This window comes from Schistocerca cancellata, chromosome 5 (assembly GCF_023864275.1).
Source record: "Schistocerca cancellata isolate TAMUIC-IGC-003103 chromosome 5, iqSchCanc2.1, whole genome shotgun sequence".
Lineage (NCBI taxonomy): Eukaryota > Metazoa > Arthropoda > Insecta > Orthoptera > Acrididae > Schistocerca > Schistocerca cancellata.
Genome location: NC_064630.1, coordinates 829,698,279 through 829,986,636, shown reverse-complemented (window position 1 = coordinate 829,986,636; position 288,358 = coordinate 829,698,279). Strand labels below are relative to the sequence as shown.

The 288,358-nt window shown below is 43.6% G+C and overlaps 2 protein-coding genes across 2 annotated transcripts in view; one reads left to right on the top strand and one right to left on the bottom strand.

Moving 5' to 3' along the window:
* The first annotated feature begins 85,491 nt into the window (after window positions 1-85,491).
* On the top strand, window positions 85,492-251,146 carry LOC126188827 (uncharacterized). Its single transcript, XM_049930440.1, has 8 exons — window positions 85,492-85,533; window positions 91,164-91,454; window positions 124,526-124,829; window positions 179,668-180,019; window positions 196,766-196,865; window positions 198,198-198,299; window positions 217,921-218,076; window positions 250,444-251,146. The coding sequence occupies exons 1-8, from the start codon at window positions 85,492-85,494 to the stop codon at window positions 250,510-250,512; spliced, it is 1,416 nt and encodes a 471-aa protein (XP_049786397.1). The 3' UTR covers window positions 250,513-251,146.
* A 30,478-nt stretch (window positions 251,147-281,624) lies between these two features.
* Window positions 281,625-288,358, bottom strand: part of LOC126188826 (uncharacterized) — a 45,025-nt gene continuing 38,291 nt past the window's right edge. The window contains exon 5 of the mRNA XM_049930439.1: window positions 281,625-281,990. Coding sequence (XP_049786396.1) covers window positions 281,883-281,990 — 108 coding nt within the window. The 3' untranslated portion in view covers window positions 281,625-281,882. The remainder of the gene's footprint in view (window positions 281,991-288,358) is intronic.

The following is a 288,358-nucleotide window of genomic DNA, read 5'->3' as shown; positions in this document are numbered from 1 at the left end:
GGATTGCTAACTCTTGCACCATGAAATAACGCAGTGAAGATAACACCCTCAGTAGAGCTACAGAGCTACTCTTGCAGGTTTCATTTTTCCCTCTTTACCTATAGACATTAAATACTGGACGTTCACACGTTTATCAACTGCACAGTTCCTACTACAGCAAAACATACGATATTTCTACTTTTCATGACAAGTAGACATTTCTAACGTTTTATTCCAAGAAGAGAGCCCGGCTTCAACGTATTATTTTTTTATTATACCTTTATCTTGTTTAATTTTCTTCTCATAAGACCCACTACAGGTAGCCATTTCCTTACGTGCAAAACTGTAGGGTAGGTAGGAACAAAGGTGCGCGCAGGGTAGACATCTGAATCCAGTAATTTTCCTACTTGTGGGTGTAGTGAGACAGCCCTGCATCTTCAGCTGACACCGTGTCTACGGATGTATGGTGGCAGGATCAGTCATGTTAGTGGTTTGCGCTTCGATGCTTTCGGGTATGAGGTGAGCTAGATTTTTTTTTTTTGAAGTTTCGATCTAAGTATCTAGCATGTAATTGAAAGCCATCTGTCTGCTCTAACAAAATCCCGTTACCAATGCCTCGTATGTAAGTACATAACCTAACTCACGCTTTACGCTTAGTTGTTAGTTTAACAAGTTACCATAACTGGCAGCTGATGCGAGAAGTTCATAAATCAGCGCCACGAGGAAAAGATCGTACGAGTTAACTGTGCGTACCCGTACGCATATCTTTGCCCGAAAAAAACAGCATTGAGTGTTTCAACAGAGTATTTTCTGAGACAGAGAAAACTTAATCGGCGGAGCACTGTACCAATCTGGATTCAATGTTCTATGGTCTAATGTTTAAACACTTCCGGCAGTTAGCACGTTAGTTTCCTGAAAGCAATGTGGAAAAAAATGGTTCAAATGGCTCTGAGCACTATGGGACTTAACTTCTGAGGTCATCAGTCCCCTAGAACTTAGAACTACTTAAACCTAACTAACCTAAGGACATCACACGCATCTATGCCCGAGGCAGGATTCGAACCTGCTACCGCAGCGGTCGCGCGGTTCCAGACTGTAGCGCCTAGAACCGCTCGGCCACTCCGGCCGGCTAAGCAATGGCTTAAACCACTCATCTAGTAAAGAAACGCAGGAGGCGGGGGAAGACTGGGCTCGCTCATTCATCGCTCGCCGCTATTTAAGTTTGAGGCAACCGTTCCATGGAATCTATAATGAAGACGAAACAGAAATACAAACTATACTGGGAAAACTAAAGAAACGTGTGACAAGAAATGGCCAAATAACAATAATACAATGTGTTTCCCTGTGTTGAAATGTTTTGTATTTAAATTAGTGATATGTCAGTGTTATGGTTCGATGTTTAACACGATCGCGATGATGGAGACAATGATGATGATGATGACTGTGATGGTTTTAATATAGTAAAACATTTTGTAAGTAAATAATGACAGTACCTGACAAATACTGTAATTCTCCTTTAGGCTGTGATAATTATAATTATTTTTTTGTGTGGAATTTTGCCCCATAACAGTACCATGTTAACCTCAAGCGTGAGGCAAATATCCCTTTTCTGCACTTGTAACATCTTGTTAACGATAACTTTAATACATGATAGAGCAATCTTATGGTATCGCGTAAAGTATGATCCCACGTGTTCACTGTCATGTAACCAGAAAAGAGAAAAGCAGAAAAGTGTTACGTGCACACCTTTGCCCCTGCATACCCGGACCCCTATGGTTGTCAGGACTGAACCAACCTGAGTGCCGTGACAAGGATATGTTTATGGTCGAGAGCGTCAAGAAAATGTTGTTCGCAACAAAAAATTTATTAATCAGAAGTACGGGATCGTCCTCCCACGGTCAGCAGAAGCGAGCACGCTTGCTGGCAGTTCTGGTGCGTCGCGGAAGGCCCGTGTGGCGACCAGTGTACCACGACCCAGTTGGTGGCAGTCAATATTTTGTGGCTTATTATGGAACTGGAAATGGTCAATGGCAGAATTCTGAGGCTAACTGGAACAGCAATAACAACAGTCGGAATTCAGCTGTGAGCAGTGATGAGCAACACCAAGGAACTGATAATAATAAAAATAACAATGAAATGATAATTAAATGGACACCCTAGCTGCAAACAGGCATTTCTAGCAAAGCTGCATGGTAATCCACGGTAACTTTTCTTTCGGGAACAGATAATACCGTCATATATAGTAAAAATAACAATAATGATAGTAAGTGGCATAAGCTACAGGAGGTGGCAGTTACATGCTCATACTGTCAAGATGACTGGCAACTCGACGCCCAACCACGGTATGTCGTGGCGGCAGATGGGCCGCGCTCCTCAAATACGGGTTCATCAAACACTGAGAACTAACACGCTTACTGTCGGATGGTCTGGGAAGGTAGGTTCGAACAACATGTAAATGTTGCGGAGATGTTTCGGGAACTCAAATGGGAATCCCTGGAGGGAAGGCGATGTTCTTTTCGAGAAACACTGTTCAGAAAATTTCGAGAATCGGCATTTGAAGCTGACTGCCGAACGACTCCACAGCCGCCAAAATACATGGCGGGTAAGGACCAGGACGATAAGAGAGGAGAAATTAAGGCTCATACGGAAGCGTACAGAGAGTCGTTTTTCCCTCGCTCTATGTGGGAGGGGAAAAGGAAGGCTCAAATGGATCAAACGGCTCTGTTGTGTACATAGTTCCGCGTAGTCAGCGCGTACACAACTTTCCCATAGAGCGCGCCCCGCTAAGCACAACAGCGTCGGCGCAGCGTTCGTCCGTATCCGCACTACGAGATGGCGCTGCCTTAGACACGGACCAAATGCTGCTTCCGCCGATCCACGTATTAATATGTAACGCAGCCAATCACATTGCTGCTAATGTAGAACCTTTTCTCCTCACGGTTCAGACTCGGGCACTGGACCTGAACGCGCGAGGTATTATAACGAGTGTATAGACATCCGATTAGTCAGTCTGCATTAGTCTATAGTCAAGTTTCAGCCTGCGCCTAGTAAGATTATGATATTCCTGTACATAGCTATGAAGATAAATGAATAGACACTTTGTCAAGTATCAGAGATATGTGAGAATAAGATTAACGTACCAAGACCAAAGGAACTTTGTCAATTGTAAACAGCATCCAGAATCAAGTTAAGTGAGGTTTATGATTGTTATTATTTTAATAAATGTGTGTGAAAATTAATCAAGTTCTGTTTAAAGTTGGTCACCGTCAATCTGCTACTCTAAGCATGCAAGTGGCTTTTCTATCATCTGACCTAACGGCAGAAGATAAACACGCCACGACAAGACCACGAGACATATTGCTGACAGTCGCCTACTTCGTTAGAGCGACAAGTCAAATAATCTGATGGTGTGTGTACCGAAGGTCTTACAGTACGCACACCACAGGCTCTGAGCCATCAGTCCCCTAGACTTAGAACTACTTAAACATTACTAACCTAAGGACATCACACACATCCATGCTCGAGGCAGGATTCGAACCTGCGACCGTAGCAGCAGTGCGGTTCCGGACTGAGCGCCTAGAACCGCTCTGCCACCGTGGCCAGCAAAAGGAAGGATAAGGGAAATGACAAGCAGTGGTACAGGGTACCCTCCGCCACGCACCGTACAGTGGCTTGCGGAGTATCTTCGTAGAAAGAGATGTAGATGAATGTAGGAAATACAATCCAAATGATGATACTGATGTGAGGGGAGAATTAGTAACTAATTTGTTTAACAGTAATGGGCAGGAGACATATCAACTGACATTTTGATTGATACAGGTGCTATGGTAAGTATTATGTCCAACAGTTTATACAATAAAATACGACAGACTAGAAAGGTACCCATGTATTCCATTCAGAGCTGTCGAATTCTGGACGCAATTGGAATTAAATTGCAGCATGTCAGGATCCAGGACAGGTAGAAGTAAGATTAGTAAATCGAATAATATAATGGCCTGCTTTATGACAAATGGACTTATAGCTGTGTTTTCGACCTAGACATTTTACTTGAGAAGGACGCAATAACTTGCTTCTCTGTAGGTAAATGCTAGTTGAACATCGATAGCCAAAGAACCACAAGAGACGCGTAAAGACAAAAGTGAGCCATGGTAAGTACTGCCAAGGGATAAAAGTTAAGTTAACTGAAACCAAGACAGCACCCTCCTGTAACACGTTTGTACAAGGTGGTCAAATTTAAGACATTAAAAGTGAATTTATGATTAAAGAAACTGAGTCTACCTCTACTGACTTGTCACAACATAACGAGTTACAAAAGTTGTTACTGATGTATATTCCTCTGGCAAAACCCTGGTGTCAGCCGGAACGAGCGAGGAGGAGAGTTCTCGGCGGCAGTTCGGGTCGTGAGTTGGGCCCTGGCAGTCGGCTGCAACGCGTCTGGAGCGCAGCCCGGGCCAGCCAGTCGCCGGCTTGCACCAGCAGTGAGCCCTGCGTGGACATCGCCCGCCCGACCGTTGCCGCCGCGCATCACTTAAGCCGGGCCTGACGTTGGTGGATTGTCGGTCGGTCGGTTCGTCCGAGGACATCTCCTTCTGGCGTGGTCGACTGGGCCGCTGGCGGTCTCTGCGTAGTGTCGGAGTCTGTCTGGAGCTGTCCGATCGGTACGTCCTAGGACGTGAAGGTTGAGTGGTTTTGAGCATTACGTTGTAGGTTCCGGCGTTGCTGTTGTAGAGGTTTTCCTGAGAGCAACAACGAGTGAAGTGTTTGAGATAGCCGCCGTCAGGCTGAATGGATCAAATTAATCTACCCACAGTAAAGTGCACCAGCGGAATTCTCTACCTTCTGGTCGTTAGTGTTCTGGTTACCTGCCCTGGCTGCTAACTTAGTTTTTAGGCAGTGTTTTTTTTCCTCACCTGTGTTGCTGCCCAACATGGTGTGTAGTTTTGGCAGCTCAGTTCACATACCCGTTTGTCTGGGGATAGTGATACTTGTAATTTGTTTGGGTGGGCCTTGAATTCTCGTGTACTCCGTCGTGGCATCCAAGCGGTCTGTCTGTCTGTCGGTCGGTCGGTCGGTCGGTGATTGTCCCTTGGTTAGATTCGCGCGAATTAAGTGTAGTTGGAGTCACCACCTGTCTCGCCTAAGTGAACGAGGGCAGACTGATCCACTGGAGGCTCCTGAGTGCCGTTCTCTTAATCATCCTTTTGGCAGTCTTAATGTTGTTGTAATTTAACTGTATTTTATATTTTTTATTTGGCAAGGTTGGTTATGGACCTTCAGCCCTGGAAACATGTTCTCAGAGTTTCCTTCAAGTCCAAACATTACCGCCTTCTGCTCTTGACGGGTTATTGTAATTTACTCTGAAAGATTTTACAAGTTATTGTGGGCCTTCCGCTGTTGATGTTGCAAAAAGGAAATTTTTGACATAATGTATTGTTTTACCGATTGTTGCAATATACAGGGTGATTCAAAAAGAATACCACAACTTTAAAAATGTGTATTTAATGAAAGAAACATAATACAACCTTCTGTTACACATCATTACAAAGAGTATTTAAAAAGGTTTTTTTTCACTCAAAAACAAGTTCAGAGAAGTTCATTATGGCCCCCTCCAGACACTCCAGCAATATCAACCCGATACTCCAACTCGTTCCACACTCTCTGTAGCATATCAGGCGTAACAGTTTGGATAGCTGCTGTTATTTCTCGTTTCAAATCATCAGTGGTGGCTGGGAGAGGTGGCTGAAACACCATATCCTTAACATACCCCCATAAGAAAAAATCGCAGGGGATAAGATCAGGGCTTCTTGGAGGCCAGTGATGAAGTGCTCTGTCACGGGCTGCCTGGCGGCCGATCCATCGCCTCGGGTAGTTGACGTTCAGGTAGTGCTTGAACCAATTTCAGACGATAAGGTTTCATAACTAACCTTTTTCGTAGGACTCTCCATACAGTTGATTGTGGAATTTGCAGCTCTCTGCTAGCTCTGTGAGTCGATTTTCCTGGGCTGCAAACAAATGCTTGCTGGATGCGTGCTACATTTTCATCACTCGTTCTCGGCCGTCCAGAACTTTTCCCTTTGCACAAACACCCATTCTCTGTAAACTGTTTATACCAACGTTTAATACACCACCTATCAGGAGGTTTAACACCATACTTCGTTCGAAATGCACGCTGAACAACTGTCGTCGATTCACTTCTGCCGTACTCAATAACACAAAAGGCTTTCTGTTGAGCGGTCGCCATCTTAGCATCAACTGACGCTGACGCCTAGCCAACAGCGCCTCAAGCGAACAAATGTACAACTAAATGAAACTTTATATCTCCCTTAATTCGCCGACAGATAGTGCTTAGCTCTGCCTTTTGTCGTTGCAGAGTTTTAAATTCCTAAAGTTGTGGTATTCTTTTTGAATCACCCTGTATATTTCTTTCATTTGCAGCCTTCAGCTGCTCCACATGCTGATCTCGTGTATGTATACGATTTATCTTATTCGTAAATTTAACTGTGTGTCACGTCTTTTCAAAATTGAACTTATTCTAAAGCATCTGTTTGGAGGCCTTCAGCCGCGAAGCAAATTAATTCTTTCAAAAGTGTATTTGTGAACTAAATGATAACAAATTACAATTGTGAAATGAATCTGACCGCAACTCCCTTGGCCCATTCCACAATCCTAATTACCTGTTAGCCTGACGTGATTTAGAGGGCGTATCACAGAAAAAACATATGCTGTTAGCAGAAAGGACTGTACAAAAATACTCAAAGGCAGGAGTGACAGCTCCTTTGCAAAAGCCCAAGTTTTTCAGGCATAAATTTAAATTTCTTGGTCATATCGTTAACTATACTGGAATAACAGGTGACTTTGATAAATGCCATCAGAAATTATCCATATCCAAGTACTAAGAGGCAGCTTAAAGCATTTTTTCGTCGATTTATTACTGATCAGCTTTTGAACAGTTGGAATTAATAATTATGAGAATGATTTTAATGCAATGGAAAAGCTTTACTAAATTTTGGATTCTGCATCGACCTGATACGAATAACGATTTCTGTTTAGTTACTGTTGCATCTTTCTCTGGATTAGGAGCTTGCCTACTTCAGGTTCATGAGGAAGAACAAAAATGAGGAGCACAAGTCATATGTTTAGGTTGTTACACGTTACCTCTGTTAATGAGTAAGAAGCTTTAGCTGCATTCGAGGCTTTCAGAAAATTCAACTATTAGATATACGGAAAGAAAATTACAATCTATTGTGACCGTCAGGCACAGAGTTTTCTCATGTCTTGCAAGTTACTACAACTCCAGTTAGCATGCTGGATTTTGTTTCTTCAAGAGTACAATTTTGAACTCGTTTTTATATCTGGAAGAGATGACATTGTAGCAGATGCTATAAATTCTCTCTGATGAGCACTTATATTGAGTGAGTGTCTCTATGTTTCCCACACCACCTTAGGCTGAGCTTTTACTAAAACTTAGTCTTTCACTTTATATGTTTTTATTCTTCCTAGTCGATTGTCAAAACAGATTTCTCTTTTCTTTGCCTTGTCCATTATATTGAGTAAGGCTTATTGTACTTTATTTTGTAGATACATTCTGTCAATTGCTACTTTAGGGATTAGTCGAATCCAGTCATTCTGTATCTGTTTTCCAAACATCAGTTTGTACGGAGTGCACTCTGTCGTATTGTGTCTTATTGTTCACAATTTCTTGAAAATCGTCAACATAATAGATCTCTTTAGTTTGCTCGTTGTGGGAATATGTTCTCATGAACCGCTTTAATTCACGAATGATTCGTTCCACAGGATTTGCAGAAGGGTAGTATCCTGATGTTAGAATTTGTTTTATGCCACAGCTGCTTAGTGATTGCCTCCAATGAAATCCAGTGAACGTTGACCCATTGTCAGAAGGAATATCCTCTGGTTTGCGTACATTGACTATATAATCTTTGACCGGTTTCTTAGCTATGGATGCACCAGTAGCTGATTTTAAAGGATAAAGTCTGACAGATTTGGTGAATATATCGAGAAAAGCTACAATATATTTGTATCCTCCTCTTGATGACAGTAGAGGGCCACAGACATCGACCGAAATGATCGTCAGTGGTTTAGTAGGTATAATAGAAAGTAGGAAGTCCATCACACAAAAATTTCCTGGTTTGGCTAGCTGACAAATTTTACATTTCCTTAACTGTAGGTGCACTTTCCTGTGAATATTTGGGAAGTAGCAATATGCTTGAATCTTCTGAGCACATTTTAATACTCCAAAATGTCTTCAAGTGATGTGTGTGTGCTAAATTAATTCATCCTCATTCTTCTCAGGAATAGAAACCTTCCAATTATCTGAATAAAGATGCCCTTTGAAAAATAAGACGTCGTCCTCAACTTTGTACAATCGCTTCAGACCTTCGTTTCTGGGTTTCCCTAAAGCTTCTTTTAATGAAAGACAACGAGGATCTTCATTTTGTAGTTTTCCCATGTTCTTACACATTTTAAGAAAATGTTTCCTATACATTTTATCAGTCATTAACAGAACTTTGAATTCGGAGGGATGGCCTGTGATGTTGATTGTTGACAAGTCACCGTCTGGCATACTTGACAGTGCATCGGCGATGAAATTGTCCTGTCTACGGCCAATGCTTCGTTTTCGGTAGTCGTATACATTCTTTCACAAGCAATTAAGAGTCTGCTAGCTTAAGCTGTTGGACAGAAAGTTGGTTTTCCATCTATCGTTTTTACTTGGAAGTGGCAGGAACCGATTCCAATTTCCGAAGCAGCCGCCATTAAACCGAATTCTTGGCTCATATCTGGATGATATAATATTTGTGAGTTAACTAAGGCATGTTTTATTGTTTCAAATACATTCTGGCATTGTCGCGTTCACACCCACGGAGTAATTTTGCGCAACAAACTGTACAACGGTTCTGCATTAATAGACTGATACTAAATGAAACGCCTGAAAAAAGAGGCAGCTCAAAAGAATCCCTTTAATTGCTTTTTAGTTGCTGGAACTGCAAAGCTTTTGATTGCCCTTAATATCCCGGAGTCCGGTAACAATCCCTTTTCATTTATAAGATGACCCAGAAATTTAATTTTATCCCTAGCAAAATGGGACTTCCGCAGATTTCCAGTTATGCCTGCTTCTTTGAAACGTTCCATCACTCTCCTCATTGCTCTGGATTTCACTAGACCCATGAATGTCGGAAGTTGCAACAGTTTGTGTAGACGGCGTGAGAGCAGTAGTTACTGCTGGTTGCCCAGCCGTAATCGACATTTCACTAACCATGCCTGTACGAAATTCCGTGCCACTACTCAACGATATATTTACATTAATCAATTGATTTTGTGCCATCGTGATGTTGTGTGCTTGCTTATTGTCTTTGAACATAGACCTAGTTATCACCATGGAAATAAGCAACAGACGGTTTCACTACTAAATACGTCCCACAAGAGTTAATTTTAATTTCTACACATGCAAAATATGTTAATGTCCCGATGCTGTTAATGCACAGTTTACAATGTAACAAAACACAGTACACAGATAACACACAAAATACTGTCTTAAGATATCTACTGAAACAGTGAAATTCTAGTAAAAGTAATACAGAAACTACTCATTTATGCATTAAAATCAATAAGCAAAAGGTCATTATAATGCATAAATGCTCAACTAACGTAGTAATTAAAATGTCTGGCCTTTTTGAAGTTTCAGCCATGCTGCTAGGACGGCGTAGACGTTCTCCTCACAAGATACTCCCGCACGTTCAGTTAGCATGAAACATACACGGAACCATATTGCAGTTACACCTTCTGGCTATACGCACATGTACAAAGATGAAACATTAATTACTTAATTAACAAGATAACTAATTTCACATAAAACTAGAACTATGTCTGGCACAAAGTATGTTACAGGTATCCGTGACCAGAAATATGTTTGACACTGCCATGTCTGACTGTCACCATTAAAGTGCTATTAAAGTGTTGTTGCAGCAGGGCCGAGTCCTGCCTAACGGTATACATTTATAAAGTCTCTCTGATGAGCACTTATATTGAGTGAGTGTCTCTCTATATGTTTCCCACACCACCTTGTGTTTGTCTTTATATATATGAGTGACTGTGTGTGTTCTGTTGTGTTGAATACCTACACCATTGGTTTGATACAAGGCGATGTGTGAAACTGCTTTCACACTACACGTTGCAGCTATCTGCTCCAGCTGCTGCAGACGCTGTATTGAAGCTGAAAGTGTTAATCAAAATTGCGAGGAAATATTTGTCTAGGCTCTGTTGCATAGCAATCAGATTTGCTTTCAGTTCTTAGAAATGTCCAACATTGGTGGATTTAAATGATCCGTGAAATTACTCCTTTTCCAAAGAAAGCATCGAAGTATTTAATTAGAACTGAACGCTCCCGTCGGAAATGTTCTCGAGCTGGTGTCCATTAATAGATTGTAACTGAAGTATACGTCAATTGTGGAATAAACACGTACCTTCTTAAAATGAACCATCTTTTATTCACTTTTGTGTCAATGAAATTCGTCTCGTAACATTAATTATCTGTTCACTGGCTAATAAACAGATATATATAATACAATTTCCTTCAAAATCTCTCAATGCTGTCGAATTCTACTTCACAAGAATGCAAATTCCTAATCAAAGACTTCCTACACTAAGAATAATTATCTGAGCGCTAAATGCACAGAGTAATAACGAATGTCTTTGTCTCTCTCTCTGGCGCCATCACGTGAAGTCACGCTGCTTTCTCTCATATTGCATGATACATCATAATGGACTGTTAAGATTACCACAAGATTTGTCTGAACATAAGAAGCTAATTGAACAAAGAACTGATTACAGCGTACTCTCAATGCAAGATAGTTATTATTGTTAGTATCACTTAGAAATGTGAAAGATCATGGTTGAGTTACAGTATGCAGACCATCTTTGGCACAAGATGAAAACATTGATTTTACAGAATCCATTAGACATATCGAATCAGTACAGGAGACTCAGTGACCTCCTATTCTACAGACGAAATCTTAATCGATAATTGACGTATTTGCATTCCTAGCGCTTATGAAGATACATTAATCTGGTATATATATAACGCTTGGGGTTATTATGAGACATATAATTGTGTACAGAAATTTGACTTATACTGTCATTGTTTCAACATGAGAAAGGAACACAACATCTACTAAAATCCTGTTTTGTTTGTCAAAATTCCAAACACACTAATCAGGTCATGGAGAATTGCATCCCATTTAATCAACACAATCACTTCATTTAGTCTGTGTAGAAGTTCATGGTCCTCTCCCCTCTGCAAGAGGTGGAGTTAAATATGTCGTTGTCGATATGATACTAAATATTAAAGTATACCCTTCAAAATCAACAGCAACACTTCCAATTGTCAAGAAAATAGTAAACAGTTACGTCTCAACTGTTTTAAAACCTGCCGCACTGATGTCCAACAACACATCTAACTTTGCTAGTCACACTTGGAAAACATGTTTCTGTTAACATGGCATTAAACAGATGTTAAACTCGTTGTTTCATGTTGAAGGATATCCATGCAAATGTATATTTAGAGAGTCCAATAGACTCATTCAAACATATGCACGCACTCATCAAACGAGATGGGTCGAGTTCTTGGAACTTTTTGAATGGGTGGTAAAACATCTTCCTTTGTGTAACACACAATTTGCTGCAGCTGCTTTGATAAGTAAACTGACAGAGCAGAATGAATGGATAGACCCACTGCCAAGAACATGCAGAAAAGATTGTTTCTGGGAGGAAAAGGTAAGGAAATGATTAATTTCACTCACACAACAGATATGCTTATGTTAATTAACTATGATAGGAAGTTATGACAAGTAAAAGCTTATCAAGGGATAGGAGACTACATTCTTTTAATAAAACACCAGATGTCATCGCTTCTTTTATATGTTGGTCCTTGTAGGACTATGAGAAAACCTCATTCTGGAAGCTACCTTCTGACTTATTCTACAAGTGATAACATACAGAAATTATACTGCCATCAGGATTTATAGCAAAATTTTCATAAGTAATGGGTCTTAATTCTTGTGCATATCAATTCATATTTAAGAGTAACTATGAAGTTGGTTTGTATCCAGTTAAGCCATGATATCTACAGAAGTCATGAGCCAAATAGAAAGGAGAGCCTTAACGAAGTTAAGGAAGGGTACTATTATCTTAATGATGCTAATATATAGATACTCCCACCAAGAGGAGGCCTAAGAACATATATTTATGAACTCATGTTGAAACTATGTAAGTATTAGAATAAGAAGCTGAACAAGCCTTCAGTGAGTACTATACTTTGATTTCTCATGATCTATGGCTATGAGGATAAATTCTGCTCAGCTTTCAGTGTTTGCTTGATTAAATTTCTTGTTTTAGTCGCATTCTGTTTTGAGTTTGAATGACACTCTGTACAGAGACTGTGATAGACAATTTTGTCCTATCCTTTCTTCTTCAAAGAGCTGCTGTGATAGTGAATACGGTAGTTGATGGCGACACACTTTGTGAAGCTTGATGGTACAGCTGAAGTAGTACAAAGACGGAACATGCCAACATGGACAACAAACTGACATTTTGGTGTATCCCTGGGCTTATGATGTGATGTACTTAGTGACTCGTCATTTACTTTTGTTGTCGTGCAGAAATGACAGGGGCTGGACTCGATGAGAGCTGCGGCTCATTTCAAATAAGTGACAAACACTCTCTAAGGGATTCCACACAGTCATTGTGCACGAGGCAAGGGTGTATTGGCGTGAGTTAATCGCTCTGCTAAATGAGACACAGTGCCTTTACTTGGCTCACCACAATTATTGATGTGAAACATGAATCAAACCGTACTAGGATATTTAGCAAGGACATTCTCATTGTGCAAGTTAAGCCATTACTGAAATTCCAATCTAGAGTGAATGAACTCACATGTAGGCAGTGTAATAATACAAACCTAAAAAGTCATGCTCTAATCACAGTGAATTCAGTTATCTCCCACACTTTATACGGACCCAATATGTAGATAGTAAATGCATAGATGGTAGTATGTATCAAGTTCTGTTCTATAAGAAATGTCATCTATGTATTTGAACTGACCCTTTCGTAGTCTGTCCTGTACAGATCATGCTCTACATGACAGTAAACCTGTGGTGTACCTGTTTCATGCACGTCAGAACTGATGAGCTGACTGAGGTGACTTCGAGATGTTGGATGAAATGAGTCGACGGTTCCTGCTTATTCTTCCAGCCAATGTCTTTCAATCCAGAGGCTGGATAATAAGACAGACTATAATACAGCCAAGGGACTTCGCCTGAGCCAGTTCTTTGGCACCAACTCTCTTGGTCATCATCAGCTGCAACATGGAACTGATCCTGAGAATCTCCGTCTCATAAAACAGAACATTTGTGAACTACACACTCACAAGAAAACATAATTACCAAAGACATACGTTGAGCATTCTCAACTGCAAAGTGCAGTGAACGATACCACAACGTGACCATAAAATGTTTTAAATGTCAATTATGAGCAGTGATACATACGTTCTTTCATGTCCTTTGTTTATAAAACTTTATTTGAAAGGTGGACAATAAGACACCAAGCGACTCCAAATAACTAGCTAGATTAGAGAGTAACATTATGTTATGTAACTACATTGAAACTTAGACTTTGATGTCTTACTATTACCCAATATTTGGTGAATAATATGTGTATTACAATTAGATGTACTTGGAATGACGTAACTACTATGTATTTTTTTCTATGCCACATGAAACAACGCCCTAAATGGTATATCTGAGTAGCTACTGCTAGGCGTTGCAACCCTTGTGACAGCCATTCAAACTGACGATGTAGCTTCCTTTCTGTCCTCTACATTTGTCTTTCTCTCCTCTGTTTTCTTAAAACTAAGATGTCCACATTTCTAATGAGCTAATGTATATCACCATCTTGCGTCACTAATTATCGGTATAACTGCATCCTACGTTTCAGCTATCTATTTCCACAGTGAAGCATACGTCCGGTGATGTTGACGATAGTGCACCATTCGTGTGATACTACATGCTTAATTACATCACTTTAGAACTAGCAGTCTGATTTCCTTTAAGTACGAAGTGCGATTATTCTTGATGTATACTGCGACGAATTTCGTCACACTGTACTACATTTTCACAAGGTCACTCATCACACAACGTATCGCCATGGAAGAGCGATCTCCGGGCCTGACTTCATCAAAATAAGACCAAAAAATATGTAACACTTGCAGAGCTAGCTACAGTACTAACTTTATTAAAAACATATTTCAACTCAAACTTAATTATGCTTATTTCCATTACCACCACAACAGTTGTAATATAGCCCATGAAAGAACAGTTAATATTTTGTTAGAACTTTGCAAAGATTAACAAGGGCTGTATTGCAAAATACACTTTTCGATATGATCGATATGTGCTGGAAAATAAAATAACACCTGACTCCTGAACGATAGCTAAAGTAGTACCGCTCGTAAGAAAGGTGACCGTAATGACTGTGAAAAATACAGGGTAATAAGTCTTTCTGGTAAGTGTTAGAAGCTATGAACTAATTATCAAAAATTGTCTTAAAAATGGCCAACTTTCTACTATTGCAGAAGCGGCATGGGTTAAGAAGGAAGGCTCTTGTAGCGACAATATTACTGTACTAAGAGAACTCACTGGAAAAAGGAGTAAACCTGATACTGAGGCCGTCTTGAAGTCATATTCTTTGAGAATTCTTTTGCCACCCTCAGTCGACATTTTTGTGCAGTATTTTAGAAAGACTAGGGTAAGCTAATTGCTTAATACAGATTATTAAAAGCCTGCATCATGAAACAAAAATCATCACAAACACCGGTGTATAGATGACCTGAACCGCAATGGTTAACACAGGTCTGAAACAAGGAGGTGACTTATCGTCCACACATTTCAATGAGATGTTAGAAAATGCAAATCAATAGTCACTGGAGGCGTTAAAATAAATAGTCAGAAGTGGATAATCACAATACGTAAAGGTATCCTGCTACTTATCCGGGAAAATTCAAATAATTCGCTTATGCCTGCTTGTTTTATGTTTAATACGTCGAGCAATTTAAAAAAAATCATATTTAGCAAGGTTTGTAGCATGTATATACGAGTACCATATTGAAAAGACTCACATGCTGCAGTCATAGTCAGCACAGTCCTATGTATGAAATTAAAGAAATGGCTACATAGCTTGCTTGTTGAAAGAGTTACTGTTACATTATCGTCACAGTGGACATAGACCCACTGCTGGAAGTCCATTATCATACAACCTATGTAACGTATCAAGTTCACTCTTGCCAGTTGTAGTGCAGATAACATACGAGATACCGCTAAAATTACGGTGTTAGCGTCTAGTTACATGTTTACCAAATACTGCAGGTGTTTCTTTTTAAACATATCCCCTCTAAGGAACGTATTTAGGGTATGTATATTCCAGTATTACGTTAAATACATGAAATACGTCGCACAGATAACATTGCTAAATAATTTACAATAGAAAGAAATTGAAAAATCGAGAAATTAAAGAAATTCGTGATAATATGTTTGTTGCTTTATCATCGCAGTATTAAAACGCTTAAAGTCTACTCCGCACAACCTACGCAGCATATCAAGTCCCTTTTGCCATTGAAGAATCACACTATGTAAATGCACATTAAAAATAACCAGCCCTACAGCAGATTATGTAACAAATTGTATACAAACAATGGAACTGAATCTCCTTGTAGCCTCACACATTACCTCACACACAGGACTACTGCTGATGTAACATGGGAAGGAAGGGTGTTTGGAAGTTATTTGTAAAAAATAATTGCGCTTTTTACTACAGAACATTTAGGATCAAATCAGTAGCAGCAGCCACAGCCGGAATCACAGTGGTCAGGCCGCCCCAGCTGCCTTGTAGCCCAGCCTCCACCACAAGGCCTGTAACACCGTTGTCGCGACACGCTACTGCTGTCATATGTATCACGAGATTACTCACCCCACGATTTTTCTGTGTCTTGCTAACATGCACGTCAATAATCCTCTGGTTAAGACAATTCTTATTTATTTGATGACCATTAAACGTACTGTTTGCATAATGCACATGCACAAACTTACACCCCTTTACTGCCTCTATCATTAAACGCCAGTACTCGTACCATTCATGAGTGATTCTTGGGAAGAATGATATCTGTAATTCCTCGGATTTTTTAATTAATATTTTTTGCCTCATTCGTTTCTGGATGGAGACAATTCAATGAATTATAGTAACGAATATAAAAAAATTTCATACAAACTCTCGGAACTTGAGCATGGCCTTTTTTTGTTAAAAATGTGTTTCAACAGTGTTTCTTTTCTCTGTGGTAAATCGGACTTCGTGAAAAAAAAAACATCACTCGAAGACAACGGGCCGCGCATTGTGGCCACTCGGTTTGAGGCGTCATGTCACGGATTGCGCGGCCCCTCCCGCCGGAGGTTCGAGTCCTGCCTCGGGCATGGGTGTGTGTGTGTGTGTGTGTTCTTACCATAAGTTAGCGTTGTGTGTAAGTCTAGGGACCGATGACCTCAGCAGTTTGGTCCTTTAGGAATTCGCACACATTTGAACTTTTGAAGACTACGGTGGATCGACCTGGACGGCTTTTTGCTTAGAAGTACGGAACCTTTTGCCATGCCAAGTCACCTAACAATCTTACAATGACTAAAGATACAAAATAAAACATACATAGGTTAGTAATACCAGTATATTCTGAAATAGAAACACAATTTAAACTACAACACTTACTTTATGTAATTACGAGTGCCGTTTAGTTGCAACTCGTGAATAAATAAAATAATGTAGTATTAATGGAGGTGTGCCATAATACGTCCTATCTGGACAAGAGCTAAAAAACAAAAGGTGACTCTTCTTTCACCAATAATATGACGATAAAAATCTTCAAATATTTCCAGCCGGCCGGCTGAGGTGGCCGAGCGGTTCTAGGCGCTACAGTCTGGAACCGCGCGACCGCTACGGTTGCAGGTTCGAATCCTGCTTCGGGCATGGATGTGTGTGATGTCCTTAGTTAGGTTTAAGTAGTTCTAAGTTCTAGGGGACTGATGACCTCAGAAGTTAAGTCCCATAGCGCCCACAGCCATTTGAACCTTTTTTTTTATTTCCAGCAGCTGCATACAATTTTTTGTATAGCCGTGGACTATACCTATGGCTCAAATTATTTCTTTATTTCATTTTTTATAATTACGCTTCCTTTTAATAAAGGCTCAGCATGCAAATGTGCCTTTAAAATTTCCTGGTCAGTCGGTTGTTGCCAGTAGCCTAATTGTACAGTAATTGATCTCTTCGTGTATGTATATGCAATAGAATCTAACAGCCTGGTGTTGAATGAAATGTTAACGAAATTCCTGCAAATTGCAAAAATCATGCTGATGTCTATTAACTTCACAGATCATATGAATTCCTTGACAAACAAACAGGACATTCAATCCCTCAGGTACGAGTATGCATCCAAGAACTTCTGTTAAAGTACGTATTTGAGGTATCATCATCCTGTTGCTAATTCCGATTTAAGTCCTCTATATACTACTTTTCTTGATGCTCTATAAATTAGATTAACACCAAACGGACTGTGTCATATGGCGTAGGCAGCACCTAACACATAGAAAACACCACGGATCGTACATAAAAAACGCACTTCAGCATTAGAATCATTTCCCGAAACCGAGTCAGATATGTAATCATAGGTACTGGAACCGAATTCGTAAAAACGAACCAATCGAACTATGCTCTACTCATTGAATCTCCCCTCTTGACTGTATTGTTGGCCTACTAGACCATCCAGGGACAGCACCAGGGCTCCCACGCTGGGGGAGCAAGCCTCCACTTTGCGTATCCTAGCCAATCAGCGACTCCTGGTCTCTCTTGGCTGAGAGAAAGAGATTTTAGACTAGAGGGGGGGGGGGGGGAATCGTTCTCACGGTAAGCATGGCCATGTTTTGGTAAAAAACGTCTACCTGGATGGGACAGTAGTCCCTCATTTACAAAGGGATGTAATCTTTCCAGGCTGACCATTGCCAATTTCTGAAACAAGGCCGTTAAGCTTCCCAGACAACCGTTCCCATGAAATATATATATGTTTTTGCCACTCGCTAAGAGAACCTGACGACTTCTTGGCGTCAGGGGAGTTACAGCATTGCCTCCACTAATCGCATGCAACAGACTCTCTGTCTATATCGTACCAGCTTCTAACATGAGAATGCACAGGGTTTTATGACCCTCCCACACTCCACAAACGCTCGGTTTATAACAGTCCTTCTGTTAAATGGATTCCTCCAACCACTTTCAACCAACTGGCTGCCTTCACAACAGGTGGCCCAGGTGAAGTGTTTTGTGAAGCAGCGCCCTCCTGTGGAAGGAGGAGTGTGCTACGGCGAGAAGTCCCTCTGTAGGCAGAGTCCACTGAATGCTGGTTCCCAGAATCAGTCACACAGTGTGATCGCTGCACTCAGAATTTATGGGCCCCCCAGTCTATCTCTGTCTCCCTATTCTCTGTCACCTCCACCACGGCTCCTCAGGTACAAGTTCTCTACAGTTATAAGAATATTCTGCCCACAGTTTCCTCGAGTGAAACAGTCATAAACCACACATATGCAATGTAGTACTGCGGAAAACCGAGATCATGATCTAAATTGTGAACATTAATTTGGCTGACAGTGTTGTTAAAGTGAGAAAGTGGCCTGTCACCTCCCAACCTTAACCATCGAAATGAGTGATGTTTTTATACATTTAAGAGAGCTTTCCACCAAGGTTAACAGACTGGAGAACATAACTACATTACTGTTTCCTTGACAGTCTCCCTCATGCAGAAGTCGTTACATCGCAGTCTGATTGTAATCGACTGTTATTTGTTTTCTAGACAGCTACTATGATTATTATGTGAAATTTAGCACAGCATTCACTGGCTACATAATGAGCTCCAGAGTGATTCGCGTATTTTTCTAAGTATGAAAATTGTTATAGGCATTATGATGTGAATGCATGATGTGAGACTGAGGGCTCTCCTCGTATTAAAATGCTTTGTGAGGGCTGTAAAAATGGAGAAATGAAATTTTTTTTTCAGATGCATGTATGTTCCTTTCTCTTAAAAATACTCCCAAAAATCCACAGTCACTGTAGCTTAGGAAGTTGATGAGATCGGCAACGAACCTACTCTATTTTTGTAGAAACATCCGTTTAAGAAGCAAATGCCTTACTCACTCAGTTACAATGGCTGCATATCTTCATAAATTTTAAACTTACATTTAAATAACTGTTTGATGTAGGTGAAATAAGTCAGTTTAGTACACAATATAGTTTGATTACATATACATGTGTATATACATCATTAACTGCAATAATTAAAAAAATTTAGTTATTCTTTTATTTTCTATATCTTTCTCACTGCAGTATTTCCCAAATAAGTGTTCCTTATCCTCATTTAAATCACCTTGTATCACATTTGAATCGGTAGTACTGAGCACATACTCAGGTATTCTGCTGACATGGATTTAATACTTATGACAGTAACAGCAGCACACTCTGGAAATGAAAGAGTGCATGAAATTTTTAGAGCGATCCAAATCATCTCCAGATAGCTCATAAAATCATTGAACTGACGTTAAGAAATAGTTTGAATCAGCCCGTCTGTTGGAATCAATAATGCATTGCCTAGGCCATGCAAGTTGACAACACTTGAATGGTATAAACAGATCCAAGATTCTGCAGATAACTTCATCATTGTATCTCTGTACATGTGAGAGATTGATGCATCTCTGCAAAACACACGGATGTCGACAACAGTTTGAGACTGGTTGTACTCAGTGTTCATCACGCCACGTTGATAGTTCCGCTCGGACCATGTGTGCCGCACCTTGGTACCATGTTGAACATACTCGGTTTCAATTATTATGTAACAGTCACTATCCAATGCTAAGCCATCATTTACATATGCCGATCTGCTGCCAGTCATGCGATAAGTATTGGTGATCAATAGTATGCTGTCGGCCGGAGTGGCAGAGCGGTTCTAGGCGCTACAGTCTGGAACCACGCGACCGCTACGGTCTCAGGTTCGAATCCTGCCTCGGGCATGGGCGTGTGTGATGTCCTTAGGTTAGTTCCGTTTAAGCTGTTCTAAGTTCTAGGGGACTGATGACCTTAGAAGTTAAGTCCCATAGTGCTCAGAGCCATTTGAACCATTTTTTGAATAGTATGCTGGAACCACTTAAATGCAGCTCGGCAGGTTGTGGAAGTGGTGGAAACTCGAAGCTTGCAAACAGCTGTGTGTCCTACTCCAAGGTATCAGGTAACCCATCTGTGTGTTGCGGCTCGATGAAGTCTGGAAGCAACTGGGTGTCCTGCTCTGATAACTCAGGTAGTGTCGATTTCAGTCCCAAGGCAGCAGGTTGCTCTTACTCTGAGCAAAATAAAACAAAAGGAAGCAGATTACCACCAAAAGCGCTAAGGCAAATTAATTTCAAACACAACAGAGTTTAACATGTTCCTCTCTGTCACATCTGAATGGTCCACAAATCTGGATTCGATTCGACCACCCGGCGAATGGAAACCCACACGGAGGTCCCTTTCAAATTCTGTAAGGTGCTGACAACGCAGTATCACGTGAGCAGGCTGCACATCCGTGTCCTTCACAGCAATCACTCAACATCTGACACTGTTAACGGCCAGGCGGCTGTGGCCGAGCGGTTCTAGGCGCTTCAGTCCGGAACAGCACTGCTGCTGCGGTCACAGTTTCGAATCCTGCCTCGGGTATGGATGTGTGTGATGTCCTTAGGTTAGTTAGGTTTAAGTAGTTCTAAGTCTAGGGGACTGATGACCTCAGATGTAAGTACAATAGTGCTCAGAGCCATCTGAACCACTGTTAACGCCCCTTTCATACCGTACCAGGCCCAGTAACAACACTAAACACAAACAACACAGGTGCAGTGTGGTGACCATTCTGTCACAGAGAATTGCAACTCTTAACCGTTTGCGTACCTGCCAATGATGTGTACATGTATTATGTTACGATAACATCCGACTATGTCTTCTGGTTGGTTCGCTTTTTTGTCAGGCAATATGACCCGTAATCTTATCCCTCTAACACAATTGAAAAAACATCTGAACCAATTCCAATGAGTCATCCCAAATTATATCACACATAAATGTTCAAAATATCCAGATGAAGCGTATTATGACTTCCATTTTTCTTTCATCTCCTTCTTGTTCTTCTACTTCTTCCTCTCCTCCTCCTCCTCCTCCTCCTCCTCCTCCTCATCCACCTTAACATTCCATGTTCTATATTAAATACAAATAAAGTCACTGAAGTTAACGATACGACGACCATTTTTTTAAATCATCACGTTTGCTTTTAACAAGAAAGTTGTACAGATTCCCACTCTGCTTATTTTCACACTTCGAGCAACGCCTTAATTTTCATTCCAGGGTTAACATGATTGTAGGATATATCTTTGAAATTACATTTACGCTCTTTGATAATTGCATCAGTATACTCTGTAAATAAGTGACATGGAATTTTGTTGTAATTTTTTCTATAAGTAATGGATTGGGGGTAAGAAATGAAAGAGGAAGCCGTATGTTTGAATTTTGCACAGAGCATAACTTAATCATAGCTAACACTTGGTTCAAGAATCATAAAAGAAGGTTGTATACATGGAAGAATCCTGGAGATACTAAAAGGTATCAGATAAATTATATAATGGTACGACTGAGATTTAGAAACCAGGTTTTAAATTGTAAGACATTTCCAGGGGCACATGTGGACTCTGACCACAATCTATTGGTTATGAACTGTACATTAAAACTGAAGAAACTTCAAAAAGGTGGGAATTTAAGGAGATGGGACCTGGATAAACTGAAAGAACCAGAAGTTGTACAGAGTTTCAGGGAGAGCATAAGGGAACAATTGACAGGAATGGGGGAAGAAATACAGTAGAAGAAGAATGGGTAGCTTTGAGGGATGAAGTAGTGAAGGCAGCAGAGGATCAAGTGGGTAAAAAGACGAGGGCTAGCAGAAATCCTTGGGTGACAGAAGAAATATTGAATTTAATTGATGAAAGGAGAAAATATAAAAATGCAGTAAATGAAGCAGGCAAAAAGGAATACAAACGTCTCAAACGACAGGAAGTGCAAAATGGCTAAGCAGGGATGGCTAGAGGACAAATGTAAGGATGTAGAGGCTTATCTCACTAGGGGTAAGATAGATACTGCCTACAGGAAAATTAAAGAGACCTTTGGAGAAAAGAGAATCACTTGTATGAATATCTAGAGCTCAGATGGAAAACCCAGTTCTAAGCAAAGAAGGGAAAGCAGAAAGGTGGAAGGAGTATATAGAGGGTCTATACAAGGGCGATGTACTTGGGGACAATATTATAGAAATGGAGGAGAATGTAGATGAAGATGAAATGGGATATACGATACTGCGTGAACAGTTTGACAGAGCACTGAAAGACCTGAGCCGAAACAAGGCCCCGGCAGTAGACAACATTCCATTAAAACTACTGACGGCCTTGGGAGAGCCAGTCCTGACAAAACTCTACCCTCTGGTAAGCAAGATGTATGAGACAGGCGAAGTACCCTCAGACTTCAAGAAGAATATAATAATTCCAATCCCAAAGAAAGCAGGTGTTGGCAGATGTGAATATTACCGAACTATCAGTTTAATAAGTCACAGCTGCAAAATACTAACGCGAATTCTTTACAGACGAATGGAAAAACTGGTAGAAGCCGACCTCGGGGAAGATCAGTTTGGATTCCGTAGAAATATTGGAACACGTGAGGCAATACTGACCTTACGACTTAACTTAGAAGAAAGATTAAGGAAAGGCAAACCTACGTTTCTAGCATTTGTAGACTTAGAGAAAGCATTTGACAATGTTGTCTGGAATACACTCTTTCCAATTCTAAAGGTGGCAGGGGTAAAATACAGGGAGCGAAAGGCTATTTACAATTTGTACAGAAAGCAGATGGCAGTTATAAGAAGCGAGGTGCATGAAAGGGAAACAGTGGTTGGGAAGGGAGTGAGACAGGTTAGTAGCCTCTCCCCAATGTTATTCAATCTGTATATTGAGCAAGCAGTAAAGGAAACAAAAGAAAAATTTGGAGTAGGTATTAAAATCCATGGGGAAGAAATAAAAACTTTGAGGTTCGCCGGTGACATTGTAATCCTGTTAGAGATAACAAAGGACTTGGAAGAGCAGTTGAACGGAATGGACAATGTCTTGAAAGGAGGATATAAGATGAACATCAACAAAAGCAAACCGATGATAATGGAATGTAGTCGAATTAAGTTGGGTGATGCTGAGGGAATTAGATTAGGAAATGAGACACTTAAAGTAGTAAAGGAGTTTTGCTATTTGGGGAGCAAAATAACTGATGATGGTCAAAGTAGAGAAGATATAAAATGTAGACTGGCAATGGCAAGGAAAGCGTTTCTGAAGAAGAGAAATTTGTTAACATCGACTATAGATTTAAGTGTCAGGAAGTCGTTTCTGAAAGTATTTGTATGGAGTGTAGCCATGTATGGAAGTGAAACATGGACAATAAATAGTTTCGACAGGAAGAAGAATAGAAGATTTCGAAATGTGGTGCTACAGAAGAATGCTGAAGATTAGATGGGTAGATCACATAACTAATGATGAAGTATTGAATAGAATTGGGGAGAAGAGGAGTTTGTGGCACAACTTGACAAGAAGAAGTTACCGGTTGGTAGGACATGTTCTGGGGCATCAAGGGATCACAAATTTAGCATTGGAGGGCAGCGTGGAGGGTAAAAATCGTAGAGGGAGACCAAGAGATGAATACACTAAGCAGATTCAGAAGGATGTAGGTTGCAATAAGTACTGTGAGATGAAGAAGCTTGCACAGGATAGAGTAGCATGGAGAGCTGCATCAAACCAGTCTCAGGACTGAAGACAACAACAACAAGAACAGTATCTTCTCGACCATAATGCTGCTTATCACAAAAATATCAACAAAACTATAAATTGATGATTGCACCACTTCATCTAACAATTTTACATCTTAAATAATTAAACTGTGAAAAAAAACATTCTAAGTTTAAAATTTTCAATAATGTGTCATACAAATCTGTTCGTGTGTTGAAAATGTATCTATCTATAGTTTTTTTTTCAGTATGAGTCCGTTTCCGTGAGGGAGAAAGTTAATGATCACAGAACTGAAACGATCAAATGTAACGCATCAAACACTGTCTGGGACATAAAGTCGTGTGCTGCCTTTTACAGTCCATCAGTAATAGGTACGATTAGAAGCTGAAGTGCCTACTTTTTCTCACGTCTTCAAAGGACTTCAGATTAAACAAGAAGTTTGTTCGTTACTAATCACAGATAATTTTACTTCCTTTGCACTTTTCAGGAGTTTAAACGTTTACATGAGGTGGACATATGTGAATTAATATGACATATACGTGTTGCGTTTGCGATTTTGGGGTAATGTGTGGCACTGTCTCCAGTGATTACGGACACCTTTTGCCTTCATGTTACATCATATGCACATCAAATACTGTTTCTAAGCCCCGCTTCACTGTCAAACTGCCTACGCCTGGTTATTCATACTGTGTTGCTGTTGATATACTTTCCGGGATGTGAGGTCGTGGTCCAAGAACTTTTCTGCTCCTTACGTTTCGTCCAGGACTGCGCTGGACTTCCTCAGAGGCGCTGCTCCGCTGAGTCTTGCCGACTGTCAAAGACTGCGCTGGACTTCCTCAAAGGCGCTGCTCCGCTGAGTCTTGCCGACTGTGTCCCAAGAACGAAGTTGGCGCACTGACAGAGGGGACCCCTCTTTTGTGTTAAGAAGACGCTAGGAGGTGCAGTATATGGCATGCATCAGGAGCTGTGTGCACTTAGTTTTAGTCGTTTCCTGCACCTGCAGGATATTAAAGATTAATATAGACAGATTTTCAAGTCGTGTAAATCCTCAGCAGCAAGCCACATGGATTCAAATGCGTGTTCACATTTACATGTCCTATATCGTTGTTAACAGTAAACTGAAGCGTCGTCTGCCAGCGAGCCGATATTCCCAAGTCGAGGCAATCACCTTGTCCTGTGACAGGCAACGCTTATCATCTTTTGCCGATTGCGTTTGTTTACATTCATTATCAGTGACAAGCAAGTGACACTTTGAACTGCCAACAGTTCATACTCTCGGTAATCATTTAACGAGTAACTCTTTTACAGTAGGTAAATGATACGTTTTAGTTGTTGGAAAGATTCTTTCTGTGTACAGTACGAGTACTATGGTGTAACAAGCTGTCGGTGTTGGGTTGGCACATATCTGCCACTAGTGCCGGAAAAATTAAGGAGAGTTGAGACGTGGTACTTAGGGAAAGGCAGGATTCGGTGTGGACGGGGCCGTCATCACTTAACCTTTGGTTGCTCAGTGTTTCCATTAAATCGCATACACTTCATTTGGAAACAATTGCAAATAAAGTTGACAATAAGGAGCAATTACTCAATTTGACTCTTAAGACACAATGTCTAATGAAAAAATCTTAAGCACGTAGCACTCACAGCTGAAGGCCTTATTGACCAGAAATTCAAATTATTTGTTGGTTGAAGGCCCGAATAGTAATAACTCAAAAAACAATTTGACGGCTGAAGGCCTGGATAACAAATTCTTAAAAGTCAGTTAAACTTCTCCAAGAGATACTAAAATATTAAAAAAAAGACTATCATTTAAATTTCGCTATTAAGAGACAATATGTAAGCAAAAATTTTTAAGACCAATTGTGTTCACAGCTGAAGGCCTTGTTGAAAAGAGTTTCAAATTATTTGTCGGCTGATGGCACCAATAGTAATAACTCAAAAAACAGTTGGATGGCTGAATGCCTGGATAGTAAATTTTTGAGAAGCAATTAAACTTCTTCGAGAGATATTTAAAGAACAATCATCAACATCTCAATGTTAAGATACTTAGTCTAATTAAAATTTCTTAAGACAGATTACACTCACAGCTGAAGGCCTTATTAACAAAAAATTCAAACTCTTTGTCGGCTGAAAGCCCAAACAGTAATAATTCATAATTCAAATATTTAAAAAAATCATCACAGTCCGACCAAATCAAGAGAGAAGTGGGCCTCAGACAGTGCTCCAAGGATCGACCTGGGAAAGTCGCTCAACTTCGTAACCAATGAGACAGGCAGCCACGAGTTGTATTCGCTTAACCGGATGGCAACTCAAATTAGTGACAGTTTAAACACAGACCAACATTCTTGCAAAATCTACCCAACATCTGATAACCAATACAACAATGGAATAACCCAGGCAAGGCAGAACCAGCGGACAGAACTGCGTCTTCAGCATTCGGTGTTAGAACATATAGAAGCAGAAGGAACCGCCATGACCAAAATAATCCAAAAGAAACAAAATATCCAAAACGGACAGCAGCGGCAAGGCAAGGAAAGGTACACTGGCACGAAAATACACTAACCTCCAGGGCAGGTAACTGAGGCATTAGCGGCCACCAGGCAGAAAATACCGCTGGTTGAACTTCATCAATAATAACACAAGGAATTCAATAATTAATAATAAGAAGTGGAGGACGGCCAATTAATTTCGCCAACTCCAAACGCTCCACTCGTTGCTCCTTGTCTCATCGACCCTGCGAGCAGGAACACGCGAACGAACGGCGTGATCTCAAAATAGTGGAGGTTTCACTGCTGGGTTAATGTTCGTTCACTCAACTCAACGTCCTGGGTGCGGTGGACAACGGCGTTGTCGCCCTCGCAACTACAGCCCCTCGATCCAACAGTGCCTGTGTGCCACCAGCGGTCCTGGCATGTCTTTGCCCTGCCAGTCCTCACTGCTGCTCTGTCCCAACCAAACTCACTGACACTATCTGACCCAAAAACACTTGACGTCCTTCCAAAGGTAGTACCACTGTACTAGATATCGATAACGGCTGCTGCTGGCACTCGTGGACAGACAATGCTAACAAATGTAGTGGCGCCAGTGAACACAAGAAGAAAACGAGACGCCACTATCCTTATTACACGATGTCAACCTACCAACGGCACCAACGTAGCTGCAACACGGCTCAAGAGTCTTTCGTGAATCTAAAATTGTCATGAGTCAGTCCCACAGGTGTTGGCCTGTCAAATACTTCATTACGTGTACGTTAACGAATTGACGATAACTCAGTTTAAAATCAGAACCAGCAATCAAAGCAATGGTTCGGTATTGTCGTTGTAAGAGGTTAAAAGCCTTACTTCCCGCTTTTTTTGTACATTCTGCATAAATATAGCAAAAAGACGCTGTAAAAGCCTTCCCCACATTGCCCCCGTCCCCCGTGAAAGATGCATCTGGTAGTTCATGAGAGACTTTGATTTAGATGGCTTAAAATGTTACCGCTTTATATTAAATTTATGTAAATAAACGCGATATGACTGAAACTATTTGAAGTTTTGCAGTGGGAAGGACTTTCGCAGTGCACAACGAATTAGTAAAAGTGGGGAAAGTGGGAATGGATAACCAGATTTAACAAAGACAAAAACGGAAGTAGAATCTTTATTGTAGGCCTCCTGCAGTTACTGCTGTGATTGCAAAGAGGGTCGTCATATTATAGATACATTTCGACAAATGCAGATGTTTTTGCCGTTTCTATCATACATCAGATAATAATAATCTGAGTTAGTGTGGTAACAGAATTTATCTCAGTATATCCCTCTACTCTTGTCATGTGTCTCGAAATTCGACAGTAGCATCAACTTAATGCGCATAACTGAAAATTATATTTGATAAATCTCCTATCTCTACCCAATGCAGTCTATTTCCTCACAGATTTCAAATGTAAATAAAGTGAATGTAGTACTTTCCGAAAACGTGATTCTTGATTGCACTCATGTGATGGCATGGAATACATCTGCATCTGCATCCACGCATATACTCCACAAGCCACCATACGTCGCATGATGGAGGGTGCCCTGTACCACTCTCAAATAGAGAAAGGGAAAAACGACTGTCTATATGCATCTGTATATGCCGTAATTTCTCGTGTCTTATATTCGTGGTCCTTTGCGAAATGTATGCTGGTGGGAATAGAATAGCTCTACAGTCAGCCTCAATGGCCGTTTCTCTAAATTTTCTCAAGAGTGTTCCTCGAAAAGAAACTCTCCATACTTCCAAGAACTCCCATTTCAGTTCCCAAAGCGTCTCTGTAACACTTACATGTTCCATCGGTAACAAATCTAGCAGTCTGATTCAGGATTACATCGATTTCTTACTTTAATGCGACCTCGTGGGGATCCCAAACACTGAAGAAGAAGTCAAGAACAGGTCGCACTAGCACCCTGTATAAAGTCGTCTTTAAAGACGAACGGCACCTTCCTAAAATTCTTCCGGTAAACGGAAGTCGACCATTTGCTTTCCCCAGCCACAGGCCACACATTCTCGTTCCATTTGATATCGCTTTGCAGAGTTACGGCCAGATAGTTAAGCGATGTGTCTGTGTCAAGCAGGACACTACTAATGCTGCATCCGATCATTATGGGTTTGTTTTCCCTACTCATTCGCATTAACTCTACAAGTTTTGTCTAAGTCATTTTGTATCCGCCTACACTCACACAACTTCGACACCCTACTGTACACCATGGCATCATCAGCAAACAACCACAGATTGCGGCCCAATCTGTCTGCTAAATCATTTATGTATATAGTCACGCGAGGTGTCACGTTGTGTCTGGCAGTCTGGCAGCGATGTTGTAAATATTCTGTGAAACCCTGTACTTTGTTTATACACTCCTGGAAATTGAAATAAGAACACCGTGAATTCATTGTCCCAGGAAGGGGAAACTTTATTGACACATCCCTGGGGTCAGATACATCACATGATCACACTGGCAGAACCACAGGCACATAGACACAGGCAACAGAGCATGCACAATGTCGGCACTAGTACAGTGTATATCCACCTTTCGCAGCAATGCAGGCTGCTATTCTCCCATGGAGACGATCGTAGAGATGCTGGATGTAGTCCTGTGGAACGGCTTGCCATGCCATTTCCACCTGGCGCCTCAGTTGGACCAGCGTTCGTGCTGGACGTGCAGACCGCGTGAGACGACGCTTCATCCAGTCCCAAACATGCTCAATGGGGGACAGATCCGGAGATCTTGCTGGCCAGGGTAGTTGACTTACACCTTCTAGAGCACGTTGGGTGGCACGGGATACATGCGGACGTGCATTGTCCTGTTGGAACAGCAAGTTCCCTTGCCGGTCTAGGAATGGTAGAACGATGGGTTCGATGACGGTTTGGATGTACCGTGCACTATTCAGTGTCCCGTCGACGATCACCAGTGGTGTACGGCCAGTGTAGGAGATCGCTCCCCACACCATGATGCCGGGTGTTGGCCCTGTGTGCCTCGGTCGTATGCAGTCCTGATTGTGGCGCTCACCTGCACGGCGCCAAACACGCATACGACCATCATTGGCACCAAGGCAGAAGCGACTCTCATCGCTGAAGACGACACGTCTCCATTCGTCCCTCCATTCACGCCTGTCGCGACACCACTGGAGGCGGGCTGCACGATGTTGGGGCGTGAGCGGAAGACGGCCTAACGGTGTGCGGGACCGTAGCCCAGCTCCATGGAGACGGTTGCGAATGGTCCTCGCCGATACCCCAGGAGCAACAGTGTCCCTAATTTGCTGAGAAGTGGCGGTGCGGTCCCCTACGGCACTGCGTAGGATCCTACGGCCTTGGCGTGCATCCGTGCGTCGCTGCGGTCCGGTCCCAGGTCGACGGGCACGTGCACCTTCCGCCGACCACTGGCGACAACATCGATGTACTGTGGAGACCTCACGCCGCACGTGTTGAGCAATTCGGCGGTACGTCCACCCGGCCTCCCGCATGCCCACTATACGCCCTCGCTCAAAGTCCGTCAACTGCACGTACGGTTCACGTCCACGCTGTCGCGGCATGCTACCAGTGTTAAAGACTGCGATGGAGCTCCGTATGCCACGGCAAACTGGCTGACACTGACGGCGGCGGTGCACAAATGCTGCGCAGCTAGCGCCATTCGACGGCCAACACCGCGGTTCCTGGTGTGTCCGCTGTGCCGTGCGTGTGATCATTGCTTGTACAGCCCTCTCGCAGTGTCCGGAGCAAGTATGGTGGGTCTGACACACCGGTGTCAATGTGTTCTTTTTTCCATTTCCAGGAGTGTATATAATGGTGAACATTAAATGGATCACCGGTAACAGTTAATGGTAAATACTAAATGGGTAGTGAGTAAAGGGTAAAGCTAAATAGAAAATGGACAATAGATAATGAGTAAATGGTAAACAGTACATTGGTAAACAGTAAACAGTAAATGGTAAGGTTCCTGATCGCACTGCCATCTTGCTTCTTGCTGGGAACCTTTACTTCTGGCTATTCACATGGCTCCCATTCTATTACCCAATACCCATTATCCATTACCCATTACCCATTACCGGTTACCTGTCAGCCATTAACCGTTTACTGTTTACTGTTGTGGAATAGGAAAAATAATAGGTTGGAACCGATTTATGGATTTAACAGTACAACAACATTCGTATATTTTAATTTGATTTTCAGAGTATGATGGTCCTTAACCTGAAGCAAATGTTAGCCACATGAAAGATAACAATGACAAAGGGAACATCTGGCCCATCAAGATCAAAAGAGCAATGTGTTGAGAGCATCCGTGTTCACTCTTTGTCTAATCAACCAGCAAAGAAGAATATCAACCAAATAACCAATTAAGGAAAATAACTAGAGTAAAGAAAATAAAAAACGTCAAAATATCTGTCCGATCTAATGGTAACTGTTATCATAAAACTGTCCACCATTTGAAATCTATGGCTGTATAGAACCAGAGGACAGAACGTATATTCAAATCTATAAATACAGCTTAAATCAATCTACTAGCGCACAATATCTAATTGATAATCAGAAGATTATGATGTGTCCACACCAAGACACAGCACCTTTTTCAGTCAGAACGATACATGGATGTATTCCGTGTTTCAGACTTGAGTAGACAAACTATGGTCACTACCATAAGTTCAGGTCCCAGCACCTCCAGATTCCATGGTGCTACAGGCCCACAATCGCTCGGCATGTGTGGCTGGCCCCGTAAACAAATTGCACTGATGGCTTTCCGAGTGAGCAATAAACCGCCTTCCCTCTCGCGGCTCCAGACAGTGGGTGAGTCTTGTTCCATGTTCCACCCGCCACCAGGTAAACACTTCCAGAGAGGGAAGTGCAACCAGTCTATGTCTGCTAGTACCAACCTAGGCCATAGCGCCACATATCGCACACCAGTTATCAGTGACCATTTACCGTTCGCCGTGTGACATTACCCATTACCTGCTACCATTCACTGTTGACATTACTCATTTACCATTTGCTGTTACCAATTAGCCATTAAATGTTTGCTGTTACTTGTTCATTGTTTACAATTTCCCGTTACCCATTACCTGTTTCTTGTTTACGCTGGCCATAAGACACAAATTTCTGTAAAATATTCAGTTCAAAAACAGTAGTTTCCACGTTTTGACGACATGGTTTTTGCATTATCAGCAGAAGATGATAAATGTTGATGGTGTTAGGACAGCAACCAGCCACAAATTTAGTTTGAGTTACTGTATTCAAAGGAAACCGTTACAGGTTTCGAATCGTTGTGATTCATCATCAGACGGTTTACACGCTTTCTTTGGTGTGTTTTTATAGATTAATTGTCCTAAAATATAAATAAAACATTTATATTATAAATTATATTATATATAAATATAAATAAAACATTTATATTTTAGGACAATTAATCTATAAAACACACCAAATGGCAGAAAGAAAGCGTGTAAACCGTCTGATGATGAATCACAACGATTCGAAACCGGTAACGGTTTCCTTTGAATAAAGGAACTCAAAGTCAATTTGTGGGTGGTTGCTGTCCTAACACCATCAACATTTGTCTTCAAACAACAGTCACGGTCTCCAACATGTCATCATATGACAAAATTGCAGATGATAAATGCTTTATACTGCAAGATACAGTTAATACCCTAGTGTGGTGTCATTAAAAGGTTTGGCTGACTGTGACATCGGCTTTAGAGACGAGTTTTTGACGGATTTCGACGTTGGAATAGCACTGCTTACTTTGCTGATCCTCGTCGACAAGTGTGCTTTAAACTGCAAGTTAGATCAGTCGTGATGCGCAAGTGTGTTCTGTAATACACAAAGCATGTCATAATACACCAAGCCCGAAGTCAAATGCACTGGAAGTCAACAAGACGTCGGAACAAGCAAAACGCTCAGCCAGCGAGTTCAGTCTCGCTGATGCCAGCCTACCTGCCTTTTGACACAAGACAAGCATCATAAAACAATGCAGATGGGGAAAATAATTAATATGATGCTCCGTTGTTTCTTACACAATCTATGTTACAGAAATTGAACTTCACGTTTACAATTGTTGCTTTACACAATTACGTGCTATTGAACATAGCACAAAAAAATTCAGATCGATCAGATAATTTTGAGTGTGGCCAAGATTTTGATTAACTGTTTCATTTTCATTGTCTATAATATGCTTTTAGAGATAGAAATATTCCAAGCTACACACTTTACGTAATTTTTTGTGTAAATGCTTTTGAATATGGTACAAAAAATTTCGTAGTGTTATGATACTTTTCAACAGTGTGGCTGGAGGTTTTTTTTCTTTTTTTTGAAAGTACAAGGCTGCGGAGAAGAGGGAAGGCGAAGGAGTGGGAGGTACAAAGTACAACTGGTCTAGTTTCAACATTTTGATTTGTGATGATTTCTTTTTTTAATTTTCCACCATGTATTTTTAATTTAGAACCAGCACCAATATTCATTTTTAAATTTTCCGCAATCTGCTGTCTACATTTTTTTAAAATTTCCTACCATCCGCATTCTTGCATTTTTAAAATTCCCACTGTCTGCTATTTTGAATGTTTAAATTTATAGCCAATGTAACTTCATTGAAAGGGGGTGTGAGCTGTGATGTTATGATGATCACATCATAGATAAATATGAATGGCTTGTGACGTCGTTGGTAAAGAACTGACGTACCCATGTAATGTTTCAAATGTAAACAAGTTGTGCCAATCTTGCCAAAGCACTCCCGTTTATTTTATAGACAGGCAAACTCTCGTTTATAAAATTTGCAGTTTGAGAGAAATATTTTGGCGATGTTCGCTGGAATACAGCCTTTTTTGAAATACTGAAACTAGCGGGGATAAAAAAGATTATTCACAGCTTTTGCCGAAACCAGACGGCAGTTATGAGCAAAGGATATGAAAAGGAAGCAGTAGTTCAAATGCGAGAGAGACAGGACTGTAGCCAACCTCAGGTAGCGTTTAGTCCGTTCATTGAAGAAGCTTTGAAGGAAACCAAGGAGAAACTTGAAAAGAGTATTAGAGCTCATGGAGAAGAAATAAAGAGAAGAAATAAAATGTTTTAGATTTGACAGTTATGTTGGAATTGTGTAACAGGCCGCAAAGAACCTGCAAGAGCGGCTGAACGGAATAGATGATTTTTTTTTCTTTTTTTTTAAAAAAATAGTGTATTACTTTTGTTATTTGGATAACAAAATAACTGATGATGGTCGAAGTAGAGGCGATGTAAAAGGCAGAATGGCAATAACACGAAAAGCTTTTTCGAAAAAGAAAAATTTGTTGACGTCGAATATACATTTTGATGTGAATAATCTTTCCTGAAGATATTTGCCTGGAGTTTAGAGTTGTACGGAAGTGAAATATGGACGACAGTCAGTTGAGAAAGAATAGAACTGAAGCTTTGGAAATGCAATGCTACAGAAAAATGCTGCAGAATGGATGGGTAGATCGAATAACTAATCAGGAAGTACTAAATCGAATTGGTGAGAAAAGAAATTTATGGCACAGCTTGACTAAAGGAAGGATCGGTTGACAGCAAGCATCCTAAGTCATTATACGGAATCGTCAAATCCGTAACGGAGGCAAGTGTGTGTTTGTGTGTGTGTGTGTGTGTGTGTGTGTGTTTAGTAGTGGTGGTAGTGGGGTGGGGTTAAAGTTGTATAGGGAGACCAACGCAAAAATGCAATAAGTAGGTAGAGATGGTTACAGATTTCAGTGGTTGCACAAAGACGAACAGAGTTACACACGGTAGACTAGCATACAGAGGTGTACCGAACCTGTCTTCTAACTGAAGACCGTAGCAAACGGAACAACGTTCTCTAACACACGAAAAAGCTGAGTCCGTGTTTTCTAAGTAGTTGATGTTACGAAAATTCTTATTTATCGTCCTGCAACATACTTCTGAACTGAAAGGTTGTAGAACGCTCTCACTTCGTGAACTTTCTTCCTTGTGGCGAGTTTCGTGTAACAGATTCTCTTAATGTACAGTGCGCGGTGACGCAGTAGGCCGGATATTGGATTTACATTAGCGGGTGACATCGGTCGGGCAATCGTGATTTCTGTTTGTCACGAGTTATAAATCTCTTCGCGAAAATTCCAGACGGTTCTTTTACTGTTTGGATCGACCAAACTGTCAAGACGATATCAATAATAAGCGGAAGAGAAAAGACCTTTGTTTAAACTGTCATTTCTGGGCTGACAGTATATTCATTCATATTTGAAAAATGGCTGTACATTGAATTTATGGTCCCTTTACTTCTGTACGAATGGTTTAATAATTCATAACTTGTCGGTCTGTAAGACTCGTGCTGATTCCCCAGAAACGAGAGACAGTATTGAAATAGTATTTGCCGTTTCAGCCTTTGGATGCGGCGTAATGTAGGCGGCGTTTGTGTTCTTAACTGATTGTCCCAACTGAGAGCACGGAAGCTTGTTCTTGCAAAAAGATTGTCGCTCCTTACCAAGGCGTGACGTCTGATCTGTATACATGCAGCAACTGTGTCTACAAGTGTGAAATGTGTGACAATCTTAGTTTGGTAAGCTGGAAATCATCTGACATACTACTTACAAACAGAAGCGCTCACAAGGACGGTCAAGTGATATTAAGCAGGGCTAGGAAACAATGGCTGTGGATAGTGCTTCACAATGCAGAGTGTGCAACGTCCTATGGATATTCCCTTCTTATTCTTGTTCACCGTTATCATCGTCACCATCATTATCATCATCAGTACCCTACTGAGCTGACACGAAATGGTTTCTTTCGATTTGAAGAGATACGGATTGAATTACCGCCTCGGTCATACAAATTTTGGTTTCCTGTGTTTCCCTCAAACCTCATAATCCTTTCGTGCTTAAAAATAGTTTCACTCATATTTAAAAAATAAGAGGTAAAAAATGTACGTTAGAAAATTTTCGGCATCAAGCTGATCTATTTCGGAAATCATCGTTGGGGGACCCAAGTAGGCCGACGTTTAAATTTGAACCAAGGCTTTTTCAAATCAGATTTTCGCTTCCAAACGAACATTATCGTGATGACAAGTAAAATCTACATGACAATCGGTAGCGAAATATATTCGTGCTAATGACAAAAAAAGGAAAAATTGCATAAAAATTTTCAAGATGAAATTTGGAGATGACTTTTCACATATTACATACCAGTCCGTTTTACTTCTATGATGTCAGTTTCGGCAGATACGTCCCACTAACTGAAAATGATGAACAAACCAGAAAAATTTCTGAGGAGCATATTAGTTTTTCATAATAATGTTTCTAATGAACAACAAACGAAACTGATCGCTTTAGACATACTTAGATAATCACCTGTAACTTTATAAGCGTCTCTCACTGAAGAGAAGTTCTTTTCGTTCCGATTAACTTTTAAAGAAAGCCATATTTATCTCCAAATACCACAAAGAGCCGATGACAAAATAAACCTTTATCCCCATCGAAACGATCATCAGGCAATATAGAATTATCATAGCACCCTATACGGAATGAGTCTTACCAGGGAATCAATAATAGTATAATTATATAACACTATCATATGTCACCGTCATCCAATGTGAAATGCGTTTATACGATGCAGTAATCTTTGTGCAATTTAGTCAATTCATTGTATAAATTCACGTTACTCTTGATGGCGGAGACGCAACATCTTTTCTTTATAATTTCATTGCTACTTCTACAACAGTAAGAATAATTTAATATTGGTATCTTGGACCATCTTATGTTACCTGAAGATTTCTTCGATTGAAACTGGTAGCAAATATGAGTTCATTTTATCAAAATCTCTTACTGACACATAAATATGACTTTCTTTAAATATTAGCAAGTTTTGGGGGGCATCAAATGCACAAAAAATGGTTATAAGAAATGTGTGACACTGGCAGCAGTTCCTTGTCCCAGCTCGTCCAATGATTCTTATCCGGCAGGCAGTATTTACTCTCTTTTGTGCACCGACCAGAAACGTTGTGCATCATTCAAGTGCTACGTGTGTTTCCGATACCGGTTCCACATTCGGTGCTTTGTATGATGGGAGTTAATTAAACAGACACGTTCATGTGTCACCCCTGTGCGGTGCTCGCATGCGTATTTAATACGACTCTATGGGCCAACACGGCTCACAGTCACAGAGAAGTCTTGAGGCAGCATGGCGGCGCAAGAACTTCCCGAGCCGGTACGTTCGTGAGTCAGGTCTTTTGTTCACTTCACATCCGTGGAGGTCAGGGACAACAGAAAAAAGTGTAATCTGCGTGAATGTGATTAATCATTTTCCTATTGATGCGCTCCGTTTGAACTTTGAAGAAACGAGGTTCATTATGTTTATCATGATTCAGGAAAGTCACGTGCCAGAAGTAAAGGCAAACTGGGCATAAAGTTCTAAATTGTTGACCGTACGTACCGATAATAATTTAAACAAGATAAATAATTTAGCAGATCTTTTAAAATAATTAGAATTAGAACTTCTGGGAGGAGCTCAACAGACGACTACAGTGTCATAGAAATTAGTAAGTTGAAACATTTCTTTTACATTTGTCATTGACTGATATCGTGAACGATAATGCGTTGCTGCAGCTCCTCTGTTGCGCAAAATATCTGAATACACATACCAGTGTAATCAGAAATATGCTTAAGGATCGTACGCCTGTAACTCGTCCTCACTTTTCGAAGCACTTGGGCATATTAACCGTAGCTTCATATAACATTTGTTTACTTTTTAAATTTCACGTAGACCGTTTCAATTTGAAATAATTACGGATATTTATAAATTAGAAAGCACAACGGATCTCCACCACTCACCGGTGGCTAATGTTGCTAGGGACAGGAGTGAAATTCACAATTATTACTTTCATTGCCAATTTCACTCGGAAATAAAACATGTGAGAGACAGCAACAGTATTTTGAAACGCACATGTTTTTGCTTAACGACTTCTTCAGTACCACAGAAGGATTTGTGAGCAGATATAAGTAGTCATACAAATGCAATCGCCCAGCATGCAAATGCAAGATAAAAATACGTCTTTCGCGAATTTTCGTATCTTCTGGAGATCTTAGCTGTTTTGGGGTAAGTGATACATGTCACAGAGATAATTACTTATTTAGAAAAGTGCTACATTACAGATGGTTTCATACAGTTATTAATGTGCTTTTCATTTGCTTTCCTCCTTCTTTATTTCTATTTGTCATGTGATTTGACGCATAAAATTGCACTATTTTCAGCATTCATCGAAGTCAAAATACCAGTGCACCCCTGAAATTTCGGGTGTCTACTGTCAGTTTTCATAATTCCATATCTGTAGGAATTTTCATTGTGTTTAAAACAGGAGGTTCCAAATTACAATGTAAAGACTTTGGTGTATTACCCAACCATATTTAATTTATATTTTCACTGTTATGAGCAAAATCAAAACTTCCTGAGATTTTATGACGCTTTACTCAACATCCTTTATTCATAGCGATTTTCTGATATTAAATTAACCTTATTTCGCACTTTTTGATCTTTCAAACAAAATAACAGTAAGTATGATTAGAGGGACGTGTAAAATCGACGATACGTAGCAATTTCCAAAAAAAAAAAAAATTCTGGTTTGCTATATTCAAACGTTTGTCAAGTGCATAATGCGTTTCCATCAACTGACCATCAGCAGAAGCATTACGTTTTGTTTACTTTCATGTACGTGTGAACGCAAGCAGCAGAGGCAGTTTATAGTCCGGGGTGAGTGTTCATAGTACATATTGGAGGATGAAACGTTGCAACCCTCCAGTGTGCAGTAGATGTGTTTTGATGGCATTAAGCATAAATCCTATGGACTTCATCAGTGAGAAACGACAAGCATTACGTAGACCTTATGGAGTCTCGTATGTCGTTCAAGCAAAATAATCATGCTAACAAAATGATGGATTATTTTGGAAGGATTATGAAAAACTAATGTTGTTTCGCAGAGTAACATATACAACCCGCATAATTATACGATCGAAACTCATTAGGAATGCTGATTTATCGAAATCGTCCAAATTATTTTTCTGTAAGTAGTTTTGTTGAGATTCGTCATAAATGTACATAGGTTGCATTCAGATGAATGTTCTCTGTCCTTATAGCTTAAAATTCAGGCTTCTCGAGTGAAAATAATATCTCACTTTTATTAACCTCAGTTTACAGTAAATGAATCCAACTGCGACTGTAGATGAGATATTAACTGTCCTATGTGTGGTGTCACCGCCAGACACCACACTTGCTAGGTGGTAGCTTAAATCGGCCGCGGTCCATTAGTACATGTCGGACCCGCGTGTCGCCACTGTCAGTACTTGCAGACCTAGCGCCACCACATGGCAGGTCTAGAGAGGCGGACTAGCACTCGCCCCAGTTGTACGGACGACATTGCTAGCGACTAGACGTACGAAGCCTTCCTCTCATTTGCCGAGAGACAGTTAGAATAGCCTTCAGCTAAGTCCATAGCTACGACCTAGCAAGGCGCAGTTAACCATATCTGGAGAGAGTCTTACTTGTATTCACCATACACGAAGTATACCACAAGGATAATAAAGTTAAGTAAACCGACATTACGTTCTTTTCTTATTAGCATTCATTGAGCATCCTGTTTCAGACTTCACGATATTCTGGGGGAGCTGATAGCGTGCCTATTCGGCCCATCATAATAACACTGTGTCGGCACTTCTGTCGACACATAACACTATGCGTTTCTTTATAGCATCTGGATCTGTAAAAAATATTCCCATAGTCTATACTTGAGGGAATAATACTGGTGTGTGCAGACAGGGCATAGATCAAGATGGCCTCATTCGTCTCTGGGACAACACTGTGTCTGAAGTAGCTTACTGCGTTTTCACCCGGGTAGTTTCCCAGACACGCAGCTAAAGTGTGGCGCAGTTCGAGTAGTGGGCCGACAGCGGCTGCCGCGCCGTCCAGCTGACGTCACCCACCACAGGCTGTGGCGCGGCTCTGTGCCGGACGGAAGGTGGCCGGTGTGTCGAAAAGTAGCGAAGTGGACGTCAGTGGCGTCTCAAAGCCCACTTCCGCTGCCGTGAAGACGCTCTGTGGCAAGAAGCCGTTTTTTTGTTGTGGGTTTCAGTCCTAAAAATGGTTGCCTGCAGCCTTCCAATTTCCGCTTGCTTGTGCAAGGCTTCTCATCTCTGCATAACTGTTCAAACCTTCATGGTTTTCCCAGACGACTTTCACCCCTCACATTTTCCTCCGTAGCGAAATCTTCAGTGCCTTGATGCCTCAGAATGTGTCACATAAATCCATCCCTTCTTCCAGTCAAGTTGTACCACAAATGTCTTTTTCACCAGTTCCATTCATTGCTGCTTCGCTGATTAACTCATCTATCCATCTAATCTTCTATATCATGCTCTGGTTCCACATTTCAAAAGCTTCTTTTCTCTTCTAGTGCGCACTGTTTACTGTCAATGTTTCATTTCTGAACAACGCTACATTCCAGACAAGTGCCTTTAGAAAACATTTCCTGACACTTAAATATATTCCCGATAGGAGGAAGAGCAGCATCTATTGCAAAGTTTTAATCTGTTCACAGCAGATCGATTTCATCTACTGTGTGGCTATCTTCTGTGCTACATGAATGTTGTTGTTGTTGTTGTTGTTGTGGTCTTCAGTCCTGAGACTGGTTTGATGCAGCTCTCCATGTTACCCTATCCTGTGCAAGCTGCTTCATCTCCCAGTACTTACTGCAACCTACATCCTTCTGAATCTGCATAGTGTATTCATCTCTTGGTCTCCCTCTACGATTTTTACCCTCCACGCTGCCCTCCAATGCTAAATTTGTGATCCCTTGATGCCTCAGAACATGTCCTACTAACCGGTCCCTTCTTTTTGTCAAGTTGTGCCCCAAACTCCTCTTGTCCCCAATTCTATTCAATACTTCATCATTAGTTATGTGCTCTACCCATCTAATCTTCAGCATTCTTCTGTAGCACCACATTTCGAAAGCTTCTATTCTCTTCTTGTCCAAACTATTTATCGTCCATGTTTCACTTCCATACGTGGCTACACTCCATACAAATACTTTCAGAAACGACTTCCTGACACTTAAATCCATACTCGATGTTAACAAATTTCTCTTCTCCAGAAATGCTTTCCTTGCCATTGCCAGTCTCCATTTTATATCTTCTCTACTTCGACCATCATCGATTATTTTGCTCCCCAAATAGTAAAACTCCTTTACTACTTTAAGTGTCTCATTTCCTAATCTAATTCCCTCAGCATCACCCGACTTAATTCGACTACATTCCATCATCCTCGTTTTACTTTTGTTGGTTATTATTATTTTTGTCTTCAGTCCTGAGACTGGTTTGATGCAGCTCTCCATGCTGGGGCAACAGTCTGGATGATTGACTGATCTGGCCCTGTAACACTAACCAAAACGGCCTTGCTGTTGTGGTACTGCGAACGGCAGAAAGCAAGGGGAAAGTACAGCCGTAATTTTTCCCGAGGGCATGCAGCTTTACTTTACTTTTGTTGATGTTCATCTTATATCCTCCTTTCAAGACACTGTCCATTCCGTTCAACTGCTCTTCCAAGTCCTTTGCTGTCTCTGATAGAATTACGATATCATTGGCGAACCTCAAAGTTTTTATTTCTTTTCCATGGATTTTAATACTTACTCCGAATTTTTCTTTTGTTTCCTTTACTGCTTGCTCAATATACAGATTGAATAACATCGGGGAGAGGCTGCAACCCTGTCTCACTCCCTTCCCAATCACTGCTTACCTATCATGCCCCTCAACTCTTATGACTGCCATCTGGTTTCTGTACAAATTGTAAATAGCATTTCGCTAAACGAATAGAAGAACATAATGAGAATCAGGCATTAAAATATAAACGTAAATACCATAATACAATTGATCAGGTAGTACAAGTAAATTTAAATACCATTGTGTTGTATTGTATTGCATGTTAACCTGGGACCTACAAACGACGGAGAGGCTTCGTCCCCACTGCAGTGACAGTGGTCCACAAGCCCACGACGACTACTGCAGTCCACTTCACCCCCCCCCCCACCCCCGCCGCCCAACACTGAACCCAGCATTATTGTGCGGTGGGGCCCCCCGGTGGAATCCCCAGGGAACGTCTCACTCCAGACGAGGGTAACCCCTACGGTTGCGTGGTAGAGTAATGGTGGTGTATGTGTACGTGGAGAGCTTGTTCGCGAAGCAATCGCCAACATAGTGCAACTGAGGCGGAATAAGGGGAACCAGCCAGCATTCGCCGAGGTAGATGGAAAACCGCCTAAAAACCGTCCACAGACTGGACGGTGCACCGGACCTCGACACAAATCCGCCGGGTGGATGCGTGCCGAGGACCGGGCGCTCTTTCCCAGTCCGGAATGCCGTGCGCTAGACCGCGTGGCCAACTGGGCTGGCTACATACTATTATAGGCAGGTCATAATGACTTATTGTAAATGTAATAGCACAAGGTACTACTTGACATTACAGATAACAAACATCAGTTAAAGGGATCCTGCTGCGTATGTTGCCATGCAGCTAACCTTAGCATGTGACGTCAATAGCAAGTATTGCACTCTTTATTTCTGCAGTTTCTACATTTTCATAGAAAAATATTTAAAGGGCAAAATGTAATAAAAATAAATCAAATTACAATGGACTCTTTAAATACTAATTTAAATACTAAAATACATTCAGCAATTGTGTTAAAGAAAAAGGAAGAATCCACCTATAGGTGGCGCAAATTAAAATACTAATATTTATAAGTAATATTAATAAAAACCTGGGTCCATCTGGCTCCGGGTGCTAGCACCCTGTGAGGGCCCCTGCCTCGGGTTACAGGTGAAGCCCCAGAATCGAGACACGTCTGTGTGGCAGCCACCGGTACTCTGCTTAGCGTCTGTTGGCTCTGTGAGCTCGGCTGTGATTGAATCTTCTGGAACTCAAAACTCCAGTCGAAATTATATGACATCCTTCGTGATCTCACCACCAAAACGTCAACACAAACAAATAATCATGAGAGAACAATGGGAAAGAATCCACTACCTTGGGCCCCAGTAAGTAATAGACCTGATCATCGGATTCCACGAGATCAGACATATCATGAAGAGAAGAATCGGAGCTTCTCAAAAACCCTCAAGACAGAATATTCCACATGGAAACACTAAACACAAACACACTACTGAAGCCAGGTAAATTGGAACAATTAACAAATACCATGGATAAATTCAACAACAAAATTATGGCAATACAGGAAACACCATTCGCAGATGAGAACCACTTTTATTCGGAAAATTACAGAATATATAAGGGGAAACCATCCATAACCATTCCAGGAAATAATCTCAAACTCTTCGGAACAGGATTTGTAGTAAATAAATCTATACTGGACTCTGTAATAGATTTCACCTCAAAATCAGAAAAAATATCAAGACTCACGATACGGTCTAGAAACAAAGCCTATACACTAATTAGTGCACATGCCTCAACAAATAATTATAACAAGAAGAACCCAGAGATGATAGAGGAATTCTGGGAAGATCTGGAACAAACTACCAGCAAAATCCCCAAGAATCAAGTAAAAGTGTTATTAGGCGATTTCAATGCCCAGTTAGGCACGGGAAGAAAACTCCGAGACACTACTGGGAAACACAGGGCCCACAAGAGAACAAACAGAAATGGAGAGAACTTGATAAATTTCTGCAGAATTTTGAGCTGAAAATTATGTCAACGCAATTCCGGAAACCACACAGAAAACTAGTAACTCGGAAATCCCACAACATTGCTCTAGGAGAATTTCAGATAGATGACGTAGCAGTATCCATGGAAAACGCTAGAGAAATAATGAACGTAAGAACTAGGAAAAGAGCTTTTGAGTCTGATCATCACCTTCTCCAAATCCAAGCAAAATTTATACCCAACAGACAAATCAAGAGAACCAACAGATCTTTCAGCACAGATCCAGAGTACCTGGAACTAAACAAGAAAGAAATAATAGAAGAAGTTACGAAAATCAACAGCAACAACTGGACAGAACTGTCAGAAAAAATGAGAGAACTGATAAAACTGGGGAACCACCGAGAAAAGGGAAACATCGATGTTGGAACACGACATCCGACAAAGCCATAGAAGACAGAATACAAGCCTGGAAAAAATTTAACAGCCATAGAACACAAGGAAAATGTAAGAATTCAACAGCATACAAAAAAACACTTAAAAAATAATCCGCAGAGAAAAAAGAGGTTACGAAAACAACAGATTGAAGGAGATAGAAGAGGACTTCACCAGAAACAACACGCGGAATGTTTACAGAATATTACGAGAAAATATGACAGGATATCAGCCTCCAAGCTTATATTTCAAAAGACAAGCTGGAACACTGGAGAGCCGTGCTGGATTAGCCGAGCGGTCTGAGGCCCTGCAGTCGTGGACTGTGCGGCGAAGGTTCGAGCCCACCCTCGGTTAAGTACTGTGTAAGCTTAGGGACTGATGACCTTAGCAGTTAAGTCCCGTAAGATTTCACACACATTTGAACATTTGAACACTTGAGACAAATCCGAAGAAAAACTGTGAAATATTAGCTCGATACTTTGACACATTACTCAACTGCGATGAACCAGAACAGAGATTACGGTTTACAAACCCAGAACCTAACCAGGACTCCGAACCACACGAAGAAATAGTGAAAATAATGATATCATTGAAAAATAACAGAGTACCAGGAGAAGATGGACTGATTGCAGAAATATGGAAATTAGACCATGAAAACATTACACCCAAAATACACAGAATAATCAAAAACATCCGGGAAATAGAAATGGTGCAAGAAGACAGCTCTAATACACCCCTTTCACAAGAAAGGAGACAAAACAGATCCTAATAAGTATAGAGGAATTTCGTTACTGCCTGTGACATACAAAATTCTGTCCAAAGCTCTCTTAAATCGCCTGGAACCTCAGCAAGATCCACATATCGTGGAGTATCAAGCAGGGTTCAGGAAGGGAAGATCGTGCAGTGAACAAAAAAATGGTTCAAATGGCTCTGAGCACTATGGGACTTAACATCTATAGTCATCAGTCCCCTAGAACTTAGAACTACTTAAACCTAACTAACCTAAGGACGTCACACAACACCCAGTCATCACGAGGCAGAGAAATGCAGTGAACAGATCTGGTGTCTGACAACAATATTAACAAAGAGAAATTGCAGAAACACCACAATAACATTTGTCGATTTCATGAAGGGCTACGTTTCCATAGACAGAGAAACACTTTTCATTACACTGGAAGAAATGAAGGTAGACAACAAGACCAGAAAACTAATCCAGGAAACATTAACAAACACAAAATCCGAAGTGAAGTTCGTGGGAAAGATCTCGGAATCGTTCGAAATCAAGAGAGATGTGAGACATGGAGATGGACTGTAACCCATTTTATTTAACTCAGTTTTTGAGAAAATAATCAGGACATGGGACAAAGGAGTCAATGAGGTAAAGATGAGGAGACACAAAAATAGAGCCATCAACATAAAATGTGTGGCCTTTGCCGATGATACAGCCATCATAACAAATAGCAGAAAAGAAGCCAAAGAAGCCCTAAAGACACTACATGAAATCGCAGCCAGAACAGGACTACAAATTTCGTATGAAAAAACCCAGTACATGGACACAAAATCCACAGACAGAAATCTACTGGTAGCAAAGTATGGAAAGATAGAACAAGTAGAAAGTTTCAAATACCTGGGAGAGATTATACGGAAAACAGGACTAAACTCGACAGCCAATGAAGAAAGATTTGCAACGCTACAAAAAGTTTGCAGACTTACATGGAACCATTACAGCTAAAGAAGTTCAAATGGTTGAAATGGCTCTGAGCACTATGGGACTTAACATCTGATGTCATCAGTCCCCTAGAACTTAGAACTACTTAAACCTAACTAACCTAAGGACATCACACACATCCATGCCCGAGGCAGGATTCGAACCTGCGACAGTAGCGGTCGCGCGGTTCCAGACTGAAGCGCCTGAACCGCTCGGCCACATCGGCCGGCACGAAAGAAGTATTTCAGGTAATGCCAAATAAACACATTGCAAAACAGTAGTCTCACCAGAAGCCTTGTATGCCTCAGGAACGACAGTACTCAGGGGAAGAACAAAAATCAAGTAAATGGGAAACCAAAAGAGGAAAATTCTGAGAAAGATCTATTGGCCAGTTCAGAGACAGGGGATCTGGGTAAAAAGATCTACAAAAGAAGTGTACAAACAGAGACAAATACAGACAATATCAGAAAAAGAAGGGCTAAATTCTATAGGCACATTTATATGATGAACGAAAATAGGCTGATAAAGAAGATTTTTAACATAGTGATGAGTAATACGGTGGAAACTAACTGGTCAAAGGAAACCATGGAAGACCTCAAGAAACTAAATATCGCCTAGCACTACATAGAGTAGTATTTACGATGTGTTAAGTGTCCCTCTTTGTACATTTGGAAGCTCCTTCTTCTTGATGTGGCTTTCGAAACCCTCCCAAAATATGATAAATATGATGCTTCTCTTAGCCAGACTCTTAATGACGTAGCTGTCATGAGGAGATCTCTGATTATACATTTCTTTTAATCTGAAATGCTTTTCTTACGATTGCCAGTCTGCATTTTATATTCTTTTCACTTCGGCAATTGTCAGTTACTTTGCTACTCAAATAAGAAAATTAAACTATTACTTTCATTCTCATTTCGTAATCTCATTCCGTTGTCATCATCTGATTAAATTCTACTTCAATCCATCAGCTTCGTTTTACTTTTTTTGATGTTCACCTTATGACTCCAAGACACTATCCATTGCATGTGCTGTTCTTTCTAGTCCTTTGTCGCCTTTGATAGAATTACAGTGCCATCGATAATCCTCGAAGTTTTTACTTTATACCCTTGTACATTAATCCCTGCAGATTTCTCATGGGTTTCCTTTACTGGCAGCTTAAATGTACTGAATGAACGACGTCGGGAAGAGGCCAAAACACCGTCTCAATCCTTTCTCAACTACTGCCTCGATGTCGCGTCGTTCGTCTCTCGTAACAGCAGACTGGTTACTATACAAGTTCTAGATAACCGTTCGCTCCCCATTTCTTATCCCTGATACCTTCAGAATTGCAAAGAGTTTATTCCAGTTACCACTGTCAACACCCTTCTCTAAGTCTACAAATGCTGTAAACATGGGTTTCCTTTGTTAATCCCCTATGATAAGTCGTAGGGTCAGTACGGCTTCGCGTCTTTCTACATTTCTCCGCAATTTTTCCGAAATCGGGTTCTATCAGTTTTTCTGTTACTCTGTTAATAATCGGAATTGTTATTTTGTAATAATTACCTACAGGGGTTGAACTAAAATGTGAAAACACAGCGACTCGTTATCACGCACAAGAAGTTGTAGTAAACCCACAGGTATTCAAAACAGCTCCCAGTCGGCTCGGAATCGATAAATAACCCGCTCCGTTTTCAAGGCCATCGTATACCATCTCTCCTACAAAGTACACTACTGGCCATTAAAGATGCTACACCAAGAAGAAATGCACATGACAAACGGGTATTCATTGCACAAATATATTATACTAGAACTGGCATGTGATTACATCTTCACGCAATTTGGGTGCATGATACGCCTGGGCATTGAGTCAAACAGAGGTTGGACGGCGTGTACAGGTACAGCTGCCCATGCAGCTTCAACACGATACCACAGTTCATCAAGAGTAGTGACTGGTGTATTGTGACGAGCCAGTTGGTGTGGGCACCATTGACCAGACGTTTTCAATTGGTGGGAGCTCTGGAGAATGTGCTGGCCAGGGCAGCAGTCGAACATTTTCTATATCCAGAAAGGCCCGTACAAGACCTGCAAAATACGGTCGTGCATTATCCTGCTGAAATGTAGGGATTCGCAGGGATCGAATGAAGGGTAGAGCCACGGGTCGTAACACATCTGAAATGTAACGTCCACTGTTCAAAGTGCCGTCAGTGCGAACAAGAGGTGACCGATACGTGCAACCAATGGCACCCCATACCATCACGCCAGGTGATACGCCAGTATGGCGATGACGAATACACGCTTCCAATGTGCGTTCACCGCCATGTCGCCAAACACGGATGCGACCATCATGATGCTGTAAACAGGACCTGGATTCGTCCGAAAAAATGACGCTTTGCCATTCGTGCACCCAGGTTCGTCGTTGAGTACACCATCGCAGGCCCTCTTGTCTGTGATGCAGCGTCAAGGGTAACCGTAGCCGTGGTCTCCGAGCTGATAGTCCATGCTGCTACAAACGTCGACGAACTGTTCGTGCAGATGGTTGTTGTCTTGCAAACGTCCCCACCTGTTGACTCAGGGATCGAGACGCGGCTGCACGATCCGTTACAGTATTGCGGATAAGATGCCTGTCATCTCGACTGCTAGCGATACGAGGCCGTTGGGATCCAGCACGGCGTTCCGTATTACCCTCCTGAACCCACCGATTGCATATTCTGCTAACAGTCATTGGATCTCGACCAACGCGAGCAGCAATGTCGCGATACGATAAACTACAACCGCGATAGGCTACAATCCGACCTTTATAAAAGTCGGAAATGTCATGGTACACATTTCTCCTCACACGAGGCATCACAACAACGCTAACCAGGGAACGTCGGTCAACAGCTGTTTGTGTATGAGAAATCGGTTGGAAACTTTCCTCATGTCAGCACGTTGTATGTGTCACGACCGGCGCCAACCTTGTGTGAATGCTCTGAAAAGCTAATCATTTGCATATCACAGCATCTTCTTCCTGTCGGATAAATTTCGCTTCTGTAGCACGTCATCTTCGTGGTGTAGCAATTTTAATGGCCAGTAGTGCAGTAGCAGGTTCAGGTAATGATGATGGAGGTGGACAGCTATCGTGCACCATTCTCTCGTTCGATATTTATCTTTATTTATATACAGTAGAGAAGTTGTTGTGGTCATGAAAGCAGACCACATAGCCTAGGTGATACTGAGGTCTGGTGACGTGGCGTCCACGACAGGTGCTTCAATTGATCCTCACAAAACGAGTCTCGGACGGTGGGAGGTGTGCGAACAGCGGCTCTGTCGCATTGGAACACGGCATCGCCACTGAGGAGCAGACATCGCACCGTACGATGGCCCCGACCTGCCAAAACAGTGGGCAGTAACGCGACCTTGTGGAGTAACTACGGTGACCGTGGGATACCACGACGTGGCTGCCCACATCGCCACCGAACCCCCACTATGTCTCACTCTTGAGACGTAAACCCGGCCAGAAGTTGGAAACATTGCGGAAAAAGACTCATCCGACCAAAAAACTTTCTCCCGTTCTTCCAAAGTCAGGACATTTTGGCTTCGGCACCGCCCTTTTCCCGTTACGGGCATCTGCATCACTGGTGAGTGGTTTTGATATACCAGCTCACTCTGAAATTCCCTGCTCATACAGCTCCCTTCGTGTCGTTTCGGCGCTGAGAGGGTTCGGGCGTGCCACATTCAGTTCTGTACTGATACTTGCAGCTGCCACCCTGTTATTTTTCGTCACAATCCTCTTCAATGACAGTCCGTCGCATTGACTCAACACACACTTTCGTCCGCGTTGGGACTTCGTGGATAACGTTTTCTGCTTTCCCCGTATGCCGCACGAATATTCGATGCGGGGCCCCTTGGAACGACATACACTTCGCCTCCTTTGGTTACAGAGGCACCCGCCATAGAATCACCAACCATCTATCGACGTACGAACTGACTCACCTCCGACATAATGCACTCACAACTACACAGAACACTGTTCTGATCGAGATTGACACTTTCTTCCCAACATTGAACAATTGGCCTCTTTGGGAAGAGATTATTATATTTTTCTTTTAGTTAATGGTATTTGGCTGTCATATATATCTATAAGGAAGTGAATCCAAACTTTAGGCTACTTATAGAAAACGCAAACTATGAAGAAGATGCGCCAAAACCTCGACCCAAGAGAGTGTGGACAGATGAGCAGAGACGAGCAGTTGGCGAGAAAATGAAGAAGTACTGGGAAGAACAGAAGAAAAAGAAACACCAGAAGTCTTAAGTTGTATGCGGTCCATAGCTGGCCAAATTCATAATTAAAAAAAAAATAAGGAAGTGAAATAACAACAAGAAACATCCAAAAAAAGTAAGTAAGCTGTCTATTATTTCAAAAGTAATCACCATAACTGTAATATAGCTATCCCACTGTGAGACAAAACGGTCAATGCCTTCACAGAAAAATGTTTGTAGTTGGTTGCCTGCAGGAACCACGATTGTACCCAGCCGCGCTCCTGTGAAGCAAATCGACAGCCAGGAATGCCTTTATTCGTGGCTACAAAATTATGGAAATCGCACGGGGAGAGATCGGGGCTGTATGGGGGATGTGCATCAGTCGACCACAATATTACTGAAGCTGGGAGTGGGGGTGCTTCGGTCGCCTTCTCGTGAGTTTTTATCGTCGTATTTAACGAGGACACGCTGAACCACTTCATAGTATACGCACAGCTGTCTTAAAGTCATTCACAGTGCTACGCGTTTTCCGTAGTCGGCACTGTAACTTCACCGCAGTTCCCGATAACGGCCACGGGAGGCCAACTTCAATAACGCCTTTGGCAGGCAAAAAGGGCTTCTGCAGCGTTCTCAAAACAGGCTTTTAAACAAGTGCGCAGGCGTTATGAAACGTCCCCTTTGAACAATTATACATGACTGTGCTTAAACTGACACACAATATTTTTTTAGCGCAACGCAATCTGACTTTCAAAAATCCCTGCAAAAGAATGGCCCTGACTAACATTAATCTATACCTTTCACAAATCACTTACCTCACCAAAAATCTCCGTTACTCGAACTACTGCAATACAGCGAGCGCCACTACTGCCAGCTAAATAAAAGATTCAAACTACGGAAGGCACTAACAACTGATAGGCATAGTTAGCAAATGAAAGATTTTAATAGAGAACAAACAATGTATTTACCTTAATAATCATAATATATATGGCAGTTCATGACATACAGTCTAAAAAATTTCAAAACTCCGCCACCTCTCTCCCCACATCTACCACTGCTGGCGGCTCACCTCCAACTGCGCAACGCTACGCGCTGTTCACATCCAGCTGCCGCTGCCCAACACTACAATGGCAGCCAACAATGCAAACTAGCCACAGACTGCACACAGCACAGCCAGTGATTTTCATACCGAGCGCTACGTAACGTTTCCGATAGGAAAACATAAACAGCCTACTTACATAGCCCCCATGCTCCCCACAAAAAATTTTACAAATTGTTTTGGGCAGTGGCCAATAATGATTTGATAAAATTTTTCATAATTACAATAACAAAGATATCAAATGCACACACTTATTGATACAATGTTGGTCAAAAGCTAAAATTTTCTCACAGTCCATAAAGACAGTCCAGATTGTTCATCACTGTAAAATTGCAGTGTTTTTCTCCAAGTCTGAGCAGTAAAAGAAAATGCACACGGAAGTAGTGGATTTCCATGCAGTCTTGAAGAAGTAGTGTTGTCCTTCCAACGGAAAGACAGTGCTGACTCTTGACATGCAGACAGGTAATGGGTCACAACAGAGCAAACTCACAGCAGAGTCATTCGACGTTTTGAAGAATATTGGTAGGTAGGTCATCACAGAGTAGACCCACTATAGTCTTGGTAGAGAGTATGGTATAGGTGGGCCACCAGAGGTGCAAACCCACTGCAGTCCTTGTAGAAATAATGGTACTGGTGAGTCAGCAAAGGTGTAGACCCACTGTAGCCCTTGTAGAGATAATGGTAATGGTGGGTCATCAAAGATGCAGACCCACTGTAGTCCTTGTAGAGATGGCCAGCAGCCATCTATTGTGACTGTGCAGGTGCACAATCACCATTGACGAGTCTTGCGGATAATATAGCAAGTCCATAACCACCACCTGTGCACTCACAAAGTTTTTGGAATTGTCCTTAGAACCAGCAATGGTGTTATCCAGTCCCTTGCTGAATTATCAACACACGTGCAAACACTAACAGTCCCTACTTCTCACATATTATCCATATACTATGACCAACAGAAACGTGTGCAGTGAAATGTAAATTACAAGTTGCTTAATTCGATGAACTGGTGTCAATTACAATTTTATAACATAAGAATACAATAACAAAGGTACAAAATACATCACTAAAGAACATAACAATACAGATAACATTTGTAGTAATACAGGCTTTACAAAAGAATAGAAATAACACATACATCAGTGTTACAGGAATTATGACATGAGTACATACATAAAAGATCAGAATAACTTTTGAAACATCACCTTCACACATGAGCATTATAACAAAACAGAATAAGTAATGTCTAAGCATATTTACAAGGTAAATAACATATTATTAATGCCAATTATATTTGAGGATAACAGTATTCCTCATCATAGTGAATATAGCTTAGTATTAGAAGAAGAAAAAATTCTATGAAACTACACAGAGAGAGGAAGAAAACAAATACACAAGGGTACACAAACACATAGTGGGATAACACAAAAGGAAAGGACAGGGTTTGTTTTCAGTGTAACATTTGGTACTGCAGTCCAACCCAAAACTTCTTTCCATAGATCTTTCGTCTTATTTAAAATATTTGCTCCAGCCAAAAAATTCTATCCAAGCATGCTTTCTGTATTCTGTTCACACATTTCTTACCTCATTATTTATTTACCATTATCTTACCTCAACATTTATATCCAAGAAAATCCTACCTAAACCTGTTGTCCCTAAACCCTACTTTCTTGGTTCATATCCTCTTTCAAAATTCTTTTTTTGGCCACACCATTTTCTTATAGCTTCTCAATGCATTTCTTCCAATTCATCATAGTTAGTTTCTTATATAGTCTACCCCCTCTTAAGCTAACTTAAATCTACGGAGCTCAGATGCTAAACTAAGGGACGCGGCAATGCAGCAGCACAAAACAATTAACACGAACAGCAATGACAAAAAAATTCAAATTGGCAAAGTAAGCAACAATATTACAACTAATATAAGGCAATGAGCAGCAAACAAGAAAAATAAATCAGTAATAAACTGGCTTAGCAGAGTAACACAAAGTCAAATTCAGTAACACTATGCCTGGCAAACGGAAACAGCAAATTCATTAACTTATATCTAAACATGTCAAACCCACATGCAGAAAAAATATTACATGAAAGATGGCCATGTCTAATACCTATGTCACATCTTAGTGTCTATGTAATTAAAGTGGTGCACCACAACTTATTCTACAAAAGAAATTACCAAGTACTTCAAAAGACAATTATTGTTCTTTCCATTCCAAGAGCTCCTTTTTCGAAGAATGTGGATCATAAAATAATTATTTAATAGATCTGTTGACAGAAAGTGTTCACATTAGCAGATGGATTTAAGTTTATTTTATAAAACTAATGCTGCAACACAGCTGGAAAACAGATACCAAATGAAATAAGCAACTATCTAAAGCAAAGCATAAAAATATCATTCAATATTCATGTGACATTTCATAAGTTAGTAGAAATTCTCTCAACTCTTGTAGAAAGACGCTTGTCATAATCAGGTGTGCAGATGTAAGTATCTTTCCAAGTAATGAGCGTGTCTTATTTGCAATGCTTTCTCTAAAGGAATGTCAATGGCGAGGATAATGGCCTCTTTTTTTTTCTCCACCTAATGGCTTTCTTTTGTCAGATGACTACCTCTCAGCTGGGCGCCCAAAACGCATTACGTCAAGGTCACTTACCTTTCTTACTGAAATATTTACGACAGCAGTTTCTGCTACAGTGGCAGTGTCATATAAAAAAATTCACAGGTCGAGAATTTGCGTTACAAATCTGTAGAAACAAAATCCTAGAAATATAACAGTGACCAAAAAATTTTCGCCGGCATTGTGATACATTCACGCATTTACACACATTTCATAACTCTTAAAGTACGATTCTTGGTTTCCAACAACCTTTTTCACAAACCAGAGTCCCTAAACACTACTCATTATTCCTTACCTTATTCGTCGACACTTCTTCAATATTTCATCATAACAGCTATGTAGCTTAATCAAATAACTCATACAGTATAGCATCAGCTTATTGATCATAAACATACCTCAACAGCATAATACACATCGTCGTCGTAATAATAACATCATAACATCTCAGTCAATTCTCAAAATCGTCGTAGCATCCTCCAATAATTTCAAAACCTAAAAAAAATTCTCTGCTCATATCAAAAGTGTCATCTGCCTCAAACGCGCTTTAAAAATCGTGATCCCATATCAAATATATCATTCAAAGCTCTCATAATATCACAATGGGTCCGAAAAAATATGAACAGTTCACAAAGTACAGACAAAATACAATTTCTTAAGTGTGAAGTTACCCAACTGTGTAATTGCGTAAACATGTGTCACTGATGTAGTAAAAAAAATGTTTGTTTCTCTGTTAAATAATCAGGTGGCTGTGTAATTCTGTGTTGGAGAAATATGGTACCGATGTGTAAAGTTGTATAAGCAAATACCATATTAGCTAGGGCTCCTTGTGCTTGCCAAACACATGGTACACAAAGTAAGCGTGTACCCCCCTGAGGATTAATGTAATTATACCCTCAGGTGTTACAGATTACAGCAATGGAATGAAATGTATCACGGAAAACCTTTATACCATTGTACTTCAAATATCTTTAAAAATAAATGTTTTAAGTACAAAATTAATCACTCAAATACGTGTCCTGTAGCGCTAAATGTGCGTCTTGCTGTAAGATAATCTCTGTGGAAGTGTCGTTGTTATTGTCCTCCGAAAGCTAAGTTCTGCAGAAGTCAATGTACTTACCTCATGATAAACAAAAGTGAAATGCTTTGCGTAATGATATCTTAGTTATTACGCTTATTGTTGTGATGAAGAAATTACTGTGCTGTAACGTATTGTTGTGCTACAGAAAAGGCTGTCGCATTGTAGCTATACCACAAAAGTTACTACTAAAACATGTTTTACTTTTCAGAATAATACAGAAAAACTGTGCAGATATGAAACAGAAACACCGCAAAAGCAACATTGTAAATTGTCACTCATTAGTAGCGTCGTGATAAAATCGTGTAGCTGTCACATAAACTAACCACTGTCTTATCTGGTATCTCACAGAAAGTACCTTAAATCCAGAATGTATTTTCAAGTAAACCAAAATGTTGCATTAGAATCTCATTAGCAGTACTGGTAAATGTTCTAAGTATGTGAGTCTTATAGTCGTTACGTAATCGTACAACTAACAAGCAAGAATGTACAAATAACAACATTGTGTCGTCTGTTCACTATAACAATGCATTCATAATTTCTGTTGAAATAAGTTCTCTTGGTTCTTGACTGGATATTTAACTTCAAACATTGTTGCATGTTAACAGTTTCTTAAGTATACTAGTAACGTGAAGTGAAACGTTTTATGGCAAAGACAAAGTTAAAAAGCAGATTATCTTTCAATAAACGGTTTTACATGTGAAATGTGGTGTAAACCTTTACTCTTCCTAGTACGCAGAGGTTCAACTTCAACGCAATCATCATGTGGTATACGTCGGATTCTGTAAGGTCCATTGTAAACTAGAAAGAATTTGTGACTCAAGTGTTTCTTCTTATGTGACAATGAATGAGCTTTAATGAGAACTTTCTGACCAATATATAATTTCTTTGCATTTGCTTTACCGTGTAGTTTTCTCCTTTTGTCTGCTGCAGATTTTATATTTTTAAGAGCCAAATCAGTTATGTCTTTGTGTCGAAGTTTACGTGTATTCGGGAAAGGTACAAGCTCTCTGATTCTGTTCGGTGGTTCTTCATTCTTCAGTACAAGAGTAGGTGGTAAAGCAGTGGAGTCATGAGGCATTTCATTCAGCACGTTTTGAAATAAGTGTAAATATCTGTCCCAATGCTGATGCTTTCTGTGACAATAAAGTCTGCAAAGCTTATTGATTTCTTTCATAATCCGTTCGGAGGGGTTACAATGTGGTGAGTACAATGAAATAAAAACAGGTTTGATTTTATGATTCCGAAGCATGCGTGACCAAACAGCAGATCTGAATTGCGGTCCGTTATCTGAAATGACTTTACTAACGTGTCCAACTTCACGTAAGAAATTTTTAACAAAGGCGTTGGATACAGACCGTCCAGTGGCTTTACGTAACGGTGTGAAAGAAACAAATTTTGAAGTAAGTTCAACAGCGACTAGAACGTACGAAAATCCATTAGATGTTCTGACAAGCGGTCCCAAGAGATCAACAGCAGCAAATTCTTTTAATTTAGAAGGAATAATAGGAAACAACGGAGCACGATGTGAGATAGTAGATGGTTTCGCCTTTTGACAAAGTTTACAAATAGACAAGACTCTTCGAATTCGCTTTTCCATATTGTTAAAATAACAAGTCGTTCGAAGAATATGATAACATTTTCGTGGGCCAAAATGTGCGTAGCTGAAATGAATGTACCAAATGAGCTTATTAACAAAATCGTCTGGAATGCAAAGTACCCATAGCTTGTCATCAACAGTGCAGTATTTGAAGAGTATGTTGTTTCTAACCAGGTAATAATGCCGAATCTGAGTGTGTGTCTTTTCATGCCATTTACTTTTGATGTCTTTCTAAATCGGATCTTTATCTTGTTCATGAGCAATGTCCTTTAAAGATGTGGTGATGAAGTTTTCAAAGGCGACTTTCTGAATGTAAAGAATACTGAAATTTTTCTCAATGTTGCCTTCTGTGTTACTTTTCTCAAGTCCAGCCGGTGCGCGTGACAGCGCGTCCGCAACAATGTTCTCCTTGCCGGGAATGTAGACTATTGTGAAGCGGAATTCTTGCAGAAACAATGCCCAACGTTTTAACCTGTCATGATTTAATTTTGAAGACATAAGAAATTGTAATGCACGATGATCACTGTATACTTTTACGTGCTTACCAGAAAGAAAGAAACGGAATTTGTTAAATGCCCAAACGATAGCTAAAGCTTCTAATTCAGTAAGGGAATAATTTTTTTCATATTTTGTTAGCACTCGGCTAGCAAAAGCAATGGTTTTCTGAATGGTAGTGTCATTTTCTATGGCTTCTTGAAATAAATGGGCACCAAGACCGACTTGAGAAAAATCCGTGCTAAAGCAGAAATCTTGTGACAGATTTGGATGAGCTAGTATTGGCGCGTTAAGTAGCGATTCTTTCAAAGAATTGAATTCCAACTGTGCTTGTTCGTCCCAGTTCCAAATAGTATTTTTTCCAGTGAGAGAACAAAGTTTTGGTGTAACAAGAATTTGCATATTCAGAAAACGACGGTAAAAATTTACGAGACCTAGAAAACTGCGGACTTGTTTTTTTGTGGATGGAACTGGAATGGCTCTGATTGCTTCTAACTTTTCAGGATCCGGCTGAATGCCTTCAGAAGAAATAATATGTCCCAAAAACCTCACCTTTGACCTACCGAATTGAGACTTTTCCAAGTTAACTGTAATTCCAGATTCTGTAAAAATACGTAACAAACTGTTGAGGATGCGGTTATGTTGTTCCCATGAAGCTTCTGCTATTAGAATATCGTCCACATATAAGGTGATGTGACGTTTTAAGAACTCAGGTAATATGGAATTTAGCCCGTGAATGAATGCTGCCGAAGAAATGTTCAAACCAAAAGGAAGTTTCCGAAACTGATAACAAACGCCGAAACAAAGGAAAGCTGTGTATTTTCTACATTCTGGATGAAGTTCGATCTGATGAAAGCTGGATCAGAGATCAATGGAAGACAACACTTTTACACCATCAAAATTTTGAAGAAGTTCTTCCATCATCTGCAGCCTGTCTGTTTCAGGAATAATGATAGTATTGATTTGTCTCGAATCTAAGACAAGCCTGATCGATCCATTTTTCTTCTCAACAACATGTAACGGATTGTTGTATGAGCTTACTGCAGGCTCAATAATGCCCTCATCAAGCATAGATTGTATTTCTGTTCTAACACGGTCCCTATAATGTGCTGGAATTACGTATGGTCTAACACAAAATTTAGTATGCTCACGAACACGAAATTGGTATTGAAATCCCTTGATTGTTCCTGTTTTGTGAGTAAAAATTGTGGAAGGTGCTTGTAAAATCTCAAAAAGGTCCTGCCTATCAGTGTCATTACAATTCTCAATTGTTTGAATTTTATTCTGAATTAACTCATTAGTTTCAAATATGCCGTCGATATCATCCCTGTCAGTACTTGCAGAGTGATTGTTAGTGTCCAGTTCTGTAGAAAATTCCGAACTGTTGTCTAACAGAAGGTAAAGCCGATTAATTTCCTCATCATGGTTTGAGAGCCAGTCTTCAAATTTCAAAGCTATTGACTTACCTTCTTTCTCTAAACTTATTTCAGCATCGTGAAAGCTTAAGATTGCTTTGTATTCATTCAAAAAGTCTACTCCCAGTATAATTTCCGTCGACAATAGTGGAACAATAAGAAAGTTCATAGAGAAGCTGTGGCTTTGGCAAAAGAATTCTAAATTGGTTTGTTGGCGTACATCTACACTTTTTCCAAAGATTGCACCTTGTAATTTAATCTTACTTAACGGAAGTGTGGGGCAATCATTCGATTTGTTGTATTTGCTAAAAGCTGTTTCACTAATTACTGAAATGGGACTGCCAGAGTCAAGTACTGCCGTAAATTTTACGTCATTTACAGTAATGTGAATCACAGGATATGCAATGTTGTTATGTTTTGCGTCGTGATCCTGGAGTATGATGTCCCTAATGTCTTCCATTTTTACGTAATTACTAGCTACACCAGCTGCGTCGTCAGTTTCATAAGTACGTTTTGTGGCTGCCAGCGGTGTGAGTCATTGCCTATTGTCTATTTGTTGGCGCGCGTCTTTATTGGGATTTGGAGACCTAACTTCTACAAATTAACCGTGACGAGAGGGCCCTGCCCTGTTTAAATCCCGCCAGTTGTGATGCAGTTCAGGTCTGTCGTTACGATCATATCGCCTGTCGTCATGTCGGTAGATTCCATAGTTTCTTTCTTGTTGGTCACGTGGTGGAGAATTTCTCCCTGAATCGTAACTGCGCGCTGGACCGTTGCGTCTAAAGTTATTCTGTCTGCCTTGATAATAATTATTTTGGTTCCCATATTGTCTGTCTCTGATTGTTTCTGTGATAGTCATTACCGTGGAGAGGTGATCTTTCCCTGTAATTATTACTACCCTGCCAACGGTTGTCATACGGGTGGTGTCTGTTTCGGTTACGATTTACATTGAAAGAATAGCCTTGTCGTATATTATTTCTGTCATCGCGGAATTGTGACGGATGTGATCTGTAATTGTTGTGCTCCTGTTTTCGCGTTCCGCGATTGTCAGTGTCAATTTCCAGTTCTTGTAAGAGCCCCTGAAAAGCTTCAATGTCATCTTTGCAACGTCCTGCCAAAATAATAAGTTGTAAATGTTCAGGTAATTTGATTAAGCAAATGCGTATGAGTTCTGAGGGGCTGTATGGGTTTGACAGGTACTGATTCTTGTGCAACATGTCTTCAAAATATTTCACAAGACTGGAAAATTCAGATTGTTCGAAATGTTTCATCATTATGATGCTATCTTTTATTCGGTCTTGTGTAGCTTGAGACCAATATGCTGAGAGGAACGCATGGTAAAATTCTCCTTCACTGTGACAATCGTGAATGACCGATCGCATTCTTACAGCTGGTTCATTCTCCAAGTAGCCACACATAAATTCTAATCTGTGCTCCAATGACCAGTTGGGAGGAAAACAATGAGAGAATTGATGGAGCCACGCTTGTGGATGAATGTCGTTGGCAGAATTCTTAAACGTTTTGAATTTACGTGTAGTAATGAGCAGCTTATAGTCAAAATCATCATGTCGGCGAGTCGCATGTCGGTCATTGTTACGTCGTTTCGGCGGTTCCATCTCAAAATTCGGTGTACCTTGCCAATTTCTTTCATAATTTCCGAAGTGCCCTGTGTTATTATTTTGTGGCTGTTCCGTATTTCTATGTCCCTCTTCCCGTATTGGAGCGCGAGTGTCCTCTGAAATACGTAATTCTTGTATTACCTGTGTCAGCTGATCTTGTACTTTGCGGATTTCTCTTTGGTGTTGCGTATTAATTTGATTCAGATTTTGTTTCAGTTTCCTAATTTGTTCGCACTCTTCTGTGTCATTAAAGACTACTGGTTTTGTGTCATTCAGATTATCATCTACCTTCGTAGATAAATTATTTAGCTGATCCGAAAGTTCAACTACTTTCTCTGATAATGAACTAATTTCCTCCATGTGTCTTTCTACTGTGTCCTTTAAGTTTTCCTGAGTTTTTGCAAGTTGCGTAACCGAATCGGTAGACGCAACTGAGTCAATTTTAGCTTGCAAGGTCTCATGATTTTCATGAACAATAGTCTGCAGTTCTTTTGTGGCTGCTTCGTGATTCTGTAATGCATTTTCATGACGCGAAAAAATAGGTTGGATATGCTCACAAATTTGTGTTTTTACATCATTACAGACTTTTTGACATTTCGATTCGATGTTATGTAACTCAGTAGTTAAATCTTCACATGTTTGTTCAAGTGTGGTGTCTAACTTTTGAAGATTTTGTTCCATTGTGTCTAACTTTTTAAGATTTTGTTTCACTGTGTCTAACTGTTGCTGTGTTTGTCTCTGGTGTTGTTCCATTGTGTCTAGCTTTTGAAGATTCTGTTCCATCGTGTCTAACTTCTGGAGATTTTGTCCCATTTGTTTCTGATTTTGTTCAAGTGTTGTGTCTAACTTTTGTAGCCTTTGTCCCATTTGTTGCATTAACTGTAATAACAATGCATTAGTGTCTGGAATCTGTTCCTCTACGCTTTTCGGCAGTGCATTTGCACCGGCAACATTCACATTTTGACAAGCAGAAAATGTGTCTTGACTTATTTGAGAAAACGGTGAGGACGAAAAACCAGAATCTACAGTATTTGCAAAATTATGTCCGTTCATTTCGGATTCTTGAGGCGAGCTATTGCTGAGCGATCGATCGATAATGCTTCCCTGTTCAATAATTGTTTCACTGCCTACGCCATTGTTTGCCGCCCGCTCCATTTCCCTATGCACAATTACCAAATTACTATGTTGAACATAAGTTAATTCATTACACGGTGGCGCTAACACACTACTTTCGTCTTCACTGTCATTTTTCAGTTTACTTTGGAGCCTAGTATTACGTTTTTCACACGCCATTATTGTCACAATATTTCACACGACAACACAGAAAAACACAATTTGAAGAGGAAAAATAGGGGAACACATTAACATAGCACTGAAAATAATATCTAGTTAATTGTAAGCGCAGCTGCGAAATACTTGGTACAAATCTACGTGCATGCCACAACTGTTTTACTGTACAAGAATGAAAAACTACAACTACAAAGGCAATTCTCTCTACAATTACGTGCTAGCAATAAACAAAGGCTGCACTAATTGCACAAACTACAAGAAGAAATCAGAAGATTCCAGTGAGGTATCCTCGGCTAAGGGTCGACATATGAAACATCCCCTTAGAAAAATTATACATGACTGTGCTTAAACTGACACACAATATTTTTTTAGCGAAACGCAATCTGACTTTCAAAAATCCCTGCAAAAGAATGGCCCTGACTAACATTAATCTATACCTTTCACAAATCACTTACCTCACCAAAAATCTCCGTTACTCGAACTACTGCAATACAGCAAGCGCCACTACTGCCAGCTAAATAAAAGATTCAAACTACGGAAGGCACTAACTACTGATAGGCATAGTTAGCAAATGAAAGATTTTAATAGAGAACAAACAATGTATTTACCTTAATAATCATAATATATATGGCAGTTCATGACATACAGTCTAACAAATTTCAAAACTCCGCCATCTCTCTCCCCACATCCACCACTGCTGGCGGCTCACCTCCAACTGCGCAACGCTACGCGCTGTTCACATCCAGCTGCCGCTGCCCAACACAACAATGGTAGACAACAATGCAAACTAGCCACAGACTGCACACAGCACAGCCAGTGATTTTCATACCGAGCGCTACGTAACGTTGCCGATAAGAAAACATAATCAGCCTACTTACACTTACAGTGCGACAGACTGACGCCTTCTGTCAACACTCCTATTCAAAATGGTTCAAATGCATCTGAGCACTATGGGACTTAACTTCTGAGGTCATCAGTCCCCTAGAACTTAGAACTACTTAAACCTAACTACCTAAGGACATCACACACATCCATGCCGGAGGCAGGATTCGAACCTGCGACCGTAGTGGTGGCGCCGTTCCTGACTGTAGCGCCTAGAACCGCTCGGCCACTCCGGCTGGCAACACTCCTGTCCGTCTGCGCTACCTGTCACAATTTAGTTTTTGCGAAGTGGTCACGAACCGTCGTGAGTTAATTGTGGCGATCCATCGAGTCCTGACGCCCAGGAATGTTGACACAAGGCACCATTCTGTTGTACTGTAACGCCTGCACAATTGTTGACAAGCTTGTTTTGTCTATGTTGCACAAGTTTTACTGGAAAGCCCTTAAAAATCCTCCATACAGTACAGACCTCTCCCCCTGCGATTTTACATGTTTTTAGAGCCCCTAAGAATCACATTCGTGGCCGTCGATTTGCTCCGGCACAATTTGCCTGGATACAATCAGAGTTCCGCAGGCAACTGCAAAAATTTTTCCACGTAGGCATCGACCGTGTTGTCTCACATTAGGATAAATTCCTTAACGTTCATGGCCATTACTTTTCAAATATTAAAGAGTTTAGTTACTTTCTTTTTGCTATACGTCTCGTTTTCATTTGACTGCCCCTTGTACATACCATGTAGAATAGTTCTGCTACAGTTGGCTCTCCCAAGGATATGTTCTTTTCTGAGAAAATGTCGTCAACTGCAGCTGTCTTGTTTAGATTTAGATCTTTCAGTTATACCTCTGCACACGATCCTTCATCTACTTATTCTTGCCCTTCCGTACTATTTTCTTCATTTCTGGTTACCTTGTAAAGCCCTACTACATGTTCGTTCCGCGTTCTACCCTCCCCTTCTCTGCTTCGGAGCAGCTAGCTGTTGATGTTCCTACAGTTTCTTCTCTCTTCTGCAAGTCTTTTCTTTTTAATTTTGTTATAAATGGCATGTTTTTTTTTCCAATAGTTCTACAGCTTTGTAACTCAGCTAGAGCAATTACCCCTTTGTCATTTTACATTTTCTGTCAATGTCTTGTGTTAGATCTGCCTTCCCTGCGCCTGCTTCAGTTTTTGCGTTTCTGTATTTCCCCCTTGTGTCAACTAAGAATCGAAAGTCTCGAGTGTTATCCAAGGATTTCTGCTGGGACTTGTCTGGGTGCCTGTTTGCTCCGGTGCTGTTTTTACTGTATCATCTCTCACAGTTATCCATTCGTACTTTTGTGTTGCTTTCTCCTATTTCATCCAAATGATCCCTTTGAAACTCTCACCGGCCTCAGATTCTTTTAATTTATCCAGATTCCACGTAATTAATTTCCTCCATTTCCCCAGTTTCTTGTATTTTAAATGAGATACGATCAAAGTCTACATTTGATTCTGGAAATGTTGTGCCATTTATCTGGTTTATAAATCTCTATATTTTCATTATGCAATGTTTCAGAAACCTTCCAGTTTCTTCTAATCTATACTACAGATGCAACCTTCTTTCATAAATCTTAAACCGGGTATTAGCCGTAATCAAGAGGTTCTCTGTGCAAAATTGTGCCAGACGGCTTCACCTGCCACTCCTCTCCTACTGTCAGAGACGATCGTTACTTCTCTGAAACTCCGGTTGTACTTCATCTGCGGACAGACGACTGAAGGCCTCAGGCCACCTGCGTGGTCTGCACACTGCTTCTGAAGGATAATCTTGCTCCGAGATTTGGGTATTACCTTTCGATTGCGCAAGTTCTCCACTGAAATAAGTTATTTTCGCTCAGACTTTGTGAACAAGCACGTGAGCTCCTTAGTTGTTAATAGTACTGTCACCCAGCGAGTGACGCCGCGGTTGGGGCACAGGGCCAGCAGTAGTCCCTGTCTGCAGCACGTACCACGTCCTCATTCAGTCCATCTTCCTCTGTCTCTACTGAGGCCGTCGTCGACGGGATGCTCGTATTCCTCCTGCCTTCCCGATGCTCTGTGCGAATGCTCGTCACTTTCTTTCATGCATTCTGAGCTCACTTTCGCCAGCGGGCTGCCTCTCTAGTTAGAGAGACCTGCAGGCAGAGGAGATACATCATCTCACCAACGCAGTACGTTTCTGCCAGTTACCGATTTTAAGGAGAACTAAAAATTTGACTGACTGCTTCCTTTCATTACTTCCCTCTAACTTGACTATTTTTTCACATGTGAGGAGCTTGCGGATCCTGAATTTCGGGCTTCTTTCTAATTTTGGATCAGAGGTCGACAACTCTCTTCGCATACACTTTGTGGGCCACAAGATAATCCGTGAAAACAGAACGTGAAGCCTGGTGCCTTACGTGTATAGTAAGAGAAAGTTGGCTGCTGATTACCTCCACTTTCTTTACCAGTGACTCGAATAATGGCATTCATCAGGCCTGCTTGGACGGATAACGTGACACAGTATACTATTTCACTCTCCGCTCGTTTCCACGAAATTCAACATATCAGTAACAATGACAATATTTACAACATCAATACTCACAATACCTTCGATGTTATCTCAGTAATGGCAGTGCGACGTATTTTCAAAAAGTAAATTAACGAAAACACTTATTTACCATCAGCTTCACCAAGTTTACGCTCCTTGTAGTTTATAGTGTCAACATTTATACACTCCTGGAAATGGAAAAAAGTGACACCGGTGTGTCAGACCCACCATACTTGCTCCGGACACTGCGAGAGGGCTGTACAAGCAATGATCACACGCACGGCACAGCGGACACACCAGGAACCGCGGTGTTGGCCGTCGAATGGCGCTAGCTGCGCAGCATTTGTGCACCGCCGCCGTCAGTGTCAGCCAGTTTGCCGTGGCATACGGAGCTCCATCGCAGTCTTTAACACTGGTAGCATGCCGCGACAGCGTGGACGTGAACCGTATGTGCAGTTGACGGACTTTGAGCGAGGGCGTATAGTGGGCATGCGGGAGGCCGGGTGGACGTACCGCCGAATTGCTCAACACGTGGGGCGTGAGGTCTCCACAGTACATCGATGTTGTCGCCAGTGGTCGGCGGAAGGTGCACGTGCCCGTCGACCTGGGACCGGACCGCAGCGACGCACGGATGCACGCCAAGACCGTAGGATCCTACGCAGTGCCGTAGGGGACCGCACCGCCACTTCCCAGCAAATTAGGGACACTGTTGCTCCTGGGGTATCGGCGAGGACCAATCGCAACCGTCTCCATGAAGCTGGGCTACGGTCCCGCACACCGTTAGGCCGCCTTCCGCTCACGCCCCAACATCGTGCAGCCCGCCTCCAGTGGTGTCGCGACAGGCGTGAATGGAGGGACGAATGGAGACGTGTCGTCTTCAGCGATGAGAGTCGCTTCTGCCTTGGTGCCAATGATGGTCGTATGCGTGTTTGGCGCCGTGCAGGTGAGCGCCACAATCAGGACTGCATACGACCGAGGCACACAGGGCCAACACCCGGCGTCATGGTGTGGGGAGCGATCTCCTACACTGGCCGTACACCACTGGTGATCGTCGAGGGGACACTGAATAGTGCACGGTACATCCAAACCGTCATCGAACCCATCGTTCTACCATTCCTAGACCGGCAAGGGAACTTGCTGTTCCAACAGGACAATGCACGTCCGCATGTATCCCGTGCCACCCAACGTGCTCTAGAAGGTGTAAGTCAACTACCCTGGCCAGCAAGATCTCCGGATCTGTCCCCCATTGAGCATGTTTGGGACTGGATGAAGCGTCGTCTCACGCGGTCTGCACGTCCAGCACGAACGCTGGTCCAACTGAGGCGCCAGGTGGAAATGGCATGGCAAGCCGTTCCACAGGACTACATCCAGCATCTCTACGATCGTCTCCATGGGAGAATAGCAGCCTGCATTGCTGCGAAAGGTGGATATACACTGTACTAGTGCCGACATTGTGCATGCTCTGTTGCCTGTGTCTATGTGCCTGTGGTTCTGTCAGTGTGATCATGTGATGTATCTGACCCCAGGAATGTGTCAATAAAGTTTCCCCTTCCTGGGACAATGGATTCACGGTGTTCTTATTTCAATTTCCAGGAGTGTATATTCGGTATCCGTGAGGACAGTGAACTTGCACTAAATGTCGCGACAGAATTGCCCACGGCATCGCGAGCACGACTTTCTCCACTCTCCTGACTCCTCCGAGGAGTCCCTTTGATCTAAGAGTCTCCAAAACTCCCTCTTGAGCCACTTTTTTCTGCAGACCCACAGCTTTCGCCTTCTCTTCACTGTCACTGTCCTCTGTAAACGTTTAGTTTTACGGAAGATCTATTATATTTTATACTCTTATGTGCCAGCCTCGTTTCCTTTAATCTGTCCGGTTCAGTCCGAGTTCCTTCTTAGTGCAGGTTATTAATGTTTACTTTATACTCCGTTCATCAAATTTCCTTCACCTAGTTGATTATGAATTCTTAAATATATTCAGACTCCTGTCTTTGTTTATTCTCCTAGTTGCTTTTTCATTTGCTGCCCCTGTCTCCTAAACGTCATGTCTCAAATCCTTATCTTCTATACACATCTGAGTCATTTTTTTTTATTTTTTAGGTGTGTCTCGTTCGCCACATCGACACAGATCTGCAGTTCTCTTCTTTACCTCGCAAAACTATCCAACATCCGTTTAGAACTGTCGTCTACATGGATCAATGTCTTCCAGCTCTGTTCTAATTCTCATTAAAATCTGTGAAAAGTGGACGATTATGCAGTGTGCAATTGCCATTGGATCTCAGCTTAATTATTTCGTTTATTGACAAATATATTTTGCCTTTCATGGAAGGATGGTGGAAATTGCCAGTTGGATTACAAATAAGAAACATTTTCTCAAAACTGGACTTTTTGTTGTAAAGTACAACAAAATTTGATACAAGTAACACAAGCACAAACATATTGTCCACACTGAAATTTTTCTGCGGAGTAGAAAGTGTTGCCAAGCAGAAATGACTTCAATTTGTTTTTTAATTTTTCAGTATATGCTAGCATCTTAATTTCACAAGACAGGTGGTCAAGTATTCTGATGGTTGCAGACTTCGCCGCTTTCCGTGATAGAAGGAGGTTAAGTTGTGGATAGCAAAGGGTATTTTTGTTCCTAGTGTTTCATTTCAGAATGGTACTATTAATTTCAAATAATATTTGAATCTTCGCAATAAATGTCATAAGATAGTAGACGTATTGTGAGGTTGATGTTAGTGAGTCCTATTTTTTAAACTTTTGCCTGCACGGAATCGAGGATACACGCCGGATATTATCTCTACGGCACGTTTCTGCGCAATGACCACTTTGTGTCCATGTGTGGATTTGTCGTACAAAACTAGGAAATTATTCACACCAGCAATTACAGGTAGATCAAATGTCACCGAACTCAGTCGTTTGACAAGATCTGTAACATGTGGTTTCCGATTCGTTGTCTGATCAGTAAACTTTGCAACCTTGACTAAACAGGTTCGAACACGTCAGGGGAAATATGTGAGCTGCCTTCCAGATTAGTGTCATCCTCTCCCTTCTTTCACTCCTGTGGACCAATCAGGATCAAGCTCCCTAACCATCTCGGTTTCAGAACTAGGACTTATGTGTGTGGGCGTAAGTCTTGGTCAGCCAGATCTCCCAGATGAAGGAAAATGCCATGTAACCTGGAACAACACAGCGTAAACAACTGCTAAAAGACTCGTACATAATTACTAGAAACTATCCGCGTAGGGGCGCTAGCAATACTTCTGTGCCCATCACATTGGTAAGGTTAGTCTGGAGTCGCCTTCAAAAGTGGGCAGGAATGGCGCGACGAAACTCCTATCCCCAATACGTTGGCCGTACAGGATACAGAGGGAAAAATTTAGCGACAGATACAATCCTGCAAGCACAGTGACGGTGGACTCGGTCCGCCTGAATAGGAGGAGCCAAGGTAGCCCCTGAGGGCTGGCAACCCACATTACACCACTGAGGACGAGGCGTACCTAAAGCACCATGGTAAACACTTGCTATTTACATACAAGATAATGGAAACAGACATTCCGAGCACTACTTCCTGCAGGGGCAGCTCGAGCCACGGCCTACGCCAAAACCTGATTGGCTGGAGACAGCTATTTAGGTGCTAGAACCAGCCCTGAAGTTCAATTCACGCCGGATGCCGACCTCGTGTAGTGCGACCATTGAAGATTAAGTCTTCGTCTCTGAATTGCACTGCTACTAGCGTATGAGTGTGTTACCAAGAACCTTTGTGGAAAATTGGAAGTGAACTTTTGTTTGCCTGAATTAGGAGGCTTTTACTGGCATCGTTATTGTTACCTTTTGTTAGTATGTTCAGTCATCAATCTTGTGAACTTACATCAATAAAAGTTGTGTTCGTGAAAAATTGCTAATTATCAGTCACAACAACATGTAACTCGAAATGGTACCTTGCAATATTACTGTGAGATGTCATCATCAATATATACATAAATAATCCAAAGCATATATGCACATTCGCTCTTCCAAAATAAGACTGAGCAATGGCCACAGTCCAGCAGAAATTAACTGTTCCTCTATACCAAGTCGCGACACCTCTCTCGCTTTACAATAAGATGGGGCCTTCGAGAGCTGAAAACTTTGCGTGCCATCTGTCGATAAGCCAATTCTCCTAAAATTGACCTTTCACACACTGGAATAAACCTAAAAATAACACACGCACAACAGCTGCTGCAAAAAGAATGGCTTGCACGTACAAGATAACAGTAGAAACACCGCCATTTCTTATTGATTGCCGCATCTGCCTCGAATGGACGCTGCCTCCACTGCCAGCGACACCTCGCGTGTGGAGCGCTACCATCTCTCTGGAAAGTGCAACGCGTCTGTTCTTTGAACATATACAAGCCGTTTAGCTGCGAAAGTACCGCCGTGTATACTATGCCCTGCTCATTGGCTCCTAGTTGCTACAGGAAACCTTTCTACGTGTCAGACGTTCAGGCTTTCCCCACCGAGTGTCGCTAGCGGTGACGGCTGAATTCTTCTTCTGTCTGCCCCCCCCCCTCCCCAGGAACCTTCCTGCCCCCGCACCTGTAAATCACCGATCACTGTGCCCACTAGAAAGTAGAGGCCACTTCGCAACCAGTAAAAGAGACAAGAACTGCTGTCGCTTGATCAGATGGTAGTGTGTCACCGGACGAAAGCCCTCTGCAGGCAGCAAATGGTGAAAGCAGGCAACAGTAAAATCCTCTTAAATTTTTTCCTTATTATACATTTCGCTAGATACCGAGAAGAATACCAGTGACGACATACTGCTAAACGTGCCAGGATATTGTGATGCAGCAAAACTTCCTTAGGTCGACTGTACTGAGAAAGAAGTCTGAGACATTAGCGATGACAAATATGGAGTGTGTCTTGTTGATAGTCTGACCACCGTGATGGCATAAATTAAATATGCATTTTAGTCATACATGTTACTTTGCTCCCTACCCATGCTTAGGAGCTCACTTCTATCATGAAAATCTAAAATCCTCATTTGCAAAAAAATTATAAGACCAGTTGTTATGTGTAGAGCCGAGATATGGAGCATAACTGAAAATGAGGAAAGGATACTTAGCATTTGGAAGAGAAAGAGTCTGCGTAAAATATACGGCCCTATATACAGTGTGTTTCAAAAATGACCGGTATATTTGAAACGGCAATAAAAACTAAACGAGCAGCGATAGAAATACACCGTTTGTTGCAATATGCTTGGGACAACAGTACATTATCAGGCAGACAAACTTTCGAAATTACAGTAGTTACAATTTTCAACAACAGATGGCGCTGCGGTCTGGGAAACTCTATAGTACGATATTTTCCACATATCCACCATGCGTAGCAATAATATGGCGTAGTCTCTGAATGAAATTACCCGAAACCTTTGACAACGTGTCTGGCGGAATGGCTTCACATGCAGATGAGATGTACTGCTTCAGCTATTCAATTGTTTCTGGATTCTGGCGGTACACCTGGTCTTTCAAGTGTCCCCACAGAAAGAAGTCACAGGGGTTCATGTCTGGCGAATAGGGAGGCCAATCCACGCCGCCTCCTGTATGTTTCGGATAGCCCAAAGCAATCACACGATCATCGAAATATTCATTCAGGAAATTAAAGACGTCGGCCGTGCGATGTGGCCGGGCACCATCTTGCATAAACCACGAGGTGTTCGCAGTGTCGTCTAAGGCAGTTTGTACCGCCACAAATTCACGAAGAATGTCCAGATAGCGTGATGCAGTAATCGTTTCGGATCTGAAAAATGGGCCAATGATTCCTTTGGAAGAAATGGCGGCCCAGACCAGTATTTTTTGAGGATGCAGGGACGATGGGACTGCAACATGGGGCTTTTCGGTTCCCCATACGCGCCAGTTCTGTTTATTGACGAAGCCGTCCAGGTAAAAATAAGCTTCGTCAGTAAACCAAATGCTGCCCACATGCATATCGCCGTCATCAATCCTGTGCACTATATCGTTAGCGAATGTCTCTCGTGCAGCAATGGTAGCGGCGCTGAGGGGTTGCCGCGTTTGAATTTTGTACGGATAGAGGTGTAAACTCTGGCGCATGAGACGATACGTGGACGTTGGCGTCATTTGGACCGCAGCTGCAACACGGCGAACGGAAACCCGAGGCCGCTGTCGGATCACCTGCTGCACTAGCTGCGCGTTGCCCTCTGTGGTTGCCGTACGCGGTCGCCCTACCTTTCCAGCACGCTCGTCCGTCACGTTCCCAGTCCGTTGAAATTTTTCAAACAGATCCTTTATTGTATCGCTTTTCGGTCCTTTGGTTACATTAAACCTCCGTTGAAAACTTCGTCTTGTTGCAACAACACTGTGTTCTAGGCGGTGGAATTCCAACACCAGAAAAATCCTCTGTTCTAAGGAATAAACCATGTTGTCTACAGCACACTTGCACGTTGTGAACAGCACATGCTTACAGCAGAAAGACGACGTACAGAATGGCGCACCCACAGACTGCGTTGTCTTCTATATCTTTCACATCACTTGCATCGCCATCTGTTGTTGAAAATTGTAACTACTGTAATTTCGAAAGTTTGTCCGCCTGAAAATGTACTGTTGTCCCAAGCATATTGCAACAAACGGTGTATTTCTATCGCTGCTCGTTTAGTTTTTATTGCCGTTTCAAATATACCGGTCATTTTTGAAACACCCTGTACGATCAAGAAGGTTGGTGCATCCATAAAAATGCAGAATCAAACCAAGTTTTTTGATGAACCTGACCTTTGTCACTACCATTAAAATAAGAAGACTGCGGTGGGCAGGAGATGTGGTCAGAATGGAGACAGACAGAACATGTAAAAAGATTTTTGGTGGCAAGACTGGAGGCAGACGACGGAAGGGACGTCCCAGAAAGAGATGGGTGGGCGGAATTGAAGAAGACACGAAAAAGCTGGGTGTCAGAGGATGGAGACGGAAAGCCATGGACTGGATAGAATGGCAGGATATTGTGATGCAGACCAAGAGCTTCAAGGGCTGTAGAGCCAAGGAGTAAGTAAGTATGGAGTGGTTTACCGCGAATGCTGTATCAAAAGATAGATCTACACGCTGTGAGAAAAATGAAGTTCGAAATAAAAAAAAATTATACTGAACCCATGTGGTTTATGAGGTTGCTGGTCACACCTCATGGCACTGAATCTTCTGTTGCTTGCAAAAATGCTGTAACGCACTCCTTATTAACACAGTGGAAAACTTCCCCAAAATGAATAATGTAACTATTGACTTGCTACAAATAGTTTAGACAACATGCTTCTATTACTGGAACTCACAGTGGACTACGCTCTATACACGAAAACACTATTGAGACATGACATTCGTAGCCAGCACACATTTCCTGTAAGTTAAGAGAAAAATCAGGGAGTGTAGGCTGGTTTTGTGTGAGTGGCGCAAGGTACCTTCCATGAGCATGTGACCAACTTGTAAGCGTACTGGGAGCTAGAGTTCGCACAAGGCTTAACTAACGCAAAAATTTGTGACCTGTGTGTGGCGTGAGCATGTCTCTGATATTTGATGTTTGTTCAGCCTTTTCAGCCATGCATTTGAAACGCTGGACTACGTTCTCCACGGTAAAACGTCTCGCTTTCTTTTTCTTTTTTTTTTTTACGTGGAAATCGATTACGCAAATTCATACTGTTGGCATGCTCGTGTAAAATTACGTATTCTGTTTCGGTACTACATACTACAGAGGATGCATAAGCACTGGACTGTCAGCCTCAGTCTAGATCGTGCATATTATATTATCGTATACAGGGTGGTCCATTGATAGTGACCGGGCCAAATATCTCACGAAATAAGCATCAAACGAAGAAACCACAAAGAACGAAACTCGTCTAGCTTACAGGGGGAAACCAGATGACGCTATGGTTGGCCCACTATATGGCGCTGCCATAGGTCAAACGGCTATCAACTGCGTTTTTTTTAAAATAGGAACCCACATTTTTTATTACATATTCGTGTAGTACGTAAAGAAATATGAATGTTTTAGTTGGAGCACTTTTTACGCTTTGTGATAGATGGAATTGTAATAGTCACAAACGTATAAGTACGTGGTATCACGTAGCATTCCGCCAGTGCGGACGGCATTTGCTTCGTGATACATTACCCGAGTTAAAATGGACCTTTTACCAGTTGCGAAAAAGGTCGATATCGTGTTGATGTATGGCTATTGTGATCAAAATGCCCATCGGGCGTGTGCTTTGTATGCTGCTCGGCATCCTGGACGACATCATCCAAGTGTACGGACCGTTCACCGGACAGTAACGTTATTTAAGGAAACAGGAAGTGTTCAGCCACATGTGAAACGTCAACCACGACCAGCAACAAACGATGATGCCCAAGTAGGTGTTTTAGTTGCTGTCGCGGCTAATCCACACATTAGTAGCAGACAAATTGCGCGAGAATCGGGAATCTCAAAAACGTCGGTGTTGAGAATGCTACATCAACATAGATTGCACCCGTACCATAGTTCTATGCACCAGGAATTGCATTGCGACGACTTTGAACGTCGTGTATAGTTCTGCCACTGGGGACGAGAGAAATTACGGGACGGTGACAGATTTTTTGCAAGCGTTCTATTTAGCGACGAAGCGTCATTCATCAACAGTGGTAACGTAAACCGGCATAATATGCACTATTGGGCAACGTAAAATCTACGATGGCTGCGACAAGTGGAACATCAGCGATCTTGGCGGGTTAATGTATGGCGCGGCATTATGGGAGGACGGATAAATGGTTCAATTGGCTCTGAGCACTATGGGACTTAACTGCTAAGGTCATCAGTCCCCTAGAACTTAGAACTACTTAAACCTAACTAACCTAAGGACATCACACACATCTATGCCCGAGGCAGGATTCGAACCTCCGACCGTAGCGGTCGCCCGTTTCTAGACTGTAGCGCCTAGAACCGCTCGGCCACCCCGAGGAACGATAATTGGGCCCCATTTTATCGACGGAAATCTAAATGGTGCAATGTATGCTGATTTCCTACGTAATGTTCTGCAGATGTTACTACAAGATGTTTCACTGCACGACAGAATGGCGAGGTACTTCCAACATGATGGATGTCCGGCACATAGCTAGCGTGCGGTTGAAGCGGGATTGAATAGCATATTTCATGACAGGTGGATTGGTCGTCGAAGCACCCTACCGTGGCCCGCAAATTCACCGGATCTGACGTCATCGGATTTATTTCTGTGGGGAAAGTTGAGGGATATTTGCTATCGTGATCCACCGACAACGCCTGACAACATGCGTCAGCGCATTGCCAATGCAAGTGCGAACATCACGTAAGGCGAACTACTCGCTGTTGAGAGGAATGTCGTTACACGTGTTGCCAAATGCATTGAGGTTGACGGACATCATTTTGAGCATTTATTGCATTAATGTGGTATTTACACGTAATCAAGCTGTAACAGCATGAGTTCTCAGAAATGTTAGGTTCGCAAAGGTACATGTATCACATTGGAACAATCGAAATAAAATGTTCAAAGGTACCTACGTTCAGTATTTTGATTTAAAAAAACATACCTGTTACCAACTGTTCGTCTAAAACTGTGAGCCTTATGTTTGTGACTATTACAGCGCCATCTATCACAAAGCGTATAAAGTGGTCCAACTAAAATATTCATATTTCTTTACGTACTACACGAATATGTATTAAAAATGGGGGTTACTATTTTAAAAAACGCAGTTGATCTCAGTTTGACCTATGGCTGTGCCATCTAACGGGCCAACCATAGCGCCATCTGGTTTGCCCCTTCAAGCTAGACAAGTTTCGTTCTTTGTAGTTTTTTCGTTTGACACTTATTTCGTGAGATATAATCAATGGACCACCCTGTATATTATCAATGTCATCTATTCATTAAGGTGACCCTCCGTAATAGGGTAACGATATTATATATTTCCATATGGTTGTCAGTGTTGGATTCTGATGTTCACTTGGGCACTGCAGATCGCATTTTTTAAAGACATTGTTGCTGATGCTTTAAAATATATACTCCGGTAAGTATTTTTTTCAGTGTGCAAGCAAACAAAACGCAGGGGCAACAGCCTTTTCATTATTTGCAGGGGCAACAGTCTGGATGATTGACTTATCTGGCCTTGTATCATCAACCAAAACGGCCTTCCTGTGCTGGTACTGCGAACGGCTGAAAGCAAGGGGAAACTAAAGCCGTAGCTTTTCCCGAGGGCATGCATCTCTACTGTATGGTTAAATGATGATGTCATCCTCTTGGGTAAAATGTCCCAGAGGTAACATAGTCCCCCATTCGGATCACCAGGTGGTGACTAGGCGGGTACTACCGAGGCGGCTGTCGTTCTGCGGAGAAACAAAACGGGCTTTCTCTGGATCGGATCGTGGAATGTCAGATCCCTTAATTGGGCAGGTAGGTTAAAAAACTCTCAGTGCAGTACGGTGACATTAGGAACAAGACTTTTGGTCAGTTGAATGCAGGGTTATGAATACAAAATAAAATAGATGTAATTCAGGAGTGGGTTTAACAAACAAAAAAAAAAAAAAAAAAAAAAAAAAAAAAAAAAAAAAGGAGGAACGCGGATAAGCCACCATGAAGAGCATAGTGAACTCATTATTATGGTCAAGAAGGACACGAAGCCCACATCCACCATAGCAGCACAAGTTTATATGCCAACTATCTCTGCAGATGAAGAAGAGTTTGAAGAAATATATGAGGAGATAAAGGAAATTGACTTGTAAATAATAGATTTCAGCTATCAAGCGTCCTTTTTAAATTTTATTGGCAGATAAAGATTTCAGCTAGAAACTAGCCATTCTCAGTGCACCATAATTTTTGACCAATGCATGTAATGCACCATTCATTGAATAGTATTGAGATATGACATTCGTTGCCAGCACACATTTCATGTAAGTTAAGAGAAAAATCAGGGCTTATAGTCTGTTTTTGTGTGAGTGGCACAAGGTACTTTACATGAGCATGTGATCAGCTTGTAAGCATACTGGGAGCTAGAGTTCGCATAAATAACGCAAAAAATTGTGACCTGTATGTATTCAGTGAACTGTGAATGAAGCCCGACCAACAGGCATTACATGCATGGATCAAAAACGATAGTGCATTGAGAATGGCTAGTTTCTAGCTGAAATCTAGATCTGCCAATAAAACTTAGAAAGGACGACTGATGGCTGAACTCTGTTATTTATAAGTCAATATGTCGCTGAGTGCAACAGCCTTCTGAATGGAAGGTAACCTGATAAAGGCAATTATTCAGATAATTTAATAGTCATGGGTGAGACTGGAATTCAATAGTAGCAAAAGTAGTAGGTGAATATGGAATGGGGGAAAGAAATGAAAGAGGAAACGGCCTGGTAGAATTTTGCATAGTTTCAGAGCGATCATTAGGGAACGAATGACCAGAACAGGGGAAAGGAATACAGTAAAAGAAGAAGAATGGATAGATTTGAGAGATGAAACAGTGAAGGCAGCAGAGGATCAAGGAGGTTAAAAGACGAGGGCTAGTAGAAATCCATGGGTGACACAGGAGATATTAAATTTAATCGATGAAAGAAGAAAATATAAAAATGCAGTAAATGCAGCAGGCGAAAGGGAATACAAACACCTAAAAACCGAGAGCGACAAGAAGTGCAAAATAGCTAAGTAGGAATGACTAGAGGACAAATGTAAGGATGTAGAAGTATATATCACTAGTGGAAAGATAGATGCCGCCTACAGGAAAATTAAAAAGACTTTTGGAGAAAAGAGAACCACCTGTAAGAATATCAAGAGCTCAGATGAAAAAGCAGTCCTAAGCAAAGAACGGAAGAACAGAAAGGTGGAAGGAGTGTATAGATTGTCTACACAAGGAAGCTGTACTTGAGGGTAACATTGTGGAAATGGAAGAGGATGTAGATGAAGATGAAATGGGAGATATGACACTACATGAAGAATGTGAGAGAGTAGTGAAAGACCTAAGTCGAAACAAGGCTCCAGGAGTAGACAATATGGGCCCAGGAGTAGACAACATTCCGTTAGAAGTACTGATAGCCTTGGGAGAGCCAGCCATGACAAAACTCTTCCGTCTGGTGAACAAGTTATGTAGACAAGCGAAAGACCCTCGGAGTTAAAGAAGAATATAATAATTCCAGTTCCAAGACAAGCAGGTGCTGACAGATATGAAAATTAGTCAACTATCAGTTTAATAAGTCACGGCTGCAAAATACTAATACCAATTCATTACAGAAGAATGGAAAAATTGTTAGAAGCTGACGTCAGAGGTCAGTTTGGATTACGGAGAAATGTAGGAACACACTGAGACAATTCTGCTACGACATCTCTTAAAAGATAGTTAAGGAATGACGTTTATAGCATTTGTAGATTTCGAGAAAGCTTTTGATAATGTTGACAAGAATATTCTCTTTCAAATTCTTAAGTTGTTAGGGATAAAAAACAGGGAGCTAAAGGGTATTTATAATTTGTACAGTAACCAGAGTAGAGGGGCGTGAAAGGGAAGTAATGGTTGGAAAGGGAGTGAGACAGCGTTGTAGTATGTCCCCAATATTATACAATCTGTATATTGAGCAGGCAGTAAAGGAAACAAAGGAAAACTTGGAGTAGAAATTAAAGTCCAGCGAGAAGAAATAAAAAGTTCGAGGGTTGCTGATGAGACTGTAATTCTGTCAGAGACAACAAAGGACTTGGAAGAGCAACTGAACGGAATGGAAAGTATCTTGAAAAGAGGGTACGAGGCGAATATCAACAAAAGAAAAACAAGGATAATGGAATGTAGTAGAATAAAATCAGGCCATGCTGGCGGAATTAGATTAGGAAATGAGACACTTAAAGTAATATATGAGTTTTGCTATTGGAGCAGCAAAATAACCGATGACGGTAAAAGTAGACAGGATAGAAAATGTGGTCTGGCAATGGCAAGAAAGGGGTTTCTGAAGAAGAGAAATTGTTTAGCATCAAGTATAAATTTAGGTGTCAGGAAGGCTTTTCTTAAGGTATTTGTATTGAGTGTAGCCATGTACGGAAGTGAAACATGGACGATAAACAGTTTTGACAAGAAGAGAATGGAAACTTTTTGAAATACTGAAGATTAGATGTGTAGATCACGCAGTTAATGAGGAAGTACTGAATAGAATTGGAGAGAAAAGAAATTTGTTGCACAACCTGGCTAGAAGAAGGGATCGGTTGGTAGGACACATTCTGAGGCATCAAGGGAACACAAATTTAGTATTGGAGGGAATCATGGAATGTAAACATCGTAGAGGGAGACCAAGAGATGAATACACTAAGCAGATTCAGAAGGATACAGTAGCATGGAGAGCTGCATCAAAGCAGTCTTCGGACTGAAGATCACAGAAACGACAACACTGTTGACTTTTGTTAAAGTGCACACATCCCAGGCAATCAGAAGCTGTAATGTGTTACACGAACTTTCAAACGGGGACACTGACTGTAGTATTATGCAATTCTATGTTTCGGTGCTGGATGGTTACCATAAGAAAATAACATTTCTAAATGAGTATGTGATGTATATGCACAACGAGAAAGCGGTTTTAACAGAGCATTTGGTAATGGTGGAAGGGGGTGGATGATTATTTCTCTGATCAATTCGTCAGTGACTTCTTATAGAACCAAGACTGGGAAACATGTTTTCATTATTATTTACAATTATTATTTACGGTAAAAGCACCATCTCTCCAGATGTATTTCTGATGTGCTGCTGTTTATTGAGATTTTGTCTGTATCCTCTGTCGGCTGGGTCGTGCTGTCTGCATTGTCCGCCGCATATGGGGGCAAACAAGTGTGATAGCGCTGTTCAGTGTCTCACTTGTGCACCCGAGAATGCCGCTAGCATTTGGTTCTCAGTGACGTCTGCAGATGTGACTATAAGTGCATTTATTTTTTAAATAAAAGAAGTGCTTTTCTCTCTAGCATTTCCTATCCTATACCATTTATGGGGAAATTGTTTTCAATGTACGTCTTAGCAATGCAGGGAGAGGTTTCTTCTGGGTGAATATTGTCACAGTGCAGTATTTAATCATGCAAATATATTTGTTTGCTACAATGTGGAACTAGCTATTGTTAAAATGCGTCATCTGATTGGAAAAATATGTAGCGCCGTCATTACGAAAACGTAAAAATACCCATGATGATGGAAATAATCTTTAGCTATTTATCAATTACATAACACATTTCGAATTTTCAGACGTTCCTGTAGTAGCAGGAGCACCCTTTTGCCCTTTTGAAAAGAGAATGGTTTTTCTTGCTGCCTTAAGACGTAAGATGATTTTTATTCTAGTAGAGTTAAAACACAAGGAATGTGAAGATGAACAAGTTTACGCATTCATTACCACAAATTACTTTACTGAGACACATTGTAAGTAGGCTGTTTATATTTTCTTATTGGCAACGTTACGTAGCGCTCTGTATGAAAATCACTGGCTGTGCTGTGTGCAGTCTGTGGCTAGTTTGCATTGTTGTCTGCCATTGTAGAGGGGCAGCTGGATGTTAACAGCGCGTAGCGTTGGGCAGTTAGAGGTGAGCCGCCAGCAGTGGTGGATGTGAGGAGAGAGATGGCGGAGTTTTGAAATTACATATATTATGACTTGTGATGATATTAAGGTAAATACATTGTTTGTTCTCTATTAATATATTTCATTTGCTAACTATCTCTATCAGTAGTTAGTGCCTTCCGTAGTTTGAATCTTTTATTTAGCTGGCAGTAGTGGCGCTCGCTGTATTGCAGTAGTTCTAGTAACGAAGATTTTTGTGAGGTAAGTGATTTCTGAAAGGTATAGTTTAATGTTACTCAGGGCCATACTTTTGCAGGGATCTTTGATAGTCAGATTGCGTTGCGCTAAAAATATTGTGTGTCAGTTTAAGCACAGTCTTGTATAATTTTTTCAAAGGGGACGTTTCAACATAATAGTATGTACATTACCCGATGTTTACCTATCTGGGTCAATCTAATCTATAATTATTTGTTGCTTGCCTACCAAGGTGCGGACAGTGATTCGGATTTTCAAGTAATACTGTGCATTGACGGTCTGCCGTAGAGGAACATAATGCGTTAGGGTAACACCATCACAGTCGTACAGGAGAATCACCATATCTTTAGACCGCTCCATTCGCACCATCAACAGAACAGGCTCTGCTAACGGTGTACTACGACTTCCACATCGCTGGCAACGGGTTCTACACTATGCTGGTGACTACTTTGAAGGACAGTAGCGGGTGCAAACATGTAACTCTATTGTATCGGTTATGAAGAATAGTGGCCACTATTTAAGTTCCAACCCTCGTATTTACCAATCATAAGCGTAATTATTGTCGAGGTAGGGATGCGAGGGATTTTGGGGTACTCATTTTATGGTGGATGAAAAATCCATTGGGAGGGCAAAATTCAAGAAGTTTAAGGATGGGATGGAGACTGAGTTGCAAGATTATAGTCTAATACATGCAACTGTATCTCTACCCTTATGAACCGCAGAGTACACTGATGAGCCAGAACATCATGACCACATGCTTAATAGCTTGTCTGCCCGTCTTTGGAAAGATCCTGCTTATCACGCATCCGACAGGTTGGTGACAGGTTTTGTGGAGGTGTGGAATTAGATGTCTATGCAAAGGTCATGTCACTGGCGTAAATAAGGGACCGCTAGTTTTAGTACGTGGTGTTGGCATCCGATAGTGAGACAGATGGTTTCCACAGGATCTACATCAGGAAAATTTGGTCGCAGAGACATCAACGTGAGTTCAGTGTAATGCTCCTCAGACTACTCTAGCGTGGCTCTGCCTCAGAGACACGGACAATTACACTGCTGAATGACAACATCGTTATCGGGAAGGCCTCGAGCACAAAGGTATGCAAGTAGTTCGCAGCTGACAGTGCTTCTTCGATCACTACCACACGTCCTATGCAAGCGAATGCCTCCCGCAGCATAATATTGCTCCCTCCAGCCTGCGTACGTTAACGCTGCACGTTTCGAGTCGCCGTTCACCTCGATGACGGCGTTTGTGGATTCACCCGAAGAGCCGATACGTTTCCATTGATCGACGCTCGAATTCCGATGTTCTCGTGCTCACTGCAATCGTAATTGACGATGTCGTTGGGCCAACATATAAACACGAAGCGATGGTTTGCTGTGGAGCTCCATGTTCAACAATGCTACGAAACACTTGTGCTCTTTCGTCAGAGACGCCTCAGACCACAATTCATCCTACTTTACAGAGCAGATAATCATCCGAACCTCAGGTTCTGGGAGGAGTCGTGGACGTCCAATCATTTAGTGCCTAGTCGTAGTTTCACTGCCCTTCTACATCTTTTCACAGATGCTCACGACGATAGTACATTAACATTCGACCAGCATCACATGACTGGTTTTGGTAAAAGTCTTGTACCAAGTTAGCAAGGAGTGTATTACGGTATTACCACAAGCAACAAATAATTCACTGTGATTCTTGAGTTTCTCCCGGCGTATTTGATAATCAAAATATCCACGGGTGTGCTGCCGGTCTATAGTGTCCGACGGGCACAATATTTCGGCGATCATACATGTCGCCATCATCAGGTGAACTGACGGACTGAGCTCCTGTGAACGTGCCGGCACGGAGATCCGTACGCTATGGCTGCTCAGAGGGAACTTCTCAAGGACGCAGATTTACTGGAGGATGACGCTAAGAAATTGTTACCCCAAGGTCCGGTACTGCCTAGACTATATGGACTCCCGAAGGTTCACAAAGAGGGGGTACCATTACGCCCCACTGTCAGCAACATCAGGGCACCTACATATTTGTTGGCCAAATACCTGACGGGAATATTAAGTCCTTATGTGGGTAAATGCCCTCATCACATCCGTAATTCCGTGGATTTTGCTAAACGCCTTGATAGCTTCAGGTTGGATGAGTCAGATATCATGGTGAGTTTTGACTAGAGATGGGGGATCCGCTCTTGAACTAATTCATAGAGTTCAATCTTTCAAAGGAGAGAACAATCAGTGATTCAGAAAAAAAGAACGGTAGCTCCAAACGTTTCCCACGGCAGAGAGAGAGAGAGAGAGAGAGAGACGGAGCATATCAGCAGCGCCTCTGCTGGTCAGAGCACAGTGCACGCCACACAACACAGCCAGCGCCGGCCTCTGCCCTGCTTCTACCTTGGCTGCCTGCATTGTGCAGTGCCCCATTGGATTTTGTGTTTCACATATGCCGTGCCGTCTCTGTGTGTCGTCTGCCGTGTGCACTGTGCAGTGTCTGGCGCAGCTTAACTTCGCATCGCACTCTGTCGGCGATCGTTTCAGTCGCACGTCCTGCCCTCTGGGCAGTTGATGCGAGCAACTTTATTGTATGATTATACAATATGATACAGTATGATTATATGATAGCGGAACAAACACTGGTAGCAGTTACTTCTGTAAAATATCTGGGAGTATGCGTGCGGAACGATTTGAAGTGGAATGATCATATAAAATTAATTGTTGGTAAGGCGGGTACCAGGTTGAGATTCATTGGGAGAGTCCTTAGAAAATGTAGTCCATCAACAAAGGAGGTGGCTTACAAAACACTCGTTCGACCTATACTTGAGTATTGCTCATCAGTGTGGGATCCGTACCAGATCGGGTTGACGGAGGAGATAGAGAAGATCCAAAGAAGAGCGGCGCGTTTCGTCACAAGGTTATTTGGTAACCGTGATAGCGTTACGGAGATGTTTAACAAACTCAAGTGGCAGACTCTGCAAGAGAGGCGCTCTGCATCGCGGTGTAGCTTGCTCGCCAGGTTTCGAGAGGGTGCGTTTCTGGATGAGGTATCGAATATATTGCTTCCCCCTACTTATACCTCCCGAGGAGATCACGAATGTAAAATTAGAGAGATTAGAGCGCGCACAGAGGCTTTCAGACAGTCGTTCTTCCCGCGAACCATACGCGACTGGAACAGGAAAGGGAGATAATGACAGTGGCACGTAAAGTGCCCTCCGCCACACACCGTTGGGTGGCTTGCGGAGTATAAATGTAGATGTAGATGTAGAACAGGACAGAGAGCCACCTAGCGGATAACATAGGAACTACTTGCAAAAACCTGCTCGCAAGGGAACGGACGATTTGTCTCGGAGCGGGTGAGTTCACCGCTCCCCCCCCACCCTCGGAACTCGCCCGCTCAACGCTCACCCCACCGTCTCGACTCTAGCCAGAGCGTCGAGCAAAGCGACACAGGTGTCACTCTGGTCTCTGCGGTCTCAGCTCACGCAGTAATACAGCTCGCGGCTCGACCTGCTCGACTCAGCGCCTCTGCATCCGAGTTCGTCCCCACTGGATATTGTTCTTCGTAGTAATACCGCTATGTATATTACATTATTATGTTATGTATACATCAATTGTTTTTATTTTATTTTTATTTGTTTAAACTGATTAGATTAGGTTCCTGATGACTCCTCTTACTATAGGATTTTTATTACGGACACTCGAATTTACGCTTTAATTACGAGCGAACCGATAAACGTATCGCAAAATGTGATACACCAATATTTTCCTTGTTTTATTCTGCGTAAGGCTATATGCAGCACTTTCATTTTACAGTCAAATTTATATTTTTTTTCTTATTCTGGTACGGATTTTGCGATTTTAGGCGTCTTCGAAAGGAAACGTTCACTTTAAAAATATATGGCTTGCGATGTATTTGTATGAGGTTAATGAAATTTTAATACATTATAGCCAAATATATTGTTAATGTAAATCTCAAGTTACAACATTTTCCGATCACCCAAAAAACCACGATAGTGCAAAATAAATCAATAATCAAAAACTTTGTCATATCGTGGAAATTTCAATAAATAATACAAAATTCTTACTCATTATCTGTGTTACTTCAAAATAGGATCAAATAAGATCAAAATACAGGTATAGTACTGGAATAAACCAAGTTTAAAGGGCAATGTGCCTTCCATTTATTTTCTATTGTAAATGAGTGGTGAGTCATGAAAAAGAGCTAATTCATTTCAGGGAGTGAACAGTTCTGATCCAATCTCTGAAAAGAACAGTTTTGCCCATCTCTAGTTTTGACGTCGTTTCCTTGTTTACGAGGGTACCTCTTCGAGAGTCACTAGAATTGATTAGTCAGAAGTTTGACGAGAAGACCACTGAACTTTTTAGGCATGTCGTGACTTCCACGTATTTTCTTTTTAATGGAGAATACTACGAAGAAACGGAGGGAGTCGCCATGGGTAGCCCACTCTCACCAGTGGTAGCGAATTTATACATGGAGAACTTCGAGGAGGAAGCCCTGTCGCCATCCGTATGGAAACCTACTTGCTTTTTCCGTTACGTGGACGACACGTTCGTCATCTGGCCACATGGTATGGATAAACTCCTTGACTTCCTTACACCCCAACATCAAATTCACTATGGAGACTGAAACGGAGGGTAAATTACCTTTCCTTGACGTCTTGGTCAAGAGAAGGGCTGACGGCACTCTAGGTCATGGGGTGTATCGGAAGACAACGCACACTGATCTGTATTTGCACGCAGACAGCTGCCACCACCCTTCACAGAGGAACGGGCTACTTAAAACTCTAGTACATAGGGCGCGCACTATCTCTGACGCAGAGAGTCTACCCCAGGAATTGGGACACCTGAGAACTGTATTTCGAAAAAATGGGTACTCAGAGTGGCAGAATCAACGTGCTCTCCGCCCAACCACTGCAGCACAACCTGTTGAGATGGATGAAGTCACGAGGGAGGAGGTAGGCACTGCATTTATTCCATACACAGGCGCACTCTCGGGGAAAATCGCCCGCATTATGATGAAACACCAGGTCGGAACTGTGTTTTGTCCTCCAAATAAAACTCGTGCACTGGTGGGGAGCGCCAAAGATGACCTCGGTTTGAGGAAGGCCGGCGTGTACCAGATTCCGTGTCAATGTGGCAAGTCGTATATTGGTCAGACGATGCGTACCGTCGAGGATCGATGCCGTGAACACCAGAGGCACACTCGACTGATGTATCTGAGCAAGTCGGCGGTCGCTGAACATTGTTTGTCGGAAAATCACGCCATGGAGTATGACCGCACGAGGATTCTGGTACAGACGTCGAGATACTGGGACAGCGTTGTTAGAGACGCCATCGAAATTCGCACCAATGATGACCTCATAAACCGTGACTGTGGCTATAATCTTAGCAAGGCTTGGGAACCAGCGATTGGGTTAATCGAGAGTAAATCGAGCAAACGTATAGTTGTGACGACCACGGCGGACAGAGCCATCACACCGACGTCATCTCAGACGCCGTTGCAATCTGTTCCACCGCGCGACCGTGGCGCGGGGCGCGGACGGCGGAGGGAGCGCGCCGCGGGCGGAGGGTATTTAAATCGGCCGCCGCCGCGACCGAATCCAGTTCCCTCTGAGCAGCCATAGCGTACGGATCTCCGTGCCGGCACGTTCACAGGAGCTCAGTCCGTCAGTTCACCTGATGATGGCGACATGTATGATCGCCGAAATATTGTGCCCGTTGGACACTATAGACCGGCAGCACACCTGTGGATATTTTGAAAATAATTCACTGCTACTGGATGTGGCCTTCAACTTCATCAACTAAATAGGCTGACCATAAGGGTTTTTATTTCGATCTCCGTTTCTCATCTTCGTAGGAAGCAGTGGCCAGACCTGTCTTGTGATACATTCGTCGTATTTTGCCACTGTATGCGTCAATAAAACGATAAATTTAATGATGCCATCACGGTGGTGAGGTTGTCAACACGACGCAACTTACTGCTTATTTGTCATCACTAGTGACTCAGACTGTTCTTTCTTTGTGCGGATGACTTAATAAACTCCTGCTGCATGGGAAATTTTGCCACAGTTAGTGGCGTGTCACTCTCGGTATTTAGGTAGACACATAATAAGAAAAATATTTTAGGATGTTTTACAGCTGCTTGCATTCACCATCTGCTGGCTGCAGAGTGCCTTCTTACTCATGTGACGTACTACCTGCATAACAAGTGACGGCCGCGCTTGGTCTGTATACAGCTGGTGCTGCTTTTGCTGGTCACAAACTGGCCTCTCCGTGCTAGGCGTTGCTATTGATGACTTGTGGGAGGGGGAAGGTATGCGGCCGTTACCGCTAGCGAGACTGGGCAGCGAATGTTTCATGTATAGCAATATTTCCCGCGATTACTTGGTGTTGTGGGCGCGGTTCGACTTCCCCTGCTGAAATGTTGGACTATGTTGAAAGTACAGATGCGTTGTACTTCTCGGAGGGATGTAGTACTCCGTATGCAAGAAGTTGCAGGCTGAGAAGAAGTAGCTGTGATTGTACTGCGCTCAGGTACGTTCAGTCAGTATGCGTGTCTTCATTCCTGTTTGTGAATAGTTAATTGTAGTTACATGTAGACTTTGGAGATTTGAGTTATCGACAAATGACATGAAAAGCCTGCAGCTCTACAAGGTTGCACTTTATCATAAAGTGAGAGATGTGCCGGCATCTCTGTGAGTCTTTGGCTTCATATGCAGAAATCGTTGATTTTTGCTGCACAGTGGCAATAACTCAGTCTCATTTGGGTGGAGAGGACGTGAGTAAATACATTGGATTATTTCTGCATGTATTCTAGAGTCTTACAGTGACGCAGCGCGCTACGATAACAAGATACTATTTCGCGTTAAAAGTCTCTTTATTCTGCGTTGCGAGCACAGGCAGATCGAGTCCACCGTCACTGTGCTTGCAGGACTGTATATGTCGCTAATTTTTTCCCGATGTGCCCTGTATGGTTCACGTGTAGGCGAATGTAGCAGGTTCGTCGCACTGTGCCATTTCTGCCCACGTTTGAAGGAAACGCCAGACTAACCTAACCACTGTGATGGACAGAGAAGTATAGGTAGTGCTCCTACTCGGATTTTTTTAGTTATTTACGAATTTTCTAGCAATAGTTGACTTCCCGGTGTTTCAGGGAATTCTGGTTAGTTCTGAAACCAGGCTGATTAGGCAGCTCTATTCTGACTGGGACAGAGAGTGAGAGGATGAAGGGGAGGGCGCTAATCCGCAGTGCAGCCCACATATTCCCACTGACGTGTTGGGGCCTGTTTGCCACGGGTAGAATGACTCTGCCCGGAGTGCCTGGTTTCATAGCAGTGATTTCACCACCAGGAGGCAGATCTGTCGCTGAATACTGCAAATTTCTCCAGCGCTAGTGCAGTGTTTGCAGTTGCAGCGATACTCCGCAGCCGGCCAGAGTGGCCGAGCGGTTCTAGGCGCTACAGTCTGGAACCGCGCGACCGCTACGGTCGCAGGTTCGAATCCTGCCTCGGGCATGGATGTGTGTGATGTCCTTAGGTTAGTTAGGTTTAAGTAGTTCTAAGTTCTAGGGGACTGATGACCTGAGACGTTAAGTCCCATAGTGCTCAGAGCCATTTTTTTTTATACTCCGCATGTCAGCATCTGACGTATGGTCCACCCCAACAAGTGTCACGTTGCTTGGTTGTACCCTAGCTTAGACCTGTCTGCCTTGAATGACCTGCAGTGGTTGGAAATACAGGTCATCATCTCCCTATGTGATTATTTACACATACACATAACTTATCGTTGGTTGGAAATCGGTAAACCTCGGAATTTTGCTGCGACGTCATAAATATACTAAAATAAATATAAATGTCGTGTGACTAGGGCCTCCCGTCGCGTAGACCATTCGCTAGGTGCAAGTCTTTCGAGTTGACGCCACTTCGGCGACTTGCGTGTCGATGGGAATGAAATGATGATGATTAGGACAACACAACACCCAGTCCCTGAGCGGAGAAAATCTCCGACCCAGCCGGGAATCGAACCCGGGCCCTGAGGATTGACATTCTGTCGCGCTGACCACTCAGCTACCGGGGGCGGACATAAATATACTGTGGAGTCATTGTTTCCAACAACATGCTCGTTTTAATGTCTCAACTATGACATCACGTATAGGACATGTAGGATGTTGACTTATCAAGATTGTGATGAGGTATTTCTTACAAATGCAGTCTTTATTTGGAAATCGGTAAAACTCCAGTGCTTGTAGAATTTGCTATGATGCCAATATTTCGACCAAGAGGGCAACACGTTCGTTTTGTAACACACACAAATATTTGTTTACAAAATATGACAGTATACATGTGATGTGTTACGGCACCGACAGGAAACTCTGACCACTGCAGACAGTGCCACAAGTTCCTCCAAAAAATCGTAACACAACACACACACAAATGTCAAACTAACAAATATCAATCCTCCTGATGATGTAGGTTTAAGCCTTGGAAACGCGTGTGAAGATAAATAAACAGTGACTGGAAACAATAAACTTGTTGTTTTATTTAATACGAAAGTCTTCTAGTTCGTTAAATGACTAAAATGGCGCAATATTAAATTTAATTTGTGATCAACGAATTCTCACGCCATAGAACATGACTGAAATTACTTAAGATAATTACAATAACATTATTGTGCTATTAACAAATAGCCACCCTATGGTGAATAGCTCCAGATTGGAGACGTTCACTGATGTGGCCCAGTTATGAAATATGAGAAGAGGGAGGGGGTGCTCGAATCTTATTGTTCCAGGGGACAGGGGTAAGCAGGGGACAGGGCTAAGCATTGTCAGTGGACCCTCAGATGAGATCGTTATCTCGTTTTGAATGCCCTCTGATAACCTGCTGATTACAGCATTGTCATACTACCAGGCGTGCCGGTTGCCTATCCTCCTTTCCCTAGGCTCGAACCTGCAGCGAATAACTACAACACTTGCTGCAGATACAATTCTGCTGGCGTTACAAGTAATAGGTGTATGAGTGTGTGGCCATGCAAAATGCAAAGGAACTCCAAAGTTGAAGTACACGTGACAGCACAGTTCTTCAGGGAAGACGTCTAAATTGTACACCGATTCACCGTGAAAATCTAGCTGCATGTGGGTCAAATGAAATATCATCTCCAGCTCTAGTGCAATGGAGTCTCAGTTATGCTGATCTAGAAGGCCATCGATGCGGGCCCCAGACCAGAATTTATACACAATCGAAGAACTGATTGACAGCAATCACAGAGTGAGAGACACGGACACTGGTCGACGTAGGGGCGTCTGTCTCTGTAGGCTCTGTGGCCGAGGAGCGGCTGTCTGTCGTGCAGGGAAGAAACGGGTGGCGGCAATTCCCTACTGCTTCTACAGGCATTTGGTAACTACACTACTGGCCATTAAAATCGCCACACCGCAAAGATGACGTGCTACAGACGTGACATTTAACCGGCAGGAAGAAGATGCGGTGGTATGCAAATGATTAGCTTTTCAGAGCATTCACACAAGGTTGGAGCCAGTGGCGACACCTACAACGTGCTGACATGAGGAAAGTTTCCAACCGATTTATGATACACAAGCAGCAGTTGACCGGGGTTGCCTGGTGGAACGTTGTTGTGATGCCTCGTGTAAGAAGCAGAAATGCGTACCATCACGTTTCCGAGTTTAATAAAGGTCGGATTGCGGTTTATCGTATCGCAACATTGCTGCTCGCGTTGGTCGAGATCCAATGACTGTTAGCAGAATACGGAATCGGTAGGTTCAGGAGGGTAATACGGAACTTTGTGTTGATCCCAACGGCCTCGAGATGACAGGCATCTTATCCGCACGGCAGTAACGGATCGTGCAGCCATGTCTCGATCCCTGAGTCAACAGATGGGGACGTTTGCAAGACAACAGTCATCTGCGCGAACAGTTCGACGACGTTTGCAGCAGCATGGACTATCAGCTCGGAGACAATGGCTGCGGTTACCCTTGACGCTGCATCACAGACAGGAGCGCCAGCGATGGTGTACTCAACGACGAACCTGATTGCACGAATGGCAAAATGTAATTTTTTCGGATGAATCCAGGTTCTGTTTACCGAACCATGATGGTCGCATGCGTGTTTGGCGACATCCCGGTGAACGCACATTGGAAGCGTTTATTCGTCATCGGCATACCGGCGTATCGCCCGGCGTGACGGTGTGGGGTGTCATTGGTTACACGTCTCGGTCACCTTGTAACGCCGGAAATGCATATCCTTTTATTTCCATCTATTGTACTATAAATTTGTTTTCCTTATTTTTGTTACCTGAATATATAACATTTCTGTGTCTTCGTATATTGTAATTGTTTTACTATTTGTATATATATATATATATATATATATATATATATATATATATATATATTTATGCATTTATGTCGATGTATAATTGGTTTGTTTCGTAAATATTATTTGTATTTTTACGCTGGGTCTTGCCTAGGGAAAACTGCAATCGAACGATTACATCGATAGGTCGTGTGAAGAACGAAAGTGTTTAGGATCTTTGGTAGTGTTAACTCTGCCGCTTGGAGCGCGGGCTGAGCAGAGGGAGTCTGGCTGGAGTAGCGAGTGGAGCAGGTGTGTTGTGTGACGCTCCAGCGAGTTGCCGCGCTTTCGGGGTTTGGCAGCATGTAATTGCGCTCGGCTCGCGATGATAGTTTCTGACATGGTGTCGCGGACGGGAAGCATTAGCTGGCGCACATCAAGAGCCCGTTTCGCCTGGTGACCGTGTCGAGAAGAAGGCGCGCCAACATCCAGCTTCTGCAAGAGCGACGGCCGACAATGAGTGACTGTCGCCACCTCCTCGATCGACGGCTTCAAACCTTCAATCAACCAACAAGGAAGACTGGAAGCACGTAAAGTTTTAGAACTGTATGGCAGACCTCAGCTTTTCAAACTGTACCATTTTCGTAACTATAATTACAGTAACTTAGCATGAACCTTTGTTGCTCATTGTCTCCCTTCCTTTTCCGGAATGAACCCGAGTGTCGTTGAAATTCAAACGCCAGCATCATTCCACTTCACTACTTTAATTTCAAAGTTCAGTTAAAGTATTCATAGCTGGCCACAGTATTTAGATTGCACAAGCACAAATTAAGAGTGCGAGTTTTGTTATCGTATTTTAGCTTACCTGTGACTGCAGCTCAGCTTGGTACGTACTAAATTTTACTATTGTTAATTGTTCAGAATCATTTAATTCAAGTTCAAAGTTAAATCTCTTGTTTCTAAATTGCGTAGATTCAAGTAGCTTTTGAAATGATTGTTGAGGTAGTCCAAGACTAACCGTATTTTACTGAATTTCGATGTGCTTCAGAAAGAAAGCTCACTATTAACTTCAGTCACTAAATTAACTTTCAATTTTCCCGTTTTATTAATTCTTTTGCTAAATTAAGTCAGAGTGTAGCAAAATTTATTACTTCTGACAAACTTTCAGTTTTCACTGTCATTAAGGTCGATAAGTGAGGGGGAGGTTAGAACCTCTTGTTGGCATTGATTGCACTGTCAACATTGGACTTTACATTTCAGATGTGTTACAACTCGTGGCTCTACCCTTCATTCGATCGCTGCGATACACTACATTTCAGCAGGATAATGCGACCGCATGTTGCAGGCCCTCTACGGGCCTTTCTGGATACAGAAAATGTTCGACTGCTGCCCTGGCCAGCACATTCTCCAGATCTCTCTGGTCAATGGTGGCCGAGCAACTGGCTTGTCACAATACGCCAGTCACTACTCTTGATGAACTGTGCTATCGTGTTGAAGCTGCATGGGCAGCTGAACCTGTACACGCCATCCAAGCTCTGTTTGACTCAATGCGCAGGCGTATCAAGGCCGTTATTACGGCCAGAGGTGGTTGTTCTGGGTACTGATTTCTCAGGATCTATGCACCCAAATTGCGTGAAAATGTAATCACATGTAAGTTGTAGTATAATATATTTGTCCAATGAATGCCTGCATTTCTTTTTGGTGTAGCAATTTTGATGGCCATTAGTGTACGTTGAAAAGTAGTTCCATTATCCAATTACAATTATTTGGGCTGCCATAATAAGGCGTAACTAGGTTTTTGGTGACCGTCATGTTTGCTAGCTGCCTCACGGCGTCTGTGCTTGACACACTGTGCTTACGAAATGACAGGGTTTTAACGTAGTACTTCATTATGTCTCAAAAACGCCCACGGAAAAGGGCCAAAAGTCTCGGATCGAACTGGTAACTGGCGGTGTGAGCTGCACCTGCTGAAGGGCGCTTGGGCGCGTGTGTGCGCAGCTGGTGGACCTGCGGCTGCCGTGCGGCTTGCTGCGCGCGGTCGGGCTGTGGCCCACGGGGGGCAGGCCGCTGCTGTACTCGGCCTACACCGCCTGGAGCCTGCTGATGCTGCTGTGCAGCGTGCTGGGGCAGTTGGCAGGCCTGCGCGGCCACTGGACCAACCTGCCCACGGTCGCCACCTCCGTCTGCCTCGCGCTCACCACCTCCTGCACCATCTTCAAGGTAGGGCTGGCGGCTGGCGGCTGGCGGCTGGCTGGCCCACGGGCCAACAGCGCACTGCTATTGCAGCAAGTACTATCGAAATGAGCAGGTGGGGAATGGTGATTCCGGAGCGTGATTCTGCTTATACGAATCATTCGGTTTAGACATTTTATCTGGGTGGAGTGGTAGGTTTGTTTAAAAAACACGGTAATACGAGTAGAGGCTGGCTTGCGTTGGAAGTAAATGCAAACGTAATCTTCTTCATTGTGTACACCTGTAACCTGAAGAGACTACAATCTGTGAATCCCATCAGACAACTAATTTCAGCCGAATTCTGCAAAATATTCAGCAGTGGATTTCACGAAAATTTCTTCTCATCAAGGATTTTCAAATTAAAAAATAGAAATAAAAAATCCGGCTCAATTCTTAGTTATCTGAATTTCACCTGACAATTAATGCAAAGAACTTATCCATGTCCCAACCTTGTTTTGACATATTTGTCCTATCATCTGTGCGTCATGTTTTGTTCAGATCTGAAAAATTTATCTTATTTTATTTATTTATTTACACGTCAAGTTCCGTAGGACCAAACTGAGGAGCAAATCTTCAAGGTCATGGAACGTGTCAATACATGAAATTACAACCTAAAAGTAATAACAGACAAAAATAAATGTTTATGAACCCGAAAAAATGAGTCCATAATTTTAAGTAAACGCAATCAACAATACAACAAGAATCAGCTTAATTTTTCAAGGAACTCCTCGACAGAATAGAATGAGTGACCTATAAGGAAACTCTTCAGTTTCGATTTAAAAGCGCGTGGATTACTGCTAAGACTTTTGAATTCGAGGGGTAGCTTATTTAAAATGGAATCAGCGGTATAGTGCACACCTTTCTGCGCAAGAGTTAAGGAAGTCCGATCCAAATGCAGGTTTGATTTCTGCCGCGTATTAACTAATCTCCTTATTCTTTGGAATAAGCTAATATTGTTAACAAGAAATGACAGGAAGGAATATATATCTTGAAATGCCAATGTCAAAATACCCAGACTCGTGAACAGGGGTCGACAAGACGTTCGCGAACTTACACCACTTATTGCCGGAACCACCCGTTTCTGCGCCAAAAATATCCTTTTAGAATGGTAACAGTTAACCCAACATATAATACCATAGCACATAAGCGTATGAAAGTAAGCAAAGTAGATTAATTTTAGTGTTGAAAGATCACTCACTTCAGATACCGTTCGAATTGTAAAAATGGCAGCATTAAGTCTTTGAACAACATCCTGAACGTGGGCTTTCCACGACAGCTTACTATCTATCTGAAAAACAAGAAATTTGAACTGTTCAGTTTCTCTGATCATATGCCCAGTCTGTGATTTTAAAACGTCAGGTTTTGTTGAATTGTGTGAAGAAACTGTAAAAACTGTTCTCTTGTTTCTCATAACAATCACAGAGACTAATTGTTGTTGTTATGGTCTTCAGTCCTGAGACTGGTTTGATGCAGCTCTCCATGCTACTCTATCTTGTGCAAGCTTCTTCATCTCCCAGTACCTACTGCAACCTACATCCTTCTGAATTTGCTTAGTGTATTCATCTCTTGGTCTCCCCCTACGATTTTTACCCTCCACGCTGCCCTCCAATACTAAATTGGTGATCCCTTGATGCCTCAGAACATGTCCTACCAACCGATCCCTTCTTCTGGTCAAGTTGTGCCACAAACTCCTCTTCTCCCCAATCCTATTCAGTACCTCCTCATTTGTTATGTGATCTACCCATCTAATCTTCAGCATTCTTCTGTAACACCACATTTCGAAAGCTTCTATTCTCCTCTTGTCCAAACTATTTACCGCCCATGTTTCACTTCCATACATGGCTACACTCCATACAAATACTTTCAGAAATGACTTCCTGACACTTAAATCTATACTCGATGTTAACAAATTTCTCTTCTTCAGAAACGCTGTCCTTGCCATTGCCAGTCTACATTTTGTATCCTCTCTACTTCGACCATCATCAGTTATTTTGCTCCCCAAATAGCAAAACTCCTTCACTACTTTAAGTGTCTCATTTCCTAATCTAATAACCTCAACATCACCCGACTTAATTCGACTACATTCCATTATCCTCGTTTTGCTTTTGTTGATGTTCATCTTATATCCCCCCTTCAAGACACTGTCCATTCCGTTCAACTGCTCTTCCAAGTCCTTTGCTGTCTCTGACAGAATTACAACGTCATCGGCGAACCTCAACGTTTTTATTTCTTCTCCATGGATTTTAATACCTACTCCGAATTTTTCTTTTGTTTCCTTTACTGCTTGCTCAATATACAGATTGAATAACATCGGGGAGAGGCTACAACCCTGTCTTACTCCCTTCCCAACCACTGCTTCCCTTTCATGTCCCTCGACTCTTATAACTGCCATCTGGTTTCTGTACAAATTGTAAATAGCCTTTCACTCCCTGTATTTTACCCCTGCCACCTTTAGAATTTGAAAGAGAGTATTCCAGTCAACATTGTCAAAAGCTTTTTCTAAGTCTACAAATGCTAGAAACGTAGGTTTGCCTTTCCTTAATCTTTCTTCTAAGATAAGTCGTAAGGTCAGTATTGCCTCACGAGTTCCAGTATTTCTACGGAATCCAAACTGATCTTCCCCGAGGTCGGCTTCTACTAGTTTTTCCATTCGTCTGTAAAGAATTCATGTTAGTATTTTGCAGCTGTGGCTTATTAAACTGATTGTTCGGTAATTTTCCCATCTGTCAACACCTGCTTTCTTTGGGATTGGAATTATTATATTCTTCTTGAAGTCTGAGGGTATTTCGCCTGTTTCATACATCTTGTTCGTCAGATGGTAGAGTTTTGTCAATAGTGGCTCTCCCAAGGCCGTCAGTATGTCCAATGGAATGTTGTCTACTCCCGCGGCCTTGTTTCGACTCAGGTCTTTCAGTGCTCTGTCAAACTCTTCACGCAGTATCGTATCTCCCATTTCATCTTCATCTACATCCTCTTCCATTTCCATAATATTGTCCTCAAGTACATCGCCCTTGTATAGACCCTCTATATACTCCTTCCACCTTTCTGCTTTCCCTTCTTTGCTTAGAACTGGGTTTCCATCTGAGCTCTTGATGTTCATGCAAGTGGTTCTCTTATCTCCAAAGGTCTCTTTAATTTTCCTGTAGGCAGTATCTATCTTACCCCTAGTGAGATAAGCCTCTACATCCTTACATTTGTCCTCTAGCCATCCATTCTTAGCCATTTTGCACTTCCTGTCGATCTCATTTTTGAGACGTTTGTATTCCTTTTTGCCTGCTTCATTTACTGAATTTTTATATTTTCTCCTTTCATCAATTAAATTCAATATTTCTTCTGTTACCCAAGGATTTCTACTAGCCCTCGTCTTTTTACCTATTTGATCCTCTGCTGCCTTCACTATTTCATCCCTCAGAGCTACCCATTCTTCTTCTACTGTATTTCTTTCCCCCATTCCTGTTAATTGTTCCCTTATGCTCTCCCTGAAACTCTGTACAACCTGTGGTTCTTTCAGTTTATCCAGGTCCCATCTCCTTAAATTCCCATCTTTTTGCAGTTTCTTCAGTTTTAATCTACAGGTCATAACTAATAGATTGTGGTCAGAGTCCACATCTGCCCCTGGAAATGTCTTACAATTTAAAACCTTCACTAATTCCCACTATATCTAAAATAACCTATCCATTTCCCTTTTTAAATTTTCTAACCTACCTGCCCGATTAAGGGATCACAGAGACTAAAACAAGGGCTAAACCTTTTATATCTACGGCGATCACTACCTTAGTCTTTAGCAGCTTAGGATTTGCACGACGTTCTTTAAGAAGTCGTAAGTTCTGTAATAATAGTTTAGCTTGAATTACTAGTCTAGGACGAAATTCTGGAGCATATAATGAATTTCTAGAGTAAGCTATATCAAAAAGATAACCTTACCAAACGAAAGTGACGAAGTGCCAGAAATCCTCATAAAAGAAATAAGGAGGCTATAAATGAAATGTAGGATGACAAGCCACAGGGTCATGATGGTCACACAGTTAAGGTTAACTGTAATAAACAGAAAAAACTGGCTACAATCTCTATTGCTTGTATATAAAAAGGCCATATCCGGTTCGCCCAGAAGAAAGCAAAGGTAAGCCTTTCAGACAAAAAAGAAGAATTCATGACTCAAAGGAGTTAGCGTCCCGTCAGGTTACTGGCCGTTATCTGTAAAGTTTGCTCTAAAATCTTGACAAATCGCATCAATCCGAAACGCTTAGCCCATAAAACAGCCGGATAATGCAGTGGTAATAGCACAATAGACCATATACGCTCCGTATATGAAGTAATTAGTTGAGCCAATGAATATGAAATGCCTAACTTTTACAATTCCGAAACAGCCTTCGATTCTCTGAACCCAACTGCAGTTATAAAGGCACTGACTAAACAAGGTGTGGTAAAAGGACATAAATATATTACGTAACACCTACATTTCTTGGCAAAAAGAATAAAGTCATCAGGAAACACGGTAATATATCAGCGCAACATGGTGCATGTGCACGCTATGGGTGGGTATGTAGGAAATTAGACTTGTAATTTCTTGCGTCTGGTAGAAGGGACGGTAGTGTTGTCTGGGTTTAATGTTGTTAGCAGCTTTGCTGGGTGTTACCAGCGTCAGCTGTTGGGTGGGAGATGCCGTACATTGTTGTGAGACAGCGTTATAAGCATCTGACCAAGATGAAATGGGCCTTATTGTAGGTCTCCATTCGACTGGTCGAATCGCACAATATCCAGATTTGTGGGGTATTTGGATGAGACAGCAGTCTGATGTTGGTTTGCATGGCTGCGTTATGACAGACGTACTCGTCGTCAAGAGGGCGGTCCATCACTCCTGAACACCACAACAGAGGGTCGGCGTCTTAGTCCCTTCATAAAGGCGTGCGCCACCTGAACGCAAGTAGTGGACTAAGTCCTGTGTCGTCCTGCACCGCTGCTCGAAGAGTGGCAGCAGCCGGACGAGAGAATTACTGCCCCATACAAGGTATATGGGCTACCTCAGAACCGCAACACAGACGGCTGCGTCTGGTGTGAGGCCGCAGTCGAGGCTAGTGGACTACTGATGAACGGCTTCTCATTGTGTTCAGAGGTGAATCGCGGTTCTGCACTCCCCCGGATGACCAATATAGACGAGTACGGTGCCTATACGGGGAGAGGTCCCACTTTTACAATGATGTGGAGAGTCACAGCGGTGTCACCCCTCGTGTCATCGAGTGGGGAGTCATCGGGTACGACTTCAGTTCAAGGCTGGTAGTGACTCAGGGAACGCTTATGCCGTAAAGATGGACATCCTGCATTCACGCGTCTTACGCCTCATGCGGCACTATTGTGGTGTCATTTTTCAACAGGACAATCGTCGTCCAAACATGCCTTAGTCTCTGTGAATTGTCTGTGCGATAAAGAGCAAGACCTACCCCCCAATAGAACACGCATGAGACCTGGTCTGATGACAGCTTCTTCCCGTTCCCATTATCCAGGGTACCCCGGAGGACCAGTTACAACAGATGTGGGCCACCTTGTCTCACGAGAGGGTACAAAGGCTTTGTGACACGCCACTACCCAGTCAAATCAGTGCATGCAGCTAGGCTGGAGAGGGTGCGTCGACATACAGATAAGTGGGTTCATATTGCCAAGTCCTCGCAAATCTCACTCGTTTTTATATCACTGACGTGACATCACGCCTGATCTCTACCCTGAAGTTTTACATAGTTTCCTCCTCCCCTTTCGGTGCTTCGCCTTTTTTGTAAAGTAGTGTATGATACGTTAATGGCTTCTGTCAACATAGAATAATGCACAGGGGAATTTTCCATTGGAAGAGGACCAAAGGTGGATGTCCATGTCCCCAACACAATTTAACTGGATGTTATTTAATATTGAACAACAATTGTCTGTGAATTTGTTAATGGCTATGAGCACTATGCGACTTAACTTCTGAGGTCGCCTAGAACTGAGAACTAATTAAACCTAACTAACCTAAGGACATCACACACATCCATGCCCGAGGCAGGATTAACCTGCGACCGCAGCGGTCGCTCAGCTCCAGTCTGTAGCGCCTAGAACCGCACGGCCACTCCGACCGGCAATTTGTTAATGACCGTGTTTATTTGCAACAGTTAACTGATATCCAAGAAGCCTTAAATCTGAAATTTTTGACCACATCAACCTTGGTTGGAGGGCTTATGAGGAAAGGCAATTGTTTTTTGATGTAATATCTCAAGAAACTTAAAAATCGATATTAAAGCTGTTTTTCTAAAGAAAACTTCCAACAGCTCGAAGAAAATTGGAAAGTCCGGTCCCAGGTCTCACCAAGAAAGGTAGGGAAACAAGCGAATACATAAGAGCATTAACAGGGCTTCAGGATGTTGTGGAAAGAGTAAAGGGTCTAAAATCGGAACAGACAGGACATTTCGCATCAAAAAATAGCGCAAGATGAGAAAAAGCGGTATTAGAGCGGAGTCCCAAAGAAAGACGAAGAACACAAGGCAGACAATCCGACTGATCCGATTAGGAACAGAAAAAAGGCCAGTTTTCAACAATCAGAGGATAGGAGGAAACAGAGAGGCATCAAAACAGTGAGTGAAATTGTGTTTTTTTAGCTTAAGATTAAAGAGGCACACCTCGTAAAATTTGAACAATAAAGAACAAGGAGTAGCATCGCTGACAAGTAATAAAAACGTCCTGGCTTTCAGGTCCTTAAATATTGAGTAAAAATTATCAGCAGTGGTGGTCGAAGATTTCTGGTATAACGTGTTAGTTATGTAGTTGGATATGTGCACTGCTACCAAATGTCTCCCCTCTTGCTCTCCCTTTGATGCCGACAACGATATCATGCATTGTTGCCACATTCCCCATCCCTCCTTGTACGACTTCACAGGTTAATTGCCCTATGAACTAAAAGGATGGTAATTGAAATACTCATGGGACGCTCAAAATGGCCCAGATGGACTAGTTGTAAAATGAAGTAAATTAAAAAATTCAAAATGGTGGACCTACATCAATTTTCTATGAATAAAGTCCAAGATTACGTGTGGGGTCCTGCCCACTCGTCTCCTATAGAGTGCTTATAGGATGCTGCGTTCTCGGAATGGTGTACAACAATTGAAGCAAATCACATCAATAGTTTTTATTACAATAAAGAAGAGAGACAATACTTAACTTTGAATTTACAATCCTCAAACAGTCAAACCCCTTTGCTGTATAGAAGGTCCATGTAAGCAATTGATATGGCTCACACGTCACTGCTATCGCAGTGCTCTCCTAGATCGGCTCTAGTACTGTGCGGCTGAGGCTGTCAGGAGCGGCGGTTACATTCTCTTCGGCTAGAGGGCGCTCCTGTTGTAGTGGCTGACGTCGCCTCACCGCCTTTTCTACTCTTGTGTTCTTCACCTTCGTCCCGTCGCTTATCGTTACGCCGGAACATGGCGAAGATTAACACTTCTCCTTCTGGGCTTTTCCCATCACTATGATGCCAGAATCAAATATGGCGGACGTGGGAGTACTGTGCCAGCCTGTTTGAGTGCCAGATCATTTAAGTGAAAGATGGCGATCCAACATGACCATCTCAGCGTACATGGTAATAAGTTTAGAATCCAAGATGGCAATCTAAGAAGTCAGATATAGGATACTGGCACAGTCTACATGGTTACCAGGACGTGTTAAGTTTAGAACCGTGCCCTAAGCTTAAAATGGGGGGAATTTAAAAAACACATATATATTACCCCATGTCAGGCTGTCCTAAGTTTAAAACTGTGTTCTGTTTAAACAAGAGACAGTTCTGTTGCGATGAGTTAGCAACAACAGCAACTTTGTGTAAGCAAATTACAACACTGTTTAAACAAGAGACAGTTGTGTTGCGATGAGTTAGCAACAACAGCAACTTTGTGTAAGCAAATTACAACACTGTTTAAACAAGAGACAGTTCTGTTGCGATGAGTTAGCAACAACAGCAACTTTGTGTAAGCAAATTACCACAGAGCCACCTCTGCACTTGTAAAGCTCATGAGTGTGCACACAGGCCACTATGTCACCGCCGTAGGACTGCATCTGATACAAAGAGTCACCACTGTCGCAGCACATCAGAAGTAGGCCACAGCTGGCCGCTAACAGCTCAGTGCAGACCGCTATCAGTAATCTACCTCTCCACCACAAAGCACACGTGCCCTAAGTTAAAAATTGTGGCAAATTCAAAAATCCAGGAAAGTAGTTCCAATTTGCGCCACTAGTACGTTGTTTCTCGTCGCACTGCAGTCACTCCCACAACCTGACTGACATCGCAACCCACATGACCTAAGTTAAAACGATGGGAAATTTCGAAAACGCAGGAAGCACAATTATGCTTTAAACCATATTGAAAAATGGCGAAAGATACAAAATTATCCTAAGTTTAAAATGAGGTCAGCTGCGCAGTGGCCCGCACGTACGCTCTCCAGGTAAACCAAAAAATCTGTCTACGTACTTTTCACAACTTGCTACTGGAAAATTAATGTGCAGAATGGGTGGCAACCATTAAACAAGCCAACCTTGTTCATAGTTGTTCAGTTTTGTAAAAAAATTTCAGTCTTACATGCATCCTTCATACGTCAACCACATTTGACATTTAAACACATTTAGAAGAAGTGACTATCAAAATTGTTGCAGACGTAAATAACACAAAAAAAGCCATGTTACGAGAGTAGGCGCCTGAAACCTAGTTTTGTGCAGGATTCCAAGATTATGAAGCATCTGTTGTGGCAGAGGCTGGAGCAGAGCCCACCCTACAGGCCGACACCTGGAGGCTGCCGCTGGCAGAGCCACTGATGGGCTAATGCTCACATTAGCCCATCAGTGGCTCTGTCAGCAGCATGATAAGAATTCAGACGGCTGATAATGTGTCACCTCACAGCAGACAGCCCACAGAGCGCCTGTCTCATTGATTTGTTGAGAGTCGAATGATTAGAGCGACTAAGTTAAGGGGACCACACCCTGCCTATATAACCCATGTTAATTTAGGCAAGTATTTGACGCATTTCTGAAACAAACTATTTGATGCAGGACCTTAATATTTTTACTGTATGTTACATGATGCTAATAGAGTCAACTGTACTAAAATCTACTTTACCCATTTTATAGTTTTTAAGCAATACGTTTTTAAATTTATTAACAAAAAATATTAAGTTTTTGCTGCAGCAAATGTTTTTGTGAACTTCCTAATGGGGGAATGTTAATGAGTGTAGTACCAGAGGTGGATTTTTATGTTGTGAAGAGCGTTTGAAAGTTTCATTCATTTATCTACGATAGTTTCTGATATAATGGAGAATATGTACTGAAAATTTTAGTTTGCGGGAAATTGGATTTAAGGAAAAAACTTTTGAAATTTGTTACTTACAGTTAATTAAAACTGTCCTGCTGCATATGATGGCCCTTCTTTGGCCTCTAGCAGGTCTTCCAGCTTTTTTTTTTTTTTTCACCTTCCTGGATGTATGTCTTGCTTTGTTGGCCATATTAGATGCAGACCTGTCTGCATCGGCTATCGTCATTTTATCGCAATGTTGCAGCCCAGTGATCATATTTTCACCTGAATTAATTCCCAGCGTTTTCAGTACCCAACACTTTCCAATATTACCACAACTGAATGTAATAACAGCATCATGAATTCCTAATTTCAGTGTATGCATGCCTTCAAATATAGTTTTAGGAAGGCGGTACCAAATTATGCTGTTGAAACATTAATTTGGGTTCTGTGTCTGCCCATGCAGACGTCTCCTTAGAAGGTCAGGATGAGCCAAGTCTCTGAAAATAGATTTAATTGCTGTAATAACAGCAGCAGGAAGAGAATGCTGGTGAGAATAAGATTCTGCAGTTGCTTGAGTCCTCTTTTATTTGCACCACGAATTTTCTCCTGATGGACACAATCCATGACATGGCTTATCATCAGTAGAGGACTTATCGAAGAATATGGCCCAAACATCTCTCTTCATTGCCTCCAGACTTTCTTTATTTCTCCTAATTGCCTGCCTATAATATACCTGCAAGTTTTCTATAACAACTACTTGCAATCACACTTGAACAAAACTAACCGCGTGTTTGAAATCGTGTTGATTACAAGGAGCAGAAACAAAACAATACCGACCGTTGCATTCCAAGGATAGCCAACACATTCGGGAGTAAAAAAAAATCCCTAACGTGCAATGTAGGGGATATAAAGATCTAAAATACACTCCTGGAAATGGAAAAAAGAACACATTGACACCAGTGTGTCAGACCCACCATACCTGCTCCGGACACTGCGAGAGGGCTGTACAAGCAATGATCACACGCACGGCACAGCGGACACACCAGGAACCGCGGTGTTGGCCGTCGAATGGCGCTAGCTGCGCAGCATTTGTGCACCGCCGCCGTCAGTGTCAGCCAGTTTGCCGTGGCATACGGAGCTCCATCGCAGTCTTTAACACTGGTAGCATGCCGCGACAGCGTGGACGTGAACCGTATGTGCAGTTGACGGACTTTGAGCGAGGGCGTATAGTGGGCATGCGGGAGGCCGGGTGGACGTACCGCCGAATTGCTCAACACGTGGGGCGTGACGTCTCCACAGTACATCGATGTTGTCGCCAGTGGTCGGCGGAAGGTGCACGTGCCCGTCGACCTGGGACCGGACCGCAGCGACGCACGGATGCACGCCAAGACCGTAGGATCCTACGCAGTGCCGTAGGGGACCGCACCGCCACTTCCCAGCAAATTAGGGACACTTGCTCTTGGGGTATCGGCGAGGACCATTCGCAACCGTCTCCATGAAGCTGGGCTACGGTCCCGCACACCGTTAGGCCGTCTTCCGCTCACGCCCCAACATCGTGCAGCCCGCCTCCAGTGGTGTCGCGACAGGCGTGAATGGAGGGACGAATGGAGACGTGTCGTCTTCAGCGATGAGAGTCGCTTCTGCCTTGGTGCCAATGATGGTCGTATGCGTGTTTGGCGCCGTGCAGGTGAGCGCCACAATCAGGACTGCATACGACCGAGGCACACAGGGCCAACACCCGGCATCATGGTGTGGGGAGCGATCTCCTACACTGGCCGTACACCACTGGTGATCGTCGTGGGGACACTGAATAGTGCACGGTACATCCAAACCGTCATCGAACCCATCGTTCTACCATTCCTAGACCGGCAAGGGAACTTGCTGTTCCAACAGGACAATGCACGTCCGCATGTATCCCGTGCCACCCAACGTGCTCTAGAAGGTGTAAGTCAACTACCCTGGCCAGCAAGATCTCCCGATCTGTCCCCCATTGAGCATGTTTGGGACTGGATGAAGCGTCGTCTCACGCGGTCTGCACGTCCAGCATGAACGCTGGTCCAGCTGAGGCGCCAGGTGGAAATGGCATGGCAAGCCGTTCCACAGGACTACATCCAGCATCTCTACGATCGTCTCCATGGGAGAATAGCAGCCTGCATTGCTGCGAAAGGTGGATATACACTGTACTAGTGCCGACATTGTGCATGCTCTGTTGCCTGTGTCTATGTGCCTGTGGTTCTGTCAGTGTGATCATGTGATGTATCTGACCCCAGGAATGTGTCAATAAAGTTTCCCCCTCCTGGGACAATGAATTCACGGTGTTCTTATTTCAATTTCCAGGAGTGTATATGCAGAAAAGTGGGTGACAGAAAAGTGGGCGTGGCACATAAACACACGTGGTAGGAAAATGCTCTTTAAATGCTCGAAAAAAATTTTTTTTCAGCAAAATCCTTTTCAGAGTACTTAAATAAAACCTTAATATACCGAAATATGATGAAATCCGAAAATATATTTTTTTTCGACTTGAACCAGTGTGTGCTCCCCTTAATTAAAGCACGGAGTTTTACAGTAATGAAGTTAGTTAAAATGTTAAGGAATATTGGGAGCCAAAAGTCGTACGTGTGTCACATTCCGTAGCGCAGCTCAGTGGTATGGTACCGTGGCGCAAATGGGTCGGCAGAGCACCGAGTGAACCAGAACAGGGGAGAACAGTGTGTCACCGGCCAGTGGAGGACGTGGCAAGAGGCAGCACGCTGGCCACTAGTAAGTGTGTCAGGCACCTTTTAAACTGATCTTTATTTGTAACTAAATTTTTTATGTTTGCTGGCAAATTAATGAAGATGAGTGTTCCTGAGTAGTGGACCTCTATTTGAACTAAAGTAAGTGCTTTTAAGTCCTTGTGTAGATCATTTTTGTTCCTGGTATTGTATGTATGAACTGAGTTGTTTGTTGGAAAAAGAGATATATTATTTACGACAAATTTCATTAAGGAGTAAATATATTGAGAGGCAGTAGTTAGTATACCCAGTTCTTTGAAGAGGTTTCTACAGGACGTCCGTGAATTTACTCCACAAATAATACGTATTACATGCTTTTGGACTCTGAAAACTTTTGTTTGACTTGAAGATTTACCCCAAAATATTATACTATATGACATTATGGAATGAAAGTATGCAAGCTTTTTCATGTTTATGTCGCCTATGTCTGCTAACACTTGAATTGCAAACAGATTTGTTAAGGCGTTTCTGCAGTTCTGGGATGTGCTCCTCCCAACTGAATTTATTATCATGTTGTAATGCCAGGACTTTTAAGACTGTCAACCTCGTATGTATGGTTCCATTTTTCCCCCACTTCTTTTCATCATGTGCACACAATGCAATTGGGGTACGTACAACTGCTGCGGTTAATAACAAGTTGTTTTCAGCCATCTTGAACTTTGACGAAAAATTTGATGACAGTGTAATACCCCTTCTAGCGCTACGTCAAAGATCTTTGTCAAATATATTTGACGGATTATTTGATCACATCTTTGATAAAATCTTTGACAAAGAAATTTGATAGTGTAATACCAGCCTAAGCACAACAGCGCAGGCGCAGCGCTCGTGCGTCTCCGCTCTACGAGATGGCGCTGTCGTAGAGACGGACCATATTCTGCTTCCGCCGATCCGCGTATTAATATGTAACGCAGCCAATGAGATTGCTGCTAACGTAGAACCTTTTCTCCTCGCGGATCACACTCGCGCAGTGATACCTGAACGCGCGAGGTATTATAACGAGTGTACAGACCTCCGATTAGTCAGCCTGCTTTTGTCTGCACCAGTCTGCATTAGTCTACATTAGTCTGTAGTCAAGTTTCAGTCTGCGCCTAATAAGATTACCATATTCCTGTACATAGCCATGAAGATAAATGAATAGACACTTTGTCAAGTATCAGAGATATGTGGGAATAAGATCCAGAATCAAGTTAAGTAATTTTGTGTTGTTATTATTTTAATCCCACAACCCAACCCAACCTCTGTTTAAAGCTGGTCACCGTCAATCTGCTACTCTAAGCGTGCAAGTGGCATTTCTATCGTCTGACCTAACGGCAGAAGATAAACACGCCACGATAAGACCACGAGACATATTGCTGACACTCCCCTACTTCGTTAGAGCGGGAAGTCAAATAATCTGATGGTATCTGTACCGAAGGTCTTACAGTACGCACACCACACCGGCAATGTGCAGTCAAGTCCTGTGTCTTTTTACAGATGGATAGAGTAACTGAGCGATTCACCTAGAGAGGCAAAACAACAGCAGTCCCACTCTTGCCAATACCGAAACCGTCTATTGTGCAGTTCCTCTTGTAATAATTCTAGAGCAGCCAACCGGTACCTTTTACTAGTTGTTTTGGTGACGCACTGATTTCAGGAATTAACTATTCAAACATTCTGTGTCTTTTAACTTGCAGTGCTTTAATTCGTATATTAAATATGGTGCAGTTTTACCCCCTTCACTGCACAGTCTGCACTTACGGACTTTTTTCTCTATATTCTTTGTGTGTAGATGTTTTTTAGGTTCCCATAGCCACTCGTGAGTCACACCATGCGTTCAATTCGCCTCCTCTTCAAGTTCAGGATTACAGAAATACTCGTGCAACATGGCTGCTCCACCGTTAGATTTCCATGTTTCTGCTTTCGCGGCGTAGTCCAATATTCTGCGTGCTGCCTACTGATCCAGCTACGTAGTTTTGTCCTTAGTGACGGTTAGGACACGTTCCAGTACAACAAATGGAGTCGTCGCACCTGCCCTGGCCAACCTGTCAGCTGGTCCATTGCCACAGCTTCCTGAGCGACCAGCGACTCACAGCAGGTTTACCCAGTTGCTTTCCCCTAGGCTCACAAGGGCTTCGCGGCAGTCTTTTTGCAGGCGCTGGTAGATATTTCAGAGGTGCCTGGCTCTCCGAATGAATGCAGATGTCACGATCCTTGTGGCACCTACACAGATTCTCCTCCACCCACGCTGTGACAGCAGATGTTTCCGTCTGGAGTACAGTGATCAGCTTTTTCAGAGAGACTGCACTCTCTTGTGTAGGCTGTACCCTGTATATCCATGCTCCAATGCCTTTATCTGTTTTCGTCCCATCAGTAAACCAGACTATATTTCTGCACAGTGCCACTGCTCCACACATGCAATTGTTACTAAAGATTGCCTGTTATTTTCAGTTTTTAACTTGTACATCTTTGCTGCTTTCTGTATTGTAGCCCAAAGGTGTAATGGGGCAAGTCCAGCATGATCTCCATCCTACCATAGGATGCGCTGTTAATTCCGCCTCCTATGATTAATCAGGCACCTTTCCAACATCCTTAGCGTACATCCAGTATATACTCCTGGGGCTTAGTCTTCAGTTTTTACCACAGGCCCTTTGAGTGCACATAGAGCTCCTTTTGCCTCGGAGCATATATTTCCTATGTCAGGGGTCCAAGATGATTTCCCATCCCAGATTAGCTGTAGATACTTTACTGTCCCCTCTCCTGGCAGAGTTTTGTCGAAGAACTTAAGATTCCAATACACCTCCTGGATATGGATCCTCAAGAACGGCATTACAACAGTCTTCTTGGCACCGACCCTTAGATCCCGTGCCAGTTTTGAACAATGTTCGATGCGCATTGTGGCATTGCTACAACGGTACTAGCAAATGTACCAAGTGTTCCCATAAACCTGCGTACCCTTGGCAAAAATATCATCTAGTATTTAATTCCTCGATGAGTTCGTTCACCACTAGTTTCCACAGTAGTTGGGACAGAACCACATCTTGCGGACACTCTCTGGTGGTGTTCATCACCATTTTCTCGTTGAACATGGTGGCTCCTACCTTTCGGTTACTCAGCATGATCTTAACCCATCTACATAAGATGGTCTTAAAGCCATGCTCTTCTGCAGCTCTAATCGCTGATTCGATGGTAGTATTACTAAAAGCCCCTTTAATGTCCAGGAAGATGCAAGTTTCCTGAAAGTGGAGTGCTCTTTGCATCTTCCCATCGAATTGAAAAAGTGCTGTTTCACATGATTTGCCTGGTTGGTGAGCTTGTTTGTTTACATTAAGAGAAACCTCAGTTAACCTCCCTTCCTTAATTTGCACATTAAGCAGTTTTTCTAACGCCTTTAGCAGAAAGGAGGACACACTGATCGGTCTCATGTCCTCAGCCTTGGTATGATCAGTTCTCCCTAGCTTCCAAACGTAAGCAACGTTCGCTGTCGTCCAAGCAACAGGACTGGCTCTCGCTGCTGGGCTACCCCTAAACATTCTGCATTAGAATGTAATTAGTCCTTCTCCTGCTTATTGCAAATGGAGACGGGAGATTCCATCAGAGCCTGGTGCCTTGAACAGTTTCCTGTAGACCAGTACTTCCCAGAGGCAGAATCTTCGTCTGTGTTATCTGCCAGAGTGGTCTGAGGGAAGCGAGTTTTGAGGAGCACATCCTGCGTCCCACGCCCTCTCCTCGTACGCTCGCATCAAAGTGCCTCCTGGATTGACTGCTACTCTGATGAGGATTTCACGAAGTCTGGCGCATGCAGCTGTACCTTCCAACTCCTCACAGAATATCTTACAGGATCATAGTTTCACATGTTAATCGCAAAGTTGTATTTGACAACCGCCTTCCGAAATTTTGCCTATTTATTGTTCCACCAAGGTATATTCCTGTTTGTACACTTCTTGGTGATGGGGCAGTTTTCTGAGTATGAGGTCATATGGTAGACGTCACTCCGCGTGCTATTTGCTCAAGATCTACTCAATTCCTTATTGAAGTTCTTTCTTCAGGTAGGCGTCTTTTCTATGAGTCCCAATCTGTTTTTCCAGAATTACTATATATCATGGTCCGTTTAGCACACATTTCAACCTCAAATTTGATATACAGATGGTCAGATGAGGGTGTGACGTAACTACCCATTTGACTTAACTAACCATTACGAAGGAGCCATACCCTTCTTACTTCCCTGAAGGCAGGTTCCATGCCCCTGTTCAGGATCACATGGATCGCTAGGGATCCCGCTACCGGCGTACCAGTGGGTGCCACTGAGTACACAGTCGTCTGCGTACCTCCTCGTCCCCCCCTCCCCTTTCTCTCGAAAGACACAAAAACCAGCCACACCTCTTCGTAGCTTAATTCAGCTGCCTGCACTGTATCGAACACATACTTCGAATATAACGCGTTTTCTTGAGACCAAGAGCTAGTGTCCATGAATCAGCACGGTATTAGAAAGCATCGCTGCGGCTTGCTCTTTTCGCAAATGATATAATGCGAACGCATTATTGTGGCCAAGATAGACACGAAGCCCAAGCCTACCACAGCAGTACAAGTTTATATGCCAACTATCTCCGCAACTGACGAAGAGATTGAAGAAATGTATGATGAGATAAAAGAAATTATTCAGATAGTGAAGGGAGACGAAAATTTAATTGTCATGAGGGACTAGAACTCAGTAGTAGGAAAAGGAAGAGAAGGCTAAGTAATAGGTGACTATGGATTGGGGGAGAGGAATGAAAGAGGAAGATGTCTGGTAGAACTCTGCACAGAGCTAACTGAATCATAGCTAACACTTGGTTTAAGAATCATGAAAGAAGGTTGTATACATGGAAGAGGCATGGAGATACTGGAAGGTATCAGATACATTATATAATGGTAAGACAGAGATTTAGAAACCAGGTTTAAAATCTAAGACATTTTCAGGAGTAGATGTGGACTCTGACCACAACCTACTGGATAAAAACTGTAGATTAAAACTGAAGAAAATGCAAAAAGTTGGGAAGAGATGGAACCTGGATAAACTGAAAGAACCAGAGATCGTAGAGATTTTCAGAGAGAGCATTAGGGAACAAGAACTGGGGAAAGAAATACAATAGAAGAAGAATGGGTAGCTCTGAGAGATTAAATAGTGAAGGCATCGGAGGATCAAGTAGGAAAAAAACGAGGGCTAGTAGAAGTCCTTGGATAACAGAAGAGGTATTGTATTTAATTGCTGAAAGGAGAAAATATGAAAATGCAGTAGATGCAGCAGGCGAAGAGCAATACAAACGTCTCAAAAATGAGATCGACGACAAGTGCAAAATGGCTAAGAAGGGATGGCTAGAGGACAAATGTAGGGATGTAGAGGCATATATCACTAGGGGTAAGGTAGATACTGCCTACAGGAACTGAAGAAACTTTTGGAGAAAAGAGAACCATTTGCATGAATATCAAGAGCTCAGGTTGAAACCCAGTTCTAAGCAATGAAGGGAAGGCAGAAAGGTGGAAGGAGTACATAGAGGGTCTATACAAGGGCGATGTACTTGAGAGCAATATTATGGAAATGGGAGAGGACGTAGATGAAGTTGAGATGGGACATACGATACTGCGTGAAGAATTTGATGCCTAAGTTTAAACAAGGCCCCTGGAATAGACAACACTCCATTAGAGCTACTAATAGCCTTGGGAGAACCAATCATGACAAAATTGTATCATCTGGTGAGCAAGATGTTTGAGACAGGCGGAATACCCACAGATGTCAAGAAGAATATAATAATTCCAATCCCAAGGAAAGCAAGTGCTGACAGGTGTGAAAATTACCGAACAATCAGTTTAATAAGCCACAGCTACAAAATACTAACACGAATTCTTTACAGACGAATAGAAAAACTGGTAGATGCTGACCTTGGGGAAGATGAGTTTGGATTCCATAGAAATGTTGGAACACGTGAGACAACACTGACCCTACGACTTATCTTAGAAGATAGCTCAGGCAATGGCAAACCTAAGTTTCTAGCCTCTGTAGACTTAGAGAAAGGTTTGACAATGTTGACTGGAAACTCTCTTTCAAATTCTGAAGATGGCAGGCGTTAAATATAGGGAGCGATTGGCTATTTACAATTTGTACATGGCAGTCATAAGAGTCGAGGGGCATGAAAGGGAAGCAATGGTTGAAAAGGGAGTGAGACAGGGCTGTAGCCTATTCCCGATGTTATTCAATCTACGTACTGAGCAAGCAGTAAAGGAAACAAAAGAAAAATTCGGAGTAGGAATTAAAATCCATGAAGAAGAAATGTAAACTCTGAAGTTTGCCGATGACATTGTAATTCTGTCAGAGACAGCAAAGGACCTGGAAGAGCAAGTGAGCGGAATGGACAGTGTCTTGAAAGGAGAATATAAGATGTACATCAACAAAATCAAAACGAGTATAATGGAACGTAGTCGAATTAAATCAGGTTATGCTGAGGGAATTAGATTAGGAAATGAGACGCTTAAGCCGGCCGGGGTGGCCGAGCGGTTCTAGGCGCTACAGTGTGGAACCGCGAGACCGCTAAGGTCGGAGGTTCGAATCCTGCCTTGGGCATGGATGTGTGTGATGTCCTTAGGTTAGTTAGGTTTAAGCAGTTCTAAGTTCTAGGGGACTGATGACGTCAGAAGTTAAGTCCCATAGTGCTCAGAGCCATTTGATCCATTTCAGACACTTAAAGTAGTAAAGGATATTTTGCTATTTGGGGACCAAAATAACTGATGATGGTCGAAGTAGGGAGAATATAAAATGTAGACTGGCAATGGCAAGAGAAGTGGTTCTGAAGAAATTTGTTCACATCGAGTATAGATTTAAGTGTCAGGAAGTCGTTTCTGAAAGTATTTGTATGGAGTGTAGCCATTTGTGGAAGCGAAACATAGACGATAAATAGTTTGGACAAGAAGAGAATAGAAGCTTTCAAAATGTGGTACTACAGAAGAATGCTGAAGATTAGACAGGTAGATCACATAACTAATGAGGAGGTACTGAATAGAATATCGCAGAAGATGAATTTGTGGCATAATTTGAGTAGAAGAAGGGGTCGGTTGGTAGGACATGTTCTGAGGCATCAAGGGATAACAAATTTAGCGTCGAAGGTAAAAATAGTAGAGGGCGACCAAGAGATGAATACACTAAGCAGATTCAATGGATGTAGGTACTGGGGGATGAAGAAGCTTGTACAGGATAGAGTAGTATGGAGAACTGCATCAAACCAGTCTCTTAACTGAAGACCACAACAACAACATAATGCGATCTATGGGTGAAGGGCAACGGGCTGATTCCATAGTTCTAGACTTCACCAAACCATTTGACACGGTGCCACAGTCAGCCTGTTAAAGAAACTACGAGCGTGTGCAATAGGTTCACAGATATGTGTGTGGCTCGAAGAATTCTTAAGTAGTAGGATCCAGAGTCTTGTCCTCGACGGCGAGTGGTCACTAGACCGAAAGGAATCGTCAGGGATGCGCCAAGGAAGGGTGATAGGCCCGCTGTTGTTCTCTATACACATAAATGATATGGCGGACAGAATGGGCACCAGTCTGCGGTTGTCTGCTGCTGATACAGAGGTGCACGTTAAGGTGACGAAGTTGAGTGCATACATGATGACTTAGACAACATTTCCAGTTGGTCTGATGAATGGCACACAGCTCTAAATGTAGAAAAATGTTGACGCGGGTATATAGGATAAACAAACCCGTAATATTCCTATACGGCATTAGTGCGCCCCTCTTGACACAGTCACGTCGTTTAAATATTTGGGCGTAACACTGAAATACACTACTAGCCATTAAAATTGCTACACCACGAAGATGACGTGCTACAGATGCGAAATTTAACCGATAGGAAGAAGTTGCTGTGATATGCAAATGATTAACTTTTCAGAGCATACAGACAAGGTTGGCGCCTGTGGCGGCACCTACAACGTACTGACACGTCTCGTTCACCTCTTGTTCGCATTGACGGCACTTTGAACAGTGGACGAAACATTTCAGATGTGTTACGACTCGTAGCTCTACCCTTCATTCGATCCCTGCAAAACACTACATTTCAGCTGGATAATGCACTTCCGCATGTTGCAGGTCCTGTACGGGACTTTCTGGATACATTCTCCAGATCTCGTCAACTGAAAACGTCTGGTCAATGGTGGCCGAGCAACTGGCTTGTCGCAATACGCCATTCACTACTCTTGATGAACTGTGGTATCGTGTTGAAGCTGCTTGGGCAACTGTACCTGTAAACGCCATCCAAGCTCTGTTTGACTCAATGTCCAGTCGTATCAAGGCCGTTATTACGGCCAGAAGTGGTTGTTCTGGGTTCTGATTTCTCAGGATCTATGCACCCAAATTGCATGAAAATGTAATCACATGTCAGTTCTAAAAATGGTTCAAATGGCTCGGAGCACTATGGGACTTAACAGCTGTGGTCATCAGTCCCCTAGAACTTAGAACTACTTAAACCTAACTAACCTAAGGACATCACACACATCCATGCCCGAGGCAGGATTCGAACGCGGTTGTCAGTTCTAGTATAATATATTTGTCCAATGAATACCTGTTTATCATCTGAATTTCTTGTTGGTGTAGCAATTTTAATGACCAGTAGTATAGAACGAGCATATGAGGACTGCAGTAGGGAAGGCGAATGGTCGATTTCTGTTTATTGGGAGAATTTTAGGAAAGTGTCGTTCATCTGTAAAGAAGACCTCATACAGGACGCATGGACGAGCTGGTCTTGACTTCTGCTAGAGTGTTTGGGAAGCATACCAGGGTGGGTTAGAGGGAGATATCGAATCAGCTCAGAAGTGGGCTGCTTAGAGTTGTTACTGGAACATTAGAACGACTTTCAAGGGTTACGGACATGCTTTAGGAATTTAAATGGGAATCCCTGTAGAGAAGGCGACATTCTTTCCGAGGAACGCTACTGAGAAAATTTAGAGAACTGGCATTTGAAGCTGACGGAAGAACTATTCTGCTGCCTCCAACATACATTGGGCCTCCGGACCACGAAGACAAGATATGTGAAATAAGGACTCCTGAAGAGGCATATAGGCAGTCATTTTTCCCTCGCTCTGTTTGCTAGTGGAACATTTAAGGTATTGACTAGTAGTAGTACGGAGTACCCTCCGCCACTCGCCATGCGTTGGATTGCGGAGTATTTATGTGGTTGTTGAACCTAAGTTTTTGATATATGACCGTGTTATTGATTGATGTTTTTGCTACAGGTAGGATTTCGTGCCATAGAAGTTTATCAGTATTCGTAGCGAGCGATGCACTATTTGTTGACAGTGGGCTCTGTTGTCGTTGTGACGAAATGTTTTCATTGCTGCGGAAGCAATGGCGCCACCACTGCAGACGTTGACACCATCTACGACAGCATTACATAATTACCGACCAATCAGAAACCGTCCGTGGACTATATAAGGTAATCGCCGAATGCTCGAGCTGTTATCCTGAATGATGTGCCAAGATCTCCGGGAATCTTTTGTGCAGACTATTCACTGATACTAAATTTATTCCGAAAATAATACTATTACTCAAGCTAAAATAGGATTCAAAGATACAGCGCAGGATAAAATTGTAGGCACGCATTTAACACAAACAGCAGTGTGACTGCATGGAGACAACAATACTTTCATCTCTTCGAGGTTGTACAGGCGAACATTGTCGGTAACCATGACACTCACATGCTTCCCAGATGATGATGCACTTGATGCTTTAGCGATAACAACCAACATGGCTTGTCCAAGATCTTAAGTAAGTGTAATAATTCTGCACAGGTTACAAATAACGAACGAGATCAAGAGGTGCAACATTTTACCCGAGAGAGAGAGAGAGAGAGAGAGAGAGAGAGAGAGAGAGAGAAGGGAAGGGAGCGGGACCTTACAATCCAAGTTCTTGCTATGTCGAAGAGACTTAGAACATTGCCGGCGGGTGTGGCCGAGCGGTTCTAGGCGCTACAGTCTGGAACCATGCGACCGCTACGGTTGCAGGTTCGAATCCTGCCTCGGGCATGGATATGTGTGATATCCTTAGGTTAGTTAGGTTAGAGAAATTCTAGGTTCGAGGGGACTGATGACCTCAGAAGTTAAGTCTCATACTGCTTAGAGCCACTTACAACATTTTACCGAAGATGAAACTTAACAGCTCAACTGTTGTAATATCAGATGGAGTGAGAGGTTTAGCAGTTCATCCATTGTTGCTGTTCGACTTAGTAGTTCGTTATTACAAGAGTCAAAGTGTTTGTGGAGGGTGGTTGCTCAAAAACTAAATTATGTACGAGTGAACCACACAAAATGCCTGTAGGAGGGAGTCTGTCCTCCTTGACTGCCACCCCACGCCATGCTGCTTACCCCTTTATAGTGTTCGAATACACGCCACACTACCTCATACGTATAACGTGCTGTATTATCCAGTCTGGGTATCACCAATTGTACTGGCCCATCTGGATACTGTCCTGTCCTGGAACTGTGTCACACCAGTTTATCTCAGATATTGTTGCATTCTACAGTCCACAGCATACAAACTCTTGTACATTGTTAAAACATTGACTTCGTTAGCTATCGTGGATAAACCACTTTCGTTAAAACAGTGTTATTCTTTTTTTCCCCTACAGATACCCCATTCATACTCTGCAATATATTCCCGATATCTCTTCTGTATATGCCTTAAATTCAGCCTGTATTTCATTCAAACGAATTGGAGCACAAAGAGACATAAGTATGCAGTCTGTAAACTCTGCTTTTATGGAATTTCTGTTTATAGAAATAATACTCTCAGACTTAGATATAATGCACATCCATACACTCACACACTTGTCTACCCCCCTTCTCCTCCTTGTATACTTCATGTTGCAACACATTTTCAACAACGTCATTGAAGAGAACTTTATGATGTACTCAATATGGATTGAGTATCTCATTGGTGATCCGTATTCCAGTACACATGCTGCTCAGTTTCCTGGTACTTGGACGCTTTAAATATGTGCAATGTGCTGAGTCCTGAGACGATAGTTTCAACATATGACCGCGAAACATGTTATTGCCGGATTTGCTGTTGCTACTGCTAAAGATAGGAGTTGTTTGTCACAAATCGTCGATGTATTTCAGCTTTTTCCACTTGATCCCTGCCCGCATCTCGTGGTCGTGCGGTAGCGTTCTCGCTTCCCACGCCCGGGTTCCCGGGTTCGATTCCCGGCGGGGTCAGGGATTTTCTCTGCCTCGTGATGGCTGGGTGTTGTGTGCTGTCCTTAGGTTCGTTAGGTTTAAGTAGTTCTACGTTCTGGGGGACTTATGACCACAGCAGTTGAGTCCCATAGTGCTCAGAGCCATTAGAACCATTTGAACTTGATCCCTTTCAATGTCAGTGAACTTCACTATCATACCCTGACAGACATTCTCCACTTGTATATGGCTTTGAGGTCTACGCAGCGGATTTCTGACATGACTTAGCTGTAACCCAATGCATGGTGCAGGCATTTCAGTTAGTGGGAGCTCAGAGTCAGGAAACATTTCAGTAGAGTTTTGACTTGATTTATACTCCTTGTGTTTGGAGCTGTGTCTAAGAACGTGTCTGAGTGATGACTTCATTTCCATTGTTACTCAAATGTATTGGACGTTGCATCATCTACATGAAGATGCTGTTGTCCTCAGGTATAAATAAATGAAAGGCATGAAAACATATACATATTAAAATAACAGACATTGGGATAGACGTAACGGTTACTGCTTACAATCGAATGTGTGAGTGAGTCTTTTTTGTCTGGAGGTGGCAGATCTCTGATGACAGTACATAATGATCAACCTTTCAGTACGGTGTACAGATGACAAATGTCAAGTCCATTTGACGGCTAGTTAGCCTGCATGCTGCAGATGACTGGTGGGGATATGCAACTGCATCGTCACAGAAATTGGAACAACTATTTTGGAGTGCTAACGTTGCAGGCTGCACCATATCCACAGGTCATCCATGCTGGATCGCCATATTGGATTCTGAAATCATCGATGATGTCCAGGATCACTATCTTGGACTGTGTTATCATAAGGTCCGCCACCTTAGATTGCCACAGTCCCTTATTAGTATGATCAGTATGTGAGTCATGTAGGAGTGGTCTGTAATTTGCCCTACAGCTATCACAGAACTCTATAGCTTGCACGTGTCAAGCGAAATTTATTGTAAAAAAGTGGTGTAATGGGTAATTTGTTAAAATATTTAATATAATAGGGGCATTTTATTATACTTTTGCTGTAATGTGGGGTATTTTGTTACCGTAATATTTGCAATTTGTTAACTTTCTCTGTGACATTTGCAGTTTGTTACAATTTTGCTGTTATATGTTGTATTTTGTTATTCTTTTTCTGTAAGATGGGTGCAATTTGTTATAGTTTTGCTGTATCACGTACATTTATGGGGTTAAGTGTCAAGTAGGATCAATGGTGCAATACCTTAAGTTATCGTTATCAGTCCACTGCACTTATCAGTTCCTCAACACAAACAACCAAAGCATGCGTCATATAGCTTAAATGGCTACTGATTAACATGCAAATTGTTCAAATTCCCAACATATTCTCAATTCACATAAGATGTCGAGAGGCCGAACTTAGCTTGAAATGTTTCAGAACAGTCTTTGTAAAATCAGAGTCCCCATTACCTTGATTAACTCTAGGTTCAATGATAGAAATATCTGAATGTTCAACAACACTCGAACATATTTCAATGTCCCACGAACCAGCAATCTTGCAGAGTAACTCAAAGTCTGCACACATGCCCATTTTAGTACTCATCTCCTGACAGTTGTAATCCTGATTGACAAAAGACTTCTCCCACAAGAGCTATTGTTAATGTATTAACATTCGTCAGAAATGATTTAGATATCCTGTGGAAACGAGTAAGCTTGCCAAAAAAACATTTAGGTGGCAAATCGAAGTCCTACTGTTTCTCCAATGGATTATGACTTGAAAAACCTTTCATAAACAGACCACAGCTTCAAATTCCTCAAAATTCATTTAAAAATGTACTAGAAACGTAAAATGTCCTACGTTATACGTAAATCAGTAACAAATTATGTGAAAAGTCACATAAAAATTAGTTAAAAGTGCAATACTAGTCTGAACAATAGATCACTTTCTGTTTATATGAAGGATGATTGGAGTTTAATGGACAGTCTACATCGAAACCTTTAGAAACAAAACGCTATTTCACACTCATGTAGACGTGTATGTGTAGTGAATTTGTTGAAGGAACCACATGGATATTGCCATCAAATTCGTCTGCTGTGAAGGCATCTGGTATGCTACTGGACATTTGCGTGACTTAGACATTCTGTGGAAATCGGTAACCTCGATAACAACACACCTTTCGGAGTTACACGATGGAGTATATGTTTTGTGAGGCATTTGAGATGCAGGAGTGTCATCAGCAGTGATTTAATGGCGACATTTTCTTGTTGTGTGCAATCGTCAGATTCAAAATGGAATGTTTTCAGTGGAACATATTTCACTCCAGCAAAGCAAGGAACGGCATACCGGATCAAAAATAACACCTTTCAGATACTTTCAACTTAAAAGTGGCTTTTCTAATCCATGTAACGCAGAACTGACGCTATACTACGTGACGTAATTACTATAGGAATGAGACTAAACACCATTCTGACGTGCCTTCAGTGATGCTAACAAACAACTTTTTGGGTCACATCCCATGTAACTCGATACCTATGTTGTTCCACTGGTAAGAGGGGTGGGGTGGAGGTGGCTAGGGGATCCGTCCTGCAGGCCGCTTCGTACCTAACAAAGATCCCCTTAACGTGATAATCATTAGGTAGCACTGCCATGTGTCAAAACTACACCTACTAATTTCCTCCTGTTCTGCTATCTATGTTGCTCGCGTAGAAAAACCTTTCACTAACATCTTTCTCCAACTTCCGCGATTACTGTGCACTCTAGCTAAACGATGTGAGTGATTTCGAAGGACAATTCTCTCATTTCACCACAAAATTCCATGTTTGCGAAATCAAATTAGTTGACTTCGAGGCAAAATTCAGCGATTTCGACGAAGATGCGTTAATTCATTGATTTCGAATGATATCTGACTGATTTCGACATCATATACTCCGATTTCGATACAAAATACAATGAGCAGCCACCCTTGTTGATAGAATCTGCCAAATGAAGGACTGAACTTCATTACTGATTGATCTTTTAGTCATTCCAACATAGACGTCTCCACATATACATGGTATGCGGTATATTCTAGGCATTGCAAGGGGTACTTTTAGTCCTTTGCCGATCTGTGACACCCTTTGATCTACTTTGTCGGTTAAAAAATAGTTTTTGCGCTGTGCTTGCGTAATGTACGGCCGGTTCCGTCCATCAACGGCAGAAAGACTGTGCCCGATATTTCTTCTCTCGATGTGTCACTTCACCATGTGTTTGAATCCGTAGCACTTCTTATGTAACTGATGTTGTACCCATAGCTGCTCGGCACGCTTTCTACGTGTTGCATCTCGCATCTGAAATACTGCGGCTCGCATGTGCGTCTTGGCTGCATTACGAGTGTGTTAACCACGCCTGTTTAAAAGTTTGTGCAGGTGTCAGTCCGCGTGTGTCGGTTTTCAATACAAGCTGTGTCCCAGGTTCCCATCATCCTGCGTAACCATCACATTTAGAAAGATTATTTGTTGGTTCTTTTCTAACACCATAGTGAAGTTCATGTTGACATGGAGACTATTTAGGTGTTTCAGGAAATCACCAAGAAGTTTCTAAACATACACAAGAAAGGTATAGTTGACATATCTGTACCACAGCTTAGGTTTACAAGGTCTCAAGGTGTCGGGTATATACAGCATTCCATGTACTTGTGGCCAGTTTTACTTTGGAATGACTGAACCACCAATCAACTCCAGAATCACCGAAGATAAGCGACATTGCATGTTGGGACAGGTAGAGAAATCTGCTGGGGCGCAGCAGGAGCTCTGTAAAGCCGGCCGCGTCATAAAATTCTCCGGCTGTGCAGAAGAGCTACCACACTCTCTTGTTCATGCATGATGGAGAAATCCCTAAATGTGACAGTAGCTTTGACAAGAAAGAGAAAAGCCTCAAGATGAACGGATCCTGGATTTCTGTGAAGCAGCGAACGACCATTGCAGGTATCAAGGGAAGAACCACAGTGATAATGACGACAGAAAGGTCGTCGGACGTTGGTGCGACGGGTGCACATAATCAGCTCGACGAGCAATCGTGGGGTTTAAGCTTTCACAATGCTAGACACTTGTGCTCATGAAACGTCAGAAAAATCATAAAACCAATGTCAGCCTGAAGAACGCGAGATGGAAGTCAGCAGGCATTTCGTCAACAAGTAGCCACGAAAGCTTTAACAATTTTGTGATGTCAGTATTGTTTCTAGTTGGCAAGAAATTAACTTAAACATACTTTACAGTATACTGCTTCACATTTGGTGCAGCCTAGTTGGCACACAAAATCTCTCTCCAGCATTGCCTATCTCAAACTCACCGCTGACAGTCGTAACCACAGCTGAAGCACAAAAATGCACAACTGACGAATCTCCCTTATGTAGCGTTGCTGATGTCACCCTTCCCAATTTATTGCAACTGAAATTAGGGTCAGCATTATAGATTTAAGTGCCAGGAAGTCGTTTCTGAAAGTATTTGTATGGTGTGTGGCCATGTATGGAAGTGAAACGTGGACGGTAAATAGTTTGGACAAGAAGAGAATAGAAGCTTTCGAAATGTGGTGTTACAGAAGAATGCTGAAGATTAGATGGGTAGATCACATAACTAATGAGGAGGTATTGAATAGAATTAGGGAGAAGAAAAATTTGTGGCACACCTTGACTAGAAGAAGGGATCAGTTGGTAGGACATGTTCTGAGGCATCAAGGGATCACCAATTTAGTATTGGAGGGCAGTGTGGAGGGTAAAAATCGTAGAGGGAGACCAAGAGATGAATACCCTAAGCAGATTCAGAAGGATGTCGGCTGCAGTAGGTGCTGGAAGATGAAAAAGCTTGCACAGGATATAGTAGCATGGAGAGCTCCATCAAACCAGTCTCTGGACTGAAGACCATAACAACAACAAAAATAACTTTTGTGGTCACCGTTCACTTTTTCCAAATGAGAAACTATGGAAATATGTAGATAGCAGTCATTCGTTGTCTACAAACCACATTATATCATCATAACAGTTACCTTGGCAATAAATAATTACATTTTGAAATATTTTTGGAACACTGGCTTACACATAGGAAGCATATGTATAAGTTAACATTAATCTTAAGTGGTCAGTGATTCTGAATCGTCTTCCATGATCTCTCACCGCATGCTCTCGGAATTTACAACATACGTACCATACCACAAGGAAAAAGCCTTTATTAATGGTCGATTTTAATTAATTTATTGTAACTATCAAAAACGCTGAGTATTGTAAATTAAATTTTATAGGAAATAAGTTATGGATGTGCCCGTGCTGCGTTGACTTCATAATACATGATACTGTGGAGAATTGTATAATCTAATCTAATTTGCTTATTGCCTATAAATTTGAAACTATGACGTATATCAAAGCACGGCAGTTACAGGTAATTGCCAGGTCGTTTAAGCTCATAGCACCTCAGGTTCTCACATATTTTGCATAATTGACAATTAGCCGATTAATATTGGTATCTGATATCTTACATTTTTTTTTAAAATTATGCTTTATACATTTGGATTACTTTGAATTTTCGGAAATTTGTACACAGCGCAGCCCATGAGGTCATAGGAGTAGGGTTAGGGGAAACTTGAAAACAATGCACGAGGTAGTGGATATTTCTCAGTGATGCACAATGTCATTGATGGCGTCAAAAACGGACTTTGAGGGGGAAATCAGGCAAAAGTGTAGACTTTTCAGGAATATAGGCGGATACTGCAATGGTGTCACCATCATACTGCGAATGGCCTTGTGAAAGAAAAAGGAGGAGAGGAAAGGCTCTTGGCACAATATTCCTGGTAAGAAAACACTCCCAAAACCCCACCTTCAGCCTAAAGTACAGACTCTACATACCCCAAGTCAAACGCTACATTGGGTGATCGATGCACCTGACGCCTTACAACATCTGAAAAGAGCCAGAATCGGAACTGGTCAGAGCTCACTGCACTACGCCTGTCAACTGCCGTCCAATTGCTGTGTTTTCTGCCATTTGAAGACGAGAAGCTGCGTGAGCCGCTCTCAGCAATGGACTTCTGCTTGGTGCCCGGCCCCACATGTCGGTCGCATACAGTCCTGCATGTGGCACGCGTCTCTGGTCACCATCAGTCAGGATCTTTTTAAAACCACTCTTTTTACTCTGCGGTGCGCGGCTGCGAGAAGTGCACCATTTTCTGCAGATGCGTCGGACACTTTGCGTCGATACAGCAGCACGTGGGGCAGCTTTATTCAGAGTGTTGTCATGGGCACGTCCAAACAGAATAGTTCCTTTGTCATACGGCCACGTCTCTGTATTTTGCCAACTTACCGTGCTGAACCCGTACAACTGAGCGACACATACAACATCACTTCATTGCCATGACTTACTTCAGTGGCTGAGGGTATATTATGTCACGTTAACCCGGGATCTAGAAACGACGGAGAGGCTCCTTCCCCGGCGCAGCCGCAGTGGTCCGCAACCCCACGACGACTACCGCAGTCCACTTCATCCCTCCGCCGCCCCACACCGAACCCAGGGTTATTGTGCCGTTCCGCCCCCGGTGGAACCCCCAGGGAACGTCTCACACCAGACGAGTGTAACCGCTATGTTTGGGTGGTAGAGTAATGGTGGTGTACGTGTACGTGGAGAACTTGTTTGCGCAGCAATTGCCGACATAGTGTAGCTGAGGTGGAATAAGGGCAACCAGCCCGCATTTGCCGAGGCAGATGGAAAACCGCCTAAAATCATCCACAGACCGGCCAGCTCACCGGACCTCGACACAAATCCACCAGGCGGATTCGTGCCGGGGCCGGCGCTCCTTCCCGCTCGGAAAGCTGTGCGTTAGACCGCACGGCCAAACGGGCGGGCGGCTGAGGGTACTTTGGTACCCCAGTACACCAGTTCTACACCATTTGCAGTGCTCCAGAGCGACCAGCTTACTCTGCTCGGGAGTGACTTGTGGTCACCTTTCGTAGATGCAGGGGAACGAGAAGAACTGTCTACTGAATTAACACACACATTCAGATAACGCAACTCTTTATTTGGTACTGAAGGACACTTTCACAGTTCTCCACTGCTTTGACAAGTAAACGTACATAGAATTATTTATACAAATATAACTCTCGATTTCCATAATAAACAAAGAAGCAGCTCAAGACAATGAGCTAAGTCATACTGCAAGTCTTTAGATCGTGCACTCTGAATGTTCTGAGTGCAGTTATTTCAAACGTTGTTCACCGAATACAACCTGGCACTCGGTACTCACGAGTCTGAAATAAGCTCGGCTGGGTGGTGATGCGGCGAGTGTGTACACAGGGAGCAGCAGTAGATTCGATCTGACTTCAGACGTGGCTGCTGCGCTTGTCCCTTGCGACCTTATTTTTAACCTGCTGCGCAGGGCCTCACAACTACGGGACGCTACGGTCGGGACACCATCCCGATCGGTGCCGGCGGTGGCACAGCTCGGACTTGCAATATTTCTGTGGGGGTCGACTGCCGGTGTGACGTTAATGACGATCGAAGACGCTGCAGGGACTAGCATTTTCTCGAATTACGTCATTACTGTCGTCTTGTCTGGAGCGGTGAAGGACCTGCAGCAGTGGTGAGTTAAGTTACGTTGTGCAAGACGCGACAGTTGGCTGCGACTGCGACGCTGCCCCCCTCCTCTTTTCCCACTCTGGCAGACGGCGACACGGCCGCAACACGACTGGAGTCGTCGCTGTTTCCCAAGCTCCGGTCGGCGGCGGCGGATTCAAATACATAAGAAAAATAAGAATTCCGATTTTCTTGCTGTAAAAAATACTGTATGTTAATGCAACAAAGTTACATCGGCTCCCAGAGTTAGTTTTTCGATACGGATTCTCCTTTTACTTTCAAAATTTGAAATGTATCTCTGTCGGTTTTGCGTGTTTTTTTCGCTGTATATTACTTCTCTATCAATTGTGAGGAAAGTAAAAGGCACAAAAAATTGATGTTTGCGTATCTTACAGTTTCACATCACAGCTTGATAATGAGGTGTCTATTTTTCCGATATTCGTCACAGTTATTCCGATACTTAATTTACAAGTAACCTACTGCATAAAATTTGAATTGTGTACAGTGAAAAATGTGGTCGCTGGCTACTTTACGTATGGTTCACGTTAGGTCAAACATCGTTGCCGATGAAAAGAAGCTAACATATCGAAATTATTTTTAAAGTTGAGATCAGAATGATATCTATCTCCGTTTCCGAGATTTGGGCTCATGTATCTCCGGGAGTGTCGCGACTACCCGCCAGTTCTGTCGACGTGCAACGAGAATCGTGTGGTCATCACACGATAGAGAATGCATTTGTTTTGTTTCGCTGACACATTTGGACCTAATGAGACCATTTTATGTCATATATTTCTGCGGTATGAGTTACTAATATTTCTCCATATGCTCTTGACAATTTCATTTAAAATGCCACGAAATGTAGGTTTCTTAAACCCAAGTGATCAAGCAGAACCCATTTTCTTGGTTTTGCTGAGGCATCTGAACCTGTTCCAAGCTTTCTTTCTCGTTTATTTCTCTGATACTAGTCCCGAATATTCCTCCATCTGTTTTTGCACATTTCACCTAAAATTCCAATGAAAGATAAGTTTATTAACAATACGCGCACGCTAGTGTCATTGCATTGTTTCAAGTTCTTGACAACAAGATAGGGTTACACTTTAAACATCTCTAGAATTTTCATTCTGGACGTCTACAGTATACACTGGCAGAAATGTGGAAGAAATAATGTCCATGCTTGTTCACAAAATTTCCCCAAATTATACTTGTCAGTTTCTCCCATGCAGAAACTTTTGGAACAAGCTAAGGCAACTTTCATAGCCGACTGACTCTTTATTCCCATCCAAATGAACTTCTGTATTCTTATATTCTGACAGCATACATCGTTATGGATGACATGAACATTTAATCTTGCCAAGCTACACTCAAAAGATGACTCCAGGATTTACAAAAGACGAATTTCAATTGTGAACTGTGTCAGACCAGAAGGGCCTTGTAAAACAGTAGTGCACTTTTGGCACAAGTTTTTTGAGCACCATCTTCTACCAATGAATTGAAGTGAATGTCACAAATTACTTATTGCACCATACTGTTTGCGCAATCTGTTGAGAAACGCCTTCCTCAAAAACGAACATCTACTGATTACAGAAAGCTGTACAACAATCTGGTGGTGGTCTTTCACAACTAGAAGGTATCACAAGACACCAATCTACTGTTTACTTTCAAAGTGAAGGTACTGTAAAATGTAACTTTCTCGTTGTACTTTAGATTGTTCATTTTATAATGTACTTGCCGTTTTCAATTTTTATCGTCACAAAAAAGAGTAATGCGAAAATTGACCTTCAAGTTCAGTTTCATCATTCTAATTCTACATCTGCATAGATTATACTGATTTTCATAACAGGCCTGAAAAATTTGCATTAATGGGAAAATATATATTTCACTCACCAGCCAGTTTCAACTGTGCACCAATTTCTTCCCAAATTCTGCGTCAGAACATAGTGTCTCTGTATTTAGGGTTCTTCAAAATGTAAAGGCAAGGATGTTGTGAGAGCAGTTCACAGAGCATCACATCCTGTGAGTGGCTCATTTCAGTTTTCCTTGACTGGCTCGACATCTTTCTGGCAGCCGTACGTCTTTGTGTCGTCCGACTTCCGTCGCAACACTGCTCACTGGTGCAGTGCTGCGGCAGCTGCCGCAACAGTCGCGCGTTGCATCCCAAACTCGAACTGTGCATGCGCCAGCAAGCAACTTCTGACGTCACATAGCGACCCGTCGCAGTCGCTAGTGTGCGTCGCGCCTTGGACAACGTACCTTTAGCCTGCATTGAGTCGTGCAGAGGGCCGCGCGGGGAACCGGCGTCGAGTCGCGCTGCCCGGCTGACTTGGCGCGCCCGCAGGCGCTGGTGTTCCTGCGGCAGCGGCGGCGCGTCGACGGCCTGGTGTCGAGGGTGCGGGCCTGCGCGGCCGCCTTCTCGCCGCTGCGGACGGCCAGCCGCGCCGCCATGTTGCGCGAGGCGCGGCGGCGCGCGCTGCTCATGTTCTGCGTCTTCTTCGGCATCGGCGCCGTCGCGCTCAGCCTCTTCTACGCGGGGCCCGCGCTGCAGAACCTCCAGGACGCCGAGGTCCTCGCCAGCGCCGCAGGTGAGCCAACAAGTCGCAGAGTCGCCTTCCGTATCAGCCACCACCGAAGGTGAAGGACTAAGCCATATTTAATATCCTTGCTACACGATCCAGGCCGGAGTGGCCTCGTGGTTTGAGGCGTCATGACACGGACTGCGCGGCCCCTCCCGCCGTAGGTTCGAGTCCTCCCTCAAGTATGGGTGTGTGTGTTGTTCTTAGCATAAGTTAGTTTCACTTACACTACTGGCCATTAAAATTTCTACACCAAGAAGAAATGCAGATGATAAACTGGTATTCATTGGACAAATACACTCCTGGAAATGGAAAAAAGAACACATTGACACCGGTGTGTCAGACCCACCATACTTGCTCCGGACACTGCGAGAGGGCTGTACAAGCAATGATCACACGCACGGCACAGCGGACACACCAGGAACCGCGGTGTTGGCCGTCGAATGGCGCTAGCTGCGCAGCATTTGTGCACCGCCGCCGTCAGTGTCAGCCAGTTTGCCGTGGCACACGGAGCTCCATCGCAGTCTTTAACACTGGTAGCATGCCGCGACAGCGTGGACGTGAACCGTATGTGCAGTTGACGGACTTTGAGCGAGGGCGTATAGTGGGCATGCGGGAGGCCGGGTGGACATACCGCCGAATTGCTCAACACGTGGGGCGTGAGGTCTCCACAGTACATCGATGTTGTCGCCAGTGGTCGGCGGAAGGTGCACGTGCCCGTCGACCTGGGACCGGACCGCAGCGACGCACAGATGCACGCCAAGACCGTAGGATCCTACGCAGTGCCGTAGGGGACCGCACCGCCACTTCCCAGCAAATTAGGGACACTGTTGCTCCTGGGGTATCGGCGAGGACCATTCGCAACCGTCTCCATGAAGCTGGGCTACGGTCCCGCACACCGTTAGGCCGTCTTCCGCTCACGCCCCAACATCGTGCAGCCCGCCTCCAGTGGTGTCGCGACAGGCGTGAATGGAGGGACGAATGGAGACGTGTCGTCTTCAGCGATGAGAGTCGCTTCTGCCTTGGTGCCAATGATGGTCGTATGCGTGTTTGGCGCCGTGCAGGTGAGCGCCACAATCAGGACTGCATACGACCGAGGCACACAGGGCCAACACCCGGCATCATGGTGTGGGGAGCGATCTCCTACACTGGCCGTACACCACTGGTGATCGTCGAGGGGACACTGGATAGTGCACGGTACATCCAAACCGTCATCGAACCCATCGTTCTACCATTCCTAGACCGGCAAGGGAACTTGCTGTTCCAACAGGACAATGCACGTCCGTATGTATCCCGTGCCACCCAACGAGCTCTAGAAGGTGTAAGTCAACTACCCTGGCCAGCAAGATCTCCGGATCTGTCCCCCATTGAGCATGTTTGGGACTGGATGAAGCGTCGTCTCACGCGGTCTGCACGTCCAGCACGAACGCTGGTCCAACTGAGGCGCCAGGTGGAAATGGCATGGCAAGCCGTTCCACAGGACTACATCCAGCATCTCTACGATCGTCTCCATGGGAGAATAGCAGCCTGCATTGCTGCGAAAGGTGGATATACACTGTACTAGTGCCGACATTGTGCATGCTCTGTTGCCTGTGTCTATGTGCCTGTGGTTCTGTCAGTGTGATCATGTGATGTATCTGACCCCAGGAATGTGTCAATAAAGTTTCCCCTTCCTGGGACAATGAATTCACGGTGTTCTTATTTCAATTTCCAGGAGTGTATATTATACTAGAACTAACATGTGATTACATTATCACGCAGTTTGGGCGCATAGATCCTGAGATATCAGTACCCAAAACTACCACCTCTCGCCGTAATAACGGCCTTGATACGCCTGGGCATTGAGTCAAACAGAGCTTGGATGGCGTGTACAGGTATAGCTGCCCATGAAGCTTCAACACGATGCCACTGTTCATCAAGAGTAGTGACTGGCGTATTGTGACGAGCCAGTTGCTCGGCTACCATTGACCAAATGTTTTCAATTGGTGAGAGATCTGAGAATGTGTTGGCCAGGGCAGTAGTCGAATATTTTCTGTATCACGAAACGCCCGTGCAGGACCTGCAACATGCGGTCGTGCATTATCCTGCTGAAATGTAGGGCTTCGCAGGGATCGAATGAGGGGTAGAGCCACGGGTCGCAACACATCTGAGATGTAACGTCCACTGTTCAAAGTGCCGTCCATGCGAGCAAGAAGTGAGCGAGACGTGTAAGCAATGGCACTCCATACCATCACGCCGGGTGATACGCAAGTATGGCGATGACGAATACACGCTTCCTATGTGCGTTCACCGCGATGTCGCCAAACACGGATCCGACCATCATGATGCTGTATACAGAACCTGGATTCATCCGAAAAAATGACGTTCTGCCATTCGTGCACCCAGATTCGTCGTTGAGTACACCATCGCAGGCCCTCCTGTTTGTGATGCAGCGTCAGGGTAACCGCAGCCGTGGTCTCCGAGCTGATAGTCCATGCTGCTGCAAACGTCGTCGAACTGTTCGTGCAGATGGTTGTTGTCTTGCAAACGTCCCCATCTGTTGACTCAGGGATCAAGACGTGGCTGAACGATCCGTTATAGCCACGTGGATAAGATGCCTGTCATCTCGAGTGCTAGTGATACGAGGCCGTTGGGATCCAGCACTGCGTTCCGCATCACCCTCCTGAACCCACCGATTCCATATTATGCCAACAGTCATTGGATCTCGACCAACGCGAGCAGCATTGTCGCGATACGATAAACCGCAATCGCGATAGGCTAGAATCCGACCTTTATCAAAGTGGGAAACGTGATGGTCCGCTCCTTACAGAGGCATCAGAACAACGTTTTACCAGGCAACGCCAGTCAACTGCTGTTTGTGTATGAGAAATCGGTTGGAAACTTTCCTCATGCCAGCACGTTGCAGGTGTCACCACCGGCGCCAACCTTGTGTGAATGCTCTGAAAAGCTAATCATTTGCATATCAAAGCATCTTCTTCCTGTCGCTTAAATTTCGCGTCTGTAGCACGTCATCTTATTGGTGTAGCAATTTTAATGCCAGTAGTGTAGTTTAAGTAGTGTGTAAGTCTAGGGACCGATGACCTAAGCAGTTTGGTCCCTTAGGAATTCACACATATTCGAACATGATCCAGCCTGTCTAGATAGTCTATTGTTTCACACGTGAAATCACTGATGAGCCGAAACACTTTGACTACTTTCCACAGTGAAACTGAGTGCGACCTGGTGCCATTGCAGGCAAGCGACGCAGTAAGGGAAATATGTAAGTCGGAAATATGTAAGTCGGAACGTCATTCCGACTACGACACAGGCCACAAATGGGGAGTGCCATTGACACAAGCGACTTCTACAAATGACAGCACTTTGGAACGCGCAATTCGGAAACGCCGAAGCCGCTTTGCTGTGTTCGTGCTACTGTCGTTAGTATCTGTAGGAGCCATCCAGATGCAGCCTCTTACATGAGTGTAGGACAAATAATTCGGGCGAGGGAAGGTGGTTGTGGAGTCTTCCGGAGCACCAGTGTGCTAGTGAGACATCGTCCGATTAGCAATCATTTATTAACAAGAGATTTTATACCCACTATATCTTCTCCGCAGCACTGCTTACAAGCAGTCACGCTGAAGCTGCGTATCATGCAGGTGCAGAGTAGCACATGAACACCTGGCAGGGAATTAGCAGTGTCTGGCTTTTGCATGTCGGGAGTCAGTGCTGTGGCTCCACTGTATCCAGTAGCTGGTGTGTCGCTACAGCCTGGCGTAGCTGTGTTATTTTATCAGAGCCTCACTGCGGTCATTGAGACAAGCTGTGCTTAGGCTGGGCCCCTGCTGTCAGTTGTCAAAGTGGTATGTAGACAGAAATTCGAGCAATGAGAGGTAGTCCAGCATAGAGTCGGTAAGGTGGTACTTACACTGTCCAGCAGTGGTGGCACAGGTGCCCTGCTCCCAAGCTGAACAGCTTGCATACAGTCAGATCAGTTCTTAATTCACGGAAATCAGCCCAGTCACTCGCCGTTGTGATTGACAGGAGTGCTGCTCACAGATTTCTCTCATGTGGACTTAGAGTAGTGGCCTCCAAGTGGCAGCGGCTGTAGATACTACGTTGAACTCACCAGGGCATCCTGCAGCTGTGCTTGCATCAGTACCTGTGACGGATACGGAATGTTCTAATGCCGAGAAAGAGTTTAAGGGAGGCGAGGGTTGTATAGCAGTCGATGATATGATTCCCCCCATGTAGGTGACCAAATGTGCTCTCGTATCCCGAGCCTGTCAGGGCTCTTGGCTGGCCTAATGTTTAATGAAGTTACAGAAGACCTTTGTGTCTGCTTGGCACTGTTGTCCAAGTGCCGCGTCAGATGTGTTCTGGCGTCACCCTCGCACAGTACGAGGATTTAAGCTCCCTGTCTGTTCTTACTTCTGCGCTCCCACTGTGGACATCGGTTACACCACTGCAGCACGCCTGGAAGGCATGTTCCACTTAGCGTTGACTGTGCCAGTTGTAACAAATTTTTTGTCCTAGACATAATTACTATTCTGCTCTGCAATATATCTTGTAATACACTCCTGGAAATTGAAATAAGAACACCGTGAATTCATTGTCCCAGGAAGGGGAAACTTTATTGACACATTCCTGGGGTCAGATACATCACATGATCACACTGACAGAACCACAGGCACATAGACACAGGCAACAGAGCATGCACAATGTCGGCACTAGTACAGTGTATATGCACCTTTCGCAGCAATGCAGGCTGCTATTCTCCCATGGAGACGATCGTAGAGATGCTGGATGTAGTCCTGTGGAACGGCTTGCCATGCCATTTCCACCTGGCGCCTCAGTTGGACCAGCGTTCGTGCTGGACGTGCTGACCGCGTGAGACGACGCTTCATCCAGTCCCAAACATGCTCAATGGGGGACAGATCCGGAGATCTTGCTGGCCAGGGTAGTTGACTTACACCTTCTAGAGCACGTTGGGTGGCACGGGATACATGCGGACGTGCATTGTCCTGTTGGAACAGCAAGTTCCCTTGCCGGTCTAGGAATGGTAGAACGATGGGTTCGATGACGGTTTGGATGTACCGTGCACTATTCAGTGTCCCCTCGACGATCACTAGTGGTGTACGGCCAGTGTAGGAGATCCCTCCCCACACCATGATGCCGGGTGTTGGCCCTGTGTGCCTCGGTCGTATGCAGTCCTGATTGTGGCGCTCACCTGCACGGCGCCAAACACGCATACGACCATCATTGGCACCAAGGCAGAAGCGACTCTCATCGCTGAAGACGACACGTCTCCATTCGTCCCTCCATTCACGCCTGTCGCGACACCACTGGAGGCGGGCTGCACGATGTTGGGGCGTGAGCGGAAGACGGCCTAACGGTGTGCGGGACCGTAGCCCAGCTTCATGGAGACGGTTGCGAATGGTCCTCGCCGATACCCCAGGAGCAACAGTGTCCCTAATTTGCTGGGAAGTGGCGGTGCGGTCCCCTAGGGCACTGCGTAGGATCCTACGGTCTTGGCGTGCATCCGTGCGTCGCTGCGGTCCGGTCCCAGGTCGACGGGCACGTGCACCTTCCGCCGACCACTGGCGACAACATCGATGTACTGTGGAGACCTCACGCCCCACGTGTTGAGCAATTCGGCGGTACGTCCACCCGGCCTCCCGCATGCCCACTATACGCCCTCGCTCAAAGTCCGTCAACTGCACATACGGTTCACGTCCACGCTGTCGCGGCATGCTACCAGTGTTAAAGACTGCGATGGAGCTCCGTGTGCCACGGCAAACTGTCTGACACTGACGGCGGCGGTGCACAAATGCTGCGCAGCTAGCGCCTTTCGACGGCCAACACCGCGGTTCCTGGTGTGTCCGCTGTGCCGTGCGTGTGTTCATTGCTTGTACAGCCCTCTCGCAGTGTCCGGAGCAAGTATGGTGGGTCTGACACACCGGTGTCAATGTGTTCTTTTTTCCATTTCCAGGAGTGTATATAGTTGTGGCACAACTTGACTAGAAGAAGGGATCGGTTAGTAGGACATGTTCTGAGGCATCAAGGGATCACCAATTTAGTATTGGAGGGCAGCGTGGAGGGTAAAAATCGTAGAGGGAGACCAATAGATGAATACACCAAGCAGATTCAGAAGGAAGTAGGTTGCAGTAGGTACTGGGAGATGAAGAAGCTTGCACAGGATAGAGTAGCATGGAGAGCTGCGTGAAACCAGTCTCAGTACTGAAGACCACAACAACAATATACCTATGGAAAGCTGTTGAAGCGTGGTGAAACAAGAATAGCTGACACGGTGTGTGTCCAAACCTCATCATAAGACATGGAGGACGGAGGCTCGACCACTCTGTGAAGGAGGTCAGCTGGCGGTCCGGAGACGCTCTGGCGCAGCACAAGTTGTTTCGAGTACCCCATTCAGTGCGCTACGATTCCCATGTGGTTCTGCAGCAGACAACCCTCATGCGTTTCCATGTTGACACAGTGCCATCATCAAATACGATTTCAGTGGGCGCAGTGTCATCGTCATTGGGCTGTGGGCCAATGAAAACGTGTCGCGTGTTCAGATGAATCACACTGACCGCTGGGGGCAGCATTAGGCCGCGAGGGTCACTCACCTGGGCTTCCATTCGACCTGTGGTAGTGACCGAAGGCACTGTTATAGCTGTACATACTCGATGTCTTCCCCGATGATGAAGGCAATTTCCATCAGCGTAACTACCCATGTTACAAGGCCAGAATCGTGCTAAAGAGCTTTCTGGAAAGTGCTTCTGGACTCATGTTGATGACTTAGCCAGCGATTTCACCTGGTCTGAAACCAGTGGAACACTTTTGGCGAGCTATCGGGCTCAAAGAGGCGCCATATGTCGCCGAGGTTAGGTTAACCTGTGCTTACATATCTGGTGCACGAACCTGTTGAAACTTAACACCTGTCGAGGACTTGTGGAATGCGCACCACGCAGTATTGCTGCTGTATTCCATTCCAAAGGACACCAGCATGCTATTAAAGAAGTGGCCGTAATGTTCGTCAGTGGTGTATTTGTGACGGTTACAGAGTATTTTAACCTACATCGTGTTTCTTTACGGTAGAACCCTGCCCACCTAGGTGTACAGGCATTGGTACTTCGACTCATATACGAAAAAATCCAGTATTTTTTTACCATTATTCCTCAAATCTGCCACAAGCCTCAATCACGAAAACGATAGTCATACTGGACGTCACGGCTAGATTTTACGCTCTGTCGCAGAGCATTCACTACGTCATCTGTCAAATACGAACATACATGACCGTGTCTTACCAAAGTATGAATCTTGTCGCTGTTACATATCAGGCCTAATTTCCTGATACAGATATTTCCTCATAGTCCCTGTGTTCTAGCTGTAAGAAATGGAAGGGAGATCACGGTTTAAGGTCCAGTCGACGATCACGTTATTATAGACGGAGCACAAGCGCAGATTGAGGATGGATGTATCCTTTTGACAGGAACCGTCCCAGCGAATTGAACGAAATCAAGGAAAAACTAAATCAGGATAGCCGAACGGGGACATGAACCAGCATCCTTCCGAAAGTGAGATCAGTGTGTTGACCACCTCGCTGACTGATGCAGTGTCGTAAATTATGCAGTAAGGATCCAGTAGTAATAATTTTTTGCCCCAGATATTTGGGACATCTTACATGTCGCCGGCCGAAGTGGCCGTGCGGTTCTAGGCGCTGCAGTCTGGAAGCGCGAGACCACTACGCTCGCAGGTTCGAATCCTGCCTCGGGCATGGATGTGTGTGATGTCCTTAGGTTAGTTAGGTTTAACTAGTTCTAAGTTCTAGGGGACTAATGACCTCAGAAGTTGAGTCCCATAGTGCTCAGAGCCCGAGCCATGTTACATGTCACTCTATTCCCAGAGTAGGGAATAGTCACAGTCGTTAAAGTACCTGGTTCGACGTATGAATACGAGTTTTCTATTTTTTCACTACGAGATATACAGAGTGCGAAACTAGCGACAGTGGTCGACTTATTGTCACGTTAGTGTTGGCAAACTATGATGCCGCAGGGTATACGTCTTCAAACTACCGACTGATACTGCACTTCTCTCTTGCAAAAGAGGTTTACCGCAGCATTGGGGTATCACTTCCATGTATCTGTGTGAATACTTCTTTGGAAAATAAAGTATTTACTAGCCACACTAACTGTTGCTAAATCCACGGTAGAGCCTGGGTTGATGGGATGGGCACATGAGATCTAGCTGGAAATGTCATACTTTATTTCTTCTTCGTTATATAGTTACACCAGCTGGACAAAAATGTGGAAGAACCACAGACACATCACATTGCCATGTCTGATACGGTGTAGGAAAACTGTAGGTAATCAAAACAGATTCCAGTCGTCTCGGAATGGATGAATCAGGTGTTTTATGGTTTTCAATGGAATCTTATACCTTTCTTCCTGAAAAACAGTGACAAGTTACGGTAACCATGATGGAGGCGAATAGCAATCACACACCCTCCTATACAAAGTAAATCACAAAAGCTCAAGATCTTGTGACAATGGTGGACAGGGGAGATGCGATAATTTATCCTCGAAACCACAAAACCAGTTTTTGGCGATGAGAGGTGTGTGAGTAGGGCCCTTGTCGTCTTGAAACATAGCATCACCAATGGGAAACAATCATTATACGATGGGATGGACCTGATCAACCAAAGTGGTCACATAATCCTCGGCAATAATTCGACTTTGACGAGTAACCACTGGGCCCATGTAAGTACACCGCCAAGTTTCATTTTTGGGACGTAAACACCGCCAGAATCTGGAAACAGTGAGAAACAAGATTCATCTGACAAAATCACATTCGTCCATTGCTCCAGAGTCCAAGTTTTATGGCTTCCGCACGACGTCTTCTTCGTACGGCATTTCCATCACTGGCGAGTGGTTTTAGAATTTCAGTTCGCCCTGTACCTCCCTGCATATGGAGTTCCCTTCATATTACTCTGTTGTTCACAGAATTCGCGAGTGTGACATTCAGTCTGCCGAGACTTTTTCCGCTTTTGTCCTCTTATTTTTCGTCAGTCCTCTTCAATGACCGTCTGTCAAGATCATTCAACACAAAACTTTCGTCCACGTTGTGGCTTAGCGGCTGATGTCTTTCCGCTTTCCCTGTATGCTGAATAAATCATCATTACGGTGTATCTTGAAGCAACATACATGTTGGCTTCCTTGGTTACGCAAACACCGAAAATTAGAGCACCAAAAATTAGCCCATGTTCGAATTCACTCAGCTCCGACATAATATACTCACAACTACACAGAAGAAAGTTCTGTAAACGACTGGCATTTGCAACGTATTGAGGACACTGCACAGGTGCCATTAGTTGTCAAATAAATTAACGTAACCTGCAGACTTCGCTATCATCTGCATTTATGTTGAAGCCAAGCCAAACACTTCTCGCGCTGTTTCCGTTTTATCTAACCCCTGTACTTGTATTGCATAGTTACAAAATATCACCATAAGCAGAGTTTGTTATCTGTATTGTATTACGTCCTGGTATTTTTCTTATACGCTAGTTTGATTTTGATAATATTTTATGATTCATCTAACAATACGAATTTAATCACACACACTGGCATTAACCACAAAATTTCCCCCTGAGATCTTGTACGTGTACTTCATTACAATGAACTCTTACACACAATTCTCTTATTGTCTTCATCACATGAGTTAAAAGTTTACATGTCCTGCTTGACATTCACCAATAATTATCGTACAATTACGTCGACATAGCTATGCTACGTTGGCAAATGCACTTCGGTTTTGTTCATTCATTGTGGAAACCTTCATTTTTTCTTCGCCGGTAGTGAGGTACAGTTTACTATAAGCACTATACTTGCAGTGGTGCCTCGTTTCTGAAGCCTGGATTAGTCTCGATCGTTCGTGTTCAGGACCTGTTCCTTACTTCCAAGCACATGATTTCGAACCGCGGCCACCTTACGCCACTGATAGAGTTTTTGACGCAGCTGATCTGCAATCACAAGAAATAAAGTTTTGCGTGCAACGGGAGAAGAATGGATGTCTATTGCTTTTCGATGTACTAGCGAATACAATGTTCAAAAATAACAAGAGGAGGAAGTACACTTGGGAAACGTCTGGAGACAGGACAAGTATGCAGCTGGATTACTTGTGGATCAGAGATTCCAAAATCAGATATTGGATTGTAAGGCGTATTCGGGAGAAAGACATAGACTCAGATCACAATGCACTAATGGTGAAGGAGAGACTGAAGTTTAAGAGAATCGTACGGAAAAATCACTGAAATGCTGAGGAAGGATGAGGTGCGATTGAAGTCCTCTAAGGCTGCAAATAGCGCGATAGTTATTGCGCAGTTTAGTGAAAGATAATGAATTGGACACCCCTAAAAAGGGCAATCACAGAATTTTAGCAGACAAATATGGGTATGAGAAACATAACTGCGAAGAAATATTGGGTACTTCAATAGATGCACGAAAGATGAAAAAACAAAAAAGTCTAAGAAAAGACGGGAATACAGCAATATAAATCACCCAGGAACGAAATAAGACGTTCAGGGGAGCCAAATCTAAAAGGGAAGAAATATTTCTGTTGATCGCCGAAAGATGAATGCATGAAGATGTTCAGGAAAAAATAGGAATACAGTAATGTAAATCACTTAGGAACGAAACAAGTGGGAACTGGCAGGAAGCCAAGACGAAATGGCTACAGGAAAAATGCGAAGACGTCGAAAAAGGAATGGTAGTTGGAAGGACTGATATAGCATATAGAAGAGTCAAAACGATTTAGGAGCAATAAGAAGGAAAGGCGACAACGTTAAGTGTGCAAGAGAATTTCCGTAGTGAAACTCAAAGGAGAAAGCTATATACAACGTGTTGGAGATGCCTGAGACGAGATGGAGGAGGAATTGGGGTGGATATGGGAGACATGAGAACCAGTATTAGAGCCAGACTTTAACAGACCTCTTTCTACTTGCGATGAAGTAAGACGGAAGGTGAAGATAACATTACTTCGGAATTTACAAAATAATTCGGAGAAGAGACCACCAAACATCTATTCAAGTAGATTTGTAGAATATTGAGACTGGAGATATGCTATCAGACTACCAGAAAAATATCATTTACAAAGCCCTGAAAAAAACCAGGGCAAATGAGTCTGAGAACTATCGTAAAAACAGATTAACAGCTCATACATCGATGTTACTGACAATAGCTATATACGGAAGAAAAAAGAAGAAAACTGAGCGACTGTTAAATGATGATTAGTTTGGTAGTAGGAAATGTAAAGGCACCAGAGAATGGAAGCAAGACATAAGAAAAATATAGACACTTATACAGGTTTTATTGACACAGAATAAACTTTCGACAACGTAAAGTGGAGCATGAAGTTCGAAATTATCAAGAAAATCGGTGTTGGCTTTGAGGAAAGACGAGTGCAGAAGAACAAAGACAGAAAAATGAGTATGGAAGATTAAGAACGTAGTGTTCGCGTTGAAAGGGATGTAGCTCGATGTAACATAAAAAATGACGTAAATAAAATGAAAGTTCATGAGTGAGACAATAATTGAAGATGAAAGGATGACAGTCATGAAGACATTTCTAACCTCAGTGGAAGTTAGTGCAAACTGTAGGACCTGTTCAGTGGACTGAGTACACAATATGGCCTGACAACGAGAGTAAAACGAAGAAAGACGAAAGTAATGAGGAGTGCCAGTAACGAGATTAGCAATCAACTTAACATAAAAGTGGGAAGCATGAAGTAAACGAAGTGAAGGAATTCTTTATCTTGGAAGCAAGTTAACACGTGTCAGACAAAGCAAGCAGGATATGAAAAGCAGCCATTCCTGGCCAAAGATGTATACTACCGTCAAACTTCCTTAATTTGAAGAATTTAAATTTGGAACACAGGAATGTATGAAAATGACTAATGAACTGGGACAAAAACGACAAGGAAAGCAACCACAGCATTTGAGATGAGGTACTGCAGGAGGCTGTTAAAATTGGGTTAACTGATAAGTTAACAAATTAGGAGGTTGTCCACAAAATCGACGAGAAGGGGAACATGCGGGAAACATTGACAAGAAGTAGAGACAAAATGATAGGACTAGTGTAAAGAAATAAAGCAATAACGTCTACAGTTCATGAGGGTGCTGAAGAGGTTATGCACTGTAGAGGAAGAGAGAAATGGAAATAAATCCTACAAATAATTAAGGACGTAGTGTGGAAGTACTACTCTGAAATGTGGAGGATATTACACAAGAGGAACCCGTGGCAGGCCGCACCAATCCAGTCAGAAGAATCACTCCCTCTCCCTACACCGCATCCCAAAAAAAGACGTAGGCAAGCCGAGTTTCCATCGCATTCACTGTACCATTAAGGACACTCGTGCAGATTTAAATCTGTGGCAATTATCCCTCGCAATCTGTGAAAATCCTTAGAATGCTGGCCGCACGGCCCATCTAGATCATGTGACTGGCAACCACCAGGTCACATATTCCCCCTACACAGGGAAAATAATTCTCACATCATCAGTTTACGAATGGTATGCAAGCCAGAATGTCAGATCGATCACAAAAAGAAGACATAGATGTTTAAGATCTTTATTCCGTAGGTGCGAAATGTTTGACATAAATTCCAGGATAATGTAGAAATATTATGTGAAGTGAAATTTGAATTGTCTTTACGGGACTGTCAAGGAAGGTAAACTACTTGAATTTTCGGTGGTCTTTAAAAATCTGTGGTAAATTTTCTGCAGGACCCACCACACACATTGTGTAAGATCGATGCACCGAAACCCAGCTTCGCATCCGGCCCACTCTTTAGCTGACATCTGGCTGAGCACTTGCTTTCTCTTCTTTCGCCTTTCCGCGGATTGCATCCAGGTTAAATTACTGCCTGCAGCCTACAGCTTCTTTCTTTTGGGATTCTGTAGTCAGGGAAGCAGTGGAAATAAGACTTGCACACAACCTGATGAAAAATGATGATGTATGTAGTATAGCAGGGCCGGTAAGATCCCACGAAAACATCGGGCGATACATAACTTCCACAAGGCGTTCGATACAGTTCCCCACAGTCGTTTAATGAACAAAGTAAGAGCATATGGACTATCAAACCAATTGTGTGATTCGATTGAGGAGTTCCTAGATAACAGGACGCAGCATGTCATTCTCAATGGGGAGAAGTCTTGAGTAAGATCGATGCACCGAAACCGAGCTTCCCATCCGGCACTCAATGGGGAGAAGTCTTCCGAAGTAAGAGTGATTTCAGGTGTGCCGCAGGGGAGTGTCATAGGACGGTTGCTATTCACAATATACATTAATGACCTGGTGGATGACATCGGAAGTTCACTGAGGCTTTTTGCAGATGATGCTGTGGCGTATCGAGAGGTTGTAAGAATGGAAATTGTACTAAAATGCAGGAGGATCTGCAGCGAATTGACGCATGGTGCAGGGAATGGCAATTAAATCTCAATGTAGACAAGTGTAATGTGCTGCGAATACACAGAAAGATAGATCCTTTATCATTTAGCTACAAAATAGCAGGTCAGCAACTGGAAGCAGTTAATACCATAAATTATCTGGGAGTACGCATTAAGAGTGATTTAAAATGGAATGATCATATAATGTTGATCGTCGGTAGAGCAGATACCAGACTGAGATTCATTGGAAGAATCCTAAGGAAATGCAATCCGAAAACAAAGGAAGTACGTTACAGTACGCTTGTTCGCCCACTGCTTGAATACTGCTCAGCAGTGTGGGATCCGTACCAGATAGGGTTGATAGAAGATGTAGAGAAGATCCAACGGAGAGCAGCGCACTTCGTAACAGGATCATTTAGTAATCGCGAAAGCGTTACGGAGATGATAGATAAACTCCAGTGGAAGACTCTGCAGGAGAGACGCTCAGTAGCTCGGTACGGGCTTTGGTCAAAGTTTCGAGAACATACCTTCACCGAAGAGTCAAGCAGTATATTGCTCCCTCCTACGTATATCTCGCGAACAGACCATGAGGATAAAATCAGAGAGATTAGAGCCCACACAGAGGCATACCGACAATCCTTCTTTCCACGAACAATACGAGACTGGAGTAGAAGGGAGAACTGATAGAGGTACTCAAGGTACCCTCCGCCACACACCGTCAGGTGGCTTGCGGAGTATGGATGTAGATGTAGATGTAGATAATATGGTAACACCGTAACTGACAAGCAGTAGGTTATCACCGTATGTTCTGGCCCCCAGCATCGTCAATAACGGGTTTTTTATTTCAAACTTATGGATAAGATAAGAGGGTACCAAGTTGCACATCCACCGGTCATCCCCCACTCCCCTCCCCATACTCCAGGGAACAGCCAGGAATTGATCAAGGTCATCCAGGGAAACTCCAGCACACCTTAGGCAATTGTGTGTGTTATATTGAAGGTCATGATGTAACTCGATACCAGTCATGTGGTTCTACCCACACACCTTAGGTATAAGGCTAGTCATTTGATAAGGCTGGTCATTTGATAAAATATTCGTGGGAACCCCTGCACTAGTTAGAACGCATTAACATGGAGCGAAACCCCATGGACCAATAACGTTCAAGCTCCCCGTCCTCCCCTTATCACCATTTATAACTAGCATAACTGTGTACGCCTGTCCATTTGATGTCTGAGCGTCATAAGGAATGATTCAGATCTGTTGTACATAAACTAGTATTAACACTAGTCCTATACTGGCAGTGTTTCAAAATAACAACATTAATATAACGAATTAATTTTATCGTTCATTATTTAAAGAATTCTGTTTTTACAGTACAATTATTACAATATTTTTTGTTGTTCATCTTCGTTCTTTTATTTACAAAGCTGTTTCTCTCTGACTACATATCTCTCACTGGATTCTTGCAAAGCAATTTTTTCTTATGGATGGAAATTTGCAAAGCTATCTCTCTTATAGTTTTTGTTGATGTACCTACACAGCCAAATTTTCTCTTACTCACACAGATATACACACACGCAAACACACACACTCACACACACGCACGCACAAACTGGCACATACACACACACACACACACACACACACACACATATATATATATATATATATATATATATATATATATATATATATATATATATAATTTGCAAATTTTTTCTGATGACTTATGGCTACCAGTTACATTTGTGTACGTTATAGCTGGTTAGTGCAGTGAACAGGAACTCAAACACTACATTTCCCATTTAGTTTCTATACACATTTGTTACCCTTTTGTACAATATTTATGTTTTCTTTCTCATTGATTTTATCATCATTTAATATATAAAGAATTTACATTTGTTTACTGATCTTTCTGTACTCAGTGTTTACATTTTAATCATTTCTTTCTGATCATATTTTTATGTGTGTGTACATACACTCCTGGAAATGGAAAAAAGAACACATTGACACCGGTGTGTCAGACGCACCATACTTGCTCCGGACACTGCGAGAGGGCTGTACAAGCAATGATCACACGCACGGCACAGCGGACACACCAGGAACCGCGGTGTTGGCCGTCGAATGGCGCTAGCTCCGCAGCATTTGTACACCGACGCCGTCAGTGTCAGCCAGTTTGCCGTGGCATACGGAGCTCCATCGCAGTCTTTAACACTGGTAGCATGCCGCGACAGCGTGGACGTGAACCATATGTGCAGTTGACGGACTTTGAGCGAGGGCGTATAGTGGGCATGCGGGAGGCTGGGTGGACGTACCGCCGAATTGCTCAACACGTGGGGCGTGAGGTCTCCACAGTACATCGATGTTGTCGCCAGTGGTCGGCGGAAGGTGCACGTGCCCGTCGACCTGGGACCGGACCGCAGCGACGCACAGATGCACATGCACGCCAAGACCGTAGGATCCTACGCAGGGCCGTAGGGGACCGCACCGCCACTTCCCAGCAAATTAGGGACACTGTTGCTCCTGGGGTATCGGCGAGGACCGTCTCCATGAAGCTGGGCTACGGTCCCGCACACCGTTAGGCCGTCTTCCGCTCACGCCCCAACATCGTGCAGCCCGCCTCCAGTGGTGTCGCGACAGGCGTGAATGGAGGGACGAATGGAGACGTGTCGTCTTCAGCGATGAGCGTCGCTTCTGCCTTGGTGCCAATGATGGTCGTATGCGTGTTTGGCGCTGTGCAGGTGAGCGCCACAATCAGGACTGCATACGACCGAGGCACACAGGGCCAACACCCGGCATCATGGTGTGGGGAGCGATCTCCTACACTGGCCGTACACCACTGGTGATCGTCGTGGGGACACTGAATAGTGCACGGTACATCCAAACCGTCATCGAACCCATCGTTCTACCATTCCTAGACCGGCAAGGGAACTTGCTGTTCCAACAGGACAATGGACGTCCGCATGTATTCCGTGCCACCCAACGTGCTCTAGAAGGTGTAAGTCAACTACCCTGGCCAGCAAGATCTCCGGATCTGTCCCCCATTGAGCATGTTTGGGACTGGATGAAGCGTCGTCTCACGCGGTCCTCACGTCCAGCACGAACGCTGGTCCAACCAAGGCGCCAGGTGGAAATGGCATGGCAAGCCGTTCCACAGGACTACATCCAGCATCTCTACGATCGTCTCCATGGGAGAATAGCAGCCTACATTGCTGCGAAAGGTGGATATACACTGTACTAGTGCCGACATTGTGCATGCTCTGTTGCCTGTGTCTATGTGCCTGTGGTTCTGTCAGTGTGATCATGTGATGTATCTGACCCCAGGAATGTGTCAATAAAGTTTCCCCTTCCTGGGACAATGAATTCACGGTGTTCTTATTTCAATTTCCAGGAGAGTATATGCAAAATGGGAACTAGCAGCAGCAGGTGAAGAATGCACTTATGTCAAGCAATTTGATTTCGTGGTGTCTTTTCATCAAACCCAGGTATTCTAATGGGAGGATGCCCTTCTTGTCACAAACTGACACCTTGCATCATCCGGACATGTGGCTTTGGTGATATGCATGTCATCCTGATGCATCATCTTAGCAGCCTTGTGAAGTGTTGCGGTGTGTATGGAACAAACCAATTACGGAAATCACAGCAATATTTTTGGCATGATTCTCTCGGAAAATACAATGTACTTATCAATGGTGTCATTAATGACACTGACCTTATCATCCTTCAACCTGAAATCACCTAAGTGTTTAACGGGGAAGTGGGCATTGTACCCACTCAAATATTGAAAGAAAGTTAGTATGTCCCATTGCAGTTGGTACTCCTAGTTGCATGTATTGTGAACTGCAGCGTGGAACTCCCCCATTAGAGGCAACATGGAGGTTTTGCTTCTCTATTGAATGTCAGCTCACAAATAAGACACTCAACTTCTTGCTGGTACAAGGTATTATTCTCTTGTGAGTCGCTCATGGGAACGCTGTTGCGATAAATCTTAAGAAACTTCCTATGCAAGTTTTCGGGCTCAGCGAGGAACTATCTCGAAGGATTATCTCCAATGTACGCTTCGAATGTACTGTGTGACTGGAGACATACAAGCATACAAGTTGATACGCTGCCGAACAGGGTCGGTGCCGTTTGGTGAGAGTTGTATGGGAGGAAGTGGGGTCATTCTGACAGTGCACCACATGAGCCAGGGCGCACTTGAAGGTAGTGTACACAGCGGAGGTACGTCACTCCTAGTTTGGATATTCTTAAACCTTAAGAACTTCTTATCCTTGATTGACATATCCTAGCCCAAGCAATCAGTCAGATGCCATTCCAGATAATCACTCCTCGTAAAATAGCCGAGCTATCTGCGCCAAAAATACATTGTACATTTTTTTGTTGTCAACTGGGCAGAAAGCAGATGCACAGGTATTTGATACACAGGTAGTGTTGCTTCTCGCTGTCAGAGGAAAGCAAAACATTAACATGTTTTGGGCACTGATCCGTTAATTTTGGAAAGTATTGGGTTCAACTGATATATGGTTTACGTGTTTATTCTGTACAGTGTCATCATAGTAATCGTCTTCTGGCTTATCAACACCCAGGGTGTATAAGTGAATTGAACAATAGGGGTGCTACACCTCGAAATTTGAAATGTCCTGGAGTGGATGTGTTAACATCAGAATAATGTTATCACTCATCTTCGACAGCAAATCCATGTATTTACAGGCGTTTTAGTATTTGCTTCGGCGCTTAGTTTTATGCATGTTGACACCTGGAAGGGGTACTGGGTTGGCACTCTGTTGGTTGGTTGGTAATGGAAGCAATAACATACAGTTGTACACTTACATACAGAATATGAAAAAATATGGAAAAATCGGGAAATATGGAAGAATTTGTTGAAAAGTATAATAAATACAGTTAATCTGAATACAACATAGTTATACAGGATATCTTTTTATATTTAGAAAGTAGCCGAAATTTTTTCTGGCATAAGAAGTAGATCAAAGTTCATGGAGTAATCTTGGATACTGTACTAGAGAGCTATAAGTTTGTACTAAGGAGGACAGAACTTTTAGAATCACAGCACCATCTGCTCTCGAAAACTACTGAGAGATCTATGCTAAAGTTTAAGAGAGTTTAGAGTTCCCTTGCGAAACGTATATGGGGTTTCTTATTTGTACAGAGGGCTGCATGAAGAGGCATGGTGTCAAACATGCACTTACAAATAATAAAAAAAATTACGCAGCTGGAGTAATCGGCACAGAACGGCTGTAACGAGTAGAGATTAGAGAGGACATGACAACACACACGCTTGAATAGCGCAAAGAAGGTGCATTCGAGAGACCTGGTGAGAAGATGGATTTGCCATAGTGCACTACTCTGTGTGTGTGTGTTTGTGTGTATGTGTGTGTGTGTGTGTGTGAGAGAGAGAGAGAGAGAGAGAGAGAGAGAGAGAGGACCGATATTTCTTATTTATTTTGAATGTTGTGGTGTTTCACCCCGTTCATGTGAGATGCAAGTCATGTGTATCTGGAATCATAAAAATATTTGGAAGCAATGTAAAGTGTTATGATTTCAAAACTAATACACATGGATCCCATATTCACGTTTCTATAGATGAAGTCATGCAAAGTTTGTATTTTATCTAAATGACTAAGATTAGCCCTAATGTTGCTATTTCTCGGCGTTTTTCAAGTTTGTAAAACCATTTATCCTACATCTAACCATTTTTTTCCATTGTTCTCTCCAGTAGCATCAGTTGTTGGGTACATACTGCTCTCAACACATACGAAATGTGTACCCCTGGCACTAGGGGTATCCATATCCCAGCATAAACACCCACCTACCCAACCACCGACCAACCCATCCACCCTTCCCCCACCCCCCTCCCACACACACACACACACACACACACACACACACACACACACACACACAAATAGAGAAATTACACCAACACTTACAGGGGAATGAACCAGAGTGCTACAATCTTGGGTCTTTACGCACAGATATTTGCTGCCAATATGGATAATCAACTAACTGTGTTTGACGTGTGGACAATATCCATCTGTATCCATCTGCCTACAATTTTAATTACTGTACGTGGAAATTCCTCCCTCCACCCCTCCCCCCCTCCCCACCCCCCCGTCCCATGAACTATGGACCTTACCGTTGGTGGGGAGGCTTGCGTGCCTCAGCGATACAGATAGCCGTACCGTAGGTGCAACCACAACGGAGGGGTATCTGTTGAGAGGCCAGACAAACGTTTGGTTCCTGAAGAGGGGCAGCAGCCTTTTCAGTAGTTGCAGGGGCAACAGTCTGGACGATTGACTGATCTGGCCTTGTAACACTAATCAAAACGGTCTTGCTGTGTTGGTACTGTGAACAGCTGAAAGTAAGGGGAAACCACAGCCGTAATTTTTCCCGAGGGTATGCACCTTTACTGTATGGTTACATGATGATGACGTCCTCTTAGGTAAAATATTCCGGAGGTGAAATAGTCCCCCATTCGGATCTCCGGGAAGAGACTACTCAGCAGGACGTCGTTATCAGGAGAACGAAAACTGGCGTTCTACGGATCGGAGCGTGGAATGTCATATCCCTTAACCGGGCAGGTAGGTTAGAAAATTTAAAAATGGAAATGGATAGGTTAAAGTTAGATATAGTGGGACTGAGTGAAGTTCGGTGGTAGGAGGAACAGGACTTCTGGTCAGGTGGCTACAGGGTTATAAATACGAAATCAAATAGAGGTAAGGCAGGAGTAGGTTTAATAATGAATAAAAATATAGCAGTGCTTCTACAAACAGAATAGTGAACGCATAATTATGAATAAGATAGACACGAAGCCCACGGCTACCACAGTATTACAAGTTTTTATGAGAACTAGCTCTGCAGACGACGAAGCGATTGAGGAAATGTATGACGAGATAAAAGAAATTATTCAGATAGTGAAGGGAGACGAAAATTTAATAGTCATGAGTGACTGGAACTCGATAGTAGGGAAAGGAAGAGAAAGAAACGTAGTAGGTGAATATGGAATGGGGGTAAGGATTGAAAGAGGAAGACGACTGGTAGAATTTTGCACAGAGCATAACTTACTCATAGCTAACACTTGGTTTAAGAATCATGAAAGAAGGTTGTATATATGGAAGAGGCCTGGAGAGACCTGAAGGTTTCAGATAGATTATATAATGGTAAGACAGAGATTTAGGACCGAGGTTTTAAATTGTAAGACATTTCCAGAGGCAGATGTGTACTCTGACCACACTGTATTGGTTATGAATTGTAAATTAAAACTGAACAAACTGCAAAAAGGTGGGACCTGGATAAACTGACAGAACCAGAGGTTGTGGAGAGTTTCAGGGAGAGCATTAGAGAACGATTGACAAGAATGGGGTAAAGAAATACAGTAGATGAGGAGTGGGTACTTTTGAGAGATGAAATAGTGAAGGCATCGGAGGATCAAGTAGGTAAAAAGACGAGGGCTAGTAGAAATCCTTGGGTAACTGAAAAAAATATTGAATTTAATTGATGAAAGGAGAAAACATCAAAATGCAGTAAATGAAGCAGGCAAAATGGAATACAAATGTCTCAAAAATGGGATCAACAGGAAGTTCCAAATGGCTAAGTAGGGATGGCTAGAGGACAAATGTAAGGATGTAGACTCATATCTCACTAGGGGTAAGAGAGATACTGCCTACAGGATAATTAAGGAGCCATTTGGAGAAAAGAGAACCACTTGTATGAATATCAAGAGCTCGGATAGAAACCCAGTTGTAAGCAAAGAAGGGAAAGCAGGAAGGTGGAAGGAGTATATAGAGGGTCTATACAAGAGCGATGTAGTTGATCACAATATTATAGAAATGGAAGAGCATGTAGATGAAGATGAAATGGGAGAAATGATACTGCATGAAGTGTTTGACAGAGCACTGAAAGCTCTAAGTCGAAACAGTGCCCCAGGAGTAGACAACATTCCATTAGACCTACTGATAGCTTTGGGAGAGCCAGCCTTGACAAAACTCTACCATCTGGTGAACAAGCTGTATGAGACAAGCGAAATATCTTCAGACTTGAAGAAAAATGTAATAATTCCAGTCCCAAAGAAAGCGGGTGCTGACAGATGTGAAAATTACCGAACTATCAGTTTAATAAGTCACAGCTGCAATATACTAACACGAATTGTTTGCAGACAAATGGAATAATTGGTAGAAGCTGATCTCGGGGAAGATCAGTTTGGATTCCGTAAAAATGTTGGAACACGTGAGGCAATACTGACCCTACGACCTGTCATAGAAGATAGATTGAGGAAAGGCAAACCTACGTTTCTAGCATTTGTAGACTTAGGGAAAGCTTTTGACAATGTTGACTGGAATACTCTCTTTCAAATTATGAAGGTGACAGGGGTAACATACAGGGAGCGAAAAGCTATTTACAATTTGTACAGAAACCAGATGGCAGTTATAAGAGTCGAGGGGCATGAAACGGGAAGCAGTGCTTGGGAAGGAAGTGAGATGGGCTTGTAGCCTATCCCCGATGTTATTGAATCTGTTTATCGAGCAAGCAGTAACGGAGACAAAAGAAAAATTCGGTGTAGGAATTAAAATCCATGAAGAAGAAATGAAAAATTTGAAGTTTGCCGATGACATTGTAATTCTCTCAGAGACAGAAAAGGACCTGGAAGAGCAATTGAACGGAATAGGCTGTGTCTTGAAAGGAGGATGTAAGATGAACATCAACAAAAGCAAAAGGAGGATAATGGAATGTAGTCAAATTAAATCAAGTGATGCTGAGGGTATTAGATTAGGAAATGAGACACTTAAAATAGTATATGAGTTTTGCTTTTTGGGGATCAAAATAACTGATGATGGTCAAAGTTGTTAACATGCAGTATAGATTTAAAATTCAGGAAGTCGTTTCTGAAAGGAGTTGTGTGGAGTGTAGCTATGTATGGAAGTGAAATGTGGACGATAAATAGTTTAGACAAGAAGAGATAGAAGCTTTCGAAATGTGGTGCTACAGAAGAATGCTGAAGATTAGATGGGTAGACCACATAACTAATAAGGAGGTATTGAATAGGATTGAGGAGAAGAGAAACTTGTGGCAGAACTTGACTAGAAAAAGGGATCGGTTGGTAGGACATGTTCAGAAGCATCAAGGGATCACCAATTTAGTATTGGAGGGCAGTGTGGAGGGTAAAAATCATAGGGGGAGAACAAGAGATGAATACACTAAGCAGAATCAGAAGGATGTAGGTTGCAAATTTAGTATTGGAGGGCAGTGTGGAGGGTAAAAGTCATAGGGGGAGAGGAAGAGATGAATACACTAAGCAGAATCAGAAGGATGAATGTTGGAGAAGGTACTGGGAAATGAAGAAGCTTGCACAGGATATAGTAGCACGGAGAGCTGCATCAAACCAGTCTCTGGACTGAAGACAACAACAACAACATGTGGAAATTGATTATGCAAACTCATGCTCATATAAAATGCTACACTTTCTAGATAGTGGTACTGCTAAGCACATTGAATTTTTTATCATACTTTCTTAAAGCACTTCAGTGTGGTAACGTCTTGATACAATCATGTATTCCTATCTCAAGATAATGCCAGCAGGCTCTTAGATAAGCTGTGTGCGACTGCAGCTGCCTAACGACTGGACAGTCTGCAAGGCTCTTGTGAAGCCTCGCTGTTTGAATAAAAAAATATTCTCAGTACCTTCCATTACTCTTATTATTATTGTTATTATTATTGTGGAAGTAGTGCATAGTGCGAGACGTAACTGTCTCTTAGCGCTATTTGATGGTTACACTTTTAACTTCTGGGCTAGTCAATGCCTGCACGTTGTTAAAATATGTAGCATAACCTTTAACAGTGGCACATGATGTTTGAGAAGTGGGCTGGAGATACCCGTTGTTGTGCACAGTAGGTCTCACAAGTCTTGGTAAATGTTTCTTCTCCATTGAGCAGCGTAATTGACAGCTCGTGATGGATCAGTGTGCGCACCTGCAGTGAAATATAATCTGGTGTGCAAAAACCAGGCGAAAGTGGTGTAAGATTGCGACACGTACGCACAGACGCGAGCAGATGCCATCCTGCATAAAAAAAAGTGATTAGAATATGCGTTTCCCATTTGCTGAAATAAGCAAATCAATGTGGTCTTCGGCTATAAATACGTTTTCGTTGCGGGAAGTCATTCCAGTCTGAGGCTTGCTAGTAGTAACATCAGCAGCGCCAAAAGAATTTGTTGTGGATTGGCAAGAGAGCCAACCCGTTTTTGAGAGGAAGCCGAAAGGCACGCGTTTTAGCTCACGCAGGCTGTCGTGAGGTCTGGAACAGGTCAAGGAAATTAGACTAGCATAAAAGGACGTAGCTGTGAAATACTTAACTTTAATCCATAAATGGTGAACATCGTTCTTGACTGTACATGTTTTACAGCATCAATAGTAACTGGTAATGGCTCCTTGCAAGGTCGTAGCAAATGACGTAGCTGAAGGCTATGCTAACTACCGTCTCGGCAAATGAGAGCGTATTTTGTCAGTGTACCATCGCTAGCAAAGTCGGCTGTACAACTGGGCCGAGTGCTAGGAAGTCTCTCTACTCCTGCCGTGTGGCGGCCGATTTAAAGGCTACCACCTAGCAAGTGTGGTGTCTGGCGGTGACACCACAGAATTAGCGAAGATAAAACGCCATAGTAAAAACGTTTGTTCGTCAGAGGCTAGTAAGAGATCCCACTTTGACTCCAGTGACCTTACAGGTACGTATTTTTTCTACTTTTCATGTCTGAGTGCTCGTAATAGTTGCATGTTGATGATTAATTTCTTCTTCTTCTGTTGTAGGTGTGATATATATTTGTGGATTCAGAAATGCATGTGTAACAACTACTTAATGATCTTCCAGGACAATTAAGCATATGTCCCCCAGCCCTCTTTGTCTTCGATATATTCATCGCACCTGCAAACACAGACTCCACAGCCTGGTCCATCATCATCATGAACGGAGTATGGATAGATGCCTACACATTCCTTTTTTAAAATTATATATGACACTTATCAATTTTTTTCTTTCTTTGCAGTTGAGATGAAATGGATATGCTGACATGGGCTTGCACATGCAAGTACCTCACCACTTGACCTGACTATGATACATTTGTCGCCCTGCCTGGATCATCAATGATGCAGTGACTGAACCAGGAAGACAATGACTGCCATGCTGTCCATCATCACCGTCAACGTGGTACAGGCTGATGACACCAGGTCGTTTGGTAATGCAGCTGCACACTGGACTCATCTCGCAATCGTCATGGATATTCGTTGCATCAGACGTCTGTTCAACATTCTGGGCCTAGCAGCATTACCCCTGCTCATTCCGTTACAGATCACCAATGCAGCCACAACGGACTACTCTGTAATTGCTGACGCTTTTAGGGACAGAATCTCACAAGGCCACTTTCAAAACTCGAAGATGGGCTTACATGATCCTGTCATTTTCTCGATGACTGCCAAGTCGTCTTGAAAAGAATGGTCCTGCCATTAAGTATATCACAACTCTATACACTTAACTCACACTCCCCTCAAAACAGGGCCGTGACGCTGGCGAGGAGAAGAGCATTGTGTAAATTTAGGGGAGGAGTGAGTTGATGCCAGAATCAGCCGGAATTTTTGTCGAGTGTCATACTCAGTCATTTCTCCAACATGCAGGAAAGAGTGTCCGGTAAGGCACTTAGCTGTGTACTTCATCTCGATATATACTCACAGATCTCCAGTTCATTTAATGGGAGGGGGTTCCAATTTCATCCGTCTTCCATAATATACTGCCACCAAACAGGCATATATTAATGCCCAGAATCTGAATGAGAAAGATGTATATCGCTTTGCATGGTAGTTTCTGGCTAGAGATAGAAAGTATCTGAAAGATGCACAGCGTACAAATAAATATGAAACATACGATGACTGCAAGCATTGTAATTGCCAAGTTATCTCATTCCCTGTAAAACTTCAGGAGATACCAAACTTCAGAAGCCAGAACACTGATTATTCAGTTCACGTAAATTCCCTAGTTGTTTATAAGCCAAACGACAAGGACCATGAGCACACAGTTCGGCATAGAGAAGTAAAGTTTAAAGGAGTCGGCCCCATCTACTTTTCAAAATTGTCTGGTCAGCACCCCAAACATGTTGTTTTCTGGCTTATCACAGAGGGCGAGTAGCACCAGTATATATGGATTGAGAACATGACTCGAATCATACATTGGGGATAATCCTGCAAGATCGTTACCTTATATGAGCAAGCAGTTGAGTGCCATATTTGTGGGATACCGCCGGAGAGAGAAGTCGAAACTCGACGTAGAGACCATTTTCTTCTAACGGAGAAATTCTATGGCACAGATCACAAAATGTGCAAATTAAAATACTAACTACTATGGCACAAAAATTGCATTGCAAATATAGAAATTGTGGTGTCACCGCCAGACACCACACTTGCTAGGTGGTAGCTTTTAAATCGGCCGCGGTCCGCTAGTATACGACGGACCCGCGTGTCGCCACTGTCAGTAATTGCAGACCGAGCGCCACCACACGGCAGGTCTAGAGAGACGTACTAGCACTCGCCCCAGTTGTACGGACGACTTTGCTAGCGACTACACTGACGAAGCCATTCTCTCATTTTCCGAGAGATACACTCCTGGAAATTGAAATAAGAACACCGTGAATTCATTGTCCCAGGAAGGGGAAACTTTATTGACACATTCCTGGGGTCAGATACATCACATGATCACACTGACAGAACCACAGGCACATAGACACAGGCAACAGAGCATGCACAATGTCGGCACTAGTACATTGCTTTCGCAGCAATGCAGGCTGCTATTCTCCCATGGAGACGATCGTAGAGATGCTGGATGTAGTCCTGTGGAACGGCTTGCCATGCCATTTCCACCTGGCGCCTCAGTTGGACCTGCGTTCGTGCTGGACGTGCAGACCGCGTGAGACGACGCTTCATCCAGTCCCAAACATGCTCAATGGGGGACAGATCCGGAGATCTTGCTGGCCAGGGTAGTTGACTTACACCTTCTAGAGCACGTTGGGTGGCACGGGATACATGCGGACGTGCATTGTCCTGTTGGAACAGCAAGTTCCCTTGCCGGTCTAGGAATGGTAGAACGATGGGTTCGATGACGGTTTGGATGTACCGTGCACTATTCAGTGTCCCCTCGACGATCACCAGTGGTGTACGGCCAGTGTAGGAGATCGCTCCCCACACCACGATGCCGGGTGTTGGCCCTGTGTGCCTCGGTCGTATGCAGTCCTGATTGTGGCGCTCACCTGCACGGCGCCAAACACGCATACGACCATCATTGTCACCAAGGCAGAAGCGACGCTCATCGCTGAAGACACGTCTCCATTCGTCCCTCCATTCACGCCTGTCGCGACACCACTGGAGGCGGGCTGCACGATGTTGGGGCGTGAGCGGAAGACGGCCTAACGGTGTGCGGGACCGTAGCCCAGCTTCATGGAGACGGTCCTCGCCGATACCCCAGGAGCAACAGTGTCCCTAATTTGCTGGGAAGTGGCGGTGCGGTCCCCTACGGCCCTGCGTAGGATCCTACGGTCTTGGCGTGCATCCGTGCGTCGCTGCGGTCCGGTCCCAGGTCGACGGGCACGTGCACCTTCCGCCGACCACTGGCGACAACATCGATGTACTGTGGAGACCTCACGCCCCACGTGTTGAGCAATACGGCGGTACGTCCACCCGGCCTCCCGCATGCCCACTATACGCCCTCGCTCAAAGTCCGTCAACTGCACATATGGTTCACGTCCACGCTGTCGCGGCATGCTACCAGTGTTAAAGACTGCGATGGAGCTCCGTATGCCACGGCAAACTGGCTGACACTGACGGCGTCGGTGCACAAATGCTGCGCAGCTAGCGCCATTCGACGGCCAACACCGCGGTTCCTGGTGTGTCCGCTGTGCCGTGCGTGTGATCATTGCTTGTACAGCCCTCTCGCAGTGTCCGGAGCAAGTATGGTGGATCTGACACACCGGTGTCAATGTGTTCTTTCTTCCATTTCCAGGAGTGTAGTTAGAATAGCTTTCAGCTAAGTCCGTGGCTACGACCTAGCAAGGCGCCATTAACCATTTCTAGAGAGAGTCTCACTTGTATCATCAAGAACGCTGTATACAAATGATGGATTAAAGTTAAGTATTCCAGCAGCTACGTACTTTTCTTTATAGCATTCATTACGTATCCTGTTTCAGACCTAACGCCAGCCTGCGTGAGTTGACGCGTGCATTTCGGCCTCCTCTCTCAATTAGTGTGCGTTGTGTTGGCTAATCTGCCTACACGACAGAAATTGTCATTAATAAACAATAATTTGTTATATCATTGTTACTACTTTTATACACTGCCAGTATAGGATTGCTGTTAATAATAATTTGTTTGTAACAGACCAGAACCTCTCCCCACAAGTCTCAGACCTTGAATGAAGAGCTAGTTATAAAGGTTGATAAGGGGGTGGGGAGAGCTTGAGTGTTATTGGTCCATGGTGTTTCTCGCTATTTTAACGTGTAACAAGGGTTATTGTGATTCCGCACTAATTTTGAATCTGTGACCAGCATCGAGTTACGCGGTGAGCTAGTCCACTTCCCTTAGATGTGCGGGAAGGACCACACGACCAGTACTGAGTTATGTCGTGACCTTCAGTATAATTCACACAACTGCGTACCGAACGTGGGGGTTCCCCCAGAAGACCTCAGCAAGTTCCTGGTTGCTCCCCAGGGAAGGGGGGGGGGGGGGAGGGCGGTGACGTCTATTATACGTTACCGAAATGCATTACATGATACCCCTTATCAGTGACTTGAGATAAAAAAAGTGGTAATAACTCTTCCTGGCCCAGAATGTACACTGATAATCTACTGCTTATAAGTTACACCGGAAGTAAGGCATTCGTACCTGCCCTGCAATACTACTTATGGCTTCCATTCCGCTCTGATAAGTATTTCATTCCACATTACCCACTGAGGAATTTCTGTTCTGAGACTTGCCTTGTTGACACACTTTCGCCACCCAGAAATTTCAAGGACAAGACACATTATCGTGGATTTCGAGTTTCTCAAGGAATTGCACATCAGTTTAAAGTCAGTGCTTGAAACATTTTACTTTTGACTTGCAGGTTTTGTACGTGTCAAGTGCTGTTGTGCTGCAGTGACGACAACTTCAGCGTAACGTAGTTGGTGGGTGAGCCATATTACAAAATAGTGGGTAGCGATTTTGTGTCCCACTATATCCATCTACGCTCCTTGCAGAAGGCTGTGGCACTTTCTCATTAACTTAAGAGAACTAGTGATCAGATGGAATCATATTTTCCTACGGACATTGAGTCTCAGCTTTGTCTAAGGATAGAAGCTGAAGCAATGAATTAAACTTGTGCTACAACAGGGACGTCAGTGCAGAAGTCCTGCTTACGAGGCAGTCATGCTAACCACAACAGCACCCTAGCATTGTGGTTGCCAGACTTGCACAGACTGCTCTAGTTCAATGCGCTCCCTCACACAAACTTCAGTTCACACCTTCAGCCCATTTTCCCCTTATCAAATCGTCAGTATTACTGAAACTGTCCAACATGGGAAATTCTGACGATCTGAGAAGGGGAAAATGGGCTGAAGATGTGAATTGTAGTTTGTGTGAGGAAGGTCCATGCTGCTACGGTAGTGTAGTGGTTAGTACATCCACCTGGTAAGCAATAGCCCCAGGTTCAAGTCCTGGCCAAGGTGCGAATTTTAATTCACGTCTTCGGCTTCTATCCTAATTGAATATTAAAAGAATTCATTTGTCTAGTATTTTATATTATCTAAAGATAAATGCGCTCTCCTTCAGGAGTGAGTTTGTGCTATTTTGTGAACTTTCATGAGCTGATGTCCTTACTGACTGGGCACATATTTTTCCTTTCTGTTTTATTACGTGTTTATAGATATTGAATTTTTTTTATGTGTGGTCTAGACACAACCACTCATAGACAAGGGAGGAAATTTGCCTTTTAATACAGCTAATGTAGGAATTTTACGTGCGTCCATTTTCGTACAGCTTGCAGACTGCAAACCAATTGGTTCAAATGGTTCTGAGCACTATGGGAGCCAACTGCTGAGGTCATCAGTCGCCTAGAACTTAGAACTAATTAAACCTAACTAACCTAAGGACATCACACACATGCATGCCCGAGTCAGGATTCGAACCTGCGACCGTAGCGGTCGCGTGGTTCCAGACTGTAGCGCCTAGAACCGCTCGGCCACTCCGGCCGGCGACAGCAAGCCAAGCTAGGCCAACGACCGCCTCTGGAGAGCGCCGGCAGCACAGAATCACGTCAAGCGGGTCATCCCGTGTGTCGACGGCACTGTGTGTCACGACGCTGGGTCTCCCGTCTGCGTCCACATCAACATCAGCTGCCTCATCCTGTGTGACACCGACTTAGCTGCGGGGCTGGTGAAGGGCAGCACGCGCTTGGTCTTACATGTCAGCTCGCTTGAAACCACCAGGAAATGGAAGAGGACTTAAATGCAGCACTTCAACAACTCGCCTTACCGTCTGAGAATCTTTTCATGATGGAGTAAATTTGAGGATTATTCATTTATTTATTTTAAGAAGTATGTATGTCTTCGTTTAATCTATTTGGAAAAAAGACATTGATTTGCCAGTGGGTTTTCTGTGTAGCTTTTTTTCAGAAGACAGCTCCACTGTGTGCTCTGCAAAAAGAGACGTGATACCTCTCTGTAGGTTTAGGTAAGAACCTGAATATCAAGCGGAATTCACAAGAAGTTGAAGAAGGATTTGATTGTTCAAAGAAATATTTACTCATCGAGATGAATTTGTTTCACTATGAAGAGTTATTTACGATTCTATGAAGGAAGAAAATGGAACAGAAACATAGCTCGGTCGGTAGAGCACTCGCCTGTGAAAGACCTGCCCGGGTCCTGGTCCGCTAAACAGCTGTAATCTGCTACGAAGTTTCAAATCAGAGCAGGCTCTGATGGAGACTAAAGTGTCATTCTACAACTAGAGGATAGGTCCCCACTCCCAAGGGACGTAATCGTCAAAGACGCTGGATATGGTGATGTAGGACAAAGATATGGACTTCGGGAAAAAGACGCATATATCACTGCTAAGATAAACAGGTGTTTTAGATTTATCACAAGGCGTTGGGAGAGATAAATAAAATTAGATTTAGGCTAGTTTAGATTGGTTAGCACAACCGTCATTGTCACACTTCTGAAACTGTGCAATTTTATCTTCGATAATGATAGAAGCTGAAGAAATTAATTAACATTTGTGCAGCAGCTTGAACTTGAACCCGTGTCTCCTGCCAACACAAGTTTCAGTTCACTCTTTCAGCCAGTTTTCCTCTTCTTAAATTATCTACGTCTGATGCAGCTGAAAGCACTCTCTTCTCTTTATCACACATATTCAGTCTTTGCACGTGGAACACACCTGTCTTGTTATTTTAGAATTTTCCTTGCTGCTGCAATAGACACAACGTTTAAAAGTGCTCTTCACAGACGTGTGTTCTGCTTTGTCACTAAGCACTGTCTTTGAAATGTAGGGCTCCAAATTATTTCTTGGACTATCTGGCTTCATTACCACCAAAATGGGTCAAACATATGCCGCAATAAGTCCTGTAGCTACCTCACAACTGGAAGATTTGAATGACAACGTGGGCAACTTGTTGGAAAGTTTACATCTAATGCAAATTTTTACAACACTCACATAACTGAGGTGCCGGAAGACTGTGCCACCGTCAGCTGCTATTTTCGGCCAGTACTATATGTTTGCTTCCACATGTCTGCTTTGTCAACGAATCCCATTTTTGTATTATGGTCTTTGAGAATTTTTGAACAGTTGGTTGTAGTTATGCTCCCTCCCTTTCTGTTCACTGTCGCTTTTATTAATTGTCTTTTGGAGTATGGCTCTATGCACTATGAGACTTAACATCTGTGGTCATCAGTCCCCTAGAACTTAGAACTACTTAAACCTAACTAACCTAAGGACATCACACACATCCATGCCCGAGGCAGGATTCGAACCTGCTACCGGAGCGGTCACGCGGTTCCAGAGTGAAGCGCCAGAACCGCACGGCCACACCGGCCGGCCGGAGTATACAACATGGTAATTTAAAAAACAATGTGTAACTAAGTGTATCTCACAATAACATCAATGATTTGTAAAGTTGTGAAGCAATGTGTTTTATTTCAATGATACGCAACATGCATAACCTCAAAATCGAAACTATTTTGCAGCATGGTGGTTTCGACTGAAACAACCAATACAGGGTGTTCAGAAAGAGTCTGAAGACTTTGTGTGTTGCAGGGGCGGTTGTGCTTATTTAGTATTGAAGTTACCCAATCAGGTCGTAGGATGTGCAAATTCAATCAACCTACCAGGGGCGGTGTTGCCATTCCTCTCCTTCGTTTCGTTTACTCAAACAGAACATGAGAGCAATAAAAAAATTAAACGATTGATGGTAGCAGTGATCGAAACCGAGCTGTGAGAACAGCTGGCATTACGTGTATCAGGTTGTGTAGTAAAGTTTTATCTGCAAGTTATTCGTTCATCTTCGGAAATGTTACTGATGCAGAGGATCGTTGTTGAAGTGTCCATTTATCTGCGAATTTACACGGAAACAGGTGCGATGGGGCAATGGAAGAGGTGGGCGGGACACACACTAGCAAAGCAGTGAATGAAGTGGTACCATGGAGCGGCATCGGTATTCTTTCGAAGAATACGTCGATGTTCGTTATACATACGGCGCTGCGGGTCAAAATGCGTTGGAGGACCAGCACATTTACAACTATTTTATTCCGTGTGCGAATACGTTTGTACCAGTCGACAGGAGATTAAGGGAGACCGGAAGTTTTCTTGTGAACGAAGTAGACACTGCACGACAACCCAACGTGTGGCCGGGCAATTTGAAGAAAATGTTCTCAATGTAGTTGTTGCAAATCCTATTATCATCTGTACGGCCATTGGTAATTGGTCGGAAGTCAGTAAAGTTAATCCGATGTACTTTAATTATGCCTGAAAACTAAACATGATAAGATGTAACCCACCGAGCGAGGTGGCGCAGTGGTTAGCACACTGGACTCGCATTCGGGAGGACGACGGTTCAATCCCGTCTCCAGCCATCCTGATTTAGATTTTCCGTGATTTCCCTAAATCGTTTCAGGCAAATGCCGGGATGGTTCCTTTGAAAGGGCACGGCCGATTTCCTTTCCCATCCTTCCCTAACCCGAGCTTGTGCTCCGTCTCTAATGACCTCGTTGTCGACGGGACGTTAAACAACACTCACCCCCCCCCCCCCAAGATGTAACCCCTCAAATACTGGGCGTCCTACATGACCAAAACCTGTTTTCGTGCCACCTATAGGAAGGGCAAGATTCGGTGTATGAGGACTATCCTTCTCTGAGTCAACAGCTCCTGTGGTACTTGAATCAGTGCATCGGGATTCCAAACTTCGAGAGTGCTGGAGACAGACAAGGCATGTTTCGCCAGACAAGGGACATTCAGCTCTCGAAACAGCCTCAACTTGAACGACGAAAATACGCATGACACGTATGTACAGTCATATGAACGTAAATTTGGCGTGAGGGTTTGAGCAAGTCTAGTAGTTGACGTTTTGTTGGGTCCCGTCCTATTTCCTCACCGCCTAAACAGACGGAGGTGTCAAGCGTTCCACGTAAACGTCCATCCGTTGTATTTAGAAGACACTCCTCTGGCGGTCTGTCAGGTAATGTGGTACAAAATTGACTTCGCTGTTGCGGTAGAACAGTTTAGATGCATTGTATCCACAGAGATGGATTGGGTGAGGTGGTTCAGTTCCCTGGTCAGCTCGTTCGCCAGGACTCACCCCTTTGGATTTTTTATATTGGGGGGGGGGGGGGTAGGGGGGGTGAGTGCATGTGAAGAAAATTGACGCCGTCGAAGAGCTTCTTGTGAGGATAATAATAGCCTTTGTTAAAAACAGGGAAAGCCTTGACTTCGGAAAACTTAAGGAATTCATGACGTAGTGCTGTAATTTGTGCATTCAGGTTGGAGGAGAACACTTTGAGCAGCTGTTGTGAATAATTGTCGTTGCTTTTCGTTCCTGATTATTTTGTTGTTACATGAACGACTTGAGATAACAATGTATATATTGCTTCATGATTATAATTATTTTTTCCCTGTTTTTGTTACATTTCTGGCTGTTGACTAACAAGGAGAGCTCCCTATAGGTGGGCTCCACATTCTGAAACCATCGGAATTTACCGTTATCTACTAGTGCCTTATAACATAATAGTATTGCCTACGTTGCTGGATAGCTTAGCCTAGTGGTCTGTTCCGCTTCGAGCGCCGAGTGGGAACGTTCTTGTTTACTTCACTTGCCACAGCGTCGCTTGTGTGGAGTTTCCCTCGTTAGTGTTGTTCTGTCTACCGAGTGAGTCGCAGCGTCTCCTCTCCGCCTTACTGTTTGTTTAGTGTTGTTCTACTTGCAGCGGCGTCGGCCGCTCCGCTATGGCTACCATGGCTTCAACGTGTATTCCACGGAAGGTGTCGATACATTTCGTGTGAACTCTGATCAGGTCCACACCGCTTATTTTGATACAGACGAGTACGTGTTTTAGTTGGAATTTACGGATCCTCTTCAAGTTGACAGATTACTGTCGCGAAGTGGTTCTCAAGTCCCGTTGAAGCATCGCGATAATTCTGTTGGTATGCTGTCACTCGCAGATGCTGCAATTGACTATACCAATGTTCGAGTGTTCGACCTCCCGCCAGAAGTTGATGATAACTTTCCAAAGGACATATCCGTCGTGAACCTGGTCTACTCAACACAGATTACAGTTGTATTGTAGAATTCGTTCCGTACAAATGCATGTCAAACACAATTTTTTATTACAAGTATGTGGTTACCGCGTTCGTGACATATATACAGGTCAAGAGGGAACCTGCTTCCTACGTAATGAAAGTGGACACGTTCGATCTAATTGCCCGTGGAGGGTGTTTGAATTAAAGCCGTCATTAGTGCAGCGTCGCAAATTGCCGGTTGCTGATCTTGTTCCTTCCACTCCCGCCGTCGGATCTACTCCTGCTTCGGATCATAATGAACAGAAAGTCAATTCTCATAATCCTGTCAATGAATTTACGCCTTTACCTCCGCGACAGGTTGAGAATCCTATTGCCCCCAGGACAGGACCTGTAAAGATGACAAACAAGCAACGTCGCACTCAAGATGATGATGGTGGGGATTTGGCTGTGCCTTCTGCCCCAGCCTCCTCCGCGTCGATTGTGGCCCGTCCTCCTCTCGATGCTACGATACGTCCCGTCCGTAGTACGGTGAGTGACGAACATGTTATCTCCAGCAGCCCTCCTGCTCGCGAAGTGGCTCCTTCTGAGCTGCCTGTGTGTGGAGAGGGAGCGGAGACCCCCTTCGTCTTTGGGTCCTCCGTTACAGTCTGAGACGATGCAATGGCGTCCTGCTCCTTCGTCTTCAGCTGCCGGTTTCCTGAATTTGCCACCTACAGCAACTGCCGAAGAGAATAAAATTAGGGACCGTCTGTTGCATTGGCAATTCCACAGAATGCTTCGCCTTAGTGACTGTTACTGCATTACATGACCCTAGTTCTGAGGGACAGGAAGCTGCGCCTATGACCCCTCCCACACCTCCGCCTGCAGAGGCCACCATCCCACGTAGCCGACAGAAACAGCGTATGCAACCTGACCGTGCAGTGGCACGTAAGAAATCTAAGAAAAAAGGTTGCGATGACGGAGGTTCTGGTCCCCAGATGTCTGATTCCTCTGTGGATTCCGCAATGGACCTAGACTCTCAGCTGTCTACCTAATTGTGCTCGGGCTTCCCGTACATCACTATATACCTGTCATCAATGACCCAAGCCTACACGTTCCTTTCCTTAAATATTAATAGTATGGAATCAGAACTGCAATTGGCTTCGCTGCGTCAGTTTATTTATAATTCATGTGCGGACATAGTCTTCTTACAGGAGGTGTTATTTAGGCATATTTCCTCATCTGGTTTTTGTGTGTAAATGGCTCTGAGCACTATGGGACTTAAGTTCTGAGGTCATCAGTCCCCTAGAACTTAGAACTACTTAGCCCTAACTAACCTAAGGACATCACACACATCCATGCGCGAGGCAGGATTCGAACCTGCGACCGTAGCGGTCGCACCTAGAACCGATCGGCCACCCCGGCCGGCTTTTCGTGTGTAGCGCCCAAATTTTCTACGGGGACTGCCTGATTTTTTCACAAAGGCATTTCCTATTGCTGAGATGGAAATGTTGGATTCTGGCGGAGGCATAGGTTGTCAACTTTTTAATCTTACCTTGGTTCTTTCATATCCTCCTCCTGGCACTGGCCGCGCAGTGGATCGTTCGCGTTATTATGAAGAGGATATTGTTTATCTGTTGCGTAAGAGTCTCCGGATATTGTGATTGGTGGTCATTTTAATTTGTGTGTCGTGTCCTGCAGATCAATCTCCAAATTTTAATTTCTGTTGCGAATTACGTGGATTGATCCGCTCATGCAAGACGTCTGGATATATAAATACACGATGTTAGTTAAATTTACCCGCTTTACTGCGACTTCTAGTAGCAGGGTAACAGGTTTTACTTGTCAGACTGCCCGCGAAACTGTGTTCTTAATGTTGAAGTCATCCCAGCTTCCTTTAAGATCACTGTGCTGTGACAACAACCCTTTACTACGATCCAATCACATTGGACACAGATCTGCAGGCAGTTGCCGTCCTAATTACTCTCCCCACTTTCACGTATTCCATTTGTACAGTTTACACTCCATCATCGTCTGCCTTTACTAGGGCAGACATGATACAACTGATTGCTTTGCTTCCTACACGATTTTTGTTGATTGGAGACTTTAATGCCCACCATCCCCTTTGGGGCTCTCCAGCATGTTGCCCGAGAGTCTCCCTCTTGGCAGACCTTTTCAATCACTTTAATCAAGTCTGCTTAAATACCGGTGCACCTACCTTCCTTTCGGACGCAACGCATACCTATTCGCACTTGGACCTCTCAATATCCACTATCCAACTTACACGTCGGTTCGAGTGGTATGCTCTCTCTGACAATTTCCCCTGCGTAATCCATCTTCTGCATCACACCCCTTCTCCACGTTCCACTAGCTGTAACATCTCCAAAGCCGACTGGGGGCTTTTCACCTCCATGGCGACCTTCCATGATCAAACCTTCTCCAGCTGCGCTAGTCAGGTCGCATACCTCACTGACGTTATTCTCACTGCTGCTGAATTTTCCATCCCTCGTACTTCCTCTTCTCCACGTCGAGTCCCACTCCCATGGTGGACTACGGCATGCAGCGACGCTATTCGTGCTTGGCGACGTGCTTTACGCACCTTCCAACGCCACCCTACGATGGCGAACTGTATCGGTTACAAACGACTCCGTGCACAATATCGTCGTGTTATCAAAGAAAGCAAAAAAGGCTTGCTGGGTGGCTTTCACCAGCTCATTCAACAGTTTTACTCCTTCTCCGGTTGTCTGGGGTGGCCTGCGCCGGCTGCCTGGCAACAGAGTCCACTCCCCGATTTATGGCCTCACTGTGGTGAGTCCTTATGGATCCTGAGGATGTCTCAAATGCCTCCGACCACCCTGCCTTTCTCCCCCGAAAACAAGGAGAGGAGGCACGGCCACCTTCTTTCCAGTCCTTGAATCGTGGAAGTTACAATGCCGCCTTCACCGTGCGGGAGCTCGAAAGTGCACTTGCCCGGTGCCGATCCGTATTCAGATGCTGAAGAACCTTTCTCCTGCAGGTAAAGGTTTTCTTCTTCGCGCCGATAATCGCATCTGGACTGAAGGTCATGTTCCCACACGCTGGCATGAAGCAATTGTTGTTCCCATACCCAAACCAGGAAAGGACAAACACCTTCCTTCCAGTTATTGTCCCATCTCCCTTACCAGCTGCGTCTGCAAGGTGATGGAGCGCATGGTAAATTCTCGATTGGTTTGGCTCCTTGAATCTCGACGCCTCCTTACCAATGTCCAATGTGGCTTTCGTAGCCGCCGCTCTGCTGTTGATCACCTAGCTACCTTTTCGACCTTCATTATGAACAACGTTTTGCGTAAGTGCCCGACGGTGGCTGTGTTCTTCGATTTGGAGACGGCTTACGACACCTGTTAGAGGGCGGGCATTCTCCACACCATGCACACTTGTGGCCTTCGCGGTCGCCTCCCTCTTTTTATTAATGCATTTTTAATGGATCGAATGTTCAGGGTACGTGTGGGTTCTGTTTTGTCAGATGCCTTTCGCCAGGAGACTGGGGTGCCCCAGGGCTCAGTTTACAGCGTGGCCCTTTTTGCCGTAGCTATCAATCCGATAATGGACTGCCTTCCAGCTGACGTTTCAGGTTCCCTTTTCGTGGACGACTTTACGACCTACTGCAGCGCTCAGAGAACATGTCTCCTTGAGCGTTGTCTTCAGCGTTGTCTAGACCGTCTATATTCCTGGAGTGTTGCTAACGGTTTCCGTTTTTCTGGTGAGAAAACAGTCTGTATAAACTTCTGGAGTTAGACACAGTTTCTTCCACCATCCTTACATCTCGGTCCCTTTGCTCTCCCATTCGTGGAGACAACAAAGTTTTTAGGTTTTAGATTTGACAGGAAACTTTGCTGGTCTCCACATGTGTCTTACTTGGCTGCTCGTTGTACCTGTTCCCTAAATGTCCTCTGTGTTCTCAGCTGTATGTCATGGGTAGCAGATCGAATGGTCCTGCTTCACTTATATCGGTCCATTGTCCGATCAAAGCTGGATTATGGGAGCTTTGTCTACTCTTCTGCCTGGCCGTCCATCTTACGCGGTCTAAGCTCTATCCACCATCGGGGGTTACGTCTGGCGACTGGAGCATTCTACACCAGTCCTGTTTGTATGCCGAAGCTGCCGCATTACCGCTAAACTACCGGCGCGATATGTTGCTTTGTCGGTACGCCTGCCGACTGATGTCAATTCCCGACCACCCGTCATATTTCTCCTTCTTTGACGACTCTCTCGACCGCCGATACGGGCTGCATGCCTCTGCCCTGTTACCTCCTGGAGTTCGCTTTCGTCGCCTACTTCAGCAACTTGATTTTACACTCCCTACGACTTTTCGGGTGGATGAGAGCCCGACGCCACCTTGGCTCCAGGCTCATGTTCGCGTTCACCTTGAACTCAGCTCGCTCCCAAAGGAGAGGACCGCCGATTCGATATACCGCTCGAGGTTTGTCGAACTTCGTTCGAGGCTCGCTAATAACGTCTTTATTTACACAGATGGCTCCAAGACTACTGCTGGCGTCGGATGTGCCTTTGTCATTGGGGTGAGATCTTTCAATACCGGCTCCTTGACCAGTGTTCAAGCTTTACTGCTGAGCTTTTTGCTCTCTATCAGGCTGTTCAGTATATCCGCCGCCATCGTCATTCTCCCTATGCCATCTGCTCTGATTCTTTGCTTTAGCGTCATTCAGAGTCTCCGTGGCCCTTATTCGGACCCTTGTGCAACGAATTCACCGGTCCCTTCCGTCGCTGGCTGATACCGGCGCTTGTGTCCCTTTTTTGTGGATTCCTGGCCACGTTGGCGTGTCTGGGAACGAAGCTGCTGATGCTGCGGCCAAGGCTACTGTACTGCTGCCTCGGACAGCTTCCTTTTGTGTCCCATCAACTGATATTAGTGGGGTTCTTTGTTGGCGTGTTTCATCATTGTGCCATGAGGCTTGGTCCTCTCTCCATGCAAATAAACTTAGGGCCATCAAACCGATCCCGAAGGCTTGGACGACCTCCTCATGCCCTTCCCGGCGAGAGTAGGTCATTTTGGCCAGGTGTGGGGCTGTGTCCATACAGGTGCATTTTGTTACATCAGAGACAGGTATGCACTCAGGGGCAAACCTATTGTTTTTCTTTGATAACTACTTAACCTACTGTTCTCCTTTGATTGACAGGTCATTAGCCTGTTCTTCTGTTAAGTGGTGGCCGGGTGGTGCGGCCGAGCGGTTCTGGAACTGGGCGACCGCAACGGTCGCAGGTTCAAATCCTGCCTCGGGCATGGATGTGTGTGATGTCCTTAGGTTAGTTAGGTTTAAGTAGTTCTAAGTTCTAGGGGACTGATGACCTCAGAAGTTAAGTCCCATAGTGCTCAGAGCCATTGGAACCATTGTTAAGTGGTTTTTCATGTCACTGCACTTAACCTATTGTCCCCCACACGCCCTCCCACTCGAAACCCCCCCACCCCTCGCTGCAACAAGTACACTTTCAGGTCTGAGTTAACCTCTTGTTCTGTCAAGTGCTTTTCCATGTCACCCCCACTTTCTTTTGATTGACAGACACTTAACCTATTGTCTCCCCACCATCCCCCCTCTACCAACCCCCTTCCCCCTCACTGCTACAGCTATGCTTTCAGGTCTGTGTTATTCGGATAGGCTCCAGTCTCATGAATTTGACTGACTGCCTTAGGTCACATTGACTAATTAACTAAATTGGTCAATTAATTGACCTCTCTGGTGCGAAAGTGCCACACCCTCCTGGTGGGAAGTTAAATTCCAACAGGACAATGCAACCTCTACTAACCTAACACAATGGTGGGAAAAAGGGCACCTCCACTAACCTAACTCATCCGACCACAACCTCTTCCTAGGAATTGGCGGGAAAAAGACTCAGTTGATCGATCAATTGGAGGGGATTCGATTGTAATGTAAGGAATATTGTTTAAACAATTTAGACATTGTGTGGGATATTGTTTATTAGGATTCAAGGCATTGTATGGAATATATGGAACTGGTGGAGAGGAAGGACCTCATAACAGGAAATTCAAGGGTATATTGTTTATTTATATATTAAAAAAATCAGTTGTTGGGGTTGGATCTCCCTTGCTCATCATTCCCTGTTGTCTCGAAACATGTAGGTCTTGTACAAAGTAATTACATGGAGTAAACATAATGTATAACCTAATGTTCATCACTGTACTGTGGGTATTTCTTCACATGTATGGGGTAGTTTTTCTTAATTCACTGTATCCTATTGGTCGGTGAAATCGATGGAATATAGCTTAAACAAAAGATTGCTAATAAAAAACACAACCCACCACTCAATGCCCGTCGCAGCCACCGCCCTCACCTCAGCCGCTGCCGTGAGCCACTGCCGAACGCAAACCAGTGCGAGCCATCACTCTCACACTGCTGCAGCTGAAAGTTGGGTCTATTTTCGTGTATACAGTTAGAATTATTCAAGTGTTCTACTGACATCACAGAACTCCAAGGCGCGCTCATGCTGGTCCCATGCGCGACGACATGGAGCTGTTGTACAGTTGAGCACCGAGAGAGAGATTTCCAATGCTTCCTAGAATAGCACAGGGTGCAATGTTCCCTGTTCAACATCAGAGACGTGTCTAACTGTGCTTAACTGCCCAATGTACTGATGCAACGCCGTGAAGTGTGCATGCATACAAACTTTCGCAAGCAGGCCCGCATCTCGTGGTCGTGCCGTAGCGTTCTCGCTTCCCACGCCCGGGTTCCCGGGTTCGATTCCCGGCGGGATCAGGGATTTTCTCTGCCTCGTGATGGCTGGGTGTTGTGTGATGTCCTTAGGTTAGTTAGGTTTAAGTAGTTCTAAGTTCTAGGGGACTGATGACCGTAGATGTTAAGTCCCATAGTGCTCAGAGCCATTTGAAGCCATTTTTCGCAAGCGGATCTAACAAAGTTCTCAGTCTTATATTAAGGTGGCATGACTACATAAAAATAAGAATCGAGTAGACCTCGCGAATATTATATAGTGTCCCAGAAATAGTTAACGCTCTCTTTCTTGATGTCTCTGCTTGTATGCACGGAAATTCTTACCCTAACAGAACCTGTTTACGAAAATAGCGCAGAATAACCTCGAATGCAGTCTTCCTCACGGACATAATGTTGTAGAACATCCATCACTTGTTACCCTTCCTGCTTTCAACATACACAAACGCTCCCTCCGCTATGAAGAGGCTCATATATCCTAGCACAAACCATGTGAATGAACCGAGCGTTATGATTGGCTCTTATCTAATTTAACCGCCGAATAACTGATGCCGCCGATATCGAAGCACCAGCCGCCTTTTCTTTCTTTCTGCAGAGGAGACTTGTAGCTGTTATTTTACACAGATCGCCATATTGCACTGGAAAATTAAATCTTACAAACTAACATATATATTGTCAAATATGTAAAGACTCTTACTCGTTTACACTGTTCTCCCACCGAGGATAGGAGCTGGAATATTAAAATCTGAAACAGACCTGCGACCCATCAAAATATACCGCATGCCTTACATAACGTCAAATACGGAAAGACTCCTATTCAATTACACTGCTCTCCCACCTAGGACAGGAGCTTGAATCTTAGCGCGAAACCGCTCTACAGCCCAGCAATATATCACCGCGTACCATGTCAATATACACTCCTGGAAACTGAAATAATAACACCGTGAATTCATTGTCCCAGGAAGGGGAAACTTTATTGACACATTCCTGGGGTCAGATACATCACATGATCACACTGACAGAACCACAGGCACATAGACACAGGCAACAGAGCATGCACAATGTCGGCACTAGTACAGTGTATATCCACCTTTCGCAGCAATGCAGGCTGCTATTCTCCCATGGAGACGATCGTAGAGATGCTGGATGTAGTCCTGTGGAACGGCTTGCCATGCCATTTCCACCTGGCGCCTCAGTTGGACCTGCGTTCGTGCTGGACGTGCAGACCGCGTGAGACGACGCTTCATCCAGTCCCAAACATGCTCAATGGGGGACAGATCCGGAGATCTTGCTGGCCAGGGTAGTTGACTTACACCTTCTAGAGCACGTTGGGTGGCACGGGATACATGCGGACGTGCATTGTCCTGTTGGAACAGCAAGTTCCCTTGCCGGTCTAGGAATGGTAGAACGATGGGTTCGATGACGGTTTGGATGTACCGTGCACTATTCAGTGTCCCCTCGACGATCACCAGTGGTGTACGGCCAGTGTAGGAGATCGCTCCCCACACCATGACGCCGGGTGTTGGCCCTGTGTGCCTCGGTCGTATGCAGTTCTGATTGTGGCGCTCACCTGCACGGCGCCAAACACGCATACGACCATCATTGGCACCAAGGCAGAAGCGACTCTCATCGCTGAAGACGACACGTCTCCATTCGTCCCTCCATTCACGCCATTCACGCCTGTCGCGACACCACTGGAGGCGGACTGCACGATGTTGGGGCGTGAGCGGAAGACGGCCTAAGGGTGTGCGGGACCGTAGCCCAGCTTCATGGAGACGGTTGCGAATGGTCCTCGCCGATACCCCAGGAGCAACAGTGTCCCTAATTTGCTGGGAAGTGGCGGTGCGGTCCCCTACGGCACTGCGTAGGATCCTACGGTCTTGGCGTGCATCTGTGCGTCGCTGCGGTCCGGTCCCAGGTCGACGGGCACGTGCACCTTCCGCCGACCACTGGCGACAACATCGACGTACTGTGGAGCCAAATCACTTTCAAAATTCAGCGATTTTATAATGACATTGCATCGTGGGCTACGTGTAACTTGAGTGCTGGTCTGATAATATACACCCCAGCGATCACAGTCTCGGTATTTGTCTGGATAGAAAAACCACCTCATTCAGAAGTAATGTCGTACCTCAATTTATAAAGCCAGTATAGCCTTTAACATGGATACTTGGGTGCACCTGTAGAACCATGACCGCTTGTGACAGTAACATACAGTAGTTGTTGAGTTCGAGTTTTTTTTTTTTTTTTTTTTTTTTTAACATCTGGCCGATTACGTCTCTCTTTGTAGGACACAGTGGTAGCACTCGCAAGATAAACTTGTGAAACATGTCCACCCATGATTGATTTTCTCTGAGTATTATCTTGTATCGTCAGTGATCGGTCATTGACGAAGTATTATACTTAGTAGTAGGGGGTGCATGATATGTTGGCATTTGAGCATCAGGCTTGTAAAGCATGTGTTTGTGTTCCGACATGTGTAAAGGAAGTGACTATGTCCAGTCGTAAGGAAGATATGAATTTGATGTGGAGTACTGTGATAGTATGGGAAGAGTGTGTCAAGTCATAAGAATGGTACTGATATTTCTATTTCCAGAGCCACAGCCGACAACAGAGTATTTGCGATACTTCGCTCATTGTCGAATGACGTCAGCTGAGACTGAGATTGTAACATTTAATTGTAAGAACAGGAATTAAATATATATGTGACCGATTGATTAGGATAAACATTCTACCTGTACGGACTCGGCCTGCAGCGCCTGTCAACTGCGTGGGGTGATTCACGTTTCCAATAGGAGCTGTCAGACTGAAGATGCGTGTTGGAATGTAGGAATGTAGATGAATTAACAATGTTGTCCTCTAAACGACCAAATAGCGAACTAATAGTTAGTATGTGTTGGGTAGCTTTCATGAGTGTGTGGAAATTTGAGAAGATTGAATATGGAGGTGTGTTTGCACTGGATCGTCATTCCCGCCCATGTAATTTGTTACGTAGACTGCTTCTGCACAATTCGCACCTTTATTTAGTTGAGAGAAGATATAGCGTGTGAAGAGATGTTTACCGGTTCTCTAGACATGAGAAACACTTTTGTTGACCTTGTAAATTATGGGTATGATTTTGAATCTACTACATCACCGACATCGGTATATGAGAGTGGAGATATGAGTTTCCTCTATTTGTTTCGAGTTGCCAAGTCAATGTCTTCGTGTACGTAGCAAGTTTCTAGTTAGTCAGTGGTTTACAACATGCTCCAACTAGCTAAAGTTTCGCGTTTGTAGAGAACTAATTTCCAGTCTATATCTTGGGAATTAAGTTGCTCTAGGATGCTGTCTAGTGCTTGATATCGAGAAGCACAGCGGAAATGGTATAATATTATGGCGAAACATGCGAAAAAAAAAACATATGTTCTTGTAATCCCCGAGTCTGGTGATGTGTGTAGAAAAGCGAGCAAGCAAGGAAGCAGGTCTGGAGCAGAATCAGTAACGTGTTTGTGCTGAGGGGAAACGAACCTGAACTTGTAGAACAGTTCTGAGAGCGACTTCGGTCCGCTGTGGATGCTCTGGACGCTCTTTTGGGGTGGATGACTTGTGATCGTCGGCTGCGGGAAAATATCTAGTCCTGAGAGGAGTATATATATGGTGATGCCCGTATTCACGGTACATGTATGAATGATGTAACAGGGATGATACTGTTTGGCACAAAATACGACTTGTACGTTTACTATATTGAGACAGTACGCGGTGATATATTGCTGGGCTGGAGAGCAGTTCCGTGCACTAATATTCAAGCTCCTGTACTCACTGGGAGAGCTGTGTAATTGAGTAGGAGTCATTCTGTACTTGACATTATATAGGGCATGTGGTGATATACTGATGGGTTGCAGGTCAGTTTCACGTTATAATATTTAAGCTCCTGTCCTCGGTGGGATAGCAGGGTAAACAAGTAAGAGTCTTTCCGTATTTGACAATATATGTGGTAGTTCTTAAGATTTAATTGCCAGTGCAATATGGCGATCTGTGTAAAATAACCCCTGGAAGTCTCATCTGCAGAAAGAAAGAAAAGGCAGATGGTGCTTCGATACTGGCAGCACCAGTAATTCGGCGGGTAAATTCCATAAGAGCCAATCGTAATGCTCGATTTATTCACATCCTTTATGCTGGAATAAAGGAGCCTCTACATAGCAGAGGGAGCGTTTGTGTGTGTTGAAAGCAGTAAGTGTAACATGTGATGGATGGGCTACCACGTTAGGTCTGCGAGGAAGACTGCATTCGACGTTATTCTGCGCTATTTTCGTAATCAGGTTCTGTTAGGGCAAGAATTTCCGTGCATACAAGGTGAGACCTAAACAAAGTGACCATTAACTATTTCTGGGACACTATACAATTTGCGTGAGGTCGACTCGATTCTTGTTTGTACATAGTCATGTGAGCTCAGTATAATATTTAGGACCTTGAAGTGCTTGGAAGGGTTTGTAGCTACATGTGCGCACTTCGCGGCGTTGCGTTGGTCACTTTAAACAGTTAAGCACGGTTAGACGCGTTTCCCATGGCGCGCGAGGAACAATGCACCCTGTGCTGTTCTGGGAAGCATTAGAAATCTCTCTCGGTGCTGGACCGTACCACAGCTATGCGTCATCGCGTATGGGACCAGCGTGAGCGCGCCTTGGAGTTCTGTGGGGGCGTGGCTGCGTTGGCCGTCAAGTGGCGGCATGTGCTTCTTATTAGCAATCTTTTGTTTAAGCTATATTCCATAGATTTCACCGACAAATAGGATGCTGCAAATTAAGTAACAGTACCCCATACATGTGAAGAATACCGATTTAATTAATTTGCACACATTTTTTATATCAATATGGTGGTGGGGGTACAGTAATTAATGGGAGGGAGCGCGTGAGTGGGTGACATGGAGCAGAACAGTAGGTTAAGTGCGGCAATCAAGAATGCGGAAGAAACAGCGTTCAAAAGCATGTGAAATTCGAAAAGTGTACCAGAAAATGATGGGAGGACATAACTAATTACTTAATTTGGTATTTTAAGGAAATAGGGGTGACATGGAAAACCACTTAACAGAACAATAGGTTCAGTGCCAACAAAGGCCCAAAAATGGGGTAAGACACCCAGAGTACAGTGATGAACATTAGGTTATGCATCATGTTTGCTCCATGTAATTACTTCTTACAAGACGTACGTGTTTCCAGACAGCAGGGAATGATGAGCAAGAGAAATCCATCCCCCCCCCCCCCAACTGATTTTTTTTAATAAACAATATACCCTTGAATTTCTTGTTATGAGATCCTTCCTCTCCACCAGTTTCCATATATTCCATACAATGCCTTGAATCCCCTAAATTGTTTAAATAAACAGTATTCCACATGTCTAAATTGTTTAAACAATATTCCATACACTACAATCGAATACCGTCCAAATGAACGATTGACTCAGTCTTTTTCCTGCCAATTTCTAGGAAGAGGTGGCGGTCGAATGAATTAGGTTATTGGGGGTGCCCTTGTTTCTCACCATTGTCTTAGGTTAGTAGAGGCTGCATTGTCCTGATGGAATTTGAATTTCCCACTAGGGGGATGTGGCACATTCCTACCAGAGATGTTAATTAATTGATGAATGTAATTATGTAGTCAATGTGACCTGAATTATCTTCCCACCACTTTCTTACGTTAGTAGAGGTTGCATTATCCTGATGGAATTTTTACTTCCCACCAGGGGCCATGGTAGGGGCGGGGGCATGGCACTTTCCCACCAGAGTGTGTTACTAACTGATCAATTCAATTAAGTTGTCAATCAAATTGATAACAATGAGGGGGGGGGGGTATTCCAGTAGCTCAGACCTGAAACTGTACCTGTAGCAGTGAGGGGGGAGGGGGTGGGAGGACAATAGGTTAAGTGCCTCTCAGTCAAAAGGAAGTGGGGATGACATAGAAAAGCACTTAACAGAACATTGGGTTAATTCAGACCTGAAAGTGTACCTGTAGCAGCAAGGTGTGAGGGGTTTCCTGGGAGGGGAGGGGAGTGGGAGGGGGTAAGGGACAATAGGTTAATTGCAATGACATGGAAAACCACTTAACAGAACAAGAGGGTAAGGACCTGTCAATCAAAGGGAAACAATAGCTTAAGTACCTATCAATCAATGGAGAATAATAAGTTTGCCCCTGAGTGCATACCTGCCCCTGATGTAGGCAAGCCACACTAACAAAATGCACCTGTATGAACATAGCCCCACTACTTGCACCCAAACATTGTCATGCAAAATTTTGGGTGGGTTGCGCAGAATGTGTCACCGATTCTTTTGCAATACTGGTCACAGTCACTGGACTTTTTAGTTATCGTATACATGTCTACGCAACCCCGGTACCAAATGTAGAGACTCTTCGTGCTCGTATTGTGGATGGCTGTGATACAATACACCATTCTCCAGGGCTGCATTAGCGCATCAGGGATTCCATGCGACGGAGGGTGGATGCATGAATCCTCGCTAACGGAGGACATTTTGAACATTTCCTGTAACAAAGTGTTTGAAGTCACGCTGGTACGTTCTGTTGCTGTGTGTTTCCATTCCATGATTAATGTGATTTGATGAGAAGTAATAAAATGAGCTCTAACATGGAAAGTTAGCGTTTATGGACATATGTCCACATAACATATTTTCTTTCTTTGTGTGTGAGGAATGTTTCCTGAAAGTTTGGCCGTACCTTTTTGTAACCCCCTGTGTTTTATATATATATATATATATATATATATATATATATATATATATATATATATATATATATATATACACACTAAATAAAATTAATAAACTGTATAAAAATTCCTTACACGTATCATAACAGCTTGGTGGTAGAGAGGTACTGATCACGATCAGAAGACTGTGGGTTTGAATGCTAATGGGTGCTTTCCCATTTTTTATTTTTAAATTTTTATCGAAGTTACTTTGATTACCATTTTTGTTCAGTTACATTGCTTAAATGTAATTTTTTATTTATATTTCTTTGTGATATATTTTAAATCGATGTATGAACTCTCTCATTTGCTCTTATTGTTACTTCACATGATTCTTTTTTAATTTGTGAACTTTGTTCACATGATTTGATTATTTTTGTGTATTTACGTCGACTTAAATTTGTTCGTTGTAACATTTTATGTTTGTACACATTACTGTAGTCATTACTGCTATTCGTTATTGTGGTTGAATTTAACTTTTAATTACAATCCCTTCTTTCTTTCACATCTTCATATTCTTTTTTTTCAGAATACAACAATAATTTACGTTTTAAATATTTATGTGACTATTACCATCCAAAATATCCCCATTTCGTAGTGTTAGGAGCATTTTTGAGGTCACTGCACATTCGGTGCAAATAGATTATTTCGTATTTTGATCTTTACCCGATCGACCACAAATTTCGTATGTTCCAGTACTATGACAGATGATTAAAAATAATGGAGACCATTTGCATCAAGATTCCAATAGGTAAAATAATGATAGGTAGGAAAAATTGCAGACAAATGAGACGATACTACGACGATTAACATGACGTTACAAAGAGGTAGAAACAGAAAGCATTAAAAGAAATTAATTACATACAAATAATGATCAAAATCATTTAGATAACGAATTACAAATGCAAATTTCAAATGATGTTAGGATATACGACCTCTTGCACTTTACGAATATCCATTAATCACTACGCTACACCACCACTTTGGCAAGTATCAGCATTTTTAAAGCCGTAGACTATTTTAAGAACAAAATCACACGATTATTACAAAAGCTAGTAAACTGGAACACTATAAACTTTTCCTTGACTTCAATTTGTGTCGAGCTGCATTGCATCTGGTTAGAGCACGTGGTTCCATTTGTCACAAGATAAGTGCATGGATCTATGACATCATAGTGGAACAGCGAAAAATGATTCAAATGGCTCTGAGCACTATGGGACTTAACTTTCGAGACTTAGAACTACTTAAACCTAACGAAGCTAAGGACATCACAGACATCCATACCCGAGGCAGGATTCGAGCCTGCGACCGTAGCAGACGCGCGCTTCCAGACGGGAGCGCCTAGAACCGCTCGGGCACACCGGCCGGCGTGGAACAGTGAGAAACTAACTTTTCGGTAGGGTCAAAGAGAAAATCTTGTGGTGGTTTCTCCACGAAACCACTTACGCAGAAGGGGTTAAATCGACATCCATGTGCTTTGATAAAAGCCGAAAGGCGTCACACGATGGATGTGTAAAATACACTCCTGGAAATGGAAAAAAGAACACATTGACACCGGTGTGTCAGACCCACCATACTTGCTCCGGACACTGCGAGAGGGCTGTACAAGCAATGATCACACGCACGGCACAGCAGACACACCAGGAACCGCGGTGTTGGCCGTCGAATGGCGCTAGCTGCGCAGCATTTGTGCACCGCCGCCGTCAGTGTCAGCCAGTTTGCCGTGGCATACGGAGCTCCATCGCAGTCTTTAACACTGGTAGCATGAGCGACAGCGTGGACGTGAACCGTATGTGCAGTTGACGGACTTTGAGCGAGGGCGTATAGTGGGCATGCGGGAGGCCGGGTGGACGTACCGCCGAATTGCTCAACACGTGGGGCGTGAGGTCTCCACAGTACATCGATGTTGTCGCCAGTGGTCGGCGGAAGGTTCACGTGCCCGTCGACCTGGGACCGGACCGCAGCGACGCACGGATGCACGCCAAGACCGTAGGATCCTACGCAACCGCCTCCATGAAGCTGGGCTACGGTCCCGCACACCGTTAGGCCGTCTTCCGCTCACGCCCCAACATCGTGCAGCCCGCCTCCAGTGGTGTCGCGACAGGCGTGAATGGCGTGAATGGAGGGACGAATGGAGACGTGTCGTCTTCAGCGATGAGAGTCGCTTCTGCCTTGGTGCCAATGATGGTCGTATGCGTGTTTGGTGGCGTGCAGGTGAGCGCCACAATCAGGACTGCATACGACCGAGGCACACAGGGCCAACACCCGGCATCATGGTGTGGGGAGCGATCTCCTACACTGGCCGTACACCACTGGTGATCGTCGAGGGGACACTGAATAGTGCACGGTACATCCAAACCGTCATCGAACCCATCGTTCTACCATTCCTAGACCGGCAAGGGAACTTGCTGTTCCAACAGGACAATGCACGTCCGCATGTATCCCGTGCCACCCAACGTGCTCTAGAAGGTGTAAGTCAACTACCCTGGCCAGCAAGATCTCCGGATCTGTCCCCCATTGAGCATGTTTGGGACTGGATGAAGCGTCGTGTCACGCGGTCTGCACGTCCAGCACGAACGCTGGTCCAACTGAGGCGCCAGGTGGAAATGGCATGGCAAGCCGTTCCACAGGACTACATCCAGCATCTCTACGATCGTCTCCATGGGAGAATAGCAGCCTGCATTGCTGCGAAAGCACTGTACTAGTGCCGACATTGTGCATGCTCTGTTGCCTGTGTCTATGAGCCTGTGGTTCTGTCAGTGTGATCATGTGATGTATCTGACCCCAGGAATGTGTCAATAAAGTTTCCCCTTCCTGGGACAATGAATTCACGGTGTTCTTATTTCAATTTCCAGGAGTGTAGAAACATGCAACAGTGCTTTTTAATAAAGTAAACTAAAACCAAATTGTGGCTAGTTGCTTGCTCTAAATTGTTACAAAATACTTGTGTGACGTAACACACACTTTTTTAAGATGGTTTAAGGAAGTTAACAATGAAGGCATTGTTCCAATTTTCAGATGATGCAAGAAACGTTATGTTTTATGTAAATCAGAAAGTAATGGCTACATTCTTTTCACTTTAGAAGAAAAGTAAATGCGATTTAAAAAGGATGTCAACCACAACATTGACGATTAATTTGTCACTTTTGAGTAAAAGCACCACCTTTATGCACAGTTTCTTTTCCACCATGAAGCTCGAGCATGTAAACTTGTGCATCGTGGCCCAGCTTCCTCAGCCGCCGGTGCTCAGAAGTTTTAAAGGTCTCTACATCTCCAAAATGATGCCTCCAATAAGCTTCCTTCGGTGGACCGAAGAGACGGACGCGATGTGGTGCAATTCCTCGTTATTCCGGTCGGTCGGGATTTTTGGTATCCAGCACGCAAAAATCTTGCAGTAGCCGAGTTTGTCAGTAACGACCATGGCAACTAACGACGCAACTCGCCTGCTGTTACCCGGCGGTCGCCGCGGAGATTTGGTCGACACGCTACATGTTGTGTGACGTCACAGCAGCAGTTGGCCGGCCGCAGTGCGTGGCATCGGCCAACTGCGTGCGCCTTTCAGCTTCTCTACAGCAACGAAACCGTTGTCTAGCGTCCAACGCCGCGTTTCCATACACCTCCTTCAGCTTTTCATGAATGCGTTTCGGCGTTCTACAGCAAGGAATTCAATTACAAGACATCAACATACGGACATCAACGCCGACCATTTCCGAAAGTTATATAGTTCGGCCATCTGTTGATATAGGATTCCGTGAACAGACATCTTCTGAAGCTCAACTCGCTCTGTTCTTTCGTGAGATCCGTAGCGCTGTTGACAACGGTTCTCAGGTCGGCGTCGTGTTCCTTGACTTCAGGAAGGCACTTGACGCCGTCCTGCACTGCCGTTTAGCGAAAAAAATACAAATTTGCAGAGTGTCGGACCAGATTTGAGACTAGGTACAAGACTTCTTTGCGGATGGAACTCTACAAAATGGTTCAGATGGATATGAGCACTATGGGACTTAACTTCTGAGGTCACCAGTCCCCTAGAATTTAGAACTACTTAAACTTAACTTACCTAAGGACATCACACACATCCATGCCCGGGCAGGATTCGAACCTGCGACTGTAGCGGTCGCGCGGTTCCAGACAGTAGCGCCTAGAACCACTCGGTCATTCCGGCCGGCTTTGGAACTCTACACCTCGCTGTTAATGGTACAAAATCGACGTTTGATTAGATTAGATTAGTTTTTCGTTCCTTAGATCCGGCTGAGGAGATCCTTGTGGATGTGGAACATGTCAATCTATTTTTTTAAAGCTGAAATATCAATACTAATAGTATGAATATATACATCATTTATTTCTATTAAAAAAATCGTCAATGGAGTAGAAGGCCACTAGTAAGTCTTTCAGGCTCCTTTTAAACTGATCTTTATTTTATTTTTTATGTTTGCTGGCAAATTATTGAAGATGACTGTTCCTGAGTAGTGGACCCCTTTTTGAAGTAAGTGCTTTTAAGTCCTTGTGCAGATCATTTTTGTTCCTGGTATTGTATGTATGAACTGAAATGTTTGTTGGAAAAATAGATATATTATTTAGGACAAACTTTATTAAGGAGTAAATATACTCTAAGGTAGTAATTATTATATCCTGTTCTTTGAAGAGGTTTGTAGAGGACGTCCGTGAATTTACTCCACAAATAATACGTATTACACGCTTTTGGACTCTGAAAACTTTTGTTTGACTTGAAGAGTAACCCCAAAATATTATACCATATGACATTATGGAATGAAAGTAGGCAAAGTATGCAAGCTTTTTCATTTTTATGTAGCGTATGTCTGCTAACACTCGAATTAAAATAGAGATTTGTTAAGGCGTTTCTGCAGTTCTGTGGTGTGCTCCTCCCAACTGAATTTATTATCAAGTTGTAATCCCAGGAGTTTAAGACTGTCAACCTACTGCTCTTTTTCATACTTTATGCATATGCTGGGTGGAAACCTCTTACAGGTTCTAGATTGCATATAGTGAGTCTTTTAGAAGTTTAATGTTAGTGAGTTGGCTTTAAACCATTTATTAATTTCCATGAAAAACTAGAACTACACTCGACATACTATTTATTGCAATACCTGTGTCATCTGCAAACAAAACGAACTCTGCTTCTGGCAGTGTAACTGATGAGAGATCATTAATGTACACAAGAAAAAGCAATGGCCCTAAGATGGATCCTTGTGGGACACCACATGTAATTTCTTCCCATTCTGATGATGACTGATGACTTAATTCACTAGTCCCTTGCACTGACACCCTTTGTTTCCTGTTAGTGAGGTATGACTTGAACCATTTTGCAGCACTACCTGTGACACCATAGAATTCTAATTTATTAAAAAAAATGTTGTGGTTCACACTATCGAATGCCTTTGACAGATCACAGTAAATACCTGCTGCTTGTAACTTGTTATTTAATAAATTAAGTACATTTTCACTGTAGGTGTAAATAGCCTTCTCGATATCAGAACCCTTCAGAAATCCAAACTGTGTTCTTGATAATAAGTTATTTGTGGTCAGATGGTTAAGAAGCTGCCTGTACATTACTTTTTCTAAAATTTTTGAGAATGCTGGCAAAAGTGAAATCGGTCTGTAGTTTGATGGTATCTCATTTATCGCCTTTCTTGAATAGAGGATTAACATCTGCATATTTTAGCCAGTCAGGAAATGTCCCAGTTATAATTGACTGGTTACACAAGTAACTTAGAATTGTACTAAACTCACAAGAAGACGCCTTAATTAACTTTGTTGATATTTCATCGTAACTACTAGAATGCTTTGTTTTTAAATATTTTATTATGGAAGTTATTTCTTTTGGTGAAGTGAGTGACATATTCATGCACCTGAAACTATTTGTAAAGGCTAGTTTCAGATATTCAGGGGCATTATTTACTGATCCTGACAATCCCATTCTATCAGTAACGGATATAAAGTACTTGTTAAATAGATTTGGCACACTATGCCCATCGGTTACTAATGTGGCATCTACCCCTAGTGCTATTTGCTCCTGTTCCTTTGTGGTTCTACCAGTCTCCTCTTTCACTATATTTCATATTGTTTTTATTTTGTTCCCTGACATTGCTATCTTCTTCTCGTAGTGCAATTGTTTAGATGTTTGAATTACTTTTTTTTAAATATTTTACAGTGTAAAGGCAATTTCCAGAGTACCCAAAGGAAGTGTGATAGGACCGCTAATGCGTACAACGTATGTAATTGATTTAGTAAAAAGCGTCGGAAGCTCTTTAAGAATAATCGCAGATCATGTGGTTCTCTATAAGAAAGTAGCAACACGAGAAGACAGAACCGATTTGCAGGATGACCTGCAGAGGATTGATGAATGGTGCAGGTTCTGACAATTTACCTCGAGCGTAAATAAATGTAGCATATGGCGCATACACAGGAAAAGGAATCCGACTGTGTATAATTACATTATTGATGTCAAACTATTGGATACAGTATCTACCGCAAAATGTCTAGGAGTGAAATTAAACGCAATGACCACGTAAAAGAAATAGTCCGAAAAGCGTATGCCAAACTGAGGATCATTGGAAGAATTTTAACGGATTGTAACTCATCCACGAAGCAAATGACTTATGAGACGCTTGTTCGACCGATTCTTGAGTGTTGTTCATCAATATGGGACCCTCACCAGTTTGGACTGATAGGTAGGACAGAGAAGATCCAACGAAGAACGGCGCGTTTCGCCACCGCTTCGTTTAGTCTGCCCGAGACCGGCTACACGGATGCTCACCAGACTCCACTGGCAGACTTCAAAGGAGATGCGGTGTGCGTATCAGAGAGGTTTACTGTTGAGCACTTTCTGGGAAGAGTCTGATACCATATTAGTTCCTCCCATATACATCTCACGAAATGACCACGATGAAAAAAGCCGAGAACATAGAGGTAATACAGCGGCTTACTAACGATCGTTCTTCCACGTCGAAACGAAGTGGAACAGGTACGTGGGGATACGTTATCGCTACCGAAAGTACCTTTCACCGCGCTGCATTCGGTGGCTTGCGAAGTATGTTGTAGATGTAGAGGACGCAGTTACTGGAATGAGCTGTAGAAGGTTTTGGGAGGTGTGGCAAGTTCAAGGTTCTTACAACTTACTTAAGTGTAGCTGTACAGTTTGTGTGCTTGCAGGTAACGGGACGTCGGAGAGACACCTGGGCCGCAACCTGCCGATGCTGATCTGGTGGTACGGGGGCCAGCCCGTGCGGACGCCCTACTACCAGCTCAGCTACGCGCTCATCTGCTACTGGTTCATGCTCATCTACCTGTCCACCAGCACGCTGGACGCCTTCTACGTGACGCTCATCATATACCTGTCGTCGCAGCTGAAGATGCTCAACGCAGCACTGGCCGACACCGTCCAGCTGCCGGGGCGCGGTGAAGCGGCTACCGTAGCCGACCGGCGGTCCGCGGCCTCTGGGGCGCGGCACGGGGACTACCGCAGGCTCGTGCAGTGCGTCCTCTTCCACCAGGAGATCATCAAGCTGCGTAACGCAACGCTCTGTCCACAGGCTGGCCAAAGTAAATATTTCATGCACCTGAAATTAGACAACCCAGCTTACATCGCGTGCTTCTGTATGTTGGGTTGCCTATCTCAAGGCGCTTGAAATATTTTCCTGGGTCAGTTTTATTTTTCCCATCCTGTATAACTGTTGGTAATAGGGGAACTCGTGCTTAAGTTTTTCGACGTCCCTTCTTAATTGTGGTGGTTAATCTGAACATTTATATACTTTTAAGCGTGTGAAAAAGGACATTGGTTCAAAGTCAGCTAAGATTCTGGTGAAATCGATTACAAAATTCAAAAAAAGAGTGGTTCTTTTGAAGTAGAATGTGGGAAAGAAAGGAAAGCAGCTGATCCGACATCTGTCGAAGATGTTGCCACAGCACTGCAGGAGGGGTTGACCAGCTGTGTGCAAACATGCGGCACGTGGGGAATTCAAACGTTGGACAGTCCCTCCACCACAGTCCGTAAAATGCTGTGAATCAGCCTGCACTGCTGTCCATGCAAACTCATCCGTGTTCATGAGTTGAATCCTCCTGACTTGCCAGCAAGACAAACTACGACTCCGGAATTTCTTGCTCTCGTGGATGTGGATAATGAATGGCCGCAGCACATTCTGTAGACAGATGAAACTCATTTTCGTTTCGCTACGGTTGCACGTTCGGTTCGAATCCTGCCTCGGGCATGGATGTGCGTGATGTCCGTAGGTTAGTTAGGTTCAGGTAGTTCTAAGTTCTAGGGGACTAATGACCTCAGAAGTTAAGTCCGATAGTCCTCAGAGCCATTTGAACCAACCCACTTTCGTTTCCAACGACACGCAGTATGCAGAATTACAGAATATGGGCAATAGAAAATCCACACGCACACCAATCGTTACCACATCATTCTGAAAAAGCAAATGTGTGGTGCAAGTTAACGGTATCGTTCATGGAAGGCTGTGTTTTTCGAGATGATGAGCCCTGCGGGTCTTGTTACCTGTACGGTCACTAACAGTTTTTGGCACATCAACGTCACTCCAACTTCTTAACAGTGTGCATGTTTTTATGAAGATGGCGCTCCTCCGCACATTGCACAACCAGCGATGCGGCTGCTGCAGAAGCATTTCGGAAAAGCTAGAATTGTCAGCACTCATTTCTCTACAGCCTGCCCGTCCACATCACCTGATCTTAATCCATGTGACTTCTGGCTATGGTGCTATCTGAAAGATGCTGCGTTCAGTGCTCCAATTACGAACGTAGCTGAAGTGAAGGAACGAACAGCGCAAAGCATTCCGAACGTGAACTCTGAGGCACTCCATTCTTTTGTGGAACATGATGTTCCCCGATTTCAACTTGCGGCAGGAAACTGTGGGCAGATTATTGAACACGTCTTGCACCAGTCTCACGACAATTAGAAACAGATATCAGTTTGCTTTTTATGTGGTTTTTGGCCCCAGCACAATTAAAAACCGAAGTCATTTTCCTTTTGATGCAATTTTTAGCCCCAGGACAATTAAAAGCAGACATCATTTTGCTTTTGTTTTTACGCAACTTTTGGCCTTAGAAGAATTCGAAACCGATTTTTCCCACCCGGTTTGGTAGGACCTTGTCTTGGTCGATGGGCTTACCGAACAAACAGTGCAGCAACTGTCGATTGCTGAACCTGTGCGTCATGCGCATTCAAGAGTGTGGCTGGTGCAATATGCAACTCAAACCATAGCCCCAGTACTGCAGTTCTTCTGCCATTTGTACCCGATCCGATTTACCTTAAGACGCTGGCAGAGACGTCTCATATTTTTTTTTTTTTGTTCCATGACGTTGCCCCCGGCGTCAATAATATATTGTTCAAATTTGTGAGCAGTGGTTCTCTTCCTACGCGTTTTGAAACTGGAACTTTTTAATTATGGGCACCATATTCTATTCCTGGTACACATGTTCTATGAATTTCACAGTGTAATGATTTTTATTGTTTATTTATACTACCTAATTACTTCGAAAGTAAAAGAGTCACAGTTACAAGGCTTGTAGAAAATACGTTGTAGTACCAACCATTTTCCTTTCATTGATAATATGGGTTATTAATGATGTACAACACTGATACTTATTGAATAACAATAGAACACATAAGAATGGGAACTTATTGTTGCTATTTCAGCTTAGTTCACCAGTGTTTAACTCAGTGTTTAAAAGAGATCGCAAATAAAATACAAATTATCCTCCTGATTCACACATCCAACTTGTGCCCAGCCTCTATACTTGATACAAAGCACCCACTCTTCGTCAAACGGCACCATGCACTTTGACAAATGCAGTTTTCGATCCCTTCTGTTGATCCATTATTTCCTATAAAATCCAGTTTTCTTTGCCGCTATGTAATTAGTTTCTCATGATCACTCTCTGTGCGTTAATTACCTTTTGGAGCACTTAAATTCAGTTTTCTTCAAATCTTTTTAGCCTTTCTTTTTTTGGCTTTCAATTTCATTTTCTCGGTGGCGATCTTTTGCTCCCACCAAGCGAGGTGGCGCAGTGGTTAGCAAACCGGACTCGGATTCGGGAGGACGGCGGTACAAACCCGCGTCCAGCTATCCTGATTTAGGTCTTCCGCGATTTCCCTAAATTGATTCTGGCGACAGCCGGGATGGTTCCTTCGAAAAGGGCACGACCGACTTCCTTTCCCAATCCGATGGTACCAGTAACCTCTCTCTTTAGTCCCATCCCCAAATCAACCAACCAAACAACATTTTCTCCTTCAATTGTTGTGTGGAAGGTAGTGATACAAAGGTCCTACTTTTGAACCTCCATCGGGGTCATTTTGTTAGATGTAACATTGCTCACAGCGTTTTCACGCACTCTTCATTCGTCTTCCTCTTATTTTTGTTCAGTTTCTGCCACGTCAGTCTGAAAAGAAGTGAGAAGAAGAAAATATAATTTAAAAACTGAAGTTACGTGTGGCGGTACAGAAAGACAATCGCGTGGCCGGTACTGCACAACTGAGAAGCCGTCGGATCTATTCATATCATACGTTCTTTTACAGAAATTATCATGAAACGTTTGTTAGATGTCATTTATTACATAGCATAGATAAGAAAAATACGGCGTTATTAATCTCTCACCTTAAAAAGGGGTACCACAGGCCTGATGTTATCCTAATAACAGTGCGACCACCGCCAGCCACGCAGAGCAGACAAAGCACTGAAGAGAGGAAGGAGGTATACGTGCTTGCTGCTTCTTAAGGTACGCATTTACCACCTGAAGGCAGAAAGGTAAATCACAGTAGTGGCCGGCCAGCCGATACTGCACGAATTTCCCCTCCACCGAGATTCTGACCCACAAGTGATCCAGTCACATCTACGGTGCAACGAAAGACTTTTCTCGCACTGCATCGTAAATGACGTAGGACGTCACTAAATCCATGTGATTATCTGATGATCGCCGTGTTATTTGCATGGTTCTACCAATCGGGGAAAATGTTCCAATGATTCGCAAACATTTCTCTAACGCTTTGTCTCTAGCACTGTTAATTAGAAGGAGAACTTGACCTGGGAGTGATGTCCACATGACACACGTACACAGCGGACAAGACCACGTCACTGAGGGAGGCAATGTGATGTCAGTCCGTTCTTGAATGAACCTTTTGAGTAAGTCTTTAGACATTCCGCTGTGTGCTCTGAGTTGGGGTCCTTCTGACGAAGTCCCTGCAGCCGGTAGCTCTACCGTGCTGTAAACTGGTAAACAATGGCCTCTGATAAGAATACCCGCTGCGGCCTTTAATAAATGAAGTTTAGAGGTACCGTCACGGTGAATTTATTGAAAAAAGTCACAGTGGACTTGGCAGCAATGCACTTGTGGTGAAAACTAACATAATGAACTCGAATAAAATATTATATTCAACAGTCTTCATCTCATAAAAACCGTTTTATTCCTGAGTGGTTACGGTTTCTACCTGACGTCGAAGAAATAGAGGGAATGATTTAATGCAATAAACATAAAGTAAAGAATAATTATACGCTACCGCGCGGGATTAGCCGAGCGGTCTCAGGCGCTGCAGTCATGGACTGTGCGGCTGGTCCCGGCGGAGGTTCGAGCCCTCCCTCGAGTATGGCTGTGTGTTTTTGTCCTTAGGATAATTTAGTTTACGTAGTGTGTAAGCTTAGGGACTGATGACCTTAGCAGTTAACTCCCATAATGTTTCACACACATTTGAACATTTTCAATTATACGCTTCTCTACCCAGTGATGATTCGTGGAGACGATGGAACGGAGCAGGAAAAGCGGACGCCGCCCAATGATGTCGACTGTTCACTGTGTGGCGTGTCGTGGAGTCAAACAGCAGGCGTCCTGCTCCTTGCCTGTCGCCCTGCGTCGTCTTCAGCCAACAGGAAACAACGTATGCGATACAAGCCAAACAGCATGAATATAAACCTTTTGCTGTTTGGGGAGCAAAATAACTGATGACGGTCGAAGTAGAGAGGATATAAAATGTAGACTGGCAATGGCAAGGAAAGCATTTCTGGAGAATTTTCTTAACATCGAGGTTAGATTTAAATTTCAGGAAGTCGTTTCTGAAAGTATTTGTATGAAGTGTAGCCATGAAACGTGGACGATAAATAGTTTAGACAAGAAGAGATTAGAAGCTTTCGAAATGTGGTGCTACAGAAGAATGCTGAAGATTAGATGGGTAGATCACGTAACTAATGAGGAGGTATTGAATAGAATTGGAGAGAAGAGAAATTTGTGGCACAACTTGACTAGAAGAAGGATCGGTTCGTAGGCCATATTCTGAGGCATCAAGGGATTGGAGGACAGCGTGGAGGGTAAAAATCGTAGAGGGACACCAACAGATGAATACAGTAAGCAGACTGAGAATGATGTAGGTTGCAGTAGGTACTGGGAGATGAAGAAGCTTGCACAGGATAGACTAGCATGGAGAGCTGTATCAAACCAGTCTGTGGACTGAAACCCACAACAACAACAACAACAACAACATCAAAATAACAATTTACACGTAAATATGGTTCTCGAGGTAGTCATCGGGTGTCGTGAAAATTCCACAATGCTTCATCGGTGCAACAAACCGTCGTCTTGAAAATGACGGTCGGTTACGCTGACGAAATATTGCAGAATTTTCACAAAAATATTCCACATCACGACTGAGAACCATATTTACAGGGAGTCCGTCAGCAAAGTCTCAAGCAACACAACAACGTACATGTTGTACAGTTGAAATTTTGCACCACCTAACGTGAAAAGGTACTACTGAGCAGCCAGTGGCTTCAGTTAAAGTGTTAGCCGACTGCCCTGCAGGAGACTTTTCAGTACAGCAAGAATGGGCAGCAGGACACTACTGGTTACCTTGCGGTATTAAGTTTTACATCCATACTGTCAAACAGTCCCCCCCCCCCCCCCCCCCCCATGGACCATAGACCTTGCTGTTGGTGGGGAGGCTTGCGTGCCTCAGGTATACAGATAGCCGTACCAGAGGTGCAACCACAACGGAGGGGTATCTGTAGAGACGCCAGACAAACGTGTGGTTCCTGAAGAGGGGCAGCAGCCTTTTCAATAGTTGCAGGGGCAACAGTCTGGATTATTGACTAGTCTGGCCTTGTAACACTAACCAAAACGGCCTTGCTGTGCTGGTACTGCGAACGGCTAAAAGCAAGGGGAAACTACAGCCGTAATTTTTCCCGAGGGCATGCAGCTTTACTGTATGGTTAACCTGGAAGAGCAGTTGAACGGAATGGACAGTGTCTTGAAAGGAGGGTATAAGATGAACATCAACAAAAGCAAAACGAGGATAATGGAATGTAGTCGAATTAAATCGGGCGATGCAACGGCAATTAGATTAGCAAATGAGACGCTTAAAGTAGTAAATTAGTTTTGCTATTTGGGGAGCAAAATAACTGATGATGGTCGAAGTAGAGGGGATATAAAATGTACACTGGCAATGGCAAGGAAAGCGTTTCTGAAGAAGAGAAATTTGTTAACATCGAGTATAGATTTAAGTGTCAGGAAGTTGTTTCTGAAAGTGTTTTTCATGGAGTGTAGCAATGTATGGAAGTGAAACGTGGGCGATAAATAGTTTAGACAAAAAGAGAATCGAAGCTTCAGAAATGTGGTGCTACAGAAGAATGCTAAAGATTAGATGGGTAGATCAGATAACTAATGAGGAGGTATTGAATAGAATTTGGGAGAAGAGTAACTTGTGGCACAACTTGACTAGAAGAAGAGATCGGTTGGTAGGTCATATTCTGAGGCATCATGGGATCACCAATTTAGTATTGGAGGGCAGCGTGGAGGGCAAAAATTGTAGAGGGAGACCAAGAGATGAATACACTATGCAGATTCAGAAGGATGTAGGTTGCATTAGGTACTGGGTGATGAAGAAGCTTGCAGAGGATAGTGTAGCGTGGAGTCCTGCATCAAAGCAGTGTCAGGTCTGAAGACAACAACAACAACAACAGCAACAACAACTGTCAAACAAGTGTCGCACACGTTGCATCCTGCTGGCTAAATATGACGCAGGGCGACAGGCAAGGAGCGGTGGCACCTGCTGTTCGACTGCACCGCCACGCAGTCAGCAGTCGGCACCAGTGCGCTGCGTCCACATTTGCTGCCCCCATCTCCAAACGTCGCCACCGGTCAGAGCACCATATAATTTATTCTTAACTGAATGTTTATTGTATTTCATGTTTCCCTCTGTTCTGATGTACTCTGAATTACAGAGCAGCGTCCGAAGATGATCCACATCGGGTCGAAACCGGTCACCACTTATGAATACAAGGGTTTTCATACGATCAGGGATGTTATATAATGTTTTACTACTGTACATTGTGTTCTCTGATTGCTCAATATTTTTACAATGATTACAACTTACTAGAAAACGGAAAATACTACACTGCTGGCCATTAAAATTGCTACACCATGAAGAAATGCAGATGATAATCGGGTATTTATTTGACAAATATATTAAATTATAATTGACATGTGATTACATTTTCACGCAATTTGGCTGCATAGATCCTGAGAAATCAGTACCCAGAACAACCACCTCTGGCCGTAATAACGGCCTTGATACGCCTGGGCATTGAGTCAAACAGAGCTTGGATGGCGTGTACAGGTACAGCTGCCCATGCAGCTTCAACACGATACCACAGTTCATCAAGAGTAGTGACTGGCGTATTGTGACGAGCCAGTTGCTCGGCGACCATTGACCAGACGTTTTCAATTGGTGAGAGATCTGAGAATGTGCTGGCCAGGGCAGCAGTCGAACATTTTCTGTATCGAGAAAGGCCCGTACAGTACCTGCAACATGCGGTCGAGCATTATCCTGCTGAAATGTAGTGTTTCGCAGGGATCGAATGGAGGGTAGAGCCACTGGTTCTAACACATCTGAAATGTAACGTCCATTGTTCAAAGTGCCATCAATGCGAACAAGAGGTGACCGAGATGTGTAACCAATGGCTCCTCATGCCATCACGCTGGGTAATACGCCAGTATGGCGATGACGAATACACGCTTCCGATGTGCGTTCACCGCGATGTCGCCAAACACGGACGCGACCATCATGGTGCTTTAAACAGAATGTGGATTAATCCGAAAAAAAATGATGTTTTGCCATTCGCGCACCCAGGTTCGTCGTTGAGTACACCATCGCAGGCGCTCCTGTCTGTGAAGCAGCGTCAAGAGTAACCGCAGGCACGGTCTCCGAGCTGATAGTCCACGCTGCTGCGAACGGCGTCGAACTGTTCGTGCACATGGTTGGTGTCTTGCAAACGTCCCCATCTGTTGAGTCAGGGATAGAGACGTGGCTGCACGATCCGTTACAGCCCTGCGGATAAGATGCCTGTCATCTCGACTGCTAGTGATACGAGGCCGTTGTGATCCATTACGGCGTTCCGTATTACCCTCCTGAACCCACCGATTCCATATTCCGCTAACAGTCGTTGGATCTCGACCAACGCGAGTAGCAATGTCGCGATACGATAAACTGCAATCGCGATAGGCTACAATCCGACCTTTATCAAAGCAGTCGGAAACGTGATGGTACGCATTTCTCCTCCTTACACGAGGCATCACAACAACGTTTCACCAGGCAACGCCGGTCAACTGCTGATGTGTATGAGAAATCGGTTGGAAACTTTCCTCGTGTCAGCACGTTGTAGGTGTCGCCACCGACTCCAGCCTTGTGTGAATGCTCTGAAAAGCTAATCATTTGCATATCACAGCATCTTCTTCCTCTGGGTTAAATTTCGCGTCTGTAGCACGCCATCTTCGTGGTGTAGGAATTTTAATGGCCAGTAGTGTAAGATCGTGGCCCACGCGTTTGTCTCGTCTGCATCGCGTCTGTGCGCCGACTGATTGACGTGGTGTGCTCTATCCTCTACTGCTCAAAATCATACTCTTTCGTACTCGTATACTCTCGTATGATTTTGTGCTTGTCATATATTTGGCAAAACTCCAATTTTCTGCATCGGAATATTTCCACAACCACTGATAATGAAACACAGAGTACCATTGAGTTTTTCTATATTGAAAATGACTTTTGTTATTAATATTTCTACTTAAAGCTACTAACGTTCCGTGCCAATTTTCCATGTTCCTTTCTTATACAGCTAGTAACACATCTTGTCACGTAGCGAGCCGCTCATCAAACAACCGACCTGCTACAAGCAACACATGTGCTGCTCCAACTGCCTCCACCAGTACTTCCATCCAGTACTTCTATAAGTTACTGAGACACTATGAAAGGGTCCTGTGGTCCCCTTTCATTATCATTTTTATTTGATTTCCAATGATACAGTGTTGTGTTGGCAAAAGAGCCAACACCGTGTTAGGAATGGAGACCGAAATGCACGCGTTGTAGCTCACGCAGGCTGGCGTGAGGAGGGAAGAAATATACTGACGTGAGGTCTGGAACATGACAAGGAATGAGAATTCAGAAAGCGGACGTAAGTAGTTTGAGACTTAACTTTGATCCATTAATGATGAACGACGCTCTTGACGGTACATGTTTTACAGCATCAATAGTAACTGGTAATGGCGCCTTGCTAGGTGGTAGCAAATGACGTAGCTGAAGGCTATGCTACACTGTCGTCTCTGCAAATGCGAGCGTCTGTAGTCAGTGAACCATCGCTAGCAAAGTCGGCTGTACAACTGGGGCGAGTGCTAGGAAGTCTCTCTAGACCTGCCGTGTGGCGGCGCTCGGTCTGCAATCACTGATAGTGGCGACACGTGGGTCCGACGTATACTAACGGCCCGCGGCCGATTTAAAGGCTACCACCTAGCAAGTGTGGTGTCTGGCCGTGACACCACATACAGAACTCTCTGGCATGCAAACCTCTCTGCTTACCTGAAAACTACAAGGGTTGGCTATCCTGTACGACTACCGCTGATTCTCTGCAGCAGACTAAACCCCTGTATAGGAAAATGGAACACACCGACTTTTAGTTTGATTCCTAATGCAGACTTGACTTTGATCCGTAAGAAGAACGTAGCACAAACGTGTTGCATATGTTGAAGCGCCCTCAGTTCAGTGTGAATGTTTCTTGTGTGCCTATTGTGTGTGCATTCTAACGTTTTTCGAACCTTGGTAATTTTTGCTGCTTTGTGAATTTTCTTTGTCTCATTACTTTATGTCCGGTGGAAACCATCCACATGGGTTAATATTAGAGTTTGTTGGCCCTTTGCCATTATCGTTTGTCTATTCAAATGTGTCGTCTGTAAAATGTTAATTGTTCGTGACTGCGTGTTTTGATGTTACTAAAATTAGGCCACGGAATGTAGAAATTGTGTCTCCGCGAACCACATGGGCACACGAGTCTGTTGTGAAACGTATAGCGTTTCACAAGCAGGTGTACTCAGTTAGCAGGCAACAGCTGCTGTATAGTTGCCTTACATCAATGTTTTAAGAGATAAGTAATTTTACCTCCAATCTTATCCAGTGTACCGATGTTACGTCTCCGTTACCTGCGCCATTTACCTTGCAGTTTTCCTTCTTAGATCATCCATAGCATTTCCACGCGCTCAGGTCCAATAATTAGTGTCCCTTTTTTATTTAAAACAAATGCTATGGAATAGATCTTGTTTTCAGGAATGTTGTCGCAAGCTGCACTTATGCAAAGTGTTCACGAGGGCTTTACTTTATACAGTATTTGATTCGCGTGAACAATGCCTGGATCATGTTAATAATTACATCGCATTCTTTATCAGTGACTTTACAATGAATGTTCTTTTGTGAGTTTTTCTTATGAATAAATTAAGTAATTTTACGACTCAGTACAACCTCTTATTTGTTGTGTGGCTACAGTTGGTGGCGACCATTATTCAGAGTGTGCATGGCTCTTGTAGCCATCAGGATACATTCAAAGTGTGCTTCACGCGTCTTACACAAAGCGGCCTTTTATTCACGCTACTTACAACTATCGTAACATAAGAATGTTAGTAACAATTAAAAAATTAATTAAAGAAAAAATACAAAAGCCCGTCCACGACAAGGAACGTTACATGCTGGCGTAATAGCTGCCTTCTCTAACATAGCTTTGCAAAAGCTAATTTTTTTTTCTAAATCTGTGGTAAGGTCTTATAGGACCAAACATGCCCGAGGGAGGACTCGAATCTCCGACGGGGGGAGCCGCGCGGACCGAGACCGTGTCAAGGCGCCTTAGACAACGCGCTTTGCAGTACATCTACATCTACATCTACATCTACATCTAGATTACAGATCACTGTAGGGTGCATGGTACGGGGTACTTACCATTGTTCCGCTTATTGGAGATTCTTGTCGTTCCATTCGCGAATGGAGCATAGGAAATATGACTGCTTGTATGCCTCTGTGCAATCTGTAATTACTCCAGTACAGTCTCCGTCATTCCTAGCGAAGTCAAGGAGGATGTAGTATATTCGTAAGTTCCTCGCTTGATACTGGTTCTTAAAAATTTCAATAAAGATTTCGTGGTGTAATTGGACTGCTGTCTTCGAGCGCCTGCCAGTCTATCTTCAAAAGAATGCAAAATCTAGTTTTCCGACGTGTCCGTAATGCTTCCACGTAGATCAAACAAATTTGTCACCATATGAGCTGTCCTCCTTATTTGTATACGTTCACCGACACCTCTTTTAGTTATTTGATGTATATGCCTCACGTTTGAGCAATATTCCGGTATTAGAATGCTAGTAGTTGACCGAAGTCTACCATCTGTCTTATCTACCATAGAGCCTATGTGATAATTCAATTTCACATCTTCACGGTTTGTTTCTCTCACGTGTTTTTGTTAGTTGAGTGATTCCAGTTGTGACTTGTCACACGACACTACGTGTCTTCGTTTGTCTATTTTTTTAAGTGCACAGTTTTCGATATCTGAACATTTAAACCAGGTTGCCAATGTTTCAGTCACTTCTACATCTTATCAAAATCAGACTGAGTATATATACAACTTTCTTGAGATAGTATCTCGTTATAGATAACTGCATCATATATAAAAAAAGTCATTAACATAGAACATGAACAGCAAAGGTCCCAAGCACTTCCCTGCGGCACCCCTGAGGATACTTCCACATGTGTGGCTGACCCTATATCGTACTGTGTCCTCCATCCCATGAAATGTAGTCACTAATTTCGTTTGATACCCTATGTTATCGTACTTTAGTTAACAATCATTTGTATATTACTGAGTCAAATGTTTTTCAGACGCCAAGTTATAACAAGATTGTTGTTGTGAAAAATTATTTGCTGAAGTTATTTAAAACTGTCATCAGATCAATTGTGAACGTTTACGAATCATTTTCATGGAGGAGTTCCACCCCACAAAATATATTTGGGAGGATGTGTGATAGTCACGAAGCGATATCAACTGTCAGCTTGTTCTTAAACAGAATCAGTATCAAGGAAACTCATTTGACGATATAAATACAGTAATTATAGTAGTCCAGTCATTACGGTGGCATCACCATATAACACTTTCGTTTGGTGGTAACTAGTGTCCTTGGCATGCGGGGGCTCTTCAGAAAGGAATTATAGCATCATATTGTCCACGCTTAAATCTTGATGCTTTTGATGTCATTCATTCATTACCGGTTCTCCTATTTTCTCCCATTTTTGTCTTTTTACCTCCACTTCAGTGTTGATATCATTACATTAGAGGATTGTAATAACACTTTTAGCAAATGAGTTGGGAATTATTTCTCTTCCAGATTTGCCCATAGTATAGGTCTAATCATTCTGTTAGAGGCATTGATATTATCTGTGAAGATTATATATGCTTCGCAGTTAACAGTGTCATACGAAATAGGCATTCCTCCTAAAAATCCGCATTGGTCATTTGTTGCAATCTTACCTCATATAACCTTTAGCCTTCTCGTTAATATACCTAATTCTCCCCATTATTTCCGTTCCCTTTCTTAAACGTTGGTAAAACAAGAGTTTCACTCCTATCATTTTTTATAACAAATATAAATACGCTAGTACCCTGTTAGGGAAGAAATTTGGCGAGCATTACACTCTTCCTAATCTTATGAAACTTCGACCAAGTCTACGTTCGATAATTACTTCTCTCTCTGTAATCTGTACCCATAGTATCTTATCGTAGTTTTCTCCTTTTTATACTGGCATGCTATTAAGGACTTCCTTGCGCTTTCGGTTCCTATTAAGAAATTTACTTGTTTCCAATGCCACGTTTGATTTACATGCAAATTAGCCTCACTTTCACTGATACATATTTCCCAGATCTTTCTTTTCGAATCCTGCCTCGGGCATGGGTGTGCGTGATGTCCTTAGGTTAGTTAGGTTTAAGTAGTTCTAAGTTCTAGGGGACTTATGACCTAAGATGTTGAGTCCCAAAGTGCTCAGAGCCATTTGAACTTTCTTTTCGGTGTTAGTACTATGGCATACGTTTTTGCATTCTGTTTCATCCTCAAACTGTTTCCTACTTACTTTATTGAGATACGCTTTTTCTTATGCCTCATGTATTTGTTTCCATGTTCTTGCTCTGTTCTTTTGGCACAATTTTCATCTTTATCCCAACGTTTCACATTCTAAAGTGGGCGTTACGTTCGCAATATTACTCCACTTTATATTGACGTGATGTTAACTGACGCTAACTTATCATCCTGTGTTATGCAGACTCAGGAAGTCACAAGAAAACAATGTAAAGCCAGTGGCGTAGCGTGAGGGGAGACTTTGAGACTTAGTCTCCCCTGTATTCGTGCTTAAAAAAGATGCAATAGTAATTCATAACAAAAATATAAACAACTTTCTACTAAGAGCACTAAATGTGCGAAGACATCAGTTTTGTAGCCCGCGCCGCCGCACCCTGAGTATTGGTGTGCCTGCCTGCTTGAGACTCGACTGCCCTCGGTCTCCGCCTCCCTCCCCTTACCTGGCTGTGTGCGCCTGAGCGTTCTCGGCTCCCCTCCACTTCCCTCTCCCACGAAGGCCGGTGCGCTGCGCTTACTATAACAGGTATCGAGACTAGTCTCTGCCGCTTCCGTGCAGGCTTTTAACACGAAGTGTAACAGTCGCGCGGTTTGTGTTCATAGTCATTCTTGGGTGATTTTAGTGCATATTTTTGTTGTGGCGCCAACATGAGTGAGCCAGCAACTGTACACCTTATACAATTTTTATTAAAAACGCCTTTTTCTAAATTAACGTACGAAAAAAAGTGCGAATTGAAGTACAAACGACCTACTCCTATACTCAGTGTAGTTTTAAGTGAAGCCAAACAAAAACGCACTTTTCAGAGAGCCTGGTACGAAAAGTATGCTTGGCTGACTGCGAATGCAGTTAATAACAGATTATATTGTTATATGTGTCTTCTGTTTGGTGGTGAAAAGGAATGATGCAATGAGGGCATTTGTACAATAAAGAACTTCGACAGGAAAGCACACAAGCATCAGATATCAAAACGTGACCTGCTGAACAGAGAATCATTTCAGTTATTGGGCAAAAGTAGAACTGAGCACGCCCTTTCTGAAGCCGCTGGTCTGACAGCAATAAAATACAACAAACGAGTTGCATACAGCAGGAGAGTATTGGCTCGTGTTATTCAAGCAATTGTATTTCTTTGTAAACAAGAACTAGCCTTTCGCGGCCATCGAGAAGACGAATCCTCCAGCAACAAAAGTAACTATCTGTAATTGTTTGATTTACTAGCTCAAGGACAGCAATTAATCCGAGAACATCTGTCATCATCTTCAACCTTTAAAGGAACTCTTCCAGATATACACAATGATGTAATAGAAATGATAACTCTGGCAGTTAGTGAGAAAATAAAATCTGAAATTCAGAACTGCAATTTCATTTCGATTCAGGCTGATGAAACATTAGACGTGTCGTGCAAGAGTCAAATGAGTATAATATTCAGGTACTGTATTGCAGACAAATTTGAGGAAAGATTCGTTGGATTTTACGATGTTTCTGGAGATAAAATTGCTGAAGGTTTGTCAGACTTTATGCATGCAGTATTGAAAGAATGGAATGTGGAAGGAAAAGTGGTTCGTCAAACATATGATGGTGCTTCAGTAATGGTGGGCAGAGAAAGAGGATTACAACAATTGGTGAAGCAGTTCTGTCTCTATGGGCTGTTTATTCATTGTTACGCACACCAACTGAGTTTGGTACTGTTACATGCCTCCAAAATCATACAAGTACGCATGTTTGTAAGTGATCTTACTGCATTCCATTCGTTTTTCAGCAAATCGTCAAAACGAACTGTATTGCTAACTGAGAAAGGATTTAAACTGCCACGTGCAAGCAAGACTCGCTGTAACTTTCGTTCCAGGGCTGTTTCAAGAACATCTAGTCACTTCTCAGGCCTATATAGTGTTTTTAATTATATATTTGATGATGCAGACTCTCAGTGGGTCCCAGAATCTTTGAGCTGTGCTGTGGTAATGAAACGACAGACGGATGATCCTACGTTTGTCTACTTGCTTTGCTTCTACCAAGGGTGCTTTGTTTATGTTGATCAACTCTTTAATGTTCTTCAGTCAAACTCCGTCAGTATAACTCCTTGCCACAACAAAATAAGAAAAGTTTTGAGAAACTTACGACGATTACGAATGGAAACATTCGTTGATAAATGCATTAAATGCAGCTTGTGTTTGAATGCCAATTTATCATTCTGTGACAGTCAAAAGACATCTCTTAGGGCACTAACTTACGAGATACTGGATTTGCAAATTGTTCAGATGGAAAGAAGGTTTCAAAACCTTCCCAAATTTCAGTTTGTTGAACTTTTGAACGAAAAGTGTTTCCCGAAGTATCAAAGAAAATTCCCAAAGTTGAAACTGCTTCAATTATTAGAACAGTACCCTTTTTTCAAACAAGAACAAGTTGAAAATGAACTGTGTAACATAAACACTGATGAGAAAAAACACTTATCTCCTAGAATGCTCTTAAAGTACATTGTCAACAATGATTTAGACTCCGTTTATGAAGAAACAACGAAGTTCCTACGTTTGGTTTTGACCCTATCCGCAACTACAGCAAGCAGTAAACGAAGCATTAGTGCTCTTAAACGAGTGAAGAATTATTTAAGGAATTCAATGTCCAACATCCCGCTGTCGTGTTTGAGCACTTTAGCAATAGAAAAGACACTACTTGGAGAGCTATCCAGTGATCAGTTCTTTGTTGACCGAGTTATAGACTTATTCGTGGAAAGAAAAGACAGGCGCATTGCACTTGTGTACAAGAAAATATAAATGCTTCTTCTCTTGCTACTGGAGTTCTACAAATTTGTTATCGTTTCTTGAACAAGTTATTATTATTATTATTATTATTATTATTATTATTATTATTATCATTATTATTATTAGCATGAGTGGCGGTGGTAGTGGTAGTGGCAGTGGTAGTAGTAGTAGTGTAGTAGTAGTGGTAGTAGCTGTTGTTGTTGTTTTATTTGATTCATTTTGTTTCATTTGTTTAAATTATTGTGTATTGTACTTTTTGTCTCCCTATAATAACTGCAGAGTCTCCCCAACCTTTACAACCACGCTACGCCACTGTGTAAAGCCACAGTAATCATAAACGAAAAAGAAATTTGATGTTTGTGGATTCACTTTCGCTTTGTCTATGGCGCACACGAGGTTTCTGAATGCATCTTCTCGTTAAGTATCATCCCCCCCCAACCCCCCCTTCCTCACCCAAGACGGTGACCACGTCTGCTTCTTGACCGTGAGCACCGAGGCCTGATTAAACTGCCACTCAATGAAAATCGCCCTAGGGGCCAATTTGCCTAGTCGTTATGTGCCAAAATTTTTAATTTTTGAAAAAACGCTTACTGTTCCGTCAGATACTTAATTTTAACCTTTAATAAGTTCGTTGAGACTGTTGAACCTAATCTGAAGGTGTTGATACTGTCTTTGTTGCTCTATGCTAACATATGATGATGATGATGAACTTTTAAGCAAATATCAAAACATTGAAGAATTCCCAAAATATTACACCACAAGTGTCTTATGAACAGCGTGGGAGCTCTGAGGACGTTCGCCAGAATAAGACGAGAGCCCTCCACACCACTCATTAAAGTGCTGTGGAGATAACTGCTCTCGCTGGATAAACCTGTTGACGGATAGATGGTATTAGTCAAACGTTGCTGTTCGCAGGATTACACAGAAATAAATTCTTCACGTAAAATATAAACATGTTATTAACGTTCTACTACATCCTTTCTGTGTTTCTTGGAACCGAAACAGATAAAATTAGTATACAGTGTCGTGGTTTACAACTCAGGTAATTTCCTCTTCCTGATTCTGACAGGTCGGTGGAGGAGATGGAGTCGCTTCTGAGCCCCTCCGTCCTGGCGCAGTTCGCCACCAGCACCCTCGTCATCTGCTTCACCGCCTTTGCTGTGATGACAGTAAGTACGGTGTGTTTACAGCTGCCGTGTGGGGGCGCAACGACTCGCGCGCAGTTACTACTGCGATGTCAGCCACATCCCGGAAGATCAGCTAACCTAAATCTAACGAGCTGTGTTCACTGCTCTACTACTCGCATGTCACCTCTCCGCCTGAACGCAATATTTTGACTAAAGATGCAACTCTTGTTTTCAAAGTCGTTGCTTCATATGTCTGGGAACGATAGGCCGCGTCACGGGTAACGACTTTTGTTCGAGACAAAACACTGGCTGACGCTTCCCAGCGGTGGTCGGTGCATGTTTATTGGATTCGCCGGCCATGGGACGACTGAAAACGCACGGTCTACTAACCTTGTGTTCTGCATCTGTGTACTATCTAGCCAGTACATTGATAAGGTGATTTACAGCAGGATAACCTGAAGAATGGGCCTCTCTCAGTGGAGAAAGATATTTCACAAGCGAACCAGGAACTCGGCCTACCACGCAGGGCAGCCGACTGGGTGATAGGTGACACACGTTGCCTACGCGCTACCGCCTCTCAGGGGCATAACCTGCGTCACAACCTGTACTCGTACATACAGTACGTCAATACGTATTTCTCGTACAGGGGAGGACATTTTAATTGAAAGTGCGTGCCTGGTATCGGTGGATAAATACGGTACTGAAGTGCCTGTCTAATAATAAAAACGATGCAGTGTTCCTTCGCACATTCATGTCGTTAATCGTGCACAAATAGGCAACCCAGTTAAGGCGACCGCTCGCCTAAACCGGGAAATCGGCGTTTGGTTCCCGGCCTGGCGCAAGTTTTCACTGCCATCATTCCCTTATACAGCTGATCACTGTTTGTATTTGCAACAGCAAATGCATTGCGTGGCTGATTAAGTTCTTCCATTTGCTGACAGATTTTTATCTGAGGGGAAGAGTTTGATGCTATTAATGAAGTCAAAGGTACTCAGTCATGCTACGCAACTACACATATTCCTTTCTATGTTTTTGAGATTTGTTAAAATTAGCTCTGAAGCTTTGTGAAAATATAAGAATCCTCGAAACAACAAGATCTATAGTTTCGTTCACGTCTTGCAAAGGATCCATTGTGCTATATTCTGTACTAAAGCCTTTGTTTTTTTGTTTCATTAAAATCCAGTATGTTTGTTAATTTTAGTGAGCATATTGATCATTTTGTAGAGGAGAGTGATATGCCTGTAATCTCTTATATCGTATGCATTTTGCGGAATAGAACACATTTTACAGTGCAGAAATTTCGTAATTATTTTGTAAGTTGCCTTCGTATTAGCATTCTGCAAATAGCTGTCAGCCTCTTCACCTTTGTTTCAGTCGACGAAGAGACAAGAGATGCCCGCCTATGCCACGTACCTCGCCACCATGTTCTACGAGTTGTTCATGTACTGCTGGTACGGGGACGAGCTACTGGAGCAGGTAAACTGGCCTATCAGATGTACGTATGGGCGTGTGTTTGCATGTGTAGATGTTATAGGAAGAGTCATCGACACCCTGCACTGAGTGGAAAAAAAAGAAAAAAAAAAGAAGTTCCCGGAAGACCACGGATGTCACTCTAGCTTGACACGCAGCATGCAAGTGATTAGATTTACAGTCCTCTGTGACTAGTGCAATGGCCACCAGAGTGCATGAGTGTATGAGTGTATCATAATTAGAAACGCACACGTACACAATTGAAAGTAGACGATAGTTGAAGCAAACAAGTCCCACTACGTATAGGTCCCGGAGCGAACCGTTAGGGAGATAATTGCGATTGTTTGGTTACCAGATATCACTGACTTGATTCTACGTAAACGTCATCCGAGTTACGAAAAGGAAGCAATACTGCGAAACATTAAGAAAAGTTATTAGAGATACATTGGTAAAAGTGCAGGTGTTGTGAATGAACAGTTTAGCAGTTAAATGACTGTACTCGTAGTTAAAGGAGGAGTTCAAAGTGTCGCCCTTGTACCCGGATGCAGGCACCTACCTTTCGCCACAAAGAGTTTCGGATGCTTTCAAACACGTGCGAATCATTTCGAAATTCTTGACAAACACTGACAAGTCTCTGACACAGTACTCCAACTGTGTTAACGAGAGTGGCGTACACTGTATCCTTAAGGTGGCCCCGGACACAGAAATCCGTGTGGTCCATATCGGATGACCCTGGAGGCCACAGTACAGGTCCTCCTCGCCCAAGCCGCAGTTGGCCATATCTGTGCGCTGGATGTCATGTCACTACAGCAACAATACGTCCCGGTGTTCCATCATGCATGTACCACGTCCTCCGGCGTTGCTCTGAGGCAACTTCCTCAACCATTCTGCAAGTAAAGCTGTGAGGACGGGGCGTGAGTCGTGCTTGGGTAGCTCAGTTGGCAGAGCACTTGCCCGCGAAAGGCAAAGGTCCCGAGTTCGAGTCTCGGTCGGGCACACAGTTTTAATCTGCCAGGAAGTTTCACATCAGCGCACACTCCGCTGCAGAGTGAAAATCTCATTCTGGATTTTGCAAGATGATGCCGCACAAATGGAGGGTAATTCCGTGCATTGAGTTCGTTTGGTAGCAATACCATCTATTGCCCGGTCACCTTGTACCCCTAATTAGACGTGTAATTAGAAATAGCGTTGATATGAGAATTCGTGCACAGCACGTTGGTAGGAGCACAGATACTCCAAACGTGAAAATTGTAATAATTAAACACACCATCAGAAGTGAATCCTGCTTCAACTGTAAATAAAATGTCTGTGGCGGTAGATGTCTGGTAGAATGAGGGGTAAGGAAATAAAAACATTTAAAATTTTGACAAAAATTTATTAACATTGCGAGTAACCAAATAAACAAACAGTAAAACAGTTATGGTATTGAGAAAGCGTCTTCCAAGGGAGAATAGATAAATACAACATTTCTCCACCGAGAAATTTAGAAAAACACTTAGTTACTGTTGTTTTGGCACCACAGACAAATACTAGCTTAATAACAACTGTTTACGGTTTGCTGTTGCTGCGGACAAGTGTTCATCTCCCTGGCGGGCTGATGCGGGCTGATCATAGGCGTGGAAGTGGCTGCCTCGAATGAGGACTGTTAGTGCTGTGCCGTCCATCTGGACTAGAGCCACTAGCCACTTCACAAACGGGAATCTGGCTGGTCATATTAAAAAAAAACATAGAATTCCGAAATTTAAAAATGATCAAGACCTTCTGGTAAATGAATAAATAATAAAAATAAATGTATTTACGGCCAAAGGCCAACGACAAGTTTACAGCAAGTCAGGCGACTCACAATTGTATTTAACGTACCCAAAACGTCTGACTGGAATATAGGCGAGGACCACTGAGGATAAGAAAGCAACTAGAGTAGCAGATACATGCTGATTCGCTGTTACAACGTAAGTATTTACGTAAAATTCTTTCTGACACCCAGTTAATTAATCAGGCAAATCACCTTGCGCCAACAAGCATATTAAAACTGTTATAAATAAAATAAATTCTTGACAATCAAAAAATAATATTTAACGAGTTTGAACGGTCAGAAACCGTAATTCCTCAAATTAACTTTCACCCACTGGGGCAGCAGAGGGAGACAGCGTAACAAATAACGACAGCAGTTGGTGACAGTGTCAAAAAGGGTCGATCTCTCACGTAATTTGACCCAAGTGTTCAAAGATTATAATAGATGCACAGAGATTTAACAAGCTGGCGAAGCTCTTTAATAGAAGAAGACAGATTCTTTTATTAACCACTGAGTTCACAAATTAAATAGTACGTGAAGGAGCCTCGTTGTTTTGAAATAGTTGTCAGTTTAGGAGGCGGGCACCAAAGTTATAGTACTATACAGCCAGGCCGCCCTCTGGGCTTCTTTACCATATATGCACAAAAAATAATAATAACACTCCTATGCTCCGCTCCAACATACGAAATTATATTAATGAAGTTCCTATAATACAGCAGATATACGCATCAACTGGACAGCATGGACAAAGACACAAAATGCAAACCAGGAAGGAAGATCTAAAAAAGGTGTCTTAAGAGCACAACTCACTAAAAGACTTACGAGACAACACGCGAAGCTTGTGTGATCACGAACGATCTCTGCAGCTTAAAAGCACACGAACACTCAGCAATTCACAATGTGTACTAAAAATGGCCAGAAATGTCGTAATACGACTGACCGATGAGCGCTCTCTCGCCTGGTTGTGTGCAAGGCACAGAAGACGGACTTGCTAGACGCGACGTAACCAGGATGATGGGGTTTAGGACATGTGTTCAACACGTTCAAATTGCTGTCTAATGAAAAGGCAGTTGCTCACCGTGACGATACCAACCGTTTTCAGTTGAGAAGAAATTCCAAAGCCAGGTTCCCGTCTGTGAAACGGTTTACTGGCCAGTGGCTCGAATCCAGATGGACGTCACACCACCAACAGTCCTCATTGCAGGCAGCCACTTGCACCCCTGCGATCATCCCGCCAGGAAGTGGAACACGTCCTCAGCAGCAGCAAACCGTGTCTACCACACTGTGCCTTCAATAAGCCAACAACTCCTAACATATGCCATGCATGCGAACAGCCCTGCCGCCTTGCATAACAGCTGCACCATTTAGCAACGGGGCAAAGACGTTCCCGCAGAGCGGTTGCTGTCAATAATCACACACGCGCAGCTCAGATACGCCTCACGCATAGCTAAATGTTAATGGTGAATGTCGGTTTGCGTACAGATTGTCGTTGCATCCACTGACAGAACCTCTCACTCGAGGTATTACTGATAAATTTAACTGCAGCGCACTATTCTACAAACACTGCTGCGGCTCATTCCAGGAATTTGTGTGGCAAGACTCGTCGTCGACATTCCTGGAGAGTGTTCGACTGTTTCCAGCACCACATCTTCAAGCAGAGGTGTAATTCGTGCAGGCCTGCCCACTCCTGCAGCATGCTCGTAGTTTCTTGGAGGCTTTGATACACAGTTGTAAACGTTCCAGTCTCGGGGTGCCTTCGGCCAGGCTATGCTTCTCGGTATGGGAATGCAGCATCCTGCTTAGCAGTATTGGTTAAAAACGGTCTTGGTTGCAATTTTAGTTTTTTTATTTTTCAACGACGCGATCACCTTTTTAGGCATCTTCAGGTTATCTTAATTTCGTATTTCTTAGAAGAATCCTTTAGTCAGTGTAGCCAAAGGGCATCGTCGAATATATCAAGCTGACATCGCCTTCGCTAAACTTAGTAAAAACTGAGTTTAACGAAGGCGATGTTGGCCTGCCCTTTCGCTACACTGACTAAAGGATTCTTCTAAGAAATAAGAAATACGAAATTAAGATAACCTGAAGATGCCTAAATAAGGTGAAATGCGTCATTGAAAAAATAAAAAAACTAAAATTGCCACCAAGACTGTCTTTAACCAATACCAATTTTATCCTCTTGCCGAAAACATAGCAGTGGAGTTTCTGTAGTGCCCAGATGACACTTGGTGGTTCCAACTCTGTAACTGAATGTGATCTTTCACAATTGTTCAGCATTCAGCTAGCGAACGCTATAATCCTTATTTCCGTATTCCCATATGTTTCTTCCAATTGAAATAAACATGATCATAAACCATAAGATGAAGAATCTGTAGCGATACAGAAATCTTTGTTCATATCTGGGTGGCATAGTAGTTTAGCGTTTACTAACGCTTGTTTGATATTCTCAAAGGTGTGCTGGCAGTCTTCGGACCAAGGCCATGGAATGTTTTTTAGCAACAAGGTGAGCAACGCTTCATTATTAAGCAGCTGATTTGGCATGAATCGCCTAAAAACAAGATAAAAACCCGATAAACGGCTTCAATTGTTTCTTGATTGTGGGTCGTCGAAATTCTCTAATGCCTTGTAGTTTCTTGCCATCTGGCATTATGCATAATGGTGAAATAATATGTCGGAGAAACTTAAGTTGTTCTCCTACAAACTTGGATTTTTCGAGATTGGCAGTTATACCTGCATTTGCTAGTCTATGCAATACTCTTTCCAAAATTTCTAAGTGCTCCTCCTATGTGGGTGTGGTCCCTAAAAGATCGTCCATGTATAAAGTCACTTTTCCAATAAATCCGAGCCTAACACTTTGTCTTGAGCAATAATAATACCCTGACGCTCACATTAGGTCCGATGGTAGTACCTTAAATTGATAACTCCTGCCATTGAAGATGAAGGCAGTATACTTTCCGGACTCTTTTGTCAATGGTATTTGCCAATAACCGCATCTTAAATCAATTGAGGTCAGGTATTTAACTCCATAAAATTTTTGTAGCTGTTCTTCTGCGCTCGCCAGCCTCGTCCTCATAGGTATAATAATTTTATTTATACTACGTGCATCTAAAACGAGTCTAATCTTTCCTTCTGGCTTAGCTACAGCTATGAGTGGACTGCTGTAGGGTGACAAGGACGGTTCGACTATTCCCCATTGCAACGTCTTCTGGATTTCTTTAGTTACCGCTTCTTTCTTGGTCCACGGGACAGAGTATGACGCATGACAGGAAGTTTTGTGGGGGCCACCTCTATGTTGTACACATACCCTCTCATATTTCGCGGTTTTTCTGAGAATATTTCTCGGTAACGAGTTAACAGCTGAGTTAGATGTTATTGCTGAGATATTTTTAGATAATCCGATTCTTGCAGTTTGCTGTCAATAATTTTTGTCCAGATAAGTGTCTCATCTTGAACTGTCTGAATGATATTCCTCTTGTACCTTTAAGTCGCTGCATATTTGTAATATCTGCAGCCCCCCCCCCCCACCCCCCGCATTTAATTTCTATACTTTGGCAATATTACTTTTCTGTGCATACTAAATCCAGTACCACCCTTCTAGTTTCATTCAACATGCTAACCTTTCCACACCTGGTACTGAATGTTCTCTATCTGTGCACTAATGGATCCAGTAACTCGACAGTTTTGCATTGGGTAAGTTGGGAATTTTCTGTTATGACTTAAAGCTTTGAAAAGGTCATAGCTCAGCACATTAGTTGTAGCACCTGTGTCCTATCAGGATGTTATTCATTGGTGCTGGATTGCACTCTGACTGAGGAAGTGGGGATGAGGGGTACACTTAGCATGGAAGGTCCAGGCCCCTATAATGTCACACCTTAAACGCAACAACTACCAAATCAATAAATTAACAATTTATTCAAGACAGCTAAGAGAAAATCAACACATGTCTTTAAGACAATACCAAAATATCACAAATAGCTTGCTTCTCAAGCAAGGGAGCAAATTACATTTACCGAAATTGACTTAAAGAGATGAGCCACAGAGATTTCGATACTTAGAGGAACAATAAATTACAATCAGAAAATGATTTAAAGAAATGTGGCAGACATAATTTATTTAAAAAAAGGCAATAATTTGCAATATGAAAGTGATTTATGAAACACACACCAGTTCGTTAAGAACCCAAATAACGCAAGCAGCACACAGTTACAATTTAATACAATCGATTCCAAAGCAAATGAAAAACTATTTTTTAAATATACCTGAGACACTTTAAATGTTTACCAAACAGGCAGTGACGCCAGGCTGTCCTGGGCAAAGGGTGACTTAACTCAAAATGCCAGAGGCAGCAGACCAGCTGTCCAAAACAACACCTAAACCCCGGGGCCCAACCGGGAGTCACTTCCCATTAGACGGCACGTCACAGCTTCTGTGCACCGAACCAGAACGTGGCGCCGCTCCCACACACCCCAAATTGCAGAAAACTGGAACACAAACAGACCGCTGAAGACACGGCAGCACCAATCAAATATCAATTAATGTAACTTTAGAGATCAATAAACAACACAAATGAATGAAGAATCATTTGCACTTTTACTAATACCGAGTAGTGCATTCAAATAAATGGACGCGTTTTAAGTTCTACACACAAATGATTAGCTTTACAGAGTACAAGTCTTTACTAAGTGAGTAAGTGCTTTCAATAGAAGTGACCCAAATTTTACAGAAATATACAAGGGACGTCGATTTGATGACAGTGAAAATACACTGAAAACCTCATACGGACAATACATAAACTTCGGGATACTGTATACAGGGTGCGTCACCTAACGTTACCGCTGGATATATTTCGTAAACCACATCAAATACTGACGAATCTATTCCACAGACCGAACGTGAGGAGAGGGGCTAGTGTAACTGGTTAATACAAACCATAAAAAAATGCACGGAATTATGTTTTTTAACACAAACCTACGTTTTTTTAAATGGAACCCCGTTAGTTTTGTTAGCACATCTGAACATATAAAGAAATACGTAATCAGTGCCGTTTGTTGCACTGTAAAATGTTAATTACATCCGGATATATTATAACGTAAAGTTGACGCTTGAGTACCACTCCTCCGCTGTTCGATCGTGTGTATCGGAGAGCACCGAATTACGTAGGGATCCAAAGGGAACCGTGATGGACCTTCGGTGCAGAAGAGACTTGAACAGCACATTACGTCCACATGCTAACACCTTTTTATTGGTCTTTTTCACTGACGCACATGTACATTACCATGAGGGGTGGGGTACACGTACACACGTGGTTTCCGTTTTCAATTACGGAGTGGAATAGAGTGTGTCCCGACATGTCAGGCCAATAGATGTTCAATGTGGTGGCCATAATTTGCTGCACACAATTGCAATCTCTGGCGTAATGAATGTCATACACGCCGCAGTACATCAGGTGTAATGTCGCCGCAGGCTGTCACAATACCTTGTTTCATATCCTCTGGGGTTGTAGGCACATCACGGTACACATTCTCCTTTCACGTACCCCACAGAAAGAAGTCCAGAGATGTAAGATCAGGAGAACGGGCTGGCCAATTTATGCGTCCTCCACGTCCTATGAAACGCCCGTCGAACGTGTACCTCACCCCTCACAGTAATGTACATGTTCGTCAGTGAAAAAGACCAATAAAAAGGTGTTAGCATGTGGACGTAATGTGCTGCTCCAGTCTCTTCTGTACCTAAGGTCCATCACCGTTCCCTTTGGATCCCTACGTAATTCGGTGCTCTCCGATACACACGATCGAACAGCGGAGGAATGGTACTCAAGCGTCAACTTTAGGTTACAATATCTCCGAATGTAATTAACATTTTACAATGCAACAAACGGCACTGATTACGTATTTGTTTATATGTCCAGATGTGCTAACATACCTAACGGGATTCCATTTATAAAAACGTAGGTTTGTGTTAAAAAACATACTTCCGTGCATTTTTTTATGGTTTGTATTAACCAGTTACACTAGCCCCTCTCCTCACGTTCGGTCTGTGGAATCGATTCGTCAGTATTTGATGTGGTTTACGAAAATATCCAGCGGTAATGTTAGGTGACTCACCCTGTATAACACACCTTCCAGCTAATCAGCTTCCTAATAGTAATCCAACCAGCGGATTTTTAAAGAGAAATAGTAACTGCTGGTCTCCATGCGGTTACACACTCTTCCGGCTGCTCTTACTTCAACAACACGTACATTAGGGTAACCAAGCAAAGTACACTCGCTGCAACGTAAATATTTCAATGAAACGAAGGCACCAAAATCACTTACACCTTCGACGGAGAGCGTTGTTCGAGATGGTCTCCAGGGATGGGTCTCTCCGAGGAAACAGGCACCAAGGCAGTGCGACGAGCAGCGCCCGCAGTTGACATCAGGCAGCTCCACCACAAACTCGCGACCGCTTCACGAGGTCGACCCGCCGCGACGCTGCTGGCCGACTACCCGTGATTTCCTCCTTCGTCCATGTAACGCAAGCACGGCCTTGCGCCTCGTAGCGAGTGCAATACCGACTGCCTCGAGCCGCGAGATCACAACAGGGGCAAAGATCCTAGTACAGCCGGGTAATCGATAGTGTCGTGCCAAAGGGCTGGTGTGCCAGAAAAGGCGCACCACGGCTCAAATATGGTTTGCACTATCTCGATCTCCTTGTTATCGCCTTTATTCGTTTCCCTTAATAAATCCCGTTGCATGGTGTTGCCTTCTTGGTATCTCAGCATGCTGATATTGTTTTGGTCCGCAGCTCGTGGTCGTGCGGTAGCGTTCTCGCTTCCCGCGCTTGGGTTCCCGAGTTCGATTCCCGGCGGGTCAGGGATTTTCTCTGCCTCGTGATGACTGAGTGTTGTGTGATGTCCTTAGGTTAGTTAGGTTTAAGTAGTTCTAAGTTCTAGGGGACTGATGACCATAGATGTTAAGTCCCATAGTGCTCAGAGCCATTTGATATTGTTTTGGAAACGGTCCTGAGATGTGCCCCCACTCCGTTCGTCGACCAACATTGGGGAGCTTATTGCCGTCGGGTCTCGTTTGCCGGTCGTGAAATATTATCGCTTCCTTCGCCCGTCATTTCAAATTTCCTCACACCGCTATTACTATCCGTCCAAGGCTGTGGTATCATATGTGTGTTTGGCATCGTATTCCGGTTGTCACCTTGGTAAATATTACTGTTTACTGTAGGTGGTGGCTGCGTTGAACTGTGCATCCACTGCACAGGATAGTTATAATTACTCGGCGTGCTATTTTGATTAGGCCATTGTCCTTCGTTCATCGTACGTCCTTGACTCTCATCCCCGTTGTTGTTGTTGTTGTTATATCCTGGGTGGTATCGTTCTTCAAAATGGTTCAAATGGCTCTTAGCATTATGGGACTTAACATCTGAGGTCATCAGTCTCCTAGAACTTAGAACTACTTAAAACTAACTAACCTAAGGACATCAAACACATCCATGCCCTAGGCAGGATTCGAACCTGAGACCGTAGAGGCCGCGTGGTTCCAGACTGAAGCGCCTAGAACCGCTCGACCACTGCGACCGGCGGTATCTTTCTTCGTAGCGACGTTTTTTGGTGTACGGTATCTGACCACTGCCATTCCTCCTGTTATGTTCGTTATGCTGTTCTCCTTTACTATTGTTGTTGTTCCCGAAGTTGGGCTTAAAATTCCGGTTTTCATGTTTTCTCGGCGAAAAGTTCCCGTTTTCTCGGTCACGATTTGTCCGGCATTCCTCTTGCGATAGGTCTATCTCATTTAACACCGAACACTGCGGCATCGAATAATTTATCACGAATGTAACATGGTAAACGAAGTTTTAAAATACGTATCACATCCCAATACCTCGTTTTATTAATGTACTTTTCAAAATATTTCCGTAGGGTACCTTTCTTTGAGTTATAGACCTGTGGGCTATAGACTTCAATCCTAAGGCGTTCCTGTATTGCCTTTGACCAATATCGGTCTAAGAATGTATGGGAAATGATTTCACTATATTTTTTATTTCCCCGTCCGTCTCTCCTCTAGTAGTAGTACACACATGTTTTGGGCTGATACACGCCTTTTCAAGTCTTTTAACGCCACACCAGTAAAAACTAATGGAATGGCTTCATTGAAGTGGAGTGAAGTGTGATTAAAGATTTTGGCTCATAACACAGAAGCCACAGGCCAATTCCCGGTGAGCACCTCAAATTTTTCTCTGATGAAAAAGTCTGGAAAGGGTTGCATTCAGCTTTACGAGGCCAACTGAGAAGCTGCTTGAATATAAACACGACAAAACTGATGCGCACTAGCAGCAAAAGCATTGGCCGTTATTATTTCTGGTGAGAGAGGGAATGGTTGACATGTTACGACAAATGATCTTACTCTTTGCAACATTTCAGACCAGTTTTGTAGGAGTTAGGTCTAGCTGGTATGGTGGAAGTAGGAAGGACGTCATTTTCTTAATAACTTATGTCAGTGGAAAAATCAAAGTGGCTGGTGCTCCATTTCTACGTGATAGTCTAACGTTTCCCTCGCATAGCCATAGGGGAGAAGTGAACATATGAAACTGACGACGTAGTTTGGCACTGTTGTTCGACAACACTACTCGTTCATTGTCACCTTGCAACATTTATCCACAGTGGAGTGGCTACGAGTCCACACTACGTTTAATGAAACTGTGGCTGCTCCTGATGCTTCATTTTTCGTAAAAAATCTCATGTTGTCTGTCAATTTATGTTCATTAGTCCAGATGGAACAGTTTTCTTCTCATAGTTTCTATGCTAGCCTGGAATTCCAGTTGTGTGCGACAAAAACTATAAACTTTTTCGAATGACTGTATTTCGTTGCATTTTTCATAATGTCACAGAAATTTGTGCCTAATCACATTTATCCAGATCATCAACGAAATATTTGTTACGCGCATTTTACTTTGGGGCAGATATATTTGAACCCTGTTGTATTAGTAATCATGTCCGTCCTTCCGTAATGTGCACACCAGTGACTTACTCAATTGTTGCTTTACAACGTTTGCTTGCACCATCCGTCATCTTCTCTACCTGCAATATCCCCTTCCTCATTAGCATTGCCAGTAAAGTTAATAGCGTTAGCATGAAGTTGCCCAGCTTCCCGCAAATTAATTTTTGGCGCTTGTACGGCGAGATACCAATGCACGCCACTTTGAGCTGTAACGTGACTATACTTCGTTACGTGACCCACAACGGCCGGGTTAGCACTTCATCATGCCGAGTAATTCATAAGAGAATTGGGCGAGAAAATGACTCCTTTACCACATCTTTCTTTTAGTGTTTTTTGTTTAGACCTTTCCTTTGTACCACAGGGAGAATCATTGTTTTTCCGTGAGTTGTTCGGTGGTATGCGCATGATGTCTGTACAACGTTCTTTAATGCATACGAGTATGTGAGAATTATACGTGTGTACGAGGCAACTCGCACAGGAAGCAGTTCTACAAACACAACTCTTCGGCTATCTTTGTCAGCGTACACTGCTTGTATCTTATTACTGATAACGCTGACAAGAGGACCATACGAACTTCTCCTTATCGATTTGAATCATTTATTTTTGTTTTTGTTTTTTTGAATGATTTCTTGAAGCCTTCAGCTGCCATTTTCGTTATTTCCTGTACGACTGTACAATTTCGGCCTCAGGCCATTTTCAAGTATTTTATGGATGATTTTTTGGTAACAGATTATGTCATATACATCGTTGCTCCTATTATCAAAGTAACGTGCTTCTAAAATAGCGTGAACACCTCCAACTAACTTATGAACATGTAATGCAGTGGTTCAAATAAATGGTACCAATGCAATCTGGAAGACCCTAACATTACACAGGGGAGTTTAGTTCTCATATGTACGGACTAAACGTCAGAGGACACGTACTGCACCTGAAATTCGCGAGGAAGTAAATACACTATGTGATCAAAAGTATCCGGACACCTAGCTGAAAATCACTTACAAGTTTGCGGCGCCCTCCATCGCTAATGCTGGAGTTGAGTATGGTATTGGCCCACCCTTAGCCTTGATGACAGCTTCCACTCTCGCAGGCGTACGTTCAGTCAGGTGCTGGAAGGTATCTTGGGGAATGGTAGCCCATTCTTCACGGAGTGCTGCACTGAGGAGAGGTATCGATGTCGGTCGGTGAGGCCTGCCACCAAGTCGGCCTTGCAAAACATCCCACAGGTATACTATAGGATTCAGGTCAGGACTCTGCAGGCCATTCCATTATAGGGATTTTTTCTCGTGTAACTACTCCACCACAACCCGTGCATTATGAACAGGTGCTCGATCGTGCTGAAATATGCAATCGCCATCCCCGAATTGCTCTTCAGCAGTGGGAAGCAAGAAGGTGCATCAATGTAGGCCTGTGCTGTGATAGTGCCACGCAAAACAACGAGGGGTGGAAGAGCTTTCCTTGAAAAACAAGACCACATTATAACACCACGGCCTCCGAATTTTACTGTTGGCACTACACACGCTGGCAGATGACGTTCATCGGGCATTCGCCATGTCCACCCCGTGCCATCGGATGGCCACATTGTGTACCGAGATTCGTCACTCCACACAACGTTTTTCACTGTTCAGTCGTCCAATGTTTACGCTCCTTACACCAAGGGAGGCGTCGTTTCGCATTTACTGGCGTAATGTGTGGCTTATGAGCAGCCGCTCGACCTTGAAATCCAACTTTTCTCACCTCCCGCGTAACTTTCATAGTACTTGCAGTTCATCCTGTCGCAGTTTGGAATTCCTGGGTGATGGTTTGGGTAGAGGTCTGCCAATTGCATATTACGGCCCTCTTCAGCTGTCGGCGGTCTCTGTCAGTCAACAGACGCGGTCGGCCTGTACGCTTTTGTGCTGTACATGTCTCTTTACGTTTCCACTTCACTAGCACATCGGAAACAGTGGACCTAGGGATGTTTAAGAGTGTGGAAATCTCTGTATAGACGTATGACACAAGTGACACCCAATCTCCTGACCACGTGAGTTCCGCGGAGCGCACCATTCTGCTCCCTCACGATGTCTAATGACTACTGAGGTCGCTGATATGGAGTACCTAATGGCAGCACGATGCACCTACTATGAAAAACGTATGTTTTTGGGAATGTACGGATATTTTCGATCACATAGCGTAGTAAGCGAGCAGGTACAATCTACGTCTGAAGACAGCAACGTTTAAAGGGGTGCAGAAAACCTTTATAACGCGAAGAAAATAAGGTTAAAAGATTACAGTTGGCACAAAAACTGGATGACATGAAACGTATTTGCAGCTGCGAATGTGGGCTACCATCAGCTGCATAATGGAATGACGATAATGAAAACTTGTGCCGCACAGAGCCTCGAAGCTGGCTCTGCCGCTTATCTCGAACGGTCACCTCAGCATTACACTATCCAAGCACGTGCCATGATATCACCCAAACTTCCGTATGTCATCCACCGTATGTCTAAACCGGCATCCGTACATTCATTTCGTATATTCTGAGGAGTTACTTTCGTTTTGCCTCAGGTTACAATGTTTGTTGTTGTGGTCTTCAGTCCTGAGACTGGTTTGATGCAGCTCTCCATGCTACCCTATCCTGTGCAAGTTTCTTCATCTCCCAGTACCTACTGCAACCTACATCCTTCTGAATCTGCTTAGTTACAATAGGAAGTAATTATGTTTTGTATATCGAGATATAAGTTTTTCTTTGATTGCTAGCAGCTTCAATACTTCGCTGGGTGAAAGGAATATTTGACGCATTTGTTTATTTCCTTTCATCATTCCACAAAGAGGGCACACGCCGTTTATATGTAGCTCCTTGTTACATCCTGTATGAGTGTGCATGGGTATGAATGGAAGTCAAATGTAGCGGTAGCATGGACCAAAGGGAACAGTTTAAGGGAATAGCAGTCATTGCCAACATTACAAGAATAACGGCAGGTAGGCCAGAGTAGCAGGCAAAGATGAAAACAGGCACGAGGGTAGGTTACAAAGTTGGTGCGGGGATGAGGTGAGGTGAGTCTCCCCACCACCGCGTCTGAATAGGAACGTTTGTCGGATTTTGGCGCGTGGAGAGCACTGTGGGGCCAGCCATGAGGCGGGAGCACAGCAGGTCGCAGATTTGGTGAGACAGAAATTAGGTAATATGGCTAAAAATTCACGACAGGGTATGCTCATAGCACGCATTCAACGTACCTTCATCGGTACAGGTTACGGTTTTAATTTATTTGCAGTAGTTTTCACTGAAATGTGTTTGCGAAATTTTGCTTTGTGGTAGTGAGCATGCAACAGGAACGATCAGTTCATGTAGCTATTTCCCGAGTTATAAGCTTAACTTTTAGCTCAATGAGTACAGATTGCGTATCGGATGGTAGATCGAGAAATTTCTGTCGCGAAATTTAATTATTTTTGGTACATTGTTTGTGAGTTCAGTTCGCACTTCATTTTGGCGGCAATAGTACATCATTTTTGCCCAGAATCTTTTCTCTGATAGCAGTGACCTACCTTAAATTTCTAGTGGTGTAATTCATGCATGACGATAAGTGAGTCTTAAAGAATGAATGACGATTTTCCCGCTAAAGACGGTGTGGCCCACTTATGTATTTTTTGTGTTATTATGAAATTATGTGTCATATATTTTTCGTGTTATTATGAAATTATGTGTCATATATGAAATTATTCGTGTAGCGTTTTCGTTTTGTCATTGTCCTACCTATGAGAGGTAACGCTGAAGTTTTGTAAGTAAAGAAAAATTGTAATGTGTCGGCTTCTTAAGTTTTAATCAAAGTAGAAAATAAATCTATTAAATGAGAGTCAGCATTTCAGTTAACAAATAGTCCCCCAGTCACCTGACACATGAAATGGGTAGGATGTCTCTTATTCAGTCCGATTTTCTTAAGTTAATGAAAGACAGAAATAATCTGAAATGTGAATTTAGATAAGCTATCAGCTGCTATAGGACGGCTTTGAGCTCAACCACCCAAGAACGTGTTATCTTAGAGAAACTCGCACCAGTTTCCGTTGCGCATATTTCAAAAATAATTAATTTGTTTATCAAATTAATCAAATAAGGGTCACAGTATAGACACCTTTTCTTATGGGCCTGGAATATTAGCAGCCAGGACGCAAAGTCGGGTACAATTCTCTAAGGTAACGCGGGGAGATGGTCACACAGGTTCAATATAAATTAAAAATATATAAAGAACCAGCATTCAGCAGACGAGCAGTCCTATAGCAATTCCCGAACAAAGGAGACATTTTAATTGAAAGACACTTGTCCGTTATCGACAAATAAATACTGTATGAGGTTGCAGTGCATGCAATCATGACCGAAGGAACTTTGCATCGTAATTGTAAACGACACATTCACTGCAATATCTTATTTATCTGGCGATACCGGGCAAGCAACTTTGAATTAAAATGTCTCTCCTCTACGGGAAACATGCAACACACGTATGTGTGCAAGTCGTTGATACATAGTCAGTGTGTGACGCCTACGGTGGAGGGTGGGGCACGGTGTACAGATGTTTTGCGGGCGATAAATTCACCGATCTACTGAGAATTAATGGAACACGAACATGGAAGGGTATCAGAGGATACTGATCAAGAACGTTGTTCGTTCTAGCAACAGCCTTATTGGTTGGTTAGGTTGTTTGGGGGAAGAGACCAAACAGCGAGGTCATCGGTCTCATCGGATTAGGAAAGGATGGGGAAGGAAGTCGGCCGTGCCCTTTCAAAGGAACCATCCCAGCATTTGCCTGGAGCGATTTAGGGAAATCACGGAAAACATAAATCAGGATGACCAGACGCGGGATTGAACCGTCGTCCTCCCGAATGAAGTCCAGTATGCTAACACTGCGCCACCTCGCTCGGTAAACTCGGTGATTAGTTTGTTGTGCACTAGGACAATGATCCCAAACCTGCTTCAAAATCGTGCAGACGGCACGTCAGTTGAAAAGAGAAATGTTGGGTACTGAAAAGTATGGTCTAGGCAAGTCAGTCACCTGATGTAAATCCCATTAACTCTTAGGGATTGAACTTGACAGGGAGGCATAAATCTGGGGTCATATAATGTTGAAGATTTATGCCCTAATATACAGACGTGTTGGACAGCACTACCTGCAAAAACACTATGCTGCCTCCAGAAAGCCATGTGTTTGCGCAGCTGCTCTGAGAGCAAAGGGTTAGTATTTTGAAAAGGCTAAAATGTTAACCATATTGTTTAGTTTCGACGATGTTTCGTCCATTGAGATGAAGTGTATACACTCCTGGAAATTGAAATAAGAACACCGTGAATTCATTGTCCCAGGAAGGGGAAACTTTATTGACACATTCCTGGGGTCAGATACATCACATGATCACACTGACAGAACCACAGGCACACAGACACAGGCAACAGAGCATGCACAATGTCGGCACTAGTACAGTGTATATCCACCTTTCGCAGCAATGCAGGCTGCTATTCTCCCATGGAGACGATCGTAGAGATGCTGGATGTAGTCCTGTGGAACGGCTTGCCATGCCATTTCCACCTGGCGCCTCAGTTGGACCAGCGTTCGTGCTGGACGTGCAGACCGCGTGAGACGACGCTTCATCCAGTCCCAAACATGCTCAATGGGGGACAGATCCGGAGATCTTGCTGGCCAGGGTAGTTGACTTACACCTTCTAGAGCACGTTGGGTGGCACGGGATACATGCGGACGTGCATTGTCCTGTTGGAACAGCAAGTTCCCTTGCCGGTCTAGGAATGGTAGAACGATGGGTTCGATGACGGTTTGGATGTACCGTGCACTATTCAGTGTCCCCTCGACGATCACCAGTGGTGTACGGCCAGTGTAGGAGATCGCTCCCCACACCATGATGCCGGGTGTTGGCCCTGTGTGCCTCGGTCGTATGCAGTCCTGATTGTGGCGCTCACCTGCACGGCGCCAAACACGCATACGACCATCATTGGCACCAAGGCAGAAGTGACTCTCATCGCTGAAGACGACACGTCTCCATTCGTCCCTCCATTCACGCCTGTCGCGACACCACTGGAGGTGGGCTGCACGATGTTGGGGCGTGAGCGGAAGGCGGCCTAACGGTGTGCGGGACCGTAGCCCAGCTTCATGGAGACGGTTGCGAATGGTCCTCGCCGATACCCCAGGAGCAACAGTGTCCCTAATTTGCTGGGAAGTGGCGGTGCGGTCCCCTACGGCACTGCGTAGGATCCTACGGTCTTGGCGTGCATCCGTGCGTCGCTGCGGTCCGGTCCCAGGTCGACGGGCACGTGCACCTTCCGCCGACCACTGGCGACAACATCGATGTACTGTGGAGACCTCACGCCCCACGTGTTGAGCAATTCGGCGGTACGTCCACCCGGCCTCCCGCATGCCCACTATACGCCCTCGCTCAAAGTCCGTCAACTGCACATACGGTTCACGTTCACGCTGTCGCGGCATGCTACCAGTGTTAAAGACTGCGATGGAGCTCCGTATGCCACGGCAAACTGGCTGACAGTGACGGCGGCGGTGCACAAATGCTGCGCAGCTAGCGCCATTCGACGGCCAACACCGCGGTTCCTGGTGTGTCCGCTGTGCCGTGCGTGTGATCATTGCTTGTACAGCCCTCTCGCAGTGTCCGGAGCAAGTATGGTGGGTCTGACACACCGGTGTCAATGTGTCCTTTTTCCATTTCCAGGAGTGTATTTTTATCATTGGTGATCGAAAATTTTGGTCCAGTAGTGTGCTGCGGGCCCTATTTCTGTTTTCGTTATCTACACTGAGGTGACAAAAGTCATGGGATGATGATGTGCACGTGTACAAATGGAGGTAGGGGATCGCGTACGTAAGGCAGAAAAGGACAGTGCCTTGGTGGAGCTGCCGTTTTTACTGAAGTGATTCACGTGAAAATGTTTCGCAGGTGCTTATGGACGCACAACGGGAATTAACAGACTGTGAATACGTAATGGTGGAGCTAGACGCATTGGACACGCCATTTGAGTAGTCGTAAGAGAATGCAATGTTCCGCGATCCACAGCGTCAAGAGTGTGTCCCGAGAATACCGCATTTCACGCATTACCTCTCACCGCGGACACCGCAGTGGGCTTCGGACTTCACTTAACGACTGAGAGCAGCGGCGTTTGTGTACAGTAGTCAGTGCTAGCACACAAGCAACACTGCGTGAAATAACCGCAAAAATCAGAGTGGCTGACACAATGAACATATCCGTCAGCACAGTGCGGCGAAAACTGGCGTTAAAGGGCTGTGACAGCAGACGACCGACGCATGTGCCTTTGCTAACGACACAACATCGCCTGCGGCGCCTTCCCTGGGTTCGTGACCATATCGATTGGACCTTAGAGGACTGGAAAAGTCGGTCAGACGAATCCTGATTACAGTTATTTCTGAGCTGATGCTAGGGTCTGAGCGTGGTGCAGACCTCAACAAAAAATGGAGTCAAGTTGTCAACAAGACATTGTGCTAGCTGGTTATGGCTTCTTAATGGTGTGGCCTGTGTTTACGTGGAACGAATGGGAGGACGACGGTTCAATCCCGCGTCCGGCCATGCTGATTTAGGTTTTCGGTGATTTCCCTAAATCACTCCAGGCAAATACCGGGATGGTTCCCCTGAAAAGGGCGCGGCCGACATCCTTCCCCATCCTTCCCTAATCTGATGAGACCGATGACCTCGCTGTCTGGTCTCCTTCCCCAAACAACCCAACACCTCATCATGGAATGGACAGAGTCCTTTGGATGTTCGGCTACTTGGACATCATTTTTAGCGATTCATGGACCTAACGTTCCTGAACAGCGATGGAATTTCTATGAGTGTGCCATGTCACCAGACCACAGTTATTGTTCACCATTGGTTTTGTTGTGAATTGGCAGGAGCCAATTCACGGAGTTTGGAGGAAGCCGAAAGGCACGCGTTTACGCTCACGCAGACTGGCGTGAGGTCTGGAACAGGACAATGTAATTAATATAGCCAATAAGGTACGTTGCTGCTGGAATACTTAACTTTAATCCAGAATTGGTGTACATCGCTCTTGACGGTACATTAATAACAATCTCAATATAAACTGGTAATGGCGCCTTGCTAGGTCGTAGCAAATGACGTAGCTGAAGGCTATGCTAACTATCGTCTCGGCAAATGAGAGCGTAGTTTGTCAGTATAGCATCGCTAGCAAAGTCGTTTGTACAACTGGGGCGAGTGCTAGGACGTCTCTTTAGATCTGCCGTGTGGCGGCGCTCGGTCTGCAGTCACTGACAGTGGCGACACGCGGGTCCGACGTATACTAGCGGACCGCGACCGATTTAAAGGCTACCACCTAGCAAGTGTGGTGTCTGGCGGTGACACCACAGGTTTGAAGAAAGTTCTGGAGAGTTGGAGCGAACGGTTCCGCCATCCAGATCACTCGACGTGAATCCCATTACACATTAGTGGAACATAATCGGGAGGTCAATCGCGCACGAAATCCTGCATTGGCGCCACTTGCAGAATTATGGACGGTTACAAAGAGGCAGCATGCTTCAGTATTTCTGCTGGAGACTTGGAATGACTTGTTGAGAACGTGCCACGTCGAGTTCCTGCGCTACGCCACGCATGAGGAGGTCCGCCACCACATCAACAGGTATCCCAGAGCTTTTACCACCTCAGTGTGTGAGTAGTCCACTCAGTGACACACACCAACACGTAGCGCATGGCGGTGCTCCACCTGGGAGAGTACTGGAGTGTGCGCTGTCAGTGTCTTCTCCCACTGCTTGTCGGTCGTAAACACTCCGGCGCTGTCATCAGTCCTCCTCGCCAACACCTGTTCCCGGAGTGCAGCGCCCCCGCCGCCGCGGTGTTGCAGAGCGACGCGCTGCGGCTGTCGGCCTACAGCTGCGCGTGGCCGGGGGCTGGCGGCCGCTTCCAGCGCTCCCTCTGCATCCTGATGGCGCGCGTCCAGAGGCCCCTCTGCCTCACCGCCGCCAACCTCTACAAGATCTCGCGACAGACCTTCCTCGTGGTGCGTACACAACTCTAACTCATGGCCCCCGCTATACTGCTGACCATTAAACGGATGTCAAACTAGAAAATTTTATATGCACTGTTGTTGTTGTTGTGGTCTTCAGTCCTGAGACTGGTTTGATGCAGCTCTCCACGCTACTCTATCCTGTGCAAGCTTCTTCATCTCCCAGTACCTACTGCAACCTACATCCTTCTGAATCTGCTTAGTGTATTCATCTCTTGGTCTCCCTCTACGATTTTTACCCTCCACACTGCCCTCCAATGCAAAATTTGTGATCCCTTGATGCCTCAAAACATGTCCTACCAACCGATCCCTTCTTCTAGTCAAGTTGTGCCACAAACTTCTCTTCTCCGCAATCATATTCAATACCTCCTCATTAGTTACGTGATCTACTGATCTACTCACCTTATCTTCAGCATTCTTCTGTAGCACCACATTTCGAAAGCTCATATTCTCTTCTTGTCCAAACTAGTTATCGTCCATGTTTCACTTCCATACATGGCTACACTCCATACAAATACTTTCAGAAACGACTTCCTGACACCTAAATTCGATGTTAACAAATTCCTCTTCTTGAGAAACGCTTTCCTTGCCATTGCCAGTCTACATTTTATATCCTCTCTACTTCGACCATCATCGGTTATTTTACTCCCTAAATAGCAAAACTCCTTTACTACTTTAAGTGTCTCATTTCCTAATCTAATTCCCTCAGCATCACCCGACTTAATTCGACTACATTCCATTATCCTCGTTTTGCTTTTGTTGATGTTCATCTTATATCCTCCTTTCAAGACACTGTCCATTCCTTTCAACTGCTCTTCCAAGTCCTTTGCTGTCTTTGACAGAATTACAATGTCATCGGCGAACCTCAAAGTTTTTACTTCTTCTCCATGAATTTTAATACCTAATCCGAATTTTTCTTTTGTTTCCTTTACTGCTTGCTCAATATACAGATTGAATAGCATTGGGGAGAGGCTACAACCCTGTCTTACTCCTTTCCCAACCACTGCTTCCCTTTCATGCCCCTCGACTCTTATAACTGCCATCTGGTTTCTGTACAAACTGTAAATAGCCTTTCGCTCCCTGTATTTTACTCCTGCCACCTTCAGAATTTGAAAGAGGGTATTCCAGTTAACATTGTCAAAAGCTTTCTCTAAGTCTACAAATGCTAGAAACGTAGGTTTGCCTTTTCTTAATCTTTCTTCTAAGATAAGTCGTAAGGTCAGTATTGCCTCACGTGTTCCAACATTTCTACGGAATCCAAACTGATCTTCCCCGAGGTCGGCTTCTACCAGTTTTTCCATTCGTCTGTAAAGAATTTATATGCACTACTGGCCATTAAAAATGCTACACCAAGAAGAAATGCTGATGATAAACGGGTATTCATTGGACAAATATACTGGAACTGACATGTGATTACATTTTCACGCAATTTGGGTGCATAGATCCTGAGAAATCAGTACCCAGAACAACCACCTCTGCCCGTAATAACGGCCTTGATACGCCTGGGCATTGAGTCAAACAGAGCTTGGACGGCGTGTACAGGTACAGCTGCCCATGCAGCTTCAACACGATACCACAGTTCACCAAGAGTAGTGACTGGCGTATTGTGACTAGCCAGTTGCTCGGACACCATTGACCACACATTTTCAATTGGTGAGAGATCTGGAGAATGTGCTGGCCAGGACAGCAGTCGAACATTTTCTGTATCCAGAAAGGCCCATACAGGACATGCAACATGCGGTCTTGCATTATGCTGCTGAAATGTAGGATTTCAGAGGGATCGAATGAAGGGTAGAGCCACGGATCGTAACATACCTGAAATGTTATGTCCACTGTTCAAAGTGCCGTCAATGCGAACAAGAGGTGACAGAGGCGTGTAACCAATACCACCCCATACCATCACGCCGGGTGATACGCCAGTATGACGATGACGAATACACGCTTCCAATGTGCGTTCACCGCGATGTCGCCAAACATGGATGCGACCATCATGATGCTGTAAAGAGAACCTGGATTCATCCAAAAAAATGACGTTTTGCCATTCGTGCACCCAGTTTCGCCGTTGAGTACACCATCGCAGGCGTTCCTGTCTGTGATGCAGCGTCAAGGGTAACCGCAGGCACGGTCTCCGAGCTGATAGTCCATGCTGCTGCAAACGACGTCGAACTGTTCGTGCAGATGGTTGTTATCTTGCAAACGTCCCCATCTGTTGAGTCAGGGATCGAGACGTGACTGCACGATCCGTTAGAGCCATGCCAATAAGATGCCTGTCATCTCGACTGCTAGTGATACGAGGCCGTTGGGATCCAGCACGGCGTTCCGTATTACCCTCCTGAACCCACCGATTCCATATTCTGCTAACAGTAATTGGATCTCGACCAACGCGAGAAGCAATGTCGCAGTACGATAAACCTCATTCCCGATAGGATACAATCCGACCTTTATCGAAGTCGGAAACGTGATGGTACGCATCTCTCCTCCTTACACGTGGCATCACAACAACGTTTCACCAGGCAACGCCGGTCAACTGCTGTTTGTGTATGAGAAATCGGTTGGAAACTTTCCTGATGTCAGCACGTTATAGGTGTCGCCACCGGCGTCAACCTCGTGTGGATGATCTGAAAAGCTAATCATTTGCATATCACAGCATCTTCTTCCTGTCGGTTAAATTTCTCGTTTATGGCACGTCATCTTCGTGGTGTAGCAATTTTAATGGCCGGTAGTATATTATCCATGTAAAATATGAGAAATATACGATTAATTTTGTGGGTAAGTAGGAATCTATTTTTTTCATCTGTGTTCTCACTTGTTTGAAGAGGACTGCTATAAAATCCTATCCCGTGCCAACCTCTTCATCTCATAGCAGACTTGCAACCTACGCCCTCAATTATTTACTCGACTTATTCTAGTCTCTGTCTTCCTCTACCGTACCATGCGAGTTATTCCCGCACGTCCAATCACGTGTCCTACTATCCTGTCCCTTCTTCTTGCCACTGTTTTCCAAACATACCCCTCCTCGCTGATTCTCCACAGAACTTACTCATTTCTTATCTTATGAGGCCACCTATTTTTCAACATACTTCTGTAGCACCACATCTTAGATGCTCCGATTATATTCTGTTATGGTTTTCCCACATTCAGAATTTCACTAACATACAGTACTGTGCTCTGAATGTACATTCACAGAAACTTCTTCCTCTAATTAAGGCCGATGTTTGATCTAGTAGACTTCACTTGCAAGGATGCCCCTTTTGGCTAGTGCTGGTCCGCTTTTTATATCCTCCTTGTCCATCCCTCATGAGTTATTTTTCTGCCTAGACAGCAGAATTCCTTTACTTCATTAATCTCGTGACCCCCCCCCTCCCCATTTCGGTGTCAAGTTCTCGTTGTTCTCATTTCTGCTGCTTCTCATTACTTTTCTCTCAACTCATATTTTGTAGTCATGAGACTATTCATTCCGTTCAGCGTTTTCACTAATGATAGCAATATCCATCAGCGAATCTTATCATTGATATCCTTTCGCCCCGAATTTTAATCCAACTCTTGAACCTTTCTTTTATTTTGTCATTGCTTCATTGATATACAAATCGATGACAAGGGGCGAAAATCTATATCCCTGTCGTACACCCTTTTTAATCAGAGAGCTTGCTTCTTGTATATGTTTTACATTACCCGACTTTCGCCATAGCTTATCCATAGTTTCTTGCACATACTTTTTCCGCATGTATAAATCCTGTTAACGAGCCTTCATTTTTTTTCACGTCTGTTATCGACCGCAACGTCAGAACTACCTCTCTGGTCCCTTTACCTTTCTCGAGTCACTCCTTCCGACAGTAATTTCTTTTCGATTTCTTCACATTTTGCCTTAGCTGTCCTGCACTTCTTATTTATTTCATTTCTCAGGGATTTATATTAATCTGTTCCTGTTGCAAGCTCCCTTTTGACGACACTATTCGTTTTGTTTGGATTTCATTAATTCTGCCTGTCTGTGCTATATATACCCATTATTATTGAATTTATAAACCCTCCTGTTTCTGCTCTTTGACTTCCACTGACAGCATTTAAGTTGGTAGAATATTCACAAACGCAGCACTTCCCTGGTTCGTCTGCTACCACATTCAAAACATTCATAAATGAACACACACTTTAAGGAGGGGTGAAAGAAGGCAATGAAGGACACAGGATGTGCACATTGGAATGAAAATAAAATACATTGACCCATAATCACTCCACAGGCATGTGGTATTTGGGGCTGAGGTTACTCCACAGTTAATTAATTACATAAAAGATGAATTTATGCTGATAGTTGCGTATCAGATAGTATGAATATATATTGGAGCACTGATTTGAGTCATGGAACTGCACCAGTTGTGATATTGCATCACCCAATACCTGTAGAAACAAAAAATGGATAGCGATTATTCTTCCAATGTAAGGACAATTCCATACTTCTTCTTTTTAAGAAAATTTTGTTCTTAGAATAGCTGTGGTCACAGAATGGGCATTACAATCGACCTTGTGACACAATTCTTCTGCGAATACAGTCAAATTGTCCTCAGATGAAGTTAAAGTTCACTACATGTAGGTATGCCTCTTGTGAGGTGGAAATAACATATTATATGTTTGTTAACAAATAAGAATTTGCCACTAAAGCGGTTTAAAATGAATAACATAAACATAAATTGGGAGATATCCCTCTAAAGAGGTTTCAATACCACAGTTAACAAAACATACTATCAGTCATTTTTTTAATATTGGTTAATATTTATCCTAAAGCGAAATAAAAGTTCAATATAGAGCAGGCAGTTCTCAACAGTGTACCTCCACTGAGGTTTAACATATTTAAATACATAATAGGCAGTGAAATATGAGCTAAAAATGGAAACTTTTCTGCAACATCTTGTTGTGGCATGGTTCCCTATCCTTATTTAAAATTACTATGACTCTTACCACACGTAAAAACATTACGTAGTTTAATCTGGTTGCGACTGGAATTCAATGTAAACTCAATAAACTTGTAGTTGGGATTCACAGTCGTAAAAATTTTTTTGAAGGACATCATCTTTACGCCAGTGACTGTTATAAGTTTTTATTACACTATTGCAATTTCGGCCTTTCGCCGTTATCAAGTGCTGCTAAAAAATACTGAATATTTAAAAAAAATATTTTACAGATTCATTATCTCGACGTTGTGCCAATTATACAAGACATTTTAACTATGTAGCCATTTTACTTAGATACTATGGCTTTAAGCCATGTCAACGTAATGCAAGCGGACACATTTGCAGAATTTCTTTTTCCGTTATTTTGTTATTTTAAAACTTTGTACAAAAGGTAGGCTGGCAGCGGCCTATCTATGCTGCTCTTCGGCCATATAAAACCATAGAACAGATAACATGTAGACAGATATACAGAAAATACCGAGTGATCAAAACGTCAGTATAAATTTGAAAAATGAATAAATCACGGAATAATGTAGCTAGAGAGGTATAAATTGACACACATGCTTAGAATGACATGGGATTTTATTAGAACCAAAAAAATACAAACGTTCAAAAAATTTCCGACAGATGGCGCTTCATCTGATCAGAATAGCAATAATTAGCATAACAAAGTAAGACAAAGCAAAGATGAGGTTCTTTACAGGAAATGCTCAATATATCCTCCATCATTCCTCAACAACAGCTGTAGTCGAGGAATAATGTTGTGGACAGCACTGTAAAGCATGTCCGGAGTTATGGTCAGGCATTGGCGTGGGATGTTGTCTTTCACCATCCCTGGAGATGTCGGTCGATCACAATACACTTGCGACTTCAGGTAACCCCAAAGCCAATAATCGTACGGACTGAGGTCTTGGGACCTGGGAGGCCAAGCATGACGAAAGTGGCGGCTGAGCACACGATCATCACCAAACGACGCGCACAACAGATCTTTCACGCGTCTAGCAATATGGGGTGTTTTCTTTGGTTCTAATAAAACCCCATGTCATTCCAAACATGTGTGCCAATTTTTACCTCTCTATCTACATTATTCCGTGGTTTATTAAGTTTTCAAATTTATACTGACTTTTTGATCACCCGGTACGAATATGATAAAACAGGTAACACACTTAATGAGAATAACGAAGTCGTTCAAACTGAAGACACTGAATTGCGTAAGCAAGTGCAATCGTATACGAAGGCACAATGAGTACACTGTCGAATGATGGAGGATACTGAAGAGACACAAGTGCACTGGAACGGAGAAACACTGCACAGAAAACACTGTTGCCCTGGGACCTGCACACACTACCGTACAACATAAAGGGGTGGGGGGGTCTGCTACTGGGACTAGGGGAGGGTCGGAGGGAGGTGGGTAGGAGGCCAGTGGGAGAGAAGAAGTGAGGGGAGGGGAGAGGGTAGGGTTGGGTGTGGAAGCCCAGGGGGAGGGGGGAAGGGAGTGAAGAGAGGGAAGGAAGTTGGGAGGGAGAGAAGGGAAAGAGGGATCCCTGGAGGAAGACTCAGGAGGAGGAAGGGGAGGATTAAATCTGGTAGGAGGGGTAGGTGGAGGGGACGAGGGCATTATCCAGGAGGGGGAGTTGGCGGAAGCCACCTTGGGCATGGGTGTGGAGGGTAGTAAGATGGAGAGCAGGTGGGATGCAGGAGTACAGACGCGGCAGCAGATTGGGGTGGGAAAGTACAGGAAGGACAAGTGGGTGAGGGGGCATCAAGTTTATGGGAGGTGCAAAGGATCCGTATCCATTCAAGGAAGAGGAGGAGGTGTGGGAAAGGAATTAAGACGTAGAGGGGCCGCGTGGGGGATGGGAGGCGGATGCGACAGGTGAGGCGGAGCACATGGCGTTCCAGGATTTGAAGGGACTTGTAGTAGATAGGAGGGGCGGAGATCCAGGTGGGATGCACAGCCCTGACAATATTACACACTGTACCTAAAGGAAGAGTTATGAGGGTCCTTGAAGACATGGAAATATACAAGCTTCTCAAAAATGATCCTGGTAATCTTCTAAATGACCAAAGCAACTTAAGAAACAAACGATTCTTAGATAATTTTTACTCGATCTTACGATGCACACACTAACAGCAGCTCAGACTTAGGCTCAGGTTAACGTATTAATTCAGTGTATTATGAATTTAATACAACGAAGAATATTAATGCAGTGTAGTATGAATTTTATAAAATAACGAACTCCCGTGAAAACGATATTGTACACTTTTTTGCGATTTAGGCTACTGTTTTACTCTTCGATGCTGGTAGCGCGTTTTACATGATTGACATAGAGAAGACGTACTATATTGTATTTTCATATTACTTTCGTTTGCTACGTCGATGATCAATTTATGTACTGAAAATGCATGTAATGCTGACAAAATGTTTCGCCAGCTGTGTTGGGTTTAAGCGAGGGTGGTTCCATGGGAGCGTGCTACTGATTTGGTAGCACATGAGGTACTGCGTGACATCTCACTACCTCTGTCGGTTTGGTTATATAGCATTAATACAATAAACCTATGAGGTAATAATATACATCCTGTACAAATTTAACAGCAAGAGTGGGCAAAAAAGAATACCTACAGTTATGCATAACGATGTTTAACCCTTATATGTGTAATTCGACATATAGCCCCCAGACTTATTCATGATATTTTAAAAATAAGTCCCATAAGATTTTATGTATAACGATGTATAACCCTTGTGTATGTAATTCGATGTGTAATTCTCACGTTTATGTATGATGGTTTAACAATAAGTCACATAAGATTTTATAGCAGACTATGTAAGTGTGCAATGAGGACATATTTTTTGCTTCCTAGTACAGTTGTTGGACTGCAATGGCGCTCCGCATATAGCAAAACAAAATCTGTAAACCGTTTATGCGCCAAAATGGTTATCAGTAGCCTGCAAACAGTAGTCTGCAGCTGTGGTCTAATGCATTTGTCACTAGTGATGGTTTAACGAACATGTGCACTTACAGATTATGTTGTTTTACGATGTTTGATTACATGTGCTTGCACTGTGTAACAACATCACAAGTGTGTTTAACAGTATTGACAACGACATACAAACCTTGATCTATTTGCTGCATGGTATATCCAGTGGCTCCTGAAAATTAATCCTTCCAAGACCCAGGCAATCATCGTAGGTTGTACCACTCACTCCTTCCGACTCCTTGATGTCTCCCTTACTATCTGCACCCATCCTGTCCGCCTCTCCCCCACCCTCACCTACCTTGTCCTCACAATTGACCGTCAACTCACTTGGATCCTCATCTCTGCTCTGTCCCATCCAAAGCCCAAAACTGTGTCTGACTCCTCAAACTCCTCTCTGGCTGGACATGGGGTTGAACCCCTCTACCATTCTCCACACCTACAAATCCTGTTATGCCAGTCCCACCTGGATATCTGCCTCCCCCCTCCACCACCCCCCAATTTCTATAAGTCCCTCCAGATTCTCGAGCACCAAGCACTCTGCCTAACCTTCCGTATACACCTCCCATCCCCCATGCGTATTCTCCACAACCTGATTCCTTTCTCCCATCTGCTTATTTTCCTCACACATATCCATGTCCTCTACACCTCCCGCTGTCTTGATCCCCCTCATCCCCTGGTTGCTCCTCCTCTCCAACACCCACTCTCTGCTGCGCCTTCACCGTTGTGTCCCCCCTACCCTCCACCCCTACACCCTTCTTCTCCTTTCCCAAGGTGGCTTCTGTTGACTCCCCCTACTGCAGATGCCCTCTCTCCCTCCATTTCCTGTCAACTCTGATCCCCTCCCTTCCTCTGTCCATCTTCCCCCTTCCATCCTGTTTTTCTCCCACCTACCCTCTCTCTGCCTCCCTTCTCTTCCCTGAATCCTTTTGAATTCCCCTCCTCTGCCTTTCCCCACTTCCTCTCACATCTGCCCTGCCGCCCTCCCTCTTTTGAGTCCACTCCCTCCATTAGTTCCTTCCCCCACTTCGTTTTCTCTCTCCTTCCCCCTTTTTCTTTCCCCCCATCTGCCCTTGGCTGTGGTGTGACATCGTCTTGCCTACTTTTTAGTGCAGTGTTTTAAGTGAGTGTTCAGTGTTGTGCGTCTTTTCCAAAGTGTTGCGAACAGAAATCATACTGCCGCTGGCCGCGATTTTTATATTTCTTGCGGACAGAAACCAGACTCGCGCCGTGTTTTTTTAAATTGTCTGTCTACTGTTTTACCTGTCTGCTTCCTGTGTATTTTATTAGCATTGCCCCTTTGTCTCATGTTTTAACTTCCACAATTTTCCACCGTTTTACAATTTAAGTCACAGTTTTTATCGCCTGCTTTTATTGTTTAATCTTCTTCTTCTGGTTTACAAATTCTGTAGGCTGAAGAGCGTCGTACTAAGCTGCTGCCAATCCCGCACCCTTTGGGGGGAATTGAAACGCAATAAAGGAAAAAAAAAAGATATACAAATCCCTTCATCGGCTTGCCCCCTTTTTTCTCCATCCTCTCCTCCCCCCTTTTTCCCCTTCATCGGTCCGGGTCCTCCCCCACGCCCCCCTCCCCCCCCCGAACTGCCACCGTGTCACCTCTACAGTGGTGTTTTAAGTGAGTGTTCAGTGTTGTGCGTCCCCTGTCATTGTTGCAAACGGCCACCATACTGTCACTAGTTGTGTTTTTATCTCATGCGAGCAGAAACCAGAGAGTCGCCGTGGTTTTTAATACTGCCTGTCTCCTTCCTGTGTGTCTTCATCCGCATCGTCAACGCCGTATTTTTGTATTTTACGTTCCGCAACTTTATCCATTTTACTGTTATTAACAAAATCACCGTTTTATCGCCTTTTTATATTGTTTGTTCTCTCACCATTGTTTGTTTAACTTTTCTTTCGGCTGTAGAGCAGTGTATTAAGCGGCTGTCAGCACGCCCCTCTCCAGGTGGGGGGAATCTAAAATCAATAAAGAAAAAAAAAAAAAGAGAAAGACGTACAAGTGTGTCAGGTTACAGTACGTTGACATGGATTAAAGCCATAATATGTAAGTAAGATGGCTACATAGCTAATATCTTTTATCACAGCATGCCATATAAAAAGTAGGAAAATTCCTGCTATCAAAAGTAAGCAACTCCCTTCCTAGCCTGCCATTATAAATTCAATAATAGTGAGTATATGTAGAACAGACAGGCAGACTTAACGAACTGCAAACAAAACGAGTAGTGTCGTCATAAGGGAGCTTGCATGTGGTCGACCCTTAGCCAGGATTTTCATTCGAACTCCGGTTTCTTCCGACTGCGCAGCCAGTAGTGATAGAATGTACTAATCAAACCTCTTTTTCAGGCATCCACAATTCTGTTTTGTGTCGTCTTACAGCGTCGATAACGGCGTTGAAACCACGGCGTTGCTGATGCAACAGACACCAGTGCTGGTGTGCAGGGGTGCACCAAAGAGCACGCCAGCGGGCTCCAGTCGTCCTCCGAGCAGGGTCCGTTAGAGCAGGCGGGGGTGGCCGGGAGCACGCTTCCGCAAGGGCAAACTCTGAACCGGGCGGCGTGAGTAGGAGGCGCGCAACCAGTATTCGCGGTTACCGCTGGTACCGACAATGATATCTTAGGAGAAATTCTTAAACTCGTGCAAGAACAAAACCGTAACTTGGAGCAACAGAAACAAACTTCGGATGAACAGAAACGAGTTTCGGAAGATTTAACAAACAAAATTGGTGCCATAGCAAAAAAACCATAACAAGTTAAAGAAGCCACAGAACGCGTATGTGAAGAGCACTAGGAAACTGTAACGGCACAAGTCACGCAGAAAGCAGACGTTCTGACTTTGACAGTCTAAATTGCGTCTGAGTGGAGAGAAAATGAATTTGATAGGACACTGCCTGTTGCTTAAATGACAGCGAAGAGGTGCAGTCACTATTTCGCTTTCAACAGACGCAGAACGACATAAATAAAAGAAACTGTGAGTTGCTAAACCACCTGATGCAAGTGAACGTGCGCGAGGGAGCCAGGCGCGAAATCGTAATAGATGGGGAAATGGACACAAACCAAAGTCAAGAACGTAACGAACTCCGTCATATGGAAGCGCACCTGTAGTCTCCGGAAAACAGACATGCAGATCCGAGTTCCGTTAACAAAACTACGGTCACGACAACAGAAGACGAAAACTGTCGGAAACATTTCATTTCCGTACTGAATTTTGACTCCAGGTTGTCACGGCTGCCACACCTACGTGACTTCAAAGCCAGGACGTTGAAGGCACTGAACATTCTCAAGTGCCTCAGCCACAGGTCTTGGGGTGCGGACAGGGCGCGTCTCCTTCAGTTTTATGGAGCTTTTGTGCGCTCACGGCTGGACTATGGCTGCACAGTATATGGGTCAGCGAGGCCATCTTATTTGCGGATCCTTGATGCTGTTCACCATGCTGGGATCCGACTGGCCACGGGTGCTTATCGGACCAGTCCCGTACCCAGCCTCTGTGCTGAGTCTGGCGAACCGCCACTTACCATCCGGCGGCAGCTCCTGCTGGTGAGCCAAGCTTGTAAGTTTCTTGCAGCTCCCAGCTCGCCTGCTCACCGTCTTGTTGCCCATCCACCTCTGGACCGCCTTTTTTCCCGCCGTCCCCGGGCTACGTTGCCATTTGGGATCCGTGTGCAACGTGTACTAGAGTCCCTCGGTGTGGAGTCTGTACAACCCCAAATCCAGGGTTTTAACCGCCTGCCACCCTGGTTACTGAAGAGGCCCAGAGTGATTTTAGATTTATTGCAGTACAATAGAGATTGCACTCCTGCCACCGTTTTTAATGCAGCATTTTCTGCCATTTTATCTGAGCACCACGACTATGTAGCTGTTTTTACGGATGGGTCGAAACAAGGGGATTCTGTTGGTTGCTCAGTTGTTTTTCCATATCGTGTCCTCAAGGTCCGACTGCCTCAGACTTTTACTGTCTTTGATGCAGAATTGTCTGCGATCTTGCGGGCACTGGAGCACATGAGACATTCTTCCTCTCCTAAATTTCTTGTCTGTTCCGGTTCACTCAGTGCCCTTCACTCATTGCAACATTTGTATCCGGCAGACACAATTGTCCTGACCATCCAGGATGCCCTCCTCCGACTACAGCGACTGGGGAAGATTGTAGCTTTTTGCTGGGTTCCGGGGCATGTCGGCATTGCTGGCAATGAAAGGGCAGATCTCGCAGCCAAGGAGGCGTGTCTCGATTCACAAGTATCTCAGTGTGCTATCCCCTTGCACGCACTCACCTCACGGGTCATGCGTCGGTGGGGGGATGAGTGGCTGGAAGTGACTGACAATAAGCTCCGTATAGTCGAGCCCACAACGCGTGTGTGGTGTACTTCCTTTCAGCCCCATCGACGGGACGAGGTTCTCCTCACTCGGCTTTGAATAGGCCACAGCCCTATGACGCATGGCTTCCTTCTCCGGCGAGAGGACAAGAGGTGCTTGTGGCGTCCAGGTCACTGTGCGCCACGTTTTATTGGATTGCGTTTTATTTTCTGACCAGCGGGTCGCGGCTGACTTGCCAGCGGACCTGCCATCTCTTTTAGGCAACACTCGGACGAATGTGGTTAAAGTTTTAAAGCTCTGTGCCCTATCAAATGTTTTTACAAAGATTTCAGGGAGAGAATTTTAATTTGCTCACTGTGTGACAAGCTCGCCCATATTTTATGTAAGTGGCCAGCCAATAACAATTTCCTGTGACATTTTTGTTGCTATGTTTCCCCTTTCCTTAGGTTTTACTTTCTTATGTAGCATTTTCCTTCTTTTCCTGCTTTCTTTGGGTGTGTGCTTTAGTTTTCTTAGGTCTGTTCACATTCGTTCCTTTTAATGTGTGTCAGGGCGCTGATGACCTCGATGTTGAGCGCCCATAAGCCCCAACACACCACCACCACACTGAAGTACTCGGTATTCCCAGACCCAAATACTTTGCAACACCGCCGAATTTGGATTTCATAATTTGATAACACCCTACCTACATCATGGAGGGAGATGTTACAAATGAAGTTCGTATATAACCACGCCTGAGACAAAGCAGCTGTTAGAAGAATTTTAATGGAAGTCCAGTGTTAAATTCCAGCAGCATTTATCTTAGAAAGGCATTCGCACCAATACCCAAACTATGTTGACCAGACACTTCCAGTAGGCCAGCAGCCGTGCTATGGGGAGGCAACAACATGACGGTGGCGGGAGTGTCACAGGGAGGCGTCTTTATAGCCGATCTCAGGTCCGCCTTATTTAACACTGCTACGTCTCCTCGGCGACCTTCTACTGGGTTTCCCTATGACGTAGGTTCCCGTCGGTCTCACTCGCACGCTACAGCGCTTCGGGCTCAAAAGACAATAGACGCCTGTGAGTTTCCCTATCTCGTGGTGAATCTGTGCCCTTTGTGGCATCAGGTCCTGCACGACAGGGTTCGTTTCACAATTCCTGAAGGCTGACTCTTTCGGCCAAATACTTAAATGAGATCGTATGCTCGTTAACTCACAAAAACGACTACGTTTTTGCGACGGCGATGCAATTACTGTGTCCCAGGAGCAAGGTGAACGGGAGAAAGTTACTGCAAGATATCAGTTTGTCTTGAAGAAAGATTGCTGGACGTCCAGAAGATGTTGGATGGTCACACTCCAGCAGTATGCAAGCAGCAGTCTACGAGAAACGCACTTCCAGGAGGACTCCAACGGTGTCTTAGTGACACTTCCTGTAGGACAGCACACGTGAAATGGAGAGGCGATGCCTTGAGGCCAGCCATAGCGTCACGGTGAGGCGTCTGCAGAATGACTGTAGTAGTCTGACGGCGAAGGAACTTCTGTGTGTCAGCGTAAATCTCAGGGTGCGAGGGCTAAAGTAAGCCCCAGCTGTGAGTCGGTTACAAGCCACTGGAGAAACAGATGAGGTTCCATGGTGAGACAGTAGCCGAATGCCAACGCCTGTATTGCAGATATACACCAGCATTATGGCTACAATAGTGTCATCGAGACACGTGCAATGGGGCAGCACCATCCTGATGGAGAGGCAGTTCCTTGGAGGTAGCATTAAATTACAGCAGCGTTCTCATAGAAAGACATCGATTAAATTTCCAACAATGTCGATGAGACACTTGCAGTAGACCAGCAACAGTGGAATGCAGTGGCATAACTGAGCGCCAGCACAATAATACGACGTCTGCAGAATGCCCACTGTATTGCAATGGCGATTTGATTACTTTGTCCCACGAGCAATGCGATGGGGAGAGAATAATAGAAAGCCGTCAGCCTTGTGTCGCCGAAAGTGTGCTGGACACCAGAAGAGTTTCCATGGTTAGACCCAAGCCTAGACCAGCAGCAGTATATCAGAAATAAAACTGCAGAGTGATTCCAGCCGCGTGATTGAGACTCTTGCAGCAGCCCAGTATCCATCTAACGGATGGGCAGTTCCCGAGGGGCAGAACTGCTGTCATTGTGAGGCATCTGCAGAATGCCTGTGGTAGTACGAAAGCGGTTTATGTCTCTGAGGGTGTGAGGGTTACAGTAAGTCGACAGCTGTGCCCCGGTAACAAACTACAGGACACCCAGAAGAGGATCCTTCGAGTGACAGTAGCCAAAAGCCAGCGGCAGTATCATGGATATTCACTAGCAGAATGACTCGAAAGGTGTCATCTGTACATAAGTAGCCGTCTGTCGAGAGGCTATTCTGTCGCAGTAGTATTATTGACATGGCGAGGCGTTTCGAAAATGCCTATTGCTGTACAACGGGGAAGCAATTTCTAGATCCCTGCAGCAATGTGATCGATAGAGCGCTACAGGAAGCTCGGAGACAGATTATTGGAGACACAGAACAGGTTCCATGGTGTGACCCTAGCCTAATGCAAGCAGCAGTATAATAGAAATACACATGCAGAAGGACACCAGCAGCGTGGTAGGGACTCTTGCAGTAGCCCAGCACCCGTATCATGGAAAGAGTCATTGTGAGGCATCAGGAGAAAGCCTGCAATAATGCGATGGCGAAGCAAGTTGTATGTCCCTGCAGGAATGCGATGGAATGGGTGTTACAGTAAGCTAGATCCTTTGCCTTGAAGACAGATTATTGGAGACCCAGAAGGCTCTTGATGGTGAGGCCTTCCCTAATTGCCTCCAACATTAGAATTGATGGGCACTTGGAAAAGTACTATAAGAGTGTCGAGGAGACTTGTGAACCAGGTCAGCAGCCGTGTCATGGAGAGGCAATAACATAACGGTAGCGGGACTGTCATGTTGACGCCAGGGCAGAGTGACCTGTTGCAATGGCGAAGAGATAGCTGTGTCCCAGTACCAAAGTAATGAGGAGAGAGTTACAAGACATCAGATTTTCCTCTCAGAAATACTGCTGGACACCCCAAAGACGTTCCGTGGTGAGACCCTGGCAGATGACCAGCAGCTGTCTCGGGGAAACACACTTGAAAAATAAGCTCAGCAGTGTCAGAGTCACACTTGCTGTAGGCCAGTTCACGTGAGATGGGGAGGTGAGTGCTGACGGGCAGCCACAGTGTCATGGGGATGCGTCTAAGAATGCCTGGCGAAGTAACTTCTGTGTCCCAGGGTCTACCTGAGGGAGTGAGCGTTACAGTAAGCCGGCAGCTGTGCCTCGGTTACAAAGTATTTTTCATCCAGATGTGGTTTGGTGGAGAGAAGGTGCAGACTGATAGGAGCCCTCGCACACACAGCAGTGTGATGGATTGACATTTGCAGTTGCCTAGAAACGGTGTGATGGACAAGCATTTTTAGAACAGCATTGGCAGGCTCACTGAGAGACCTCTGTAGAATCCTGTGCTAGTGCAAAGGCGAATCAGTTTCTTTGTCCCAGCAAGAATAAAGTGGCATGAGAGGTGCAGTAAGTTATGAATTGTGCATCAGACACAGGTTATTGGGCGTCGTGGTGAGACTGGTGCTAAACTCCAGCAGAATTCTCATAGTCACGCACTTGCAGAAATACTCCAACAATGTCGACGAGACAATTAAAGAGTACTCCAGCAGCCCAGCGGCCAAGCGAATACTGTGTCATAGGAACAATTCGATGGGGAGAGAATTATAGAAAGCCGTCAGCTGTGTGTATCAGAAAGAATGGTAGACGCCCAGAAGAGATTCCACGGTGTGACCCTAGCCTAATGGCAACTGCAGTACAACAGAAATACACATGCAGCAGTGTGACAGAGACTCATGCAGTAGCTGTGCACCCTTGTGGTGGAGAGAGGCTGTTCCTGAGGGGCAGGACTAGTGTCGTGGTGAGGAGACTGCTGAATACCTACATCTACATCTACATCTACATTTATACTCCGCAAGCCACCCAACGGTGTGTGGCGGAGGGCACTTTACGTGCCACTGTCATTACCTCCCTTTCCTGTTCCAGTCGCGTATGGTTCGCGGGAAGAACGACTGTCTGAAGGCCTCTGTGCGCGCTCTAATCTCTCTAATTTTACATTCGTGATCTCCTCGGGAGGTATAAGTAGGGGGAAGCAATATATTCGATACCTCATCCAGAAACGCACCCTCTCGAAACCTGGCGAGCAACCTACACCGCGATGCAGAGCGCCTCTCTTGCAGAGTCTGCCACTTGAGTTTGTTAAACATCTCCGTAACGCTATCACGGTTACCAAATAACCCTGTGACGAAACGCGCCGCTCTTCTTTGAATCTTCTCTATCTCCTCCGTCAACCCGATCTGGTAGGATCCCACACTGATGAGCAATACTCAAGTATAGGTCGAACGAGTGTTTTGTAAGCCACCTCCTTTGTTGATGGACTACATTTTCTAAGGACTCTCCCAATGAATCTCAACCTGGTACCCGCCTTACCAACAATTAATTTTATATGATTATTCCACTTCAAATCGTTCCGCACGCATACTCCCAGATATTTTACAGAAGTAACTGCTACCAGTGTTTGTTCCGCTATCATATAATCATACAATAAAGGATCCTTCTTTCTATGTATTCGCAATACATTACATTTGTCTATGTTAAGGGTCAGTTGCCACTCCCTGCACCAAGTGCCTATCCGCTGCAGATCTTCCTGCATTTCGCTACAATTTACTAATGCTGCAACTTCTCTGTATACTACAGCATCATCCGCGAAAAGCCGCATGGAACTTCCGACACTATCAACTAGGTCATTTATATATATTGTGAAAAGCAATGGTCCCATAACACTCCCCTGTGGCACACCAGAGGTTACTTTAACGTCTGTAGACGTCTCTCCGTTGATAACAACATGCTGTGTTCTCTTTGCCAAAAACTCTTCAATCCAGCCACACAGCTGGTCTGATATTCCGTAGGCTCTTACTTTGTTTATCAGGCGACAGTGCGGAACTGTATCGAACGCCTTCCGGAAGTCAAGAAAAATAGCATCTACCTGGGAGCCTGTATCTAATATTTTCTGGGTCTCATGAACAAATAAAGCGAGTTGGGTCTCACACGATCGCTGTTTCCGGAATCCATGTTGATTCCTAGATAGTAGATTCTGAGTTTCCAAAAACGACATGATATTCGAGCAGAAAACATGTTCTAAAATTCTACAACAGATCGACGTCAGAGATATAGGTCTATAGTTTTGCGCATCTGCTCGACGACCCTTCTTGAAGACTGGGACTACCTGTGCTCTTTTCCAATCATTTGGAACCTTCCGTTCCTCTAGAGACTTGCGGTACACGGCTGTTAGAAGGGGGGCAAGTTCTTTCGCGTACTCTGTGTAGAATCGAGTTGGTATCCCGTCAGGTCCAGTGGACTTTCCTCTGTTGAGTGATTCCAGTTGCTTTTCTATTCCTTGGACACTTATTTCGATGTCAGCCATTTTTTAGTTTGTGTGAGGATTTAGAGAAGGAACTGCAGTGCTGTCTTCCTCTGTGAAACAGCTTTGGAAAAAGGTGTTTAGTATTTCAGCTTTACGCTTGTCATCCTCTGTTTCAATGCCATCATCATCCCGGAGTGTCTGGATATGCTGTTTCGAGCCACTTACTGATTTAACGTAAGACCGGAACTTCCTAGGATTTTCTGTCAAGTCGGTACATAGAATTTTACTTTCGAATTCACTGAACGCTTCACGCATAGCCCTCCTTACGCTAACTTTGACATCGTTTAGCTTCTGTTTGTCTGAGAGGTTTTGGCTGCGTTTAAACTTGCAGAGAAGCTCTCTTTGCTTTCGCAGTAGTTTCCTAACTTTGTTGTTGTACCACGGTGGGTTTTTCCCGTCCCTCACAGTTTTACTCGGCACGTACCTGTCTAAAACGCATTTTACGATTGCCTTGAACTTTTTCCATAAACATTCAACATTGTCAGTGTCAGAACAGAAATTTTCGTTTTGATCTGTTAGGTAGTCTGAAATCTGCCTTCTATTACTCTTGCTAAACAGATAAACCTTCCGCCCTTTTTTTATATTCCTATTAACTTCCATATTCAGGGATGCTGCAACGGCCTTATGATCACTGATTCCCTGTTCTGCACTTACAGAGTCGAAAAGTTCGGGTCTGTTTGTTACCAGTAGGTCCAAGATGTTATCTCCACGAGTCGGTTCTCTGTTTAATTGCTCGAGGTAATTTTCGGATAGTGCACTCAGTATAATGTCACTCGATGCTCTGTCCCTACCATCCGTCCTAAACATCTGAGTGTCCCAGTCTATATCTGGTAAATTGAAATCTCCACCTAAGACTATAACATGCTGAGAAAATTTATGTGAAATGTATTCCAAATTTTCTCTCAGTTGTTCTGCCACTAATGCTGCTGAGTCGGGGGGTCGGTAAAAGGAGCCAATTATTAACCTAGCTCGGTTGTTGAGTGTAACCTCCACCCATAATAATTCACAGGAACTATCCACTTCTACTTCACTACAGGATAGACTACTACTAACAGCGACGAACACTCCACCACCGGTTGCATGCAATCTATCCTTTCTAAACACCGTCTGTACCTTTGTAAAAATTTCGGCAGAATTTATCTCTGGCTTCAGCCAGCTTTCTGTACCTATAACGATTTCAGCTTCAGTGCTTTCTATCAGCGCTTGAAGTTCCGGTACTTTACCAACGCAGCTTCGACAGTTTACAATTACAATACCGATTGCTGCTTGGTCCCCGCATGTCCTGACTTTGCCCCGCACCCTTTGAGGCTGTTGCCCTTTCTGTACTTGCCCGAGGCCATCTAACCTAAAAAACCGCCCATTCCACGCCACACAACTCCTGCTACCCGTGTAGCCGCTTGCTGCGTGTAGTGGACTCCTGACCTATCCAGCGGAACCCGAAACCCCACCACCCTATGGCGCAAGTCGAGGAATCTGCAGCCCACACGGTCGCAGAACCGTCTCAGCCTCTGATTCAGACCCTCCACTCGGCCTACAGTAGTGCAAAGCCGAAGCAAGTTTATTGATCCATCAACAGTAAGATGGTTCGAGAGATAAATAAAGTTGGCAACTGTGCCTTGGAGACAGGTTATTGGACACAGAGAAGAGGTTCCGTGGTGAGACACATGGTAAGTTCCAGCAGCATTATCGTAGAAAGACACTCGCAAAACACTCCAACTTGGTCGACGAGCCACTTGCAGTAGCCCAGCACCTGTCTGATGGAGGGGTAGCATTAGTGTCAGGGCAAGGTTTCTGCAGAATGCGTATAGTAGTGCGACGACGAGGCAATTTCTTTGTCCCTGCAGCAATATGATGCAGAGAGTGTTACAGTTAGCTACATGCTTTTCTTCGAAGACAGATTATTCGAGACTTAGATGAAGTTCCCAGGCACATTACTGGACACCGAGAGAGGGCTCATGGTGAAACTTCTTATTTGACAGCAGCATCAGCATAGAATGGTACGTGGAGAAATACTCCAGCAGTGTAGTAGAGGTTCTTGTAGTGGGCAGCAGAAGCGTGATAAAGAGGCAATAACATAACGGTAGCGAGAAATATTGAGGCGTCTGCAGCATGACTATTCTATTGCAATGGAAAATACACAGGAAGCAGACAGGTAAAACAGTAGACAGACAATTAAAAAAAAACACGGCGCCAGTCTGGTTTCTGTCCGCAAGAGATATAAAAATCTGTGTCCCAGTACCAAGATGATGAGACGAGAGTTACAGCAAACCGTCGGCTTTGTGTCGCAGAAAGACTGCTGGACACCCAGAAAACGTTGCATGGTGTGACCCCAGCAGATGGCCAGCAGCAGTCTCGGAGAAACGCACTTGGAGAATGACTAGAGTAGTGTCACAGACACACTTGTCCAGCACACGTGCGACGCAGTAGCGGATCCTGCCGGACAGAAACAGTGTCATGGTAAGACGTATGCAAGTGTGGCGGCAGGCGGTTTACAGTAAGCCGGAAGCTACTCGACACGCAGATGTGACAATGTTGCAGAATTATTGCAGCCATCACGGACTTCAGCAATGTGATGGTTTGACGTTCACAGTTACCTGGAATCGGTGTAATTGACAAGCATTTCTAGAACAGCAAAAGGAGTGTGTCTGAGAGACATCTGCAGAATGCCTATACTAGTGCAAAGGCGAAGCAATTTTAATGACATGGCAACATTAGTAAGGGGCGAGAATTACAGTAAGTTAGCAAGTGTGCATCCGAGACATACAGGGCTATTACAAATGATTGAAGCGATTTCATAAATTCACTGTAGCTCCATTCATTGACATATGGTCACGACACACTACAGATACGTAGAAAAACTCATAAGGTTTTGTTCGGCTGAAGCCGCACTTCAGGTTTCTGCCGCCAGAGCGTTCGAGAGCGCAGTGAGACAAAATGGTGACAGGAGCCGAGAAAGCGTACGTCGTGCTTGAAATGCACTCACATCAGTCAGTCATAACAGTGCAACGACACTTCAGGACGAAGTTCAACAAAGATCCACCAACTGCTAACTGCATTCGGCGATGGTATGCGCAGTTTAAAGCTTCTGGATGCCTCTGTAAGGGGAAATCAACGGGTCGGCCTGCAGTGAGCGAAGAAACGGTTGAACGCGTGCGGGCAAGTTTCACGCGTAGTCCGCGGAAAATCGGCTCATGCCACAACTGGAGATCGACAGCGCCGACTTCATCTTTCAACAGGATGGCGCTCCATCGCACTTCCATCATGATGTTCGGCATTTCTTAAACAGGAGATTGGAAAACCGATGGATCGGTCGTGGTGGAGATCATGATCAGCAATTCATGTAATGGCCTCCACGCTCTCCCGACTTAACCCCATGCAATTTGTTTCTGTGGGGTTATGTGAAAGATTCAGTGTTTAAACCTTCTCTACCAAGAAACGTGCCAGAACTGCGAGCTCGCATCAACGATGCTTTCGAACTCATTGATGGGGACATGCTGCGCCGACTGTGGGAGGAACTTGATTATCGGCTTGATGTCTGCCGAATTACTAAAGGGGCACATATCGAACATTTGTGAATGCCTAAAAAACTTTTTGAGTTTTTGTATGTGTGTGCAAAGCATTGTGAAAATATCTCAAATAATAAAGTTTTTGTAGAGCTGTGAAATCGCTTCAATCATTTGTAATAACCCTGTATTATTGGACATTCAGAAAAGGTTCCGTGGTGAGACCGGTGCTAAATTCCGACTTCATTCGCTTAGAAACTCACTTGAAGAAATACTCCAACAATGTACACCAGCAGTCCTGTTATGGAGAGGTATAACTGAGTGCCAGCACGGGTGGCATATTAAGGCACCTGCAGAATGCCTACTGTATTGAAATGACGAAGCGATTAGTGTATCCTCGGAGCAATGCGATAGGGCGAGGGTTACAGAGAGCCGTCAGCCTTATGTCGTAGACAGGGTACTGGACACGCAGAAGAGGTTTCATGGTGTGACGGCAGGCCAGTGCTAGCAGCAGTATAATATAAATACACAAGCAGACTGCATCCAGCAGTGTGACAGAGACTCCTGCAGTAGCCCAGCGCCGTGTGACGGAGGGGCAGCATCAGTGAGATGGTGAGGCGTCTGCAGAAAGCCTGTAGAGTGCGATGGCGAAGCAATTTCTGAGTCTCTGCGTCAACCTGACTGTGCGAGAGCTACAGCAAGCCGGCAACTGTGCCGCGGGTACCTGCTAGTGGACACCCAGAAGAGGTTCGTTGTGAGACCGTAGGCGAATGCCAGCGGCAGTGTCATCGATATACAGTAGCAGAATGAGTCCGACACTGTCGCCGAGACATATGCAATAGGGCAGCATCCGTCTGAAGGAGAGGCAATTCTTCTTACATACTCAGATGAAGTATGCCAACCTGTACGATCCTACCAGCACGAACAGCTGGGGGATCACAGGTTTGGTAGACAGCGACTATGTAGTGTCGAGCTGCCGAATCATTGTTACTGTGCATAACAACATATCATTTAACCACAAACAGGTCTATGCTTGTTTATGTCGGGATTACAGTCGATACTGCCCTCAAAGTATAGTGATATTGGAGAATGTGTAGTGTGGTATGAAGGTGGGGCTCGTTCAAGTAGGGGGGGGGGGGGGGCGGATGCTGTGCATAAAAAGAAAAGAAAGGTTCAAATGGCTCTGAGCACTATGGAACTTAACTTCTGAGGTCATCAGTCCCCTAGAACTTAGAACTACTTAAACCTAACTAATCTAAAGACATCACACACATCCATACCCGAGGCAGGATTCGAACCTGCGACTGTAGCAGTCGCGCGGTTCCAGACTGAAGAGCCTAGAACCGCTCGGCCACAGCATGCCCCGTACATACATGGTCTGCATGAAGTGAGTAGATGTGTGGTATGATTTTACTAAAGCTATTGGGAGAATTAAGATGGGGATGTCCTGTTAGTGATTTTGGTCACTCAGTCATTTTAAGATCGATGAAAATTCATTGCACAACAGTATACCTACTCCAACAAGTTTTGGATCTATAAGTATGGAATTCAAAGGATACAATAAACTAGCCTCTTCCACGCCATATACCTGCGTATAGACTCCATCGTGATTTCGAAATGTAATAAGCTAATGATGCAAATACTGCCCAAAAATGGTTCAAATCGCTCTGAGCACTATGGGACTCAAAATCTAAGGTCATCAGTCCCCTAGAACTTAAAACTACTTAAACCTAACTAACCTAAGGACATCACACACATCCATGCCCGAGGCAGGATTCGAACCTGCGACCGCAACTGTCGCACGTTTCCGGACTGAAGCGCCTAGAACCGCTTGGCCACTGCTGCCGGCCAAATACTGCCCATTTAGCGAAAAAATGGAATCAGATGTCTGTAACATTCTTACCAAACATCTGTCAGGACTGTTTAAATACAGTGTCGCTAGCACCATATATGTCAGATACTGAATTTTGAATTGTAGTTTCGTATCGGCAGCCTTTAGACAGAATCAAACTCGAACAGTCCATTTTCATAGCTATAAATCGAAGTTAAAAAACCAAGTTCTCTTCAGCGGAAGTAGATGTAAACGTAAACGATGTAACGTACATAGTGATCTCAACACCTCCTGACGGGCATTGAAGAGTCGTGCTTTCTTAGTGTTCAAGCACAGAAGTGACAAAATATCACCCTACTGTCAACATATGCAGTCTCCCGTGAGAATAAAAAACAAAATTTCGCCTTCCAGTAGACTACTACTGTTAAGATCTGTGCTACACAGCTCCATATGGTACAGTAACAAGTGCTTTGCGACATGTACACCCCACTAAGCTAGTAGCGATTCGACTCCGTACTGAAGTGTGTTCCAGAGAGAAAAACAAAATATGAGTGCTGCCCATGGCCAAGAGTCACTACATGTTGGATGATAGAATGATGTCATATGTCAGTACTTTGATATTGTGTGCAGTCTAGAGATACGTTTCATTCTCAGGAGCATGGTGTATATTAGGAGAAATTGGTATGGATACAGTGGGAATACAAAAAAGAAATCTGAAACATGACTGTTTTATGTTGAAATGGATTAACAGCCTGTACTATTGCAGTGGACTTTCTATAGATGACAACTACCTTATCGATTCAGATAATCAGAATGGATATGTGCGAGTACACAATACTTGAGAAAACGTTTACGTTTTCCTCTGCTAAAAAGAACCCGGTCTTCAGGCTCTGATTTATAACTATCAACATAGACTGTTGGAGTCTGATCCTGTCTAAATGATGACCACAGGGAAGTACATGTCAGAAATCAGTATCGGATGCATGTGGTGCAGGAGATTATAGTTTTAATAGAACGTTTCTTAATGAGGGATGAGAATACCACAAATTGCATCACTGTCCTTCAATAACCCAGACACTTGTTTAGAGATTTAGATACACGCATCTCATTCCACTGCACCTCTGGATTACTGGGTATTTTTTTCTTCCTGCACAAATTAGATTTCGGAATCAGGAGGCGACCTACTAGCAAATGTATGGCATTGAAGACTGTAGTTTTAATGGTGCGACGGAGCAACACACAGCATCGCTTTACTTAAATGGTCATGATAGACGTATGCTAACTGTGCTGCAGATATCTGATTACAATGTTTCGCTGGCAGGGCTATATTTTTTTTCATAGCTGATTACATTTCGAAATCAGTTACGGGTCTATATACATGTATATGGCTTGAAAGACTCTAGATGTATGGAATATTTCTTAATGGTGGTAGGGAGTACCACACGCAGCAGCATTGAACTTAAATGTCACTGACTGGCGTTTGGAAACTATGCACTATCATTTCTCAAATAATTGTTTTTATATGCTTTTAATTCTACATGTATTGTATCCAAAACTTGTTGGAGCAGGTATACGGCTTTGAAACGAACTTTCATCGATTTTAGATTGATTGAGTGACCAAAACCACGAACAACGCATTTCCATCTTAATTTTCCCACTATTTTTAGCAAAACAATACCTCAGATCTACTCTCACTTCCTGCACACCATTTGTGTTCGCGGCACTTTGTTGCATTAGAAAACTGCCCTGTGATGATTCTTGAGTTGTACATTTTAATGTAGCGACGCCAGGCATAGTGAGTATTGATGCAGTAACACCGTTGCTGTCAGTGACGAGAATGTCGAGACAGAACGTGCGTACTTAGTCGTTTTTTTTTTTCTTTATTGAGTTTCGATTCCCCCTAAAGGGGGCGGGCTGGCAGCAGCTTATTACGCCGCTCTTCAGCCTACAGAATTTGTTTTAAAAAGATGAAGATAATAAAAAATAATAACAGTTGGCGATAAAATCGGCGACTTAAAGGTAAAAATGGCAGAAAATTCTGGAGCATAAAACATAAAACACAGGGTCGATGAAGCTAATAAAACACACAGGAAGCAGAAAAACAATAGACAGACAATTAAAAAAAACACGGCGACAGTCTGGGGTCTGTTCGCAAGAGATATAAAAAGCACACCTAGCGACAGCATGATTTCCGTTCGCAACACTGTGGAAGGACGCACAACACCGAACACTCACTTAAACACTGCGCTAAAAGTTGGCACAAATACGACATACCACACCCGAGAGCAGGTGGGGGGAAACTGGTCAGATGACGGGAAAAAGGGGGGGGGGGAAGGAAAGGAAAAGTGAAGGGGGAGGGGGGAAAGGAGCCAATGGAAGAGGAGGATCCATAAGAGGGGTGGGGGGTGCTGAGCAGACAGGCCAGGGATTGGGGAAGGCAGAGGAGGGGAGTACAAAAGGACTCGGGGAGGGGGGGGAGAGAAAGGAGATGATGGACGGGGAGAAAACACAGGATGGAAGGGGGGAGGAAGAGGGAGCCCAGGGAAAGGACGGAGGAAAGGAGGGGGGGTTGAGGATCAGAGTTGATAGGAAAGATAAATGGAGGGAGAGAGGGCATTATCCGGGAGGGGGAACTGATGGAAGCCAGCTTGGGAAAGGAGATGTAGGGTGTAGAGATGGAGGGTAGGGGGGACACTACTTAGTCGTCAACAGCCACTATATATATATGTATATATGCTGGTCGCACAGTTTTCCCCACCCCGTTTAGCGAGCCCCACCTTCGTACCACACTGTACATTCTCAATTTCCTCTACATATTTGAAGTCGTCGTCCGTTTATGGTGAAATGATAGACACAGGTGAAGAGTAACGTTGACCTAATAACTCGACACGGCGTGGCCGCTGCCCGCCAGTCCTGTGGGCCCACATCTATCCGTGTTACCTGACTGATCAGCGATGCAGAAGCACCATGTGGATGCTGCTAGGATCATACAGGTTGATATACTCCATTTGAATATGTAACAAGAAAAAAAAGTCTCTAGAACAGACGACTTACTTACTCCGGGAACATAAGGCTGGATTAGGGGGATGTATGGAAGTATACAGACAATAATTTCTTTACTCGATCAGAGCGTGAGATTGAGATGGATAGGTAACCGACAAGACTCGTGCGATGTACCCTGTCCCAAGTACTGTACAGTGGCTCACGGCGTATTTGTTTTATATGTGGAATGTCTGCAGGTGATAAAGTTGTTTGCAAGCAGATGGGAAGTTCTATGGTGGGAATGGAAGTTGGACTGAACGTAAATAAATCTACTGCACATTGATAGGAGTAGAAATCCAATGCACTGTCATCGGAAGCGTTAAATAGAGTAAAGTACCTAGTAGTAAGCATCTGGAAGGAGCTGAAGAAAAATGCGAATGCTTATGTTGGGTTCAGCTTCATTTGCGAGAATCTTAAGGGAAGCAGCCCAAATACTGAGGACTGACAGGTCGCCGAGTTAAAGTAGAGTATGTCAGGCTCAAATTGACTTGCACTGATTTTTAAGGGGGTGTAACCTACCCTCTAAGAAATGGCAGTGTAGGAAGCGAGTTTCCACTATTCCTTTTGGCGTGTCACCTGGAGACTTTGGCACTACAATTTGGATCGAGATGTTAGACACACTAAAATAACGACTGCTGCTGGAAGAAACATCGACATTGATTTGGTGTGGCCCGTATTAGTTGGTTAATTGGCTCTCGATGCTGTTCATGACATAAGTTCGTGGTTTGTATAAAATAAACTAACGTTATATCACAGTAAGACTCAGCTTTTACAGTTTCTAACACAATTCAACAAAACCCAACATTTTGATTTCACAGGATGCGCATATGATTAGTGAAACAGAACAGTTCAAATTTCTAGGTGTTCAGATAGATTGTAAACTGTCGTGGGAAACCCACGGTCAGGATCTTGTTCAAATTCTTAATGCTGCCATTTTTTACTATTCGAAAGGTTTTTGAAGTGAATGATCGTTTGACACGAAAATTAGTCTACTTTACTTATTTTCATTCGCCTATGTCGTATGGTATTATATTTTGGAGTAACTCTTCCCTTTCTAAAAGGATATTTTTGGCTCAGAAACGGCGGTTCGGGCAAGAAGTGGTGTAAGTTCACGAATCTCTTGTCGACCCCTGTTCACGAGTCTAGGTATTATGCATTGACCTCTCAATACGTATATTGCTTACTTTCATTTCTTGTTAACAGTATTAGCTTATTCCCAAGAATACGCAGCTTTCACTCAGTTAATATTCTGCAGAAATCTAACCTGCTTTTGGATCGGACTTTGTGCGGAAAGGTGTGCACTATAATGCTGAATCCATTTTAAATAAGCTACCCCTCGAATTCAAAAGTCTTAGCAGTAATCCATGCGCTTTCAAATCAATTTTGAAGAGTTTACTCATGGGTCACTCCTATTCTGTGGGGGAGTTTCTTGAAAAATTAAGCTGGTTCTTGTTGTATTGTTGATTGCGTTTACTTAAACTTATTGCTTGACTTCTGCGGTTACATAAACATTTTATTTTTATCTGTTATTAATTTTATGTTGTAATTTCTTGTACTGACGTCTTCCATGACCTTGGAGATTTGCTCCTCAATTTGGTCCTACGGAACTTGACGTGTAAATAAATAAATAAATGTACGATAGTCGGATAAGCGTGTAGGTACTGGGTTTGTTTCTAAATAAATAGCTACAATACGCATATGCGTGCTGCTACGTGGATGTGCTCTGTTCAAGACGGAATACAACATCATGGTCGGTCCACTCAAGAGGAGCACTTGGAGGAAGCATGAACAATGCTGCGATTAAGTCTTTCCGTTGCACTTGCTTTGCATTCATCGTGGAGGTGTGAGGCTGTTGCACGAATGTTGGTTGGTTGGTTGATTGTTTTGGGGAAGGAGACCAGACAGCGAGGTCATCGGTCTCATCGGATTAGGGAAGGACAGGGAAGGAAGTCGGCCGTGCCCTTTGAAAGGAACCATCCCGGCATTTGCCTGGAGCGATTTAGAGAAATCATGGAAAACCTAAATCAGGAAGGCCGGACTCGGGATTGAACCGTCGCCCTCCCGAGTGCGAGTCCAGTGTCTAACCACTGCGCCACCTTTGCCGAATGTAAATAATTCAATGGATAGTGTGTTGGAAGCTCTGTGATACGGCCTACTGTTAGAACTGTATTACGGAGGTATCCCAATTAAAAAAAAAAGGAACACTATGCTATCAGCGAAGACTATGATACCCTTATGCCGTCGCACATCTATAGAGTGGTGATCACTGGAATACGACAATGGAGATTAGGACACGGACATATATGTGAAAAAAAGTATCCAGACAGCCCAAAAACATACGTTTGTCATATTAGGTGCACTGTGCTGCCACATTCTGCCAGGTACTTCATGTCAGCGACCTCAGTAGTCGTTAAACATCGTGAGGGAGCAGAATGGGGCGCTCCGCGTAGCTCACGGACGTGGAACGTGGTCAGGTGATTGGGTGTCACCTATGTCATACGTCTGCACGCGAGATTTCCACACTCCTAAATGTCGCTAGGTCCCTTGTTTCCGATGTGATAGTGAAGTGGAAAGATAAAGTGACACGTACAGCTTAAATGCGTGCGGGCCGATCTAGTCTGTTGACCGACAGAGACCGCCGACAGTTGAAAAGGGTCGTAATGTGTAACAGACAGACATCCCAGGAATTCCAAACTGCGTCAGGATCCACTACAAGTACTATGACAATTAGGCGGAAGGTGAGAAAACTTGGATTTCATGGTCGAGCGGCTGCTCATAAGCCATACAGCACGCCAGTAAATGCCAAACGACGCCTCGCTTGGTATAAAGAGCATAAACATTGGAAGATTGAACAATGAGAAAACGTTGTGTGGAGTGACGAATCAAAGTACACAATGTGACGATCCGATGGCAGAGTGTGGGTATGGCGAACGCCCTGTGAACGTCATCTGCCAGCGTGTGTACTGCTAAATGAAAAATTCGGAGTCGGTGATGGTATGGTGTGGTCGTGTTTTTCATGGAGGGGGCTTTCATACCTTGTTGTTTTGCGTGGCACTATCACAGCACAAGGATACATTGATGTTTTTAGCACCTTCTTGCTTCCCACTGTTGAGGAGCAATTCGGTGATGGCGATTGCATCTTTCAACACGATCGAGCATCTGTTCATAATGCACGACCGGTGGAGGAGTGGTTACACGACAATAACATCCCTGTAATGGACTGGAATGCACAGATTCCTGATCTGAATCCTACAGATCACCTTTGGGATGTTTTGGAACGCCGACTTCGTGCCAGGCCTCACCGGCTGACATCGATACCTTTCCTCAGTGCAGAAATCTATGAAGAATGGGCTGCCATTCCCCAAGAAACCTTCCAGCATCTGATTGAACGTATGCCTGCGAGAGTGGAAGTAGTCGTCTAGGCTAAGGGTAGGACAACACCATCCTGAATTCCAGCATTACCGATGGAGGGCGCCACAAACTTGTAAGAGATTTTCAGCCATGTGTCCGGATAGTTTTGCTCATAGAGTGTGTTTATGGACAATGATTCGATGTCGATGAATTGCAGATGTGTCAGATTTTCTTTGTGCATTGTATAGTGTATAGTAAAGCTGTAGCAGTAAGGCTTCCTTGACCATAGAGGAAATTAGTGTATATAGAGACCTTCATTTTAGATAGAGCTTCGTTTTTACCCTATCATTGCATGTGTGACTAGAAACGGAAGGAAGAAGGCGATAACACTGCCACGACATAGTCCAGACTGCGTAATTGTTCGTGGAATACGTATTTAAATTTTGGCTCCTGTCTATAGCAGGTTTGTGACACCAGTGATTTATAGAGATTTGCAGAGGATTGAGGAATGCTGAGCGTTGGAGGTGAATGTAAATAAATGTAACTATTAAATGTGACATAGCCAAACAGACCTGCAACTATTCTACTATGTCATCGATTACAAATCCCTAGTAACAGTACCAAAGGTAAAAAAAAATCTACTTTTTTCTCGTTGATAGCTCTCTATATAGCCAGTGACGGATGGGGGAATAGACAACTTTCTAACAAATGGAACAATGCCGTCCCAGAGGATTTCGTGACAATTAGCATGGGCCTGTGACTTGGCGGGGGACATCCGTTACTCATCAGAATCCGGTGGATTCAAACGCTATATAAAATGGACTGGAAGGTTCGTGAGAATATGGTACGTAAGCGATACTCTGGCGAAAAGGGCGTTGAGAGGTGAGCTCTGAACCGCTTTTGATATGTTTTGTGGGTAAATGTATTACAGCCTCTCACACGCGTCTCTCTAAGTGACTGTAGTGAGAAAATTAGATGCTAATACGAAGGTTTTTACTGCGAGACACTCAGCAACAGAACTTCCGTCTTTTGTTTTCTCGCCCGCATCTCGTGGTCGTGCGGTAGCGTTCTCGCTTCCCACGCCCGGGTTCCCGGGTTCGATTCCCGGCGGGGTCAGGGATTTTCTCTGCCTCGTGATGGCTGGGTGTTGTGTGCTGTCCTTAGGTTAGTTAGGTTTAAGTAGTTCTAAGTTCTAGGGGACTGATGTCCACAGATGTTAAGTCCCATAGTGCTCAGAGCCATTTAAACCATTTTTTTTGTTTTCTCGGTAAATAACAAAACAGCATTCTTCCGTGAGATTTTTGTGCCTATAAATGGATGGACTTACACCTTAATAGGAGACTAAATACACATCTATGTACATCTACATGCATAGTTCGCGGTGCGTGGCGGAGGCTACTTTGTAGCACTACTAGTAATTTCCTTTCGTATTCTACTCGCAAATATAGCGATGGGACAAAAGACCACCTACATGCCCCCATACGAGAGCTAATTTCTTATTTGTTATCTTCATTGTCCTTACGCGACATGGATGTTGGCAGCGGTAGAATCCCCCTGCAATCAGCCTCAAATGTCTGTTCCGTAAACTTTCTCAGTAGTGTTCCTTGAAAAGTACATGCTGCCTCCGGCGAGTCCCATTTGTGTTACCTGGCGAGTGTAATACGACTGCAGGAAAAGAACTGCTCACCATGCAAAGGGATTTTCATGATCATTTTAATTAATAATCTGTTTTATATCGGTGGTGTGCCTTCAGGCGTGAGGAAGCAAATGGCATGGGTATGGTTTGGGAGTTGGAGCGGTAATCAGGCGTTTCTTCGCTGGGGCGAAATCTTTACTCCCACCTACACAGGGAGTAGTAAACTCAGCTGTATTACCGACTGTACAAAGTGGCACATCGTGTTGATCTGATATTTACAACTCATCTGTGATGCTATTTGGTTGAAAATAAGAGACTTATTGGTGATGAGACATTCGACTACCTTACCAGAGTTCGAAAGTGAGGAGGCACCCTATGTTAGATCATGCTCTTAGCACTGCGTCAGGAGCAAACATGAGTTTAATATTCTGGTCCTCTGATACAGGACATAACAGGTATTAAGCTGATATGAATAGATTCTTTTACTGGATGAGACAATACTTAGAAGAAATATAGCCTCTGTCACATAGGAGTTCCACATTAAGAACGAAACTTTGGCGATGTGAAATCGTCTGTATACTCCGATTTCTACTGTTTTCGATTAAACAACGGACATAAAAGGGAGGGGCCTACAACTCGTGTGAGAAATTCGAAGTGTATGGACAACAACATCTCTGTCTCGGATTGGGTACGGAGCGAGGTGGCGCAGTGGTTACAACACTGGACTCGCATTCGGGAGGGCTTCTATCCTTATATAGGCTTTCCGTGTTTTCCCTAAATGCCGGGATGGCCCCTTTAAAAGGGCACGGCCTACTTCCTTCCCCGTCCTTGACACTATCCGAGCTTGTGCTCCGTCTGTAATGACCTCGATGTCGACGGGACGTTAAACCCAATCTTTCTTCGTTACTACGGGTTGGGTAAAGTAGATTTTTTAAACTGGGAGGCCTACGTTGGGGGTGAATTGCTGTTAGAACTCTACGCCCAGAGGCGGTCGCTGTCCTGCCTCTCATATCGTCCTTTCTTCGTCTGTCGTGCGTTATTTTGTTGCTGAGCTAACACATTCCATGTCCTGAGCTCATTAGACTGTCCATTGCTTTCAATAGGCCCTGTAATTCTCCCTTACATTTTCTGTGGACAGCAATGTGATCTGCGAATTTTATCAGTCCTATGATTGAAATTTAATAACCCTGAACGTCAACAATACGTTACGCACTAAAAGAATTGTTTTTCACTCTTTTCCAGCTGCTGAAGGGCTCCTACACGTACTTCGCTCTCCTGCACCAGATGAACGACCGCCAGCATATAGCTTAGCCCCACCACGCGTTCATCAGTTTGGACTTCTAAGCCGCCGTCAACACAACTTTGCCTCACACAGCCAATAGAGGGAAAATTCCTCAACATATACTCGTAAATTCAACGTTCTGAGATCGAATTAATGTCTTGCAAATACTATAGAAATAGACCAAGGCAGTATAAAGCCTAAGAGCACCATATTTCAAATGATTTATCACTTCCGTAATCTGTTATACTGTAACTTAAAATGAAAGTTTTAAGCTGATCAATCTGTTATACTGCGTTTAACTTCGTACAAAATTAGTAAAGTGAGGGATCTCAAACGTAATTTACGTAAGATAACACGAGCTGCAGAAGACAACTGGGGAAAAAGGGAATAATATTGAAATCGAATATTAAAATATGTATTAGTCCTGGGTTTCAGTGTTACTGAAATGTGCGAGCTGCGATTTAGCAACGAATTTCGCTACTAGGGTAAGACACCACTAATGAAAATGTAGTGCGACATTGCTTGCAGATGTTTAATGTGTTTTATAATGAAACTAGTGCTGTAAACGCTTATTGCTTATCTCTGTTTTAATAAAATACACCTGTATAACATGCACTTCGGTTGATAGTGTGTGATTTACATAAATCAAAAGATTAAATTAAATCTTAGTGGACATGTCTACCCTTGAAATGAAATGAGCGTTTGGCGTCATTGGCCGGGAGGCCCCTCGCGGGGCAGGTCCGGCCGCCTTGGCGCAGGTCTTATTACATTCGGCGCCACATTGGGCGACCTGCACGCCGGATGGGGATGAAATGATGATGAACACAACACAACACCCAGTCCCTGAGCGGAGAAAATCTCCGACCCAGCCGGGAATCGAACCCGGGCCCGGAGGACGGCAATCCGTCACGCTGACCACTCAGCTACTGGGGCGGACATGTCTACCCTTTAAAGATGTAATATACAAATTCCAGCACTCTGTTCAATAATGTTAAATGACATTAGCATCATCTAACTGTCACTAACTGAGCAACTCAATGTACATCATTATAAGTAAGACAAAATAAAAGAAAAAATATTGCAACGTGAAATGCAAAAACAAGGACTAGAGAAACTAGAATTTTGTTTTTCAGAGGTGTATAAAGATTGATTCAGCTTCACTGAAATGTTTGCTGTACTTGCAAAGTTCTTCATGCTTGTGTAGATCTGCTGGTAAAATAATTCAGCATAACAAAGAATCAGCCTCCACAGGCACTGGTGAGGTGTATTTATTCAGGGTTTCGAGATTTTACATTTCATTCTTAAACATCTCCTGTTTTTTCCTTTTCTTTTTTTTTTAATTCCACTTATTGCTCACAGAATGGGACATTATGTGAAATTGTTTTATATTATATACATTTCCGGATTTTGTAGGTCTGGTTCTCGCATTATAATAGTTGGAAATTTGGGGATTATTGTGTTCGCCCATCATACATTTAAGAATAGCTTTATTTCTGTAATCTAATACGATTCGTTCTGACCACACTATAATTTATTTATTCTCACACACGATCGAATCTCTTGTTCCATGTGTTCACTAATTATGCAGGTCTAACCTCTTGTGATTTCGTATTTAGCTGTTTGTGTCTTGTGTTTCGGAAATGGCGATGGGTACCCAATACGGCTTTTGCGTTGAAATCTGTGCGAGACCGCCTAGAAACCACACCCTTGCTGCCCCTCGAAGCTCGTCGATCGATTCAGCTCTGATGGGCCTCCCTGTCCCACAAGCTACCGTTCTATAAATTATGCTTGCAGAAATTCCGCATTTATTATGCAGTACAATCGAAATATTTTTCGTGGAAAAGTAAGAATAATTTCTCCCCGAAAATGTACAAAACTCAGTCACCTGCTACAGCATCATCAGAGCTCAATGCTGAACACGTGTGATTTAAAAGGACGACATATTTCAAAGAGAAGCGCAGATCTTGCAACCAGTCGCACTTTGACGTATAATGTGCGAAACCTACAAGGCGGCAACATATGGTGACAAGCAAAAGAAGGTTAGATATTTGTGATTATCAAAATAAAGTTAAGAAGTAGGTGAATAATGGAGCTGTGCTAGTCGGATCTTATTCATTAGCAAAAGTAACACGGAAGACTGACAACCAATGCAAACCACTGAGGAAAAAAATTGGAAATTTCTGGTAAGGCCTTATGGGACCAAACTGCAGAGGTCACCGGTCCCTAAGCTTACACACTACTTAATCTAACATAAAGTAACTTACGCTGAGGACAACAGACACACCCATGCCCAAGGGAGGACTCGAACCTCCGACGGGGGAAGCCTCCCGGACCGTGACAAAACGCCTCAGACAGCGAGGCTACCCTGCGCGGTCGATTGAAGAAATTTAAGGTCAAGTAAGTGTTAATAAATCGATGTTTAGGTGTAACTACAATAGTTGTGGAAGCAGCGAACGGTGCGTTGAGAGGGGAATCGGGAACGTCTGGCAATCTGAGTCACTGATAGCCAACAAAACGCGAAACTGTACTTTCAGGAAACAAAACTCACTGAAAATGAAACGGGAGGTTGGGCGACAACAAGATGATTTTGCAGACAGTATTAACAAAGAATTTTAACTTTTATATCTAACCTGAAATCATTTTTCTGTACAATTGTTCTATTACAAAGACGATGTTTTATTAAAGAAGCTTGTTTTTAAGTGGAATTGGAGTACAAACATGTATTTGCATTAATGTTAACACTGATTATGTATACATGTCCTGTAAACTGACTCGTTCCGCATTATTTCGACGGAAGAGTCGTTCAAATTATCTGTGGACTAGTTGACGTTCTATCTAACAAATTCTTTTAAAATGGGACAAACTATCGAACACATCAGTGCCAAGGTCACTGAATCTTGTTATCTTTCTTCAAGGGAACTAAAAGATTGCATAAATGAGCATTCCATAATGAGTTCTTCCTATAGTCACTTTAATATATGTCTAAAATATGGCCACATATTCTGCCAAAATTCTCTAAAAGCTCACAATCCGGAAGAGAGCCATTACTCAGCGATAGACAGTCGGTGTAAATCATTGTTTAAAGTCGCTATCAATCATTTGCATGCACATATGGTATGGACATACTAATACACAGTATAAAAAACGTTATTGGCACCTATAGTGTGAGACTAAACTGTGACATTCAGAATCACAGCACAAGATTAAAAGAAAATTTGCATACATTACCCATTAATGCAAGTTTGTAGCAGAAAGTTAAGGCTTCATGGGATAAAAAGGTTGTGAGAGGCTTTAAAATGACGTAAAATACGAGTATAAATGCATTTGAAAGATCTATTAAATAATTTATACAGCACCAAAGCTCCCAATGAAGAATTGAATACATCAGTACTAATATATCTGTTCACAAACAAGTTCATTTTTCCTTGTAAGCACTACATTTAAATAAAATCTAATACCATCTGGCACACTGTGCTGCATACGGTGTACCAGACTAAATACATAAAACGTCGAATTTTGTGGCAGGCGGTTTTTCTATCATTAAGTATGTAATCAAGAATTTCAGAAGATTCCAGTTTTCCTCTACATAAAAATAGAGACAGCTGAAATCTCTGATAATACAGAAAGTTATTTTAAAGAACATATTTTGCCATACATCCCTCATAGTTCCACATTTGTGCGTTAATGTATATTTTCTTGATAGCTATTCCCGCTAAATAAATCCAGCCAATTCGAAATTTGCAGGCAAAGAAATCTACTGAACGAAGTTAGCTGTGAAGTAGTTCAGAACAAAACCACTGTTTGTAGCAATAGTAATCTGTAACATTTATGATGACGGTAGCATTTCTGTTATCTGACTGACAACGCTTTCGTTCCTACTTTATTAAAGAAACTACTCACGTTTCGATGGGACTACCTTAAAATTCAACTATTAGTGCTAACCGCCATTCCAACATTAAAGCAAACTGAGACTTCAAAAGTGAAATTGATTATCTGATTATGATGTGTCGTGTTTGTGAAAGCACGCACGTTGAATATTTCAGTCTAGTGTTTCTTCACTGACGTCGCTCGCGCTTCATATTTAACGCCCTCTGTGCAGGCTGGCAAGACGCCGAACGCAGGACTTTGTCAGGAACCAATATGGACGACGTTGAGCTCCCTCAGCCGGTACGTATTACAGTTGTATTAACAAAACAACTCGAAAAAGAAATATCACCAGTTCCGACACTGTAAAACTACGTTAAGGGTACTGACTGCATTTTGATTCACATCGTTCCAGTCAATATCAAGCATTATCTTATTACACCTTGTACTCCTTCAACTTGAGCAAAAAATGATAGATGTAGTAAGGCGCGACTGATAAATGCATCTGAAAATCGTTCATATGTAGCTCAAAATGATGAGTATTAACTAGCAATGAGGTGGAAGAAACAGTTAACGAAGATACAGGATGTTTGTTTTAACCTGAGGTAACTAAATACCTCAAAAACACTGCATTGTATGAAAAAAAATGTTGGATGAACAGTTGATATTAGTAAAACGGACCTGTCTGTGGTACAACCGGCCAACTCCTAACCACCCCCGTGTGGGTAGCGTCAAATTTGTATTTTTAAATCGGATCCCCTATTTTTACTGCATATTCGGAATCTACGCCAAAAAATATGTACGATTTTCTCAAAACATTGTTCTTCATTCGTGGTAAACGGCGCTGTAATCGACAAATATCAAATGTGGACTGAAACGATCTCTAAACCCGCTGGGCAGAACAGGTGATTATGATCGTGGAAAGGGCCAAATCAGGTGGCGGTCAGCTTCACTTCAAACTTGTAATTTATTGTAGTTTAATAACACATTTAAACCAAAACGGCACATAGCCGAACCTTTACAACTACGAGTTTCAAAATCCAATTCTTTCACGGCTGAAGGCCTCCAAACAAGAAATCTTAAAAATCAACAAGACAAATTTCAAGTGACTGAAGACACGCAGTTAACATTACAAATAAAAAAGTAACACACACACACACACCTTAAACCTTTAAGATTTAAGTGGCCGAAAGCACACTAAATGAAAAGGCAACGCAACGACAATAACTAAATTTAAGAATAAGGTCTTAAGTGGCTGAAGGCACACAACTGATTTTCCAAAAGTCAAAATACCTTAAACCTTTAAGATTTAGGTGGCTGACAGCGCGCTAAATGAATAGCTAGCACAACAGTAACTTTCAGCAAGATATCCACTTGCCAGAATTGCAACTTAATTATAGGGGCTGAAGGACCTTGATTTACATAAAACACAGTAACTTTTTTTTAAATACATTGCCTATAATAGATTACCAACAGACCACTAAACACCCATGAAAAGGACAGTATAGACAACGGCACTCCGACGCCTCTGGGAGGGGGGGGGGGGGCTGCCCTCGGAACATTAACGTTCACTTAGGTGAGACAGGTTGTGGGCCCAACTACACTCGATCCGTCGGTAACCCAACCAAGAGACAGTCACAGACCAACCGACCAAACGACTTGCTAACCACCAATCGGTACATGAAAACTCAAAGACCAAACTGTTACGGACGTGATTATCCACACTGAAATATGTATTAAGCTGTCAAAACTACACACCGTGTTGGACAGCGACAACAGGTGAGGAAAGGACACTGACTGAAATTACGTTAGTGGCCAGGGCAGGTAACTGAAACACTAACGGCAACAAGGCAGAAAATTCCGCTGGTACACTTGAATTTGACATAAGGTAAGATAGTTAACTCCATCAAAAAAGAACACTGCCTGAATTTACGTCAGTGGCCAGGGCAGGTAACAAGAACACTAACAGCCACAAGGCAGAAAATCCCGCTGGTGCATTTGAATTGTAGTGAACCAATATACTTAATTCCACCGCACAGCGGCTCGATTTCACCACTGTAACCACTCGGTGTTGCTCACAGGAAAAGCTCCCGAACAGCGAACCACCGAAACAAATGACACAACATCAACGAACGTGGCTTGGGTACTTAAGACACCACTGAACTTTGACGTCCTGGGTCGTTGATAAACGAAGCTCGTAGCGATCGGACAGCTCCACACACGCTCCGACACTGCGCAGGGACCGCCAGCGGACCCAGCCGAAATGGAAGAGAATGTAGATGAAGATGAAATAGGGGATATGATACTGCGTGAAGAGTTTGACAGAGCACTGAAAGACCTGAGTCGAAACAAGACCCCGGGAGTAGCCAACATTCCATTAGACCTACTGACAGCCTTGGAAGAGCCAGGCCTAACAAAACTCTATCTTCTGGTGAGCAAGAGGTATGAGACAGAAGAAATACCCACAGACTTCAAGAAGAATATAATAATTCCAGTCCCAAAGAAAGCAGGTGTTGACATATGTGAAAATTACCGAACTATCTGCTTAATAAGCCATGGCTGCAAAATACTAACATGAATTCTTTACAGACGAATGGAAAAACTGGAAGAAGCCAACCTCGGGGAAGATCAGTTTGGATTTCGCAGAAATATTGGAACACGTGAGGCAATACTGACCCTACGACTTATCTTAGAAAATAGATTAAGGAAACGGAAACCTACGTTTCTAGCATTTGTAGACTTAGAGAAAGTTTTTGACAATGTTGACTGGAATACTCTCTTTCAAATTCTGAAGGTGGCGGGGGTAAAATACAGGGAGCGAAAGGCTATTTACAATTTGTACAGAAACCAGATGGCAGCTATAAGAGTTGAGGGGCATTAAAGGGAAGCAGTGGTTGGGAAGGAAGTGAGACAGGGTTGTAGCCTCTCCCCGATGTTATTCAATTTGTATATTGAACAAGGAATAAAAGAAACAAAAGAAAAATTCGGAGTAGGAAATAAAATCCATGGAGAAGAAATAAAAACATTGAGGTTTGCCGATGACATGTTAATCCTGTCAGAGACAGCAAACGACCTGGAAGAGCAGCTGAACGGAATGGACAGTGTCTTGAATGTAGGATATAAGATGAACATAAAGAAAAGTAAAACGAGAATAATGGAATGTAGTCGAGTTAAATCGGGCGATGCTGCGGGAATCAGATTAGGAAATGAGATGCTTAAAGTAATAAATGAGTTTTGCTATTTGGGGGGCAAAATGACTGATGATGGTCGAAGTAGAGAGGATATAAAATGTAGACTGGCAATAGCAAGGAAAGCGTTTCTGAGGAAGAGAAATTTGTTAACATCGAGTATAGATTTAAGTGTCAGGAAGTCGTTTCTGAAAGTATTTGTATGGAGTGCAGCCATGTGTGGAAGTGAAACATGGACGATAAATAGTTTAGACATGAAGAGAAGAGAAGCTTTCTAAATATCGTGCTACAGAAGAATGCTGAAGATTAGATGGGTAGATCACATAACTAATGAGGAGGTAGTGAATAGAATTGGAGAGAAGAGAAATTTGTGGCCCAACTAGAAGAAGGGATCGGTTGGTAGGGAATATTCAGAGGCATCAAGGGATCACCAATTTGCTTTGGAGGGCAGCGTGAAGGGTAAAAATCATAGAGGGAGACTAAGAGATGAATACACTAAGCAGATTCAGAAGTATGTAGGTTGCGGTAGGTACTGGGAGATGAAGAACCTTGCACAGGATAGAGTAGCATGGGGAGCTGCATCAAACCAGTCTCTGTACTGAAGACCATAACAACAACAACATTCGCCCGCAAAATTCTCTTAGTAAATGTATAAATTCGGTATCTGTGGAAGATTGCGCTACAGTTCAGCTGTTTTCCTCGTTTACCTCACGGAGAGTGGACGAGAATAAGGTAAGATATGTTAGGTCCTGTACAGAGGCATACCACCATTATTCTCAGTATGACAATCAGCTGTTCCACATTCACTGTTCGGTAAAAGCCTCCCCTAGGTTTTCCGTGATTTAAAATATTCATGTTGTGATTTATTTTCTTCGCCCTTTACGAGAATGTGTGAGGAGCGGAAATCGCTGTACAGGGTAGCGTCCGCCGTGCTAAGTATAGCTGGTGCGTTGTGAAATACCCATCTGTAGTGGAGACAGGCTGGTTGACTACTGGGAGCGGTGTGGCTGTCCAGCAACGGCGTTATGCAAAAGTAATCGTGACCTGGCCAGCAGCAGCTGACGCAGCTTCTTCTGTAGCTTACGGGCTAAACTTTTTAGAAAGGTTCGACAACTACGAGGAAACTAAAATTTGATCTAATCAGCCGCGAAAATCTGAGAAACAAACTCACTAAATAATTAATCAAGGAGGGAAAGAAATTGAAAACGTGCCGGATCAGCTCTAGGCTGAATTCAGAAGACTAGACATTGAGGAGATTCAGAGTCCTGGCCCTGTCTTTCGAAGCGAGACTTAGTGTTAAATGGAATGAACCGGCTACTCTGAACAAAATGTGTCTTAGAATAAACAAGCCAAAGATGGATCACGTAAAACATAATGGGAGAAAGAAGTTGTTATGTTTGCTGATATCGCAACTGTGAAAGACAGAAGATGGAGCTGGAGAATTTACGGATGTGGTAAACGAGGTATCATAAGCTGAACAGAGGAATGAGGGGATCAAAAACAGATTTGCGCAGAGAAACAAAGCTTTTTTCAACCGATGTTGGCGTAGAATTGAGCAAAGAATTTCCGAAATGGTGAGTCTAGGGCAAATATGTTTGTCGAAGTGAACAGGGCATTATAGTTAATTCGCTGAAGAAGAAACTCGGAACTTTTGCAATTATATGCTGCAAATTAAGTTGCAAATTAATTGAACAAATTGCTTACGGAGCAATAGACGCTGCAAAGAGCAGGCATACAAAGTAGTCTGTGGAATTCATTTTCAACAAGCAGAAACAGGCCAATGAGAAATCTGTTAAAATATCCTTAAAAATTTGGTTTATTGACAGACAGCAAAGTGTTAGAGAGAGACGAAATAGGAATATGTTCACAGATTAGCAAGGAAGTTGGTTGTACTGGTTACGTAGATAAATTATTGACGGGAAACAAGGGAAGACGCTGACACAGTAAAGAAAACCTACAACTGTAACAGTCTGACTGATAAATAAAATAAACATCATGTAATGTAATTCTTTTCATTACTTCTTCAGCGTCAGTGCTTAAGATTTCCTAACCAATGCAAGACTGTCTTTGTATTCCTCATCTTCATTATTCTTCTTCTTTTTATTATTCTTGTCGTTTAATCCCGTGTCTTCACACGGATCTGGCAATGTTAGTCCGGCCAGATGCGTTGTCGCATGCCCTTCCTATTGCCGTCCCTTAACCCACCCCCCCTCCCCCTTCACTTCCGCTCCTCCGAGATGGAATTTGAGCCTCCAGTCTCTGTCCAGTATTATCCCGTGCGAGTGTGTCAGAATGTTTTCAAATCAGTTGCGAAGCATGTATCTGAGTAAGGACGTTGGTACCAGCCTGGCATTCACCTAGTCGGACATGGAAAACTGCCTGAAAACCACATCCAGGCTGACCAGCCGGGACCCTGGCCTTCGCTGTGGATCCACTGAGGGGGCCCGATCCGGGATCGACGCGCCTCCCCTAATCCTGGGAGCGGCGTGATAACGTGCACGATTATCCGGGCGGTTTCTTCCTTATCTTCATATTTAGATTGATTTACATATATTGTTTTATTCAATTTTGTTTCAATTACTTATTTAAATAGAAACCAGAAATACTCTATAAAAAAGACTTGCAAGAATTCAGTCATACGATAGCACAAAAATACAAATATGAATGACTGGTTAGGCGGCAGTTCTCAGTTCTGAAGCAGCAAACATACACATCCCCGTCCCCGCCCCCCCACCCCCCCACACACGCACACACATAAACACAGACACATAAATTGCTACCTTTCATCCAAACACAGAAGGAAATGGAGTGAGGGGGGGGGGGCGGAGTTGAGGTCGAGATGAAGGAAAATAGGTGAAGTTTAGTATTTTTTTCATACAAGGATTGTTTTTAGTAAAATAAGGATTTCACCACATTACTATACCTTTACTAGTGTATGTATGAAATTTTTGTATGTCATAACAAATTAAAAACGGCGACTGAAGTCCTTGTCACAGTATGTGCCACGCAGCACGTCTAGGTTTGAGCGAAACATTTTACAGACTCGTGGCTATTTCTTAAACCCATAAAAATAGAATATTCTTAATTTAGAATGGCTTTCCGAAGGGCGGGGGGAGGCCATAACGATGGGATTTTGAAAAATACCTCGAAATATAAAAAGACAGCTACTTGAAAATTATGTCGGTAATTAAAATATTTAAAAAAAATTTAAAATTTAAAAACAAAAAAAATCTCTCTCTAAGGCCCATTACAGTTCGTTGCCTTTCATTTTAAAAACTGTCAGCTGCATCGGTTAATCTGTAGAGGCTCTAGAACGCTTCGCATCGAAAAATGTTGTTTCAACACAAACGCATCTAAAGTTTGCAGTAACAAACAAGAAGCTGTGATTCCTCAGTTACTCCCGGAGTATTTGTTTCTCGAACAGCCCACGGGTATACTGCCGGTTCATAGTGTCCAATGGGCACAATATTTCGGCGATCAGACATGTCGCCATCGTCAGGTGCGCTGACGAACTGAGCTCCTGAGGGCGGACGGCCCTCAGCGCACCTGACGACGGCGACATGTCTGATCGCCGAAATATTGTGCCCGTTGGACAGTATGAACCGGCAGTATACCCGTGGGCTGTTCGAGAAACAAAAAGCTGTTTGAGAACTTACTGTTGATCTGGAATCTCAGGACCCTAGAGACATCCTTTCTCTTCGTCATACATGCTATGGTTGTGATTTTCTGAATCTCTTTTAACAAACTGAGACATTCTTTGCTCCCCGCGTGTACGCGTTTCCTGTCAGATAACTCCACGAATTTTTTGCTGGTCGTCCGTATGACGACTCCTAACACGACCATGCTCTTCAGAGTAGATGATTAGCCTTCGATGAATACACCTACAACTATGTAATTTACGTTGTTATTTGTAAAATTTTTGCCCCACAATGAATGTGTTTCAGTACCTGTTTTCAAATGCACAAGTTGAAGCTCTCGTCGTCATTTTGCGTTTCGGTACCGGTGCATAGTTTAAGCAAATCTTCATAGGACATAAACTGGTATACTGGCTGGATCTTTTCTTGAAATGATTCATTGAGCAGCTACAGCTGCCTATTTTTTGACTGGCACAAGGTTCCATTCAGGACGCATATTCACAAAGAGCGGACAACGGAGAACTGTTTAAGCCCATAAGATCCCGAAACGGAAAGAAATTTTCGTCGGCGAAGCGAGGTACAAATGAAAGTATTCAGTCGCTAATTGGGTCTCGGTTTCGTGGTTTGGACGCTGAACTGTTATGTCCGTCTGTGTGTGTGTGTGTGTGTGTGTGTGTGTGTGCCTTCTAAAATACTTAAAATACTTTCTCAATCAAAGATTCCTTTTGCGGACATAATCCGTACAATTAAGTCAGTGTTCGACATGTAAGAAAATTTTTAACAATGCTTTACGGTAATAAACGCATGTAAGTCGCACTGTTACTCATTCCCATAGCTACTTGTGAGATTCACTGAAGACGATACTATGGTTCCTCTGCAGTGAGTGATCAAGTTTGTAATGATACTGAAATCTAACAAACTCCTTCCGAATAGGGAATGAGGTGTCGTCATGTCTGACTTCTCTATCAGACAGGCGGATCACTATCAACAATGTCACACCATGTTGCCCCTGCAGCACACACACACACACACACACACACACACACACACACACACACACACACATAACAGTTCAGCGTCCAAACCAGGAAACTGAGACACATATTAGCAACTGAATACATTCATTTCCACCTCGCTCCGCCGACGAAAATTTCCTTCAGTATCAGGCTCTTATGGGTCGAAACGGTTCTCCGTTGTCCGCTCTTTGTGAATAACGGGCGGGCTATTCTTTCAAAAGCTGCGATTCTTATCGCTTTTGAGAGCATTTCTTCATCGGAGCACCGCCAAATCCCAGATTTCTATTTAAATGGGTTTCCAAAGTTGTGGAGTCACGTCAGCAGTTAGTGTGTGCTACAGTGTGGTCCGCCGCATTTTTCGGCCTGCCCAACTGGCTTTCTTTCAGCTACCCTGAGGTGAATGCCGTATCGAACGGGTATGCCGCTCATAAGGCAACCGTACGCACTTGCCCACATCGAATTGGCGCATGTCGACAGGCTGGGTACAGCACGGCCTGGACTTCAACCTACGCTAGGAGGAAGCTGCAACTCTCCACCGTTTTCGAGAAATTAGTGTTTGACCGTTTTAGGGATGGCTGTGATTGTCCGTAACCAAGTCATAAAGTGCTTAGTTTCAGAAGCCCAGGGTCTCTGGATCGAACCTCATTGCTGGTGCTTTTTTTTTTATTCCTACATAACTCTGACATCAGATTTATTATGGCTGTCCAAATTACTGTATCAGTATCTAATGACTCACTTATTATTTGCATAATATTTATCCTGAAAAACCGGAAAACAAAGTATTTATGTAAGGGCATTGGAAATAAAAAAACGATACAAGACCATTTTGAATCAAAACAGTATAGTCTTCTTGTTGACTTTACTGTGCCTAGATTTGTGATACTTATGGAAAACTTCACGAATCAGGATGATACTGATCGTAAAAACATGTAAAGCAATAATTATTGTCGTATACTGCACACGTAATGTTTTTGCATGACTAAGACTTTTTCAATGCTTCTACTGCAAAACAAACTTGGTTTACTTTCATAAACTGTTCTCCGTCATCACATGGTTTCGCGGCATGCGAGACATATCTGATCATATCACCGAATATTGGATAGGGAACTGATGGAGTACGACTCATTGAATTTTTATGCAATCTTGTCTTGAAGCTTTCCCGTTTTTGTGTTCGATGATGTACGAACACTTTTGTAGTCGCCTTATAAGGATTTTCACATCCCTATAAAAACAAACGTCGCAGGCTCCACCAACGGAGTACACGGTGCACGAATTACTTTAATACTGTACGTTAGCAGACATTCTCTATCTTGAAAAATTTCAGCGTAGAAAACCAGGTTCGTTTGCCATCCCCATGCATCAAAGGAAAAAAGAAATTGTTCTTCTCTCACGTATGGTTTCAAGACGTCAATTAGAAATCTCGTGCATGGTACTGTTGTGTATTTTCCAGATTTCGAAGATGTTATAATAATGTTTTTATATTTGCGAGATTACTCATCAGCTGCTTTTCGTACCCTTCCGTACTCTTGGCCCAAATGAGCCAGTGGTCTCTTGCAAGGCAACGAAGGCTGTTTCCAGATAAGGTGACAGCATATTGTGCGTTACATGAATGTGTCACCTTGTGCGTATCCTTTCGCTGCACAAGAACCATCTTTGTTCCGAGTTCGACGAGAGGTTGCTCATAAGTTGATTGATGTTGTCACTTTAGATCAAACATTCACAAATTAGCGTCGTATGGTTTATAGAACTACTATTGCAATTGATTTAAATGAATCAGGTACCTTTGTCTGTACTTCCTGTTTGACCAGTGTTAATAACAAAATTCCTGTCATGTTTTGGTATGAGAGCTCGAATCTACAGTACTTTCGGAAATTTGCCGCTTCATCACGGATTTGCTGCAGTGAAAAGCTCTTTCCTTCTCGGATACAAATCTCTTTTTCTCTGACGAATCCGATACCTTCTTCTGAACAGCACGACCTATGAGTCAGAAGCTCGAAAACTTAAATCAGAAAATTGGTTAGTAGCAACAAGGGCTCATTGCTGTAGGTTTCTCGTCGTCATTTGCTGAGTACATTCTCCAGCTTCTATGGAATGATCATAGATACACTAATGAATTGTTTTAAGTTCTTCACGCTTTGTTATATCTTGTTTCATATCATCTTCCCATATTTTAAAACCTGTCGTGCTTTTGAGACGTGAAGCTACCCTTCTACGAGGAGTGGTCGAAATTCATCCTGGATGTTGCTTTCTCGCTGGACTGGCAATCCTAATCTTGTAATGTTGCGGAATGTAACCGCGTCCATTTTGCACTGCTTCTCGTAATCGTGTCATGAACATAAAGCGAGTCCATCAGGTTCTTCAAACCCGCCCTTATCATCAATGTCGTGGTGGGCGATTAGATCGTCTTGTACCACGAGTTGTCTCTCCGCTAGCATTTCAAAAATTCTCCGAAATATTTCTTCTATGATTTCCACGTGTTCTTGTGTTATTACTGCAGAACGTTTCGAAGTGATGAGATTGTTTTCAAAAAGGAGCTGTTCATTGCACTCAAGAGCCGTTTTTAGTCGTAGTTTTGAAACTTCACTGTAAACCGGTTCGCCTTCACGGTCAGGTTCACGTTCTCTTGCTGTCCAAGTACATTTACTCGTAAAGTCAGACATCTTGGAGGCTAACGCACGTGTTTATAAACGTTGCTCCCTTTCTCCATCCATCAACCGAAAGTTGTTTGTGCAAATGCAACTGTTCCTGGTGGATCAAAACTAACTGCAGGATTATCGGGAAGATGGGTTCATACGGTGAGTCGTTTCGTACGCGTACCTATACAGGGTACCCTCCGCCACTCACCGTACGGTGGCTTGAGGAGTATCTAAGTACACTCCTGGAAATGGAAAAAAGAACACATTAACACCGGTGTGTCAGACCCACCATACTTGCTCCGGACACTGCGAGAGGGCTGTACAAGCAATGATCACACGCACGGCACAGCGGACACACCAGGAATCGCGGTGTTGGCCGTCGAATGGCGCTAGCTGCGCAGCATTTGTGCACCGCCGCCGTCAGTGTCAGCCAGTTTGCCGTGGCATACGGAGCTCCATCGCAGTCTTAAACACTGGTAGCATGCCGCGACAGCGTGGACGTGAACCGTATGTGCAGTTGACGGACTGTGAGCGAGGGCGTATAGTGGGCATGCGGGAGGCCGGGTGGACGTACCGCCGAATTGCTCAACACGTGGGGCGTGAGGTCTCCACAGTACATCGATGTTGTCGCCAGTGGTCGGCGGAAGGTGCACGTGCCCGTCGACCTGGGATCGGACCGCAGCGACGCACGGATGCACGCCAAGACCGTAGGATCCTACGCAGTGCCGTAGGGGACCGCACCGCCACTTCCCAGCAAATTAGGGACACTGTTGCTCCTGGGGTATCGGCGAGGACCATTCGCAACCGTCTCCATGAAGCTGGGCTACGGTCCCGCACACCGTTAGGCCGTCTTCCGCTCACGCCCCAACATCGTGCAGCCCGCCTCCAGTGGTGTCGCGACAGGCGTGAATGGAGGGACGAATGGAGACGTGTCGTCTTCAGCGATGAGAGTCGCTTCTGCCTTGGTGCCAATGATGGTCGTATGCGTGTTTGGCGCCGTGCAGGTGAGCGCCACAATCAGGACTGCATACGACCGAGGCACACAGGGCCAACACCCGGCATCATGGTGTGGGGAGCGATCTCCTACACTGGCCGTACACCACTGGTGATCGTCGAGGGGACACTGAATAGTGCACGGTACATCCAAACCGTCATCGAACCCATCGTTCTACCATTCCTAGACCGGCAAGGGAACTTGCTGTTCCAACAGGACAATGCACGTCCGCATGTATCCCGTGCCACCCAACGTGCTCTAGAAGGTGTAAGTCAACTACCCTGGCCAGCAAGATCTCCGGATCTGTCCCCCATTGAGCATGTTTGGGACTGGATGAAGCGTCGTCTCACGCGGTCTGCACGTCCAGCACGAACGCTGGTCCAACTGAGGCGCCAGGTGGAAATGGCATGGCAAGCCGTTCCACAGGACTACATCCAGCATCTCTACGATCGTCTCCATGGGAGAATAGCAGCCTGCATTGCTGCGAAAGGTGGATATACACTGTAATAGTGCCGACATTGTGCATGCTCTGTTGCCTGTGTCTATGTGCCTGTGATTCTGTCAGTGTGATCATGTGATGTATCTGACACCAGGAATGTGTCAATAAAGTTTCCCCTTCCTGGGACAATGAATTCACGGTGTTCTTATTTCAATTTCCAGGAGTGTATAATGCTACACTACTTCCAAAACAAAGAAAAGCTCGAAAGTTTTCAAAGTGAAGATTATATTAACAATAAATGATTCCTTAGGTACTGATAATTTGCACAGTCATAATAAACCTGTTATCAGAATTACGTAGGAAAGAAGAAACACGAACCACAGTTGCGTGAGCGGGATTCGATCCAGAGTCTTCCGACTTGGGTAACCAAGCGTTTATTCTGAGGACTACGGGCTGCCTATAGCAGACATTAGCGTCTATGCATGCTTGAAACTTTCAAACTCGTTTTTGCTCGAAAACAGTTGAGAATTGCGGCCTCCTGTTTACGTATGTTGAAATCCTAGCCATGATGTACACACCCTGAGAATATGAATGAGATCAGTGAGGGCAGGCAGTTGCGGTTCTCCTGCCAGCGGAGCTCCACTGTACAGGCTCAGCCTGCAGCGTTACATTCGATCCCACTCAGGCTCTTCTGGACCTAACTAGCAGTTCACGCTACACCAGCAGAGTTGAACCGTGTTACTGCCATTCCCGAATCTAGAAACCAACGGAACCAATCTTTCACTGAGACCCTGGAAGCGATAGTCTTACAAAACCTGCGACGGTGCTCTATGATAAGTCCTTTTGGCAACCGTAAAAACCGTGAACGAAAACCATGACCCTTCCCATATTGGATGTATCAGGAGTTGGTTGTATAGACTAATTCGAAAAACAATTTCCATATACCTTTTGGTCTTTTTTTTTTTTACAATGTTTTCATTTCACTTGTTCGTGCTCCAGTTGCTGTGCGTTCATTTATGAACTGTCATTTTTGTTTTGAGGTCAAAGTTGCCCTTGAGGTCACATTTCTGAATTTTTCAACTGCGATTGTTATTGCGATTTTTTGACTAACCTGCTGTATCGTTTAGGAACGCCGCACATACATAGCCCAGCTGTCATATTTCGTTGAACGTACAAAATAATAGTCCGTGGATGAATTAGTATGCAGTATTGACCTAGTAGAACGCACCTTTCACCAGGCTCAAGTGGAATTCTCACATACAAGAATATGGGCACTGCTACTTACGAACGCTCTCTATCCTTATTTACAGTGATTTCAGCACCTTTGAGAAGGAGATGAAGGTGGATGATTGTAATTTTAACGTAGGCTAGCTCAAGTCGCCGAGCAATCCCAATAATACTGTTTACCGACGAAGTCACTTGCACTCGTGACGGTATTAACAACACTAAGGCGATTGATTGCGTTGATCACAAAATATTGCTCCAGAAGTTCGACCATTACAGCATACGGGGACTAGCTCACAACTGGATCATCTCTTACTTTAGCAACAGACAGGAAAATGTCATTATTCACATTGTTGAGAATGGCTGTGATGTGGGGTACGGTGAAGTGGGGGGTGCCACAGGGATCAGTGTTGGGGCCACTCCTGTTCCTTACTTATATAAATGATATGCCATCTAGTATTACAGGTAACTCTAAAATATTTCTTATTTTCATTCGCTTACCTCATATGGTATTGTATTTTGGGATAGCTCTTCCCTTTCTAAAAGGATATTTTTTTCTAAGAAATGGGCGGTTCAGGCAATAAGTGGTATGAGTTCACGAACCTCTTGTCGACCCCTGTTCACGAGTCTGGGTATTTTGATATTGGCCCCTCAGGATATATATTCATCACTGCCATTCCTTTTTAACAATATTACCCTATTCCCAAGAACAAGCAGCTTTCACTCAGTTAATACTCGCCAGAAATCAAACCTGCATTTGGATCGGACTTCCTTTACTCTTGTGCAGAAAGGTGTGCGGTATACTGCTACATCCATTTCCTATAAGATACCACTAGAATTCAAAAATCTTAGCAATAATCCACGCGCCGTCAAATCGAAACTGAAGAGTTTCTTCATGGGTCACTCATTCTATTCTATCGAGTAGTTCCTTGGAAAATTAAGGTGATTATTGTTGTATTGTTGATTGCGTTTACTTAAACTTATGGCTTGACTTTTTTCGGGTGCATAAACTTTTTTTTCTGTTATTACTTTTATGTTATAATTTCATGACCTTGGAAATTTGCTCCTCAATTTGGTTCTACGAAATTTGACGTCTAACTAATAAAAAATAGCAGTCATTAATTACATCAGTGATTCGACGAAAACTTGTAGGTCTTTGAGGAGACAAATTCTCAGTAATGCTTCTCCGTAAGTGTGTAGCGTAGTGTGATAAGCAGTCACTTGACTGGGCACGTTGCGTCACCGCATCGTGCTACTGTGCTCCGTTATCGAGACCTAATTGATTACGAGTCTGCAGCATTACTGGAGGAAGTTCCTTCGGCTACAAGGGTGGATACGTCCTTCCAGCACGACCGCGCTCCTCCATGTTGCAGTCATCAGCTGACACATTATCTAAAGCTAACATTCCCCTAAATGTGGTTCGTCTGAATTAGTCACGTTCCTTGGCCACCAAGGTCCCCTTTAGCGAAATCACGGAAAATCTGATCAGCATGGTCGGACGTGCGTTTGAACAGCCGTCCTCCCGAATACGAGTCCAGTGTTCTAACCACTGTGCCACCTCGCTGGGTCTCAATAAGGCTGGAAATGGCTATTGTCTTATCTGGGAATAGTAATGTGACTGTTTTACTTTCTAAAATTACCTACTCGTTGAAGGATTACCGTCAAACCTCCTTGCCTAGGGACGCCAGATGTAAGTTGATGTCGTCAAGCCCTGAATGAAAATTGCGCAACAAATAACTGGGGAGGGGAGCTTGAGAGCGCTACGTTGAGAGCGTGTCCTTTCTGTACGATACTAGGCAAGGGGCTGGAGGGCTTACACGCTGATGTGTGGGTCCTTTCTACATTCTATATCATCTATTTTTAAATGAATTCCTTTAACTTGACTTCTTTGTGATTTTTAAGGTATGTTTAAGATTGATTACAATTGATTACCTATTTATTTTAAACATTATCTTTAGACCTTACAGCGATTGCAGCAATTGTTCCAGTTTACAGATATTACAGTTTTACAACTTATAGCTCGGGTACATTATATACTGATCTGCACACACATTTCTACAGGCAAGACGGAATTGCGTTGGCCAAATGTATACCACCAAAGTCTCCCAATATTTTTCATGGGACATCCGCTATGTGAGGAGGATAATGGGCAAACTGGGGACCAGATACCTTAACACAGGGGATCAAATTTCCGGTATTAAACGAGAACTTTCATTTCCTTACACAGTCCATAGCTGGAAATAAAAGAATTAGTACAAATATTCAAATACCTCTCTTCCATGCGTGAACATTGAGACAGACGCACTGAGGGCACGTTTGCTCACTTACCCGTTTTCTGTAACACTCTTAGAATATGGCGGGCACCCGGAGGTCTTCCTGGGCCCCGGTGGAGGGGGTGGTCGAACTACTTGGCCGTGACCAACCTCTCCACCCCAAATCTTGTGACACTGGAAAGTCTTTGACTTTTACCTGCCTGTGCTGTGTCTCTGATCCCCTACCCAGGAGTAAGGTTGGCACTAAATATACTACAGAACTACTTCCCAACTAAGATTTGGCCACACTTTACGGAAAGGTGGAGGAGGATTAGGAAAGTTAATGTGCAGATTCACATTCAAGTACAAGAAATGCATAATACACGACACATATAAATACTTATTATGAAGCCTGACACATTTCTTTCCACCCGTCCACATGGGTTCTGTTACACCCCCGGCTGGCCGCGTCATGTAATACGTGGTGCATTCAAGTTCTAAGGCCTCCGATTTTTTTTCTCCAGATTGGAAAGAGATAGAAATATGCGCATTGTTTTAAAAGGAGGCCGCGTTCATTGTCAATACGTCCCAGAGATGGCAGCACCGTACAGCAGATGGAATTTTACCACCAGCGGCGAGAATGAGAACTGTTTTAAATACTTAAAATGGCGGCGTGGTGATGGAGTTATGGATGTGTCGAAAGTTCGTTCGTAGGTGCGACAGTTTAATGAAGGCAGAACATCGGGTGACAACAAACCGAAACAACCTCGGGCTCGCACAAGCCGGTCTGACGACATGATCGAGAAAGTGGAAAGAATTGCTTTGGGGGATCGCCGAATGACTGTTGAACAGATCGCCTCCAGAGTTGGCATTTCTGTGGGTTCTGTGCACACAATCCTGCATGACGACCTGAAAATGCGAAAAGTGTCATCCAGGTGGGTGCCACGAATGCTGACGGACGACCACACGGCTGCCCGTGTGGCATGTTGCCAAGCAATGTTGACGCGCAACGACAGCATGGATGGGACTTTCTTCTCGTCAGTTGTGACAATGGATGAGACGTGGATGCCATTTTTCAATCCAGAAACAAAGCGCCAGTCAGCTCAATATAAGCACACAGATTCACCGCCACCAAAAAAATTTCGGGAAACCGCCAGTGCTGAAAAAATGATGGTGTCCATGTTCTGGGACAGCGAGGGCGTAATCCTTACCCATTGCGTTCCAAAGGGCACTACGGAAGAACAAGTTCCTTCCTGCACTGCAACAAAAACGTCCGGGAAGGGCTGCGCGTGTGTTGTTTCACCAAGACAACGCACCCGCACATAGAGTTAACGTTACGCAACAGTTTCTTCGTGATAACAACTTTGAAGTGATTCCTCATACTCCCTACTCACCTGAACTGGCTCCTAGTGACTTTTGGCTTTTTCCAACAATGAAAGACACTCTCTGTGGCCGCACATTCACCAGCCGTGCTGCTATTGCCTCAGCGATTTTCCAGTGGTCAAAACAGACTCCTAAAGAAGCCTTCGCCGCTGCCATGGAATCATGGCGTCAGCGTTGTGAAAAATGTGTACGTCTGCAGGGCGATTACGTCGAGAAGTAACGCCAGTTTTATCGATTTCGGGTGAGTAGTTAATTAGAAAAAAAATCGGAGGCCTTAGAACTTGAATGCACCTCGTAAAATTGGCGGCGGAGCCGCCTCCGTTTGTACTTCCCGGTGCGAGCGAGCAGCGAAACCTGCTGCTTATGGAGCGGAAACTACTGTACCGTTTCAATGTTATGCGTTGTAACTCTAGGAGGCCGCCAGATGCCGCCTTCTACTTGGGTGTAGTCAAGCGGAGGTGAGGTGGTGTGGTCCTGTTGTGCACCGAGGCGCTAATGAAGCGTCGTACATTTAACAGCCATTTATTTACGAGAGCTGTACGATCAATCTGTCTCGTGCCCACTGCGTACGGGGCCAGCGCCGCAGGAGGGCGTGGCGGCCGGCTGCGGACGTCTGTCGCAGCCTCCGCGCTCTCACTGACTGAAGGCGCAGCCCCACACGTCTGCAAACCTCTGTTGTCAGTAGCGTGCAGGCGGAAGACCCGACAGCGACACGGAGGACGGCCTGACAGGCGGTCCCAGCGGGCCACTGGTAAGGCGCTACTTTCTCTGCTCACGAGTGGCGGCACGGGCGCCCTGCCCCCGAGCTGAGCAACTCACTCACAGCCAGATCGGTCCTTCATTCCCAGAATGGTAGTCTCAGCTTAGCCCACCAGGGACGCAGCTCGCAGAGTCCAAGATCCCGCCACAGCTGGACGGCTACGAACTCAGCCGGTCATATTCACCGGGACAGCCTGAAACTACTAGAGACGACGAATTACCGGGTGAGTCGCAGCCTTCCAGCTGTGGCGGGATTTTGGACTCTGCGAGCAGCCTTCCTACTAGAGCTGACCTCCCATCAGTATTACTGATGCAGATGGAGTGGCAATGAGTGGACGAAGGCGAAGGTTTTATAGCTGTCGATGACGTGACGTCCCGACTGGTGACTGAATGTGCTCCCATTTTCTCGGCCTTTCATTGTTCTTGGTTGCCCTACTGTTGAATTTCAGAGTTACACAAGAGCGCTGTGTCTGCTCCACAGCGTCGTCCAAGTGCTCACTCTTGAGTTCCTCAAGTCTCCTCTCACACCATATGACGCGAAGACTTCCGTGCTTCTTTATATTTCGGTTCTTCCGAGTACTGGTATTGTTTACGCCATGGCTGCTCAACGGGAGTGCTCCTTTTACCGTCGTCCCTAAAGTTTTCAACACAATTTTATCCCTCGCTTAGTTACAATTCTGCAGTATGAAACATCCCCCTCTCCTCCCCCCCCCCCCCCCCCCGTACTTCACAAAATTCGCCCCGAATTTTTGTGCTTTACTAACTGGTATACATGTTCTATTAATTCACCCTTCATTGCATTTATCTGTTTCTAAACTAAATCTAATTCTGCAAGACATAATCCTCTTAAATCATTATTCTAATTCCTTGCTTAGTCGTGCGTAGTTTTACCATTCAACTTGATTACTTTGTTGAAGTTCCTCTCATATTGCTAAACCAGGCAACAGGGAACTGATGCACAGGTAATTCTGGGTGTTGTACAGTCCTTCGCTTGTAGTAAACATCAACTACACAAATGGCGACCAGAATCGTTACAGTACAGGTAGCTAAAATACTTATGTCCACAACCTGGTTACGCTACTTTTTACGGTACTGTTGGATATGTTACAACATCTGTTTGACGGAAATCCGCTCCTTCAGTGACGCCGTTAGTTGGTCTTACGTGTGCAGGACGTCGAGATTTAATGTATCGTTTAGAAATGTTTTAAGCTTTAGCCTGGCAGTATCTCTAACATCTTCCCAGGTCAAACCAGCAAAGGTTTGTCATCTCGATTATTTTCTTGTCCGTAATAGGTGATACGCAGAATGTTTCCTAGCTACGCGACAAACTGTACTATTTATTTGCGTTCCACTGTCTTTTAGCTCCGTCTTAGATATTTCCGTGACTTTATTTTTGTGTAACAAAAAAATGGCTCTGAGCACTATGGGACTTAACATCTGTGGTCATCAGTCCCCTAGAACTTAGAACTACTTAAACCTAACTAACCTAAGGACATCACACACATCCATGCCCGAGGCAGGATTCGAACCTGCGACCGGAGCGGTCACGCGGTTCCAGACTGAAGCGCCTAGACCGCACGGCCACACCGGCCGGCTTTTGTGTAACAATTCAGAATTATAACCTCTGGAGTATACACCGAATAAATTCAGTAGGTTCCCATTCTTTGAAAATGCGGATAAAGAACTAATACTTCCCTCTGATACTCTGTTGCTTCAGATTTTCTCACGAACAATTGTACCTCATATACACGCGTGTTGGTCCGAAACACTCTGGTTGGAAAGACCGCAATACTCTTCTGTTGAAAACCCTGCAACTCTTCCAAGGACACCAGACCCTAAGTTTTCCTGTTTTCGGAAATTATTAGTACTTCGCTTTTGTGTACTGTTCCTGTATCCATTTCCATATTGTAGCTGTTTCACTGGGTGAGGGTGTACAACAAAACACTGATAACGTGCAATCAAGCATATTACCGGAAAGTGTATCGATACACGCAATCTTGCGCCATCTTTCTACATTTCGACTACATACGTGTGGTTGAACAACGCCAAATTGTCCTCAGTTGGTTCCGCTATACGCTGTAACTCCTTCTGTGCTTCTCGCACTCCAGCTAAGAACTGCTGCAATGACACTTAGTTGGTCGTTGCATGCAAGACGGATTACGGCAATGTTGCTGTTTCCAATATTGCATCATTAATACTATCCGACGAAGTCCTTAACAGTCTAGCTACAGCTATTTGCCCATCAATTGCAGCCAGTTGGTTCTGCATCATCTTTAGACCATCATTCAGCGTCCACTTGGTGTTTTGCATTTATTGTACCAATTCTGTCACCAGTTCCCGCACCATCCTTGTGTTATTCAGTACAGTCTGCTCCAATCTCACCACCTGCATGGTATGCCATTGTACCACAGCCCTAGTACTGCTTGTACTTGGCTCAGTGTGCTTTTTAAATTCTGGGTATTTTCGTCATCTGCTATCCCAAACACTGTCTGCAACAGTTTTCCACCTGTACAGGGCTATTACAAATGATTGAAGCGATTTCATAAATTCACTGTAGCTCCTTTCATTGACATATGGTCACGACACACTACAGATACGTAGAAAAACTCATAAAGTTTAGTTCGGCTGAAGCCGCACTTCAGGTTTCTTCTGTCAGAGCGCTCGAGAGCGCAGTGAGACAAAATGGCGACAGGAGCCGAGAAAGCGTATGTCGTGCTTGAAATGCACTCACATCGGTCAGTCATAACAGTGCAACGACTCTTCAGGACGAAGTTCAACAAAGATCCACCAACTGCCAACTCCATTCGGCGATGGTATGCGCAGTTTAAAGCTTCTAGATGCCTCTGTAAGGGGAAATCAACGGGTCGGCCTGCAGTGAGCGAAGAAACGGTTGAACGCGTGCGGGCAAGTTTCACGCGTAGCCCGCGGAAAATTGGCTCATGCCACAACTGGAGACCGACAGCGGCGACTTCATCTTTCAACAGGATGTTGCTCCACCGCACTTCCATCATGATGTTCGGCATTTCTTAAACAGGAGATTGGAAAACCGATGGATCGGTCGTGGTGGAGATCATGATCAGCAATTCATGTCATGGCCTCCACGCTTCCCGACTTAACCCCATGCGATTTCTTTCTGTGGGGTTATGTGAAAGATTCAGTGTTTAAACCTCCTCTACCAAGAAACGTGCCAGAACTGCGAGCTCGCATCAACGATGCTTTCGAACTCATTGACGGGGGCATGCTGCGCCGAGTGTGGGAGGAACTTGATTATCGGCTTGATGTCTGCCGAATCACTAAACGGGCACATATCGAACATTTGTGAATGCCTAAAAAAACTTTTTGAGTTTTTGTATGTGTGTGCAAAGCATTGTGAAAATATCTCAAATAATAAAGTTCTTGTAGAGCTGTGAAATCGCTTCAATCATTTGTAATAACCCTGTATTTAACTATCCTCTCTTCCTGCCAATCAGAGACCGCGGCACGTGGTCGATCATTTGTTTTAACTGCTCCCTCACTTTCTCATAAAAGAGTTGTAATTCATCCTCAACTTTCGCCAGAATTCCTTCTTCCTTTGCTTCTCTCTACAATTCCCTAAAGGTATGTTCAATCCCCATACATTTCTAATCTTACACACATTCAGAGACAATCCAAGCCTCCACCAATGATTTTTTAACAGGACGTTGGGTTCTCTTGAGAACAGCACTACAGACTGCAGAGGCTGGCCTGTGATTCACGCCTTACTCCCTCGCAGACGGAGTGTAGGAACAGCAAGAGTACCATGTTATTCCTAGCTGCTTGTGCTGGTATGCCATATGAGAGAAAGGAATGTCTCATCACTTCACCTCTCTCCTTCTAAAAATATTTGTGCACAATAAGATGTAACCGAATACTACGTGTCAACGTCCTTGCCACAGGGTTCCCATAAGATCACCGTAATTAAGCGCTTTCAGGCTTGGTTAGCAACTGGATGGATTAATGTCCGCGTCTGTTGAGTGCTGTTGGCGAGTGGCATGCACTCAGTCCTTGTCAGGCAATTGAGAAGCTAGTTGAGTGAGGAGTAGTGTCTCTGACCACAAAGACTGACGACGGCCATGAGAGTGGTGTACTGACCACATGCGCCTTCATATCTGCCGGCCGGAGTGCCCGAGCGGTTCTAGGCGCTACAGTCTGGAACCGCGCGACCGCTACGGTCGCAGGTTCGAATCCTGCCTCAGGCATAGATGTGTGTGATTTCCTTAGGTTAGTTAGGTTTAAGGAGTTCTAAGTTCTAGGGGACTGATGACCTCAGAGCCATTTGAACCTTCATATCTGCATCTAGTGACGCGTGTTGGCTGAGGATGACTCGACAGTCTGTCGGGGCAATTGGGCCATCTGAGGCCTGTTCGGACGGAGAGTGCCACACAATATGAACCCCTTCACCTACCAAGGAACGAACCCGCAAAACAGAACAACACAGAACTCAATGGTTCAAAACCAACAAGACAAAATATAGTCAACAATCAGCAAAAAACTAAACACGTGGTCTTCATGCGTACAGTATTATACGTGAACTCATCATTTTTTAATCAACCGACTCCATGGTGTTCTTAGATTTTTCATTCTGTATCAGTTGTGGGGTTGGAATCTGTAACAAAGCATCTACTGCTCCACTGAAGAGCTTGACTCAGTTTATACGAATAACAGACGCCTTAGTTGGTAGCTGCACCTTCACATTTACTGGTGATTGTCACGTTCTCTTAACCGTTTCGTGAACTTTTTCACTGACTGTTCATTAGCATAACCTCAAAAGATGGGACCTTTCTTCTGTATACCACCTTCTATGGTGAGTGATTGTACTAGCAAGTACTATACGCTGATATGACACGTTGTAAATGCGTATCACAATCAACATGCAGGCTAATGATACAATGACTCAGACATTTTCGAAATTGTGCAATGAGTCCTCTGAGTATGTCTATTTGCTTGTGGGAGGAAAGGACTAGTGTGAAGTTTTTGGTTTAGAAGCAAGTGACACAAGTGCTTAAAGAGGTCCAAAATGGAAGTTGTACCCTTATCTTTCATTTAAGTATCAGGAATGCCAAATCTTTGTGTCCCATTGTTAACCGTCACATTCGTGACTGAGCTCGCTCGCTGGTCTGGAATTGCTGTCGTTGCTAAGAACTGGGAAAAGTGATCTACTATTGTCATAGTAAACTTACTTCCAGCTGCTGCCCTATGAAGTGGGCCAAGAATATCAAAATCCTACCTTTCAGAGGGGTCTGTCACCTCTGACCACTTAAATAAGGACATACCCTGGTCACTAAGATCTGCTCTTTGTGCACATGGCACACAGTCTTTGGAATAGTGTTCAAAATCTTGCTGTCTATCCCCCATGACCTGCCAACAGGTGGTCTTACGGCTTTCAAAATACTTCGTTTCTGAACGATGTGTGGATCATCAAGCACGGTCTGCTCTTCGTGCTCCTGCACAGCAAGCCATCGTGTATCACAAACAGCGGCCATAACCTAAAAACCTGACAGTCTAACCAGCTTCTTGTGCCTCATCACACAGTTTTCCTGCTTAGTGTTTCTAGGTTAGTCTGCTCCTTACCTGGTATATGCACCACAACCTAATTAAACTCGCTTAGCTTCAATTCCCACAATGCTGATATGCTGAAAGGGTCATTCAATCCCAATATACACTTAAGGGAAGCATGCTCAGTAACTACCTTAAATGTTTGTCCACATAAATAACAGTAAAAGTAGGTAATACCATAAATAACAGCTACATTTCCTTTTTTGTTGTTGAATAGTTACATTCTGCCATGTTGAATTGTCTCGATGCATAGGACACAGGATATTCCCTGTTATTCACGATTTGGCTCAAAACGCAACCAACTGCCGTATGATAGGATGAACTCTTGTTCAAAGTTAGGATGCTTCAGTTTCTCAAATATGGCTTCACACTCTGCTCAACAATTCGAATTTCACTCCTTTTTATCACATGCATGATTCAAGGGTTTGGCAGTTTTTACAAGATCCCTCACAAACTTACTATAAAATTAAAGGGGCTTGAAAAGCCTGTAAATTCTTACGTAGTCTGGGGCAGCGGAAAATCACCAACTACTGATATTAGCATTGGATAAGTTTTTATTTTTTCCTGTGTAACTACATGCCACAGATAATTTACTTCTGTTAGAGGGAAATTGGACGTATTGGCACTGAGTAGAGGATGTGCTGAGTGTAGTCACTTAAAAATTTCTGCCAATAGTTTCACGTATTCGTCCATATCCTTTGAAAATACAATAATGTTATCGAGATAAACTACGCATTTTTTAAGGTTTCAGTCCCAAAGCATTCCATCCAAACGTCTGTGAAATGTCGCTGCTGCATTTCTCAGTCCAATCAGCAGCCTGTGGTACCGTGTTGTGGAAACGGCTCTCTTAGGGACAGTCTACTGGAACTACCTGCACTTCGAGCTGGTGGTAACCACTCTTCAAATCCATAGTCGAGAAATGTCTGTACTGAGCCATATTGTCGAGTTTTTCCGCAATGTTTGGCATGGGATATGCATGAGTCACAGATTTTGTCTTGAACGTTTTGTGCTCTGCTACTTGTAGAAATTATAAATATGTGATCTTATTAACAAAATGTTTGGCAACTGGGATACGGTAGAGAACATTAAAATAAGCTACCTCTGATGATGGGCAATGCCCGAAACTAATCTTATGAAATAAAATACTACTCAAAAACAGCTTTTGTTGAGAAATTAATTAATAATTTGACATAATGATAATATTTTTGTTTAGGTAGCAATAATTAAGTCGGGTGATGCTGAGGGAATTAGAGTAGGAAATGAGACACTTAATGTAGTAAAGGAGTTTTGCTATTAAGGGAGTAAAATAACCGATGATGGTCGAAGTAGAGAGGATATAAAATGTAGACTGGCAATGGCAAGGAAAGCGTTTCTCAAGAAGAGGAATTTGTTAACATCGAGTATAGATTTAAGTGTCAGGAAGTCGTTTCTGAAAGTATTTGTATGGAGTGTTGCCATTTATGGAAGTGAAACATGGACGATAACTAGTTTGGACAAGAAGAGAATAGAAGCTTTCGAAATGTGGTGCTACAGAAGAATGCTAAGGTGGGTAGATCACGTAACTAATGAGGAGGTATTGAATAGGATTGGGGAGAAGAGAAGTTTGTGGCACAACTTGACTAGAAGAAGGGGTCGGTTGGTAGGACATGTGCTGAGGCATCACGGGATCACAAATTTATCATTGGAGGGCAGTGTGGAGGGTAAAAATCGTAGAGGGAGACCAAGAGATGAATACACTAAGCAGATTCAGAAGGATGTAGGTTGCAGTAGATACTGGGAGATGAAGAAGCTTGCACAGGATAGAGTAGCATGGAGAGCTGCATCAAACCAGTCTCTGGACAGAAGACCACAACAACAGCAATAATCGCGACAGTATCTGTATTTCCTGGTACCAACAGATAACTTTCACTCTGCAGGGTCTGTCACTCTCCTCAGCTCAGTGATCCCATCAGCCAACTGCTGCTCACTGAATTCCTCTATCAAATGTTTTAATGCTTTGAGACCCTGTGTGTCCTTCCTGTTGGTATCCTAGGCTGTTTTATAGGTGTCGCTGATAAGGCACCCACTGAATCGAACAAATCTGTGAATCTAAGTAAGCAAACAACAATCCGTCTCTACACACGCCCTTGTAGCGTACCATTTTATTGGGAATGACGCTTGGTGGTTAGAACACTCCCATTAGCGTTTAACGAATCTTTTTATCGAGATTATCCTGCTTTCTGCCTTTGCAATCACGGGCCTTATGCAAATCTCGCCACATCAAAAGCACTGTGGCTAGCGACATTGTTCCTTCAAGTGGTCTACTTCTCTAAATCTACAGCAACTGACATCTAAGGAGAAAATACCAAGATCACCGCGTATCTGAGCCGCTACACATATCCCCCCCCCCCCCCCAACTGTGTGGCAGTCCTAATAACTGAGGAGAAAATCGCTAAGACTTTCTATCCTCACTCTTCGTGACATATCCGCTGACATATCCCTTGCGAATACGTCAACGACCCTACTTTCTGCCAACTGCAAAAGGATTTTATTCACCTCTGCATTATGCATCAATTCTAAAATCTGCAAGTTCACCTTACGAACTCTGTCAAAGAATATCTCTACGTACTATTCTGCTGTGCAACATAATTATTGTTCTCCTATTCTGTTAGTATAAATGTGTGCACTGAATTCAGAGACTTCCGTTTCAAATTTATTCTCCTGTATGAATATGCTACAAATTAATATATTATGAAATAATAATGCTTTTTCAAACTTTGGGTGGCGAAAGAAAACTTCCCTGAGCGTTTCAAAACCTACTATGTAAATAGGCAATATTATTGCTATTCTTGGATGTAATTGTGTTTTCATTTATTCTTGCATTTTTGGAATAGTTTCGAAGTTTTCATACCTTGACATACATGAAGCTCATTTTGTTTGCAGTGTCTTGTCTAGCGTAACCGTCTTACTGAGACGTCATCCAGAGCATAACTCTATAAATAACGGAATAAAGGAGGTCCGATTTCTTTCAAGAACAGCATTTTCTTAATCCCCAAACATGTTTCACCACGGTTGCAGCATCTCCAGTGTTGTTTTTTTGTTTATTTTTTCCAAAATATACAGGTACATGGAATACGTGTGTATTTTACCTTTTTTTGACCTGACGTAAGCGGTTTGGCTGTCAAAAATATAAGCATCAAGTCTATGTTAATACGAGCAACATTTCATCTGCAACAGTTCCATCTAGAGCGACGCCTGAATTGAATTTTCCTTTCGAATACAACCTTTAAACTATATACTTCCGTAAACCCGTAGCGTGTGTCCCTTTTTGACCTTCACCATTGCTGTAGATGACCTGTCCTGAGATGTACTTAGTTTTTATTTGGCTGCTAAATGTGTTGTTGTTATTGTTTTTATGTTTAAAGTGACCTAGTGCCTTAGGTAAAATTAGGTTGTGTTGCTGATTTATAACACGGTTTCTTACGTTTTCTCGTGCTCATTAGCTAATTGAAGGGCTTATTTCAATAGTGGTACAAGTCCATTGCCTCCCCTTTTCTGTCTATAATGCTTGTGAAATTAATGAGCCAAACAAACAGAAAGAAAGGTTGATCTCTCACAAGAAGCCATATGCTTGAATATTTCTGGTATCTCAACTGCAGATTTTTCAGTGCTCATTTAACTTTAGGACTCTGTATCTCAAAATGAACAAAAATAGACGTGTACCACTATTCAATTAAGCCCTTCAATTGTGGGTGTTGCTGTGGCTTGCATGCTCTTTTCCCTGCAATATATGTGTCAGATGCGTTGTTGTCAGTCGTTAATTTCATTATTTTATCTTCGATTGACGCCCGCTAAATCTGAATTTGTGAAGACATATTCCCAATTTCTCTGTGTGACAGAAAGAGAGAGAGAGAGAGAGTAGGCAAGTGTATTGTGTGTGGTTTGATAGTTGACTTGGAGTGTTGAAAAATGTTCAGTTTAATTCGTTATTTTCTGCGAGCAAGAAATAGAGCTCAAAATTCTCTTATAATAAATTTCATAAAAACTGTAGATAGCGATGATTTTCATATAACTAGTAGCGATATGTTTTCTCTCATTGATCATAATCGCTTCCATCTTCCACGTTTCAACGATGTAGAGTGTGTTCCGTTTGTAATTGCAGAGGCTTAGTAGGGGCAATAAATCCATGTCTTGTTCCTTTACTTCATTGATTTCATTTGAGTTTTGAACCTGCAAGAGTTGTTCACATTCGTTATAGAAGACTGCTGATTTCGTATTAACTACTTCATCGTTTCCAGTATCAATTTCAGCACTTGTACGTACACACACACACACACACACACACACACACAGGAAAAAAACTCTGTCTCACTTGTGAAACACGTTGTTCATTCTATATTGACATGTCATGCACTGGAACGCACTTTGCAGTATCTTTTATTCAGGATGTACAGTATCAACACCCGATGCTCTTCTCGTTGTCCTTGAAGTAGACGTGCAAGGAGATGACTCCCACTTTGTCGACCCAGTCCACCAGGCAGTCAGGAGAGTGTGGGACAGTCGGCTGCAACAAAGCATTGTACTAGAGGGCACATAAAAAAATGTGGATTCTGATGCAGTCTGCATGAAAGCATGACTATTCCATTATAGAACTAACATTTTTTCCATTATTTCATTTCATTCAGTCTGACCGCTGACGTGCAGAGGATAATATGTTATTAAAGAAGACTTCGTTTGCTCTTTCACACGGCAGATTGTATATACTTCAGCTCAAGTGTCGACCCTAATCTGAACCTGGGTTCGAGGTTGGGGTCCAGATGAAGGCGTGAGAGAATGTTGAGCCCCCTACGGCTGGGAAGGGCCCCACACCGCGAGTATCTGTTGTTCACTAGCTCTCGTCCAAGTCTGTGACGACATATTAATAGTTTTGTCACAATGAGTGATGGTAAGTACGCTACTGCATGTGTAATATTATCAGCTGCCGTCACGTCTCCGCCTGTTAGGGTGAGCATAGCCTGTGATGTGCTCCCCATTCCGTCCCCTCCAGAGCTGTCAGCGTGCACAGTGCCACTGCCACTGCCGAGCAATGCCTACAGAGGGGCACTGGCAGGAGCGCGCACCTGCACGTCGTGCTACTCGAGTAACTTTACACTGCACAATATGTGCACTATGTAACAAATAGTGTGGAAGTATGGATCAAACACACTGAAGACTGTATAAGCATCGTATTCACTATTTCGATTGACTTAACGTAGCACACATCAATCGATAATAGCATTTTCTCAAATATGGTGAAGTCAAAGAGTAAAGAGGTTTTTCAAAGAGTAAATATTTCTCCCTAATTCACGTAATGCTCTTCAAATCAATTAGTATCTCGTACTACACACTTTCCAAAATAGCCTTTATTCTTCCTTGGGTTCAATCTATCTCCATACCAAATTTTATCGAAATAGGTTCAGGCGATTTGTCATGAAAGCGCAACAGAGTTACTTTCCTATTTATAGTATTAGTACGGATAAATCCTTCAGGTAGGATACTTTGTTTTCGGTCATCTAATTTTGGTTAAAGAAAGCCTGTACGGTGCCCCTAGCTATGCTCAAGTTACCTGTGAAATTTCCATGATAGAAGATGGCGATTTCAAACAAACAAGACTGGTGGCTGAAAATGACTTACAAGTTCGTGGCGCACTCCATCCGTAATGCTGGAATTCAATGTGATGTTGGCCCTCCCTTAGCCCTGCTTAGGTGCTGGAAGGTTTCTTGGGGAGTCCTCTGCTGAGGAGAGGTCGGTGAGGCCTGGCACGAAGCCGGCGTTCCAAAACATCTCAAAGGTGTTCTGTAGGATTCAGGTCATGAATCTGTGGTTCCAAATGGTTCAAATGGCTCTGAGCACTATGGGACTTAACGTCTTTGGTCATCAGTCCCCTAGAACTTAGAACTACTTAAAACTAACTACCTAGGGACATCACACACATCCATGCCCGAGGCAGGATTCGAACCTGCGACCATAGCGGTCACGCGGTTCCAGACTGAAGCGCCTAGAACCGCACGGGCACACCGGCCGGCTCAGGAATCTGTGTAAGCCAGTCCATTACAGGGATGTTATTGTCGTGTAACCATTCCGCCTGAGGTAGTGCATTATGAACAGGTGCTCGAGCGTGTTGAAAGATGCGATCGCCATCACCGAACTACTCTTCAACAGTGGGAAGCAAGAAGGTGCTTAAAACATCAATGTAGGCCTGTGCTGTGACAGTGCCACGCAAAACAATAAGAGGTGCAAGGCCCTTCCATGAAAAACACGACCACACCATAACACCACCGCCTCCGATTTTTACTGTTGATACTACACACGCTGGCAGATGACGTTCACCGGGCATTCGCCGTACCCACATCCTACCATCCGATTGCCACGTTGTGTACCGTGTTTCGTCACTCCACACAACGTGTTTCCACTGTTTAATCGTCCATTGTTTACGCTCCTTACACTAATCGATGCGTCGTGATGCGTGGCGTATGGGAAGCCGCTCGACCATCAAATCCGTTTTCTCACCTCACGCCTAACTGACATAGTACTTGCAGTGGATCCCATAGCAGTGTGGAATTTCTCTGTGATGGTCTGGATAGATGTCTGCCTATTACACATTACGACCCTCTTCAACTGTCGACGGTCTCTGTCAGTCAACATACGAGGGCGGTCTGTACGCTTTTGTGCTGTACATGTCCGTTCACGTTTCCACTTCACTATCACATCGGAAACAGTGGGCCTAGGGATGTTTAGGAGTGTGGAAACCTCTCGTACAGGCGTATGACACAAGTGACACCCAATCTCCTGACCACGTACGAAGTCCGTGAGTTCCGCGGAGCGCCCCATTCTGCTCTCTCACGACGTCTAATGACTACTGAGGTCGCTAATATGGAGTACTGGCAGCAGACGGCAGCACAATGCACCTAATATATATGTTATGGGCGTGTACGGGTACTTTTCATCACATAGTGTATTTATTATTACTCGCAGTACAATTATTAACAAAACCCTTTAAATGCTACAGGTACAGTATATTTTTTTAACCTACCTTATTTTCCATGCCACAGTAACTTAAAAACTTACCTGGGTAAATCGGATTACTAGGAAAGAGGTGTCGAACCGAATTGAGGAGAGGTAAACTGCACTGCACAAAGTGGCTGAGTGACGGGACAGATTAAAAGGACAAGTCCTGATGCATCAAAGAATATTCGGTTTGATTATGAAGGGCGGTATAAAAGACTAATGTTTGAGTCCAGAGAACACATTCAAGTGTATGTACATTGGAACAGTGATGCGCGCACGAAGAGGTTTGCGTACGGTACACTAACGGGGAGAGATGTATCAAAACTGTCTGCGGACTGAAGAGCACTGCATCAAGTGCAGGGTGCCAATTATTGAACTATATGAGAAAACAGTAGCTTAATTACAAAATACGGTGTGTGCACAATTTATTCAACATGTAAACGTCACTACAGATATTGGGATTTATATTATGACGTGTTCCATATGCCTGCTATCATTTGCGATGATGTGGCGAAGACGAATAGCGGAATTCTGCATGATCCGCTGAAGTGTCGGAATATCGGTGCTGTCGATGACGTCCCGAACGGCTATTTTCAGCTCAGCAGTTCTGTACGCCTTCTCCTTAATATAGCCCCACGAAAAGGAGTCGCATGCGTTCAGATCCGGAGAACACGACGGCCTGTCGAGGCTCGTGCCAGCGGCCTCTGGGTACACTAGAGCCAGGATGTGGTCTGCAAAGTGCTCCTCCAGGATATCAAACACTGTCCTGCTTCGATGGAGTCGAGCTCCGTCTTGCATGAACCACATCCTGTCGAAATCAGGGTCACTTTGGATGAAGGAGGTGAAATCGTCTTCCAAAACCCTCACGTACCGTTCGGTAGTCACCTCGCCATCAAGGAATATCGCACCGATTATCCCGTGACTGGACATAGTACACCACACTGTCACCCGTTGCGGGTGAAGAGACTTCTCGATCGTGGAATGCGATTCTCAGTCCCCGAAATGCGCCAATTTTCCTTATTGGCGAACCCATCCAAGTGAAAGTAGGCGTCACATCATACAAATTTCCTCCATGCCCCGCTACCAACCGTGCAGTTTCAACGTCCTAACGCAAATAGATTTTATGTCATATAGTTCAAAAATTGTCCCCTGTACATCATTGTTATCGAGTGCGAGTGAAATTTTTACCGTGAAACGATCGTTCCTAAAAGTAGAAAAGTCTCCTCTCACCTGCACTGTTTCCCTCTTGTCCTCTCTTATTGCTACCATCTCATTTATTCCTCGCCACTGGTGCTGTCGCTTCTTGCTGTTACTATTTCTCTCTTCCTCGTTGTTATTGTCAGATATTATGTCACTTATTATCACTAGCTCTCATCCACTGCCACTTTCTACATTTCTTCATTCCTTTCCCGCTAGAACTGTCTCCTTCATTCTTTTCGTAGCACTGTTCTGTAACTGTCAACTGTGTTCTACTGATACTGTGTCCCTTTCTTTCTCTCACACTGCCATTGTTTCCTTCGCTCTTTTATACACACGACCAGAGTCTACTATCGTCCAGTATCTATTTTATTTCTTCCCACTGCTGCTCTCTCTTGCTCTCTCAACTAAAAAAAGCGTGAACACATTCGTATGCTATAAGTTTTGGGAAAATTTATATAGGCGCTGAGAAAGGTATAATAGATAGTGAGAAAGATACAGTGAAGCAGCGGGTACCCACTTATCGGTCAATCTTTTAAAATAGGGGCACACTAGCCTTTTTTTAGGAGTACTTTTTCGCTCGTTCCCTTATTTCCCCTTCCGCAGGAGGGCATGTCACTCATGTGACAAAACTTTGTGGATCAGTAAGATTTTGATATACCACGATTGTGAAATTTAAATAACGCAAAGCTAATTTTGCATCTCAGAACGGATTTTATGTGCACAAATATTTTGCGTGTGTTTCTGTACTACAGGGTGGTGGGGTTCCCAGAGCCCTCCTGATGCTAACGGAGACACTTTACAGCGTATTTCTGCGTGCTACGTCACTTTATAAACTATGTTCCCGCTTCACAACGGATTTTGCGTGCGTATTTTACATATATAATTAGAGTAACTGTAAACGTCTCTATCTCGGAAGCGGATAAAGATATTAATAAAATTTTCGAGATTGTTTGTGATTGGAATTTTAGGAACATATTGTAAAAATTTCTGCCACTTGCTGTGCATAGGCGTGTTCGAATCCGCAACTCGATTCTGGTACCAAAAAGGACACACAAAATTTTTTCCGTGTTTTCTAAGGAACAGCTCATAAACAAAAGGGGCCTTCACAAGCCCCGTAAGATTAAACATAGACCACATCAAATGGAAAAAGAGCCAACTGATTTGATCCTTTTATCTAAAGAGAGATAATTGTGTAATATCATACTTTCACGCTGTACTGTAGTATGGTGACACTAAGACGATCCTCCGTTGGGTATGCAAATGGGCCCTTGCGCAATAGCTATCCAAAACGCTTCACCCTGCCTTTATATGATTAGCAGAAACCGAAGTATGAGCCCCGGAGGAATCCAGGTTTTAAGCGCGGCCTTTTGCAACATATGTGGTAGCAGAAGCTGTCGCTTGCGTACCGATATCTACTCTGGTTTGTGAAACCTGTGTAGTCGATGGCGAAACTTGCATTACATTTATTTATACAGCAACGTCATCGACTTTACGAGTATTGAAATGGATTCAAACAGTTCGAGGAGCAGCATCGAAAATTGGTCTAACGATAACATGATCTTAGTATGAAAATAGAATTCTATAGACGAAATTTACTGGTTAAGAACCGAACAGTGAAATGATAACCTTATGTAGTAGTTGAGGTTCTCAACCAAAGGGCAGCTGATGCGAAATACCAGAGGAAATAACGAGAAAATAGCATCCAACTATTTTATGATGCATATTCATAGATAATCTAAAAAACGTGTTAGTCGCTTCGTAAGAGTAGTGTATCTGCTGTGTGTAGGGAGCATTCCAAGGCGCCGAGAGTCCCTATTTTAGAGCTGCCGAAATTCAGCTGTTCCACCATTTCCTGCGATAGAATCTATAAAGGATTATTCCATCTGGTCTATTATAGGGTTGAGAGAGGACATATTTTTAAAGTAGTACTGTAAAATACGTACTTGATAGAGTAAACGCAACCATAGCAGTGAAAATTGTTCATAAAATTGTAATTAGAGAATTCCTATACTGCAAAATATTGTCACGTAGAAGAAAATGTAATTAGATGAATGACGAACACTAACTTCACTTAACGAAGGTTTATTCAGCACTTACACATACAAGAGCGCGGAGCGAACTGCCTCCGGCCAGAGCACATACCGTATAAATACAGCTACAAATGGTTCAAATGGCTCTGAGCACTACGGGACTTAACTTTTGAGGTCATCAGTCCCCTAGAACTTAGAAATAGTTAAACCTAACTAACCTATGGACATCACACACATCCATGCCCGAGGCGGGATTCGAACCTGCGACATAACGCAATGCAGTCCACGTGGATACATCGTCAAGCACAGAGACAAAAAAATAGAAAAAGATAAAAGGCTATATCGTATATAAATAGAAAAATTATACTGTCGCTCATAAAACTATTTAAAAAGTCTACTTTTAATGTAATACTGTTACCCGCGGCTGGGTTCGCTTATTTAGTTTAGTTTTTGCCCGTGCGTCGAATCATAGTTAAAAAAACTACAAAAAGTTTTATTTCTTATCAGTTTTTTATTTCAAGATCTTAACACATTTGTATAAATAAGATTATTAGTCTTGCCACCTTTTGCAAGGACGTAAGCAGGATAGATGTGAGCACGCCATGAGAGAAACACATTTTTTTCTAAATGCACACTGGTACCTTTGAGTATTTGC

Excerpts from the sequence above, each read along its gene's own strand:
- LOC126188827 (XM_049930440.1), top strand. The coding sequence starts at position 85,492 with ATGAAAAGCCTGCAGCTCTACAAGGTTGCACTTTATCATAAA. Across the intron at positions 91,455-124,525 it reads GCGCACTGCTATTGCAGCAA|AGGGCCGCGCGGGGAACCGG; the intron begins GTACTATCGAAA and ends TGAGTCGTGCAG. Across the intron at positions 180,020-196,765 it reads TTCCACCAGGAGATCATCAA|GTCGGTGGAGGAGATGGAGT; the intron begins GCTGCGTAACGC and ends TGATTCTGACAG.